The 206,732-nt window shown below is 60.4% G+C and overlaps 11 protein-coding genes and 3 long non-coding RNA genes across 55 annotated transcripts; 9 read left to right on the top strand and 5 right to left on the bottom strand.

Annotated features, from left to right (window-relative positions):
* The first annotated feature begins 18,120 nt into the window (after window positions 1-18,120).
* Window positions 18,121-21,166, top strand: LOC140617939 (uncharacterized). The gene is made up of 4 exons (XR_012018090.1): window positions 18,121-18,229; window positions 18,654-18,896; window positions 18,988-19,052; window positions 20,231-21,166. It is a non-coding gene; the product is annotated as an uncharacterized lncRNA (long non-coding RNA).
* A 20,696-nt stretch (window positions 21,167-41,862) lies between these two features.
* Window positions 41,863-59,353, bottom strand: OPRL1 (opioid related nociceptin receptor 1). Of its 4 annotated transcripts, XM_072801840.1 has the most exons (6): window positions 59,213-59,351; window positions 48,517-48,609; window positions 47,322-47,641; window positions 46,608-46,872; window positions 42,482-42,837; window positions 41,863-42,386 (listed from the first exon to the last, which is right to left on the bottom strand). In XM_072801840.1, exons 4-6 carry the CDS (start codon window positions 46,838-46,840, stop codon window positions 41,863-41,865), a joined length of 1,113 nt encoding a protein of 370 aa, XP_072657941.1. In that variant the 5' UTR covers window positions 46,841-46,872; window positions 47,322-47,641; window positions 48,517-48,609; window positions 59,213-59,351. The 4 variants fall into 4 exon arrangements, with proteins under 4 accessions (XP_072657941.1, XP_072657942.1, XP_072657940.1 ...); XM_072801841.1 differs by lacking the exon at window positions 47,322-47,641 and having other exon boundaries at window positions 59,213-59,353; XM_072801839.1 differs by lacking the exon at window positions 59,213-59,351 and having other exon boundaries at window positions 48,517-48,712.
* LOC140618836 (uncharacterized) lies at window positions 48,053-51,859 on the top strand. Of its 2 annotated transcripts, XR_012018880.1 has the most exons (4): window positions 48,053-48,796; window positions 49,899-50,293; window positions 50,505-50,705; window positions 51,246-51,859. It is a non-coding gene; the product is annotated as an uncharacterized lncRNA (long non-coding RNA). The 2 variants fall into 2 exon arrangements; XR_012018879.1 differs by having other exon boundaries at window positions 48,711-50,293.
* On the top strand, window positions 52,258-54,026 carry LKAAEAR1 (LKAAEAR motif containing 1). 3 transcript variants are annotated; one of them, XM_072801837.1, is made up of 5 exons: window positions 52,258-52,396; window positions 52,811-52,904; window positions 53,187-53,475; window positions 53,735-53,830; window positions 53,910-54,026. In XM_072801837.1, the coding sequence occupies exons 1-5, from the start codon at window positions 52,273-52,275 to the stop codon at window positions 53,967-53,969; spliced, it is 663 nt and encodes a 220-aa protein (XP_072657938.1). In that variant the 5' UTR covers window positions 52,258-52,272; the 3' UTR covers window positions 53,970-54,026. The 3 variants fall into 3 exon arrangements, with proteins under 3 accessions (XP_072657938.1, XP_072657936.1, XP_072657939.1); XM_072801835.1 differs by having other exon boundaries at window positions 53,708-53,830; XM_072801838.1 differs by having other exon boundaries at window positions 52,349-52,396; window positions 53,068-53,475; window positions 53,708-53,830.
* Window positions 59,354-59,608: 255 nt separating the features above from the next.
* RGS19 (regulator of G protein signaling 19) lies at window positions 59,609-64,967 on the top strand. 4 transcript variants are annotated; one of them, XM_072801846.1, is made up of 6 exons: window positions 59,609-59,738; window positions 62,432-62,529; window positions 62,704-62,825; window positions 63,750-63,824; window positions 63,900-64,134; window positions 64,211-64,967. In XM_072801846.1, exons 2-6 carry the CDS (start codon window positions 62,500-62,502, stop codon window positions 64,400-64,402), a joined length of 654 nt encoding a protein of 217 aa, XP_072657947.1. In that variant the 5' UTR covers window positions 59,609-59,738; window positions 62,432-62,499; the 3' UTR covers window positions 64,403-64,967. The 4 variants fall into 4 exon arrangements, with proteins under 4 accessions (XP_072657947.1, XP_072657949.1, XP_072657948.1 ...); XM_072801848.1 differs by lacking the exon at window positions 59,609-59,738 and adding an exon at window positions 60,056-60,187; XM_072801847.1 differs by lacking the exon at window positions 59,609-59,738 and adding an exon at window positions 61,422-62,328.
* Window positions 64,968-65,554: 587 nt separating this feature from the next.
* TCEA2 (transcription elongation factor A2) lies at window positions 65,555-72,375 on the bottom strand. 2 transcript variants are annotated; one of them, XM_072801843.1, is made up of 10 exons: window positions 72,165-72,375; window positions 69,731-69,793; window positions 69,365-69,470; window positions 68,406-68,496; window positions 67,499-67,629; window positions 67,227-67,283; window positions 66,677-66,831; window positions 66,460-66,606; window positions 65,883-65,954; window positions 65,555-65,763 (listed from the first exon to the last, which is right to left on the bottom strand). In XM_072801843.1, the coding sequence occupies exons 1-10, from the start codon at window positions 72,234-72,236 to the stop codon at window positions 65,755-65,757; spliced, it is 903 nt and encodes a 300-aa protein (XP_072657944.1). In that variant the 5' UTR covers window positions 72,237-72,375; the 3' UTR covers window positions 65,555-65,754. The 2 variants fall into 2 exon arrangements, with proteins under 2 accessions (XP_072657944.1, XP_072657945.1); XM_072801844.1 differs by lacking the exon at window positions 72,165-72,375 and adding an exon at window positions 69,906-70,234.
* An 8,951-nt stretch (window positions 72,376-81,326) lies between these two features.
* SOX18 (SRY-box transcription factor 18) lies at window positions 81,327-83,304 on the top strand. The gene is made up of 2 exons (XM_072799774.1): window positions 81,327-81,743; window positions 82,244-83,304. The coding sequence occupies exons 1-2, from the start codon at window positions 81,392-81,394 to the stop codon at window positions 82,990-82,992; spliced, it is 1,101 nt and encodes a 366-aa protein (XP_072655875.1). The 5' UTR covers window positions 81,327-81,391; the 3' UTR covers window positions 82,993-83,304.
* Window positions 83,305-90,280: 6,976 nt separating this feature from the next.
* On the bottom strand, window positions 90,281-92,702 carry C26H20orf204 (chromosome 26 C20orf204 homolog). Its single transcript, XM_072799772.1, has 4 exons — window positions 92,332-92,702; window positions 90,924-91,199; window positions 90,690-90,842; window positions 90,281-90,568 (listed from the first exon to the last, which is right to left on the bottom strand). Exons 1-4 carry the CDS (start codon window positions 92,332-92,334, stop codon window positions 90,434-90,436), a joined length of 567 nt encoding a protein of 188 aa, XP_072655873.1. The 5' UTR covers window positions 92,335-92,702; the 3' UTR covers window positions 90,281-90,433.
* Window positions 92,703-94,197: 1,495 nt separating this feature from the next.
* Window positions 94,198-102,369, top strand: LOC140618831 (uncharacterized). The gene is made up of 2 exons (XR_012018878.1): window positions 94,198-97,498; window positions 98,376-102,369. It is a non-coding gene; the product is annotated as an uncharacterized lncRNA (long non-coding RNA).
* On the bottom strand, window positions 94,354-144,546 carry PRPF6 (pre-mRNA processing factor 6). Of its 6 annotated transcripts, XM_072801821.1 has the most exons (22): window positions 138,294-138,319; window positions 137,614-137,682; window positions 133,389-133,557; window positions 131,973-132,091; window positions 127,725-127,803; window positions 127,081-127,257; window positions 126,695-126,850; window positions 125,029-125,123; window positions 124,490-124,646; window positions 123,628-123,790; window positions 117,945-118,063; window positions 116,820-117,038; window positions 108,233-108,355; window positions 104,054-104,175; window positions 102,262-102,400; window positions 100,670-100,789; window positions 100,155-100,331; window positions 99,619-99,752; window positions 98,763-98,854; window positions 97,078-97,192; window positions 95,004-95,130; window positions 94,354-94,631 (listed from the first exon to the last, which is right to left on the bottom strand). In XM_072801821.1, exons 1-22 carry the CDS (start codon window positions 138,302-138,304, stop codon window positions 94,479-94,481), a joined length of 2,835 nt encoding a protein of 944 aa, XP_072657922.1. In that variant the 5' UTR covers window positions 138,305-138,319; the 3' UTR covers window positions 94,354-94,478. The 6 variants fall into 6 exon arrangements, with proteins under 6 accessions (XP_072657922.1, XP_072657921.1, XP_072657924.1 ...); XM_072801820.1 differs by lacking the exons at window positions 137,614-137,682; window positions 138,294-138,319 and adding an exon at window positions 144,374-144,546; XM_072801823.1 differs by lacking the exon at window positions 137,614-137,682.
* Window positions 136,427-141,626, top strand: SAMD10 (sterile alpha motif domain containing 10). 4 transcript variants are annotated; one of them, XM_072801834.1, is made up of 5 exons: window positions 136,427-136,597; window positions 138,857-139,038; window positions 139,114-139,285; window positions 139,648-139,788; window positions 139,969-141,371. In XM_072801834.1, exons 1-5 carry the CDS (start codon window positions 136,507-136,509, stop codon window positions 139,989-139,991), a joined length of 609 nt encoding a protein of 202 aa, XP_072657935.1. In that variant the 5' UTR covers window positions 136,427-136,506; the 3' UTR covers window positions 139,992-141,371. The 4 variants fall into 4 exon arrangements, 3 of the variants coding, with proteins under 3 accessions (XP_072657935.1, XP_072657934.1, XP_072657933.1); XR_012018877.1 differs by lacking the exon at window positions 136,427-136,597 and adding an exon at window positions 141,550-141,626 and having other exon boundaries at window positions 137,377-139,038; window positions 139,648-139,748; window positions 139,969-140,125; XM_072801833.1 differs by lacking the exon at window positions 136,427-136,597 and having other exon boundaries at window positions 137,379-139,038; window positions 139,648-139,748.
* On the top strand, window positions 141,576-153,955 carry ZNF512B (zinc finger protein 512B). Of its 7 annotated transcripts, XR_012018876.1 has the most exons (19): window positions 141,576-141,626; window positions 144,943-145,068; window positions 145,364-145,506; window positions 145,873-146,001; window positions 146,086-146,780; window positions 146,863-147,089; window positions 147,204-147,279; window positions 147,372-147,518; window positions 147,633-147,807; window positions 147,879-147,971; window positions 148,169-148,267; window positions 148,353-148,523; window positions 148,758-148,952; window positions 149,206-149,307; window positions 149,616-149,678; window positions 150,183-150,281; window positions 150,609-150,856; window positions 151,263-153,024; window positions 153,202-153,955. XR_012018876.1 is itself a non-coding variant. In XM_072801825.1 (18 exons), exons 2-18 carry the CDS (start codon window positions 144,945-144,947, stop codon window positions 151,318-151,320), a joined length of 2,844 nt encoding a protein of 947 aa, XP_072657926.1. In that variant the 5' UTR covers window positions 141,576-141,626; window positions 144,943-144,944; the 3' UTR covers window positions 151,321-153,955. The 7 variants fall into 7 exon arrangements, 6 of the variants coding, with proteins under 6 accessions (XP_072657926.1, XP_072657929.1, XP_072657927.1 ...); XM_072801825.1 differs by having other exon boundaries at window positions 151,263-153,955; XM_072801828.1 differs by having other exon boundaries at window positions 141,580-141,626; window positions 150,609-150,876; window positions 151,263-153,955.
* A 218-nt stretch (window positions 153,956-154,173) lies between these two features.
* UCKL1 (uridine-cytidine kinase 1 like 1) lies at window positions 154,174-165,352 on the top strand. Of its 16 annotated transcripts, XM_072801801.1 has the most exons (17): window positions 155,723-155,982; window positions 156,337-156,469; window positions 158,826-159,016; window positions 159,244-159,350; window positions 159,443-159,613; window positions 159,697-159,768; window positions 160,561-160,750; window positions 160,839-160,900; window positions 161,568-161,584; window positions 162,689-162,745; window positions 164,018-164,116; window positions 164,199-164,292; window positions 164,384-164,446; window positions 164,540-164,662; window positions 164,757-164,864; window positions 164,928-165,084; window positions 165,162-165,352. In XM_072801801.1, exons 4-17 carry the CDS (start codon window positions 159,288-159,290, stop codon window positions 165,239-165,241), a joined length of 1,356 nt encoding a protein of 451 aa, XP_072657902.1. In that variant the 5' UTR covers window positions 155,723-155,982; window positions 156,337-156,469; window positions 158,826-159,016; window positions 159,244-159,287; the 3' UTR covers window positions 165,242-165,352. The 16 variants fall into 16 exon arrangements, with proteins under 16 accessions (XP_072657893.1, XP_072657894.1, XP_072657891.1 ...); XM_072801789.1 differs by lacking the exons at window positions 155,723-155,982; window positions 156,337-156,469 and adding an exon at window positions 154,925-155,455; XM_072801795.1 differs by lacking the exon at window positions 156,337-156,469 and having other exon boundaries at window positions 155,740-156,308; window positions 158,829-159,016.
* Window positions 165,353-168,306: 2,954 nt separating this feature from the next.
* Window positions 168,307-201,874, bottom strand: DNAJC5 (DnaJ heat shock protein family (Hsp40) member C5). 3 transcript variants are annotated; one of them, XR_012018875.1, is made up of 6 exons: window positions 201,854-201,874; window positions 173,806-173,923; window positions 172,886-173,099; window positions 172,150-172,321; window positions 171,994-172,067; window positions 168,307-171,695 (listed from the first exon to the last, which is right to left on the bottom strand). XR_012018875.1 is itself a non-coding variant. In XM_072801817.1 (5 exons), the coding sequence occupies exons 2-5, from the start codon at window positions 173,910-173,912 to the stop codon at window positions 171,592-171,594; spliced, it is 597 nt and encodes a 198-aa protein (XP_072657918.1). In that variant the 5' UTR covers window positions 173,913-173,923; window positions 201,854-201,872; the 3' UTR covers window positions 168,307-171,591. The 3 variants fall into 3 exon arrangements, 2 of the variants coding, with proteins under 2 accessions (XP_072657918.1, XP_072657919.1); XM_072801817.1 differs by lacking the exon at window positions 171,994-172,067 and having other exon boundaries at window positions 201,854-201,872; XM_072801818.1 differs by lacking the exons at window positions 171,994-172,067; window positions 201,854-201,874 and adding an exon at window positions 195,810-195,834.
* Window positions 201,875-206,732: the final 4,858 nt, after the last annotated feature.

Here is a 206,732-nt window from a genome sequence, read left to right as displayed (position 1 = left end):
GAACGGACTGCGGAATTTATTACTCAGATGAACCAGGGGGGTTGCATAGTGGTTCATCTGCATGTTCAAGGATCAGTGACTTAAAAGGATTATGCATGTATTTTTTTTAAAAGTTCATGAAAGGTGTCTATGGCCACAGACCCAAAAATAAAGTCATATGCACAAAGAATAGATCAGGAAAAAAAGGTATCCGCCTTTCATCACACGTTTTTCTTTTGGTTTAGGCTTTAAAATAATGAAATCCTCGCAGAGAGATCGTGGGCACAAGTACTCTCTGCCCCAAAACCACTAAGTTTCCCCGGCCAGAGGGAAAGACACACGGCTCAAGTTTTCTGTTGTCTTTTTGAGTCTTTGTAAACTGCCTGCAAGGAGCTACCCAATGAAAATCGAGAGGAGGAAAAGGCATCACACACACACACACACACACACACACACACACACAATGGAACTGCCCACCTACTCTTCAAGCCACCGAATTGTTTTCCACTTTCCGGGATAAACGTAGGAACCTCCTCCGTGCGCGGACCCAGGAGCCGGGCTATTCTTGCTCACTGTCCCAACTGCCTTTTCCTCCTCGTAAGTCGGGCGAGGGAGTGCCCATCGTCATCGTCCTCAGGTTGTCAGACACTGTACAGTGAGACAGGACGCGGGCCGGGATTTAGGCGCCCGCGGAGAGTGGCTAGGCCGGCCCCACCAAGTTCAGGGCAGAGATTTCAACTCAGTAAACATCATTGCCCGCTACTTTCCGCAAGGGCACAACACCCCCAAGGTAATCAGCACGAACCGGCTCAGGCCACGGAACGCACGAATAAGGCTTAAAACATTTAGCTTCCTCTAAGAAAGCATGTTTTGAAAATCAGCTGAAACTCTTACACGAGCGATCATCTTTACCAATGTGGGCTGCATCCCACATTGCATGCAACCCCCCGAGCTGGGCCCTAAAAGCAAGTGTGTTCGGTCCTTACACACACACACACACACGTTCTTCGCAACAAACAAAATGCACGATGTGCACGGGGCACTCCGTTAGAGCGGGTAAAAGGAAATAAACGCAAGCATTTGCTGGTCAAACCGAGGATGAAATATTAATTAGTCAAATGAGAACAGTTTGAGGCTCCTACAATGACTGCCTAGCATTGTTTTTATTCTTTTGTGAGCTCATATGCATTAGCATAGAAGGACATATTCAGTGGAGAGCTCTCCTGAAAAGCCATTTTCTCTCCTCTGGACACGCGGTGAGCGCTGGGATAGTTTACATCCCAAACCTTTGGCATTCAGAAATTCTATTAAACTCTTATCGGCAGGCTGCAGGCTGAGGCAGCCCTGCACGCCATTGTTCCGCCAGGAAGATAGAATCAAAGGGAGGGCCGGTGCTGAATCAGCCGTATCCCCCAACAATACCCAGTGTTTCATCAAAGTATCTAGTTCAGATACGTGACAGTCAAAGTTAGGAAACAACAACCAACAGAAGCGACAACAGGGAGACAGAGAGCAGTATGTGCCACAAAGAGCCCTGGTGCTGCATAGCTCGTCTTCCAGGTAACATAAATCGTATTTGTGCAAACCTCTGCCTTTCAGCATCCACACCTCCCCCACTGAGCAAGCACAGCTTCCCGAGGTGTGTGGCTCCGTGGTCGCGAAGGGGCCCTTCGGGCTCCACCCGAGGCTGCTCGGGCAAGCATTTCTGAATGTGCCCAGAAATGTCAAATCGGTGCCCGTTCTGAGAACCTGGGGAGAAGCCCCGGGAGCCCCCACGGGGAGGTTACAGTTGAATGAGCCGTTTCAGAAGATGGGTTTTGATGAGTAAAGGTTCACAATCTTTAGCCGACTCCATCTAGAGAACAAAGAGGGGTTGCAGGCCAGGAGCAGGGGCAGCTCCGTGGGCAGCTTGCGGGGCTCGGCTTCCCGCTCCAGCGGGGCGAGGGTGCGGCCGCGCCTGCCGGGCCTGATCAGCACTTCGGACAGCGCTCCCTCCCTCCCTCCCGGCGCCGGCCCGGCCCTTTGTCCCCGCGCGGCGGCTGCTCCGGCCGGAGGCCATCCCCAGCCCCGCTCCCGCCCCGCTGCCCCTGACGGCGGCGAGGTGTCCCCCGAAACTTCCTCGGGCAGCGTGGAAAGCCGTCAGGATCTTTGTCGTCCTAAAATATTTCCTTTTCCGTAACTAAGAATGCGGTACGTTGTTCCTTTACGCTTTATTTCACAAAAATCGGTAGGCAAGTTGCCCGTGGCTTTTACGTGTGGGAGACGCACAGCGGAACCCCTCGGCCGAGCGGACGCGAGGGTCCCCCGAACCCCACACGGGGAGGTGAGAGGCGGATTTGCAAAACCAAACTTGCGGCTGCAGCGCTAGCTAAGGAAGCGCTTTGTGGGAATCGGGGGGAAGCAGGCTTAATGACCGCTTCGCGCGGGTAAGATCATTTCAAATAAAATGTAATTACTTGTGCAAATCTGCGCACAGACATTCCAAGTGTCAGTTCATTTGCTTCATAAAAACTCTTTCAAGTAATTTTGGTCTAAACTTTCTGCATCTGTAATTGGCACCTTCTCCGGTGACCAGCTGGGGGTGAGAGTTTTCTTGTTTCCTTCTGAAAGCTTCCCTGCAGATGGGCGCCCGCCTTAAAGCTGCAGACGACAATTAGGGCCGTTGTGTGCGGAGCCGAGATGGTCAGCATTAATATTGTATAGGAACAGCTGAGGGCGAGGGGGCCGCTGCCCCAGGCAGGCTCTGGCAGATGGAGCAAACAAAACCGAGAGCCCCTCTCACCAACACCCTGGGCTGACTCTGTGCGCCTGTCTCACACTTGCTAGGTTGTGAGCCTCACACACACACACACACACACACACACACACACACTGGGCCATATTGTGAGATGGTTTTATGCTGGGACATCAGACATACCAACCCTCTGACACGGTGTGAACACACGTACTCAGACACGCACATTTGGGAGGACTTTGTGGGGCTCACACACTGACTCTTGCCCTAACACCGTGTTAATGTTTCAGACACACGCACACGCACAGGCACACGCAACTCTGCACGTGCTGGGAACCCAAACAGCAGCCGTGCCAGCCAAAGCCTCTTCACCAGAGCGAGTCGCAGGTGCACGTCGGTCACCGCACACACATGCCGTCTTTCCATCCCACCTCTCCCAGGCCTCGCGGCGGCCCTGCGTCTGGGCACCCCCACCCACTGTCCTCACCTTCAACCTTGGAAGGCAAGCCCACGAGCGAGCGAGCCAGCGGGCGAACGGGGCGCCTTGACAGCTCTGCAAGCCACACAGTCAGCTGGAGGGAGAGGCATCGGGCCAAAGAGCCTGGCCTCGCTCAGGAGGCAGCATGTGTCTATCACCTCCTCGGCTGCCCAGAAAAGAACACTGGGTGCTGACGGACACACAGCTAATTAGTCCCTTTGGTGTCCGGGCAGCAATGTGCGAGCAGGCCCAGGGAGGGGTGTGCAGGGCTGGGGAGAGGTACGCACCCAGGAAGGTCCCGCAGAGCGTCATCCTGGCTGGGCGGGCACACCTTCACTCCGAAGCCTGGACACACAGTCACATCATGCGGTAAAAAGTTGCCACACAAAGTTCTGTGTCTCGGGGCTCTGGGGAGGCTCCTTCTCGTCAGCCAATCGGGGCCCGGGAGCAGATAAGCACAAATTGATGCCCTGCCAATGAGGCTCCCTTCCCCACACAATGGGCCCGAGACCCCAGACAATGAGCCCCGCCTGCAGGTGGGGAAAAGCAAAGACAGAGCCTCTCCTCACGAGGGGACAAATGAGGGCGGGGAGGGGCTCTTCCCCAAGACGCTTCCTCCTCCCCTCTCCCACTTTGCCCCTCCCCCTGTATTCTTTCTCCCTCCTCCCCGCTCCCCTTCCTCCTCCCACTTTCCCTGCCTCTTCCAGGCACTCCAGGCGAAGTCAGGCCAGAAACCTGGGGGGAGACCAGTCTGCATGGGGTGGAGTGGGCTCAGGTCTGGGGAGCCTTACCCCAGGCCCCTGTGCCTCCGAACCACGGCCTGCCACCTGCCTCCCAGGTGGGGAGGCTTGGGGGAGGGTTGCAGGAAGGTGAGGGACAGGTGGACGGTTAGGAGGATGGAACCTGCTGGGGATGTTTCCAAGGGAAGAATGTGGGTCTGGACCTCCAGCTGCTCCTCCGGCCAGGAGTGGGGAGGGCAAGGGTCGGGGTGGAGGGTGGAGGGTGGAGGAGGCCTTTCGGGATGACCGGACCTCCCAGCTTCGAGTCTGGCCATCCCCTCCCCTGGACTTCCCCAATGCTGGGAGGAAGCCCCCACTCACCCTGGGGCAACTCAGATGTCGCCTCCTTAGGAGGCATCCATCACATCCCCAGCTCTACCCCTCACAGGTGGGGGCCTGGGTGTGCTGTGTGGCAGCTGAGGCCACAGCAAGAGCCTGTGATCACAGATTCAAGGCCGGCCTGGGAGCTAGGCCCGGGTGGGGCTGTCCAGGCTCTGAAGGGCCCCAGGCATGGACCCCTGCAAGGGGAGAGGGGCAGATGAAGCCCCGTGTCACCAGAGCATTCCTCTAGAGCAGAAGGCCTCACGGCTGGCCTCTTGAGAGATGGAGTAGAGAAAAGGAACTCCCAGTCTCCCGTCACAGACCCCGGCTGTGGTGGTGAAGACCAGCTGTCTGCTCAGGCCAGCGGGGTGCGGGGCACTCAGGGCCTGCCCTGTAAGCTGAGGAATAGGCTGTGGGACAGATGCCCTCACCCCACGGCCCTGTGACCCTGCGTGACCTCCGGGGATCCCTCCAGTGAGGCCAATGAGGACAAGTGCACAGGCAGGTGGTCCAAGGGGAAGAGGGCCCAGGTGGGGCCACGAGGGTCTGTGCGAGGGCTGGGAGGGCTGTAGCCTGGGCCATGGGGGGACGGTGCTTCCCTACCGAGCGGTGGAGTTGCCGGAGTGGGCGGCGGGGACGGGCAGCTCTGTTGTCCCCGGGACGTGGGCTCCATCCAAGGCTCAGGACCAAGACCAGGCTAGAAGCACACGGTGAGGCATCTGGGCACAGGTGGTGCTGAGAGCCGATGAAGGTGTGGGGAGGTGGGCAGAGCCGAGGCCGCGGGGCCGGCGGCAGGCAGCACGGGGGCTGCTGAGGCAGAGTGGGCCGTGCCCCCCAGGCCTGTCCCGGCCCCTCACCTGCACTGACGGCTGTGACCTCAGGTGGGCAACTCCGTTTCCTCCTCTGTCAAAGGGACGGGGGGGAGGGGGGCTTCCCCGGGGTCCTCAGAGGGGCCCACACACTGGCTGCTGGTCACTGCCGACTAATGACCCCCGCACAGCCTGTGGCCTCACAACCTCGGAGACCCCCCGGAAGCCTGGAAGCTCCCTCCTGGCACCACGGAGACCATCAGGACCCCAATTTCGGGAAAACACACTCTTTGGGTGTAGTTCATTGAGACTGGCTGTTTAAGGTCACAACGAGGGGAGTGTGGGAACGCGGGTGCTGATCCCTTTACTGAGATCCAACAGCCTTGTAATGAGAAGACCACTTGGACATGTTCAGAGTCAGGTGAGAAAGCTTGTATTCCCCGAAGGCCGGAGGGGCCGTGGGGGGTCAATGAGCTTCCTCCACTGCCCCACCCCGCCGGGCCTGTGCCCAGGGACCAGCCCAGGAGCCCACGTGACCTCCAGGGCCCCTGTGAGAGCTGCGACAGCTGTCACCCCAGGCTCTCCCAGGCTCTGTGCTGCCATGGAGCCTCCCTCCCTTGGGCCAGAACCAGGACAGCACTGAGCACAGCACTCCGACCCGAGGAAGCCCTGCCACGCAGGTGCCAGCTCTAGACGCCTGGAGAACCAAGTCCCACGCTCCACCGCTGAGCCAGGGTTAGGACTAGGGGTTAGAGTTAGGGTTGGGGAACCACTGGGACCGTGAGGGGTCACGATGCAAGCTGTGGCCAGGCCGCCCCGGGTAGGGGGGCCAGGAAGCAGACAGCAGAGTCCAACAGCTCCCCCTCCCCTGGCCATCCTGGGGCAGAGGAGGGGAGGAAAGGGAGCTTGGAGCACACGTGTCCAGACTCGAGGTCCCGGACCAGGACCAGAAGCCTCCCGAGGACAGAGAAGACGAGAAGAAGACAGGTGGGGGTTGAGGGTGGAGGTGGGGCAGGGCTGAGACCCGGGTGCAGGCGATGGGACACGGGGACAGATACCCACGAGCAAAACAGGAGACGGTGTGGGGATGAAGGAGGGACAAAGGCGGAGAACTGAGGCAGAGGTCAGCCGGCGAGAGCGGTAGAGGAAAGGGGCTGGAGGGGCTCCGAAGGAGACAGGCCACCCGGGCTCCGGAGGAAGTGGGCGCAGGGCCCCCCGAGTTTGTCCTCTCAGCGTCCGTGCGCCCTGGGGGGCCATGCTCCATCTGCCTGTGCGTGCGTGCGTGTGCGTGCGTGCATGTGGTGTGCGTGTGTTCTCGAGCGTGTGCACACACGTGGGAGGGTAGAGGGCTCGGCTCCTTGCCCTGCCCCGGGCTCTGTTTAAATGGCTCTGGAATTCTGCTCTCAGAACAGATGGCCTCAGAGATCAAGCTGCCCAGAGCCCGGTGGAGAGGGAGCCGCGGGCGTTGCCATGGCAGGCTGGGTCGTGGCGTCTGCTCATTAGTGGCCACGAGAGCACAGCCCGCCATGTCCCTTCCTGGGGAGGGGAGCGCCCCAGCAGAGTCCCAGGAGGGAAACACCTTTGCAGCAGGGACGGGTTTTTGAGCCAGTGGGTCCTGGCTGGCCACAGGCTGGGGGTTGAGAACAGCAGCCTGGCCCCTCGGGAGAAGCACCCCCTCCAAGACCCCGTCCTGAGAGGCCCAAGCTAGAGCCCAGGCCAGGCTGACCCGGGGCGGGGGGGCGACACTGAGGCTAAGGGCCAACACCACCCTCTGGACGTGACAGCAACAGCTTCCTGGGTGGGTGAAGGAGCAAAGAGGCAAAACTGTCAGTGTCCAGTCTCACCCCCAGGCCTGGGCGGAGGCCAGAGGGCACCAGGGCCTCCCACCCCAAATGGGGCCCCAGAGCCCAGAACGGACACAGGGCAGCTGGGGCCCTCGGCAGAGCCAGTGGCGGGGGAACTGGTCCTGTCATCCCGACAAACACCAACCCACCAAGGAGCCAGGCTACCGGCTACTTGACCCTCAGCTCCAGCCCCTGGGAGGAGGAGCCGGGGCCACCCCTTCTCTGCTGGGTCCAGGCACCTGCCCGCAGGGGGCCCTACAAGCCAACGCTGCTCCTCCTGACTTGCGAAGGTGGGGCCGGCGTCTGGCCCCCTGCACCTCGAGAGGCCTTGGGGGCACCTTCCTCGAGTTGGAGCTCCCTGGGAAATGGTTCTTCAGGGAACCTCTGGTGAGGAAGCATCCCGGCGCTGGAGTGAGCAGGGAGCACCTGCTGGGGACGTGAGCAAGGCCGCAAGGGCCCAGGGGCAGCACAGATGCCTGAAGGACACCCACCCACAGCCAGGGGGGCGCCGGCCTCGGGGCTCAGGCCTGCTCAGCCCAGCGCCGCCCACCGGAACCCGGCCACCCCTGCCAGCGCCGCCCAGGGCCCCGAGGCCTCACCTCTTCCTGGGCCGCAACCAGTTCAACCTCTAGATACCCCAGCCTTGGCAGGTAAGAGCAGCTTGGAAAGGTCCAAACCCTGTGCAGCCCTCCCACCTGCACGCACACCCTGAACCTCCTGGATGAGACTACAATGAGCCGATCAATAGCCAATAGCCCGGACTCCTCGGAGCCCCAACCCTGCCATCCGTGACCACATGCACGCGCGGGTGGGGGGGGTGGATGGATGATGGATGGATGAGTGGAGTGACGGATGAGTGAGGCATGGAGGATGGATGGACGTGTGGGTGAGTAGAGAGGTGGATGGACTGATGGGTAGGTGGGTGAGTGGGGAGCTCCTGGGGGTGGGAGGACGGATGGGGGATGGGGCAGGGAGGGAGGATGGGGGCGGAGTGGGAAGATGGGGGATATGGGGATGGGGACGGATGGGGGATGGGGGCAGATGGGGGGCTGGGGGGGCGGGTGCAGATGGGTGTGGGTGGGTTTGTGAATAGGGGAAAGGAGACGGATGCATCAGGTTTCCTAGTGCAGATCAGAGCAGGTGGGAGAGGCTACACCCCGAGCTGGACACAGGCTCACTATGGCCACCAGGAACATTCGCCGCCATGGCCCTGAAGCCCAGACCCCTGGGTCCCCCCAGCTACTTGACACACAGCCCTGAGCACATCCAGGCAAGGCAACCCCATGTGCAACCAGAGGCCTGAATAACAACATGGACCCAGCCCAACTGCCAGCATCCGCGTGTGTAGGACAGAGGGACAGGCCAAGAGCATGCGGCCGCCCTCGGCCCTGGGAGCCCAGGCTGGGGAAGGGGTGTGCGAGACGCCCCAGGACAGGGCCCGAGCTTGCAGAAAGCGGGTACCGTGAGGCCCGCAACCTCCCCAACCTTCACCAAGTTGGTAAGCAGAACGTCCTGAGGCCCCGGGAGTGAGACACCTGGACCCGCGGAGCTCCAGGCTGTTAGGACGCCAAGACCCGCCAACGCAGCTCAGAACTGGGATGTGGGCCCAGCACTCACTTTTTAAAATTCAACCCTTTCACAGCTGGACTATTCACTAGGTAATTGCTGGATTGATATAAAAAACACTCCAGGGAACAGGGACATGGAGGCTCGTTGGCGGACCTGCCGAGCCCGCCCCATCCGGAGGGAGCCCCGTGCACCTTCATGGGGCACCTTCGTGCAGGTGCGCGGGGCGCCTCAGGCCTCGGCCCCGGGCCCTGCAGGCAGCTCCCACACCCCCATCGGCTCAACTGTAGATGAGGAACCGAGCTCAGGCAGGGCCAGGCCAAGGCCAAGCAAGGCTCCGGGGAGCTGGTGGCAGAACAAGGGCTCCCCAGAGGCCCCGAGCATAAGAGCCCGCCTCCCCCACCGGCCCGGGAGCGAGGCCACAGCCACGAGAAGGAGGCAGGGAAATAAAACCCACTTTGCTAGTGGCCTTTGTCCCACCACCTGTGCTCCCTTGCTGCTGAGCCCCCCCAGCCCTTCAGCTGCACCAGACAGGGGCACCTGTATGCAAATCCCGCGGGGGCACAGGGGGAGGGAGGGTTGAGCAGCGGAGTCGAGCAGGGTGCTGGAGAGGAAGGCAGCCCTGGGGAACCCGGTGACCTTGCGCTGAAGTCCACGTACTTCGGGTGGCCATAGGCCCCCACCCCAGGAGGGATAAGCAGGATCGTGGGAGGAGGGACCACGAGCCCCCACCCTGAGCCGCGGAGCCCTGTGGCTGAGGAACAGGACACGCAGAGCGTGGGCTCGCGGTGGACTCTGCGCGCGGGTCGCTGCGTGAACGTGAAGCTGCAGCCCGTCCCTTCAGGCGGCTGCGGGATCTCCCTGGAAACACTGCAGGCTGGAGCTCGCGGGGAACAGGCATGAGATGAGGACAGTGGCAGGAGAAGAGCAGCGACCAGGTGAGCCCGCAGCAGGCCCCGCTCGTCGAAGGGAATCGTGCCTGCACCACCTGTGGTATGGGCTCAGGAAAGTTAAAGGACTTCTTCGGGGTCCCAGAGGAGGCCTGGGGGAGGAGGCCTGGGGGTGGGACCCCCCCCCATCCATCAGCCACGACGGACCTGGAAGCTCGAAGCGACATGGGTGCTCCTCAAACATGCACGAAGCACACACTGTGCACACACGGGGCCAGGGAGGTGGGGGCCGGATAGACCCACGGAGCCCTGGGGTCAGATCCGAGGCTGCCGGGACGACTGGACGTCCACGCACCCCCCATGCCGTGCCCTGCTCCTCCCCTGCTGGTCCTGGACCGGCCCAGCCTGACTCCTATGCCGACACTTGCTTCTAAGGCCGGAAGAGTCTGGACCCCACATGAGGCAGCCCCTCGCGCCCGCCCCCCACCACCGCCGACTCCCTCGGGCAACTACGGGGTCGTCTTCAGTGTCTGCAGGAAGAGCTGACTTGTCCCCGAGCCGGGCCAGAGGCAGATGCCATGGGACACCCGCAGGAGGGGACCTGTCCGTGACTGGTGCTCTTAGGTGGGCACCTTCACCCCGGACAGAGGCGCTGCGCCCTCCTCGTGGCCCGACCCCAGGCCGGCCGGGCCGTGTCCCTGGGCCGTGTCCCCACGCAGGCCCGGTCCAGTCTCAGGGCCCCGCCCGCCCCAGCCCCACAGCCCCGCGGGACCACCCCCGACTGTGGAGCAAACCCATACGGTCTGTGCATGCGGCTCTTGCCCACTGAGACTTGGGCTGCGCAGGAGGGTGGCTGGTGCTCCTGGAACCTCACCCACCGCAGCCCCCACCCCTGCAGCGGGGCTCACCCCTCCCCCACTCTCGGGGCACGATGTGTTTCCCGGATGAATGAACATAAAGACAAGAGTAAGAGGTTCAGGGCTCACCTGGTCTGGGAAGAGCTGCTTCCAGTTGCCCTGGGCCGTCCGGGTCTCTGAGCCCTTTGCGGGGCCGAGAGCAGTAAAGAAGCCGCAACCCCAAATAGGAAACTCTAGCCCCAAACCATTGGCTCCTCACCGCCTGTTCCCAGCCTCCCTGGACGGGTCACCCACACGTCAGGCTAGTCCATGCCCAGAGTGGCAGGAAAACCCCAAAGACCCTACAATCAGAAACGGGAGCACGGCTCTGGGGGTGAGTCCCAGCCGCTCCCAGCCCCTGGGCCACGTCGTCGGCTGCGTCGGGCAGGCCGGGGCAGGGGTGGGCAGCTGCGGGCTGCTGCTCCAACGGGCTGGGTGGGGGACGCCAGCTTCCGGCTCAGCCTGGGGAGGGGGCTTCCCTTGCAGCCTGGTTCCCGCCCGACAGCACGGTGGCCTCAAGCTGGCCACCCTCCAGGGGCAAGATGACCGAGTTCCCTGTAGTGAATCAGGTGCCTCGGGGCTGGCTGGGCCGACTGTCCCCGAACCAGGGTCCAGGGGCAAAGTCCTCAACTCATGGGGACCTCGGCCAGACGTTCTCCAAACGCCCCTCAGAATGTGTGGGGTCCACAGTGGGTGGGCCCTCGAGGGCCTGGCTTCAAGGAGGAGAGCGTGGGGGGGCTCCCGGGGGGCTGAACACAGTGCCCACTCCGGGAAGTGACGCCTGCCGGCCCAGGAACCCCCACCCCCAAACAGAGCCCTCCTGCTTCAGGAGCCCAGCGCCCCTCTCCTGGGTCCCAGAGCACAAACACCGGGTGGCACCGCTGCATGGCCCAGCACCAGCCCTTGCCCGTGCGAGCACACTCAACCCCTCCCGCAACCTGTGCCCGAAATGCCAGCGTCCCCAGGCCACAGACACGGAAAGTAAGGCCCAGGGAGGAGGCTCACACTCAAACCCGGGCCTCCGAGGAGTGCGCCCTCGTCCCCGGCTCTGCGGCCTCGCGGTGAGAACCCACAGACGGAAGCAGCGGCGCTGGCAGCGGAAGCAGAGCTGCACAGAGGGGCTGCCGGGGGTGTCACACGTGTGCACGCTGCATGTGCACACCTTGCACACCTTTGTGTGCACAGTTACGTGTGTGTACACACGTGTGCTTGCCCATCTGTTGCACTAGTCTAAGAATCCGTATCTGTGCACGTATGTTGTATCTGTACACGTGTGCGTGCGTGTGTGCACACCTGTGAATCTATGCGTGCACACATATGTGCAATCTGTGCGTGCTCCCGTGTAGCTGCGTCCTCACTCACGTCTGCGCACCAGCACCTTGGAGGGGCCAGGGGGCCGTGTGCCCGCCGGGCCATGGTCCAGCCTCCCCGCCCTCACCGCAGTCCTCCTCCCGTCGCGTTGCCCTCCCTGGGGGCCAGGGCCCTCCGCCAGCCGCCGGCAAGCTCACGTCCAGGGGCGCTCACGTCCAGGGGCGCTCACCTCCAGGGGCGCACGCCTGGCGAGCCGACTGTCTCCCTGCCCAGAGGCGGGCCGCGCCGCGCCACCCTGGGGCTCCTGCCCTCCCCCGCCACCCCTGCACCTTGTCCCAGCTGTGGTGCGTGTGGGTGCCCCGCTCAGGCCTCTGCCGTGGGCGCCAGGCACGGGGTGAGGGGTGAGGGCCGGCCAGCCCCGGTGCCCTCAAGCTGCCTGGCGGCCGCGCTGCCTCCTGCAGGTGACATCCCCTGTCGGCCTCCCCGGCCTCTGGTTTTCGCATGTATCCCGCACTGTGGGGCCGTCGTACAGTAGGTGCTTCAGGAAGTGGAGGTTTGTCGTGCGAACAGTGAGCTCCCGGGCAAGTCCCGGCCCTTGGGTGTCCCCTGAGAGCCTTGCGCCCTCCTCCAGTCTGATCCTGTGTCTGCAGGAGCCTCGGCTGGAGCGGGGCTGGGGGGGACAAGAAGCAGCCCCTCTGTCCCCAGGGCCCCCAAGCCCAGTGACTGGTACACGGGGCCAGAAGGGAAGCGTCTGTCGTGGAAGAGTCCCCCTGGGTTGGCGCCGATGCCCTCTCGGGTGGGGGACAGCTCGACATTTCCTGTTTTAAACTGAGTGACGTGAGTTCACGGTTCTCAGTGGCTCTGCGGCTGCTCTCACCATTTCTCCCGGGATTTCCCTGGACTGTGGGGTCTGCACGTCTGGAGCCCCCCGCCCCGTGTGCCTCGGCATCCCTTCTTGGGGGGCCTCCCCAGGTACACTCGCCTGCTCGGGGGCAGCCGCGGGCCGGGGCATGGATACGTGCATGTGCTGGGGCCCAGGGCGGCAGGGCCCAGGGAAGCCGCCAGCAGGCACTCCAGGGACAACCAGAGCAAGACAGCTTCACGGTGGAGGGGGGCCGGTTCCCGTCACCTCCTGCCACCAAGGGGCCAACACCCCCAGAGCCCTCTCCTGACCTGCTCGCTCGCCCCCAGACGTGGGAGGGCACGGGGGTATCCCTGCTGAGTTGGCGTGCCCCCTCCCAGGCCGGGGCCCAGGCAGGGCTTGCCCTCTCACACACAGACCCAGCCCCCCTGCACCCACCTGACAGCAGCCACCACGCAGGCCCTGGCCCCACCCCGTCAGACCTCCACCTGCCTCCCTGCTCAGCCACCCTCAGGTGCGCCCCTCCCACCTTCCCGGGTTTTCCACACCCACTCCTTCCCTGGACCTCCCTGCTAAGCCCTCCCTGGGAGGCTTCCACATTAGGTCGGGCGTCCGCGGGGCTCCCCTGGGCCCCGGCCCTCCTCCCGGCAGCCCCATCAGACGGAACGGCTCAGTGATTGCACCATCATTTGTCCAGCGTCCAACTCCTCGAGGGAGGCCGAGGGACGATGTGCGTCTGCCTCACCCAGCGCCCAGCTCCGGGCCTGCTCACGTGGGTGAAAGGAGGGCCGTGCGGGGCCCACACACGTCTCAGGGAGGCTGCGCTGGGGAGGGGGGTCTCCCAGAGGGGGCTCAGAGAACAGGCCTTCTTTGAGAGGCTGGGGGAGTGGGGAGGGGCAGGGCCGGAAGGCGGGTCCCAGTACAAAGGGTTCTGTCTGCAAAGTCAGGCCTGCACCTGGCCTGCCTCCCCCAAGCATCCTCCTGGAAGAGGGGCCCAGGCCTCGGACCAGGAGCTCTCAGCCCAGGGGAGCCACCTCCCGCGCTCTGGGGCTGGCTCAGAGGGCCCTGGCCGGCACAGGGTAGCAGGCCTGGGCACCCGCTCTCCTGCTGTGCAGAGCGCAGGGGCCAGAGCCCCATGCAGCAGCTTCCTTCTGAGGCCAAGGGGTGCAGGGGTCCCAGGCCGGATCCCCTGGAGGCCACAGCGGAGGCAGAGGCTGGCACACCTCCCCTCCCCAGAGAACTGCTGCACACCCCTTCCTCCTCTGAAACCACAGACGTGGGAGCAGCTGTCGAGCAGGAAAAGTCACAAACACCCAGCGCCCTCAGCGCCAGGAGGGCAAGGGTTTAATCCTCTTCTCCCTGCAAGAGAGGTCGCGGAGGTCAGTGAGTGGGAGGGAGGGAGGGGAGGTGCGCAGGGGAGGGGCTGGCCTGGTCAGGGCTGTGAATTTGCACCCAGCACCCTGGCTCAGGGGTCAAGCCTCTCCCTTTGCCTTCCCTGAAAGCAACCCCATGGATCTTCATGTCCTTGTCCCAGTCCTGGTCTCCGCGCCCGTGTCTCTGGGGGTCTCCTGCCCTCCCCTCTGCAGACCCTCTAGAGAAGGTGAGGCCTGAGCCATCCTCTAGGAGAAGCGGGGCAGCTGCCAGGCTCGAGACAAAGGGGGATGGGGCAGGAGGGGGCCAGGAGTCCATGCCTGCAGCAGCCTGGCTGCTAATTCTCTCTAATTGCTTTAAAGTTGTACTAATTGAACTGATTGAAAACAGAGTCTGGGGGTGAGGGGTCTGAAGGAAGGAAAGTGTGTCGCCCAAGATGTCGGGAGCCCATCCCCCAGCCCAAGCTGACGCCTCTCAGCTGCCCAGGGCCTCAGCCAGGGCAGCTCTTTGTCTCCTGACCACAGGCCTCCCCTGAGCCCCCTGCCAGCCCTGGAGTCGTGGGCCGAGGGGGGGGAGGGGCCAGACAGAGCCAGGGAGTCTCCGAACAGGACGGGCCGGGCCGCGCTCCCTCCACGCACACAGCCCACGGCATCATGCAGCTGCTGCACGCAGCCCAGCACACCGGCCGCCGGGTGTACCCGACGAATCCCCCGGACAGGCCTGGGCCCGGGACCAGGGGCCCTGCAGCCCACCCGCCTCACGTTGACGTGGCTGTGACACATTTGCTCTGCACCTGAGCGGGAGACCCGAAAGCAGGCCCGGCCCATTCCCCCCCCAGACTCCAGGGAAGGAGCCGGGACACATCTGGGGAGGTGAGTGGCCCCTCACAGGCCCAAGATGCAAAAGCGGGTTTTTGTTTCTCTGATAAGCGCGCCATCGCCCTCGGTGTCCGGTCACTCCGCGGGCACAGAGTCCACCCCTTCCTTCTAGGCCTTCTCCTCCAACATGCGCTCTCGCTGTCGCATTGGGGGGGCTCCTCACGCCCCCACCGCCCCCAGAAAGGGACTCAGTCCCCCCCCAGGGTGTGCCACTCCACTTATGGCCACCAGGTGCCACTGTGGACCGCGTGTCCTGCACAGCCCTGTGCCTGGCTCTGCTGGCGCCGTGGAGCGAGCTCCCGTGGAGTTGGGCCCTGGAGGAGTCTCCGACCAGCTTTAGTCTAGACGCGCACACCTGTGGGAGGGGCTCTAATAGCTTTTCAGCTCAGGAGAGAGGGGGCTGCTGGGACCGGTCTTTCCTCCAAGAGGCTCCAGGCAAATCCGTCGTCCTCCCAAGCTGGGCCAGGCACCTGGTGGCCCCCGCAGGGAGGGGAAGCAGTCAGAAGAAACCTCCGGAAGATTCTGACCACAAAAAGTGCTCAGCCAATCTCTCTGTACTGCGGGGGACCAGACACGACTCCAGAAACACCTCCTGGAAGACCAACCAGTCACGCAGAAAGTTCGGAAACAGAGCCCTAGGCCTGCTGTCAGGGGGGGCAGGGGTCACGGTGCCCAGGTCCGGGTGAGGGGTCTGTTCCCCCAGAGGAGCCACTGGCCTGAGCCCTGGGTGGCCAGGCTGCCAAGGGGCCGAGGGGCTGCGGGCAGGAGGGCGTGAGGGCAGCGGTGGCGCAGGGGGAGAAGGGGTTCCCACCACGTCCTGTCACTGGGAGCGGTCGAGCCTGAGGGATTGTGCACAAACAGGAGCACACGTGAGGCGGCCCCAACCCCCTGCGAGGCCCCCAGAGCATGGGAAGCCCTGGGCGTACGAGCCAGCTGGGGCTTGCGGACAGGACGCGCACAAGGACAGCAGTGACCTCAGGGAGCCCGCGGTTCAGTCCTTGGCGACTCCCAGGGCCGCTGAGAGATGCCGGGGAGGGGGGGCTGCGTGGGTGGGTGCGGCCCGCCCTGGGGACTGAGGAGCCGAGGGGAGGAGCGGTCAGGGCAGAGAGCGGGGCTGTTCCCGGGGGCCTGGCCAGCCTCGCTGCGTCTTGTGGGGCAGGGGCAGCAGGACGCGCAGGGCCTGGCAGGCTGCAGGGGGGCGGTGGCCTGGCCGAGATGTGGGAGGGCGGGGCCGGGGGACAGCTGCAGGGGCCGTGGTGACAAACAGCAGGTCTTGGGAGGTGGGAGTCTCGGGAGCGTCGGGGAAGGTAGCTGGATAATGAGCTGATTGGCAAATGAGTAAACAGCAATTGCTTGATGAAAAATGTTTATGGTGCAATTAGCAGCTGTGCCATAAATAAAAGTTTAACTGTGTTTATTATAAACTTGTTGAGCCACGGAAACAGCTCCCTGATTGAGCCTTTGATGCTCTGTGCGCCGCCCGTGTGCCGCAGGAGGGGGCGAGCTCTCCTGACCCCTCCTCGGGCCACAGTCCTCTGCGGGCGAGGCAGGGCCATCCCTCCCGCCGGGCCCCCAGGCCAGGGGGCAAGTGCCCGCCTCGCCCCTGCCCTCCCAGCCCTCGGCGGCTCCCTGGCCCCGGACCCTCCCCGGTCTTCAGCTCCTCCCGCCACAGAACTGTCTGGAATGTCCAAGTCCTCCCTCGGCCCAGCGCCCCCACCCCCCCTGGGGGTGAACGCCCTGGGCGCCGTCTTTTTGTCGCCTCTCCCCTTACGTTTTGGGGGCAAGAAAATGTTCAAACACAAAGACAATGAGAAACACTCGGGGGTCAGCACCCCTCCGGGAGGGGCCCCTGGGATTCGCGTCGCCGGCCGCCTGTGTCACAGGGTTACCCCAACGCACATCCAGGCGCCGTGCACAGCAGTCGGCAGGTCACGTTGATGCGATGCAGACAACACGACGTTCGCTGGCGCTTCTACTGCTCAGCCTTCGTTTTGAGGTGCTTCGGTCTATCCGGCTGATTTCCTCGCGTGGCATAATCACGGGCGAAGAAACCCCAGGTGCTGAGGGGCCCGAGGCCTGCGTCGCCAGGACAGGTACGTCGTCAGTGGCCCTGTCTCCGTGCCGCTCAGGGCCTCGATGACCCGACGCTGGGGTGCCCTGGGGGCTCAGACAGGTGGCGTCGTGTCTCCTCACCTGTCCCTGGAGGATCTGAGCTGGTGCTCGGCCGACCTCTCGTGCCTTCTGCGTGACTGGTGAGCCGCGTGTCCTGTCCTATGATCTGGCGCTGGGAGGCAGCCTCGTGGCCGGGCAGCGGGTACCACACACCCAAGTGCCCAATTTGGAAGCCAGTGACCCGGAACCACAGGAGGGTCCCCAAGGGCGGCAGAGGCTTCTCCTGGGTCTTGCCCCCGAGGTCTCCTGGGCCTGGAATGCTCTCCAGGCCTCACCCCCTCCGCTCCCGGCAGATCCCGTGTCTGCTGCGCTCCAGGACGGTGGTGCGATGCCGGCGCCCCGATGCTCATTGCTAGCTCAGCCCCCCTGGGAGCGGGATGGCGGGGCTCCTCCGGGGAGAGAGGGAGGCAGCACGCGGGGCTCCTCCCCACCGTCCCGTCGGTCAGGCGCCGATTGTCCTGCTGGCCTGTGTCTGGACATCTCCGGTCTCCGGAGTCGCCCTTGCAGCTTGGCCTGTGACAACACCCTCACTTTCCCTCGGTTATGACCCTCTGCGCTCCGACCCCTGAACCTGCACCCTCGCTGCCCTCACCTGCTGCTGCGGTTCCCTGGCCCACGGCGGAGGGTCCACCCCCCCCCCCAGGAGCCAGCGCGCCCCCCGCAGCCGTGCCCCCCGACACCTCGTTGCCTCGCACTTGAGACCAGTGTTGGGTGCTCCTTAGAATCCTTTTCATCACAGAAGGAAAAGGGTGATGTTTCCAACCTGGAAACTAAGAAGGAAAAGCACCTTTTGGTGTCATGGGTGTGATTGCACGTGGCTGTGCACACACCCCACACAAGGCTGCTGGACGAGCTCTTGTTTGTGTCTCTGTCCCACTAGGGCAGCCGTGCCTGCCAGACGGTGGATGGTGGATGGTGGCCGGGGCGCGGTGGCCAGTGGCCGGGGGGTGGTGGACGGTGGAGGCGGATGGTGGCAGCAGGGCTGGGCGCTGACGGAAGACCTCAGAGGAGCAGCCCCTCCAGGCCGCAGGAAGGGACAGGTGCAGAGTGGGTTTCCTACGACAGAAGGTGATGTTTGAGGCCCGCGGGCAGGACTTGGCCGCCTGAGGAGGAGGAACAGTGACCCTGGGGCCCTCCGCCCACCCAGCCACACCCACACCTGCCCGCTGGCCCCTGCCGGCCTTCCCGGGCGTGGCCCTCCGCACCTGCTCCTCCCACATCAGCGCCTCCAGACTCCCTCCTCGCTGCTCATTTCCTTCCTGGGCCACTGACACGTCTCCCAGCCCTGTCTGTCCCCCAGACTGTGGGCTCTGACCACGGAGACGTCACCGGCTTGCAGGTAAATACATTCACCTTTGGTCCGCAATGGCCACCTGGCCACAGCTGCACCTGCCTTCCGTACGTGGCGTCTTCTGTACGGCCTGAGGTGGGGACAGGCAGGGGTTAGGGACGGCCAAGGCCATGCCAGCTCACGCCTCGCCCAACCAAGGCTCCGAGGAGGGCCCTCCGCACCCAGCCAGAGGGCCGCCAAGCGCGGTCACCCAGTGAGCCTGAGAATGACGGTAAGAAGGTGACCTGTCCCTTTAATTTCTTCCCCAGCAAAGCCTCCAGACTACAAAAACAACATTTTAATTTAAATTCCGATTCCACATTCATTCACGGAGCAACTCTGAGCAGGGATTTCATTAAAGGCTTTAATAGATTTTATAGGACTTGTCACATCCGGAAAGGTGATGGAGCAAATGCATTTTCTCTGCCTCCAGAATTTCAACAACGGCTCAGAAAACAAATTTACCGTGAAAATGCAGAGCAGTCCAGCCTTGTACAGACAAGGAGAAGTGACCTCACTGCAGGTGAGCAGAGCCCCGACGGGCCTCCCGCTCTGCCGCCCACACCGGGGCCACTGCCACCAAGGAAACCCAAGGACAGGCTGGCCCAAGTGTCGGGCCTCGGACGGCCCACGCACCGCTCCCTGCGGGCCCCGCCGCCTCACCCGGAGCTGGAAGGTGTGCTGGGCGGGCTGCCCTCCCCGCCGGTGGCCCTTTTGGTTTGGGGCACGGCCTGACCTTGGACCTGGCGCCGTCCCCTTTCCTGCAGGTGCAGCCGCTCAGACGCCGGAGCAGCTGCCTGTCAGCGCCACCACACCAGGGGTCGGCACGCAGGTAGGGTGGCCGACGCACGGTCTTAGAACGGAGTCCTGGAAGCCCCCGCATCGGGCAAACCCGGGGGCCAGGCACGGGGTCGGGCGGGCAGCGGATGAGCCCTTCAGCCCTTCCACCCAACTTGCTGGGGCCCCGTGGCTTCCCCAAAACCGACTGCTGCGCGTGGAGCCCATCGGCCCTGCATCCTCCCCACCGCCCAGGGCCGCTGGCATCTCTGTGGGCCCTGGACCCCCCTGCCAGGTGCCCCAGGAGGCACGTCCCGCCAGGTCTCCCCGCCTCCCCTTGACCTAGCCATGGACGGGGGGCACCCTGCACACGCCCTGCTCACTGCTGTCCCCGGGGACCCCACAGCCCACCTCTCCCCCGGGTGGCCTGTGGACCCCAACCCCACTGGCCTCTCCCAGGTGGGCACGGACAGGACGCCACAGGTACCCCACCTGCTGGGCACTGAGTTTCTAACGGTCAAGGCAAGTGGGGGCGCCCAGGGGCTCGGTCGGGTGAGCATCTGACTCTTGGTCGTCGGCTCAGGCCGTGATCTCAGGGCGTGGGGTCGAGCCCTGCATCCGACTCTGCGCTTGTATGGAATAGGCTTGAGAGTCTCTCCCTCCCCCTCCACTCCTCCCCCCCCCCCCCACACTCTTTCTCTCTCTCTCTGAAATAAAGTCTTTCTAAAAAAAAAATCAAGTGTTTAGGAAACTATCAGAGCAAAGCACCAAAAATAATTCTTTTAAGAATTTGGCTTTTTTTAGAAAACTGTGTGTGTGTATTTACCGGGAGGAGGGAGGGGGGCACAGAAGGAGAGAGAGTCGCAGCAGACTGTGGGGAGCTCCATCCCGCGACCCCAAGGTCATGACCTGAGATGAAACCCTGGCTCAGATGCTTACCTGACTGGAGCCACCCAGGTGCCCCGGGCTCTTTTTTTCTCCTGAAAGTGTACAAAAAGTCATCCTGAGGACAATTATTAATGTTTTGGACTTTGTTACACCAATTTATACTTTAATATTCTTTTAACATTGAATTTTATGTCAAGAAACAACTTTCTGGCAAGGGCTTGACCCTGCTGAGTGGATGGGTGGACTAGCGTGCACATGGTGCCCCTGCGGGCCCGTGGGCCATCCTCGGGGGGACACTGGGTCCTGCACACACCGCGGCCTCCCTCACACTGTCCCCCTCCACAGACCCGGCTCGAGCACAGCCCGGAATCACCGTCCCACGGCCCCAGGGACCGCCACGGGCTGGAAAGGGAGACCAGCATGTGTCCAATCACCCCACACAGACCCTTCCCCGTGACCCCCAGAGCCTCCCAACCCTCACCCCGGGCACCGTGGAGGCCCTGCCCATGTGCCCTGGGGGTCCTCAACCGGCCCCTCCCCAGGTCAGGTGCTGGACAGCCCAGCATGCAGCCTGCCCCTCCTCGCGGGCCCAGCGCCCGCTGCACCCGCCACACCCGCCCCCTCGCTGCTGCCAGAGGACTCGCAGGACCCTGGACCGGGCTATTGAGCCTCAGCCACGGGCCTCAGCCCCATAGGGCCCGAGGACGGACCCCACTCTACCCCACTCTACTCTACAGAGGGCCCGCCCGGAGTCCCCACACTCAGCTCTCCTGTTGCCCATCTGGAGCGCGACAGGTGTCACCTGCCTGGGCCCTCACTGACCCGGATCTCTAACTTGGATCTCACACCAAATTAAATCCTAAATGGACCAAAGATGCAGACGTTTAAATACAACCCTGGAGGTACTAGAACACAGCACAGGAAGAATATTGTGAGCTCACAAAGCCCAAATCATACAAAATTAATCACTTCACGTACTTCTGCAGGGCCAAACTGCCTTAAGCAAAGATGAAAGTCAAAGGACAAAGGAAGAAAACTATTTGCAAGTATTTGGGGCTAAAGCCTCACTATGCAAAAAGGCTGTACAAATCAATAAGACAAAGTCCAAGAACCCCAGGTCAAGGATTAAATAATTTATAGGGGGACGTCCCAGGGGCTCAGCGGTGGAGCGCCTGCCTTGGGCTCAGGGCATGACCCCGGGGTCCCGGGATCGAGTCCCGCGTTGGGCTCCCTGCGAGGAGCCTGCTTCTCCCTCTGCCTGTGTCTCTGTCTCTCTCTCTGCATCTCTCATGAATAAAGAAATTAAATCTTTCTAAAATTGCTTATTTATTTATTTATAGAACAAGGAGAAATTATAATTTTTAAACACATAAAAAGTTGTTCAACTTGACTCAGGAGGAGAAATGCAACCACGCACCCTCCTCCTCAACCCCTAGGTCGGCTGCGGGGGTCCCAGGCCAGCTCGGGGGGCAGCTTGACAACAGATCTTTCAAAGTGGGAACTGCACCCGGGTGCCCAGCGCATCCAGGAGCCACCGTGAGACGTCAAGGTCAGAAAGAGCCTGGATGTGCGGCCATGATGGTCGCAGCACGTGGGCCCCAGGACAGAGGCCCCTCCCTTGTGCCTTTTTCTTTTTGAGTCATCTACATGTACGACCTGTCGGCCCCTCCAAAAAGGAAAAAAAAAGTGTTAAAATATTTATGTTTATGTCTTTTGATTCCCCATCCTGTAACTGATCCTGAGGCTCTGAGCTGGGGCGTGGGGGCAGGCACCCCCGTGTCGGGAGGGCTGGCGCTGCAGGGGCCCCCCAGGATGCCAGCCTCCCCGAGGGCCTGACAGGAGCTCCCAGCGCCCCACAGATGGGTCCCTCCCCGGGAGCTCCTGGCAGCTCCAGGTGGGCAAACGTAAGAAGGCTCTGCTACCTGGCAGGTGACAGACACAGGCTGAGGGGCCAGGACCCTGCCAACCCCGGGGTGCGGTTCTGCGTGTCCGGGGCTCTGGGAGGGCCCACGAGGGCATGCTGGACCCGAATGCATCCGTGTGTCTGTCGTGCTTCAGGTGAAAATAAAGAAACAGGGCGCCTGGGGGGCTCAGGTGGGAGAGCCTCTGCCTTCAGCTCAGGTCATCATCTCGGAGTCCTGGGATCAAGCCCCGGGTCGGGCTCCCTGCTCCGCACGCACCCTGCTTCTCCCTCCCTGCTGCTCCCCCTGCTTGCACTCTGTCTCTCCATCTCTCTCTCACTGTCTGTCTCAAATAAATCAGTAAAATCTTTTTGGAAAGAAGGAAGGAAGGAAGGAAGGAAGGAAGGAAGGAAGGAAGGAAGGAAGGAAGGAAGGAAGGAAGGAAGGAAGGAAGCTAGACCTCCTCGGCAGTGGGACGGGGCGCTGAGGTCACTACAGTCTCCAGATGCTGTTGAACCAAGTGTTGGGGTTCCCCACCAAGACCAACGACCCAGGAAGAACTGTGGGCTGACACCCCTGGGGGCTCTGTGGGGAAACACAGAGCTCAGGATGGGGGGCCAAGGGCAGGATGTGAGAGGATGTGACCCCCACCGGGCACCCCCACCTCAGGGCTGGGCTGGCCAGCCCCAGCCCCAGCCCCAATGCTCCAGCCCCAGCACCCAGTACCCAGCCCCAGCATCCAGCACCCAGACCCAGCACCCAGCCCCTGTCCCCCACCCCAAACCCAGGACCCAGTCCCCAGCCCCTAGTCCCAGCCCCAGCACCCAGCGTCCAGCCCCAGCACCCAGCATGCAGCCCCCAGTCCCCAGCACCCAGCTACCCAGTCCCCACCCAGACGCCTCCAAACATCGATGTGCACAGACGCCCCCCGGGGCCCCTCTGAAGCTTGCTCCTGAGCCTAGAGCCGACACCTCAGGGCGCCTGTACCCCAGCCAGCACGTCCACACCGCGGAGGACCCTGCACCTCCTACTGTGCGCAGTGGGGTGTGTCCACCCGGAGAGTCCACTCAGCCGGTGCCTCAGCCACACCGTCCAGGCCGTGGGTCCCAGGGCACCTCCAGTTGTGATCCACCTGCCCTGGGGCTGTTGTGCCCAAGATAGCGAATCTGAGAAACCACCGAGGAGCCGACACCGATGCAAACACATGAGGATTTATTTACAAGCTGGAGCTTGGGTCCAAGTGCACCCAACACGGCGGAGCAGGGACTTGGACCCCGAGGTGGGCTTCAGCTGAGTTTTAAGGGCTCCTCTAGGGGACCTCCAGGAGGTGGGGAGGAATTTCTCAAGTTCTGTTCTCATTCTACTATGGGGCTTTCTAGGGCCTTAGGCTGCAAGCTGTTTTCTTCCTGTAACTGAAGTAAAGTTCAGCTCTTACCCAGGGGCCTGGGATGGCTGGACTTGTGCTAACGCTGAACGTGAGGTGGAAAGGCCTCAATTTTCTCAGCCTCCACATTTCCCCCTCTCAGAGGAACCTAAGGAAGGACCCAATCGTGGGTCCAGGTTGCTCTCAGAGTGAGCCAAGGGAATGATTAAACCAGGTTTCGAACCAACCTTGTTGCTGTTCTTGCTCCGGTTTATGTCCCAGGGAAGAAGCAACATCCTACGTTTAAGGCAGCACGTACCCCCCCCCACCCTGTGTTGTAAGAAGACTAAGTCTAATCCCCTTCTATTTTGAAGGACAACCCCAGACTAGGGAGTCTTGGAGGTGGGAAATAAGTGAGAATGGCGCAGTCTTAGCTTTAGGGGATTGTCCTTGACTGGTTGGCTTTTCCATTCTGGAACAAAGTCCTTGAGAACGGCGTGTGGGTCAGCGGGCCGGATGTGGGTGTAGTGGACCCAGGGAGTAATCCTGTCGACCTTGAGAGTGGTGGGAGTGGTCAGGATGACGATGTAGGGTCCCTGCCAGCGAGGTTGAAGTGTCTGGTGTTAGTATCTCCGCACGTACACCCAGTCACCTGGCCGATATCGATGGGGGTCTGGGGATGGCCCAGTCTCGTAGAGGGCCCTCGGCTTAGGCCATACCTGCTCATGGGTTCGTTGTAACATTTGGAGGGAGAAAAGGAGTTGGTGATCATCAAACTCAGCAAGCACCTCAGGTTTTTTTTTTTTTTTTTTTTTTTAAGATTTTATGTTATTTATTCATCAGAGACACAGAGAGAGAGAGAGGCAGAGACACAGGCAGAGGGAGAAGCAGGCTCCATGCAGGGAGCCCGACGCAAGACTCGATCCTAGAACTCCAGGATCACGCCCTGGGCCCAAGGCAGACACTCAACCCCTGAGCCACCCAGGCGTCCACACACCTCCCCATTATTGGGGATAATAGGTGGAGGAAGACTGACCATGATCTCGTAGGGAGTCAGTCCCATCTTATATGGGGAGTTCCTCACCCTATATAGGGCAAAGAGGAGGAGAGTCACCCAGTCCCCGCCAGTCTCCAGGGCTGATTTAGTTAAGGTCTCCTTTAATGTTCTGTCCATCCTCTCTACCTGTCCTGAGCTCTGGGGCCTCTATGCACAATGTCATTTCCAATCTGCCCCAAGTACTAGGGCCACTCCCCGTGTTACCTTAGAGACGAATCCTGGGCCGTTGTCTGATCCGATCTTAGCAGGAAAACCATACCTTGGTGAGATGTCTTCCAGCAGTTTCTTGGTTGTGGTCTGTGCCGTTTCATGTTTGGTGGGAGATGCCTCTGTCCATCCTGAAAAAGTATCTATAAACACTAGTAAATACCTGCATCCGTATTTTCCAGGTTTCACCTCAGTGAAGTCCACTTCCTAGTAGGCTCCTGGGCGGTCCCCCCGGAGCCGGGTTAGATCCATGGGCGGTGGCATTAGATAACCGGCATGCGTGGCAGCTCCCCACAATCTGCTCCATCTTTGCTCGAGAGTCTTTAATAGTGATCTTTGCATGTCGTATGAGGTCTTCCATTTTCCTTGTTCCCATATGAGTCCCCCGGTGCATTCTGGACAGGCCTCGCCGTCCTAGTTCCTCTGGCAGGATGATGCTGGAGTCTGCGGCCCTCCCCCAGCCACGCAAGCACTGGGTCACAGGCAAGCGTTTGATCCAGTGTAAGTCAGCATCACTATAGTTGGGGGTGTCAGGCAGGGTCAGTGCCCCCGGATCGAGTAGCTGGTTGCTAAGACCTGGGTCACCGTAAGGGCCGCCTCCTTTGCTTCTAAATCGGCTAGCCGGTTTCCCCTGGCTACTGGGGTGTCTGCTCTCTGGTGCCCTGGACAGTGGATGATGGCTAGGGCCTTGGGCAGCCAGAGGGCCCGCAGGAGTTCAAGAATCTGTTTTCTTCTTAACAGTCTTTCCCTCTGCTCTCAGAAGCCCCCTCTCCCAGTAAAGGGCTCCGTGGATGTGAGCAGTGGCGAGGCCTTCCCTGCTGTCGGTGTGGAGGTTTATTCGTTCACCTTCCCCCACGGTCAGCGCCTTTGCCAGTGCGGTCGGTTCTGCCCATGGAGCCGAAGCTCCAGCTGCCAGTGGCTCCGCCCAGACGGTCTCCATTTCCATGGTTACGGCTGCCCCCGTGTACCTGACTCCTTCTCGACAAAACTGCTGCCGCCACTGTACCAGGTGGCATCCGCGTCCCACAGTGGCTGGTCCTGGAGATCAGCTCTGATTCCGTGCACCTGTGCCAAAATTTCTTGACAGTCACGCAGAGGGGGTCCCAGTCTGGGTTAGGGAATAGCGTTGCCGGATTCAGGGTTGTTGGTGGCTTAAATAAAATTCTGGTGGGGTTCAGCAGCAGGCTCTGATAATAGGTCAGGCGGGCATTGCTGATCCAGCGGTCCGGGGGCTATTTGAGTTCCCCTTTAATAGCGTGTGGGGTGGTAACATGCAGTTCCTGCCCCATGGCCAGCTTGTCTGCGTCCTTGGCCATCGTGGCCACCGCAGCAATAATTTTTAAGCATGGGGGCCATCCAGCGGCCACCATGTCCAGCTTTTTGGAGAGATCAGCTATGGGTCTCTTCCGGGGACCTAAGTACTGGGCAAGGACCCCTTTTGCCACCCCGTCTTTCTCGTCCACATACAAGTAGAAGGGCTTGGCTAGATCGGGCAACCCGAGAGCCGGGCAGACAGCAAGGTCATTAAAGTCTCTGTTAATGGCCCCTGTCCATTCAAAATTTTGCTGGTGCCTGGTGGCCTCATAGAGGGGTCTGGCTATCTCGGCAAAACCCGGAATCCGTAAGCGACAGAACCCTGCTGACCCCCGGAATTCGCGTACCTGGCGGATGGTTTGCAGCTGTGGGATCCTTGAGACGGTTTCCTTCTGTGCATCCGTCAACATCTGTGTCCATCCTTTAATTCGTACCCAAGGTAGCTCACCTCTGCTCTGCAGGTCTGGGCTTTTTTAGCGGAGGCCCGGTACCCTAGGGCCGCCATGGTCTGGAGCAAGGCCCTGGTGCCTCGCAGGCATGTGGCCTGGTCCTCCGCCGCCAACAGGGGATCATCTACATATTGCAATAAGGTTAAATGAGGGTGCTTGGAGCGGGACTCACCCAAGTCTTCGTGTAAGGCCTCATCGAAGACGGTCGGTGAATTTTTGAATCCTTGTGGTGGTCGAGTCCAGGTGAGCGGCCGTTGCTGCCTTTCTCGGGGTCCGTCCGCTCAAAGGCAAAGAGGTCTTGGCTCTTGGGTGCTAAAGGCAGGCTGAAAAGGGCGTCTTTTAAATCTAATACCGTATACCAGGTTTTGTCTGGAGGCAGGGTGGAGATGAGGGTGTATGGGTTTGGGACCGTAGGGTGCATATCCTCTACTCGCCGGCTGACTTCCCTCAAGTCCTGGACGGGCCTGTGATCCTTAGAGTGCGGTTTCCGCACCAGCGGCAAGGGAGTGAGTGGTCCATGCGGATCGGCAGGGCCTCAATATGCCCGAGGCCAGTGGTCGCCCTATGTGGGGTGTGATTCCCATACGCGCTACAAGAGGCATGGGGGATTGGGGGATTGGGGGACCCTGACAGGGTCTGCCCCCGGCCTTAGTTCTATGTATATGGCCGGTCGGTGCCGGCCCAGCCCAATTCCCCCGGTTTCTGCCCGTGCCTGGGGAAATTCCCGCAGCCAACGGTCAATGTCAGTCACTGGGGCTGAGGGCGTTTGGTGGAGACGATATTTGTCTTTTAAACTCAGGACAAGCACCTGACTCGGGTGCTGCTCCTTGTTTAGGATTTTTTCCCCTTCGGGGTGGAAGCAAATTTGTGCCCCCATCTTGGTGAGCAAATCCCGACCTAACAACGGGTAGGGACACCCAGGGATGACCATGAAGGAGTGGGATACCCGGCCCGTGCCGAGATCCCCAGTTCTCCGGGTAGTCCACGAGTACTGTTAGGGGCCCTCGGCCCCTTGTACCGTGAAGTCTTGTTTGCCAATTTCCCTTGGGATTGTAATAAAACCGACTGTTGTGCCCCAGTGTCCACTAGGAATTTAACAGGTTGCTCCTCCACTCTGAGAGTTACCCTGGGCTCGGGGAGGGGTGCCGAACCCCGATTCCCCTGGTCGCCCAGGTCCTCCATCTCCAAGATCTTGGCAGGGGCCTTAGGTCTTTTGTTAGGGCAGCTTTTCACCCAGTGGCCCTCTTCTTTGCAATAAGCACATTGGTTTTTGTTCAGCTTAAGGCGCTCCCGATGGGGACCAGGGCCATCCTCCTTACCTGTCCCTGAAGCCAGCTTCTTGAGGTGCCTCCGTCTTTCCTGTGGGTCGTCCATGGTTGTGGCCAGCAGGATCTTGGCCAGGTTTCGGGTCTGCCGGTCACTTAGTTTGGTTTGCTGCTCTTCCGGGCTTTATTATTATTATAGACTCATTCTGCTACTATCACTAAGCCCTGCAAGCTCTTCTCTCCCAGTCTCTCTACTCTTTGCAATTTCCTTTTAATGTCCGGAGCGGCCTGATTAACATAAGCCATGATAATTGCGGCCTTTGTTTCTGGGGCTTCTGGGTTCCTAGGGGTGCACTGCCTAAAAGCCTCCATGACTCTAAGAAGGCTGCTGGACTCTCGTCCTTACCCTCTCACATCATAGACCTCGGCCAGATTGGTCGGCTTGCGTGCGGCAGCCTGGAGACCTGCCCCTAGAGTCTGGCGGTGGACCCGAGTCTCCTTACCTTCAGCCGAGTTGTAGTCCCAGGTGGGGTGGCATAAGGGGAAGGATGAGGTCTAGGTTTGGAGTCAGCTGTCTGTCCCCTCCCAGGACAGACTTCCGGGCTTCCACCTGAATTCATTCTCTCTCCCCGGTGGTGAAGAGAACCTGCAAGAGCTGTTGGCAGTCCTCCCAAGTAGGCTGGTGGGTAAAGAGAACAGGATCTAAAAGCCCAATTAGATCTCTCAGATTATCAGAGAACTTTGCATTTTGGGTTTTCCAATGATATAAATCACTGGTGGAGAAAGGCCAATATAACATTAGCTGTTTGCCAGTCTCGTCCTGCGGGGGAGCCCCATGGCCCGGAGGGGAAGGGCGGTGGAGTCGGCCAGCCCCGCATTCGGAGGTGGGGCCGCCTGGTGGGTCTGACCGTGTGTCCCTGCCGCCGGCCCTCACATAGGGACTCCCTCATGGGGGGGGCCCTTCTGCAGCCCCCAGTGCCTCCAATGGGGGGGGGTGGAAGGGGGAGGGTTGCCCAGTAGGGTGCAGGAGAATCAGGTCCTCTGGGGAGGAATCCTGCAAGACCGGATAAAGGGGCACTTGGGGCATAGAGTCGGTCTCCTTCTCAGCTTCCTGCAAGGCTAGAATCTCGGTGGGTCCTGCTTTGGGGGGTAGAAATGGTTTTAGCCAAGGAGGGGGATTCTCGATCATGTCCTGCCAGATCAGGATGCAGGGAACCTGGTCAGAGTGGCCGAGCGGTTTGTCCCTGGAGATCATGACCTTAACCTGTAAGATAGTAGGTAGGTGGAAAGTTCTTTCTCGGGGCCATCCCACGCCAAAGGTTGGCCATTCTGACATGCAATAAATTTGGAATCTCTCTCCGTATGTCTGTGCTCAGAATACGAGCTCTTTCCCTAACATCCGAGAAGTGGGAGAGCATAAGAGATGGGGGGTGGTTTCTGTCTCCCCCATTATGTCCCCAATCCACACCAAGACAGTAAAGACAATTAACAAGGACACAACAACACAGACAAATGCACAAACAGTTAACAGGGACATAGTAACACAGACCAATGTTCCAATGCCACCACAGAGACAAAACAGAAAGTAACCCGAAGGGCTGGCAGCCGGCCCTCCTTACAGACGAGGATCCCCGTCCCCCTTACAGATGAGGACCCCCATCCCCCTTACAGATGAGGACCCTGTCTTCCAGGCGGGGGCAAGGGACGTCTCCTCAAGACCCCCGGTCGACGGCCCGCCAGCGCATCTGCCTAAGCCAATGTCGACCCCATACAGATTGTACTTTTTCCTACAGGTAAAAGTACAGTGTAGAGCTCTCAGAGAATATGCGCAGGAAAAGGTGGAAAAAGTTGAGTGCACTCACCACGTGTGCAACCCTCCGGATGGGGTCCTGGAGGTCTCTTGGATCCCGGACGAGCCCCCAAATGTTTTGCCCAAGATTACGTATCCGAGAAACCACCGAGGAGCCGACACCGATGCAAACACACGAGGGATGATTTACAAGCTCGAGCCTGGGTCCACGTGTACCCGACACGGCGGAGCAGGGACTTGGACCCCAAGGTGGGTTTCAGCCGAGTTTTAAGGGCTGGTCTGGGGGACCTCCAGGAGGGGGGGAGGAATTCCTCAAGTTCTGTTCTCATTCTGATATGGGGCTTTCTAGGGCGTTAAGCTGTAAGCTGGTTTGTTTTTGTTTTGTTTTGTTTTTTTTCCTGTAACTGAAGTAAAGTTCAGCTCTTACCCAGGGGCCTGGGATGGCTGGACTGTGCTAACACTGAACTTAAGGTGGAATGGCCTCAATTCTCTCAGCTCACACCAACGTGAGCACCCGCAGGCCCACGTGGGGAGCCAGGACCCCCGGAGCCATGCTTCCTGTGGTCTGCGGACAACCTGAGGAGGTGTCCGTGATCCAGGCCAGCAGTGCTGGTGCACAGTCCCTGGGACCCCCCACCCCCACTGGGGGGACTGTGCCAGCATCACCCTCAGAAGCAGACAAATGAGCGGCTCCGCTGCCACCTCGATCTCGGCCCCAGGAGGGGGGACTCCCGGGAGTAAGACAAAGCCTCCAAGGTGGGATCATGACCTTACCTTCAGAGGTTCATTTAACATTTGTACAATTGGGATTGGGGATCCCTGGGGGGCCCAGCGGTTTAGCACAGCTTTCAGCCCAGGGCGTGATCCTGGGGTCCTGGGATCGAGTCCCGCGTCGGGCTCCCTTCATGGAGCCTGCTTCTCCCTCTGCCTGTGTCTCTGCCTCTCTCTGTGTCTCTGTGTCTCTCGTGAATAAATAAATATTTTTTTAAAAATTTGTACGATTGGGGATCCCTGGGGGGGCTCAGCAGTTTGGCGCCTGCCTTCGGCCCAGGGTGTGATCCTGGAGACCCGGGATCGAGTCCCACATCGGGCTCCCTGCATGGAGCCTGACTCTCCCTCTGCCTGTGTTTCTGCCTCTGCCTCTGTCTCTATCTGTGTCTATCATAAATAAATAAATATTTTAAAAAAAAATTTGTACGATGACTTGGTTTACATCTTTTGTATTTTTCCCCCCAAGCACCTCCCACCACTTTTAGGAAAAAGTAGAAACCTCGACTCTGCACCCCCGCCCTCCGTGCTTCCTGTGGGCCCATCCCCTCCCACCGGGGGTCCCCAGGAGCTGGGAGCCCTGCACGCACCTCCACAGGCGGGGAGGCCTGGGGTGCAGGGTACTCACTCCGGCAGGCACCCCGCAGCTCGGGGAGCAGGACCCCAGAACCCAGGCGCCAACAGGGCCACCCCCCAAGCTTCGGGGTGATGACCCTCCCTCTCTTCTGTGAGCCTCTGGGGCCTCCCGCGCTCCTGGCCCGGCAGACGCTCGTCACCTGGCCTCCTCCTCCATCGTGTTGCCTGCTGTGTCTTCTGTCTGGGAGCAAGTGTCCGTCTTCCCATCGGGGTCTGACTCCCGAATGACCTCATCATGACTAATCACATCAGCAAACACCTGACTTCTTCTTTTCTATCTAAGATTTTATTTATTGATTCATGAGAGACCCAGAAAGAGGCAGAGACGCAGGCAGAGGGAGAAGCAGGCTCCATGCAGGGAGCCCGAGGCAGGACTCTATCCCGGGACCCGGGGTCACACCCTGGGCAGAAGGCAGGTGCTCAGTCACTGAGCCACCCAGGGGCCCCGAAGACCTGACTCCTAAATAAGGTCACGTTCACAGGTGCTGGGCTCAGGGCTGGAACCTAGCTTTTTAAGGACGCAGCCCAACCCGCAGCACTGGGTGGGCAGGGACCAGTAAACCCACACCGCAGACTCACACTCGGTGACGATGAAGGAGCCGGTGACGGTGACCGAGGGAGCAGATGCCCCGCCCGCCACCCCAGGAGCGACCCTCAGCTCCTCCCACCAGACTCGAAAACCTGCAGCTCAACCCACAGGACCTCATGCATCACGACCCACCTCACGCAGCTGGAGCCCGGTGCCGCTCAGAGACCGTGAAACGGGAAGCCGGGCGCAGAGCTCTCGGAGTCTTGTGACTCTAAGTGAATCCTGGCACAGCCCCACACGTTCCCACCGGTAGAGACAAGAACCCAAGGACCACCCGCACCTGAGCCCACCCTGACCAAGCGGGTCCAAGCACGCCCACTGGGTTTGCTCCATGTCTACACTCTCGGGATTATCCGGAAGCAAATCCCCAACATGACCACATCATCTCCTTCATAAATATCCTGATGAGAAGTTTTTAAAGGATTTTACAGACAGAAATGACACAATCCTACTGGGTTCTAGAAAAATCAGTCTCAGGGACGCCTGGGTGGCTCAGCAGCGGAGCGTCTGCCTTCGGTTCAGGGCATGACCCCGGGGTCCCTGGATCGAGTCCCGCGTCGGGCTCCCTGTGAGGAGCCTGCTTCTCCCTCTGCCTGTGTCCCTGCTTCTCTCTCTCTCTCTCTGTGTTTCTATGAATAAATAAATAAAAATCTTTTAAAAAAAGAAAAAGAAAAGAAAAATCATCCGGTTCCCAGTAGAGAAAGATAAGAAATGAGTGGAGGCCAAAGGGGACTCCCAGACGCCCCACATGTGCACACAACACGCAAGCTGTGCACTAGCCTGACGAAGCTCAGCCCCGGCCGGAGCTCCGGGAGGCGAGGCCCCCGTGGCCCGGAATCTTCAGGAACGGGGCCTCCTTAGGCCTGTCCCAGCGAGATCAGCGAGATGGTAGGAAGGCACCCAGGGACCCAGCTGGGGTCACCCGCGGGCCGCCCGCCTCCCTGCAGCAGTGCTCACAGCTGGCCACTGGGTGTCAGGCTCGGGCTGCGTTGCAGGAACCACGCACCGAGGTCTGGGGATCCCGCCCCTGTACCCCAGTCTCGGAAGGCTGCCCCTGGCTGGACGGCCGAGCTGAGGGGCCGCCTGAAGAGGGGGTGTCACGCTGCTTTGGACCATGGCGGCCTCCTGGTTTCCAGTTCCCGGCCCAACGAGATCCCCCAGCGCACCCACCTGCAGGACTCCACCTGCATCTGGCTGCTCCCGCCCTGAGGGTCCCCCCGCCGCTCCCCGTCCTGCTCACAGCTCACAGGAGGCCACTATGGGTTCCAGGCGTCCCTCTGAGTCGCCCGAACCCCAGGCCGAAACCCCAGAGCAGCCCAGAGCGCCCCGGGCGGGGGGCGCAGAGCCCTTCCAGCCTCGGCCCGCACCAGCCACCACCAGGGCAGGAGAAGCGGGGCCCCCGGCTCAGAGCGCTTGAGACCTCACCCTGGGTCACAGCAGACACAGGCAACGTGGCACGGCCGGTGCAGGAGCCGGCGGCCAGGCCAGCCCCGAGCCCTGAGGGCCCCACGCCTCCCCTGCGCATAGCCCCGGCCCGCAGCTGCCTCCACAGCCTGCACACCCGGCCGGCACACGCACGCTCGGCCACACCTGCACGCACAGCCCGCGCCGCCGACCACCTGAGCTCCTCAGGTCTTCCTCTCAGCAGAAAGCCCGCCTGCCGCCCCTCCCTCCCTGGGCCCCCGGCTCAGCGCTTTGGGGGGCCGAGTGCTCCCAGACCCCACGGGAGGCAGGAGCCGAGGCGCGTGGCCCGCAGGACGCGTGACCAGAAGGGCCCGGACGGGTGGCCTCCTGGACGCGAGGCATCCCTCCCACGACTGGAGCTCGGGCTCTCTGGAGGGCGGGGCAGGGCTGTGTCCTTGGCTGGCTCCTTCCCCTGACCCGGCCCCAGGGACCAGAGCCAAGCCGAGCTGTGTGGGTGTGTGTGTTCCGCGTGGAGGGACAGGCCCTGCCCACCTCCGGAGCCCTCCCCTGGCCCGGCCCCTGCCCTGAACCATGGCTCTGCGGGACCTGGCGTGAGCGTGACTCAGCCTTGCCCGCCCACTGACCTGTGGCACGCACCTGCTGGTGGATAGCCCGTCCCCGGGTGCCTCTGTGGGGCCACTGGGGGCACAGGTGGGGGCACCACGATACCCCCATGTCCCACCCTCTGCACGTCTACATACACAGATGCCCCGTGCCCTCTCCCTCGAACCCCAGGCACCTGCGTCCTCCCTGCGCCGCCCACACCCGCAGAGTGGCCAGGGCTGCCGCAGGAGGTCAGGATGAGCCAGCCCTCCCCCCGCTCACCCCAAGGGTGCCAAGACCTCGGATACATGCCTCAGACAGGGGGGCGGGGGGATCAGCTCCCGGCGGGGCCTGTTGTGGCTGTGGGAGCCCAGGCAGCGGGGGGGATGCCGCCCCGTGAAGCTGCACACACCTGCTGCTGTCTGTCCTCGCCCCCGGCCTCCTGGGCTGCGTGTTGGGGCGGCAGCAAGAGTGAGCTCTCTGGGACTGGACCCGAATGACCCCCCCGGCTGACAAGGGCCGGGCTGCCTCCTTCCTGCCTAGAGTGCAAGTGATCTAGAAACTTCTCAGCTTGTGTCTGGAGGGCAAGAGGCAGCGCCCGTGGGCAGGGCAGGCCCCGCAGGCCACGAGCAGCCGTCCAAGCCGCAGCCCGGGCTGCCTTGACCCTGCTTCCAAGACCTGCCAGCTGCGCTCTGGGCGCTGCCCTGTCCTCCTCCCGGCCCCCATGTCCCCAGGGCTCCTGCCAAGGACCGTCCCCTGGGCTCCTTGGCCCTCCCACCCTCACCTCACAGACCCTGCTCACCGGGGTCTTCCCTCAAGACCTCCACATGGATGGACGGATGGATGGACGAGAGCCAGGACCCCCAGCAGGGAGATGCACGGCGCCCTTCCTCCCCAAGACCCCCCCTTCGCTAGTGGCCGCTGTCCTCCTCGCACAGGCGCCCAAGGCTCCGTCTCGGCCTCCCCACCGCAGGCCTCGTCCCGGGGCAGGTGTTACCACCTCCCCGCCTGGGGCGGCCCCGCGGGGCCAGGAAGCTTCTCCTCCTGGTCCCTGCCACGCTCTGGCCCAACACTCAGGCAGCAGATGGCTCTGAGCCCGGGGCGGGGTGTCCGAGAGCAGACTGAGCAAGTCTGGTGGCCCCAAGGCTTCCCCACCCCCCGAGCCCGAGGCCTCCCTCACGGTGCAGCAAGGCACCCCAGGGCCCGGCCATCCCGGCACAACCCTGTGCCCCCCGTGGGGCGGGGAGACCTGCAGCAGGGAGCTGCCCCGCTTCATGCATCCAGGGCGCTCTCGGCATCCCAGGTCCCACCATGGGGATGTGCGGCCCAAACCCCTGGTCTTTCCAGGAGCCGAGCTGCTCAGTCACCTGCTGGGAGGCAGCGGAGCCCAGGCCAGCAGCTGCCTCTGTCCCTGCTGAGCCAGTGACGGGGACAGCAGGACGGCAGCCGGGCCCTGCCCGGCCACGAGCTAAGCACCTACCCCGCTGCCTCGACCTCCCTCAGCCCCGCTGCCCCCGGCCCCGCCTTCCCCTCTGCCGCCCCCATCCCACTCCCGGTGGGAGCCGGGCCCCAGGACGGACTCAGGAGAGCACAGGCAGCTGTGTGAGGGGCTCAGCACCCCAGGCCCAGGTTTGCCTCCGAGGGAGCCCGAGGCACAGTGGGAAAGCCCACGAGGTTCTCGAACCTCTGAGCCTGGGCTGCTCCCCGCCGACCCCAAGGGCTCGAGGAAAGCCCTGCCTGGATTGACCGGCTCTAGAGGAAGTCTGGGGAGGTGTCTGGTGTCCCGCTGCCCTGGGGCAAAGCAGGAGCGCGAGGGTCCCTCGGGGGCAGGCTTTCCTGGGACCAACCCCCACCCAGGGCCCGGGCTCAGGGCAAGACAGCACGGGCACAGATTAGCTACGGCGAGTGGAGCCCGGGCCTCCTAGGTGAGCAGGGAAGGGGACCCCCCGCACCCCTCCCCAGGTCGGGGACCAGGCCCAGCGCGCCAGCCTCTCAGTACAGTCCACACACCCGCCGGGCCGGCTGCCCCCCTCCACAGGCAGGTTGTGGGGCTCAGCCCCTCACCCCACCCGCAAATACGCCCAAACCAAGAGGTCCGGCCCCGATCGATCGTAGGAAGGAGCACCCCAGGGCTTCTCGGCCTCCTCCCCCCCACCCCGTGCACACGGCCTGACTCCGCCGGCTCAGCCTGGGCACCCGGTGGCCCCCGCCCTCCCGCCCAGGCCAGAGAGCCGCTCCCTGCAGCCCAGGCCCAGGCGGCCTCACAGAGGCAAGGACACTGCTCCCTCGCATCTTGAACAGAATTTCCTCTTTCAAATCTGTGAAATTTGAGGGTGTTCGTGTAGGACAGTGAATTGTCCCAAAGTGAGCGCTAGCTACAGGGCCTCATGCTCACCAGACACGCGCCAGCCCGCGAGTCAGCTCCCCGGGGGCACAGGCTCCTCGGCGCTGCCAGCCTGGGCCCAAGCTCGGGGCCCCCTGCGGGTGGAGGCCACCCCGGACGTGGCCCCAGGCCTGGCAGCTTCGGGGCACGTGGGCCTCTCCCCAGGCTCCTGTCCTGACTCAGGCCGCGGGGACACGGGAAGGGAGCACAGCCGGGGGCAGCCTCGTCTCCCCAGGCTGCAAACACGCGGACCCTGGGTGCACAAGCCCGCGCGGAGGAGCCGCCCGGAGAGGCCGCCAGGCACCTGCAGCCTTGCGGGCAGCCCAGCTGTCTCAGTGTCGGGGTCCCGTGCGCCTGAGGGCGGCTGGCGGCGGTGGGTGGCTCGTGGAGGGACCGGGGGCTGCACGAGAGCAAAGCACCGACTGTCCGCGGACTCCGGCCACTGTGTGGTTCCCGCACACGCCCGGCTTCCTCTCACAGCAAAAAGGGAGCGCGGGGGAGAGAGAAGTCGGTTGTCTGTGGGCAACAAGTTCTGCTCCTGCTCAAAGACACGCAGCCCCCAGATCCCTCCTGCCGCCGGGACCCATGCAGAGCGTCCCCCGCAGACACACACGCGGACGAGGGTGCCCAGGGCCAGGACCCACAGACGAGGGCACGCCAGAGGCCGCTGCGCACACGCACACACAGGGCCTCCCCCTGGAGCATGCCCCCGCCCTGTGGATGACTGCAGGCGCCCCTGCCCAGCCCCGACGCGCTCCCCTCACCACTGGGACCTGCCTCCCTGCTTTGTGGTGTTGGGGGTGCTGCTGCCGCCAGGCTGGACGCCTCGCCAGCTCACGCTGAGGACGCTGCCCGCAGGCCCTTAAGCCCCCCGGGGCCCCAGGGAGAGCACCTGCTGCCTCCTCCAGCCCTGCTGCAGCCCACCCCGGCCTCCTTCCCACGCCCACCTGGGCCACCAACTTCCGGCCACGTGTCATCGTGTCATCGGGCAGGTGAGTGTGGAGGCAGCAGGGAGCCCTGCAGGTGTGCGCTGAGGCAGGGAGGGCTCCGGCTTCAGCACCCCCAGATCCGACGGGAGCAGGTGAGCCAGGGAGGGTGTTTGCAAAGGCACAGCTTTGATCCCACGTGCACTATGCACGGGCGGGGCGGGGGGGGAACGGAGAGCCCGGGTGTCCTCAACCCTGGCAAATGGTCACGGCCTCTGCCAGAGAACTTGAGGCGCCGCTGCTCTAACATCCCGACTCTTGTCACTTTTCAGGATCCAGCCCGAGTGGACCTGCTCCGGAGGCTGTGGGCCCTGCGACTGCACCTCAGAGCCGAGGCTCTGGGCCAGGCACAGCAGACGGTGACCATCCCGGTAGGGCTGTCCTGGCCGCGGGCCTGCTCTGCTGGACCCTTCCACGTGGCCCCCGTCGTGGCCCTGACCGCAGACCGGCCCCAGACGCCGCTGGTCATCAGCATCTCCTGCGTCATCACCAGCCTCAGCTATGCCAGCTCCTGTCTCGGCCCCTCCTCTGCGCCTTCCTGGACGAGAGCTTCCGAAACAGCCTCCAGAGCACGTTCTAGTGCTCAGGGGCCTGGGTGGCCCTCCCTCCGGAGCCCCAGTGTGTCCGTTAGATCAAGAGCTGTCGCTCTGGAGGAACATCCCTTGCTCACATCCCGTCATTATGTTCTCCACACGGGAGAGAAAGGGCCAGGGAGCTTGGCCACCGAACCTGCAGTGATGACCACGAGCCTGTCCCTTCCCAGGCCTCAGCCCCTGGGTGAGGAGCTGCAGGGATGCGGGTCCCGGCACCCCCCCCCCCCATGCCCTTCAGACCCAGGCTGAAGTTCTTGGCACCATAGACATCCCGACTCACGACCTCCCTGGATGTCCCTTGGCCATCCTCCCTGCCAACCGTAGTCCGGAGGGAGAGAAACCCAAACTGCGACCTCATCCTGGGGCCCCCACTGCATTCCCGCCGGAACCCTGGGCTGGATCCCCCCAAGACACGAGGAGCAGGTGATGGAAATGTGAACACCTGGGGCCGGAGAGCCAAGTGTCCCCGCAAAAGCCACAGACTCAGTCCTCAAGCACGGCCACAGAATGCGCTCCCGTCACTTGGAACCCGGATGGCGTTTCACCAGGAGGCGGCCGTGTGCCCCGTGTCACAGCTGGTGGCCCCCCATACCCTGCTGGAGGACCCAGGGCCTTCCTGCCAGGACCTCTGGATGCCCACAGTCTGCGGGGGGCATCTGGGCCCCTTCCTCCCTGGGGTGTGGCCCGGAGCCTAGATTCATCCAGCAGGAGCTCCGTGCTGAACCTCCGGGACCAGAGTGGGGATGCTCAGGTGCTGGCTGCGGGCGGGTAGGGGGACAGGTCCCTGAAGACTGCCCTGGGGCCCCGGCTGGCTCCCCGCCCTTGGTGCCAGGCTCCCAGCTGCTCTAGCGGTGCCATCCTGGGAGCCACCAGGACCCCCAATGCCCTCCTCGCTCACGGTGGCCCAGACTGGCTTTCGTCCTTGTGGTGCAGAGCTCCGACCGGTGTGTCCACCCGGCACCACCATTTGCCACCATGAGGTCACCCCAGGGTGCGTGACGGCCCCTTCCACACGCTCACCCCAGTCACACGGGCCCCTGGCGCCGAGACCCACGTCACCTCCCCTCTTCCCTCTCAGCCTGAAACAGGGCGAAGGCCACCCCTGCGCTGTTCTCTTCCTTGACAGCGCTGCGATCTATGCTGTTCACCACATTTCCCCAAAACCCAACAGCTTAAAACAGCATTTATTATTTCATAGCTCCCGCAGGTCAAGAATTTGGGAGCAGTTTTGGAGCGGTTCTGGGTCGGGGACTCTCCCGAGGCTACAGTCGGGCCCCCGGCTGGGGCTCCGGGGCCCTGGGGGCCGGTCCGGCTGCAGGTGCTGCTTCCAAGGAGGCCCCTCCCGTGGTCCTCACCGCATGGACCCTCCCCAGGGCTGCTTGGGTGACCTCACCGCGGGGCGGCTGGTCCTGCAGGGCGAGTGGTGGGAGGGAGAGGCAAGAGGAGGCCTCGACACCATTAAGACCATCTTGGAAGGCCTTTGCCACATTCTGGTCATTAGAAGCAGGTCACCAGGCCGCCCGCACTCGGGGGCTGTGGACGTTTTTTCAAACCACCATTAACACCCGCATCTCCCCCCGGAAGATTCTGGGCCCTGTGTCCCCGCTGCCCTGCCGTCATCCCTCAACCAGCGGCGGCCCTAATTACTGCCTCAGCTCTGGCCCTGCAGCTTCTTGAGGTGCTGAGGCTCTTGACACCATCCTCACCATCCGCATGGAGGTGCCAGCAGGTGTGAGGTGCAAATGAGCGAGCAACAGGGCAGGAGCTGCTTTCTTGAGAAGTGGGAACAGGAGGGGAGGGAGGAGCGCTAGGATAAGAGACCCTCTGGCCTTTGATCCTGACCCCGTTTGCCCCCTGGCCACTGGGGACGCCACAGCGAGGACCAAGGTGGGTCAGGATCAGCCAAGCCGGGCACAGCGCCCCCCAAGCCCACCTGAGTCAGGAGCAAGGGACCCCGTGCAAGGGTGAGACCCCGGGAGGGGAGCCTCAGGCCGGCCATCCCCCCCAAGAAGGTGCCCACCTGGGCTGCTGGGCCCCACACCTGCCAGCAGCCACCACACCCTCGCAGGCTGGTGGTCTCTGCTCTCTCCACCGTGACTTCTTTTTTTTTTTTTTTTAACTTTTATTTATTTATGATAGTCACACAGTGAGAGAGAGAGAGGCAGAGACACAGGCAGAGGGAGAAGCAGGCTCCATGCACCGGGAGCCTGACGTGGGATTCGATCCCGGGTCTCCAGGATCGCGCCCTGGGCCAAAGGCAGGCGCCAAACCGCTGCGCCACCCAGGGATCCCTTTTTTTTTTTTTTTTTCCCACCGTGACTTCTGAGACGGGGTGGCAGTCCCCAGCCTCCGGACTCCTCCACCCACGGAGAGCCCGGCCCTCCCCTGGGGTCCGCCGCCCCCACCCTCCACGGTCACAGCGCCCCTGGGCAGCAAAGTCCCGAGCGGCAGGAGCGCCCTCAGCTGCCTTGGCCTGGCGACTGGCCGTGGACCCCACCCCGGGCCCTGTCTTCCTGCACAACCTCTCAAGCACAGGTGAGGAAGCCAAGGCTGGGAGAGCCTGGGAGGCTTGACCAACCCCAGGGGAGCAGGGAGCGGGGGCGGGGGGGGGGCAGGGGGGCAAGGCTGAGGCGGGAGGGGTAAGGGTGGCGGAGGGGGTCGGGGTGGGGTGGGCGGTGGGAGTCAGGGTGCAGGTGGGGGTGGGGGTGCAGGTGGGGGTGAGGATCAGGGTGCGGGTGGGGGTGAGCGGTGGGAGTCGGTGGGGTGGGGGTGGAGGTCGGGGTGCGGGTGGGGGTGGGCATCCAGGTCGGGGTCAGCCCTGGATGCACAGCCTCTGCCGCAAGACGGTTGGCGCCCGGGACACCTGCTTGGGCAGCTGCCGCCGGAGCCCCACCATGCCCTAGCGGTCTTCACGTACCTGCTGCTGTCGGCCCATCACCCCCCAATTTTCCCTGGGTGCTAAATGTGTGGGTTTTTTTTTTAAGATTTATTTATTTATTCATGAAAGACACAGGTTGAGAGAGGCAGAGACACAGGCAGAGGGAGAAGCAGTCTCCTCGCAGGGAGCCCGATGCAGGACTCGATCCTGGATCCCGGGGTCATGATCTGAGCCGAAGGCAGGTGCCCAACCGCTGAGCCCCCAGGTGTCCCTACATGTGTGTTTTAACGGCAAAGGGACCATCACTGAAATCCGGCCCATCTGCCGGTGCGGGAGCACCTCAACCCAGTGCCCTCGCTGACCCTCCAGCGTCCCTCCTCCTGAGAGGTCATGTGCAAGGGTTTATTAGGGGACCCTGGAGGCGAGGTCAGGGTTGGTGACATGCGGGGGAAATCACGCTCGTCACATGCATAAATACATGAAGATACAGGTCTTTGGGCCTCGCCATGGAAGGCCCGCGCCGTGGCAGCTGCGCCTCCCGAGCCTCCCCAGGATCCACCCCCAGAGCCAGGGCTCCCTGGAGCCGGGAAGCTGGCCCAAAGTCAGCGCTTCCTGTTGTTTGCAGGTGCCCGAGGTCACCTGGCTGAGGCCCGCAGCCCGGCTCACGGACGGGGGCAGGACAGTCTTTTCAGTGTTGCGAGTGTTTCGATAGTTTATCTGCAGGAAGAGTGTTCGCAGAGTCACCAAAGTGCAGCTTCCAGAGCGGGGAGGGTCCTCGTCCCCCTCGGGGCTCCCACACTTGGCTCAGGGAGGCCTTGCCGAGCCCCACCCTAAGCCCAGCTCCCGAGGCGGCCCCTTCAAGCCAAGTCCCGGCAGCAGGAAGCTCAGGCCTCCCCGCAGACCCCGGCCACCGCCGGTAAATGAAGCAGGGATCGTTCCCTGGAGAGGCAGAGCAGAGCCCATCCCAAGTGCCACTCCTCTTCCAAGGCCACCGGGATCCAGACAGGGCACAGGGGCCTGCCAGCTGCAGAGCTGCTGCCCCCTGACTTCCAGGGGCCCCCAGACAGAGCAGGGCAGGGCGCCCCTGCCGCCCCACACTGAGCAGCCAGGCCGGGACACACAGAACGGCAGCGTGGCCCGAGGGGGTCCTCCTGAGCCGCCGCTGCGCACCCGGACAGCCACTCCTGTGCTGATAGTTCTTTGTGCTTCTGGAGCGGAAAGCCCCACGGAGGAACCTCTCAGAAGCGAGAGCGGGGACGAGGAGTGACAGCGGTGGAGGCCCAGGCAGGCCCGGCTCCGCAGCGTCAAGCCCGGCTGCCCGCAGATGCCTGCCAGCGATCTCGACAGCTCCAAGCTCGTCCCGCTGCCCCGAGGAGGGGCCGCCCGGCTCCATGCAGCCAGCACACAGCAAAGGGCACAGGCCTGGCACGCTGCGGCTACACCCCCAGGTGTGGGACACCAAGAGCACACAGGGTACAGCAGGGGAGAGGCCAGAAGCGTCCATGGGGTGGAAGGCGGCCTGGGCTGCGGCCAGCCATGCTGGCTCGTGGGTCCTGTGTCCCCTCTCTGCTCCGTACCAGGAGGGCAGCTTTAGTCCGACCTGTCCCATGATGTCACCAGGCCCCCTGGGGCCACAGTGAAGTCCACGAGCCTGCAATACTCAGGACTCAGGTTGGGCGTCAGCCTAGAGAGCGGTGACCTGGGTGAGCTCCGTGTTGGGCGTTGACGGGCTCTGCGGGCTGACGGGCACCATGGGCAGGTCCACGCCTAGTCATGCGGGCCGCGGCACCGTCTCAGAGGTCTTGCAGGCGAGGGCCACATCCTTGGCAATGCTGCGCACGCGGTCAGACACCTGCATCTCCCGGCGCAGGGCAGGGGCGCAGCAGAACTTCCGGAAGCAGGCCTTGAAATTCTCGTCGAGGAAGGCGTAGAGGATGGGGTTGAGGCAGCTGTTGACGTAGCCGAGGGCGGTGCAGAAGCGCAGGACGGCCACTGCAGTCTCGCTGCCCGGCTGCACGCCCAGCCCCTGGACCAGCACGAAGACCTGGACGGGCGTCCAGCAGCCCACGAACACGGCCACCACCACCAGCACCAGCCGCGTGATGCGCCGCAGATTCCGGTCCTTCTCCCGGGAGCCCGACAGCAGGCGGACGCCGCGCAGCCGCCGGATCATGAGGCTGTAGCAGACGGAGATGATGAGCACGGGAATGATGAAGGAGAAGAGGAAGATGCAGATGGCGAACACGGGGCCCCAGTAGTCCTGGGGCGTGGGGATCTCCACCAGACACTCGATCTCTGCAGGGAGACAAGCAGGGCCGGGCAGGTGAACCGGGAGGGACCGTCTGGGGTCCGGGGGACAGCAGCACTGGGGAAGGGGGCCCCCCACTGACCTTCGTCCTCGACCTGTGCAGAGCCCATGATGGCCACCGGAACGCCGACGACAGACGCCAGGGCCCAGATGGCCACGTTGACAGCCTGGGCCTTGCTGGACGTCCGGACATCGAGAGCGCGGATGGGGTGGCAGATGGCTACGTAGCGGTCCACGCTCATGGCGGTCAGCGTGAAGGTGCTGGTGAACATGTTGTAGTAGTCGATGGCAATGACCGTCTTGCACAGGGCGTTCCCAAATGGCCAGAAGCCCAAGAGGACGTCTGTGCCCTGGAAGGGCAATGTCAGGAGCACCAAAGTGTCCGCCAGGGCCAGGTTAAAGATGTAGATGTTGGTAGCTGTCTTCATCTTGGTGTGTCTGCAGAGAACACGGGGAGAGGGAAGGCTTCACCCGGTCCCCCTGGCTGGACTGGGCCACCAGGGCCCTTCTTACTGCCACCATGAGGGACACCCACTCTGAGACCCTGGCGAGATGGAGGGTTCCTGGGCCCAGCCCAAGGGCATGGAGCTGGGCGCAGCAGTACTTCCGGCACACACAAGGGTTCCAAACCCAAGACCGGTCCACTCTGGAAAAGCTGGGTGTGAAGGGTAGTGGAGCATGCATCGGACTCCACATGGGAGCAAAGGGCCCGGAATCACAAGAAAAAGAACCTGTCCTCCTCCCTCCCTTTCAAGTCTTCCTGAAGACCCTTCACGGATTACAACGTTGGCCCTACAGACACCAGAGGCATCTGAGGGCTCCGAAGTCTGTAAGGGCACATCCACGGCCCTCCCAGGCCATGTTGTGGTCTAGGGATAGACAGGAAGTGGTGACGGGGCTGGGAGGGGTGCTAGTGAGGTCTGGCTGTATCCGAGGAACAGCTCTGGGCACGGGATGGCTGCTTAGTAAATATCTGTCGAATGAACTAAGAGTTGTGAGAGTGGTGATGGTGGCAGGGAAGGTGGTAATTATGGTGGCGGTAGCTGTGCTGATGGTGGTAACAATCAGGTGGCAGTGAAGGCGGTGGAGGTGGCGGTGGAGACAGCGGCAATGGTCGTGGTGATGGCAGAGGCTGTCGGGGCAGGAGTGATAATGGAGGCGGTGGTGGTGTGGGCAGCGGCAACACCGGAGATGACAATGCTCCATGTCAGCTAAGCTGCCACAAAGGAATCTGGAGTCAGTTCCGCATCTTTGGAATACGCACAAACGGGCCTCAACTATGACCAAATAACAGCAAGGGTCCCCACACTGGCAGACACTACGCCGAGCTCTTCGCACGGACTTTATCTCGTTTAAGATTTCAAAAATGCAAAAAAAAAAAAAAAAAAGATTTCAAAAATGCGGGGACCCCTGGGTGGCTCAGCGGTTTAGCGCCTGTCTTTGGCCCAGAGCACGATCCTGGAGACCCAGGATCGAGTCCCGCGTCCGGCTCCGGGCATGGAGCCTGCTTCTCCCTCTGCCTGTGTCTCTGCCTCTCTCTCTCTCTATGTCTATCATAAATAAATAAATAAATCTTAAGAAAAAAAAAGATTTCAAAAATGCTGCTTGGATTCCCTGCTCTGAGCAGGAGGACACAGGCTCAGGTGACCTCAGTGGTCTTGAAGAGAGCTGGTAGAAAGGCAGAGGATCAAGCCAACTAGAAGACCAGCCACAGACGGGAGGAAGGATTTGCCAGAGACGCATCTGCTGCAGGAATGTGCCCAGATATACAAGGAACTCCTAAAAGTCGCAGTGAGAAAACAGGGGCGCCAGGTGGCTCAGTGGGTTGAGAGTCTGACCCTTGGTTTCAGCTCAGATCCTGACCTCAGGGTCCTGGGGTCGAGCCCTACTCTGGGCTCTGCGCTCAGCAGGGAGTCTGCTTGAGATTCTCTCTCGAAAAAAAAAAAAAAACGGGGGCGGGGCTGGGGGCAAAGACGTTAACAGACACGTCACCAGCTAAAGCAGTGAGATACTAGTACACACTCAGAGTGAGCAGAACCCGGAGCGCAGACGCCAGAGCCTGGGGAGGCGGGAAGCCGCGGGACCCCTCACTGTCGCCGGTGGGGCAGCAAAATGCGGCAGCCGCTTCGGGAGACGGTTTGGTGGCTTCGCACCAAGCTACACATAATCTTGCCGTAAGATCCGGCAATAACCCAAAGGAGGTGGAAACTTGTATCTGCATAAAAACCTACACACGGATTTTTTAAGATTTTTTTTATTTATTCATTTGAGAGAGAGAGAGTGAGCGTAGGAGCAGTGGGCATGGGCAGAGACGGGGGGAAGCCTGGCAACGCAGGGCCCGCAGGCTCCCAGGTCCCCGGGAGCAGGACCTGGGCCGCGGGCAGATGCGTCACTGACGGAGCCCCCCAGGCGCCCCCACACCGATGTTTCTAGCAGCTGTAGTCATTACTGCCAGGCCCTGGAAGCAACCGCGACGTGCTTCAGTAGCTGACGGATTAGCAAACTGGTAGATCCAGGAAATCGAACACTATTTAGTGATAAAAAGAAATGAGCTGGCAGGGGCCGGGGGGCGGGGGGGGGGGTGCTTCTCCCTCTGCCCCTCCACCCTCCTCTCCTGTGTACTCTCTTGCTCTCTCTCTGAAATGAAGGAATTTTTAAAATCTTAAAAAAGAAAGAAAGAAAGGAGCCATGAAAAGCCATGGAGAAGTCCTGAGCACATATCACTAAGGGGAAGGAGCCAATCTGAGAAAGCTGCACACTTGTGATGCCGGGTGCATGACATTCTGGAGACAGTAGACGGGGCAGGGGGTGCTGGAGGCTTGGGGTTCAGGAGGGATGAGCCCGCAGGGCACAGGGAGTCTGCACAACCTCCGTCCTTTCCTCTCAGCTTTGCTTTTGAACCTAAAACCCCTCTTTAAAAAATAAAATCTCAAAAAATAATAATAATAATAAATTCTAAAAATTTTTTAAAAATAAAATCTCTTAGAAAGAGCAGGGCGGGGGGCCTGGGGTCTCTGCCTCCCGAGGAGCCCACCCAGTGCGGGCCCAGCATGCTCGGCGCTGCCCCTCGGGCCCGTGGCCGCTCGGCTGTGCAAGGACCGCCGTAGGCGACACAAGCGCCCCTGTCTGCTCTGATCAGGACGTGGCTCCGGGCGCTGACGCCCAGTGCAGAGGACAGAGGCGGAGAGGCAGCGACAAGGAGAAGGGAACAGGACCACCCAGGTGGGGGCGAGTCTCACGCACGGCACGCCTGTGCACCTCCAGACGCAAAGGGGCGTGTGAGCCCCGGCCCCTGGAGCTCAGCACTGGGCCCAGAGCAGCTCTCCCCTGCCCCTTGTGCAAGTATGTGCACCGAACACACCAACACACACCTTGCACACGTCCACGTCCACACGCTCACGGTGTGCACACTCGCGTGTACGTGCTCATGTGTGCATGTCCAGCCTGAGGTGCACCTGCATGCATGTACGTGTGTGCACATGCGTGTACACCATGTGCCACACTAGCTCCTATGTGCACACACTCTCGTACATCCGTGTGTGGGCACCAACAGTTCTGTGCCCACCTACGCATGTGCATTCACACGTGTGTGTGCATGCTCTACGTATGTGTACACACGGACACACACACACATGCACGTCCTCACACTGTCCCCCTGTGGTGTCCCCCTACCTGCAGCCGGGCCACCGCTCCTGATCCCACGGGCTTCCCCACTCTGAGCACCAGCAGATGCTGAGTCAGCCCCGACTCCAGCCAAGACGGAGCCCTGGGGCCCCAGGGAAGGGGCTTCGGGCACCTGGCCACGCGGGCCCTGCAACAGGCCGCCAGAGCCATCTCCCGGGTCGCTGTGCCAGCCGTGAGCCCCTCCCAGGGTGGCCCGCAGCTCGGATCAGGGAGTCAGGGTGACCTTCCATCTGGGACATGGCTGCACCCCACCCCTGGCCGGACTGGGGTGGGCAGAGCTGATCCCCTCCCACGCCCTCCCCCAGTCAGGTGCCCCAGCCGTGAAGACTCGAGCATGCAGGGCCTCCGTGTGGACCCGGACCCTGCCCCTGCCCCTGCCCCTGCCTGACAGGATGACCAAAAATTGAATGGGAATTGTGCAAAATCTCTAGCTGCCAAGCCCACCCAAGACAGCCCCCGGCCTGTGTCCCCTCTGCAGCAGGTGGCACTCACCAGGAGGGGACCTCGGCGGGTCCCCAGCTTACCTGAGGATGACATACATGACGAGGCAGTTCCCCAGCAGTCCCCCGATGCAGACGGCCAGGTAGAGCCCCACAATGGTGACCTTGAGCCCAAGGGGCAGAAAGGCGCCATGGCTGGCGTTGAGCAGCAGGGTGGGAGGCAGCAGGCTGTGGTTGGGGCTCAGGAGGGACAGGTTGCCCTGCAGGTGGCTGCCGTAGAGGACCTCCCAGAACGGGGCAGGGAAGAGGGACTCCATGCCACCTCCTTGTGTGCAAGGCCACTAGGCACCTGGGAGAGAACAGGACACATGACCGCAGCACCCGGCCCTCACCCAGCCCGGAGGCGGCCTCGCAGGCACGCGGTGCCCCCAGACAGCCCCAGACACACGCACACGTACACACCGTGGGGACAGCAGACACGCACAGATCGGGGACAGAGAGAGGCAGGCGTGTGGACAAGGGCACGGTCTGGTCTGGCCTGCAGACTCCCACGTGGGATGTGCGGATGTAGCTACACGCGGAGACACGCGCCCACCCACAGGGACCGTGGACACACCGCCATCCCTGTGCACACGCCGCACACACAGGCGCAGACCTGCCCTCACGCACACACGGGCACTGAAGGGACGGAGACGCCGAGAAACACCTGGGACGCAGGGCGTGAGCCAGCCGCCCCCTTCCTCTTCCTCCACCCCCCACCCCGCCGGTCCACACCCGCGGCCACTGCCCAGGCCTTACCTGCAACGGGTGGGAGCCGAGCAGCCTCAGCACTGGCAGCGCCGCAGGGATCCCGGCCGGTGATCTGGGGCTGGAGGGGCTGCAGGGGAGCCCGGATCCAAGCCGGAGGGGGAGCTGGGGGAGCCGGGGGAGCCGGGGGAGCGCAGGGGGAGCGCAGGGGGAGCGCAGCCCGCTGGAGCAGCTGCTCCTTCTGGAGCCGAGGAGCAGACGCAGCAGCCCCGCAGCCAGTGGGGGGCGGGGGCGGAGACTGCGCTGGAGCAGGAGGGGCTGCGGCCGAGGGGGGTGTCGCCGCCAGGCCACAGCACCGGGCGCACACGGAGCTGAAGGACAGGGACAGGCTCGGGCCCACGGACACAGGACATGGACGCACGCGGGACTGGGTCAGGGGACAGACACCCAAGGACACCACCGAGACCCGGGCCAGAGATGCCACACACGCGGGCGGAGACTCGGGAGACACACACAAGATGCAGAGACCAGGACCTCGGGTGGACGCAGACCCGCCTGGCTTGGCACTCCACTCCCCGGGGAGCCGGCCCCCGCGGTCCCATGGGCGGGGGACACAGGGACAGCCAGCCCCAGGGCTCAGAGCCAAGCAGGTGCCTACACTGTGCTGTGCTCCTGGGTGCCTCTGTGTGCTCCACCTGCCCACCGTGAGCATGAGCGTGAGCGTGAGCGTGAGCCTGAGCGCTCCCTCCCCACCACCCCGTCACCTTCGTGTGACAGGAGCACCCAGCCTCAGCGCTGTGCAGCCACCCGTCAAAGGGGCAGAGACAGGGCTAGAACCCAGATCTGTGCACCCCTTTGAGACATACTGAGGGCGTCCCTGCCACACCTGGGTCCCAGAGCAACATCTGAGCATCATTCCCTCACAGCCTGGGCCACCCTCCCTGGCACCCAAGCAGCCCAACAGCTCCCACGGAGCTGCCTCCTTCCCAGCACTGGGAGGGTGCTTCACAGGCCATGAGGGTGACCCCTGAGCCAAGTCACCAGCCTCGAAACCTTGGGGTCATTCTTCCTGCACAGGCTCTACCCCCATAGCCCAGACCCTGCTGGGAGCATCCATCTCCAAGGATGGGGACCTGGTTGCTAGGCGACGAGCAGCAGCGTTGCTAGGATACCTGGCAAATCAGGAGAGGACTGAGCAAGCAGGCGCCCTAGGACTCAGCATCCCAGGCCGTCCCCCAGGACTTACCTCTGCATCTTCACCGCAGCCGACTCAGGGACACGTGTGCAGACACGGGGCACGTCCAGAGGAACACTCACGCGGACACACAGGCTCACATGCCTGCAAACACACACGAAGATGCCCCCCCCCAGATACACGAATTAACACACAAGCACAGGCTGGTGCTCAGACACGCACAGACTCACACAGGTGAGCTCACACCACGTGCATTCAAGTCCCGCGCGCAGCGGGAGAGAACAAGGCCTGAAGACACCCAGGAGGCACACGTGTGCACTGCACTCTCCAGGTGACGCTGGAAACGTGACCCCGCTGACCTCAGGAGCCCGGGAGGCTCGGCCTCCTGTAGCCTCCCTCCCCCTGCCGCGCCCCCGGGGTCTGAGCAGCCCACCCCAGGCCCTGCCTCCCCCTAGGCACCCACGCCCTCCTCCTTGCAATCTAGCCTCAGGCACAGACGAGGGAAAGAGGGGCCGTGAGGCTGGTCCAGAAAGACGCCCAGGGAGTGCACCCAGGGGACCTGGCACGCAGGACAGCCAGAGGCAGATATCTGGCCACTCGTAGGGACAGTCTTAGCCAAGGACAGACTTGGTCACCCAGCTAGTGGGTGGCCAGGCTGGGATGCTGACTGCCCACCCTGGGGGACAGTGGCCCAGCCCTGGACCCTACGGGGCTCCCACGAGGGAGCCAGCGGCACAGAGGAAACGGCCCGGGGCCTCTGGTCCCCCCAGCAGCCAGGGTAAGACCCAGGGCTCATGTGTCACTCGTAGGACAGCAGGGGACACGTCCTGCCAGGGGCCCGGGGCCAAAGCAGGACACCCTCAAACACACATCACATGCGGACAGCACAGAACACAGGTGACGTGGGACCGTGGGGCCAGGTGCACACAGGTGGTTCTATGAAAGCTAGCCACCGGCCGGTGGGCAGCCGCGGAGCCTGAGGGTCCCCGTCCAAGCTGGGAGCGGGTGGGGACAGCGCCGGCCACCCAGGCACCTTGGAAACAAGGAGGGGTCCCACTACTGTTGGGAACAGATCATGTATTGCCATCCAGCGGGCCCTCAGCCTGAGACCCCTCGGCGGCACACCCCTCGGGGCCAATCGCCAGCTGAGGCGGAGGTAAAGGACGTCCCCAAAGGAATCGTGGCGTTTCAGCAGCCTTGGGGCCCGGGGGGCTCGGTCCGGTACGCCACCCGTGGATTTCAGCACAGGTCACGATCTCGGGGTGGTGAGGTCGAGCCCCACGTCGAGCTGCGTGTGAGTGTGGAGCCTGCCGGCGCCTCCTCTCTCCCTCTGCCACCCCCCATGCGCACACGCTCTCTCGTCGCGCCCCCCCCAAAAAGAAGCAGACGCACAGGACCTGGGCGGCGGCTGATGGCCCGTTTGCCCTCGGCAGAGCGTCCACAGCAAGGCAGCCGAGCCCGCGGACGGAGGGCACCCTGCTGCCCCCAGGACTCGCCCATGGGCTATGAGGGGAAGGAAGTTTCCCACATCACGGGGCACCCAGGACAGCCAGAGCTCACAGCTCACGGGAACGACGGCACAGACCACGTGTCCACAAACTGTGCTTACCGCTGCCGGCTGCTCCCGGGAGTCACGGGCGCTCGCGGCAGGCCGTGGGGCCCAGAGGCTCACACCACAAAGTGGGTCGGATGCACCTCACCTTGAGTCGGAGCCCTTGAGTCGGAGCCCAGACACCTCAGGCAGGCACCCTGGCCACTCCCCTGCATCTGCACCTGCCTCGCCCCCCCCAACCGGCGGCCACGGCCCAGAGGACAGCCGCTCCGGCAGGTGAGTTCCCAGCCGTGGTGCGTGCTGTTAACAAGGGGCAGGATGTCAACAACTCTGAGTTTCGACCCAATAATACTTGGTGTGATTTTGACTTTATAATCGTTATATACGGTGACCAGAGAATTGAGTCAAGTGGAGATTTTCAATATTATGTTAAATTTCGTAGTCATTTAATACAGCTTTTGATTTTATTTTGGGGTTTTATTTTCAGGCTTTGGCGCCAATCAACATGCTTTTAGAACTCAGCATTTCCATGAGCCCTCGAGAACCCCATGCATCCTGGACACAGAAGCAGATGGAAGACACCTGCTGCGTGGTCCCCCCCAGGGGCTGGGCCCAGATGCATGGGGATGACAATGATGTCCCCCCTGCCCCCCAGGAACCGCCTGGTGTGGGGAGAAGCTGGAAGAAGGTACTTCTAGGAACATGAGCTGTATGAGCAGCTCTCCGAGGATCGGGGAGGAGGAGAATCCTACAAAAACAGAGGGAAAGTTACAAGCCTGTTCTCACAGGAAAGCATGCCCCCACTCCCCCCATAAAACCCACTCCACTGCCAGGGGCCAGCAGGATATTTCCCTTCCCTGCTGGCTCAAAACTAGGAAGCTGAGAGGAGAGTCCAGATACCTGTCTCCCAGAACCCACCAGGGTGGGTTGAGCCAGAAGCAGCCCCTGCCTGGGCCGTACCTATCCAGGACGCCTACCTGGAGAAGGTGGCCTGCTAGGTCAGCCTCCCTTAGCCCTCACTGCTTCTGGATCCCAGAGATCTTTGTCTTCAACAAGCCCCAAGGTTGGCGCTGAATCCCAAGGCCCAGGCCACACCCCAAAGGCCCATGCTAGGCAAGAAGGGGCAAAGGCTGGGGGGCTGGAAGGATGGACACTCGTTCTATGGAGCTTGGGGCTGGTGAGGCCCTGGGATACAGGGATATGACATCATAGTTGACCTTTTCACCAGGAAACCAGAGCAAACTTCCGAAAACAACGTGAGCAATCAACAACCTCCTGCACAAATCCCAGAACTTCAGCTGATGACCCCCCCAAAGCCTGGACAGTTGCCCCCTCAGGGGCGCAGGCCCCAAACTCCCAAGAAGGCCCCACTGCCCTCGGCACACATCCGTGATTGAGGGGGACAGTTGCCTCGGCACCGTGGGGTCACCACACGTTGGCAAATTATGGACTCAACGCACTAATGTAAACGAGTGCGAGCATGTGAATTCATGGATTCTAGAACAAACTGACCGGTGTATGACTGAGTTACAGAATAAACTGAGAAGTAGATTGGTTATAAAATATCAGGAAATTAACAAATACACAAATAGATCACAGAAATGGAGGTGCCAGGACTCAGGAACCCAGAAATATGGGGTTCGGCAAAACCTGGCTCTGGGACCTTGTGGGACCCAGACTTGCACTGGAAGAGCTGAGGGGTCCTGAGCGCTGCCCCAGTTTCCATTTCCTCGGAACAACACCTGCTGGGGGAGCCCTTTTGGGCCCCCCAAAAACCAGCCCCGAAGACCTCTCCAGCCCGGAAGCTGGGCCCACAGACCCCAGAAGAGCATGTTTGGGGCTCCCCAGGAAGGAAAGAAAGGGCCCCCGGGCTGGGAGAGCCGGCGGGCACCTCCTCCAGCCTGGAAGGGGCGGGGACAGCTCGGGCATTCGCCCCGGGCCGCGGGCGCGCTCCGAGCTCCCGGACGCTGGCCCCGCCCCTCTCGGACGCTGGCTCCGCCCACCCCGGACGCTGACCCCGCCCCCCAGGACGCTGGGCCCGCCTACCCGGACGCTGGCCCCGCCCCTCTCGGACGCTGGCCCCGCCCCCGGACGCTGACCCCGCCCCCCAGGACGCTGGGCCCGCCTACCCGGACACTGACCCCGCCCCTCTCGGACGCTGGCCCCGCCCCCGGACGCTGACCCCGCCCTCCAGGACGCTGGCCCCGCCCACTGGCCCCGCCCTCGGACGCTGGCTCCGCCCACTCCCCGCCCCCATGGACGGCCACGCCCCGCCAGGAGGGAGGGCAGGACTCCTGGTTGCCAGGCAACCGCGTCAACAAGCCCGAGCGAGTCGGGGCTGCGTGCGGGGCTGGGACCCTAGAAAAGGGAGCGCACGGGGTACGCGGAAGGGGCAGGGGCCTGGCTGAGCTGGGCCCGAGGCGCTGTGGGCTGAGCCAGGACCCGCGGGCATCTCCCCCGCCGCTGCGGGCCCGGCGGGGCTCTGCGCTCCGCTCCTCGGCGGAGGCCAGCAGGGGCCCGGCCGGGAGGTCCCGCCGGCCGCCCCCTCTGCTGCAGCCTCCCCGCACACACCGGGCCCGCCCCGCCCACGGCCCAGCCGCTCGGTCTCCGGGCCTAGGCCAGGGCTGCGCAGAAGCAGAGGAGAGGAGAGGAGGGCAGCCCTGACGTGGGGGTGGGGGTCAGCGAGGGGCGACCGCAGACACGGGGCTGGGCACACGCAGGGTCCCGGGACAGTGGGGAGGGAGTCCCAAGCCACACCCGGGTCAGTGTAACACGGTCCCCACCCCTGGGTAGGGCCAGAGGTCAGCTCCCGGCTCTCAGCGTCCGCCGGTGGGCAGAAAAGGAATTCCCTGAAACTACTGGATCGGAGGCTCCTGGCGACCGCAGGGTAACTAGGACAGCGCCAGGGCCCGGGCTGCGGGGCTGCGGGGCTGCGGGGCTGCGGGGCTGCGGGGGTCGCGGTCTTGGGCGGTGAGGCCGACGGGCCCCCGCCAGCCCGGGTTTGCTTAAGACTCAGCCTGTGCCCCCCGCCCCCGCCCCCCGCCCCCAAGGCCGTGCCACGCTCCTCCAATAAATAAATAAATCTGGGAGAAGAGGAAAGGAACGGCGCGGAGGCTGCGGGCGCCGGGCGGGGTCCGAGGGTGCCCAGGGGGACCCATCTTCCCGGCAGGGCCCAGATGCCGGCGCCAGCGGCCAAGGGGGCGGGACGCGGGGGCCCGCGGGGGCTCAGAGAAGGGACGTCCTCGGAGGAGCGCGCCACGCGGGCGCCCGCGGCGAAGCCCCCCGGGCCGGGCGCGACCCCATCGCCGGAGGGGCGGGCGGCCATGCCCCACCCGCGCGCCTGGGGGCGGCCCCTCGAGATGCCCGCGGTGCGCCAGGACCTGCTGCTCGGCGTCCTCAAGGCGGCCGAGGCGCGAGGCCGGATCCGCGCCCTGCGGCTGCGCTACATCCGCCTGCGGGTGAGGCCGGGCGGCGGAAGGGGTGGGGGGTGCGGGGGGGGCGGCGGGAGGGTGGGGGTCGGGGGTGGGGGGGCGGCAGGGTGCGGCGGGAGGGTTAGGGAGGGCAGGGGGCGGCGGGGACCCGCCGGGCCGGAGGAAAGGACAGGACGGGGAGGGGGGGGGCGGAGGGCCGGGCTGCGGGGGGCGGGGGGGGCGGGCGCAGAGACAGCCGGCCCCCACCCTGCACCTGCAGGCCGAGGCCACCTCGCTCCTCATCCAGCAGCAGGAGTCCGCGCGCGCCGCCATCCGGCTGGAGCTGTTCCTGCCGCCGCAGCTGAAGCCCACGCGGATCCCCGACCCCCTGGACCGCCAGGAGGTGCGCGCAGGCCCGGGCGGGGCGGAGAGGGGGGTCCCCGCCTCCGCGCGTCATCTGGCCCCGCCCGTCCCACCCGCAGAGGAGGCGCGTGGAGACCATCCTGGAGGAGAAAGCCGAGGGCAGCATCTTCCCACGCTGACCGCGCCCCCACGGGGCCGGCGCCCCCACGCTCCCGCATAAAGAGCTCATTGTCCAAGCCCCCTGGTCGTTGTGCTGCCTCGCTCCAGGTTCCCAGGAGGGAAGGGGAGAGGATGGATCTGCTGCCTCCCCACATCCACATCCCATGTCACAGAGTGGGGGACGATGGACAAGGTGTCAGACTCAAGGAGGACGCCCCCACCTGCTGCCCTGGGGCCCATGAGAGCCCCCAGGAGGGAGAGTCTCCCTGGGCAACCGTCACAACCCCAGCAGTTAGGGCAACCTCAGGGTGAGAGTAGGGCCCAAGTGGGACCCCAGATTGTCGGTCATTTCATCAGGGGTCCCAGAGAAGGGTGACAGACTGGGCAGGACGAGTGACCGCACAGCCTCTGTGGACAGCTGTGCCCGCGAGGCCCTCCAAGGACAGCAACTGGGGCAGAAAGGGAGACCCCGTCAGGAAGGCGCCGACCTCTCCAGACAGAAAAGCAGCTTTTCATTCCGAGCGACCCCGTCAGCTCTGCTCGATCCCCCCACACACGTGCACACACACACGAGGGAAGCAGCCTGGTCCCACTCTGACAAGTCCACGTCCTGCAGACCCTCTGAACTCAAGTCTCTCCCAACCTTCTGGACAGATCTTCCCGTGGGTACTTACTCTTCCCTCTGACACGAGCGCTTTGCAGAGCCTAGAACCGGGCCACGTCTCCCCTTCTCTTCCCTCCTAGTCCCTAGGCGGGCGGCAGACGTGGGGGCCCGCAGAGGTCAGGGCGGCAGGGGGGCTATAGGGATGCAGACAAGCCCCCACCCCTGCCGGGGAGGCCTGTGAGTGGCCCTCCGTCAGCCCTTCTCCCTGCACCCCGCATCCTTCTGTGCCATCGCTGTCCTTGGCCTGGATGCAAGCCCAGAACCGTGTGTGGAGCTGGTGTCCGTGGCAGTTCTGGGGGGGGGGGCAGTGGGGGGGGGACGCAGAGCTGGGGAAGGAGGAACAGAGGGAGAACGGGTGGCCTGGGCTGAGGACAGGCGGGCGGGGAAGGAGATGCTTCCTGCCGTCCAGGAGTGGAGGCCAGGACGACAGGCAGCCCTGACCCCCCGGGACGCAGCACTGTGTCCTGGGGACATGCTGACCACCTCGTTCATCTGTTTGGTAAATGCACATCTCGTTTCATCACTTCTCTGAGTCTCCATTTCTCTCTCTTTAAAATAGAGACCTCAGGGTCTCACCTGGGCTGTGAGCGAGCGGAGAGGGCCCCATACGGGTGTGGTCACTCCACATCAGGCAAGAACACAAAGCCCCGTGGAGGAGCCCAGCAAGAGGGTGGCCTCACGGGCAGCTGAGCAGCGGGCACTGAGCTGGCACGGGGGAAGGTGCCCAGCTCTGCAAAGAAGGCCAGGGAAGGTGGCTGAGGACATTTCTGTGGGGCCCAGGGGAGGCCTCTGCTCCGGGAGACGGAGGGAGCAAGTGGATTCCCGGGGCTGGATTCACGTCCCAGATAGAGGGTCCTGGGTTCAAGTCCCGGACCATCACCTGCTGCATGACTTTGACCAAGATTCTGCCCAGCCCATCTGGATTCCTCCTGTGGACCGGGGATACGCTCTGTTCAGGGACAGACTCCCCAGAGAAGCTGCAGGAGACCCAGAAGGGCTGGGGCGAGGGGAGCGGAGTGCAGGGGAGTGGCCGGAGACTGTACAGTGTCTGGAGGGCGGGGAGGGTGGAGGGAGTGCACAATGAACGGCACGAGGGGGAGAGGTGTGCCGACCTCCCCCCACCGTCCGCTGCCCCCCACATTTCTCAGGAGGTGGGTGTAGACACCACGCCAGTCACTGTGGGATCAGACTGGCTGTGTGACAGATGCTGGCCTGTCTCTGAGGACCTGCCTCCCCCGACAGTGACCTAGGCTAAGTGAGAAGCAGCCACCTCCGGCTGGACAGGCTTCCAGCCTCTGCCCGGGCCGGGCCAGCCTGTCCACTCGAGCTGCCAGATAGCTCTGCGGGCATGCCGGCCAGGGTCCCTGGGCACACAACATGAGGGGGCTCCCCGGCCCCCAGGCCTGTCACCTCCGTGACCGCGTCCCACGCTCCCTTCGGGCTTGGCCTACAATCTCCCGGCGCCCCACAGCGCCTCCAGCACCATCCTCCCCGCTCTGATAACGCATCCCGGCATCCAAGCACCCCAAAATCCCGGCATCCCAGCACCCCGGCATCCCAGCATCCTGGCACCCCACACCTCAGCATCCCAACACCCAGGCATCCCAGCACCCCAGCATCCTGGCATACCGGAATTCTGGCATCTGGCATCCCAGCATCCCAGCACCCTGGCATCACAGCACCCTGGCATCACAGCACCCCGGCATCCCAGCACCCCAGCATCCCAGCATCCCAGGACCCCAGCACCCCAGCATCCCAGTACCCCAACATTCTGGCACCCCAGCATCCCAACACCCCGGCATCCCAGCACCCCAGCATCCCACCACCCTGGCACCCCAGCATCACAGAAAACTGGCATCTGGCATCCTGGCACCCCAGCATCCCGGCATCCCAGCACCTCAGCATCCCAGCACCCCAGCACCCGGGCATCCCAGCACCCCGGCATCCCAGCACTCTGGCATCCCACAGCCCGGCATCCCGGCACTCCAGCATCCCAGCATCCTGGCACCGCAGCATTCCGGCATCCAGGGCCCCGGCACCCCAGCATCCTGGCGCCCCGGCACCCCAGCACCCTGAGATCCCAGAATCCCAGCACACCAGCACCGCAGCATCCCAGCACACTAGCACCCCGACATTCCAGCATCCTGGCACGCCAGCACCCCGACATCCCAGCATCCCAGCACCCCAGCATCCCAGCACCCCGGCATCCCAGCATCCCAGCACCCCGGCATCCCAGCACCCCAGCACTCCAGCATCCCGGCATCCAGGCAACCCAGCATCCCAGCATCCCGGAATCCCGGCATCTGGCATCCCAGCACCCCAGCACCCCAGCATCCCAGAATCCCAGCACCCCAGCAACCAGGCATCCCAGCACCCCGGCATCCCACCACCCCAGCATCCCACCACCCTGGCACCCCAGCATCCCAGAAACCTGGCATCCGGCATCCCGGCATCCCAGCATCCCGGAATCCCGGCATCCGGCATGCCAGCACCCCAGCATCCCAACACCCTGGCACCCCAGCATCCCAGCATCCCAGCACCCCAGCACCCCGGCACCCCGGCAGCTCAGCAGTCCAGCATCCCAGCATCCCGGCATCCCGGCACCCCGGCATCCCAGCGCCCCGGCATCCCACCACCCTAGCACTCCAGCACCCCAGCATCCTGGCATTCCGGCATCCTGGCACCCCAGCACCCCAGCATCCCAGCGCCCTGGCACCCCAGCATCCCAACATCCCAGCATCCCAGCACGCCAGCACCCCGACATCCCAGCATCCCAGCACACTGGCACCGCATCATCCCAGCATCCCGGTGCCTCCGCACCCCGGCATCCCGACATCCCAGCATCCCAGCACCCTGGCATCCCAGGACCCCGGCACCCCGGCATCCCAGCACCCCGACATCTCAGCACTCCAGCATCCCAGCACCCCGGCATCGCAGCATCCAGGCACCCCAGGATCCCAGCACCCTGGCATCCCGGCATCCCAGCACCCCATCACCCTAGCATCCCGGCATCCCACCACCCCAGCATCCCAGCACCCCGGCATCCCACCACCCCGGCATCCCACCACCCTGGCAACCCAGCATCCCAGAAACCTGGCATCTGGCATCCCGGCACCCCAGCATCCCAGCACCCCAGTACCCCGGCATCCCAGCACCCCAGCATCCCAGCACCCTGGCACCCCAGCACCCCAGCATCCCAGCACCCCAGCATCCCGGCACACCAGCACACCAGCACCCCGGCACCCCAACATCCCAGCATCCTGGCACCCCAGCACCCCGGCATCCCGGCACCCCAACATCCCGGCATCCCAGCACCCCAACATCCTGGCACCCCAGCATCACAGCATCTTAGCATCCCGGCACCCCAGCATCTCAGTACCTCAGTACCACAACACCCCAGCATCTCGGCATCTGGGCACCCCAGCATCTGGGCACCCTGGCATCCCAACACCCTGGCATCCCACCATCCTGGCACTCCAGTATCCCAACACCCCGGCGTCCAGCATCCTGGCACCCCAGCACCTCAGCATCCCAGCATCCTGGCATCGCAGCACCCCGGCATCCTGGCACCCCAGAACCCCAGCATACCAGCACTCCAGCATTGCAGCACTCCAGGACCCCAATACCCCGGCATCCCAGCATCCCAGCACCCTGGCATCCCGGCACCCCGGCACCCCGGCACCCCAGTATGCCAGCACCCCGGCATCTCAGCACTCCAGCATCCCGGAATCCTGGCAACCCAGCATCCCAGCATCCCGGAATCCCGGCATCTGGCATCTCAGCACCCCAGCATCCCACCACCCTGGCACCCCAGCATCCCAAAAACCTGGCATCTGGCATTCCGGCACCCCAGCATCCCGGCATCCCGGCACCCCAGCATCCCAGCACCCCAGCATCCCAGCACCCCGGCATCCCACCACTCTGGCACCCTGGCATCCCAGCACCCCGGCACCCCAGCACCCCGGCACCCCAGCATCCCAGCACCCTGGCATCCCGGCACCCCGGCATCCCGGCATCCCAGCACCCTGGCATCCCGGCACCCCAGCATCCCAGTACCCTGGCATCCCGACATCCCAGTACCCTGCATCCCGGCATCCCAGTACCCTGGCATCCTAGCACCTCGGCACCCCAGCACCCCGGCACCCCGGCATCCCGGCATCCCAGCTCCGCGGCATTCCAGCACCCCGGCATCCCGGCACCCCGGCATCCCAGCACCCCGGCACCCCAGCATCCCGGCACCCCAACATCCCGGCATCCCAGCACCCTGGCATCCCAGCACCCTGGCATCCCAGTACCCTGGCATCCTAGCACCTCGGCACCCCAGCATCCCAGCACCCTGGCATCCTAGCACCTCGGCACCCCAGCACCCCGGCACCCCAGCATCCTGGCACCCTGGCACCCCGGCATCCCGGCATCCCAGCTCCGCGGCATTCCAGCACCCCGGCATCCCAGCACCCCGGCACCCCAGCATCCCGGCACCCCAACATCCCGGCATCCCAGCACCCTGGCATCCCAGCACCCTGGCATCCTAGCACCTCGGCACCCCAGCACCCCGGCACCCCAGCATCCCGGCACCCCCCCCCCCCCCCCCCCGCGCACCTCCAGCCCGGGCTCCCGCGGTCCGTGCGCGCAGCCGGGCCCACCTCTGGGGCACCCATCACCGCCGAGCGAGGCGCGTGGGAGGTCGGCCCTCCGCGTGGGGGTCCCGGAGCGCTGTGCTTAGTGACCGGGTCAGCGGCGGGGCCTGGGCGCGGGGGCGGGGGCGGGGGCGGGGGCGGCCGGGCCCCTCGACAGGGCCGGGGCGCGCCGACCACCGGGGCCGGGGAGGGCCGAGGGCCCCTGGGGCGCGCGGCGGCGGGAGGGCGGGCGCGGGCCCCCGCGGGAGCGCCCGGGGCTGCAGGTGCGGGGACCCGCCTCCTCGGGAGGCCGCGGAGCCCGGGGCGGGGGCGGGGCGGGGGTGCGCGGGGCGGGGCGGGCCGGACGCCTCCCCGCGCGAGGAAGTCCCGGCCCCGCGCTTTGGGGAAGTGCGGCCCGCGCCTGCGCACTGCGGCCCGCGCCCCCTCCCCGACCGGCGGCCGGACCTGTGCGCGGGGCTGCGGCGGCGGCGGGGCCGGGAGCGCGGCCGGTGAGTGCGCGCGGGGGGTCGGCGGCCGGGGGGGGCGGCTGGAGCCCGGACCGCGCCGCCGGGACCGCGGGCCCACGTGGACCCGGGCGGCGGCGGGAGCGGAGCCGGTGCCCCGCGCGGGGGGAGGGGGCGCCGCCACCGGTTCCCCTTTCTGCAGCTCGGAGCCCGGGGAAGTGATTGCTCAAGGGGGGGCCGGAAGAGCCCCGGTTTCCGCGCCTCCCGCCCCCGGCCCGGTGGGGAGGGCCCGGCGGGACGCCCTGCGCGCCCCCGCCCCGCGCCTGGCAGCCGCTCGCTCGGGGCTGGCCGGGCTGACCGGGGCTCCCGCCGCCTCCACACCCCGCGGAGGGCCTCCCGCCCGCGGACCCGGGTCGCTGCAGCGCGCCCTTCGGCAGCGGGTGGGGCCCCGCGGGAACCGGCCCTCCCGCCCGCGCCTCGCCCCTGGGCCGATGGTGAGTGGGGCGCGCGGCCAGGCCCCGGGGGCGTCGGGCCCGAGTCGGAGCCGCGCCCCCCGGGCAGACCCCGCAGCGGCGGGAGGAGGAGGGAGACGGGTCGGCGGCACCGCGGCCCTGGGGGCGGGCGAGGGTCCCCGGGCCACAGAGGTCGGGCCCAGGCCGGGGCCGCCCCACCCATCGCTCGGGGCGGGGGCGGGGCGGGGGGCGGCCGAGGGGAGGCAGGGGCGCCAGAAGCAGGGGAAGGAGCCCCTGTCAACCCTCCGCCTAAAGGTTATGGCATTTTTTTCTGGGATTGTCACATTTTCTTATTCTTTTTTTGGACTGGGCGGGCTCAGGGACGTTCTTTTTCCTTCTGTGGAGCAGAGTAGCAGCAGCTCCCAAGGGAGCCTCGGTCCCCAGAGGCCAGGCTCGCTGCCCGTCCAGCCTCCCCCATCCCAGACTTGGGGGCCAGAGCCCAAGGGCTGGGAAAGGGGACCGAGCCCCTTTCCAGCTGCCAGGCGGAGGGGCAGGAGCCCTGTGCACACCCCGGGCGACCTCAGGAGACAGCGGGTGAACAGGAGACCCCGCCAGCCCCGGGCCGGTGTAGGCATCCACTCCAGGACCCCCAGCACGTGGGCGCCCTCAGACCTGGCCCCTCCTCCAGTTCAGAGCAGAGCCTTGGGGTGCCAGGGAGTGGAGGGGGATGGGGCCCTGCCCCCACTCGCAGCGGGTAGGGGTGCGGAGGAGGAAGAGCAGTTCTCTGCCTGGCTACCAGACCTCGGGGGTTGCCACACCCCTTCCCTTCCCTACAAGCTAGACCCCTGAAGGAAAGGCGGGCTGGGGCCCAGTTTGAGGGTTCCCCGTCCATGTCCATGATTTCAGGGGAAGCAGGCAGCTGGCCAGGGCCCTCAGCCCAGGGGACCCCACACTCTGCCCTAGATCTGGGTCACGGCAGGGCCTCTGCGTGCCCAGGCCCCAGAGGCAAGGGTGCCCTGAGCGTGCCTGAGTCAGGCCCTGCACCTCTGAGCACGGCTCCCGGCGCCCCCGGCATCCCCGCCGCTCCCTCCTTCCCACCTGCGAGACCCCAGCAGCCAGCAGGCCACGTGGGCCAGGCGGGGGTTGAAAGGCCACAGGCCCAGGGGTGATGTGATAATTACATGAGAAAACGAAGTGAAAGCAAGTCCTGAGCCTGCTGGCCACCGGGACAGGGGTGGGGGCAGGCCTGGGGGGTCACAAAGGCTGTGCGGGGGTGCAGCCGGGCCCTGGGGTCCTCACCCCGGCCAGGGCAGGCAGAGGCAGGTGCTGTGGTGGGAAAGCATTCAGACTGCCCCTGGGGCACTGATCGGCCACCCAGGTGTGGACTCTGGGATCCGCATGGACTCTGGGATCCGTGGTTGGCCTTGGGGACGGAAGGGGGGGGCTGGGGGGCTGCTCGGGCTCCTCACCCCCGCTGGGGGCTTCAGGGCCCAGTGCCCCCTGCACGCCTGCACCTTGAAACGTGGGCACAGGCATTGTAAACAATGCCGACCCGCACCCCGTCTGGGGATCCCGCACCTTGACCCTGGGAGCTGGACACCCCGACCCATTGCTGCCCTCCTCCCCGCTCCCCTCCCTGACTGGCACCCCAGGCTGCACTGGCTTCCACCGCCTGGTGGGGCTGGGGGAAGGGAGGCTGGGAGGCCCTGGGTGTGGTAAGGTGCCCGCTGGGGGTTGGGGTGCCAGGGGCAGCATCTGGGCCTCAGGAGCCCTGCATCCCCCACGAGGCGCCTGGCCCTCCTCACTGTGCCCTGCTGCATTCCCCACACCCCCAGACCCTCAAGTCCTGCCCCACACGCAGGCTGCAGGCTGGGCAGCTGCGAACAGGCTGGAACCCTCCGGGGCTGAGGGCAGATCTGGGCACCTGGGGGGGGGCAAGCCCTCCCCACCTCGCCCACTCCCTACAGAAAACCCAGAATGGAGGGAGCATTAGGCTGATAGCCCCAGACTCTTGGGGCCCCCCAGGCCCCTTGGGAGGGGCCAGGAGCCGGAAACCAAGAAAGAGGAACCCAGACTTCCGGCTTCCCAGGGACCGAGCAAACGGGGGTGTCCCAGAACCTCCTGTGGAGATCTTGTCTGGCTCCTCCTCACCGCCCCTGCCCTTGCTCGCAGTCCCGGTGCAGGTGGGGGCAGGGGAGCAGGCCCCTCGGGCTCCTGGGCGGAGGGAGAGGCAAGTAGAGACTGTCGTCTCAGGTTCTCAGCGGGAACCCCCACCTCTCTTCTCAGACCCCCAGGCTGTGGTGAGGGTCCCGGAGCCAGCACCACGGAGCCCGGGCGACCTCCTCCACCCACCCATGCCCACCCCGCATGAGGCTGAGAAGCAGGTGCACCACCTCCACCCCTGCCTCTGCCCCCTTGTGGGAACCGGGGCGGGGGGACGAGGAGTTGGGGGACCCTCGACTGCCTGGGAGGCCGGAAGGGTGACACCAGGGGAGTCGGGGGGAGGTGTGCAGGCCCCAGGTTCTGGGCTGGAGCTGAGGAGGCCCCCGTGTCGCCAGCACGCAGGGCCAGAGGAGGCAGGCCGGCCCCCCTCGATGTCCAGTCATGACGCGGCCCCCCCGGCTGCCCCCAGCCGCAACCCCTGCTGCTTGTGCTGGTGTTGCTGTTGCAGCTGCTCCTGGTACGTGGGGACGGCGGGGGGGGGGGGGGGGGGGGGGCGGGGGTGTACACACCTGGTACGTGGGGATGGGGGAGGGGAGGGGTACACACCTGGGGCCCAGCGTCCTGCCCACAGACCCTCCGGTGCCTTCCCAGGGGCCACCCGAGGGCAGGACGCCTCTGCTGCCCACGGCTCTCACGCAGGGGCTGCCGGGCCTGCTGACTGTGGCCACTGCCCCGACACCGTGTAGGCCTTCGTGCCCGGCGGCTCCCCCAAGGGCGTGTCGTGTGCACACCTGGCCAGGCCACCGCCTGTGTGCTCAGCCGGAGCTGGCCCCGAGGGCCTACGGAGCAAGGAGCCCTTGGGGGACACCGAGCAGGGCCCCGGCCTGGGGGCGAGGGGGAGAGCGTCCCGAGCAGCTCCCTAGGGTGGGCCCCACGGTCACCGGCTCTGTGGCCTGTGGAGGGCTGTCGGGGGCGTGCACGTGCCACAGAGGCCTGGCCCAACTTGGGCGCTGTGGGGACCTGGAGGGGGACCCGCTGAGCCGTGAGCACCCAGGCCTGAGCGGGGACGGGGTCGTGAATCGGGCCTCGCAGAGGACTCGGCTGTGGGGTCCAGCGGGTGGGGTAGGAGAGGAACGGAGGCCTGTGTGGGAGCTAGGGTTGAGAGGTCGTGACCCCGGGGAGGGACGGACGCAGGCAGGGCCGGCCGGGGCTTTCCTGCAGCAGGAGCAGCGCCTCTGGGGGCGCGGGGCGGGGGACGGCCAGGGAGACAGAGGAAGGGGTGGGGCTGGAGTGCAGCCTGGGTCCCAGGGGTGGGGGTGGGGGGCTGCCCGGCTGCGGCCCGGCCCGCGCCCTCACGCCCCGCGTCTGGGCCCGTGCGTGCACACGCGTGGGCCAAGGCCGGGTGCGCCGGGCAGGCTGTGCCACCTTCCGTCTGCGCCAGGAACGAGGAGCGGCGGCGTGCGTGGCGGGCCTCCCGGGACAACAAGCTGCAGCCCCTGCCCAGCTGTGAGGCGTGGTAGGTGCGGCCGGCGCGGGCGGGGTGGGGGCGCGGGCGGGGCGCGGGCCTGACTCCCCACGGGACTGCCCACAGCGCCACGCCAAGCCCCGAGGAGGTGCGGAGCTGGGCGCAGTCGTTCGACAAGCTGATGCACAGCCCGGCGGGCCGCGGCGTGTTCCGGGAGTTCCTGCGCACGGAGTACAGCGAGGAGAACATGCTCTTCTGGCTGGCGTGCGAGGAGCTCAAGGCCGAGGCCAACCAGCACGTGGTGGACGAGAAGGCCAGGCTCATCTACGAGGACTACGTGTCCATCCTGTCCCCCAAGGAGGTGCACCGCCTTGGGGACCGAGGGCGGGGGGAGGGCGGGACACCCCGGGCCCCTGACCCCGCGTCCTGCCCCACAGGTGAGCCTGGACTCCCGGGTGCGGGAAGGCATCAACAAGAAGATGCAGGAGCCGTCCGCGCACACCTTCGACGACGCGCAGCTGCAGATCTACACGCTCATGCACCGGGACTCCTACCCCCGTTTCCTCAGCTCCCCCACCTACCGCGCCCTGCTGCTCCGGGGGAGCTCCCAGTCCTCGCACGAGGCCTAGGCCGCCCGGCACAGCAGCACCGACACGGACCCCGGCGGGGGGCAAAGACTCGGTGACCCGCACCAGTGTGTGTGTCAGCAGGCGTCCGGCACGCCCACGGGCGCAGCACCCCTGGGGGCGGCCCCGGACGGGAGCCCCCGAGGTCCCACCGAGGGGCAGGTGTGAGGGCCTCCGGGACGCTGGCTGGCCGGGGGCTCCTGCCGGGGCTCCTGTGCAGGGAGAGGGGCCCCCCGGGGGGGCAGCGGTCACGGATCCAGAAGCCTCCCCAGGCAGCCGGGGACCTTGACAGACGCCTTAGATGGGAAGCAGAGCCTCTGTACTGTCGAGCTGTGACGCAAGGACACCCTCCAACTCACGCTGTCTGCACCCAGATCAGACCCAGAACCTCAGAACTAGGCTCAAGGCAACAGGAGCCAGTTTCTTTTTTATATTTTCATTAATTTTAAACCTGGAAACATATCCTTACTGTATTTTATCAAAAAAAGAAAAAGATGTTTTCATATTTATCTCCATTCCTTCTTCATCCAAAATAGGATCTTATTATTGAAGATATTTTTAAAGCAAACGTCTCTCCTTTCTTTCCACATTTGGGGGGAGACTCAAGAAAGAACAACCGTCCCAGATCCAGGAGCAGCCCCAGAAGGGGCTTGGCCCCCGTGAGGACGCATGGGGGCGTCCTCCTGGCCTCCTCGAGGCTCGTGCTTGCCACCCATTACCTGAATTTCTGGGAGGTGAAGCAACTCAAAGCTGCAGCGGGTGCGGGGCCCACCCCACCCAGTCCACCGTCAGGCACAGAGTCAGGGTGGGGACAGGTCGCCATGGATGGCTGGGGGACCCCTGAGCTACAGGGCCTGGGGAGGTCGTGAGCCCTGGGGTCCCGTGTGCTGAAGGCCACCTCCCCGACCCCGTGTCTGTGCGTGCCCCTGCGTGCGGCCAGGCTGCCCCCGGGGTTCTGGAATCCCAGGGCCCCTCTCAGGGCCAGTGGGCTCTTCCCTCCATCTCTGTTCCATCAGGGCCAAGCCCAAGTGTCACCTGATCCCCAGGAGGAGAGTGGTCCCAGGGAAGGGGGCAGGGCCGGACGTGGGGCTTGGGGGACCCAGCTCACAGCCCAGGACTGCTGGTCCACCAGAGCCAAGGGCCAGGACAGCACGATGGCAAAAAGAAACATTTAATAATTTGGGGAAAAGAAAAGAGGTATACGCCAGGCGGGGGTGCCGGGGGCACAGCCCCGTGGGGTGCTCGGGTGGGCTCAGGGCGGGTCTCGAGAAGCTGTGTCTGTCGACAGGACGCGGGGAAGGCCGCGGCAATGTGCTGGCCACAGCCCGAAGCTTCGCACACATCTCGAGCAGGGCTCAGCAGAACTGCAGCAGACGGATGAGAGGCGTCAACCCAAGACCCCTGGGACCCCCGCGGGCCCGGAGGCAGGGCTGCCCCCCGTTTCACATCACGAAGACCCCACAGGCTGGAGACGCCCACCTACCTTCCAGCGATTTCCACACTCGTTGCAGACAACGAAGGTGGTCATGGGCTCATCAGAGCTTCGGGTCTGCACCTGCGGGGAGGGCTGCGGTGAGGGGGGGCCACCCGGGCCCCAGGGGCTCAGTCACTTGGAGCAGGTCTTCCCGAGAGTCACAGTGTGAGGAGACCATCCGTATCCTCGGGCAACGCTGGCATTGTAGCCCCTCGACCCCCCGGGGGACCCCACACCTCCTCTCCTCACCGGGGACCTCACCGGGGACCCCTGGCACATCTCGAGGTCCACATCCGTGTCCACATCCACGGGTCTGAGCACAGTCTTGCGGCCACTGCAGGCAGCACACTGCCCCCACCCTCCTGCTTGGGCCCTCCATGCTGGGCGAGGCCGGCCCCCCCCTTATAGCTCCCAAAGCAAAGCACCACCTGAGACACTGCTTCCTGGGGCCCAGGGCTGCGGGGCAAGGGAGGAGGAGCCCGGGCACCACTCACTAGGCACGTGTGCAGGTGCAGGTGTGGACCCCGCCCCACAGCACCGCGCGCAGGTGCAGGCTCCGGGTGCGTGAGGTCGCTGGGGCGCCCACCTGTGTGTAGGTACAGTTCTTCCTCCTGCACCTCCCGCAGGTGAACAGGTCTGTCTGGGTGCCCCCCGTGCGGGCCATCTGGTGCTCTCGGATGGCTTCCTTGGTCATCGCCTTCCGGATCTCCTTCAGCTCATCGCTGGCCATCTCCTGGGCGAGGAGCAGTGTCCTTACCCGCTGCCCACAGCGGTGGCCCCCACGCCCCTGCAGCAGGACTCACCTCCGACGTCATCACCGCGATCTGCTGGGGGGTTATGACCCCACACAGCACGTTCCGCCGCAGGTCAGGGTTCTTAGCGTCCTTGAGGTTGGAGATGCGGCTCCGCACACGGTTTTTGTACTTCATGTCCGTGTTCCCCACGTCCCGGAAGATGCGTGCAGGTGTTTAAGGACCTATCCGGAGGCCAATACTGCTGCCTTCCACTCACCCCGGGGCCAGCGCAGGAGGCCAGCGAGGGCCTCCTGGTGGGAGCCTGGCAGCTCAGTGTGCCCCCCACACCTGGCAGCGAGTGGAGGGGCTGCAGAGGGAGGGCCCCACCCGACCCAACCCTGGCCGAGGCCCAGCCCCAGGCTCAGAGCCCTGGTGACCCAGGCCCCCCCGACGGGCAGCATCAGTCCAGAGAGGGCCCTCCTGGTCAAGGGGGGAGCCCACCCAACTGACCCACTGCCTGGCAAGGGCACTGGGGTTGTGGCCATCAGGGGAAGCCGGGCCTGGCTGGCCTCAGACTCCCCCAGAAACCCCCAGACCCCACACCCTGCATAAAGGATATATTCCTCAATCTGGGCCGACAGGCCCTCGCAGTCCGCACCAACGGCCATATGATCATCTGCAAGAAGCAGCCCTGACTAGCTGCCCCCTGACTCCACCACCGCTTCCAAACTGCCCAGCACCTGAGGCCCCAAAGACCCCTGCCCCCACCTGGCTCAGCTGCAAGGGCTGGGGGAGGAGGTCCCCGAGAACCCTCTGAGCTCAGGCCGCTGTGGGCAGGCGGAGTCCAGCCCCTGCGGACTCAGGGTGCAGGGCGGCGGGCGGGGGACTCACGGTCTGTCTGCAGGGCGGCGGTCAGCATCTCGCGGCACTTGTTGCGCACGGCGTCACAGGTGACGGGCACGGGGGGAAACGTGGTGATCCTTGGGGCCGACGGCACCCTGGGCAGCTCTGGCCTCTTGCGGCTGGAGAAAGACGGGCCCGCGCGGGCCACGGGCACCCCCGTGACACACCGGTCCCCAGAAAGCCCCAAACCCTGCGTCTCCCACCCGGATGCTGCCCATGCTCCTGCCCCGAGGGGACTGCCCAGTGGGCTGGAGGCAGGAACACCCACTGGGCGGGGCGTACCCCCGGATGGGGGCACCACTGGGGCAGCCTCGCCCGCAGGGGCCTCCGCCCTCCAGGCGGCCAGGACCAGGCCATCTCAGGGGAGGCAGGCGGCCCCACCCGGCGTGGATGCCTCCCGACGGGCTGGGCACTGCTGGCAAGCCGCCTGCTGACCAGGCCGCAGGTACCCAGTCCTCCCCTCCCCGCACACCCCTGCGTCTCGTGACCCTGTGACCCCCACACGATGGGGAGCAGGGGCCTCCTGGAGGGAACCTCCGCAGCCGGTAGATGAAGCCCTAGCCCAGCACAAGCACACGCTGCGCGCGGAGCTTGGCCCCTGCTGCCCCGCCACCCCTGCCCACGGCAAAGCAGCCTACGGCCACACCCACCCCGGAGCACCCCCGGAGCACCCCCAGAGCACCCCGTCTCCATGACTGCCTGCCCGGAGCACTGACGGGGAGAGGGTTCAGCCACGCGGGACACCAGCTGAGGGGGCTGGGCCAGAGCGGAATGAGAACCACGCCCAGGAGGTGGAACTGTGGGGTGGCCGTGGGGGCCCCCGGGGCTCTCTGTGCGGCCAGGACCCGCCACCTGCCGAGCAGGAGGGTGTGCACCTGCCCCCCAGATGCGCTACCTGGGATCCTTGGCCTCAGGGGCCTCCTTGGAGGACGATGTGGGCGGAGGCCCGGCCCTCCTCTGCTCCCTGGCTTTGGCATCTGAAGCATCTGCAGGTGCCAGGAAAGGGAGTGCTGGCTAGTGGGGCTGGGCCAGGGAGGGGAACAGATCTCCACCGGCCCCGGGACCTGGCGGTCGAGCCTTGCACACTGGGGCCCCATCCTCCCTCCTCAGAAGGGCCCAGGACAGCCCCCAGGCCCTTTTCTACCCCCGCACAGGCCACCTGTGAGGCCTCCCTGGGGTCTACCGTCCTGGCAGAAAGGACGGCCACCTGCCCAAAGTGACCCTGGTGCAGAGCCCCGAGTGACAGCCCCCCCACAGGCAGCGCTTGAAACCCGGACAAAGCCCAGGTGCGGTCACTCCCCAGCTGGGCCTTGGGGGTCACAGCGAGCGGCCGTCCGCTGAGCACATCCCCCACGAGGCTCCTGAAACCCTGGTCCGCGCTGGGGACCGTCCCACAGGAGGCGAAGCAGCCCCCACACGACCAGAATAAACACGCTTGTGCACACGTGGGCTGACAGCCACCCCGACTAGAGTCCCACGACAAACACCCCATGGGCTTGGACGGAGCCAGGAAGGCGCAGGAAGGGAGGGGACCCCCAGGGCCCCAAGGTGGGCCTGCCCGCAGCCGGCCGTGTCCCCTTCTTCCCCCGCACCCCTCGGCCTCAGCAGGGCCTCCTCACCTGCGCCAGCTCCCTCCAGGCCCCAGCCGCCCTGCTACTACCTTCAACTTCCTTTTCTCCTGCTCCCGGTGGGTCCCCTCTGCTCCCAGCCACCCCCCGCCTTCCCGGACCAGCTTGGGGCCCGGCGGCCCGGGCGCGGGGACGGCACCACCAGCACCAGCACGCCGCTGACCGGCGAGGGCCAGCACTCCCCGGATGCCCTGCCCGGGCGGTCAGCCCCGCCGCCGGCCCGCACCCAGGAGCTTCTTCCAGGACTTGATGAGCGACTTGGCCAGGGCGATGACCTCCTCGTCGGAGCTCTGCTTCCGCAGGGCGTTGACAGACATGCCGACACGCGTGGACTGCAAGGCAAGCGCCGGGGCTGGGGAGGCAGCCAGACCCTCCGAGGCTCCCGCGCGGCAGGGGCGGGCCCAGCTCTCGAGGTGCACATCCCCGCCAGGGGCTGCTGCCCCACGTGCAACCCAGGAGCCTCGGCAAGAGGGGGAGCCATGCTCAGATGCCCCCCGTCTTCCGGGACAACCAGGGCGGGGGCCTCCTCCAGGACGCACAGGCCCTGCCAGGCGCCAGGAGCCATCCGGGCAGAAGGCGCGCAGGGCCCTACCTGAAGCAGGTGCAGCGTGACCGGCATGGCCTTCAGCTCCCGCAGCAGGTCCATGGCTCCCTCCTGGAAGGAGAAGGGGGACCTTCATAAAGGACTTCGAGGTCTCGGGGTGCACTGCCACCTCCTCCTAGCCACGAAGGCGGGGGGCACCGGAAGTAACAGATTGGAGACCCACCCGGGGTCAGCTGCGCGGGGACGGCCAGCAGCTCTGCAAACTCAGCGCCAGCGCCTGGTCACTGACCAAACCACGGCTGCAGCAAACAGCTCCAAGGCCGGCAGCCCCGCCCGCGGGAGGACAGCACCCAGGTCGGGGGGGGGGGGGGGGGGGGCAGGGGTGCTCACTGCCCGCTCCAGGCCCAGACCCCTCGTGGGCTGCGCAGCCCCTCCTGAAGTACCTCATCACAGGCTGACGGGGGCCAACCTGGGCAAGGTCAGCGACCCCGGCTGAGGCCAAACACCTCCCCCATCACATGCACACCCACCCACACCCAGATTGAAGTCCCAGCAATCTCTCCAGGCCAGCCACCTCCCCCACCTTGCCCCTGCCCACCCAACACCTGTTTCTTTAGAGCCCTCCCCACATCAAGGTCCTGCACAAACTGGCTGCTCTCTCCACTCCGGGCTCAGCTTTAGGTTCCTCAACTGTGCCAAGCTGCTTGCCCCAGGACCCTTGCACCTGCTGCTCCCACTGCCAGAGAAATGCCTCCCAAATATCTACAGTTCCGTACCCTCCCTCTTCCCAAATTTTATTCAGATGACACCTTGTTGACGCCCCTCCTGACCCCATCCTCCCCCACTTTGCTTTCTCCCACAGATGCTTCACTTGTTAACATACTGGTGTGTTTTAACGTATTGCTCTTTCCTTTGACATGAGAGAGCAGGAATCATGTGGCTCGGCTATCCGAGGTGGTGGGACCCTCGTGCCAGGCAGCCCAGGCCGCATCCCCTGCCATCTGCATGGCGCCTCTGCTCTGCAGCCCCGTCCACACCCCCCCCCCACCCAGGAACATGCAGAGTCCAGCCCTACGGTGACCTCCTCAGGTGGGGGGGGCGTCCGAGCCAAGGTCACGGCGCTGCTCACTGATGAGCTTCCTGTGGCTCCAGACCAGAGGCACAAACCCAGCTCCCGACTTCCCCATCACCGGTCCCCAGGCCTCCGGGAGCCTCACGGGCACCAGGCACCTTCCTGGCCCGAGGGGCTGTCAACTCCCACGCCTCGGTCTCCACAGTGCTTCCACCTGGCCCCACCCAGCCCTCTGCGGGTTCCGTGACCCATCTCTGTCCCCACCTGGGGGGTGTTGTCTCCTTCAAGACAGGAAGCAGCTTCTTTCTTTGGTCATCTCTGCAAACAGCTAGACTGTCCCCCACTCCCTAGCTCCGCGCAGCCCAGGGCCTCCCAGGGACACGATGCCCGTGTGGGGAGGGGGCTGCTGCTCGCTGGATGAGTGGATGAGTGGGAGCCGGCCCCGTTTCTGGCCCCAGTGTAGGCCCCTGTCCAAAACCTGGTCAACAAGGACCCCAGGACAAGTCGGCTTAACACAAAAGAGTGCCCAAAGCGGCAGAGCAAGCGGTCGGTCTGGGGTGGCTGCGCGTGACGGAGCCGCCTCCTCCACCCTGCTACTCGCTCACAGTTCCGGGGAAGAGCGGGGTGTGTGTGTGGAGCCTCTCGGGGAGCCAGCCAGGGCCCCCCAGCACCCTGAAGGCAGGTCCCGCCCACCAAGGATGCTTCCACGGGAGGGCACGCAGGCTGTCAGGGAGGGTCTCGGAGCTCAAGATGGGCTGAAGTTGGAACCCCAACCCCCACCCCGCAGCACTGCCTCCTCCAGCCTCCGCGGCGGGGGCCCCAGCCCGCGGGGCCAGGGGCTCCATCACCAGGCCTGCCGGGTGCCCAGGCCTCCCAGGCCTCTATCCCTAGGGTCTCTGACATCTCCCCCCTCCCCAGCTGCTGCTGGCTGGGTCCCGGCTAGGGAAGGGAAAGAATTTATTAGGGAGACCTGGTTCCTGTGGGGGTGCAGATGGGGCACAGGGGCCTCTGCAGCAGGACAGGCCTCGGGCCTGCACACGGAGGGGGCGGGGGGCGGGCTGCAGGCCGCGGGGCGGGCGGGGCGGGCGGGGCTCTGCGGAGAAGGCCCGGGCGGGGGCGGGGGCGGGGGCGGGGGCGGGGCCGGGAGGGCGGGGCGGGGCGGGGCACGGAGGCGGGTGTCAGGTGCGCGGGGTCCGGGTCCCGCGGGGCGGCCCCGACACGACCCCGGCCCGACCCGACCCCACGGCGGCCTCCGCGGTGCGGGCGCGGGGGAGAGCCGGGGGGCCCAGGGCAGGGTCTCCGCCGGGGCGGGGCCTCGTCCTGCCGCTCGGGGTCGCCCGGCCCGAAGCGGGCGGGGGTCGGCGGGGCGGGGCCCGGGGTCCCGGGGTCCCGGCGGCCCGCGCCCCTCACCGCACTCTTCTTGGTCACCATCTTGTCCAGCCTGCGGGCGATCCGCGCGATCTCCTCCTCCTTGCCCATCATCGCCTCGGGGGCAGGGCCCCCAGCGCCCGCCGCGCCAGCCTCGGCCTCCGGGCCCGGACCCCTGCCCCGCTCGTCGTCGTCGCCCGCACCCGTCGCAGCCGACGCAGCCCCGCCGCGGGCGGGAGACCCTCCGTTCAAACCCCCGGCCCCCGCGGTCGCCGCGCTGCTCCCTGGGACATGTAGTTCCCGCGGCCGGCAGCCTCGCGCGCTCGCCCCGCGCTGGACCACAAGCCCCGGAAGACACGCGGCTTCGCGTGGCTTTCTGGGATGTGTAGTCCCGCCGCGGGCCGCCGCAGGAGGCCGCCGCGGACGGCCGACTCGCAGTCCCACAAGGCCCCGCGCGAGCCGGTGAGCCGGCGGAGGGCGCTGCGGAGCGCGGGGCCCGCGGGCGTCCCTCCCGGACCCTCCGCCCGAGCGGCCCGTGGGTCGGCTCCGTGGGGCCCGCGAAGGCGCGTCCGGGTCCGGCCGTCCCCTTCTCCGCCCTCTTGGAGTCCTTCTCCCACCTAGCGCTGTGCTGTCCCGGGGCAGCCGGGCCCCGCGGGAGACCCCGCACCCCACCCGCGCGCGCCCCCACCCCCACACGCCCAACCCCACCCCGCGCACCCCCACCTCCACCCCTCGCGCACCCCCCCACGCCCACCTCCACCCCCGCGCGCCCGCAGCCCCCACCCCCGCACTCCCACCCCTTGTGCCCTCTGGCCCACATGCCCCCCCCCAGAGGGGAGGGGGCTGCAGCCGGATGCAGGGTCTGGAAGAGGCCAGGGCCGGTTCCGGTTCCGAAGGTGCCAGAGGAGCCGCAGACGCCCCCGGGGCAGCTGCCGGGCATGAATCCCGCGCTCTGCACTTCAAACCGACCGCAGACCGTTGTGCCTCAGTCTCCCCATCTGTGAAAGGAAGGTGGTGGTGTCGTCCGCTCAGGGGGCTGCTGCCCCGACGGCAGGTGGTGAAGAGCGGAGAACGGGCACGAGCACGTCAGTGGTCACCTCGGCTGCTGGAGCTCCTGTGAATGCCCGCTGCGCCCACGTGAGGGTGGCCTGGCTGCGGGGACAGCAGAGGAGCGTCCCCTCCAGACCTCGCCCCCTTCGAGGTGTCCCCGTGTGCCCTACAGCGGGGCGGGGCGCGGTACAAGGCAGGAGACGGATGTCTGTGTCCTGGGCCCACGGCCACTGACATGCGGGCAGGTGAGAGACCGGGCGGCAGAGAGGAGGACCAGACACCTGGGCTGCCAGGCTGCACCACACGGGAGCACGTGCAGACTGGCCAGTGGGGAGCAGAGCCTCCAGCTCGTACCCCTGGATCCTTCCCGTCGGCCTCCAGTGGAAGCATGTGGTTCCTCGGGCTGCGAATGAAGCAACGACCCACGTCTCGCGGCAGTACCAGGACTGAGCACAGCAAAGACCAGGGCCCCTTCCCGCCACCACTGTCCTGCCCGTGGCCCGGGCGCTGCTGCCCGCACCTGCAGCTTGGGTTGGGGGCGCCTGGCTGGCTCCCGCCGGTGGGCATCTGCTTCGGCTCCGGGCTCGATCCCGTCCCGACGTCCTGACGTCCAGTCCTGCTCGCAGGGAGCCTGCTTCTCCTGCTCCCTCTGCCCCTGCCCTGCTCCTGCTCTCTCCTCTCACTCTCTCAAATAAATAAAATCTTTTTTTTAAATACTTATTTATTTATGATAGACACAGAGAGAGAGAGGCAGAGACACAGGCAGAAGGAGAAGCAGGCTCCATGCAGGGATCCCAACGCGGGACTCGATCCCGGGACTCCAGGATCGTGCCCTGGGCTGAAGGCAGGTGCCAAACCGCTGAGCCACCCGGGGATCCCCTCAAATAAATAAAATCTTGAAGGAAAAAAAGAGTGCTTGGGTTTCCATATCACACATTTTAGGAAATACTTTGATAACCCGTTTTCTTTGCAACCCTATGAATTTTACTTTCTGCCCATTGCACGGCACCCACGTAAGGACACAGAAGGGAGCACGAGCTGTCCGCTAAGAACCCGGGCCTTCCCCGCCACCACCGCGGGGGACTCCTGGACGGCCGCCTTGGGCCCTTGTCCCGCACGAGAAGCCACGTGGCCTCCACCTCCAGGGGCTCAGGGATGGGCCGCGGAGGCTGCTGGATACCTGGTGTGTCTTGGCACATCTGGATGGAGGCCCCTGAGCTTGCAGGTGAGGGGAGCCCAGGGCACCGGGGCCCTGCAGGGCGATGCCCAGGCGGCGGCCCCCCCCAAGAGCAGTGCCCAGCAGAGGGCGGGGCTGCCGGGCTGCCACGGGGGATCGCAGGAGTCTGGCCCAGGGTGATGGGGAAGCCGGAGTGGACGGAGCAGGGAGGGAGCTCCCAAGCCGGAGACCTGGGGCCACAGCCCCTCCCCCGTGACAGGAGCCCTGAGCCCTGGCGCCCGTCCTGCGCCGGTGGGGTGGGGCCCTGCAGTGCAGTGGGGAGCCGGGGAACCCATCACTCCGCGGCCGTGTGGCCCGTGATGAGCAGTGGCCTGTAGGTGGCGGGCGGGAGCCACAGGCCTGCGGCCAGCCGGGCACCCAGCAACCCCCAGGAGGTCCGGCGGGGACGTACTGGGCCCTGGAGAGGGGCCCTCACCTGTGGGACCGCAGGTGGTCCCACCCTCGGGGGCTCCGCCTGGGCTGCACTCAGCAACCCCAAAACCGTCAGCCTTGCACCCGAGAGGCCCCTGGTCCCGGGGCCCCTCATGGCCCCCCGACCCCGGGAACCATGCTCAGGCTGTTCACAGCCTCCCCGGGCCCCTTGGGGCCTGCCGCCTGCGTCCTGCGCCCGGGCGCGCCCCCCGGAGCCCCGCAGGTGAAGGCGTGCATTCCCTCTCTGGTGACCACGAGCGACCCGAGTCTCGGGGGACGCGAAGCTGCTCACGTGTGCACACGTCGGCCATACCTGAGGGTCCTCACACACAGGCCCCGGGGCCACCCTGGACTGTCCACCCGGTGTCTGTCCCGCGGGGACCACGCAGCCGGGACAACAGGGCCCTCCATGCACCCCGCGTCCCCAGCCCAGACACCTCACACTTGCTCAGTAAGCGCGTCTCCCGAAGGAAGGAAAACAGCACGCGGGGGGCGGCAGCAAGGGACCCACACTCGCAGCCAGCGCCCAGCACCCAGCCAGGAGCCCACAGACAGCCCCCCGCGGGGGGCGGTGCCAGCTCCGGGCTGAGGGCCCTGCAGCCCCGGACCAGGTGCCCCCGCGACGGGGAGGGGAGGCCCCCGGGGCAGCCCCCTCTCCTGGCAGCCCGGCCCTGCCCTGGAGGCTCCAGGGGGATGCGGCTGGGACCTGGGGACCCTGCACTGCAGCTCCCCGCGCACAGGCGACCACACCTTTGGCCCAGAGGCCACCCCTCCCCCTCCTCAGTCCGGAAGCATCGGAAGCGCAGGCCATTTACTTTTCTATTTGTGTCCCCCGCCCCCGGCCCCGCAAGCCGGCTGTGACCCCGGCAGGTCCGTGGCGCTTCCTCTCTGGCTGAGGCAGGGCCGGGTGGGCAGGGCCGCGCTGCCACACTGGGGGGGGGGGGAACGCGGCGGGGCACCCTTCAGCCCCAGCGGCCCCCTCCTGCCAGCTTGGGGCGGCTCCTGGGCCTGCCCCCCCCAGCACCTGGGGCCGCCAGGGCTCTGTGGGCCGTGACCCCGGAGACCCCACCAGGCTTCCCCCTATTGGCCTCGGGGCAGGCAGGGCTGTGGCGGGGACAGGGGCAGCAGCAGCCCAGCTCCGGCCTCAGTGTCTCCGTCTGCACAATGGGAAGAACCGCATGCCCAGGGCAGCACCTCTAGGAAAGTCCCCGGCCCGCCCCCCTTGGCCCGGGCCCAGCCCCCCCAGAGGCAGCACTTGGGGGGCAGGAGCTTCCCCAGGGACCGCCAGCCCCGCGGCTGCTCAGGCTCCAACAATGCGCTTCCCCCACACAATTCCCAGAAACGCAGCCCTCCCTGCGCTGCCAGCCAGCCTGGCGGCCACTCCACCCTCCCTGTCCCCTGGGCCCGGCGGCGCGGGGGTGTCAGGGGCCGCGGGTGCGCGGGAGCTCCGCTGGCGGGGCGCCCCCGGAGGTCCCTGAGGCAGCGAGGGGCGGGGCGGGCTCGGCAGTCCTGGGGAGGCAGCTCCCGGGGTGGGGGGAGGCGGCCTGCTCCAGGGCTGCGTCCGTCCTTCGTGCACCCAGGGCTCCGCCGAGGCCCTGTCCCCGCGGGTCGGCCCCTGCTCACGACCCTCCCAAGCCACCAACTCGCCTTCAGAGGAAGAAAACCAAGACCTTCCCAGGCCCCACGCAGCTCCGTCCACTCCCTCCTGCGCTTCCGGCTCGCCCCACGTAGCACACCTGTGAGCCCGGGCCTTTGCACGTGCTCCGCTGGTGCAACCCTTCCCCGGCAGCCCCGGCTCTTCCACAGGCTCCCTTCTGGGCTTGGCTCAAAGGTCACCTTGCGAAGCCACAGGCCGGAGGCCCCACAGCCCGACCCTTTCCCACACCCGCGGAGCACATGCCGCACCTGGCGCCCCACCTTCTCCCGCTGCTGCACCTCCTGACCCCTCGGCCCCAGAGGGGAACCGTCCTCCTGTGGCCAGGGCTTGGGTCTGTTTGTTCCCCGTCTGCTGGGACAGAACTGGAGGCGCTGCAGATGCTCACAGCAAGCGAATGAGGAGGGGTGGGTCCCTGGGTCCCCAGGAACACAGACCCGCCCCCAGCCCAGGTGGTGCCCCAAGTGCCGGGGCCCCTAAAGCTGCCTGTCACCAAGCTCGGGCAGCAGAAAGGACATGCATGGGGCGCACGGGGGGGGGGTCTGCTCTCTGCTCCCTTCCCTGGCTGCTGGGCACTGGCACCGGGCCCACAGGAGGGAGGTCGGGGGGCGCCGCCCAGGACACACAGACACAGACACACGGACAGGACAGCCCGTCCGCTCCTGCAGGAGCCCTCGGGAGGGGGGGGTACAGGGCTTGCCTCCCGAAGGACGGGGCACCCGATTCGAGCAAGGCAGCCACGGCAGCCCCGGGCCCAGACCGCAGGCCCCCAGACCGGGCGGCAGGGGGCGGCGCTGGGGGCAGGAGCCGCAGGCCGGCCACCGGACGGCTGGACAGACAGAGTGTCTGGCGCCTGCTCAGCCGGGCTGGCCCTCGGCTCCCTCCTCGCAGCTGCGGCCTTCCTTCCTGAGCTGCTTCCTGGCTCCTCCCTGCTGTTGCCACGGAAACCCGGAGCCGGTTCCCATGGAGCCCCCGCTGCGCCTGCGGGGGGCCACACAGCTGGCAGGGCCCCCCACACCCGGCCACGGCCCCCCCGACTCCCGGCCACGGCCCCCCCGACTCCCGGCCACAGCCACCCCAACAACTGGCCACGGCGCCCCCGGACACCCAGTCACGGCCCCCTGACACCCGGCCACAGCCACCCTGACAACCGGCATGGCCCCCCGACACCTGGCCACGGCGCCCCTCCAACACACGGCCACGGCCCCCCTGATACATGGCCATGGCGAAGGGCATCTGACCGACCCGCCACGTGGGACCTGGGGCATCACATCCTCACAGCTGCCAGGCCCCGTGCTGTCCACCCAGAAAGCCCCCCAGCACCTGGGGGTGCGTCACTCCCTGAGGTGCCCTGGCCGCCGCCCCAGGACGCCAGAAACACCCCCGACAGCCCCACACCCCCCCTGCTCAGACTGGCAGCCGGTGGGACCCCCTGCCCCAGCAGACATCCTGGTTCCCACAGCGCCCAGTTGGCCTGCGGCGCAGACCCACAGCTGGGGGACCACACGACACAAGTGACCCCCACGCCACGCCCGCTCCCTCAGGCCCCCACCCTAACCTTTCCCCAGGGGCCAGGCCCCCCCGCGTCCTGGAAGCCGGGTGACAGGCCCAGCGTCCCAGGGCTGAGGGCGGGAAGGCACGGGCCACCCGCCATCCGGGGCCCAGACCCAGTGTCCCCCAAACAGGCCTGCAGCAGGGGGCGGGCACGCACACACCTCCAGGCCATCGGGCAGCCTCCTCAGAAGCCCGGACCCCTGCTCGCAGGTTGAGGCTGACCCTGCACCTTGTCCCCCGCCCCCCGCCCCGGCCACGAGTGGAGGAGGAGCAGCCCCAGGACGGCGGGCCCAGAGCCCCCGTCTCAAGGGCCTCAAGGAGGCGGGATCCGCACTGAGCAGTGGCACTCAAAGCAGAGGTCTCAGGACACAGGAGATCCCCCTCCACCTGGACTCGCTCTGACAGGGACCCCGCCCCCACCCTCCAGGAGAAGGAGGGTCCGGCCCCAAGGGACCCCGTAATTGGTCCCAGCCTCCGCTCCTGCAGCAGCCAGGGCTGGGTGGGTGGGAGCCTGTGAGGTCTGTGCCCCGGGCAGCGCCTGGGAGGTCCGCCCCTCCCAGAGCCCAGCCACCCCCCACCCAGAGCCACCGAGGAGGACTGCCCAGCATCCTTTGCAGGCTTCATGCAGAGCCCGGGGGTCTGGTCCTGGCTGAGGCAGGCAGTGGGTGGAGGGCGGTGGGGGGGGCCGTGTCCACGCCACCCTCGGGCCAGCTGACACTGCAGAGCTGGCCCCTGCACCCCCTCTGTCCGGGGCCCTGGGGGCTGCACGCAGGACCCCCATGAGGGTGGGCAGCAGCCAACCTGGACCAAATGGGCAGGGGGGCCCCAGACTCACAGGTCACCCCCACGTCGGAGAGAGCTGGGGCCCCTCCCGTGGTGGGCGTGGAGGGTGAGGCCTTGGCCATGACGCCCTGTGCGGCCCCTTCTCGGGCCAGTCCAGCCCGTGCCTGGCTCCTAAGGCCCTGGGCAGCCTCCACGCGAGGCCTTCCTCGCCCCACTCAGGCAGACAGATGGGACCTTCACCCTCACACACGCACGGACCACCCACAAGCACAGTCACCCAAGGCCCGTGCCCCTCCCCCAGCACAGCTGACCACACCCACACCAGCCCTGGCAGAGCCCTGGGAGCCCCCCAGCCCTGCGCCTCTGAGGTCAGGGCCACCCCGACTGCAGTCCCCACCCCCACTGTCTTCCCATCTGGACACTGGGCCAGAGCACCACCAGGCAGCACACTCGGGGAGGCTAGCCTGACCCCAAAGGGGCGGGGGGCACCCCAGGGGGCTCCCCCCCTGCCCTGCCCGGCCCCAGCCCACAGGACGTGACAGCTGGACACCTGAGTGGCACGGCTCCGCCAAGAGGGGGGGCCACTGGCTGGCGCCAGCAAGGCAGCCACCCTGGGGGGCGCTCCGTGGTGAGGTAATGCCGGGTGGTGCCGCGGCTGCATTTGGAGCAGCTCGGTTCCTCTGCGCTGCCGGGAGGTGCCGCGGGCCAGGCCGGGGCTCCAGGAGAACCGGAAATCTACCCCAATGTAGGGGGGCCACAACGGAGGACCCCATGGGCCTCCTCCCCAAGCCCGGGGCCCATCCCCCAACCAGCCAGGCCCCAGTAGCCTCAGACCACTGCTCCAAGGGGGCGGGAGTCTCTACGGGGTGCTGCCTCCTCGCACCCATTTTCAACCTAGAGTTTTCCTCACACACGTCTCCCCCCACCCCTGCAGGACACCGTCCACCCACTTACGTTGGTCAAACAGGAGCTGGCACCCCCAGAGAGAACGGTGGGCCCAGCCCCCCCAGGGCCCCCATTCTTCCTGCCTCCCAGTGCTTTACTCCCCCAGCCCATGGACAAGATCCTTGTGATAGGATCCCCCACAGCCCTCAGGTGGAGGGACCCTGTGGGGGTGCGGGCTTCTCCTCAAGCGGGAGGGCCACTGGGGCAGCTGCAGGACCGCCCATGTTGGACTGACCGTGGGGCCGCACACCCGGGAGCTGGGAGCCGGGGGTGGGGGCTCTGCCCGGGAAGGAGGCAGCTCAGCTCCCAGGCTATAAACAGATGTACAGGAAGGAAAACTCACCTCCCCCCCGCCACCCCCCCCCCACCGCGGCTGAGCACACTCATCCCGCCCTGGGGGAGCCTCCTCAGCTGGGGCGCAGTCCTGGCAGGGGCAGGGACCCTCACACCCAGCAGCTGCGGGAGCCCAGAGCCCCCTGGATCGGCCGCTGGAAGCCCCTCTGCAAGCCCTGGAGCCTCATGGCCAAGGGGGGGGGGGGCTGCCCTGCGCTCTACCTGCCCCGACCCCATCCCCACCCGCCCTCTGCGTGTCCCTCGCGACCACTGGTCCCAGCCACTGGTCTCAGCCCGACCGGCAGCCCCGGGGCTCTGCTCTCTGTTCACGGGGGCGACCCTCGGAGGTTCCTGGCAACGCCGCGGGCTTTGCCCTGTTCACAGCGGCTCTTGCCCGTGGGGTGGGGGGTAGCGCCAAGTCCACCTCCTTTGTCCTGCGGACGGGCCAGGAGCTCAGGGCCGCAGGGGTGACGCGGGCGGAGGAGCTCGGGGCACAAGGGTGACCCGGACAGAGGAGCTCGGGGCACAGGGGTGACGCAGGCGGAGGAGCTCCGGGCGCAGGGGTGACGCGGGTGGAGGAGCTAGGGGCGCAGAGTGACCCGGGCGGAGGAGCTCGGGGGGCGCAGGGGTGACGCGGGCTGAGAAGCTCGGGGCGCAGGGGTGACGCGGGAGGAGGAGCTCGGAGCCCCCAGTAGTGATCCGGGCGGAGGAGCTCAGGGCGCAGGGGTGACCCGGAGGGAGGAGCTGGGGGCACAGGGGTGACGCGGGCGGAGGAGCTCGGAGCCCCTAGGAGTGATCCGGGCGGAGATGCTCAGGGCGCAGGGGTGACCCCCATGCGCGGAGGGCTGGGGACCCCGCGCCCCGGGCCGCCCCGCGCGCCCCCAAGACCCGCGGCAGGTTTCCCCACGCGCCCAGGGCTCCTGAGTTCTTGGGCAGCCTCCCGGGAACTCGGGATTAAAACGCGCGGCTGCCCCGTGTCCCTCCGCTCCGTGGGAGGGGACGGCGGTTCTGAAGGCCCGACAGCCCCCGGGGGCGCCCCCTCCTCGCTGCAGCGCAGGGCGGCGGCCCGCTGGGGTCCCTCCTCCGCAGAGGTGCTCCGAGAAGCCAGGGCGCCCGGCGGGGGGGGGGGGGGAGGGGAGGGGGCGGCCCCGCGCCCCGCCCAGTGGCCCCGTGCCCCGCCCCTCGGGCCCGCGCCGCTATATCTGGGCGCCCGCCCTGCCCGCGGCCACCGCCGTCCGCGCCGCGCGCTCCGCCCGACCCGAGGTGCCCGCGCTCGTCCCGCCCAGGCCGCGCCCAGCTGGAATGCAGAGATCGCCGCCCGGCTACGGCGCACAGGACGACCCGCCCGCCCGCCGCGACTGTGCATGGGCCCCGGGACCCGCGGCCGCCGCTGAGCCGCGCGGCCTCCCCGCCGCCGCCGCCGCCGCCCCCGCCGCGCCCGCCTCGCCGCCCAGCCCGCCGCGCAGCCCGCCGCGCAGCCCCGACCCGGGGCGCTATGGCCTCAGCCCGGCCGGCCGCGGGGAGCGCCCGGCGGCCGACGAGTCGCGCATCCGGCGGCCCATGAACGCCTTCATGGTGTGGGCCAAGGACGAGCGCAAGCGGCTGGCGCAGCAGAACCCGGACCTGCACAACGCGGTGCTCAGCAAGATGCTGGGTGAGGGGCGCGGGGCGCGCGGGCAGGGCGCACCGGGGGCGGGGGAGGGACGGGGAGGGCGAGGAAGGGGGCACCGAGGGCAGGGGAGCGGGCACCAAGCGTGGGGAGGGAGCATCGAGGGCAGGAAAGGGGGCACCGAGGGCAGGGGAGAGACGGGGCGGGCGGGGAGGGGGCACCGAGGGCAGGGGACAGAGCACCTAAGGGCGGGGAGGGGGCACCAAGGGCAGGGGAGGGAGCATCGAGGGCAGGGAGGGAGCACCGAGGGTGGGAAGGGAGCATTGAAGACAGGAAAGGGCACCAAGGGTAGGGGAGAGACGGGGCAGGTGAGGAAGGGGCACCGAGGGCAGGGGAGGGAGCATCGAGGGCGGGGGAGCAGGCACCAAGGGTGGGGAGGGAGCATCAAGGGCAGGGGAGTGGCACCGAGGGCAGCGGGCACCCAGCACCCGGGGCGCCCCGGCCCACGGCAGGCAGCCCGCTGAGCCCCACACCCACGCCCGCAGGCAAGGCGTGGAAGGAGCTGACGCCGGCCGAGAAGCGGCCCTTCGTGGACGAGGCGGAGCGGCTCCGCGTGCAGCACCTGCGCGACCACCCCAACTACAAGTACCGGCCGCGCCGCAAGAAGCAGGCGCGCAAGGCCCGGCGGCTGGAGCCCGGCCTCCTGCTCCCGGGCCTGGCGCCCCCGCCGCCGCCGCCAGAGCCCTTCCCCGCGGCGCCGGGCCCGGCGCGAGCCTTCCGGGAGCTGCCCCCGCTGGGCGCCGAGCTCGACGGGCTGGGGCTGCCGACGCCCGAGCGCTCGCCGCTGGACGGCCTGGAGCCCGGCGAGGCCGCCTTCTTCCCCGCGCCTGAGGACTGCGCGCTGCGAGCCTTCCGGGCGCCCTACGGCCCGGCCGAGCTGCCCCGGGACCCCGGCGCCGCCTACGGTGCGCCCCTGGCCGAGGCGCTCAGGACCGGCCTGTACTACGGCCCCGGCCCCTTCCCCGGGCCGCTGTCACCACCCCCCGAGGCGCCCCCGGCCGAGGGCGACACGCTGGGGCCCGCGGCCGACCTGTGGGCCGACGTGGACCTCACCGAGTTCGACCAGTACCTCAACTGCAGCCGGACCCGGCCCGACGGCGCGGGGCTCCCGTACCACGTGGCGCTGGCCAAGCTGGGCCCGCGGGCCATGTCCTGCCCCGAGGAGAGCAGCCTGATTGCCGCGCTGTCCGACGCCAGCAGCGCCGTCTACTACAGCGCCTGCATCTCGGGCTAGGCCCCCGGCCTCGGACCTGCCGGCCGCCCGCCGCCCTTCCGGGTCGAAGCGCCCCGTTCTCTTCCTGCAGTGTATTTTCTAGAACCGGGCTGTATTTTTTACTTTGCCTTTTTTATATGCGTAATACAACATATTTAATTTTTGATTAAACTTTGAAACTTCTTCCAAGGGGTGCCGGTGACCGAGAGCACCGATGTCCAAGGCTGTTTGAGTATGAAGAGTAGCAGTGTTTGCTTTAAAGGAGGAGCAGGAGCTGGGTCGCCCCCGGGGCCAGGCGAGGCCACAATAAAGTGACTCGCTCTTTCCTCTGAACACCCTGAACACCCGAGTCTGTGGTCGTTGGGGGAAGGGGGAGCGGTACACCCCAGGACCCTGGCCGCGCCCTTCCCCCCCGGAGTGTCCTGGGAGACTGACCCCCAGCTCGGGCCCCAGGGCACCCGCTTCTCCGTCCTTCCAGGATTCTCCCCCAGACAGAGCTGCGGAGGCACAAGGTGTGGGCGCTCCCTGCCCCCCCAGCTTCCATTCCCCGCCTGTCCCAGCCCCCACTTTAACTGGAGCCTAGCAGAGGTCAGCAACCCCCCACACCCCAACCCGAGTTTCCTCATCCTCGTCTCCTCTTTAAAAACCTTCCAAATAAATACACTCGCACATAACTAAAACTTTCCCCGAGCTCAGGCCTGTGCGCCTCCCCAAAGGAGGTTGGCGGGGTGACCCCTGTAAGGGACATGGCACCGCGGGACCCCGTTATTGGTGAACCAGAGTCCCCAGAAAGGGTGCCCCACGACACAGCCCCGCTGCTCCTCACGGTGGGTGACCCGGAGCGGGAGGCCCAGGCTCTCCTCCCCAAGCCGCTTCCCGGCGCCCTTCCCGGCTGCCCTCCTCCCGCCGCCTGGGCCCGGGGCGCTGTCTGGTGCTCCCTCGCTGGGGACAAGGAAAAGCCCCAGCTGGGCCTCCTGCGTGTCCGCGAGCTCGCACACGCTTCTGCACTTCTGCGTGAGGCCGTGCGGCTCCAGGGCTGCAGGGGAGCTGCGTGCTCTGTGTGCGCACACGGGGTGGCACCGCCACTGTACGTGAGCACCCACGAGGGCTGGACGGCGTGTGTCCGCGGGTGAGCCTGGGCGCCCACACACAGGGCCGCTGCCTGGGGCCGTTTTTATGGGTAACCTGCCTCCCAGAGGCAGGGACGTTGCCCCAGTATTAACAGGCAAGAGCGCCACACCTCAGCTGGCAGCGGTGCCCGCGCCCCTACCCTCCCCATGAGCCGCAAGGTCCAGAAAACTCAAAAACAGACATAAAAGAACAGTGACAAGCTGGAGAAGGCAGGAGACAGACTCCCAAGTGGAGAGACCCCAGGGCGGGGGGGAGGGGGGGCAGAGACCTCCCACATCCCAGTATCCAGCGCGATGTGTGGCAGGGACACTGAGGCCAAAGGGAAAAGGCCGATCCAGCCCAGATCCAGCCCAGTCACGGCTGTCGGGGTTCTGTCGGGGGTTCGGGCGCTGCCCTGGGGCCCTGAGGCTGGTCCTGGGCTCCTCTCAGGGAAGTGCCCAGGACCGCCCCGACTCGGCTCTGGCTTTGCCCTGGGCCTGCCCCCTGGTGGGGGACTGACGACCTGAGCTCCGGGCCTGGAGCCTCTGCCCCAGCTGTGGGCCCCCCCTCCCCCCGCCCTGTGACCAGCCCCACCGAGGACCTCCCTGGCTGGGTGGGCGGAGTCACTGTCCATTGTTCTACCTGCGGCCCGGACACACCCGCGGACCCAGGAGAGAGGTGCCAGCCCGCAGCCAGGGCCAGCTGTGTCCCTCCGGCTTCCTGGCACGGCGGCAGCACTACTCTCCCACCCTGCGTTCCCAAGTCTTCACCCCACCCCATCCCACCCAGAGGGTGCACCCTCCCGGGCACCTTGGGGTCAGCAGGTCGGGGGCTGGCGGGTGCTGCCACCGTAGGGAGAGGACAGAGCTTGAGGCCCGCAAGCCCCCCCTCACATGGCCAGTGGGGGCCAGTGGGGGCCAGTGGGGGGCGGCCCCCACCGCTGGGGGCTGGGGGAGACCAGGAGCCGGGTGGGAACAGGAGAGGGCCTCCCACGGAGAGCAGCTGTTTCCAATAGCAGCTCCTCGGCGCGGTGGGCCGGTGCGGGGGGGGGGGGGGGGCGGGGGGGGCAGGTCCCCCCAGGACCCTCTGCCCGGCCGGGGAGCGCTCCGAGGGGCCTGGCCACAGCCCCAGCCCCATCCAGCCTGGGCCAGGCGTCCCACGGCTCCCCTCCTGGCCCCACCCACCTGCCTCCAGGAGGCTCAGCGAAGGGAAGTCCCCGCCCCCGGCTCCCGCTGAGTCAGGCGGCCTCGCTCCTGGCGGGAAGTCCTAGCGGCCCTGCCCCGCGCGGGCTCCCACGCCCTGCACCCAGCCCAGCCACGGCGTCCAGCCCTCCCCAGCAGGCAGCCGGGGAGGGGGGCGCAGCAGGCGGGATGCGCCCCGTCCTTCATGGACATGCTCCCCCAGACGCCCTTGGGGACGCCCACAGCCAGGCCGGCGCTGGGAGGGGCGCAGTGTCCCTCCCCACTCGGCCCACATCGTTCGAAACCTACACTGGAGTTTGGCGGCCGCGGCCGTGGTTTCAGTCCACAGGGAGGACGGTGCAGGCCGTGCAGCCCGCATGCCCCTCAGGCCAGGGTCCCTCCGCTCCCCACGCGGGGCAGCGGCTCCCGGGCCCCGGAAACATCATCAACCTACCCTCTCCGCGGATTGGCCTGTTCTGGACGCTTTGCGTGAGCGACCTCATGCAACCAGTGGATCCTGAGTGTGGCTTCGTTCACCGAGTGTGGCGATGTCCCGTCCTCCCTCCCGCTGTGGGGCTCACGGCCCGCTGTGACGAGACCACCCCAACCGCGGGCACTCAGACTGTGAATGCTGCTGCCGGGAACACGCGTGTACAAAGTTTTTGTGTGCACATGCGTTTCACTAACATCACCCAGACTGTCCCTAATGACCGGGCCTGAGCAAGCAGGTCAAGCACGGAGAGCCAAAGGGGCACGGACCTGCCCTCCCCACGGCGGCGGGGCCATGGGTGAGCCAGGACCTGGTGCAGTGCAGGCTGGGCCCAGGCCTGAGGGAGAGCGGGGTGGGGGGGGGTATCTCCTTGTCGTGTTTCAGGCCACGAGTCCGCGGGGCTCCCTCCCCACCTGTAGCCTTGCGTGGGGGCCAGGCAGGCGGCGGCGGCTCAGCACGCTGGGGGCTCCCCGCCCTGTGCGCGGCTCCCACAACCCTCTGTGCGCCCGGCGACCCGGCCCTGTGGCCACGACCCCGTCCGCAGCCCCACGTCCCCGCCCCGTATCCCACGCTCCTGCCAGCCTGCAGCGCCGAGAAAACAGGAAGGGGTGCGCGGCGGCGGCGCTGGGAGGAAATGCAGGAAGTGGCCGCCGGGTGCGGCGCTTATCTTGGGCCGCAGCCGGGGACCCCTGGCCTCACGCCCCGCACAGCCGGGAGGGGACGCGGGGAGCGACCCGAGGACAGCGCCTGCTCCCCTGGCCCGGAGCCCCAGCCACCTCACCCCGTGCTGCGCGGGCCAGAAGCGAGCGGGCTGTGGCCGGGGGTGAGGAGACCATGTCTGGCCTCGGCCAAGCCGGGCTGAGCCCCCCACAGATGGGAGCCCCGTGGCCTCACGACCTTGGGGTCACAGGCTCAAGCCCCACGCGGGGCGTGGAGAGGATTCAGAACGGCGGGGCCCACAGCCCAGTGCTGACCCAGCGGCCAGCAGCCAGCCCCAGGCTGGCCCACCTCCCCCCCAGGTCCTGACCTTCCCGTTTCCCCCAAAACAAGGACTCACTTCCCCCCGCAAGTGTGGAATCCCTGCTGGCTCCTCAGGAGGAAGGCCGGGAAGGTGGGGGTTCATGGGGCTGGGGGATGATGCTTGTTGTTTGCTTCTGTGTTTACAGAGCTGGGTCTTTTCCTCGGGAGGGGACAGGATGGGGATGGTCCCTGGAGCCCCCAGGGTCCTCAGGCCCCTGGCAGGGACAATGGGCCGCGGCACCTGGCACCCCCCACCCCCGCGTCTTTGCTTCCTGGAGTGGGGGGTCCGTGTGTTCCCACGGGGAGCACAGATGGGCGGGCAGCCCCTGGCACACCTGCAGCCGGGACCGCGCTCGGGCTCACAGGCAAGGGCCAGGTGCCAGCGAGGCCGCGCAGCCTTCAGGTCTGGCCGCAGGTGCTTCCTCCCGGCCTGCGCGTGGCCCCAGGCCCCCCCGCGCCCAGCGCCAGGTGCAGGGCCTGGCTACCTCACATCCTGTCCCACAGCCGTGGCCCCTGGACGCGGGAGCCGGACCCCGTCTGCGCAGGCCCCGGGCAGGGCACACGCTCCCGCTTCCCAGCGCCCCTCGCCCAGCCAGGCTGCCCACGGGACCCGCGGTCCCCGCCCCCTCCCCAGCCTGCTGCAGAGGCAGAGGTAGGAAGTGGGGGTGGGGTGGGGGAGGGGAGCGGGTGTGGGCGCGAGAACACACAAGTGGCAACGTCAGATTGACTTTCTGGTTTTCAAATCCAGAGACCAGCTTGCCAGTCGCCCGTGTTCCAGATGTTCTTTCAAAGGCTCCCAGTCTGGGGAGGCTGTGGGACACGGGCTGCCCTTCAAAGTCGGCATGGCCCCCCTCCTTTTGGAGTTGCATACGGGGGGTCTGGCTCCCTGGCTTCGGGAAGTTGCACAACCCTGGCCGTGCCCTGCGGCCCCGTCTGCCACCCTGGCACAGCCCCTCCCCGTAGGACCGCCTGCCCCCCCGGAAGCAGCTGAGAAGGCACGTGGATGGGACAGGACGGCATGGGGTGCAGGCCACGCATGTGCCCCGGAACCCACATCTGTCGGAGGAAGAGCCGGGCTCAGGCCGCCTGCCCCAGACCTCAGCTAGGAGGGGCCTCGCGGGTGGGGGACCAGGGACACACGGGACAGGACAACCGCTCTGGCCCTGGTCGGGGGTCCCGCCGCGCCTGTTGGTGCTGGTCAGGTCCAGCCGGCGTCACTGAGCAGCCGGCGCTGCTGGACAAGCCACCAAGGGGGTCCCGGTGCTCAACAGCAGGCCGGACGTCTTGGGGTCCGAGCGGGGCAGCCCGGGCTTCCCCTCTGGTCCTGTCTCGCCGGGTCACTGTGGCCGTCCCCGCCCTGGACCAGCGGACCTCGTCCCGGAAGCCAGGAGCCCAACTTGCCGCCATCCTGTGCGAGGAAGACGCGGCAGCAGCTGGAGGGGGCCGCAGGAGGAAAGACAGGTCCACCTGCCCGCCCGGGCCCGGCAGTGGGGTCTCACTCAGAACAGAGCCTTGGCCTACGTGCCGAGGACCTGGAGGTGCGGGGACGCGGACTCGGCGGCCGATAGTGGGGGGCAAAGTCCCGCAGGAGGAGCGGCCACATGCAGGAGGCAGGCGCGGAGCCACGAGGCCGCCAGCCCCGGAGCCAGGCTCAGCCCCAGGTCGCGGTGACGCCGGGCTTCCGCGCCCCAGGACCGAGGGGGACGAGGAGTCTGTGCTGAGCCACAGTGAGGATTCACTACCGCGGGCCCGCAGCCGGCCGGGCGCTGTGCGACGGGAGCCGCGGCAGACCCCGTGGGGGACCCGGGCGCCAGGCCCCAGGCGGACGCGCTGCTGCGGGCGAGGGCCCCCAGGCCCTGCCCTGAGCCCGTCCAGTTGCCCCGGGGGTCGACTCTGGGAGGGCCGCCCGCCAGGGGGAGCTGGGCCAGGCGGTGGGCCCGCAGGCCTCGCCCTGCTCCCACGGCCCCCGCCCCCAGGCTGGGGGGCCGCCCACCTCCCTCCCCCAGGGCAGCCCGACTGCTCTCAGCAGGGAAGGGACGCCGTGGGTGGCAGCAGCCCCGACAGCCCGGGAGTCGCCTCGGACGCCCCCAGGGCTCCTTACGCGCAAGGAGCCCCGGGGAGACGGGCAGGGGGCGGCCGTCATACAGGCCCCGTCCCTGTCCCCACCTGCACCCAGAGCCCTGGGACGCTTACTGACCCTCGGCCCCAACCCGGCGGCCCCACACCTGACACTCCACCCAACTGAGGCCAGAGCCTGAGGCCGGCGCCCTGCTGGGCCCCTCCAAGCACCCGGGCCGGACCCCAGCGCTTCGTGTCCAGCCCTCCTCCTTCGCCTCGCCCCACCCACGGCCCCGGGCCCCACCGACCATCTCCCATGAGGCCAGCGGACCTCTCCCGACCCGACTCCAGCATCACTCCTCAGCTCAGACCCTCCGGGCCCGGGCCGCCTCAGCAGGAGCGCAGGCTGCCCTTCCACGGCCGTGACCCCGCAGCCCGCAGCCCACTGCACACCATGGCACGCCCACGGAGCACGTGCGGCACGAGCCCAGCCGGGGGTCCGATCCCTGCGTGAGCATCGCCCTCGTCCCCACGTCAGGCCCCCGGGGCAGCTGCCCCGCGTGGCCTGGGGCTCCTGCTGGGCGTGCAGCAGGTGGCTGCCGCGTCCCGAGGCCCAGGAAGCTTGGGTGGCCGTGCTGTGCGCAGGTCATGGGGCACGGGGCGCCGTGGGCTTCCTGGCTGAGGTTGGGGCAGGATCTGTACCTCCTGTGCCGGGCTCAGCACACGCACGGCGGGCAGCTGGCTCAGGGCAGCTCCTCCACCCCTCACCTCGGGCGGTGCCGACGGCCCTACCGTGAGGGCCGCTCCGCACCGAGGCCGGGCCTGGCCCATCCACCTGTCCGAGGACTGTGAGCGCTGTGGTCCTCGGGCGTCCGGGTGCCTGACCTGCCGACTGCCCCACCCGCCCCGGGCTGACTGGGGAGGCGTCCTGGACGCTCGGGCCCACGCAGCTGTGGGCCGGGGAGCCCGGGGTCAGCCCCTCACCCCGCCAAGAGCCCAGGACGGCGGATCCCTGAGCACCCCTCCCAGGGCCGCAGGAAACAGCCTGGCCCCGCGAGCAGCCGGGCCAGCGACTGGCTTCCCTTCAGGCCCGTTTCCTTTATCCGGTTGTTTTGCTCTGGATTCACAAAGCTCGGCCTTCCCCTCCATGTCCACCCTTCCCCCATTCCAGAGTCAGCAGGCCGGGACCGGACATTTCAGGGCGCTAGAGCACCCCCGGCCTGGAGCTGCCCTGGAGCAGGGGAGGTCATCCAGCGACCCGGGCCGCCCCCTGCTGCCCACGGCGGGGAGCGCAGCGCCCGACCCTCGCCCGGGTGTGGGGGACGGGGCAGGCGTGGGGGACTGGGCGTGGGGGACTGGGCATGGGGGACCTGGCAGGTGTGGGCGACCCGGCGCTGGCCCCACGGCCTGCGGGCCAAGGGAAGACCACCAGACGGCAGCAGCAGCAGTTTATTGAGTCCTGGCTTGGCGCCTGGAGCATCACCCGCAGGCCCAGGGCCCCCCAGGAGCGCGGCCACAAGGGAGGGGCCGGGACCTAGCGGCAGGCCAGCCCGAGGGAGAGGCCGGTTCCAGGCCCCGCGGGCTCTTGTGGGCGCGCAGGACGCTAGGTGCCCTCCGTGGCCGCCCGCAGCGCGAACAGCTTCTCCCAGCAGGTGGCGATGGCATCCAGGGCGCGCAGCACGAGCCTCCGGCTGCCGCGCCGCCGCCGGGGAGGGCGCCTCTTGGGCCACTGGCTCCGCTGTCAGGACGGGGGCAGGGCGGTCAGCGAGCACCTGGGGTCCCCACCCCCGCGCCCCCTCCTTGCTCCCGGGGGGCAGGGGGCCCGTGGGTGGGGAGGGACCCGGGCCGGCCCCGCGCACCTGGCGCAGCACCCAGCAGTGGCGCCGCATGACCGCGTCCGTGCGCAGGGCCACGGTCCACGCTGCTCTCTCCAGCGCCCCGCGGCGGCGCCCGGCCACCACCCTGCGCAGGGTCCGACCCAGGGACGCAATGGACAGTAGGATTCCGCGCTCCTGGGGAAGGAAGGGAGGATGCTGGGGAGGGCCCTGTGGGAGGCCCGGGGGTGCCGGAGGCAAGGGGAGGGCGGCCCATACCTTCTGGGCACCGCAGGAAGCTCCCACCCGACCCCTCCAGCCAGAGGCCACAGCTCCAGTCAGGTTTTTCTGAATGAAATGCAGGGGTCGGGAGTCCGGCCCTGTCCACGCGGCCCCTGGCCCTCCCTGCCTCACGGCGGCCTGCAGGTCCTCCGAGATGACCGCTCGGTAGTGGCGGAGCACGTTAGGGACGCTGCAGGCACGGGGCCCTGCCTGGCCGGGCGCCATCCCCAGCAGAGCCAGCAGGAGCGCCCAGAGTGCAGGCCTGGGAGTCACCTGGAAGGGACGCTGGGTCAGGGCGGGGTGCCCAGGCCTGCGGGGGGCCCCCCACCGCAGCCCCCACGACAGCCCCCAGGGAGTCTCCCAGCAGGTGCACAGCGGAGAGGTCGCTGGGCCGTCGTGACACAGGCCTGGACCTAGCAGGACACGTCCTTGCTGTCTCAGGTTTGGGGCAGGATGGACGATAAGCCTGCAGGCCACACGGCTCTACGCAGACACGGGGTGAATGGTGGGGGGCCGGGAGGGGGGGCTCCAGGGGCAGAGCTGACCTCGGCCTAGGGGTGCAGCCCGCACCCCGCCCCCAGCAGGGCCAAGCTCTCCTCCGGAGCCACCCCCGCCCCCCAGAACGGGGGCAGAAGTGCTCTGGTTCCAGCACGACCGCTCCCCCAGGCTCTCCCTGGCTCGGGGCAGGGCACCCCAGCACCTCCCGCCCAGCAGGACAGGGCTGAGGGCTCCGCGCAAGGCCACACCCCCCTGGGAGGGGAAGGCTTGGGGGAACCCCCAGGGGCAGCGGAGGGGGGCAGCTGTGCCACCCCAGACACGCCTTCTCCAGCCCCCCCTGCCCCAAGAGCCCGGCTTGGGGAGAGGCCCACAGGTCGGAGAGCGAGCAGCTAGTTCCCCGACCCCGGGCCACACACCACCCCCAGGCCCCCCGGGCTGGAGTCAAACAGCAACGGGAAAATTAATCATGTGAAGCCAGCGGGACGCAGGACTCGACTCCGCTTCCCAGCCCTGGGAGGGGGGCCCGCCGGGCCGCACCCCAAGCTGCACAGAGGCCTGGGGTGCAGCGCTGGCAGGTTCGCCGTGGCCCCTTGAGCTCGCCCCAGGCATGCCCAGCGGGTCAGGGGTCGCAGCCGGGCAGCAGCTGTGGGCACGGGGAGGTCCACGCGGCCGGAGAGCAGGGCAGCAGGGGCCTGACCCGGAGGCCCAGCAGCCCCCTCCCACCCCCACCGGCCCCCCGCTGCCGGGAACCAGCACCCAGGGCCCAGCCAGCCGGACTGAGGTGGCGGGAACCCGGGGGGGGGGGGGGGGGGACTTCCCGGCAGGGCACGGAGGGCCAAGCCACCTCCCCTGGACCACGCTCCCCAACCCTCTGGCCACGTGGGCCCCCTCCCCAGTGGCCGCTCACCATGGGCCTGTCACAGCGAGGCCCTCCCTCAGCCCCGCCAGGGGGCCTGGCACATAACCGTGGGTCGCGGGTCCGTGGGCAGGGGGCGGCTGAGGCCTCAGGACAGGCTGCAGCAGGGAGCGCTGGCGGCGGGCAGACGAGGCTTTTGAAGTTGGCTCCTCTGGGGAAGGAGGGAGGGAGCAGGAGGGAGGCCCCAGGATCCCGGCCCTACCCCCTCCCTCTCCCCACCTCCTATCCAATTGCTTCTTCAATCAACCTGACCCTGGAGCCGGCTGCGGGCTCCCTGCCCAGCCAGGGTCATGCTCAAGCCGAAGCCCCAGGACAGTCTGCGCTGCTGAAGAGGCGGGTGGGCTGGGGCGCCTGCCCCTCTGCAGGTGCTGCCCTCTGGGAGCCCGGGGTGGGGGTGGGGGGGCGGGCCGGCCCCTGCCGCAGCCCCCAGCGCCTGTACCCTCGCGACTGGGCCGGGGCGGGGGTCCTCCCAGGCTGAAGGGGTCCTCTGCTGGGGGAGCCCTGGGCGCCCAGGAGCGGGGGCCGCCACGCCCATGCCTGGCCGTACCCGGTGCCCCCCGGAGCACCTCAGAGCAGCCTCCAGAAGCCAGCCCGCCTGGACCTACAACTGAAGACCCGCCGGCTGAAGAAAAGCCAAGAAAGCGCCTCAGCGGAAACCATCCCCACGTGAAGGAGAGGACATTCACACATGATGATCCCGATGTTCCGGAACTTTCCAAGGGCTCTCCAGAGGCCGTGCCTGACCGCGAGATCGGAGGAGCGGCTGGGAGAAGCCAGGTCCAACCCAGGGCAGCGAAGGCTGCCAGCACCCCTGGGATTGTACAGAACGGCTGGCTGCCAAGCCCCTAAAGCCTCCGGGACCCATTCTGTGTAGCAGGCAGGGTCCCTCCCTCCCCTCCCAAGAGATCAGAGGAAACTCCGAGGTCCCCACCAAGACCCCGCAGAGACCCCCCCCCCCCCCCCCCCGCCGTGAGCCGCCCTGCACCGCTCCACGGGCCTGGCCCACCTCAGGCTGTGAGGCGGAGGAAGCATGTCCGGATCCAGCCTGAGTGGGATCTGGGCCACGGGGTGGCGTGGGGCCTGCTCCGGGCACCCAGCGTCCTCCTGGCCCCCAGAACCAGAGGTGGCCCCAGTGGAGCCGCGTCTCAGGTGCCTGCGTTGAGGCAAGTGCCGCCCAACCCCGGCTGCCTGGGAGGGCGGAGCCGGCTGGAGGCCCCGTCACGGGTGTCACGGGGCATCAAGAGGCACCAGGCCCCCCGGAATCTCCCGGTGCGTGCACGTGCGGGGACAGCTGCCAGCTGCCCTCTCTCCACACGTAACAATCAGCACCTCTTCCCCCTGGCCCCGGCCTCCGGACAACCCGGGATTTCTAGCCAGACGCCTGAGCCGTGGCCGACACACCCCTCCTCGGGGACCCCGGCGGCTTCCAGCGGGACACACGGGACCCACAGCTGAGAAGGCCTCTGTCCTCACACACCAGCGGCGGGACTCCACTCAGACTCCAGGTTATGCCTTTTCCAGTCCAGAGATGAGGGCAGTTACAAGCACTTTAGGACAAAACTGATGATAACGTAGGAAAAATTCACTAGCAAATGTGAGAAAATCTCTTCTTGGTAACACTTCCCTCAACGCGTGCCCGAGGGGCCTCCTGGTGACCCCCTAGCGACACAGTTTGGGAGGCACTGCGGGAAGCTGAACCTGCAGTCTGCGCTCTCACTCGGGAACGCCAGCGACCCTGGGGGGCAGACTGTGAGGCGCCCCCCACCCAGGGGGATAAGGTCGTCGTCGCCAGGAGAGTGGGTCCGGCTGTTCCCAGAACGTGCCCGCCCCCGCCCCCACCCCCGCGCCCACCCCGAGCCAGGGAGGCACACGGCCTCCTCTGCGGCATACGGCTGTCTGCAAGAGGCCCCCTGAAAACAAGAACCCCAGTGAGGCCATACAAGGCCGGAGGGCCGAGTGGGGTGGCGGCATGGGGGGACTGGCGCAGAGAAAACCAGGTCACCAATCTGGACGCACTATCTAGAAAAAGTTTAATCAAAGAGCAGGGTGGACAGCTCAGAGCCCCTCCCAGCCTCTCCTTGCTACCCCACGCTCCTCCACGTGCTGCCCCGAGGCCCGTGCCCAACGGGGACCGATGATCAGAAGGTGTTCTTGATGTGGGCTGCCACCAGCACAAGGATCTCCCCGATCTTCCTCTGCCAGTTGGCGATGTCCTTGGACACAGCGCACCACAGCTCCCCGTGCCGGGGCTCGGCGTTCTCGCAGCGCCTCCTCACCTCCTCGCGCTGCTCCTGCGCAGGGACCAGCGGGCGCTCGAGTCAGGGCTCCTCCCAGGGGGCCCCACGTGCTGGCCGCCGCACCAGGCTCCCCCAAAAGCTACCCCTGGGCTCGCATGGAGTTGGGACAGAACCCACGGGGCACAAGGTCAGTCCTCAGCCCACCCCTTTACTCTTGGGATCCCGTGCCCCAGGCACCAACTTCTCAAGAAATACTAAGACACCCCTTAAAATCACCCAAACGTCCACGTTTCAGGCTAAGAGGCTACCAGGCTGTAGGGAGAAAGAGCTGTGGAAGCAGAGACTGTCGAGGGGGGTTACTGATGTGCACGCCCCCCCGCTCCGGTGTGGGGGCAGCAGACCCCCGGTCGCCGAGCAGCACCTCACCTCCGTGCCATGCTGCAGCTCAAACTTGTAGAAGAACGCCCAGGCGTCCCCCAGGTCCGAGTCGATCTTCACCGTGCGGTGGAACCACTCTCTGGCCTTGGTGATCTTCCGCTCGCTCCAGAACAGCCTGTGCAGAAGCGCAAGTGCAGGCTGAGCAGTCACGTCTGACGGTGCCCGAGGGCTGCTGCGAGGCCAGCACGAGTGACCTGGGCGCCGCCTGCCCGGGCCTGAGTGCACAGCGAGCCCAGCCCTGGCTGCGGCCAGCACGGGGCTTGGCTCTGGCCACACAGATCTCCTGTCCCTGGTGAGCCCCTGGGCCCCCCCGGGAGAGCCGAGGACGGGCCTGACTGCCTGGGCGTCCCTCCAGATCACCGGCTTGCAACGGTCCATCAGAGCTCTAATAGCCGTTTCTTAAAAAATCCTCAGAGACCAAGAACTTCAAACTCCTTTAAGTCCGTGTATTTCCCTCTGGGGAAAATACCAGACTAGGAGAGTAAACCTGACAAAAAGTCAAATTACGACTCTGACCCGGGAAGGTGACGTCTCGACCCGCTCCTCAGTAGGTACCTTCGGGATCGTTCTGCTCTCACCCCACCGCCAGCCCCAGGCCCGCGCGGCCTCCCGCGGGAGCCCAGCCGACACTGAGGGGCTGGGCCTTGGGTCAGTACCGGGAACGTGGACCAGAGCAGACACGTGGACCAGAGCAGACAGACACGCCCGAAACCAGGCGGTGCTGGGAGCCACCGGTGAGGCTGGCCAGGAACCAAAGGACCCACGAGGGCCCTCGGACAGCCTGGGGCTCTGGGTGCTTCCAGCCAGCTCCACCAGCCCCGGGCCACAGGCGCCGAAGCCAACCCTACACCACGAACCTGCCGTTCAGGGCAGCTGTTGGCGCTGGCCTCGGTTACAGGACGAGTGACTTCGTGCCCTGATAGCTTGATTGTTTTTTAAGCCTTGTGGTATTCTTAATTGCTTGGTGTTAGATAAACTATGACTTAAAGAGCACAAACCCCGATAGCAGGTACACAGAACACCAACCTGGGAACAGCAAGGAGTGACTTATTTACTTAGCAAAGCCTTTTACGAGGTTTTATGGCCGCCCTATCGGAGTGTTACACATAACAGTCGTTCCGGGAGGCGGAAGCACAGGGTAGGAGGCAGGCAGCCCCAGACGGGCCCAGGCTGGGCCTCAGGAGCCGGTGCCCTCAGCCCTGCGGCACCTGAGCCCACTGCAGGGGATGGCCCGGCTCCTGCCCAGGCAGCGACAGCACAACGGGAGCTCCCGAGCTGCACGGGCCGTCCCCCGCCCCCCAGGTGAGGCCTGCGCAGTCCCAGGAGCCCAGCCGAGGTTCTTCCTGAGGACCCTCCACCTCCCAGGCCAGTCACCTCCCACCCTGCCCTCAGGCCCTCCACGCACGGCCACGACGTCACTCCATCTTCCCAAGACCCTGCGCTTCCTCCCATGCCCCGCACACCACATGCCTCCCCAGGGAGCACCTGACCCAGCATCCGGCACACGAGCTGCTGCTGGAGGCCACCGGCTGACCTCCTCTTGCCCTTGGGACCATGCACCCTCAAGGAAAGATGGTCTCCGGCACATCCACATCCCCATGCACGCTGACTGGGCCTGACCGATGGGCCCTGGATCGTCCCTGAGGTCACCACGGTGAAGATGTCTGCTTTCTCATCCTCACATAAGAAAAAACCTTGCTTATAGCCCTTTGAGCCAAAGGACTTTGCTTACTCAATTCTGTGTGGACCAATGTCAGCAAGTTTGCCTCTTACGGCCACGGACACGTGGAGGTGTAAACTGAAAGTGCCACAGACAGAGAGCAGCCCCATCAGGAGCCCAGGACGGAGGGAAGGCGGGCTGGGCCCAGAGCAAGCTGCGTCTGTGGTTCCAGGCAGCCCAGGCCAGCGGGGCAGCATGTGTCTGCGTGGCCTCTGCGTGGAGGTGTGCCCACTTTGGGTCAAAGCAGAAGTGCTTTGTCACGGAGCTCTGGTGGCCAAGGACCCTAAGGGGTTCCATTAGGCGCCCCAAAGGTCAGCAATCCCAGAGGAACCCCCCACTCACTTGGCCACAGCTAGGAGGACGTGGGGGTCATGCTCACACTTCTTCAGGGCATCGACGCTCTTGGTCTTCCTCTGGGGCCTCGCCTCAAGAAAGATGGCTTCAGACCACAGGACACCTGCAATTCAGACACAACACGACAGCTCACACCCACCTCTGCTCTCAGAAACGGCCCAACCACGTGCAGGCTACCTCGAGAGGGGCTGGCCGACCCTGGGTGCCCGCAGCCCGCGGCCATGACCTCCCATGTGTCTGCCCCACAGCAGCCCTGACGGCACAGGCCAGACGACTTTCCAGCGGTGACTGGGTTGCAAGAACCCCAAACCTATAAGATTCATTCCCACCAACGCTGTAATTCCACACGCAAGGATTTATTACAACAAAACAATCAGAAACGCCAGTAAAGATTCAAACTGGCCGACAGGTGAGTGGCATACTTCTAGCACATCCACGGGTGCGTTCTATGAAGCCACTAAAAAATATACATTCCTAAAGATTTGATGATGATGGAAAATTCTCACAAAACTTTCAGTTCTAAGGGCATCTGGGTGGCTCAGCTGGTGAAGCATTTGTCCTCGGCTCAGGTCGTGGTCCGGGGATTCTGGGATCAATCCCGGGTCAGGCTCCCTGCTCAGTGGAGACCCTCCTTCTCCCTCTGCCTCCAACCCTCCCCACACTCGTGTTCTCGGTCTCAAATAAATAATAAGTAACATCTTAAACAAAACAACCCTTTCAGCTTTAAAACAAGACACAACACTAAACACATAGTAGCACTTCAGTTGTGTGCAGGGACAGGCTGTAATAATACAAGTAAGCTAAAACTAACAGTTTCTCAGGAGTAGGTTTACACAAGACTTTTTGGGGGGTGTCGAGATTTTATTTATTTATTTAGTTATTGATTTATTGATTGATTGATTGCAATTTTTAAAAAGATTTTATTTATTCATGAGAGACACAGGCAGAGGGAGAAGCAGGCTCCATGCAGGGAGCCTGACGGGGCTCAATGCCCAGTCTCCAGGATCACACCCTGGGCCGAAGGCAGCACTAAACGGCTGGGCCACCGGGGCTGCCCTAGATTTTATTTTTGAGTAATCTCCACACCCAGCATAGGGCTCTAATTCACAACCCAGAGATGACGAGTCAGACGCTCCACCCGCTGAGCCTGCTGGGTGACCTATAGGTGATGTTTAATATCCTTTTTTGTTTATTAAACTCCAAATATGTTCGTTCTGCACATATGTTTAAACTAGATTTGATTGATTGATTGATTGATTGATTTTATTTATTCCTGAGAGACGCAGAGAGAGAGGCAGAGACACAGGCAGAGGGAGAAGCAGCCTCCCTGTGGGGAGCCCGACGCAGGACTCGATCCCGGGACCCCAGGGCCACGGACTGAGCACCAAGGCAGACACTCAACCGCTGAGCCCCCCCGGGCGCCCCTACACACGTGTTTAGATGTAGGTAAGATACCAGAAGTTAAGTTTCAGAAGAAAAAGTAACGGGGGCACACCAGAGAACAAAGTCAAACTCCTCACGCCAGGAGTAGAGACGCAGTGCAAATGCCTGAGACCAAGTGCAGCTGAAGCTCTGACAGACAAAGCACGTTACCGGCATGCGTGATTCCTGAGACCCTCTCCCTCAGGAAATGCCACTGCCTGCCGGATGTGGGGAGGCAGGAAGCCACTTACCGGAGTTGGGGCACTCCTGCAGTGCCTTGGCCATGAGCGTGTTGGCGATGTTCTTCAGCCCTGCACGGTACTCCAGTCGCACAGACTCCAACCTGAGGAAGGGCCCACAGGGCGGGTCCAGCACCCACGCACGGAAGCCCCGGGACAAGCCTAGCTACGTTCCCGGAATTCCTGGGAAGCCACCGCGGCTGGAGCTCCCTGCTCTGCCAAGCAGAGCTCATCTACTGGAGAAGCAAGGCACTGGAGCCCGCCCACCGTGAGGACCAGAGGCAGCTGCCACCACAGCTGAGGCCTGGGACCCCGGCATCACACGGGTGCGAGTAAATACAGGTAGGACAAGGACAGGCTGGCACAGGCTGGCATGCTAGTGCTGCTGGGACAGTGAAGCACATCCGCAGCATCCTGGACCTACCCATGCTCCCGGGTCTCCTTTGGCAACCACCACGCTGAGCCCTGACGCCATGAGCCCTCCGTGGCACAGCCCTGCAAGCTCTCTACTACGGACAGGAGGCCAGCCTCACCTGACAACCTCCTGCTCATCCCTTAAAGCCTCATCTAAAAGCCACCCCTTCTGGGAAGCCCTTTCTTGGCTGCACCCATACTCAACCCCCCGGTGTTAGCTCCCGGCTCCCCAGTCACCTTCTACCAGAGCACAAATTAAACTGCGTGCAACTAACTACGGGCCCACGAGTGTCCAGGACGAACCCTCCCAAGGCAACTGTGCTTCCTCATGGCCAGCAGCTGCCACCCTTGCCATGGAGCCTGGTCTGGAAATGCTGCTGCACGAATGGCCCCACATGCGCAACAGCGGGAAGACAGCCCACTGGAGGGGTGAGCAGGGTCCACCAGGACTCACCACAGGCCGGGGTTCTTTGGGTTCTTCAGGCGAGACTTTTCCAGAATGGCCCGAGCTCGGGTCAGCTGCCCAACCTTCTCCTCCAGCCGAGAAAGCAAAAGCCACAGAGGGGTGGAGTGGGGACATTTCTTCAACTGCAAGCAACAGAGACAAGTAAGAGAGGGCTCGGCTGGTGTTGGAGGAGCTGTGATGGCTGTGGCCGGCCCCTCAGGCTGGGGGAGTCAGGGATGCTCGTGTCCACAGAGTCCTACCCGTGAGCGTGGGGTGGGGGTTTATGTGTGTGGCAATGCAGTGAACAAGTGCACACAGGGTGCGTGTGTTCTCACTACCTGGCTGTGCTGCGCGTGCATGCACGTGGGGTGCGTACACAGCGGCCCTGTTAGGGGTCCTGTAACCCAGGCCTCACTGAGTGCAGTGCACACAGCTCTGCAGACGGCAGGTGCAGGCCTGAGCGAGGGGACCACTACCAGCTGGGGTCTAAGCAAGTCACTGCCCACCGGGCCTCTCATTCCCGCCCGGGAACCAGCTGAGCTCACCCCCTGGTTGTAGGCTTCCCGAGCCCTCTCCATCAGCTCCTCCTGCTCCTCAATCTGTCCCTTCATCATCCACAGCTTAGGGAAGTCCTCATAGTGCCTCAGCGCCTCCTCGCACAGCTCCTGAGCAGCTGCGATGTTCCCCAGCACCCACTCCAGCTTCACAGACTTCATGAACACCTGTGAGGCAGACACGCCATCCAACAGCCCCGGGCACCCCCGCCCCCTGAGACGTCCCGACGGCAGGACCGCCTCTAGCACTGGCTCCAGCCAGATGGCACCTTCACGATACGGGTTTCACACCACAGCTCCCCTGACAGGTCACTTGCCCTACTGGGTAAGTTCCTGCCCACACAGGAACTTCTGTAGGGTGTTTCACATCCTTTGGCAGAAAGCAGGGGGTCTAAATGCAGAAATACATCTCAAAGCCAAGGATGAACCAACAGCCCTAGAGTACTGGGGCCTTAGTGGCACCTCACGCTTCCCGGACCCCATAGGCCCCAGGGCAGCCTGCTCACCCGGGCAGTGGGCGCACTGCTCCGCGCCTTGGCCAGCAGCCTGCGGGCTCGCTCATACTCGTTGTTCTCGGACTCCAGCTTCACAGCAGCCAGCCAGATCTCCTCACTGTTAGGGTTGGCCTGGAGGGAGAGTGCAGCCGTGGCCGGGTGGGATCAGAGCACAGTGGCCTGCGCTAGGTTACACTTAATCAAAAGCAGCCAGTCTGGGTGTGGGGCCGGGGCCTCACTCTACTGCAGGACAGTCTAATCTAATAAGCACGTCCAGGGCTAACGGACAACAAAGCTGGGTCCAGCCCAAGAATGCTGACCTACCTGAAAACAAGCCTGCTCATTTTGTGGGCACCCAGGCAACAACACCGGCAGTGGCAGAGCCACCTTCTCCGTGGCCCACCTTAAGCCCTCGTGGCCTCTCAAAGCTGAAACAGCTCACTCACGTCCTACCTGTATGGACTGGCCACACCCAACCCTCTCTCACGCCTGCTGACAAGGAACTGGCCATCTCAGTGCGTCCATGGGAGTAGGAAAGAAGGATGCCCAGGGCATTGCTGACAGTGCGGAGGGCTTCCACGGGCTAGCACTGGGCCACCTACAACCCAGAATCCAGCAGACACAGGGGTAGTACCGTCACAGCCTCCTGAAAGCACAGCTGCCCGCTGGCACACTTGCCTGGCCGCATCACAGACCTGATAAGCAGCCCCAGAGCGACAGGCACCTGAAGGGTGGTGTTGGGGACAAGCTGCAGTGTCCAGGGAGATGGCAGGAGAATCTGTGACTCAGACGGGAGCAGTGTCCTCAACACGTGGCTGTCCTCCAGCAGACAGCAGAAAGCAAAAGGCCAGGTATAGGCCAACCCCCTCTCACAGCCTTTACTCAAGGGCCAACCTTGTCACGCTAGTCAGGGCTGCAACAACACACTGACAGTTGCGCTGCACTCAACACTTCATAAAAACATATGCTGTGAGCGCCGAATGACACATGGAAGTGTTGAATCGCTACGGCCGTACCCTTCCTGAAACTGATGGAGCACCGCACGCTGACTCTACTGCAAGCTCCTAGCACCCACACCGCCCCGCTCACGACATCAGCCGTAACGAGCCTGGCTACGCGCAGCTGTCTGAATGGAACGCCTCCATCTGAATGGAGCCAGATGCCCAGTGGCTCCAGGTGGCCCCGCAGGGACTGGACAACTGAATTTTCTCATAGGAAAGAGGCTGTCACTGTGCTCTTATGTGGGGAAACGGTGGTCTCTGGCAACTGCTCCATGCAGCTGGGGAAGGTCACCTGCTGGCCCTGTGCTCTGGGTTCTGGAAAATCTGGGCTATTGTTATACCAAGGGGCCACGACCAAGGGGTAGGTCCACTTCCTGGCCACTGTCCTGCCCGTGGGCCCTCTCAGGACCCCGACTGCCTGCAGAGCACCCTAAGTTTGGTGCATCCTGACCACACACACCTCCTCCCTTGGGTCGGCTCCCGTCAGTGAGCAGGGGGAGGGCTTGAGGGCACACGCACCCTGAAGCCCTCAGTCCTCAACAGACACGGAGGTTGGGTTCCAGTGCACACGCCCCCTGCAGCCCAGATGACCCCTCAACCCACCTGGAAGGCCAGAGCCAGGATGCTCCTTGCTGCAGGCACATCCCCTGCCAGCCACTTGGACTTGGCGCCCATAAGCCACAGCACCTCCGCTTTGGGGCAATGGGCCACAGCCCTCTGCAGGAGCGCTTCCAGGGACTCCCTGGAAGAGAGGGGGCTACGGTCACCACCGGAGCACACAGGGTGCTCACAGCCTCAGCGTGGGTGCTGAAAAGACAGTTACTGCTCCAAAGTTCGGCGCTATCAATGATTTACCAGATTTTACAATGGGGAGAGTGTGGGGAAATCTTTTCTCTTCATAAAGGTTCTAAAATCAACTACCAAAGAGGGTGCTACAAAGCAAGGCATTGTTACGTGGCTAAGCCCAATGGAGGGACTTCTCAGGGGCCCTTTTATGGCTTTGTGTCCTGAGCGGAATGATAACTTCACGGTCTGGGTGACAGGAGAGCTCTTTTCATCTGTAACCACAGATCCGCCGATAAAGATTACGACCTAGAATCTATTCTTTGGTATCCAAAGAAAAAGGCTTACTGGAAAAAAGCTACTTTGGTCACTACGGAGCAAGAGTACCGCCAGTGTGGGTGCTGGGTGTGAGGCCCCCACGCCTCCCGTGGCCACTGTCGCTCTGCGGCACCACCTGACACAAACGACCTCTCTGGGCCTCGGCAGCAAGACGAAGAACTCACTCTGTATGAAGCCCGAGAGAGAGCACATCCTGCTTCCCAGGCAACACCAGAACCAGGACCCCAGATCCCGAGTGCCCCACCTCCTCTCACCATTCCATTCCATGAGTCAGCCGGATGGGAAGGGTGCCAGAGACAGGGAGGGGAACTGCCCCGAGCCCAGGGACCAAGGGCAGCAGTGGCAGCGAGGCACATCCACAAACCACACCTGGCAGGGGAGGCCCTGCTCCAGACACGGACTGTCACAGGTGAACTTGTACAGGGTGCCCAGCACAGTCCTCTCAAAGCACCCCCAAATGAGTTAATTCCGAAACCCCAAATGAGATGGTGGGAGTGGGGATGAGACAGGAGCTCTGAGCAACGCACGTGGACAGACACCCTGACCAGACTGAGATTCGACAATGCCGGGCAAGGAAAGAACTAGGGCCCCGGTGCTCCTAGCAGAAGCCCTGTCCCCCACACCCCACCCAGCACAGGGAAGAGCAGCAGAGGGCCTGGGCAGAGAGCACGCACAGCAACATGAGAGACGCTGCCCCGGAGAGACACCCCCTGAACACCAGAAATTGCAACACCTAATTTAATCAGCAGTTACAGCCAATAAGGCAGATCCAAAAGGTTTTTTCAATTAAAGAATACAATTAGAGAAAACTGTCAAGGACCTCCTCAGAGCACAAAACTAGCCCAAACCCAAAGTCAGCACAGCTTAAATGAAAACCATGCCTGCCTGGGCCCAGACGCCACACCGCCCACACTGCTAAAGCCACCGCTGGCAAGACACAGGGCTGCAGGCCCCTGCTTCGCCCCAGGCACCCCATCGGCCACCAGGCGTCCGCCAGCTCAGCTGTAGGCACTTCTACTTCTGCAGAGACACTGCGTCTCAGTCTCAACTCTGAAGCACTGCTGGCCCTATCACAGAAGGAGCCATACAGAGCTCACAGCCTCAAGTGTCGGAGAAGCCTCTGCCCCTCGTCACAGACGACTGGATCCCAGTTCAGGCCCTCACCCACCTGTGGGCACATGAGGTTTATATTCAGCTCTACCCAACCTGGTGTCAGAGGATCAACGAGCACACGGGGGTGGAGAGCGCCCGCACCTGGGGACCAAGCACATACCTGGTGCCGTGGTTCTTCTCGAAGTACGCAGCTCGCAGCCACACGCTCTTCTTGCTGGGGAACACTTGCAGGGCGTAGGCATAGATAGCTCGAGCACACTCCAGGGCATTGTGGGCCACACACTAGAGCAAAGAGACAAGCGTGAGAGCGGGCGGCCAGCACAGGCATCAGAGCAGGAGGCGTGATGGCATCTGCTCAAAATCACACAACAGGACGACCCAATGAGAAACACATCCAGGACAGGGAAGCCCCAGGAGGACGGGGACGTGACACACACAGGACCTGGCATGGGGCTGTCTGCCGCCCCCGACAAACAGGAGTGGGTACAGAGGAGCGGCAGCCACACACACGGGTTCCTCCTTAAAAATTAGGTGTGGTGCGTATTTTCCATCATAAGATATACCACAGGTGAATTCAAAGAAGACCAAGAAAGTACCCACCCACTTGAGTGAGTGTGGATGGCTGTGGGCTCCGGCGTGCAGGACAGAGCAGCTCTGGAGTCACATAGCAGACTGCGAATGCACTGCATGCACTCAGTCACACACTTCAAGGGGGTGGAAAGGCAACTTTTAGGATATGTGTATTTTTTTTTTTTTTTTAAGATTTTATTTATTTGAGAGAGAGCACGCGCGGGCGCGCATAGGAGCACAGCAGGGGGAGGGGTAGAGGGAGAGGGAGGAGCAGGCTCCCCACTGAGCAGGAAGTCCAACGAAGGACTCGATCCCAGGACCCTGAGATCATGACCTGAGCGAAAGGCAGACACTTCACCGACTGAGCCACCCAGGCACTCCTGGATATGTGTATTTTACTGCAATAAAAAATGCAGGTTAAAAAAGAACCCGTCCACTCACACAGCCCTACCATAAACAGGTGCTGTTCTCTTCGGATGTTGTTTTCCTCACTCAAGAATGATTTTATTTCCTGGGTAGCATCACGCAACACAAGAAAACAAGTTACTATTCATGGTGTCACTGTCTCTAGATGGTCACGACCCAGGGACACTCACTGGGATAGGCTGACACCTGTTCTCACTGGGCCGCACACAGCTTAAAGGCCAGTGCCCAGCACACTCCATGCCGGATGCTCACGGACCGCCCAAAAAAACACGTGGCTTGGGAGCACCTGGGTGGCTCAGTTGGTGAAGCGTCCACCTTTGGCTCAGGTCAAATGAATAAACAAAATCTTAAAAAAAAAAAAAAAATGCGGCTCTCCCATACTCTGCAGACCCAGGAAGCACTCTCATACCAAGGGGTTTTGTACCTTGAGGTAAATGAAAAGCCACTAGAAGTGTGACAGAAACAAAGTTTTGCAACACTGATCATCCAAATGGCACGGATGGAGCTGGACAGGCAGCCTCACAGCATCTGAGCCACCCAAGGCCACTTCCCAGATTGACAGCTGTGTTCTCGAAGAGAACCACTAGCAAGCCTCCTGGCGTTCAAAGACCACCAGCGTGGAAACGGGCGTGGAGGAGTCAAAAGAGCAGGGACGCAACTGAGACGTCCGCATTCAGACTGGGTTCCTCCTTGGTCACGGGACCTGGATCTGACTCAACCCCCACAGAAACCAGGAAGGGCCCTGGTCTGGGCATGTCCCAATCAGAAGCGTCTGGAAAAGTGAGGAAGGTGCCAGGTGAGGGTTAGACCCCACAGAAACCGGTCTGTACCCCTCTCTGTGACTGCTGACCAAGGTCCTGAGGCCATTACAAAGCCTTCTGGGTACCCACTGCCCACAAGATCCAGTGACATCCTGCCCAGGGCCTCATGTGTGGGTGGCCTGGGCCCATCCCCAGGGGCTGGGAGAATCAGGCAAACACTCCATTCTTCTAGGCACAGGACTCCAGCTCTTCCTCCAGAATCACACCACTCCGCAGAAGACACTGAGCCTGCTCCAGCACACATGGAAGGGGCAACAACGGAGGGAAAGTCTGCAATGGCCCGTGGGTTCCTGCTCTCAGTCCACTACCCACAGGGCAGTGCCACCTGCCCCCCAACGCCCAGGGCCTCCAGTGCCATCAAAGGCAATAAGGAAGGTAAAAAGAAATGAAGCATTTAACTCCACAGGTGGAATAAAACGGAGTCCAGGGATACCTGGGGGCGCTCAGCGGTTTAGGGCATCTGCCTTCAGCCCAGGGTGTGACCCCGGAATCGAGTCCCCCATCAGGCTCCCTGCAGGGAGCCTGCTTCTCCTTCTGTGTCTCTGCCTCTCTCTCTCTCTCTGTGTGTCTCTCATGAATAAATAAAATGTTAAAAAAAAAAAAAAGGAATTTAACAACCAGAAACTGGGATTCTTTTGCATATTAAGGAATTTCCTTCCAATATAGACACTGAGCATGCTTAAGTTATTCTTCATACTTTGTGTCTTGAATGTTACACAATGAAAAGCTTTTAAATATCACCATGGTTGGCCTGTGTCTTGACTTCCCTAAAGAACCGAGAGCATATTCACTGTGCACAAGGTCACCTGCAGGCCTGGAAGTGGCCAGCGCCCAGCACTGGTGCTCTGGGTCACAGCACACGTGGCATTCAAAGAGGAAGTCATGTGAGCTCCACACAGGTGATGCCAGCAGGGCCATGAGCTCACAGAATAGAGCAGGGATCCTTAGTCTCTCCTAACATAGGGAACCAAATACCCAAATGAATAAGGAACAGAGGAAAGCTCTTCATTATTATAGAATTCCATCCAATAAACTGTAACAAAACGTAGAAGAAATGATATTTAGAAAAGTGCTATTTGGCAAATAGCACACAGGCGGAAAACATCATTCGTGGACCTGCAAACTAGTAGGTCGAAGTTCGACAAGACACAGGATGTTTAGTCTCAGAGTGCCTCTCCACAAAACACTTATTACAAAGGACAAAAAGAGTAACCTTCCGGTGGAGAAAGCTGATGGACGCCACTTGAGTTGGTCTGGAGCTGAAAGGGCACCCAAGCCTACCAACAACCCTCCAGGAGGGCCCGATGTCCTGCAAAGAGGCAGAACCCTGGCCCACGGGCAGGAAACCTCACGGAGACGTGAATCAAGGGGGCCCCGCAAAACCACTGGCCCATCCTGACAAAGGTCAGACTCCTGAAACACAGAGATAGACCGAAGCCCCTCCTGCAGACTGACTAGCAGGGCCAGAGGCGAGGATGTGACTCTGGGTGGCCCCTGACTTTCCTTCTGCTAACAGGACACTTAGCAAGGGAATTAGTAACATTTGGATAAGGTCTGCAAATTACATAATAGCACTGTATCAACATTATTTCCTGATTTTGATAGCTCTGCTATGATTGTGTAAGAAAATGTCCTCTTTTACAGGAAAGGGGCCATCCCCTCTGCAGCTTACTTGCGCATATTCAAAGCACATGTAAGAGAGACGTGTGTGTGTGTGTGTGTGTGTGTGTGTGTGTGCGCGCGCGTGCACGGCTGGAGGATGAGAAGACAGATGTGGTGAAGTGGTCAAATCTGGAGGAATCTGGGTAAAGGGTACATAAGAATTCTTTGTACGGTTTTGCGACTTTTCTGGTAAATCTAAAATTATTTCAAAATAACAAGGTAGGGGCACCCTGGGTGGTTCAGCGGTTTAGTGCCGCCTTTGGCCCAGGGCAGGATCCTGGAGACCCAGGATCGAGTCCCACGTCGGGCTCCCTGTGTGGAGCCTGCTTCTCCCTCTGCCTGTGTCTCTGCCTCTGTGTGTCTCTCATGAATAAATAAATAAAATCTTTAATAAAAAAAAAACAACAAAATAAGGTTAAAAAAAAAAGGAAGGCCGAAATTAAGGCAGCAATTACCTAAAATATGTATGGATTTTGACCCCATGCTTTCTTCTCTGGACGCCTATTCTAAGGAAGCAGTCTCACGGTAGGCAAAAGCTGTGTATGCAAACTGTTTTCTGAAGGCAATTTATAAAAGAAACAAGGGGGATAACCCCGATGTGGAGAGGTAAACAGCTGAGAGCTCTGTGGGCTCCCGCTCTGTACTGGCTCCTGGTCCCCAGGACACAATCAGCTCACCCAGAGTGCAGAGCGCAGCAGATGACCAGGTACGCAAAAAGTAGCTCCCCAGGTAAACCTGGGTTAAGAGAAAACTGTATTTCTTCCAACTGCAATTATGTTTAAAAATCAGCAGATCGAAACCACATCCCAACAGCAGCCTAGTTCCCCACAGAGACTCCAGGCCCACGTAGCCTGACTTACGCTGTCGGCATCTTCCATCCATGTGTGCTTCCGATCTTCCTCCTCAATCCCAATGCCAATCACAGCACGCATGACGGCCTGGCAGGTGGCCACACTCCCAGCCTTGTCACACTCCTCGGCATCCTGAAAGAGGGACACAAAACTATAGTCCAGAGCCCCAGGTGCCTGAGACAGAGGACACATTACTCCTATACGATGAGGACCGAGAGAGCCTCTGCACTGCCAGTGGGGTGTGCACACAAGGCTCTGATGCCCGTCATGCCCTGCCATGGCTCACCTGACTGGGTCTGCCTCCTTCACTGAAGTACCCATCCCTGCCACCCGGCAGATGAATGCTCGGCAAATACCTAAGGGCTTAACAAAGCTGCGTCTATCCACTCAACAAACATTATATAAGCACCTACTGCATACAATATACCAAAGTAGGCAACTCAGTGGCTATAAGAGGCTCCTAGAGGAAAGAAACTTCCAAAGTAACAAGAATCAAGACAAGCTCACAGACACTTGTATCTGTTGGTCTGAACTCTGGATTCAAAATGGACAAAAGAAAAATGATCTAACCAAAACAGACAGGGGATGGGGATAAAAGAAGCCTGGCACATAGAAGGTAAGATAGAAACCCAGAGGAAGGACCAATCACAAGTGTGTCCCATCAAGCAGGCAGGCAGGCAGGCAGGCAGGCTGACCCGCCAGGAAAGCACTCGACTTTAGAAAGCAGATTTCAGGATGTGCAGAGAAAAGACAGCCATGGTTCTACAGCAGGAGATACAGAAATGTGCCACTTAAGTCTCCTGCACATCAATCAGGGAAGGACCAAAATGCAATAGAGTAATGCCACAAAGGATATAAAATACACAGTTCTCGGGGTGCCTGGGGCGCTCAGTGGGTTAAGCGTCTCCCTTCGGCTCAGGTCATGATCTCAGGGTCCTGGGATCGAGCCAAATGTCTGGCTCCCTGCTCAGTGGGGAGTCTGCTTCTCCCTCTCTGTCTGCCGTTCCCCCTCCTTGTGCTCTCTCAATCTCTCTCAAATAGATAAAATATTTTTTAAAAAAACCACACACAGTTGTTCAGAAAACAAAACTGCAAGTGACTTTTAAACATCTGAAAAAATAAATAAAAATAAATAAAAAATAAACAAACATCTGAAAAAACACCATTCTTATTTTTCCCAAGTACTATCTTATACGTAGGAGATCAGCAACATCAAAATGTGTACCGACATACTTGTACGGCAAAGGTAGAGACACAGATACTTGCATGTGGCTGAGGATCACACATGGACAATCCCCCAGGGGGCAATTTCATGTCCTCTATCAAAATAAAAAGTACATATGTTGACTTAGAAATCCTACTTTAAGTAATTCATCTTACAAAGATGTTCCCATCCATGCAAAACCACCTACATACCGGAACACTTTTATAGTGCTCTTTCCAACAGTAAAGGGTGGAAACAACCCTATTATATCTACTGACAAGAGCCTTATGGAAAGTGGTCAGGGCAACAGGGTGCGGGGGACATGCACTGCTGTGACAGTAGAGGCAGGCTGAACATGGTGATCCAGAGGCAACCTTGGACAGACCTCCAAGTGCAATGAGCCACAGAAGCCCACCCAGAGCCCCTTGGGGCCCGACAAGCATCAGAGAAGCCCCCACGCAGAGAGCAGAGCCAATGGCAAAGACCTGAGGAGACGGCATGTGTTAAGCCATGATGAGAAGGCCAGTGATAAGCAAGGAAGCACAGCAGCAAATGAGTGAGGCAGTGGCCCCCAAGCCTGGACCTCAGAGCCGGCCTTGCAGGCCACACCAAGAGCTCTGGGTTCTACTGCAACGTGGCAGGAAGGAACCCAGAGATTTTTAAGCCAGAGAATGAGTCACATAATCATGTTTTAAAAGGACCACCCTGTTGTGTGGAGCATCAGCAGGGGTATACATTAGGAGATATTGCCATGCCCAGGAGAGGCTGTGTGGTCTGGCTGAGGATGACCGCAGTTGCGTGAAAGGGAGTACCTGGACCAGGGATAGATGGGATGGTACACTTGCCTTCCGTGGGATAGGAGCAAAAGGAGTCAGCCGGGGTGCACAAGGCATAAACGGTGGTGCCACATACTGAGGTAAGCTAGCTCGAGGCCTAGCAGATCCTATAGGCAAACCAGAGATGCATCCTGGACACATCAGGCTGTGGTGCTGTCACATGTCCCAGGGTATGCAGGGCGGCAGGGGAGTGACCCAGGATGTGGGGAGCACCCAGAGCAGAGTCACACTTGGGGGGCTCCTGGCATGTAAGCTACATTCCTGGCAATGCGGGAAGATGAGATCACCACAGAAAAGTCTCAAAAAGGGGCTGATGATCAAACCACCAAGTGGTTTAGATTACAAGAAGAGAAGGAAAACCATCAAAGGAAGCAGAAGAGGCACCAGCAAGACAGAAGGAAAACTAAGCATGTGAGTCCATGCAGATGTGGTTCAAGGGTGCAGGTGGGCTGAGCAGGACCCGCCATGGAAGCTCCTGCGGTCTGCAGCAGGGCTGTGGGGACAGGGCCTGAATAGGGAAATGGGAAGTAGGAAGGAAAGGATAAAATGCGTTTAGCAGAGTCTGGTACGCTGTGGGTGCTCAATAAATGGTGACTGGCTCAGGAGGCAAAACACCTGAAAGTCACAACACTTTGCAGGACACCACAAAAAAACAAACAAAGTATGTATTATCCTTTAACTGACTGAAGTAAAACTAATGCCCATTTGGGTCTTTTTCAATGCGCTCTAGTATAAGCAAGTAGTAGCAAAACACGAAATCCAAGGAAAGTTTAAAAAAATTCTAGCTCATGCTGTATTTTCTGCACTCAAGCAGCGTCTTAATGAAGGGTTGGTAGGAGGCTGGTCTGAGAACCAGCCAGGGTACAGGACACCCCACCAACACTTCCTGCAATCATCCTTCCTGACAAGATGGAAACACAGACTGGCAGAAGGAATGGACTCGCTGTGGACAAGCAAGTGTGCCTCCAAAAGGGGGTTAGGAATGGGCAATGAGGGGACCCCTGGGTGGCGCAGCGGTTTGGCGCCTGCCTTTGGCCCAGGGCGTGATCCTGGAGACCCGGGATCGAATCCCACATCAGGCTCCCGGTGCATGGAGCCTGCTTCTCCCTCTGCCTATGTCTCTGCCTCTCTCTCTCTCTGTGTGACTATCATAAATAAATAAAAATTAAAAAAAATTAAAAAAAAAAAAAAGGAATGGGCAATGATGCCAGGCGGGAGCTCCTAGAGGCACATGACTCTTAGCTCTACTGTGTGCAACATGGTTACCGGGGCTTAAAGGAGACTGAGAAAGCACCTGGAGCACCAGAGCAGCAAGCCCTGGTAGGTGCACCACCAGGCTCCAAAAAGCCCTCAGAGGACCAGAGAGATACTGCTGACCCAGCCAGAACCCCCTGCTCCTGAGACAACCAAAAACCCAGACAACAATCATGAATAAGTGGTGGTTGTCCAGTCACTAGATATGGGTAACAAAGCGGTGTGAGGACTGTGATGCAGCAACAGTCAAGGGGAGCCTAAGGTCAGCCCAGCTCACTGCAAGGAGGGGGACCCAGGCAGGGCCAGTGGAGGAGGCTGAGCTAAGCCCTAAAAGATCAAGAACCAAGCACCAGAGAGGAAAAGTGCAGCACACAGAGAGAACCCTGGCATTATGCTCTGCAGAAGGCCACCTGTGAGTCTTCACTGAGCATCAAACACAACATGTGTATTTGGAAAGAACCAACCAAAATCCTCAGAACTCACATGGGGCCAGGAGCAGTGGTGGTTTCCACTAGCCAGACTGGAAACCCCAGGAGAAACAGGTCACTGTACAGAGTTCAGAGTACACAGAGAGGTCTCACCTCCATAAGGGGATTAGCCCTAAACTGTCCCAAACCCACTCCTGCTAGGGTCCAACCTAGCAAAGTACTGAAGGAAGATCCAAAGGATCAAAGTGACTCTAATAACACAACTGTACTCCAACAAGAAAAACTAGAGTATTTAATGGGATGCAAAAATACCCAGCACCCAACAAGGGAAAATTCACAACATCTGGCAACAAATCAAAGATTACCAGTCATGCAAAGAAACAGGAAAATGCAACTTGTAATGAAAGGAAACGTATCTATCAAAATCAATCCCAAACTGACAAAGATGTCAGAGTTAGGAGACAAGGACACTAAAACAGTTGTCATCACTGTGTTCCATGTGTTCAAAATATCAGATAGAGGTACAGAAACTCTAACATTTCATGTTAAAAATGTGAAAGACGGGCGGCCAGGGGGGCTCAGTGGTTTAGCGCCACCTTCAGCCCAGGGCGTGATCCTGGAGACCGGGGATCAAGTCCCACATCGGGCTCCTTGCATGGTGCCTGTGTCTCTGCCTCTCTCTCTGTGTGTATCTCTTGTGAATAAAAGAATAAAATCTTAAAGAAAAATGTGAAAGAATTTTTTTAAGAATTTTTTTTAAAGATGTATTTATTTTAGAGAAAGAGCATAAGCAAGTAACCGTGACTCGGAGGAGAGGAAGAAGGAGAGAAAATTTCAAGCATACTCTCTGTGGAGCAGAGGCTCAATCCCAGAACCCTGAGATCATGACCTGAGCTGAAACCAAGGGTCAGACGCTTAACTGACTGAGCCACCCAGGTGCCCCATGGGAGACATCTTTAAAAGACCAAAATTAAATTCCTGGAAATGAAAATGACAAAATCTGAGGTGGAAAACCCCCTAGATGAGATAAACATCAGATAAGACATTACAGAAGAACAGACTGAGAACAAAGCCGTAGAAGTGATCCAAAATACAATGGGAGAGAGAAAAAGAATTAGTCCATAAAACAAGACCAGAGCATCAGTGAGCTACAAAGCTAACACCACATTCAACTGGAGAACCTAAATACTTTCCCCTAAGATTAGGAACAAGACCAAGATGCTTTAGCTCTTCCCACTATTTTTTTTTTAAAGATTTTATTTATTCATGAGAGACAGAGAGAGAGAGGCAGAGACACAGGCAGAGGGAGAAGCAGGTTTCGTGCAGGGAGCCCGACGTGGGACTCGATCCCAGGACTCCAGGATCAGGCCCTGAGCCAAAGGCAGGCGCTCAACCACTGAGCCACCCTGGTGCCCCAGCTCTCTCCACTTTCAGTCAGCATTTCACTAGAGGTTCTAACCTGGGCAATTAGATAAGAAATAAAGGCATTCAGAATGGAGGAGGGGGTAGGTGGACAGATTGTATAGGCAAATGGCATGATCTCGTATACTGAAAATCCTAGAGAATCCATTAAACTAATCTACTATGATTTAACAAATGATTTCATCAAGGTCATACAACACAAGCTTAATATTCAGAGGTCAACTGCATTTTTTTTTTTTTTTAAGATTTTATTTACTTATTCATGAAACACACTGAGCGTAGAGAGAGAGAGAGAGAGGCAGACACAGGCAGAGGGAGAAGCAGGCTCCATGTAGGGAGCCCGACGCAGGACTCGATCCCCGGTCTCCAGGATCATGCCCTGGGCTGAAGGCAGTGCTAAACTGCTGAGCCACCCGGGCTGCCCAACTGTATTTTCTTTTAAGATATTTCTTATTTGAAAGAGAGAGATGGGGAGAGAGAGAGAGCACAAGTGGGGTAAGGAGCAGAGGGAGAAGGAGGCTCCTCACTGAGCAGGAAACCTAAAGTGGGGCTTGATCCTGGGACCTCAGGATCATGACCACAGCCAAAGGCAGATATTAACCAACTCAGCCACCCAGGCTCCCCTCAACCATATTTCCATACACCAACAATGAACCACCTGAAAATATTAAAATTCCATTTCTAATAGCATCAAAAATAAGAAAATACTCTTGAATAAAACAAAAGAAATGCAATACTAATACACTGAAATTTTGCTGAAAAAAACTAAAGACCAAAATAAATGGAAAAGACATCCCATATTCACGGATCAGAAGGCTTAATACCATCAGGATGGCAACGGTCCACAAAACAATCTGCAGGTTCCATGAGATCCGTGTCAAATCCCAGCTGGTCCAAGTTTCCTTTTTGCAGAAACTAACAAGTTGATCCTAAAATTTATATGGAAACACAAAGGACCAAGGATAACTAAAATAATCTTATAAACAGCAAAGGAGGGCAGCCCTGGAGGCTCAGCGGTTTGGTGCCGCCTTCGGCTCAGGGCATGATCCTGGAGACCTGGGATCGGATCCTGCGTCGGGCTCCCTGTATGGAGCCTGCTTCTCCCTCTGCCTACATCTCTGCCTCTTTCTGTGTCTCTCATGTATGAATAAATAAAATTTAAAAAATAAAACATTAAAAAAAAAACAGCAAAGGAGGAGACTCACACCTCATTTCAAAGCTCTCCACAAGCTGCAGTAATCAGAATAGCACAGTGCTAGCATAAAGACATTATATCTAAGGGTCAGGGCTGAATTCAGAAATAAACTCTTACACTGAGGACCACCAGCTCCTATAACAGCACCAAGACCAGCCAGTGGGAGAGAGCAAGAGCTGTGCTGGGACACCCGGCCACACACACGGACAAGAAGGAAGTGAAACCGGGATCCTGGGTGGCTCAGCGGTTTAGCACCGCCTTCGGCCCAGGGCGTGATCCTGGAGACCCGGGATCGAGTCCCACGTCGGGCTCCCTGCATGGAGCCTGCTTCTCCCTCTGCCTGTGTCTCTGCCTCTCTCTGTGTCTCTCATAAATAAATAAATAAAATTAAAAAAAAAAAAAAAAAGAAGTGAAACCCTTCCCTCACATCCCATACAAAAACGAACTCCTCTAAATATGAGATAAAACAATAAAAATATTAGAAAACATGGGAGTGGGCAGCCCAGGTGGCTCTGCAGTTTAGCACCACCTTCAGTGGGAAGCAGGTAGTTGAAGAAACAGGAGATTACAAGTTTTCCAGATTTGATATCTATTGGAAAAAAATAAAAGATTTGATATCTATAAATCCAACAGATCCAAGAAGCTGAACAAATTCCATGCACAAGAAACAAGAAGAAAATACCAGCAAGGCATGATTACAAACTCCTCAAAGCCAGTGATAAAGAAAAATATCTTAAAAGCAGCTAGAAATTTTTTAAATTTATAAATTTTTAAAATGTAATTAACTTTTTTAAAAAAGAAAGAAAAGACAGTATGCACAAAGGAATAAAGAAAAAGATGATGTATTTCTAGCGGGAAATAAAAGAGAGAAGACAGCAGAGCCGTATCTTTGAAGTACTGCAAGAAAAAGATTGTCAACTTCAATTCCAGAGAAAATGTCTTTCAAAAACAAAGATGGAGGCCCCTGGGTGGTTCAGTTGGTTAGGCACCTGCCTTTGGCTCAGGTCATGATCTCAGGGTCCTGGGATCGAGCCTGCTTCTGCTTCTCCCTCTCCCCCTGCTCATGCTCTCTCTCACTTTCAAGTAAATAAAAATCTTAGAAAAAAAAAAAAAAGATGAAATACAGAGTGTTTCCAGACATACAAAAGCTGGAAGAATTTACCGTCAGACTTGTACTGTAAGAAACATTAGTGCCTCAGACAGAAAGAAGATGACACTGGTTGGACATGTGGATCTGCACAAAGGATGAAGCATCAAAAAAATCTAACAATGTGGCTAAAAACATCACAGAAAAAGAAAATGAATCTCAATAGTTAAATTTTAGAGGGACATGCAAGGCCTTGCAAGCTGGATTAAAAAAAAATTGCCCAAACATAGAAAGAGGCCACACAGCTCAACACTCATGTGAGAAAGAGCAGGGCACTGATCTAGAGGGATCTCAGAAACAGGGCAGCACCCTCCTGGCTATACCTGGGACAGCTCTGCTCAGGGGCTGTTTCAAGAATGGGAATTAGGACTGTGGCAGCAGGAACATGAGAAGGAAGGGTGCAGGAGGCCTGAGGCCACTGTCCAACGCCAAGGGGCAGTAGGTGAAGTAAGGGGGGTTGCTCTATAGTGCCCTTTGTGGTGGCATGGAACAGATCACCCTAGGCTCACCACACCTTGCCCCCCAAACCCCACCCCAGGGGAAGAGGAGGTGGAAGTGGAAGGCAGGAGAGGTCGTCTGTCCTGGAGGCTGGGTCAGATCTTCAGAGATTCACTAGCCAGCAGCCTATCAGTCTCCTTACATCACAGTATTTCTACCTGCAAAGTGATACTACTCACCAGTGTCCATACACAGAAAGTTCTTTAAGCCCGAGACATACGCAAAATGTCAACTGTAAAAACCTGTCTTAACCACATAAGGAAGGGAGGCCCTGGTGGCCCAGCGGTTTAGCGCTGCCTTCGGCCCAAGGCGTGATCCTGGAGACCTGGGATCGAGTCCCATGTCAGGCTCCCTTCATGGAGCCTGCTTCTCCCTCTGCCTGTGTGTCTCTGCCTCTCTCTCCTTCTGTGTCTCTCATGAATAAATAATAACCTTAAAAAAAAAAAAAAAACCCACATAAGGAAAAGCCACATGTGCCTGCTTCCCCTGCCAGCATGAAAACCCTCAGGTACCATCCAGCAGCCCCTACCCTATGAGAGACTCCAATGTGCATTTTTAAAGCAGATGCCATGACACCTGCTCGCAGTGGGGAGTCCTACCTGCTGACCTCACCTGGATCCACTGCTCACGGTTGATCTCGACGCCATTGGCCCGCAGTGAGGTGATGGCTCGGTCAATGATCTTCTCTACCATCTGTGTGTTCCCATTGGCTTCCTCCAGCTTGGCAGCCGTGATCCAGATGTGCCGGTCTGTAGGGATATTCTCACGGGCCTTATTCAAGACCTTGCGGGCATTTTCATAGGTCTCTAGCCTTGCCAGAGCAAGCCAGAGCTGTGTGGAGAGAACAGCAGCAAACAAAAAGACAGAACTCCCATAACTTGCCAGGTCACTTTCACAAAATCCTTTCTAACAACTCTCAAAGACCCTTTAAATAGAACCCTTGAATGTGTACAACACTCTCACCGATCTAGGAACTGTTCAGTTATGCTTCTTACTTATTTAGTGACTCTGCTTAACGTGAGAGGTTGACAGAACCTGTCACGTTTCAAACACCAGCTAACTGTACACAGTGTGCCAGGCTCATCTCAGGTACTGGACAGATGAGCAGGACAGGACTGCTGACTACAGAGGACAAGCGGGTGTTCAGCTTTCTGGGGTTCTCACACCCCGACTGTTGATTCTGCAACATTTCATCACCAAACATGTGTATGGGCTCTATTTACTTTTGTGTAAATAAATGAAGATTAATTTTGCTTGCAGAATTTCACAATACCCCTTAGGATAATTAAGGACATGTTGGATATCATGAAACCAAGACTAAAAATCATTGCACAGAATGTCGTGAACCAGAATGTTTGAAACTAAAGAAACCCAACTAGCTTTGAGGCAACGAGCCAAACTCATGCTGGGCTGACACAAAGCTCGATCAGTATTTTTCCCTCACCCTACACTGTTCAGGTCCTATTTTCAAACTCTGAGCTGAATTAGGACTGGCCCCTGAGAAAGAGTGTTCAACAGAATTCTCGGTAGGGGCCAGAGACAAGCTAAGATTCTGTTCTGCGCTTCCATCAGCAGCACAAGTGACCACAGCCAGGCCGGCCACTCTGGCAGCTATGCTACAAGGGGGCTTCCGGGGACTTCATAGTGCCTTCTAGTCCCAGAAATCACTGTTCAATGCTCAGCTGATGCCACTTGCAGGCGCTGTACTCAGATGCAGGCAGAGCCTGGCCGACTCACCTCCACACTGGTGGGGCAGCACTCCACAGCTCGGCTGAGCATGATTCTAGCATCTTCAGGCTCTTCCAGTTCAACGGCTGCCTTCCACAAGCGAACGGAGTTTGGAACATGTTCAAGGGCTGGAAAAGGTCACACGAGAAACCAGGTCACAGAGAGGCTGAAGCAAAAGCAGGATGAGTGCTGCTGCCGGCAGGGTCAGAGGATCTCTCACACAGTGGCAGGGCAGGATCACACAGCAGCCCCTTATACAGGTCCCCTCAAGTCTGGGGCCGACACAACCTGGACCAAGGCGGAACATCTTGAATCACAAGGAAGACAGACACAGCGGACGATAGTAGGTGCACAGGGGGCTGTGCATCAGCTCTACTTCCATTCATGCTTGGAAATTTACGTTATAAAGTAAAGCAGAGCAACCACAAGACAATCATGTACGTATGAAGAGCCTGGCTGGGCAGCGTGTGTGTGAGTGTGCAGAAACCACGGGAAAAGAGAAGTGGCCCTGGGCTACAGGTCTCTCCAGGCTGGTGCGCATCTTCCTGGCCCCGGCGGAGCACTGTGTGGGAACACCAAGCTGACGGTGGCAGGGCCTCGGGCTCTGCAGCAAGTCTCCTCTGGTGGCCCCCAGGCAGTAAGCACATGGAGGGACACCAGGGAAGGGGGACAGACTCCCAGAAAAAGCTACTATTCTGTGCAGACCAGAAACTTCCACACTTTTGTCTAAGCAACAGAGCCCTTTCTTCATATGCAATTTACCAAAAAGCCCAAAATAGAATGCAGATAAACACAGAGCCCTGTGGTGTGAGTATGGGGAGAGTGAGGCCAGGCCCCCTAGTCAGCTCCAGGCAGGAATGGACTAACGAGAACAGCACAGCTTGGGTCACCAGCAGGAAGCCAGAGCACCTCTAAGACAGATCCCAAAGGGGCTCTTGTCTCCCAGAAACACATGGGCCAACCTCATGGAAAAACAGACCTAAGATTTAACTGCGGAATTTGCAGACCCACAACATTTCTCCCATGAAATGAGGGCACTGACCAGGGACACCTGGATGAAGCCAGGATGTGATACCCTGAGCCTCTCTCAGTGGCAGAAGCAGCTGGCAGGCCTCCTCCCCAGGGGAGCCACCCCCCCCACCTGCTCCATGGGGCTGTGCGCAGGTGCCACAGAGCAGGATCAGAGGGAGCTCTTCGGCATTCACGGAATCCCTCACAAGGGTGACCTGATGATGCCCACTGCGGAGCCAAGTCCCTTCCCAGAGAACCATTCCCTAGGAAGCCCCTGGACTAGGCTGACATCCTGGACCCATTCCACGTGGAGGGGCAGGGACTGGTGCTTAACAGGCTGGACCTGCCTTCCCTGCCTCCAGAACTCTGCCAGCACCACTGTCCACAGACCTGGATGCCAGCACCACATGCCCACCTTTTTTTTTTTTTTTTTTTTTTAAGATTTTATTTATTTATTCATGAGAGAGAGAGAGAGAGGCAGAGACACAGGCAGAGGGAGAAGCAGGCTCCATGCAGGGAGCCCGATGTGGGACTCGATCCCGGGACCCCAGGGTCACACCCTGGGCTGAAGGCAGATGCTCGACCACTGAGGCCCCCGGGTGTCCCACCGTACATCCATCCTGTGTGGTCAAGAAACTTACCTCACAGCCAAATACATGCAGCAAAGGGCTCAGGCCGTGGGATTCCCCGGCCTTACCAAACCCCACCTCCTTACCAAGGCCGGTAGGACAGTGGGACACTCCTGAGCATTCAGAGCACCGGCTGGGAGAAATGCCCTGAAGCAACAGGTCTCGAAGTTATAGGACACAATAAATGTTATGACAGGCAACCGCCTACAGTGGTGGCTCTCACAGCCAAAACACACAGGTCCAGGAAAAAGCAGTGACATCCAAGCAGCTCCCTAGGCTACACACCATAACCCACTGGGTTCCCGCCTCAACACCTGGGAACTCTGCTGTCAGAAGGTCTCTGCCCAAAGGAAGATGTGTCCAAGGAACAGGGCCACAGCTGAACTGCAAAGAACGCTGAGGCAGGCACCCATCTGTCTGGCCTTCTGACGCCAGCGCACCAGCCCCGGTTAGAGAGGGGAGCCCTGGCCCAAGGTGAGACTGAACTGCCACTGTGTACTGGGGTACAGGAGCCCAGACAGTCCTAAGGCCTGGCTTGGCATTCCCATTTCCAAGAGCTAGCTCATGGCAGTACAGCAGCCCAAGAAACCGAGACCACTGAGGCTCTAGCCCTTTCAGGAATAAGTCTGAGCCACTGGTCCAGATAAAGAACCCTGACCAGGTAAGGCACAAGCAGGGGAAAAAAGTCCTCACCTCCAGGCACGTAACCAGACAGAGGAACAAGGGCACAGAACTACGCCCGTTGCTCATGATGATGCTTCTGCAGGCGCATGTGAGCTACTGTGCCTTTGCCTTCCTCCTCCCTGTCACCCTGGCTTACCAGTGGAAGTGAACTTCATAATTCAGCCTCTAGGGTATGGAATTTCCAGATGGGACTGAAGTTCGCCTCACCCAGAGGTGGGTTTGACACCCAGGACCACCTGTCTCCACTTTATGGGAGACAGTGGGAACTCCTCCTCTGGCATCCCATCTGCAGCCCAGAGGACTGAAGCCAAAGCCAACTGCGGCTGGCTGGTCCAGCTCCTGCCAAGGGTCTTCCAAGAGGCAGCTACCATGCTGTGTTAAGGCTACCTTGAGAATGCAGCCTGCTGCGGTATGGGGGCAGCCCAGACGGGAAAAGACCAGTCTGAACTGGATGCACCTGCAAGCAGAAGTTGGGCTCACACAGAGGCCAACACGATCTCCAGCTGTGACCCTGCAGGGAGGACATTCAGTGCTATCCCTGCGCTCAAAGTGAGCCAACAGTGACAGCCACTGGAGGCTGCCATACTTTAGGCACCACGATACATGGTTTCAGGGTGAAACAACCTCCTGCTGTAAGACTGCTTTAATTACAGAGTAACATATAATTCCAAGCCTAGCATGGTGAGCAGAGCTGACAGGAAGCGGCCCATGGCCCAGCCACAGGCCCACATGTGCCCTTACAGACAAGAACCCGGCAGTTCAGAGGTCAAGGATCTTGCTCAAGGACACCTGAGGGTGTCAGACTAGTAGTCCAAGCTCCAGGACTAAGATGTCAGCTGCATCCAACTGAGATCCGGAACTCACATGCCAGTGACTAAGGGCTGGCAGGGTATCCTGAGTCATTGATGGAAGTAGCTGTTATCTTGATTTTCACCAAGAGCTAAATGAAGCGGCACCTGGCTTTGCCCCAGGCACGTGAAAAAAGAATGCTGTTTTTGGAAGTCCTCTAAGGACGGGGGCAGGGGCAGAGGCCAGGTTGGGGAGAGCACCAGAGCCAAGCGAGCCACCGTCCAGGAGATCTAGGATGTCCTGGAAAAGCTATCACTCAACACTGCTCTGCAGGCCCCATCTCCATCCCTGCTCCCCTCTCCAAATCTGAAGCCAGCTGGAAATGAACCCAGGTAATCTGGTGGTGAACAAGGAGTGGCCACAAAGACATTTTGACCATTTATCACGAGATTGTGGCAGCAAGATTCAGGAGAACTTTCCTAAATAAATAATGCTAATTACCCAGAGTTTAGTGTGTTTGTCATTAAAGAACTATTTTTCTGGCTGAAAAAAAGTTTTGTTTTTTTTTTTTTTAAGACTTTATTTATTTATTCATGAGAGACACAGAGAGAGAGAGGCAGAGACACAGGCAGAGGGAGAAGCAGGCTCCACTCAGGGAGCCCGACACGGGACTCCATCCCAGATCTCCAGGATCACGCCTTGGGCTGAAGGCGGCGCTAAACCACTGAGCCACAAGGGCTCCCCCCGTTTTTGTTTTTTTAAAAGATTTTATTTATTCATCTATTCGAGAGAGAGAGAGAGAGAGAGAGAGAGAGAGAGAGAGAAGTGGTAGAGGGGCAAAGTGGGAGGGAGAAGGAGAGAATCTGAAGCAGACTCCCCACTGAGCACAGAGCCCTGTGCAAGGCAAGCCTGGATCCCATGACCCCGAGATCACAACCTGAGCCAAAACCAAGAGCTGAACACCCAATTGACTGAGCTCCCCCCATGTGCCTCAAGATAAGTGATTTTTTTTTTTCCTTCAAAAACTGTATTTATTCATGAGAGACACAGAGAGAGAGAGGCAAAGACACAGGCAGAGGAAGAAGCAGGCTCCTTGCAGGGAGCCCGACGTGGGATTCGATCCCAGGACCCTGGGGTCACGCCCTGAGCCAAAGGCAGATGCTCAACCACTGAGTCACTCAGGTGCCCTGATAAATTGATTTCTATAAACCAAGACAGGTGCTAACTTTCTGTTTCTGGCCTCATTTTAAAAGTCTGGCTCTGAGCATTTAATGGCTAGTAGGGCTGCAACCAGGAAACCAGACCCAAGAGGAAAACCCACTTGAATGCACACAAGGACACACAGGGCCACACACAAGGGGGAGCCCACCTGGCCTCTATCAAACACAAAAAATAAACACTCAGAAATTATATGTGATAACACTCTCATGGTCTGATGTCACACACCTCTAACATTTTACTCAAACACACATCTTAAAAACAAGAGTTGGAGGGCAGCCTGGGTGACTCAGTGGTTTAGCACCACCTTTGGCCCAGGATCAAGTCCCATGTCAGGCTCCCTGCATGGAGCCTGCTTCTCCCTCTGCCTGTGTCTCTCTGCCTCTCATTAATAAGTAAATAAAATCTTAAAAAAAAAAAAAACACAAGAGTTGGAAACCTCACTGAAAACCACCCTCAATCCAACAAAACATACCTTACCTTACCCACACTACGAGCTCAAGTAGAATCTACCACCTGCACAGGTTTACTCCACATCAACCCTGACTCGGATCTGCTCTGGAGCAAAGATTAAAAGCAGCATCTACTACATAGTTCGGGGGCGGGGGGGGGGGCTGCTTTTTAAATCGATTCTGCAGTAATGACAAACAAATCACTACAAAAGCTCCACCTTGGCAGTGATCCCTGGATGGAATCTTCCGCAGCATGCAAACCATGCCCTGTGACAGGGGCCGACGGCACGCACCACCTTGCATGAAGCACCAGGTGAGAAGAGGTGTCATCACATGATCTTGCAAGGGTTTCGTGAGATGGGAGGGGCTCAATTAATGCACAGATCTGCTGTGACCACCCGGTTGGTTCAGGCTTAAATCCAAATGACATGCTTCCAGCTACCACAGCAAGAGGCTCCTCACGGTGGAAAAGACCAATACCCTGAAGCCTGCCTTGGGCTGGCTCGGCTTGCCCTTCAAATACACTCCCACATCGAGCCCTAAGAAGCAGCTTCTGAATGAGTACTGGTCTCATTGTGCAAAGGAGGAAACCTGGGCCACAGAGCAAGTGCTTGCCTCATTCAAGGTCATACAACAGGGAAAGGCAGGCGTGGGATCTAAACCTGAGTGCCTGATCCAGAATAGAACCCCTGACCCCCTAAGTCCAGAGAGTTCAAGAGCAGAAGCAACCCAGCCCAGAAAAAGGCCTGAAAATGTTACCCATTTCTTAACCATTTCAACCAAAAAACTGACCAAAGCAGCAAAAAGTCTGTTCTTTAAGAGCACGGGCACCAGAAATGGAGAAGACGGCACCTCCTTCATGTGGACCAGAGCCCAAGTGCTGGTGACGGCATCCCCAGGGAGGCTCACCTTTCCGAAGAACCCGCTTTTTAGCACGAATATCCGTTTCTAGTTCTGCTGCTCTGATGTAAATCCTAACAGACTGGGGGAGGTGACGGACAGCTTGGGCTACCACAGCTTTGGCCGTGTCCCCAGGCTGTAACCTGGCTGCTTCTAGCCAGACATCTTCACTCTGTGGGGCAAAGAGAATAGTAAGTGTATGTGCAGGCCGGAAACTGAGATGAAGCAGCAGGTTAACCCCAAAGCCTGAGGAATGGGGGGTTGGGGTCATCAGACCCGTGGCCCCAGGTTTTACGACCAAACAAAAGTCCATCAGCACAGCCTCAAATGTGCCTGCACCAGAGACCTCCTTGTGACGCCAACACTTGGGAACGTGGCAACTTGGTCCAAGTCAGGGAGACACACATCACCACCATGGAAGAATGAGTCTGCCCTTCAGGATGATACATCAATTGACACATGAAACGGAGACCTATCAGCAGGAGGCTGGGCCTGGGGAGTTCTAATTTATGCCTGATGTTCCAGCCTAAGTATTTGGAGAAGGTATCTTGCACTGCCAAGGGCATCTCAGTCTGCACAACAGAGAGGGACCTTTAAAGGATTTCAGAGCTCTCTCTCTCTGTCGCTCATAAATAAATAAATAAAATATTTTTTAAAAAAGGTTATCTTGTCATTAAACTAATCACAGGTGGGCCTTCACTCTATGTGAAAATAAGCAGGAAAAGTGCCTTCCCTCTCGCCTATCCTATTGTCCAAAGTTACAACCTTGAGTTTACATCCCACAGGTGTCCTGCCTGCAACAGCCACTGAGGGTCCCTCTGGGGCTGGCGCTGTGCAGCCTTCCAGGAAAACACCCTAACATGTGCCTTACCTTGGGGCACATCTCTGTCCCCTTCATGATAAGGTTTCGTGCCACTTGTAGCTTCCCAGTGACTTCTTCCAGGCGGGCTGATGCAATCCAGGCTGGTGGGTGATGAGGGTTTGTCTCCCGAACAGACTTGAGGAGCAGGCGTGCCTTCTTGATGTCACTGCAAGGGCGAGAGAGCACACAGGGTCAGCCACCACCCTGCTGAGGGCATGCCCAGCCCTAGAATGCAGGCACCAACATAGCGACTGTCAAATCTCATGTCCCAAATGATTTAAGTAGCAGTATAGGACAGAGTGAGCAAGGAGCTTTCTAGCACAGCATGCACACAGGTTTAGGATATTATTTACAAGACATTTAATATCCACAATGAATAGAGTAAGTGGAAAATCAACCCACTTCACCATGTATTTCTTAGAATACCCACATTCTATTTTGACTGTGTATTTTTCAAATAAAATCCAAAATATTAAAAAAAAAATCCAACATATTCTAGGCAACCTGAGTCCTCCGCCCTGCCCCCCTCCATTCCACAGAGCACTTACTTGATGTCCCCTCCGTGGGTTGGGATCATGGAGTTCAAGTCAGTCAGATAGCCTTTAGGATCAACCACAGTCTGCCCACTCACCGAGTCAGACACCTAAAAGACAGGCCAAGCCAAGTGGATTGGAGAGTCAAAGATGCCCCAAAGCAAAGTACCCAGAAGCACTAGAATCCCTCCCCCATTCTGACCACCAGTTGGATGGGAATTGTTTTGTTTTGCTTTTTAAAGATTTTATTTATTCATGAGAAATACAGAGAGAGAAAGAGAGAGAGAGAGAGAGGCAGAGACGCAGGCAGAGGGAGAAGCAGGCTCCACGCAGGGAGCCCGATGTGGGACTCGATCCCGGGTCTCCAGGATCACACCCCGGGCCGAAGGCAGGTGCTAAACCGCTGAGCCACCGGGGTTGCCCTTGTTGGATGACAATTGTAAAAGGAGGAAAACAACCTTAACTCAAATAACAGTTTTTTTTTTTTTTTTAACATTTTATTTGTTTATTCGTAAGAGACACAGAAAGAGAAGCAGAGACATAGACAGAGGGAGAAGCAGACTCCTTGCAGACAGCCCGATCTGGGACTCATCCCAGGACTGGGATCATGCCCTGAGCCAAAGGCGGATGCTCAACTGCTGAGCCACCCAGGCATTCCTCAAACAACAGTTTGTGATGATGACAAACAAATTTCGCAACTATGAAACAAAGATTTATATTAAAAAAAAAATCATAAAGCCCCAGGGGAAAAAAAACATGATAGGTCTATCTAAGAATAAGCGAAACCTAGAAATCATAAAGTACAAGTTCAACTAACTTTAAGTTTGCAAATAGCAGTTCATTATACCATTCTCTCTGGCTGTAAGTCTTAAAATTACCATGATAAACAATAACAAACAAACTCAAATGAAACATGGGCAGAGCATCCTAGAGAATGCAGCAAGACAAGAAAAGGAGGAAGTGATACAGAGTGGGACGGAAAAGACGACTGTCAGGACGCCTGGGCGGCTCAGTGGTCTGTTCTTTGTGTTTGAGTCTGGCTTTCAGTGGATGGATTTGTTCATTTGCTTTCTTTTTCTTTTGTTCATTTGCTTTCAGTGGATGGATTTGTTCATTTGCTTTCTTTTTTAAAAGTCCACACAGAACCAAATCATAAAGTATCTTTTTCTGACTTATTTCACTTAGCATTATGCCTTCTGGGCCTACCCATATTGTTGTAAATGGCAAGGTCTCTCACTCTTTCATAGAGCTGAGTAACAGTCCACTGTGGACATACACGTGTACTCAATCCTGCGTAAGTACAGAAGGGCTGAGCTTAAGCAACAGAGAGCACGCGGCCTGTCATGAGTGTCTTTGTTCAGCCTGCCCGCCAGGCCACCCTTTATCACCCTGTATCACCACAGTCCTCAGCCCCCTAAGAGGGACCAGGAGTGCCTGGGCTGGCCTGCTGCTGGCACTGAGTGCACCACACCTGTGCAGGCCCTGTAGGTAGAGGCACAGACCAGCCTGGATGCGGGGTCCTGCCACTCTGTGTGATGGAATAAGTAAACTACATCATCACAGGTCTGCTGATCTTGTGATAAAGCACTCTAAAGATGAACTTTTCATTGATATATATTAGTTTTACAGTTAGAAAACTATTTCTAAGTCTGTAAGAAATTGTTGTACAACAGAAACTCACCTGGCTCAGCCTCATGTCCATCAGTGTATTCCTTGCTTGGCCTATCTTCCTCATGTCCAGTTCACCTGTGCCAGGTGTCATTAATCCAGGTGTCATCCCACCCGGGTATGGAGTGTTCAGTCCGCCTGGATAGGGTGTGTTAAGACCTCCAAATTGCTGGGGGTTGGGGGCGAGGACAAAAAACACTGGATTGCATTTTCATGCAAAAGAATCCTATCCCTCTGACATCTTTCCACTGTAGCCCTGATATACGTGCAGCTGCAGAGCCGTAGCCACAGCCCAGCTTCTGAACAGCAGAAGCGCTCCCTCTACCACCACCCATGGCTCCCACTACTGATCCATCTAACCAGACTAAAGACCTATTCGTCTTCTTTTCAGGTGCTCACAGTTTGTCGGGGATCCACTGAAGTGTGGTTCTCTCCAGTCTGTAAATGTTTGGCAAAGAAACTGTCAGGAACAGGGGTGAGCTTTTCATAGCGTGGGTTCCGCTGGCGTTTGTTTCTGGCATCACCAACTTCAGGAATGCTCAGCCACTCTTCTTCTGTGACTTCTGCCAACTTCCTCTGGAAACATTTGGCCCCCCAAAACATTTATGCTCTGGCAAATTTCATTATGTACAAGAAAAGCTAGGGTCTCCCTGACCTTAACCCCCAAATTATCATGGTTTAGAAAGAATTTTCATGCAGAAATTATCTACTTCACTTAGAAAATTCAATTTGTTACATCTACTCTACTTCACTGAAATGTAAATTGCTCTGTCATCGCCCAGAGGACACAGTGCAGGGAGCTTTACGTACACACAGAGTTAAAGATACTAAGAAAATAAGCTCACATGTCCCATTTTTTTCAGTGGAGGGACAGGGGACTTTTTTTGCACACATACACATAAAATTAAACACACTAAAGTAGGGTGCTGGTTGAATTTAACAAAGAGCAAAAAAACAAAGATAATAAAGTCTCATCAATTCTACCCAATTCTCTGCTGAGTAGGTTGAGTGCGTGAGAAACTGCATGCCATCCAACCACTTACTTTAAGATCTGAGAACTGCTGCTGGATTTTGGGCCGTTCCATACGGTATTTCTCTATTTCTTCTTTCTCCCTTTGCTCCCTAAGAAGTAAAATGTGTACATGCGTTAGAAATACCGGATACTTGGGCAGCCCGGGTGGCTCATTCTGAAACAAACTCATACTATCATACTTAATCAAGTCACCAGAAGCATAATTCCACACACTCAGCAGCTAAATCAAATGTGCTTTAAGGTAGCAACGAATACATCCACAAACATATATTGACTCAATTGTTTACCAAACGAAAACACGCAGAAATTCAGTAAAATAAAAACAAGTTGCCTTACTCTGATATAAATACTTATATTTGAACACGAGAGCATTTACAACTTTAAGATTCTACAAAATTCCAGAGCTAGTGCATTCCCATGAAGATTCAGGAAAGCTGACCCACTGTCCCCGTTGACCATCTGCCTCTCCACCTGTCACTGCTTCCCTCCCTTCCACGGAGTCAGTGCACCTCTAAAGACAGCTCTCCGCTCCACGTGCCAGAACTAATGGGCTGTTTCATCACCCATGCAACTGGTCTGCAGGGACGGAGATCTACTGGGTTCTGCTGACCGAGTAACAGGTATAGGCACTCAGAAGAAATCTGTGGGTTACTGTGACAAAGCATCAACCATATTAAGCAAACCAGAGGTAGTGTGACCCATTACTAGTAATAGCTAATACTTCCCAAGGTGGAGATTTACATTTTCTTCCATAAGGTAAAAGGGAAATACCAGGAATGTAAATTTATTAGGATGAACTGTGCTTGGCAAAGACAAACACCCCTCTGGGAGCTCGTGACAGTCAGTCCTCGTGGCTCCTGATATGAAGCAACACAGATGCGCCTACGAGATTTTCTGGTCAAACACATTTTACCTGATTTGAATGAAGCCTCAGGATCCAACTTCTACTCCACGGGAAATACTGGGAGCAGAACAAGTTAAAGGACTCCCTGAGGAGGTAGGCAGCTGTTCCATAACCTGAGCCCTTCCATAAAATAACTGATCTCTTCATAAAGCCGATGTCCCTTAGGAGACATGAGGAGTGATTCTGATTGTGTCCCGGTTTGGAAAAAAGCAGTTCTACTATGTTCTGGAGGCGAGCAGGAGAATATGGATGTGGACTGGCTATCAGCTAAGCACTGGGGTAGAGCTTTGGGGTTCATGCTGTTGGGTGAAATAAAGGTGCTGTGTCACTGCAGAGCATAAACAGACCCTGATACAACCCAGCAAAGACCATCAGCAGACATGCAAGAAGCAAACGTGCAAGCTGTGACCAAGGGCTGAGACTCACGAGAGCATCAATATTTGCTGCACTGTTCTTGCTACCGGTTTGTAGACTAAAAAGTATTCCTAACAAAATTTTTAAAAGCCAACAATTTTTCTAAAACCACTTAATGTGATGACTTTTCTACATGTATCCATATCACTTTTTTTTTTAAACGAATTCCAGAAGACTGAAATCAAACCTTCTTTATGTGCAAAACCATGTCTACTTAATTACTATACATATATAAATTCATGCCCATCAACTTATTAAGAAGCATTCAGCCCTAAACAACCGTATCTCACTCTTCTAAAATTAAAAACACTACATACATATGGGAAGTCACAGAACTGCATAAATGAGCAACAGAAAGAGGAAAGGGAACCAAATTGTTAACTGTCACTTTCCAGACTTATGAATAAATGTTATTCTCTCACCTATACTTAAGTCTCACTGTCCTAATACTCTTTAATGATAATATATTGTTTCAGTAGCAAAAAATTAATAACACATTAGTATTAAATATTACTATTAAATAATATTAAGTAAGTTAATACTTCTTACTTATAATTTCATTTTTTAAATTTATTTACAAATCATAAAAAACTTACAAAGCAATACACTTTATTATGGTTTTATTTTTATTAATTAATTAATTTATTTATTTATTTATTTATGATAGTCACACAGAGAGAGAGAGAGAGAGAGAGAGGCAGAGACATAGGCAGAGGGAGAAGCAGGCTCCATACACCAGGAGCCCGACGTGGGATTCGATCCCGTCTCCAGGATTGCGCCCTGGGCCAAAGGCAGGCGCTAAACCCCTGCGCCACCCAGGGATCCCTATTATGGTTTTAAAGATCATGTGTTGTTCATCTTGCCTAAATTTCCCCAGAAACAAGGATGGGGAATTCAGAAGGTTGCAATATCAAATGGTACACTGAAGTAACATCAATACAAAAATCTGCTAGACCCTGAGGGTCTTGGTGGGTGAAGGATCTGCCTTCAGCTCAGTTCACGATCTCGGCATCCTGGGATCAAGTCCTGCTTGAAGGCTCCCTGCTCAGTGAGGAGTCTGCTTCTCCCTCTCCCTGTCCCACACCACCTGCCCCTGCTTGTGCATACACTCTAATAAATAAAATATATATTTTTTTAAATTGCTAGACCAAAGTTCAGTGCAAGACACCCACCTGAGAGCCCCACAGACAAAACACGAGAGCCTTGCAAAATAGTTTTCTCTAGAACAGGCACCCAAGGTCAGAGCACACATGCTCCCTCCAGGCTCAATGAATCTGTCCCCACCAGCCCAACCCAACTCCCCACAGTCCTGTCTGACAAGGACGTGTGGACCAAGAGTCTCAAGACTGACCCCTCTGACGAGGATATACATGTTCATTTGTTATCTTCAGTTAACTTCCAAACTACATAATTTACAGTAATCAACATCACTACACCCATTTTAAAGACAGTAATCCTGGTGCGTGGTCAGAATAATCCCCCAGACTTCTTAAGCTCTCCACTTGGGTCCTCAGACCCTAAGACTACTCTCCAACATCCGGCATTTATCAAAGTGTGACTGCCATAAACCAAGACCAGGTGGCCTCAGAGCTGAGCAGAAATATATGCTACTCTTGCAACTTTTGTCCATGTCTGATAAGCTGAAACAAAATCTTCTTTTAAAGTTGGATAAAGGTGGTCTCCGCCTGCCCGTGTCTCTCCTCTCTGTGTCTCTCATGAATAAATAAAATCTTTAAAAAAATAAAACAAATAAAGTTGAATAAAGGTGGGACACCTGGGTGACTCAGCGGGTAACCGTCTATCTTCAGCTCAGGGCGTGATCCTGGTCTGAGGATCGAGTCCCACATCAGGCTCCATGCGAGGAGCCTGCTTCTCCCTCTCTCTCTCTGCCCCTCTCTCTCTGTCTCTCATGAATAAATAAATAAAATCTTTAAAATAAATAAATAAATAAAGTTGGAAAATAAATAAATAAAGTTGGATAAAGAGACGCCTGGGTGGCTCAGCGGTTGAGCGCATCTGCCTTCGGCTCGGGGCATGATCCCGGAGTCCAGGATTGAGCCCATTAGGCTCCCCACGTGGGGTACCTGCTTCTCTCTCTCCCTCTGCCTGCTGCTCAACCTGCTGTGCACACACTCTCCCCCCACCCCCCGTGTCAAATAAATAAACAAAAATGTTTAAAAAAATAAAATGAAATAAAAAGTTGGATTAACACAGGGGTGCCTAGCTGGCTCAACCAGTGAAGTATGACTCTTGACTCAGGGTTGTAAGTTCGAGCCCCGAAAGTAGTATAGAGGTTACTTAAAGATAAAATCTTTACGAATAAATAGATAGAGGCACTTGAGTGATTCAGTCAGTTAAGCATCTCTTGATCGCAGCTCAAGTCATGATATCAGGGAGTGTCAGCCCCACATTGGGCTCCATGCCCAGCATTAAAAAAACAAATAAGTAAGATATAGTAAAACAGGGGCACCAGGGTGGTTCAGTCAGTTGGTTAAGTGTCTGCCTTCAGCTCAGGTCATGATCCTGGGGTCCTGGGATTGAGACTTAGGTCAGACTCCCTGCTCAGAGGGAAGCCTGCTTCTCCCTCTCCTTCTCCCCTCCCCCCGTCACCACTTGTGCTCGCTCTCTCTCACATTCTCTCTCTCAAATAAAGTTAAAATCTTTTAGGGATCCCTGGGTGGCGCAGCGGTTTGGCGCCTGCCTTTGGCCCAGGGCACGATCCTGGAGACCCGGGATCGAATCCCACGTCGGGCTCCCGGTGCATGGAGCCTGCTTCTCCCTCTGCCTATGTCTCTGCCTCTCTCTTTCTCTCTCTGTGACTATCATAAATAAATAAAAATTAAAAAAAAAAAATTAAAAAAAAAGTAAAATCTTTTAAAAAAATAATTAAATAAAATTAAAGTTGGATAATTAGATATGAAGGGCAATACTTTATCTTACCTTCTTTCCTTTCTTCTTTCATCCATCCTTTTATCAAGAGCTGCATAAATAGCATCTGCTTCCTCATCATCCTTTTCATAGGGCCCACTTGAGAAGAGGCTCCCAGCATAGCCATTAAACTAAGCACAAAACAGAGAAGGTCAGCAATTCCCATAAGTGGAAACAGAGAACACATCTAGTTATGTTTGCTGAACAATTTTTTTTCAATCAGACAATCCCCAAATCAGGGAAAACAAAATAACTAAACAGTTCTTTTCAGATGTGTCATGGGGAGGAGGTGCCTGGATGGCTCAGCCGGTTGAGCAAATGACTCTTGATTTCGGCTCAGGTTATGATCTCAGGGTCATGAGATCGACCCCCCGCATCAGGCCTCATGCTCGGTGGGGAGTCTGCTTGAGATTCTCTCTCCCTCTGCCCCTTCCCCACCCTGTGTTTGTGTGTGTGTGTGTGTGTATGTGCATGCTTGTATGCTCTCAATAAATCTTAAAAAATAAATAAAATCTTAAAAAAAAAAAAGAGGTTTCGTGGGCATGAAAGATGGAGAAGTTACCCCAATAAGAAGACGAGAGACACAAAGAATGCAATGCAGGGTCCTCGATCAGAAATAGGACACCACTGAAAAATCGGTGTTAATTTAATAAGACCTATAAATCAGTTAGCAGTGCTGTGTCAATGTTAGTTTCCTGGTTTCAATAACTATATTGAAGGGATCCCTGGGTGGCTCAGTGGTTTAGCGCCTGCCTTCGGCCCAGGACGTGATCCTGGAGTCCCGGGATCGAGTCCCACATCAGGCTCTCTGCATGGAGCCTGCTTCTCCCTCTGCCTGTGTCTCTGCCTCTCACTCTCTCTGTGTCTCTCATGAATAAGTAAGTAAAATCTTTAAAAAATAAAAATAGTAACTGTACTGAGGTCATGTAATATAGAGAGAAGCTTGTGAAGGGTATGCAGAAATTGTCCGTACTATTTTTGCAAAGTTCCTGGAAGCTTAAAATCATTTCAAAATTGAAATTTTAACAATCTTTCCCTCTGAACAAAAATGCCATCTGTTAGAACACATCTGCAGAAAATTTCAACAGACCAAATACTAATCAAGTAAGAGAGCATGCACTGAAACGTAATAAATCAAGTATCATCCTCAATTCCACTTAGAATCTTCATCATTAGGGACCAGCCAAGACACCACCACAATGCAAGTACATCTCTCAAAAGTGCACATCTCTTTCTACTTTTCCTGCTCCCCTCTCACACTCTGCTAAAGATACCCCGTAGGAGGCTGAAATACTAGAGGCTGAAATACTAGTCATGCCAGCCCCCACCCCTGCTCCTGCCCCGAGCGGGCATCAGATGCCAAGAGCGCAGTGGGCTCAGAAGCTGGTCAACCCTTCTGGAGACCGGCCGGGAGTGCACACGTGTCACCTCATCATAGTTGGTGTCGTTCAGATCCTCGTCATCGTCGTCCGCGGCCTGGCTTTTCTTCATCTGGTCCCCGACGGTCCTCTTGCCTGGGGGTGCATGGCGGTCATCCACAGGGTCATTTGCATCGCGGGCGGGCCCAATATCCGACCGGGTGGTAAAGCCAGTGGCACTGCAAGAGACCCGGGGACATCGTTTATCTGGGTGACCCCGTCCCTTTGTTCTTTCCTCCACAGTCCTCCATGACAGCTGCTCTTCTAACGTGTCTGGGGAGAAAACCCCCGAGGATCCAGGCAGCAACGCGCTAGGGATGCTGCACTCTCAAACGTTACTAGTCTGTTCTCTCCGTGGGAGACCCCTTTGGACCTACTCTGCGGGGCCCCACCCACCACCCACATCCTCCTGGAGAGATTCATCAGAGCATCAGAGCTCCGACCTCCCGAGTATCCAGCCTCCTGCTTCTCACAACCCGCTGATCATCTCCCCCAACCAGCCCCTCGGGATGCCCTCTGTGCTCATCCTGCCGCTGCCCTGGGCTGCTGCCGCTGATGACTGCAGCGCCATCCCAAGTGCCGAGGCCCACACCAGGGCATCAGCTTTGCCTCCCTCACCCGCCTTCTCCGCCCCATCAGTCACCAGGTTCTACCCAGTCTACCTCCGAAACCCTCCTCCCCAAACCTGAGCTTCCCCGGCAGCTGGGACCCCGCTGGCCGCCGGGCCTCTAGCCTTCCTGGGCCGCCACACGGGCGTGGTGGGGTCGGTGGCTCCTCGGGCTCTGCCCCCCGACCTGCGGCATCACCCCACTCACCTGCACTCGGCTCGCACAGACTCCCCGAGACTCCCTCATCTTCCTCCACGCCTGCCCTTTTTTCTTGACCACCCAGCACACATCAAGCCCGCTTGTCCCTTAGCCCCAGCCACATTCCCGCGTCCCGGGCCCGCTCTGCTCCCAAGCGGGGCTCAGGTGCCACCGCTCCGCCGAGCACGCCCCGGGCTCCGACACCTGTTCCCTCTGCACCTGATACGCTGCAGGTGCTCGGAGGCTGGTGCCCCCCCCCCCGCCCCCGCAGGGAAGCCCGATACCGGCCTCAACCGACGACCGGCCGGGACGGCGATGCCGCGGGGCACCCGGCGCAGGGCAGGGCAGGCGGACCCGCTCGCAGACCCTCGCGGACGACGCCCCGGGACGGCCCAAGGCCCGCGCCGCTCGGCTGCTCCCCGGCCCAGGCCCAGCCCCCGCCCGCCCGCCGCCCCGAGAGGCCCCCCAGCCTCACCCCCGGCCCAGCCCCGGCACGTAGCCGAGCGGCGCGGGCATGCCCAAGAACGGCTTCTTCTTCTTGTTCATGGCGCCGGTGACGACCAGGGCCCCGGGAGCGACGGCGCGGAAGCCGCGGCGGGAGGCGGGAGGCGGGAGGCGGGAGGCGACAGGCCTTAGACGACCCCGGCCGCCGCACCGGAAGAGCTCGCGGGCTCCGCGTCACCCGCGCCCCGGAAGCAGAGCCCCGGGGCCGCCGAAGCCCCGCCCACCCCGCCTTCCCCGGGCGGAAGTTCCCGAAGAGCGACTTCCGGCTGCGTGCGGGGGCGGCAGCGGCGGGGGAGAAGGTGACAGGCGCATGCGCGCGGGGGCCTGGCGGGGGGGCGGGGCCTCGGCCTGAGCCTGGCGCGTCTTTACTGGTTTCCGACGCTTTTCCGAGGACACCGGCCTGTGCCCTCCCTGGGGACCCAGGACCGGGCCTAGGCGGGGACGCTTCCCTTCCGAGGTGTCCTGGCCCCTGTGCCCCGGGGGACGGGCTCCAGGCCTCGGCGCTCAGGCTCCCGGGCGGCCCGCGATGCAGGCACCGTCCTGAGCGGGCTCCACCGCCCCGCGCACCCCCGGACCCCGGCCCTGACCCTGACCCTGCCGGTGGCACCTGCACCCTGCCGGACCCCAGCCCTGACCCAGGCCCTGACCCTGACCCTGACCCTGACAGTGGCACCTGCACCCCGCTGAACCCTGACCCTGACCCTGCCGGTGGCACCTGCACCCCGCTGAACCCTGGCCCTGGCCCTGATGGTGGAAGTGCAGCCCCCAGAGAGCTGTTCATGCAGTAGATATGCCCGGATCGCTTCGGTGTGTGGGCCCGCGTGGCCACAGCTCGGGGGTGAATTCCATGCAAATCTCTCCTTGGGCGTGGTGCTGGGCTTGGGTACCAGTCATCACCTGGGCCCATGTTTTAGGTGGACATGCACGACGACTCTATCTCCGAGTGCGCCTTTGCTCGTGGTGCCGTGGGCGTCCTCTGGCACCCGCATACGCCTGGGGAGAGCGCCCAGACCCCTGGCGGTGCAGGCTCAACTTGGTGGGTAGCAAGTCTGGCCTTCTGACCCCGGCGGCCCCCAGCCCACCCTAGCACTTCCCAGGGAGGCCTGGAACAGACGCATCCCTCTTCCCTGCAGCGGCCTCCTTGGAGCGGCTCTGTCCTCCCCATGCCCCGCGAAACCGCCTTCAGCGGCACCCCCTGAGCCCCGGGCCAGATCCTGGGGCTGCGTAGGGAAGGGGACAGGTGCTGCCCGGCTGTCTTCCTGGAGTCCCCTGCGGTGGGTTAAGGGAGGCTCCTAGGGGAGCAAGTGCCCCTTGAGGGAGAGATCTCTGGAGAAGGCGAGGATAAAGGAGTGAGAAATGGAGGGGTCGGTCTGGCCCTCCACCTGGGCCTCGGTGGACCGACCATCCCAGGACCAGGGAGGATGTCCGCCTCCGGCCCGCGCCCTCCCGCCGGGACCTTGGCTTCCTCCTTTCCCCGCCTCAGAGGCCCCCGGGGGGTGGGCCCCCCGGGAGGTGCAGGCGCTCGTCCTGGAAGCCACCGCCAGGTTGCAAGGTCGCCCGGACCCCCGCAGGCTCCCTTTGCAGAGCAGAGCTGCGCGCCGCCGCTAGACCGCGGAGCTCCCGAGCGCGCCCGGCCCCGGGCTCGGGCTCGGGAGCAGGTGCCTCGCCGCGCAGACTCGCCCGGCGGGCGCGGGGACCGGCTCGGGCGCGGGGCGGGCGGGGCGGGCGGGGCGGGCAGGCGGCGCGCGTTCCCCGCCGGCCACACGGCCGCCTGGCGCCCGGCGAGGGGCGTGTGCGCGGCCCGGATCCCTGGGCCCCATGTTCACGGAGCTGAGGACCAAGCTGAGCCCCCCGCGAGGCCGCGCCGGGGCTGTGCGCGCCGGCTTCGGGGAGCGCCGGGATGTGGACGGTGAGCAGGGCTGACCACGGCGCGGGCGGGCGGCGGCTTGAGCCGAGGGGGGCCGCATCCTGGCCGATCGGGGTCCCTGGTGCCTTTGTCCTGATGGGGGGTGGCCTCGGGCCGGGGCATCAGCGCACCCTTGGCTTGGAGGAGGTTACGGCTGGGGCTCCTGCCCCCCGCTGGCCCACCCCGCGGTCACCTTTCCCTTTGCGCGCCCTTCCCTCCCCTGCTCCGCCGTGGGGCCGACAGGAGCCGAGGCCACAGCTGGGCTTGGACGCCCCCGGCCCCGTTTCATGGTGGAATTCTGACGTTGGGGCTAAGAGGGAGGGACGGAACGACGGGCGGACAGACAGAAAGACGCAGATCGTTCCCCTAGCCTGGGCAGCAAATGGGCGGGGCCCGCTGGACCCCGACAGGTGCAGCGCCGCGGCGACGCCCACCTCGGCCAGAGCTTCACGCTCCTGCCCCTGCCCCTGTTCCTGCCCCTGCCTCTGCCCTTGTTCCTGCTCCTGCCCCTGCTCCTCCCCTCCCCCTGCTCCTGCCTCTGCTCCTGCCCCTGCCTCTGCTCCTGCCCCCGCCCCTGCCTCTGCTCCTGCCTCTGCCTCTGCTCCTGCCCCTGCCCCTGTTCCTGCCCCTGCTCCTGCTCCTGCCCCTGTTCCTGCCCCTGCCTCCTTCCCCTGTTCCTGCCCCTGTTCCTGCTCCTGCCCCCTGTCCCTGCTCCTGCCCCCTGCCTCCTGCTCCTGCCCCCTGCCCCCTGCCCCTGCCCCTGCTCCTGCCTCTGCTCCTGCCCCTGAACCTGCCGCTGCCCCTGCTCCTGCCCCTGCCCCTGCCTCTGCCTCTGCCCCTGACCCGGCCAGCCCACTCCGCCAGGCCCTGCAAGGCGAGGCCGAGTGGCTCTGGAACCTGTGCCCTGAAAGATGCCAGCTTAGAATAAGTCTTTTTCCGTGATATCAGAAACCTCATCCAGGCAGGGACCGCACCAGGCACACCCTCTATTTGATCCTGGACCTCAAATTTAGAGTCACCTGGGGTCATCCAATTCCGAAAAGTTGCAAGTATGAAGACGGCGTGCTGAATCGGAGGAATCTGAAGGGCTAGAAGGGGGAAGTGATGGGTTTTCCCCATGGCTGAGAACTCCTGGGCACACAGCCAACCCCTCCCTGCCCTCAGCTGGGGGCACTGGGTTGTGTCCATGGAAGGCAGGGTCTCTCATTCTAGGGCTGAGAGCCAGGGAGGCGAGGGCCCTGGCCGAGAACCTGCTTCTGCCTGCCGAGTTGGGGCCTAGGTGCTGTAAAGATGAAGGCGAGCCTGGGCCCAGCTTCCTGTCTCTCCCCAGGGCTCTACTGGCTGTGGACACCACACAGAGCCTTTCTCCATCCACCCAGCCAGCCAGCCACAGTGTTCCTGGGCACCTGCTGTGTGCCCAGACCTGTGCAAGGGTCAGGAGGCCATTGTTAGGGTGTCTGCCCTCCCGTGACCTATGTGAGCAACGAGCCCAGGAAGGACAGCGAAACTAAAACTTGAGGAGTGTAATGAAGTCTGTGGAAAGAAAGCGCCAGGTGTCCCCGTGGCTCCCCGAGCTCATGGCTGGCCCCTGCACACCTGTGCTGAGCAGCCCATGTCCGCTGGATGCCCACCCACGGGAGCTGTCCTGGGCCAAGGGCCCTGCGACAGGTGGCAGAGCAGGGTTCCCGGGGTGGCTTGCCTGCAGTTCATTCAGGCTTCCCGCCGAGGGGTTGGCAGGTGAGCACCGCACGGCAGGAGCCACGTCTCAAACGCCAGGTATGGCTGCAGAGTTGGGGTGCCGTCAGTGGCGATGGCAGGCAGCATTCTCGGGGACGCCGTGACGCAGGGCCTCCCAGGACAGAGGGGCCGCAGCGTGCCCTGGTCTGGCTCAGCGTGCGTCAGCCTAGAGCGAGGGTGAGACGAGGCCTGTCTCAGGGTAGCTCCTCACCAGACTGTGAACCTTAGGCTCCCCGGTGGGCACACTGTCTCTCGAACCTATGCGGAACCCCTCGTGCTCCCCAGAGCACGGCCAGTGCGCCCAGAAGAGGAAGGATGCTCCCAGGCCATCAGCTTTGGGCTGGGCGGGCTACGCAGGACCGTTCTTGCGCACTTCCTTCCTGTCCCTGGGGGCTTGGGGCCCCCCGATTGGGAAAAGGGGCCTCGTGTTCAAGGGAAGATGGGTTGAGCAGGGAGTTGGTTTGCAGAGAGACGATCCTCTGGCCCCGGCCCTGACCGCCCTGACCAGGCGCCCATGCCCCGCAGCCACTGCACACTTCAGCTTCTGCCGAACCCTCCTGGAGCACACGGTGTCCGCTGAGAGCATCCCCTGCCACCTGCCTCGGACGCCAGGCACCAGCCTCACATGGCACGACTCCCGTAGCCAGAGGGCCGCTGGTGGCCGGCCGGTCAAGCTCCTGCAGCAGCCTGGCACAGAGGCCCCCCAGGTACCCACCCGCCGTCCCCCCTCAGCCCCTGCCCTCCCACCACCTCACCGCACCCGGCACCCGTCTCCCCCGCAGGGCCGGATGTACTCTGACCACTATGGCCTGTACCACACGAGTCCCTCCCTGGGCGGCCTGACGCGGCCTGTGGTCCTGTGGAGTCAGCAGGACGTGTGCAAGTGGCTCAAGAAGCACTGTCCCCACAACTACCTCGTCTACGTGGAGGCCTTCTCCCAGCACGCCATCACAGGTGCCCTTGGGGGCTGTGGCATGGGGGGGCATAAGGATCCCCTGGAGAGCCCCCCCAGCCTGCCTTTGTCTCTCTTGCCGTCATTTGTCTCTCCTCGGTTTCCTCTTGGGCCAACCTCTCCTGCCAGGGCTCTCTCTCCGCAGTCTCCCCGGCGTGTTGCTCCGTTCTCATGGCTTTTCTCTGCCCTCCCCTCTGCCTCTCACTCTCTTTCCCTCTCTAAATCCTGCTGTCTCCGCCTCTCCTTCTGTGTCCTTGAGTGTCTCTGTGTCCCCTTCCCGTTTCCCTCTCTCTGCCTCGGCTCTTAATGCCCCTTGGAGGTTGACCTTGGCTCAACCCCTCTCTGCTCAACCCCTGGCTCCCAGGCCGGGCGCTGCTGCGGCTGAACGGGGAGAAGCTGCAACGGATGGGGCTGGCGCAGGAGGCACAGCGACAAGAGGTGCTGCAGCAGGTGCTACGCCTGCAGGTGCGCGAGGAGGGGCGGAGCCTGCAGCTGCTCAGCCAAGGTCAGTGGGGGGAGCCAGGAGTGCCAGAGAGCTGGCAGTCTGGGCCACGAGCCCAAGGGTGGGGATGGGTGGGCTGACGTCAAGGGGGCAGCCATAGGACTCTAGTCAGGGCCGTCTTGTGCCTGGGGCAGAGCAGAAGACGCCAGAAGTCACCCCTCCTCACCCCCATCCGCCCTATAGCCTCCTTTGGAAACGCGTCCTAGCTGCTGCCTGAAGCTTGAACCCCAGACCCCAGCACTGTGACCAGAGCCCGTGGCAAGGACGATGCAGGGCTGGCACACAGCCCCTCTCGGACCCCGCCAGAGGCTCCAGGGGCCGAGCCCAGCCCGATGGACAGGTGGGACCAGGATTGCCATCTCTGGTTGTGCATTCTGGGCTGTGAGCAGGTGGGGGCTGCTTGGGTGTGGCCCTTCCTCGCAGGACCTGAGCCCAGATCCACCCTCTGGTGCTGCTGGCAGCATGTGGGGCAGCCACCTGGAGCCAGAGCAGGTCTGGTTATCCCCCTAGACTCCCAGGGAGTCTGTTTATTATTTATATTCCCCTCACCCACACTCGTGTCTGTGCCCCCCATGCCTGCCGAGTCACGCTTCCTCTGGGCGTCCCGCCTCCGCCACGGCAAGAGGTCTGGGTCTGCCCATCTGTCCAGTTCTACACCCTCACCCGGCCCCTAGAGGATTGCTGGCCCAGGTGGGATACACTGTGGAGGCTCCCTTAGACGAGCGCCCTGCCCCCGCCCCCCCACAGTCCGCGGCATCAGCACCCACCTGACGTGCCACGCCACGCACTGTCTCGCGTTGTTTCTGAGACCCTCACCACACCCCCGTCCATTCCCAGGAACTGAAGCAAGAGAGGTCTGGGGATTGCTCAGGGGCCCGAGACCTAACGGCAGCATGAGGACCCGGGGATTAGGATTAGGCTCAGCCACGTCTCCACCTTGGGTCTGGGAGTCCCGTTCCTGCTCCCCCCACATTCCTGGAGGCTGCCTCTGACGCATAGTTGGGGGCCTGTGTAGTCTCACCGCTCCTTTACCTGGAAAATCCTGTCCCGAGGGCTGCGCCCTTCACACCCACCCACCAGAGACCCAGCCAGCACCTGAGCAATGACCCCGTGGGCCACAGGGCCCAAGGCTTGGGACTGGGGCTGCCCAGCAGAGGCACAGTGAGGGGGTCCTGGCGGCCCCACCCGCTTGCTCCTCTGGCCTCCTACTCCTCTAGGATCTCTGAGTCTCAGGGACAGATGAGGCCGAGCCTCCAGCCTCTTCTCTGTGCCCTGAGCCAGCCTCTGGATGGGAGGTTGGTTGTTGCAGGTCCTGAGTGGACAGGACAACTGGCCTGGTGCCCCCCGCCTAATCCTGCTGGTGCAGACAGGAAGCCCCCGTGTCCTGTCTGGTCACACTGCCCGTCCCTGCCCACCTTGTGCCATCACAACGTTGTCTGTTCGGAGGGTCCTTCCTGTCACTGCCCCCACCTGCTCCCTCTCCTGTCTCCTCCCCCCCCATGCCCCCATGCTCTTGTCTTGTCTTTTTTGTTTGCGCTTTTTTATATTCTGACAAAAAGACCAGAAATAAACCTGGTTCTCAAGTGCCCCAAGTGTGTGTTTGGCTCTAGCCAACTGGGTGTTTGAGAGTGGGAAGAGCCCTGGGTGGGGGGTGGGGGGGCCCAGGATGTGGGAGGAGGGGGCAGGGTGCCCAGCTCAGGTGCCTCCCCAGGGCCACTAGGGGGCAGTGGTGTCGCATCTTGACAGGGCACCTGTTCACCCCAGGACCAGGTGGGGACAGGAGGCAGAGGCTGGAATCCTGGGCTCAGCCCTGTGGACTGCACCCAGATGCACGGACACAGGTGCGTGACTTTCCCGGGGCTGCCTTAACAGAGGACCACAGCTGGGGAGCTCAGCACAACAGGAGCTGCTCTGGGTACAGTGACGCAGGCCGCCAGTCAGACCCAGCAGGGTCCCCCTCCCTCCTAGGGCACAGGGTAGGACCCTTCGGCACCTCCCCTAGCTTTCAGGACCTCCAGGGGTCATGGCCCGTCACTCCATCCCAGCCTCGGCGGCCACCTCACCTTCTGTGTCACATCTTCCTCTTACAAGGAAACTTGTCCCTGGGTTTAAGGCCCACCGGGACAATCCAGGAGGATCTTCTCATCTCAAGACCCTTACCTTAAGCAGATCTGAAAAGACCTTTTTTCCAAATAAGATCCCATTCGTGGGTTCCAGGGATTTGACGTGGCAATCCCGGAGGGCCCGCATTAATCCTGCTCCCGGCCCCCCGCAACAGGGTAATGTCCTGACATAAGAAACACACAGGACACGACAATGCCCTGACGCAGGCACCTGCACAGCAACCAGACGCACGGTAATACAGAGGCGTAAACTGACACAGCGATGCTGGTGTCCGGACCCACAGCAGCCAGACACACAGGAACACAGGGGCTGACTGCAGATGTGTTGTAGCCTGGACACACCTACTAGGATCCAGATTTCTCTCCACCCACTCACACCTTGCATCTAGTCATCCGGATACTGACACACAGATAGGCATCTTTTCCCCCAGCACAGGACATACAGACATGCCCTGACATCAGATGCCCACGCAGGCCACGGCCTAGCACACATGGCCACTCAGGCATCAATGGACACTGACGTGTCACACGCGTGGACATGCGGGCTTACATGGGGAAACATGACAGGCTTGTGTGCATCCCGTGCACTGACCTCTCCCCAAATCCTGCATGTCCTGTCCCCCGCATGGGCACGGTCAGTAAGGGAAGGACAGGACACTCCCTCTTCCTCCTGGGGTCACTCGGGCCTCTCCGTGGCTCTGATTCCCAGGGGAACTTCTAACCACTGACCCCTCCACGAGGGGGCTCCCACCCCTCCCTGTGAGCACTGGGCGCCACCCTGGAGAAGGGGAAGACCCCAACCGCAGCCCGGCTTCGGGCCCTACCCCAGGCTGCTGCAGGGCAGGCCTGGGAGGGGGAGGTGCGGGCGTGGGGGGTTGCGGGGGGCGGGGGGGGGGGAGACGCACCTTGCAGGCATTTCCCAGCCAGAACCTCGTCCCCCGCCTGTCCCCCCGTCCTGGTACTGTCCCCCCGTCCTGGTACTGTCCCCCCGTCCTGGTACTGTCCCCCCGTCCTGGTAGCTTGCTGCCCCGGCGTGGGGAGGGGGGCGCGCTCGCAGGCGGGGCGGGACCGGGCGCAGGGGCCTGGCCGCGGGGGCGGGGGCCGGTCCCTTGGTCCCTTGGTCCCCGTGGCCCGCCCCCCCCCACCCGGGGGGCCCCCCCGCCCCCAGCGCGGCCACCGGCCCGGGGTCCAGGTCCCGCCCCGCGCGCAGCCGCCCGAGCCGGGCTCCCCGAGGCCGGCCGTCTCCGCGCCCGCAGCCCGGCGGCCCTGCGGTGCCTCAGTTTACCCCGCCGCCCGAGGGAGCCCCCGCGGGAGCCCCCCCGCTCCCGCCGCGCGGCCGCAGGAATACCGCGAGAGTTCGCCCCCTCCCCCCCACCGTAAAACTGTCAAAGGTGGGAGGGGCGGGAGCGCGCATGTGCGCAGCGCGGCGCGCAGCCTGCGCCGCCCGGACCCCGCGCCCCGCGCCCCGGCCCCGGCCCGGCCCCGGCCCCGCCGGCCGCCCGCTGGGCCCGCAGGTGAGCGCCCCCGCCCCGCCCGGCCCGGCCCGCGCCCGCCGCGCCCCGCCCCGCGCCGCGCCGCCCCCGCCCCCCGCCCCCCGCGCCCCGCCGCGCCCGGACCCCCGCCCCCCCGCGCCCCGCGCCCCGCCCGCGCCGCGCGCCCGCCTCCTCCTTCTCCAGAAAAAGTCGCCATTTTGGTTCAGTGCCTTCGCCCCCTCCCCCCGGCGGCGAGCGGCCTCTCGGGGCCCGGCCGGCCCGCGCCCAGGTGACAGGTGGGTGGCGAGGCTGCGGGTGCGCGCGCCCGGCCCCCCCGTCCCGCCCCTGCGACCCCGCCGGGCGCCCCGTCCGCCGCGGCCGCGGGGCCTGAGCCTGCGGGTGCCTGCCGGGCCCCCACCCGCCGCCGGCCGCAGCGACGTTGGAAAGTGGGTCCCGGGCCGAGGCCGGGGGCGGGGGCGCGGGCGGGGGCGGGGGGCTCCTCCCGGAGTTGAGAGAAGTTGGCTGAGGCCCCGCAGACGCGCACCTTCCCGGGCTCCGGACCGGGCACCCCCTTGGCAAGGGGCAGTGACCTCGCGCGCCCCGACTCGGCCCCTGGGCCCCCGCGGTCGCCCCCGCCAGAGGAGGGGCCACCTGCCGGCCCAGCTGCCCCCACGCGCCCCCCGCGGCCCTGGGCGTCCCTGTGGAAGGATCCAGCGGGGCTGAGTGTCCAGTCCCTCTCCCCAGCCCCCAGGGTGCGGGCCCCAGCAGCAGGTCCGTGCAGGCCCAGCCTCGGTGGCGGGTGGTCTCTGGAGGAGGTACTGGTGGGCCTGTAGGTGGGGGCACAGAGGCTTTGCAGGGTGCAGGTGGGGAGGCGGTGGGTGAGCCTGGCGGAGCGCGGCTGGGGGCCTCCTGCGGAGACGGGGCTGAGAAGAGGGTCACCCGGGGTGGCTCACGGCCAGAGGCTCTAGGGCCCTCCATCCCGGATCTGCCCACCTCGACCATCTTCCACCTGTGTTCCGAAGAGAAGGATCCGGGGTACCCACCCCGGTGGGGTGGCATTGCCTTTGGCCTGGGTGGGGCTGTGGAGAAAGGTGTCCCAAGGTGCTGGGCCAGCACAGCCTGTGAGCCAGCAGCCGTGCCGGTGTCATCATCGGCCCTTGGGACGCATGCTGTTGACCTCTTTCCTCCCGAGCGCTCCACCTCTCTGGGGGCCGTGCTAGCCCAGTAGCAGGTGTGATTCTTGGCGCTCTCTGGGACTGTTGTGTGCGGACAGAGGAAGTCTGTAGGAGCCGGTGAGGGTTTCAGGACAGGGTGAGGTGCTTCCGAGATGATTGTATCTTCTGGATAATCCAAGGGGACCTCAGCTGGTCAGTCCCTCCCCTAAACCCCTAAACCAGAAGTCTCCGTCGCCGCCTTTCCCATGTGGCTAAATACAGAGGCAGGCAGGCTTTCCTGTCCTGAGCCTGAGAGGGGCCTGTCTGGGGACGGGGCTCGGGCCCAGCCCATTTCAAGTCCTGAGCCAGGCCTGGTAGGCCTCACGGGTCTGTCTGTTTGCTTTGCAGAGATGACTGATCCCTTTTGCGTTGGAGGAGGCCGCCGGCTCCCGGGGTCTACCAAGAGTGGACCTGGGAAGGATGGCGGCCGGAATGAGGTCCGACTTCCTGTGCTGCACGACCCACCAAAGTTGGGTAAGAGGGGTCAGGCCAAGGTCAACTCCAGGTGGCCACAGGCAGCCACTCCTCCCGCCTCCCCCGTGGGCCAGACCCTCGGTACCCAGCTGGGCCACCTGGGCTCTTGAGAGCCGTTCCAGGGTGGGGGCAGCCTGGCAGCCCGGATTCTTACCCTGTGCCAACCGCAGTCTCCCACTCCCCACGCTTCACTCTGAGGGAAGCAGGGCTCACTCCAGTCCTGACCAGCCCCCCAGGAGGCAGGCAAGACTGTGGGAAGCACAGCGTCCGCATCTTGGCGTACCATCTGTTGCAGGGATGCCAGTGGTCCGGGGTGGGCCGACGGTGCCCAGCCAGGCCGCACTCTGCTTTGATCCCGGAAGTCCAGCCAGTGACAGGACGGAAGGGAAGAAGAAGGGGCGTCCGAAAGCTGAGAACCAGGCCCTGCGAGACATTCCTGTGAGCTCCCCGAAGGCTGGGGTGGGACTCCTGCTGGGGTCTGCCTGTGAAGACCTTGCCCTGTCTTTGCTGGCTTGCCGCGCAGCCAGCACCAAGCTCTCTCAGCCTGCGTCACGGGGTCGCTCCATGCTCTAAGGCTTCCTGGTGTGGCCTGGGACCTGGTGCACCGCGTTTGTGGGGCTTCTCGAGCAGGTCTAGGATGCCGTCGCCGCCTGAGGTGGCCTGCATCCTGCTGCAGTCCTGAAGTGGAAGGGCTTCTGCAAGCCTGCCTGCCCTGCAGGCCTGGGGAGGGTGCTGAGTCTGGGGCTGGGCTTGGCAGAGGCCCAGCTGGCCAGGGGTCAGCAGTGTCACCTTTTTCATGCCCAGCTCTCCCTGATGAACCAGTGGAAAGATGAATTCAAGGCACACTCAAGGGTAAAGTGTCCAAACTCAGGGTGCTGGTTGGAATTCCCCAGTATCTACGGGCTCAAGTACCATTACCAGCGGTGCCAAGGGGTAAGGGGCCGTGGGGCAGGGAGGAGGAGGTCTGGGGCCCATCCCGCCCCACCTGCCTTCCTCACGCCCACCGTGTCCCCTCAGGGCGCTATCCCAGAAAGGCTGACCTTTCCCTGCCCCTTCTGTGAGGCCGCTTTCACCTCCAAGACCCAGCTGGAGAAGCACCGCATTTGGAACCACATGGACCGACCCGTGCCTGCCCCCAAGCCTGGGCCGGTCAGCCGGCCGGTCACCATCAGCCGCCCCGTTGGGGTCAGCAAGCCCATCGGAGTGAGCAAACCTGTCACTATTGGCAAACCTGTGGGTGTCAGCAAACCCATCGGCATCAGCAAGCCAGTGACAGTCAGCAGGCCTGTGCCGGTCACCAAGCCAGTGCCGGTCAGCAGGCCTGTGCCAGTCACCAAGGCGGTCACGGTGAGCAGGCCTGTGCCGGTCACCAAGCCCATACCAGTCACCAAGTCTGTGCCGGTCACCAAACCTGTGCCGGTCACCAAGCCAGTGACTCTCAATAAGCCAGTGCCAGTCACCAAGTCTGTGTCGGTTACCAAACCGGTGACCGTCAACAAACCGGTGCCGATGACAAAGCTTGTGACAGTTACGAAAGCCGTCCCAGTCACAAAGCCGGTGACGGTCAGCAGGCCCATTGTGGTCAGTAAGCCGGTGACGGTCAGCAGGCCCATTGCCATCAGCAGACACACACCACCTTGCAAAATGGTGCTGCTGACCAAGTCTGAGAACAAAACTCCTCGTACCACAGGGAGGAGCAGCGGTAAGAAAAGGTATGGGGTGTCCCTCGGGGTTGGAGGTGGCAACAGGGCCCAAAGGGGGCCCTCCCGCCCCTCACCTGCCTGTTCCCCGCAGGGCAGCGGACAGCCTGGACACGTGCCCCATCCTGCCAAAGCAGGCGAGGCCGGAGAACGGGGAGTACGGCTCCTCCACCACGGGCCACAGCTCGGCCTTCCAGCTGAGCGCAGACCCCGGCGGCAGCCCCCTCTCCCTGGGCAGCAGGCCCTTGGGGAGCAAGGAGGGCCTGAGGGCCACGGGCCCCGTGTCCCCACCTGACGAGGGAGCAGAGCGTATAAAGCACAGTAAGAGGAGAGCGGGGGGGGGGGCAGGGGCCGGGGTGGGGAGGCCTGGTGCCGGCCTCCCGATGGTTATTTGACCAGAATCTCAATTTCGGCCCCTGTTTTCTCTCCCCCGAGTCAGGAAGGAAACAGAAAACACCCAAGAAGTTTACAGGGGAGCAGCCGTCCATCTCAGGGACCTTCGGACTCAAAGGTAGGGCCCTAGTCCCTGGGTGTCGGGCCGCGTGCGTGCACAGGTGTGCCCACAGCCCTGGCTCACAGCCGCCCTGTCCTGTGTGCTCGCAGGCCTGGCCAAGGCAGAGGACAAATCCCGCATGCACCGTGCCAAAAAGCCGGAGGGGCCGGGCCCCGAGGACGTGCGGAAGAAGGTGCTGGCTCCCGCCAGCACTGTCAGCAAGGAAGCACCGGCCCCCGCGGCCCACACAGCTCCAGGTGGGGGGCCGGCCGCGAGGCGGGGCCCAGGACAGACGTCAGCTCTGGGGCGGATCCTGGACCACAGGGACTGGGGGCTGAGCGTGGACCGTGGGTCCTGTGCTTGGCATCCAGGGCGTCCGGGAGCCCCCACCAGCCCCTGAGGCCCTGGCCCTGCCCCACAGGTGGCCCCGAGGAGCAGTGGCAGCGGGCCATCCACGAACGGGGGGAGGCCGTCTGCCCCACCTGCAACGTGGTCACCCGAAAGACCCTCGTGGGGCTCAAGAAGCACATGGAGGTTTGTCAGAAGGTAAGGCTGCCCCGGGGTCCCAGGCGGGGGGTGCCCAGGGTCAGCGTCTCACGGCAGGGACGCGTGTGCAGCTGCAGGACGCTCTCAAGTGCCAGCACTGTCGGAAACAGTTCAAATCCAAGGCGGGACTCAACTACCACACCATGGCTGAACACAGCGCCAAGGTACACCCAGACCCACCGACCCCTGCCTCCTAGTCCGTCCCCCCACCCTCCCTCCCCTGACCACTGACCTTTCATCGCCACGTGGCAGCAGAGCTCGCTGGCTTCCGTGGTGACCTTGGACATCTCAGGCCCTGACCCCGGGGCAGGGGCCGGGGCCCTGTGGTGGTGGGGATACTAAGGCTGGGCCTGCCCCCCAGCCCTCTGACGCTGAGGCCTCGGAGGGGAGTGAACAGGAGGAGCGGGAGCGGCTGCGCAAGGTGCTGAAGCAGATGGGGAGGCTGCGCTGCCCCCAGGAGGTCAGTGGGACGGCCGGGGGCGGGGCTCGCGTGGGATGAGCCGCAGCAGCCCCCCGGCTGGCCACTCACCCAAGCCCGACCCCAGGGCTGCGGGGCCGCCTTCTCCAGCCTCATGGGCTACCAGTACCACCAGCGACGCTGTGGGAAGCCTCCCTGTGAGGTGGACAGCCCCTCCTTCCCCTGCACCCACTGCGGAAAGACTTACCGCTCCAAGGCCGGACACGACTACCACATGCGCTCGGAGCACACGGCCCCGGTGAGCAGCCCGGGGCCTGGGTCCTCCTGTCCCTTGGGCCCAAGCCTGTGTGTCTCGTGCCACCTGCCGTGCGCACTCTCCCTTCTTTCCTGGGGGCCACAGGCGTGGGGACTCGGGAGCCTTGGACCCCGGGGCCTCTGTGTTTGCGCCTCGCGGCCCATGCCCTTGTGCCTGTGCGCCTGCGCTCCATGCCCCGTGGCCCCTGCTGCTCACCCTGGCCCCTCTGCTCTGCAGCCACCCGAGGAGCCTGAAGACAAGCCCCCCGAAACGGAGGACCTGCTGGGGGTTGAGCGGACTCCCAGTGGCCGCATCCGCCGCACGTCGGCCCAGGTGGCCGTGTTCCACCTTCAGGAGATTGCAGAGGATGAACTGGCTCGAGACTGGACTAAGCGGCGGGTGAAGGATGACCTGGTACCCGAGACTGCCCGGGTGAGCTGCCGCCGGGTCCCCGACTCCCGTGTCTGAGCAGGACGTGGTTTAGCTCAGGGTCTCCCCTGTGATGGCCCTGCCCCTGTGACCTGGGCCGTTGGCTGACCTTCCAGGTCCAAATCCCCATTTGCGGAGGGCACAGCCGAGGTGCTCAGAGCCGCTGGGGCTATCCGGCCTCAGCTCTGACCTGGCGCTCGGGGCCCCCGTTACATAGGCCCACGGGGCTCACGCTGGTGTGCGTCTGTTCTTGTAGCTCAACTACACTCGGCCAGGCCTCCCCACGCTCAACCCCCAGCTTCTGGAAGCATGGAAGAATGAAGTCAAGGAGAAAGGCCATGTCAACTGCCCCAATGATGTGAGTTTTGGGGTGGGCTGGTGGGGCGGTGTGAGGGCACTGGGATTCAAGGACAGAGAGCCCAGGTGTGACCCTGGGTAGGAGGAGGCTTCCAAGTGACCAGCTCACCTGTGACCTGCAGGGCCCTTAGATGGAACCCCATGACCTTAGCCCTAGAGGTCCAGCCTGCCCACAGCTCAGGCTTCCTGGGGCCGAGCCCTGCACTTAGCCCAGAGAAGCCCCACATCCCCCCGGGTGAGGGGTGCGTGTGCATTCGTGCGGGGGCATCTCCTGGGAGGCGCTCTCCCATGGCTGCCTCCTGTCCCCAGTGCTGTGAAGCCATCTACTCCAGTGTGTCCGGCCTTAAGGCTCATCTCGCCAGCTGCAGCAAGGTCAGTGCCCTGGCCCGTTCCCGTGGTGGGTTGGGTGCTCGGCACTCCTAGCCAACCCCTAGAGGTCCCCACACATTGGATGTGTGACCCTACCCCCGTGGGGCAGCCTCCTCCATGAGCCCAGGGACCGCCCAGCGCCTGGTGGCCAGCCCTGCCCAGGACACTCCCGCTCAAAGTTGTTCCGTCCACAGGGGCTCCTTGTCCATGTGGGTGTGAGCACTAACTTGGGCTTGGGGTGAGGGGCTGTGCCCTGGAGCACTTGCCTCTTCTCATTCTCTCCTTATCCGTCACCTTTCCTTAATGGTGGCAACTCAGAGGTCCTGCCACAGAGAAGCTGTGTGGGTCCTTGAAGCCCATCCCCATGAGCTGTGGCTTCCCCGACCCTATAGCTACACAGGTGCAGGAGGAGGGGCAGGTGCCCTGGTTGGGTCTGATGCTTCTGGTCCTGCAAGGATTGGGGGTGGGGTCCAATGTCTGGTGGCCGGCCTGGCCCATGCTTTGCAGGGAGACCACCTGGTGGGGAAGTATTGCTGTCTGCTGTGCCCGAAGGAGTTCAGCTCTGAGAGTGGCGTCAAATATCACATCCTCAAGACCCATGCGGAGGTGGGATGGGCTGGGGGCCTTGCTGGGCCTGGGGCAGATGGGCTGACCCCACAGCGGGGAATGGGCCAGGGTGGGAGTGGCGGAGTAGTCACTTGTGTGGCCTTTGAGGGAGCAGCCAAGGTTAGGAGAGCTGGTGGTTTCCCTTGAGAGCGGCTGCTGGCTTCCCTGGAGGAGCAGAGAAGCCTGGGTGCCCTACCCCCGTGCCCTGCCCGGGCGGCACGCTTCACGTGGGTGCCCTGTCGCTCAGCCGCCTGAGCCATCTGTCTGGCCCCAGGACTCAGCACTCTCCTGTCCCCGGGTCTTCATTGTGGTTTCTTTCCTTTCCAGAACTGGTTTCGAACTTCTGCAGACCCACTTCCCAAACATAGGAGCCAGGACTCGCTGGCACCCAAGAAGGAGGAGAAGAAGAGCCTGGCGGGTGGGAAGAAGCGAGGCCGAAAGCCCAAGGAGCGGACCCCTGAGGAGCCTGCACCCAAGATGCCCCCCCGTCGGGATGACTGGCCCCCAGGAGGCAGAGACAAGGGGGCGCGGGGCTCCACTGGCCGGAAGGCGGGAGCCAGCAAGGCTCCTGAGAAGTGAGCGTGGTGGCTGGCAGGTGGGTGGGGCCCGGTCCCCACGCTGGACGCCAGGTCCACTGCTGAGGGGGGTAGCTGGCTCCAGGACCTCCTGCCCTCTGGGTCTCCACCCCACACCCACCTGTTCACCTGCCCGGTGGAGGCAGCCAGCCCCTCTCTCTTTCCCGAGGATGGCCCTTCCCCCGTGCAGGCTGTGTAGGGCACACGTGGCGGGGTCCCTTAGGGGAGGGCCCGTGGCAGCCACAGAAGTGCAATAGCGTGGAGGGGCGCTCACGGGCTCGGCAGGGTCTGGGGCCCTGGACGGGCAGGAGGAGGGTCTGCAGCCCAGGCCTCGGTGCCGCAGGGCAGCGCAGGGCGGGCAGGTGGCCTTCACCGTGTGAGCTCCGTGCCCCGTCTGCTTTCTCAGGCCCAAGGCTTGGGGGGTCCTTGGTGACCCGCGGTTCTGGGCTGATGAGGGCACCTGAGCAGCCTCACCTCTCCACCCGACACTGGACCCCAGCACCCCCAGCTACCTCCCAGGACAGGCCCCGAGGCTGACTGCTGCCGTGCTGACCTGACGGCCTGCCCCACCGTGGCCTCCCTCGTCCTTCCGCCTCCGGTTCCTCTGCTTCTGTTCTCTACCTCTCCAGGCCCTCCCCCTACCTGTGCAACCCCTGCTGCGCTTGGGCTCCCGCCCGCTGGCCCCTGGGCACCATGCTGGGTGGGGGTGGCCCTGTTAGCAGGGCACTCCGCCATCCCACGCCCGTGGGTGCTCCCTGCCTGGGACAGGGGGAGGGTCCTGCCCTCACCTGCAGGGCTGCAGGAGGGGGGCCGGGGGCCATGTGGAACACAGCTTTGCCCCCAGTCTCTGGCTTTGTTGCCACCACGGGTCTGGGTCGGGGCAGCCCAGTGGGTTGGGGATGGGCCAGTCTAGGCTCCGGGGTCCACCTGGGGCCCACAGGCATGTGGGGTGTGGACCTGGGGCCCAGCTCCGAGGAGTAACCCTGTGGGAATCAGCCTTCCGTGTGCTGGGCTGGGTTGGCTTGTGGCTGAGCTCCCGTGGGAGCCCCCTCCCCCGTTTTACCTGCCCTTTTGTTTCTGGTTGTGTGGTCTTCTGATCTGAGAGCTGAAGGCCAGAGAGGGGGCCTGGCCGAGGTCACATTGTGTTGGTGGCAGCTCTGTGTTGGGCCCCGAAGGGGATGGCTGGGTCTGCAGGTTGACCAGGGTTCGGGCTGGAGTTCAGGGCACCCAGGGGAGGTGGCCGCACTGCCTCTGGTCGCCTCCCGGGGCCCCGCCTTCCGACTTTGGCAATGTGGGGAGGACGACGATGCTCAGAGCCACTGGGTTTGGACAGAGGCTGGTTCCCACTGGGGGGTGGGGGGCTGAGGGCTCGGCCTTGCCGATCCTGGACGATGTGAATTTTGATATTTGCCCGTGTGCGTGTGTCTCCTGGGTGTAGTGGATGCCAGTCTTGTTGCTGTGACAAGTAACAACCTTTTTTTTATTCTGTTTTTTATACAAAAACACAACAATCTGACATTTTGGTGCTAAGGGTTTCCTGGTGCCGACGGTGGATCTGGGGGCTGAAGGGGTGTCCCTCCCCTGCTCAGGGAGGCAGTGCTGACTGGGCACCTCTCTGCCCTCCCCCCTCCCGCCCCCCAGCGCCCGTCCTCATCTAGTCCCAGGAGAGGAGGGGCTCCACGTCGGGTCGGCTCTCCTGGTCCTGCAGTAGGGAGACAGCGCCCAGGGGGGCCTTGGGACTCGTCACGCTGTGTGTCTCCAGCTTCTTCCTTCGGCCAAAAGGCTCTGAGTTGGGCAACCCTGGCCTCATGTGTGGGGAGAGGGTGCCAGAGACATGGCCGACCCCAGTCACACACACCTGGATTTGGTGGAAGGGTGGGTGGAGGCATGGGCAGAAGGGGGTGATCCAGTGTCACAGGTCAAGGGAGGGCAGTGGGGGCAGGGCTTCGGACTGCGTGGGCAGAAGGATTTTCTTTTCCGTGTTCTGGGTGTCGTTTGGTATACAGCTGGTGGAGGCAGAGGTGCAGTCAGGCAGCCGCTGCAGGGGCAGGGAGGGGATGCAGGTGCTGGCAGGAGCCCTGGGTGCATTTTGTCCTTGTCACCAATGGCTGGAGGAGGTTGGACCTCAACACCTCTGCTGGGGACGGCCGCCCGCCCCGGCCTCTCAGGTACTTGGCCCTTGGGGAGTGGGGGGCTGGATTTTTGCTGGGGGGTGAGTTTCCAGGTCGCCCCCTGAAGTCCGCAGATGGTCCCTGGTTTGGGAACCCCGCCTAGATGTGTGGGAAGAGGTGGGGTCCTGGATAACTTGATGTTTAGCACTTTAACCCCCTTCTTTGTCTTTAAAGTGGATGTGGGGAGCTGCTGCCAAACGTGGCTGTTGGGTCGGACCCCTCTCCCTTCCTTCCCGCTTCCCTGCCCTGGTGAGCCCGGCTCCAAGGGGCAGCGCCCTGGGGGCCTCAGCGGGGCCTGCCCACCTGCCACTTGGTGGGAATTTGGCGGGGCGGCCCCCTGGCCTTGGCTGACACCTTGGAACGGGAGGGGACTGCAGGGGCAGACCCGGGCCAGGTGGGCGCCCCAGACCCGAGCCGGCGCGGGGCCAGGGCCCTCTCTGAAGATCTACCTCTGGCCCAGCCCGCCCGCCCCACCTCGCCCGAGAGAGGAGAGGGCCGCCGCTTCACACGAACACGGGATGCACTTTATTTGCTTGTGCAAAGGCAGATGAGGGTGTGTCCTCCTGCAGCCGCAGCCCTGCGGCCCCTGGGGTCGCCGGGTCGCCGGGGTCGGGCGGGGGCGGCCAGCACCTCGGGCCTGGCAGCCTCGCAGCCGCGCTTCGGGTCTCTAACGCCAGTTCTCCGTACATAAGTGCATTTTGAAAGAGAGGTTCCAGCTATCACCTGTACCCGTATATATACATATATATTCTATCTACAAAGTGTTTATTTGCAAGATGTTTGACGGTGAGCTCGGGCCCTGCCCGCCGCGTGACCATCTGTCCCCGGTCCTCGTCCCCGGCCCCGGCCCCCGGCGGCGCGGGGCGGGCCATCAGCTGTATGTATTCAATATGACTGTATCGAATAAATGTTTATTGATTCTTTTCCAGGGGCTTGTGCGGCTGCGTTTGTGGGCGAGCGCGGGTGGGAGGCCGGACTACGAGTCCCGGCATGCGCGGCCGCACGGCCTCCTGGGACTTGTAGTTCGCGGGCGCGCGCCGGCCGTGCGCGGCGCCGAGCCCGGAACTACGGCTCCCGGGGCCCCGTGCGGCCGCCCGCAGCTCCGCGGCCCGCGGCCCGCGCCCCGCGCCCAGGCCTCCGAGCTCCATGGCGGCGCCCCCAGCCTCCGCGGACGCGCCCCGCTCGCCGCCGCCGCCGCCGCCGCCGCCGCCGCCCGCCGCCGGAGACGGGCCCGACCGGCCGGCGGACAGGAGCGAGCCCGCGCGCGAGGACTGGTAGGCGCGGCGAGCAGGGGCTGGGGCTGCGCACGCGCCCTCGCGTCCCGGGGGGGCGGGTTCCCGGGAGCCGAGTCGCTCTGCCCCGGGCTCGGCGGCGGGACCCCGGGCTCGGCCCCCGTCGCGCCGCCCCCCGAGGCTCCGGGAGGCCCAGCGGGCGCCGGGGCGGGGGCCGGGGCGGGAGCCGGGGCGGGGGCCGGGCCCCCCTCCCCGCGCCCTCGGGTCTGGCTCCTCGGGGCGGGAATGCCGCGCGCGGGGTCTCGGGGGCGCGGGGCCGCACGGTCGCACCTGCCCGCGCAGCACCCCGAGCGCCCCGGGAGCCGCAGGTCACGCCCAGGTCACGCCGGGGCGCCTCAGCGAGGCCGGAGGGCTCCACCCGGGCGGGGACCCGAGCGCTGCCTCCGTGCGCCCCGGCCCAGAGCCTCCAGGCCCCCCGGCCGCGCTGCCCGCTGCTTCCCCTCCGGGCGGCCCGGCCCAGCGGTTTGCGCCCCTTCCGTCGCCTCCCGGTGCTCCTCGAGGGCCCGCCCGCGAGCTCGGGGACCGGGGGCTCCTTGAGGGAGCACGGGCGCTAGCGGTGCCCCCGGGCAGCCTCCGGATGCGGCCCAGGCGGGCGGGCTCTGCAGCTTTGGGAACAGGGAGGAGGCGGGCTGGGCCCGGAGCAGCAGGAACCAGGAGGCTGGGAAGGGGCCCTGCGAGCCTCCCGAGCCCGTGGCACTCCCTCCGGGGCCGTAGCCTCCCAGCCCGCCAGTGCTTCGTGGGCTGAGAGCGCTGCTGCTGCCTCCGTGCCTGAGCCAGTCCGGGATCCCCGGGGCCTGGCCCCAGCCGTCAACCCCGCCTGCCTCCGTCTAGCCTCCCATTTGCTCACCCACCAAACTTCCCTAAACCGAGCAGGGTGTTGGGTACGAGTGGAGGCCCTGGTGCTGCAGGCCCGACTCTGCAGGCCTGCCCAGGGCCGCACCAGCCTCCGAAGCGTGGACCAGCCCCTGAACCATGGGGTCCAGGCCAGGGGTCAGCAGAGAAGAGCTCTCGTGAGCCGGGATGGGCGGTTCGGCCCTCCCTCCAGGCGCCTCTGCACTGGGGGGCACACGCCCTTGTGACCTGGGCGGCCAGGAGAGGCTGCTCCCGAGGCAGCTCCCAGGAGTGCCTGCGCTCAGGTGTGTGGGCCTCCTTCCCTGAGCCTCCGTGTGGTTCAAAGCCAAGTCAGGGGGAAAGCTGGAAAGGAGCCCAGGGAGGGGCTGAAGGAGTGCAGACCCCTTTGCACGCTGCAGCCTAGATTCCCGGGCCGAGCCCCACCTCCCTCCTGCTGCTGGACAGTGGCCCGTGCCGTGCCCTGGCTGGGGCACCGAGCCTACCCCGTGGGGGCGGGGCGGGCGGCTCGAGTGTCAGGCTTGTTTGCTGTTTGCGCCTCTGGAAGGCACCTTGGGGCCAGGGGTGTGACGCAGGGTTCAGCCCCGAGGCTCAGCGACGCTGGGCCCCAAGACACTCTGATTTCCCTGTTGTCCACGAGTGGGTAGGAGGGGGTCGGTTCTGCAGTCCCAAGCAGGCCTGGGGTCTGGAGTTCTAGGAGGGGTGCACCGCGGTCCTTCCAGGCCTGGGCCAGCGGGACAGCAGCCAGTGCCCAGGAGGGGCAGTTGACAGCCAGGGCCAGCCAGGGCCGCTCGGCAGTGTTCTTCTCGGCAGGGTCAGTGCTATTAATATCGGGAGCGCACGCAGCCCCGCCGGGTGATCCTCTTAATGCCTGGATCCTCGGCCCCGGAGGCCGCCAGCGAGCACTGTTCTTCCTCGGACCGCACCGGCTCCGCACCTGCCCTGCGGCCTCCCAGCCCTGGGGGGCGGCTCCTGAGCGGTCCTGGGGGGCCGCTGTGTGTCTGAGTGGCACAGGGGATGTTCCTGCAGACTCCGGGGCTCGCCCTGCCGTCCGCTATCCCCTGCCCCAGCCATGAGCAGCCCCCCAGCTTACCCTGGCATCAGGATCTCGGGGTGCTGGGCCCTTGGAGCGGAAGGCAGGTGAGTGGCAGGCCTGTGTCTCCCGCAGCTGTGGTGAGGCGACTGCCTTTGCTGTGTCGTGGCCGCTCGCAGACGTCAGGAGACTGGGTAGGTGCCCTCGAGGGGCCAGGCAGGGCTGGCCGCGAGCAGGGACTCGTTTTGCGTGGGGCTCTCTGTTTCAGGTGAGTCTCTGTCCCTGGTGGCTCGGAACCCGTTGGCTTGAAATTACTTTTTGTCCCTGTAGCGAGAAGCACCCCGTCCACGTGTAGACTGGGAAAGGAGATTTTTGGGGTGACCTTCCCATTTCCAGGGTCGTGTCGCTGAGAAAATGGGGTGAGGCTTGCGCTGAGGTCACAGTGAGGCTTCGTCCCTGGTTCCCAGAGAGAGATGGGGCTTTGGAGAAGGCGGTGGAGCCGGGCTTGGCTGCACACCCGCCCCGGGGCCGGTCAGACCCACGTGGGGCGGGTTTCTGGCAAAGCTCTCTCTGGCCTACTTTCCCCTTTTCCTGGCGCATGGGCACTCTTCCCTGGGACGGTGTCTGCCCCAGGCGTTGGCAGCATGGGCCTCAGAGGTCGCCGGCAGCGGTGGCCGTCACTACCTCGTAGGACAAGGGGTGTTCGCAGGTAGGGAATAGAGTTTCCTGCTGGAGAGGCCAGGCCCCTGCCCCGCGGTGAGAAGCAGGGGGATGGGCGCCATCGGGGCCAGGCCTGCGCCCCCGCCCCGCTCCCCATCCGGCTGTGCACGCGGGAGGTCAGGAGGTCGGCCGGTGGTGGGCCCTCCTCCTTTGCAGTGGGTTGTCCGCTAGGGTTGTCTCCCAGGAGGCACGGGGACGGGCTGGGCTGCCCCTCGTCCCCTCCAGGGCCACCGAGAAGCTGCCAGGCGGCTCCACTGTCCCCACTTGGGCCATCTGCCACCTGCGGGGAGGCAGCGCCTGGGAGCCCTGGGGCTGGTGGGGGTGGGCGCTGCCCCCCGGTGTGAGGCGCGTGTCCTGGCCGCCACCTCTTGGTCCGCGCTCCCTCCAAGCTCCCCACCCCCGCCCGTCCATCCCTTGGGCCGAGTCTGCGTTGTCCTCGGGGCTCTCGAGCGCGCCACCGCCGCTGCGACCTGTCGTGCTTCTGGCTTTAGCTGGTTCCCCCCACTGCCTCGTACCCCCAGACATTCGAGTGAGCAAGTGTCCTCCTGGCTCCGGGCGCACAGCCGGGAGGGCCGGCGCGCCGCAGGTGCAGATGCCCAGGCTGTTCCACAGGCAGGAAGGTACTTCCGGGGCCCTCACCGGGCACCCCGTGTCCTGGCGTTGCCGGTGGCCATGGCGGTGGCAGGCCGGAGACGGGCCGCGGCTTGGTCCGAGCTGCTGAGTTGCAGCGGGGCGGAAGGCCTGACCCCGGTCCCCAGGGCGATCCTGGCCCGTCTGTGCCCCCCCACGCACATAGGCCGCGTGTGCACTGAGCAGTGTGTGTCGGCTGGTTGCACGAGTGGGCTCACGCCGTGGCTGTCGGCTTTCCCGACTCCCCGGCCTCGAGGACGCTCTCCTGCGTCGTCAGGCTCCCATTCGAGCCCCGGAGCAGTGGTCACGGGGCCCGGGGCCCGCGTGCTGGCCAGGCCGTGTCGCAGGAAGCTTCTTGCAGGGACCCACTTGCCCAGTGCGTCCCCGTGACTCGCTACACTTTGTTCCCGCCCGCCGGGGCCACCTCCTGCCCTGAGGCCCCAGAGCAGGCCCGGGATCCTTTGGCCGGCCCCACGTCTCTGTTCCCCGAGCGGGTCTTGGCCCTGCGGCCACCCTGACAGCAGGCTTTGGTGACCAGGTTGTCAGCACAGACGCTGAGCAGGCCTCAAGCAGACACTGCCCCCAGGTGGCCCCTCGGCCACATCGAGTCCCCCCAGAGCTGTCACTGCTGGGATTTGGGGCCTGAGCCAGCGGTCACACCGTGCTGCTCAGGAGCTGACGGAGAAGTCAGCGTGCCACCTGGGGACGAGCGGCACAGCTGCTGTCCTAACCCTTCCCCAGATTGGGTTTTCCAGCCCCCGGCCCCTGGGACTGGCGCCTTCTCTGCCTGCAGGGTGCTGGAGGGCGGAAGCGAGGGCTCCCCTGCGGGCCTGCCAGCCCAGGACTGCACCCCGCGCCCTGCGCCCCGCCCTCTCAGCCGCCCTGCCAGCGCTCTCTGTCCCAGAGCCCACGGGGTGGCAGGGGTCGGCCCTGACAAGACAACAGGGCTCTCCAGAGAGTGTCGTGGGGCGGAGCGCAGTCCCTGATGGGTCCCGACGGCCCGTGGGGTGCCCCCCCACCCGAGGGGCCAGCAGCCAGCCCGGACGGCACTCCTCCTTTCCCCCAGTGTTCGCTCCCCCGCACTGCTGCGGGCAGTGACAGTCCCAGGCCCGCCCCCCGTGAGGGGGCTGCAGGAGCTTTCGTGTGCTCCCCGGCCCGCGGGGTGGGGGGTTTCCCGCGGCCACGCCAGCTGACACGTGGCTGACACGGGGGGGGGGGGGGGGGGGGCAGCCAGCGGACCTGGGCAGAGGCGAGTGCGTCCTCTTCCTCTGCAGCAGCAACGCGGAATCCTTGGACAGGCTCCTCCCACCCGTGGGTGCCAGACGCTCACCCCGGAAGCGCACCACCAGCCAGTGCAAGTCTGAGCCCCCCCTGCTGCGCACCAGCAAGCGCACCATCTACACGGCCGGCCGGCCGCCCTGGTACAACGAGCACGGCACGCAGTCCAAGGAGGCTTTTGCCATTGGTGAGCGAGGCTCGTGGGCGGGAGGCCAGGGCCGGGCGGGCCCCGCCACCGAACACCCGACTGGCGTTGCCACTAACGCGACTGCCTTGCCCGCCCCGGGGAGCGTGGGGCGGAGGCTGGCATCCCAGCTGGAAGGCAGTGCTGGCCCTGCAGCCGGGGCAGAGCGTGAGCCCGTCCCGGGGGCCGGCCGCACCGCCCGCTCCGGCCCTCTCTGCCCCTTGCCACAGGCCTGGGCGGTGGCAGCGCCTCGGGGAAGACCACCGTGGCCCGGATGATCATCGAGGCCCTGGACGTGCCCTGGGTGGTCCTGCTGTCCATGGACTCCTTCTACAAGGTGGGGAGCACGGCCTGCGCGGGTGGGAGGTCCTGCCCCGCCCCCCCGCCCCCCGCCTGGAGGCCACAGAGCCCCCGCTGCTCCCCCCACAGGTGCTCACCACGCAGCAGCAGGAGCAGGCCGCCCACAACAACTTCAACTTTGACCACCCAGACGCCTTTGACTTTGACCTCATCGTGTCCACCCTCAAGAAGCTGAAACAGGGCAAGAGCGTGAAGGTGCCCGTCTACGACTTCACCACGCACAGCCGGAAGAAGGACTGGGTAGGCCCGTGGGCTCGGGCTGCGCCTGCCCGCCTGGGAGCGCGGCAGGCTGGCGGGCAACACACTGCACGGTTCCCTTGCAGAAAACCCTCTACGGTGCAAACGTCATCATCTTCGAGGGCATCATGGCCTTTGCTGACAAGACGTTGTTGGAGGTGAGGGCAGGGCTTGCGGCCGCGGGGACGCCCGTCCCTACTCAGCTCCCTGCTCCGCTTGTCGTTCTAACCCAGGCCCAGCCACTTGCTCTGCCCTTGTGGCGCGTGGTCACCTGTCCCATCCCTGTGGTGCAGGTGCCGGGTACTGGGGGATACAGGGCTGCCCTCCGGAGAGTGGGTCAAGGACGCTCGGTGAAGTGAGAACGGAAACGCCCTCGGTGGGGGGGGGGGCGTGCATAGCTCCGTCCTTCCTGCCAGGCCTGCTGGGGGCGGCCCCCCTCCGGCCCCCACCGAGGTCCATGAGGAAGGCCTGTGCCCACAGCCAGCCGTGCTCCGGTCCCTGTAGTTCTGAGGCCAGTGAGTTTGGGCTCGGGCTCAGGGGACCCTGTTGGCAGCCATGCAGCAGTGCGCAGCCCCCCAGGAGCACCTTCAGGACCAGACCTGAACTCACTAAGCCCAAGAACTGTGGTGGGGGGAGAACGAGTCCCCAGTCCCTGGGAGCGCGTGTGACGGCACACAGATGGCAGATGACCCACAGTCACGGCACCAGGTGCATCCTGCCTCTGCAGCCACTGTCCCCCGCTGGACAGCAGCCCCCCAGCATGTACATGGCCCCACACGCTTCCCCACCCCCGTGCACACTGCCAGCTGGACCTGCGAGGTGCCCCAAGGCCTGGTCTGTTCCCAGGCCAGCGCCCAAGCCAGAGGTCTTTGCAGGAGCTGGTCCCCGTGTCATCCACACTGGCCCTGCTGGTGCCGCACCCTGCTCAGCACCTTGCTCTCCCCATCTAGCTCCTGGACATGAAGATCTTCGTGGACACAGACTCTGATATCCGCCTCGTGCGGCGGCTGCGCCGGGACATTAGTGAGCGAGGCCGAGACATCGAGGGTGTCATCAAACAGTATAACAAGTTTGTCAAACCTGCCTTTGACCAGTACATCCAGCCCACCATGCGCGTGGCGGACATCGTGGTGCCTTGGGGTGAGCCTGCAGAGCTGCCTGCCCTTGGGAACGTGGGCAGGTGGAGCCTTGGTCACCCAAGTCACCCTCCTAACCTGTCCCATCCCAGGGAGCGGGAACACGGTGGCCATCGACTTGATCGTGCAGCACATGCACAGCCAGCTGGAGGAGGTGAGCCCCCGGGCCAGGTTCCCGGGTCCCCGTAGCCCACCAGGCCCCACTCCCTGCTCCCCTGCCATCACCACCCACAGACACCTGCTCTGCAGCCCCTGTGTGTCTGCTGTCCCCTGCCATGTCCCTGCTCGGTCAGCCCCCGGCCCTTGGTGCTGGCAGAGGCAGCTGGATTCCCTGAGGAAGTAGGGGTGCAGAGGAGCCTCCCGGGCTGAGCTGAGCCTTGAGTGGAAGGCTACACTCCCGTCCCTCCTAAGCCTTCGGGGGCCATTGGGTTGTAGTGCTGAGCCCCACATCCTGAGCACTCCCAGAGGGATGCCTCAAGCTGAAGTTACGTGCCCTGGGCTGGCCAAGGGCACCTCCACTCTGGGCAGGCATCAAGGTGGGGTGCTGGAGGCCTGAGGTCTGAGGAGCGGAGCCCCAGGAGCCCCAGCTCTTACTGCCCAGACCAGACAGTGCCCAGGTTACAGGCTCCCTCCTGTGGTCAGCGGCCACCTGGGACTAACCCTTGGGACTGTGGCCGGTCCGTTCCTGGGTGGGGTGGCCTGGCCGGCCAAGGTGCACAGTGGCCACCGGCGGTGCTGTCCGGTGACTGCGAGGTGAGCGGTGCTACCGCCACTGACGTGCCGTCCCCATTCCCTTGTGCCTCCCCGTGTCGCTGCCGCAGCGTGAGCTCAGTGTCAGGTAAGACTTCCCACACCTGTCTGCACGGACGGAGGCATTTCCAACATCTGCTGGCAGCTCGGAATTTGGGTTGTCACCTGGGCAGGTGGGAGGGTCCTCTCCTGTCATGCCCATCCCCTGTGGCAGCCCTGCCCCAGGAACAGAAAGGATGGTGTGGTGGCCCCCATGCTGCTTTTGTCTGTCTTTGCTGCCAGATGAGGAAACTAAGGCACAGAGAGGTTAAGGGACTTGCCCAGGACCACACAGTGCCCCGACCACACTGGTGAGACCTCTCTGGAGGCCTCTCCCCAACAGGGGCTGGTTGCATGGGGTCTGACGCCAGAGGGCACAGAAGCAGCACTGCTGGCCCCGCCCAGGTCAGTGGTCACAGGCATGTCCCTCAGCAGCCAGAGGGTCCTTTGCCTGATCTGAGGGTCCAGTCTGGACTCCCCCAGATGGTGGTGAGGCCCCAGCCCCCTGCCCCCTGCCCACTCTGGCCCTGCACCCAGGGCACAGAGGACCAGGAGGAGCTCCGAGTGCACCCGGGGCCCATGAGAACGGACGAAGCCCCCGTCCCACAGTGTCCAGCACGAATGACCTGCCTTTAGCCCGGGCTTTCTGGACTCGGGAAGCACAGAGAGACCCTCCGGGTCATGCTTGGGACCTTGAAGCTGCTGCACTGGGAGTGCCTCCAGGGCCACTTGCTGCCCTCGCAGGAGTCCCCGCTGGCTCCCCTCCAGACCCGGGCACCTGCAGGTCTTACCCTGTCAGGCCCTCTGGAAGCCTTCGTGGCCGGAATAGTTTCCAGGGTCGCAAACTTGGAAAAAGGCCTAAACGCAGCGGGCTGCTTCCCTTCTCTGGCCGAGGTGGCGGCTGCGGGCGCGCAGGGCGCAGGCGGGTGGCCGGGGGGCTGCTGGCCTCCCTCCCGAGCCCCGGCGGCGGAGCGCAGAGCCTCGGTCTCCCTGCCGCCCCGCCACCTGCCTCTTCTAACCCTCAGGCCGGCTGCTGGCCGCCGGGACCGCTCCCTTGCTAAATGGTCTTTTTCTCTTCTTTTCCTCCTCTTTGTAAACCCCTGGGTTTCCTGCCCTGTTCCCTCCCTGAACACACTCTTCACCTGGCGAGTAGAGGAAGCTGCGCTGGGATATGTGAGGACAGAGTGCGCGCTGCTCGCGGTGCTGTGCTGTGCGCTGTGTGCGCGGGCTGCTCCCCACGCCCCGCCCGCCCCGGCTCGCACCTACGCTTCCCTTCCCCGCTCGGCCCCGCCCCGGCTCGCTCCTGCGCTGACCGCCCCCGGCTCGGCTCCGCCCTCCCTGGCCTCGCCCCCTCGGCCCCGCCCCCTCTCCCCGCCCTTTTCTCGGCCCCACCCCGTCCCCGGCTCGCTCCTGCGCTTTCCCTCTCCCGGCTCGGCTTGGTCCCGCCCTCCCCAGCTCCGCTCCTCCCCTCTGCCCTCCTGGCTCCTCCTCTCTCCTCGGCCCCGCCCCTCTGCTCTCCTGACCCCTCTGCTCTCCTGACTCCTCTACTCTCCTGACCCCGCCCCTCCCCGGCTCCGCCCCGCCCCTCTGCTCTCCTGACTTCTCTCTACTCTCCTGGCCCCGCCCCTCTGCTCTCCTGACTTCTCTCTACTCCTGGCCCCGCCTCTCCCCGGCTCCGCCCCGCCCCTCCCCGGCTCGGCCCCGCCCCTCTGCTCTCCTGACTCCTCTCTACTCCTGGCTCCGCCTCTCCCCGGCTCCGCCCCGCCCCTCCCCGGCTCCGCCCCGCCCCTCTGCTCTCCTGACTCCTCTCTACTCCTGGCTCCGCCCCTCCCCGGCTCCGCCCCGCCCCTCCCCGGCTCCGCCCCGCCCCTCTGCTCTCCTGACTCCTCTCTACTCCTGGCTCCGCCTCTCCCCGGCTCCGCCCCGCCCCTCCCCGGCTCCGCCCCGCTCCTTTGCTCTCCTGAGTCCTCTCTACTCTCCGGGCCCCGCCCCTCCCCGGCTCGGCCCCGCCCCGCCCCCACCCTAGGCCTGGTGCGGCGGGGCGGGCCTGCAGACTCGCCCGCGTCCCCCGAGGGGCTGCGCGTCATCCGGAGGGAGGGGCTGGGCGGGGCTTGGCTCTGAGGCTCAGCTGTGGCCCAGAGACACGACCTGGGGCCGAGTCCCTCGCCCGCCCGCCGGCCCACGGCGCGGCCCCGTCTGCCGTCCCCGAGCCCGCGCAGGAGGGGGTCGGGGCTGGGAGGGGGCTCGCACCGCAGCCCCGCGCTTCCCCACCCGAGGGTCAGCTGCTCTGCTCGCCCCCGCCTGGCGGGGCGACTCGGGGGTTGGGCCCCGCAGATCAGCCACGGGGAGGCGGCGGCCCTCGCCTGCACACGTCCCTGGCCCCGTCACCTGCGCCCCCTACACTGTCAGTGTCCGGAGGGGGAGGACGGGGCCCTGGGGGAAGACCCCCCCCTTCTTGAGTCCCCACGGTTTGTGTTCCCAGGGCCGCGCTGGCCTCGGCGCACCAGTGCCACCCCCTGCCCCGGACGCTGAGTGTCCTCAAGAGCACGCCGCAGGTGCGGGGCATGCACACCATCATCAGGTGAGGGCCCTGGCGAGGGGCGAGGGGCGAGGGGCGAGGTGGCCCCGGCGGCCCGCACCCGGCCTAACCCCGCCGTCCGCAGGGACAAGGAGACCAGCCGCGACGAGTTCATCTTCTACTCCAAGAGGCTGATGCGGCTGCTCATCGAGCACGCGCTCTCCTTCCTGCCCTTCCAGGTGCGGGGCGGGGGCGGGCGGGGGCCGGGCCGGGCCGGGGCGGGGCGGGGGCGGCTCCCCGGCTCACGAGCGCCCCCGCCCTCCGTCGCAGGACTGCGTCGTGCAGACCCCGCAGGGGCAGGACTACGCGGGCAAGTGCTACGCGGGGAAGCAGGTAGCAGTGGGGCGCGGGCGGGCGGGCAGCCGGGGCGGTGGGGGTCGGGCCAGCCCGCCGCGCCGCTCAACGCCCCGCGCCCCTGCCCCGCAGATCACGGGCGTGTCCATCCTGCGAGCGGGTGAGACCATGGAGCCGGCGCTGCGGGCCGTGTGCAAAGACGTGCGCATCGGCACGATCCTCATCCAGACCAACCAGCACACCGGGGAGCCCGAGGTGGGGCGAGGCCCGGGGGGGCGGGGGCCCGAGGCCGGGGGGGGGCGCGGCCCGAGGGCAGCTCCGGGCTGCCTGTGACCCTGGCCGCGTGCAGCTCCACTACCTGCGGCTGCCCAAGGACATCAGCGACGACCACGTGATCCTGATGGACTGCACCGTGTCCACGGGCGCTGCGGCCATGATGGCGGTGCGCGTGCTGCTGGTGAGTGGGCCGCGGGGGGCGGGGCGGGGCGGGGCGGGGCGGGGCTCACCGGCGGCCCCGCAGGACCACGACGTGCCTGAGGACAAGATCTTCCTGCTGTCGCTGCTCATGGCGGAGATGGGCGTCCACTCGGTGGCCTACGCGTTCCCGCGAGTGCGGATCATCACCACGGCCGTGGACAAGCGCGTCAACGACCTGTTCCGCATCATCCCGGGCATCGGTGAGGCCGCGGCGCTCATCAGCGGTGGGCGGGGCCTGCAGGCCGAGCCGCCACCGCAGGGGCCTGCTTGTCTCCAGGTAACTTCGGTGACCGCTACTTTGGGACGGACGCGGCGCCCGACGGCAGCGACGAGGAGGAAGCGGCGTCCACCAGCTAGCTCCCGCGAGCCTCCGGCCTCGCCCGCACAGACGTCCTTGCTTTGATTGAAAAGGATGTTCACGCTGTAACCTGCTCCACACATTTTATAAAGTAAAGTTTAGGAAAACGAGCGAGCGTGGTCAGCTGCCCCGCGGCTTCCCAGCCTTATCCGGGCTGCAGGGTCGGCCTCGCGGTCAGACTGGGGGGTGCAGAGCTGGGGCCCTGGGGTGGCTCCCGCCTGGGCCTCCGCCCCACCACGTGTGTGCACTGCCCGGGAAGGGCGGAAGTCTGTGTGGGTGGCCGTGGGGGGAGCCGCCAGGTGCAGGGGAGATGCCACAGCATCGGTGGCAGCATCAGGGGGCAGCATCAGGGGCAGCCGTGCTGAGGGCCAGGCAGCGCCGCCAGCCCTGCCTTTGTGGCTTGGGGCCTCAGTGGCCAGCCTGCCTGGGTGGGGTACCACAGGCGCACTCGGGCACGGGACTGGGTTGTTGGGCCCCGGCTCCCTCCCCTCCGACGTCAGGCCGGTCTCTGGCCTCTTTCCTGCCCTGCGGGTCTCCTTGGTGTCCCCACCCCCGCCCAACCCCAAAAGGCCATGTCGTGGAAAAGCTGGTTGTGGGGGTGGGGACAGGAAGTCACTGGGGGGGCAGGTCAGAGGCGGGCAGATAGAGCAGGAGGCTGTCCTGCACCAGGATGGCACCAGGAGGAGAATGGAGAGGGGGCCCGGAGGTCAGCAGGAGGGGCTCCTGGCCACGCAGGTGAGTGGCCCCATGTCCCGGGCTCCACTGGCTGGGGCCCCCGCCTGGCCCTGTTGGGGAGGCTGCTGGCGCCCTCCTGGCAGCCCAGCCCGGGCTCCCCAGCTCCGGGGGTGGGGTAGCGGTAGGTCGTTCCTCTGTGGCCTTCCCGCGTCCAGCTGGGCCCCCAGCTCCCCCCACACGCTCCACAGTGTCCTGTGCTGTGGCGCTCGGCCCATGTCCAGACGCACGCGTGGGCTGGGGGTGCAACTTCCACCCTGTTCTTGAAGGGCAGAGGGGACCTGGGGCACAGGAGCCGCCCCTCAGGCTGTGGTCACCCAAGGCCGCCTGGGGACGCTGGGCCATGGGTAGGGTGGGCCTTGTGCGGGTCACTGTCACGGCAGGGCCGGGTGACCCGGGCGACCCCGCAGCCTCCTCCCCGAGGGAAGACCCGGCGCCCAGTGCTCGGGGGCCCACACTGCCGTCCAGGGCCGGCGCCGGGGACAGTGCGAGGGACAGTGTGGGGCACCGGCCGAGGGAGCCGCAGTCCCCGCGCTCATCCAGAGGGGCCCCGACCCGGGAGGCTCCCGGACTGACCGGCCTCGCCGCGGGCCCGGGCGGCGCCTCCAGGACTGTCCAACCTGAGAGTGTGTCCCCGCGGTCAGTCTCAGGTTCGTCAGCCCGAGAGGTGCCGCCCCTTCCCCGCGGCGGCCGCTGGCTCGGTCCGTGGCCCTGCCCTGGCCCCGCCGGAGGGGAGGCTGGGCCGCCCCCTCCCCCCAACCCAACCCCCCCCTCCCAGCACCGCAGCCCCGGTCCGCCCCGGCAGGCAGCGCCTCGGCCAGAGGAAGCTGCGCGGTGAGTCGGGGCGGGGGCGGGGGGGCACCGTGCGGCGTGGCCGTGGGGCCCCCGGGGGCTGGGGGCGGGGCCGCGGGGGCGCTCGGCCCGGGCTCCTCCGCTCCCCACCGCGCTTCCCGCTGGAGGCCCAGAGCCGCGGGGGCTGGGGGGCGAGCGGGCGCCGGGCCCCAGCCTCCGGGGTCTCCCCCCACGTCTCCCCCCTCCCCGTGTCTCCCCTGCACCCTCCAACCCCTCCAGCCCCGGTCGCGTGAGGGCGAGCGCGCAGGGGTGCAGGTCGACCCCGGAGTGGAGCAGAGGCCGCGCGGGAGCCCGGGTGCTGGGCACGGGTCCCTCCCGCCAGAGCCCGCCCCGCTCCCCACCCCCACCACCGTGGACGCCCAGCAGGAAAGCTGGGGCCCTATTTCCCCGTGAGCACCGGTCTGCCCGGTGGGGAGGGGCCCCGGGGGGCGGGGGGCGGTGCCCGGGCGGCCCCTGAGCTGCCTGCACCTGCTGCGGGCACAGCCCTGTGCCACCCTCCTTCGCAGGGCGGCCGCTGACCCGGCGGCGGGTGGGGTCACCCCGGCAAACCCACATGGAAGGCAACAGGCGGACGTTGTGCAAACTCCAGAGCAAGGAAATGACGATGACACCGGGTCCCTGGGAGGCAGGGGCAGCACTGGCCAGAACCGCGGAGGGGGAGGGAGGGGGGCGCAGGTCCCCGCAGTCACAGGATTCCCATTTCCTACACCCACGCGAGTCTATTGCACGCTGCTTACACGATTTAGTATTTTTATGCTGCTTTTTAAAAAATACTGGTGCCTTGTCCTGAGTTAAGGTGGAGGAACAGAAGCCCCAGCCCCTGACCCAAGGGGTCACACCCAGGGGCTGGGGGTCTCCCATTTAGCACCCATGGGTGCTCAGGTCAGCCCCACTCCACTGATAGCCCCCCCACCCGCTTGACATGTGCAGAAGGGGACACGAGCACCCAGGGACACACCTGCCCTGGGACAGAGGCGAGGCCAGGAGCCCTGCGTGGGGACCGCGTGGTGCAGGGAGGCCTGGCTGGGCCCTCTGTGCGCCGGGCAGTGGCGCAGGGCGGCCGCAGTGTGAGGGACAACGGCCCCGCGGGGAGACGCTGGCGCAGCACCAGCTCACCAGTGGCCTGGACGTGAGCCAGGAAGGCGCAACAGCAGGGTGGAGGCGCGGGGCCTCTGGCCTCCACGGACGCCCCGGGGCAGCAGGCCGGGCACCACTGGGAGGCTGCCCTGAGGCCCGTCCCCTCCGCCTGCTGCAGAGCCCTGCGGCCCAACTCCCCTCTGGGCGGGTGGACGGAGGCTCTGGGGGGGCAGAGCTGTCCCCACCACACGTGGGCTCAGGGGACCCCTTCTGCGCGCTGCACTTAGAGAACCAAGGGGGAAACAGCTGAGGGGCGCGGGCCAGGCAGGCGGGAGGGAGACCCTGCCCCCGAGCGCGACGCCCCCAGAGGACTCCAGGGCTCATTGAAGGAGACACAGGCTGGTTTGCAGTGAAAACATTTATTGTACAACAGTTATCTTCATCTTAAGGTCAACATTCAGACATACGCGATGGACATCAGCACGGAACCATCCTAAGCCTCCGGCCTGGCCTCGGGGTGCACGTGGGACTCGGGGCCACAGGCCCACCCCCCAGAACCCGGGGACAACGGTTGGCCATGCAGTTGCTCTGAGCATCTGAAGACAACGTGTATAGGTTTCAGGGTAAACCGCCCCTCACGTAGCTTGACACACGGTCCCGTTCTCCGGGGAAACCACCTCCCAGGGTGCTGCCCCTTCCCGGAGGGCGCCCCGCGGCCAGGACGCGTCCCCCTCGGGATGCACTCGGTCACTGGTTGTATCTGACGCTCAGAAAACTGGCCCTACCGTTTCAGGGAGGGAAGGGTTTCCAGCCTGAAGATGTCACAAAGGACACTCACCTGGAGGGCAGGGGAGCACGACGGGTGGGCCCGGCACCCTCCCCGGGGAAGGGGAGCCACCCGCCGCCCTGACCCAGGCACGTGACAGGGCCGCTGTCCCCTCTGGGCCCCGGGCGGAGCGCTCCCGCCACGACCCTGTTCTTGACCCGACTCACCAAGAAACCCGAGGCCGTTTCGGAGCCAAACTTTTATTGTACTTGTCGCCGGACAACAGCAGCCACACCGCGGCGTGGTATATACATATCCACATATGTACACGCACAGAGGCACCCACGGCCCGCACCCACGGCCCAGACACGCCAACCGTGCTCGGAAGGACAGGAGGACGCGGCTTCTGCCGATTTCCACAGGAGGATTCACAACCAAAATAACGAGAACACACAGGGCGGCCCCGGGACACCGGGGCTCCCAGGTCGGCGTGCTGACCAGGAACGGGATGAGCTCCCGCCCCCACCCCCCGGTGCCGGGGGGGCCCCCATCCCCCCCTGCAGGCGGCCCCCACGACCTGGCCTGGACGGGCATTCCCTGTGCGGGCTGCTCCCCCGGCCGCACCCCCGGCCTCCCCCTGGGACCGGCGCTCACACGAGGGCTAATATCTAAAGCAGTTCGAAGGGAGAGTAAAGCCAAAGGAAGACAAGACCGCGTCACTGAGCAGGGACAGAAGCGTGTGCCAGCAGCCACCCTGCGGCGTCTCCGTGCTCCCCACCCTGGGCCCAGGTGCTCTCACTGCGCAGCCCGCCAACAAGGTCCCCCCCGACTCGGCACCTCTGCTCCCGGGGACACACACAGACCACTGGGGACGGGAAACGCAGGCGAGGCCTGCGGACTGCGGAAGGGGCTCGGCCTCCGACCCACCCGGTGCCGCCGCAGCCCGGGCCCTGTCCCGGGCAGGCCTCGCCACCATCGGGGGCTGTTGTCACCACTGCTAACTCACTCACTGTTCACCAGTCCTGCAGGAGCCCGGGCTCAACAGCCGGCACCCCCCAGGGGAGCCGCCCGGGTGGGTGCGTGGAGACCCCGCGAGGCCCCCGCAGACCCCACCGCCGTGGGGACGCTCGCTCCCTGGGGGCCACGCCTTGACCCTGGTTCCTGCCATTCCAGGGAAAAACCGCTCAAAGTCACTTGCACATGCACGGCAGAGGCTGCGCCCTTGCGCTGCACCCGGGGGCGGAGAAGGCGGCCTGCGCTCGGGCCTCCTCCCCGGTTCCGGGCTCAGCCAATGACCTGATCCTCTCGTGACGACGGACTTGAGCAAACCATTTCTAATTTAACATCATATGCCTATTTTCCTTCTCACTGAAAGTCTTCACGATCGTTTTAATGAACAAAAGCCAATAAAAAGGGGGGGGGACCAAAAAGCTGCCCAAGGACCAGCTCCTCCGCAGCCACCGGTGCCCCCCGCGGCTCTGCCCACCCCCCCACCCCCCCCCGCCGGCCCCGCCGGCCCCCCGGGCCCTCGGGCTCTCGGCCACGCTCCCCATCGTTCTCATCTACTGGGAATCCAGGAGACGATCGGCAGCGGCCACGAGGTTGCCGCGCGGAGACCCCAGCTGGGAGGCCGGCGCCACAGCACACCCAGGGCTGCTGGGGACAAGCCTGGACTCTGGCTCGGGCGCGGCCCTTCCCCATCCTCCGCAGCAGGGGCCCCACCACAGCTCAGGGACAAGGACAGGAAAGACCGACTTCCAACAACGGTTCACAGAAGGTGCTGCTCAAGACAGTGGGGGTCCCCTGGCCTGGCCGCTGCCTCACACGCCACGGGCACCAGGCCGTGCCTCTGGTCCAGCTGGTCCCTCCGCCAGGAACCTGGCGTCTCTAGCTCTGCCTGAACCATCGACAGTGCCCGGAGGCCCAGGGGAAGGACCGGGGGTGGGGGTGGGGTGGGGGGTGGGGGGACGGGCCCGGGAAGCAGGGATCCGGCCGTGTTCCCCGCGTGTGCCTCCCAGGGCTGCTCGGCCGTGCTCCAGCAGCAGCCCGCGCACAGCCCCTCTAACAACAACAAATGGGGTCACTGCTGCCATGTGCGGTTCTTAGAGGTTCAGAAAGGACCAGAAGGCCACGCGGGCCTGAAGGAATGTGGAGGGTGGCAGGAGGGGAGAGGAGGTAGCGGGAATATGGCCCCAATGATCCAGCTCGTGGCCCGGGGGGAGCGTGGGAGACTGCGACAACCACGTCCCGCAGGCTGGCGAGGGAGCAGCTCAGAGGACCGTGAGACGCGGAGACTGAGGCCGCACCAGGTACACCATGTGGTCCCGGGGTCAGTGGAGCCCCCACACTTTCTACAACAAACTTCCCGGGCGACCGGGGCACACACACCCGCACAAAGCAACAGCACGGCAAGGGCACGCCCAGGGCCACATAGCCGGCAGTGCTCGGTGGGGCTCAGGCCCCCCACTCCCGCCAGCAGCCCCGGCCGCGGCCCTCACCAACCCGGGGCAGAGGCCCCCCCTCCTGTTTGAGCCCGCCCGCCCGGGAGGCACCACGCAGCCACGGTCCGTGCAGCGTGTGGGAAGCCCCGAGGAGGCTCCACCGTCTGCTCAGTGCGGTCACGCCGCAGCACGTCCACGACACGGACAGACACAGAACATAACCCCGTACATGCTATTAAAAAAGGAGAAAACAGAAGAAGAAGAAGACTGTAGCTAAACTGCTTTAAATACCGCATGCGACGCACTTCACGTGTTGGGGGCGACGGGTGGGCGGGCACAGAGGTGGGAAGGGCCCGGCGGGCGGCGGCTGCCCCTCCTCCGTGGCCAGGGCGGCTCCCCCCATCTCTGTGACTACAGTTCATGATTCTAAGGGTGAAGTGGCCGGGTGCTGCGCTATCCTCTATCACAGCTGCTCCTGAACTTAATTGAACCCGTCGGTGTGGTAGCTGGGGTGGGAGTCGGCCGTGAGCTGGGTGGTCTCTGTGGCAGACGCTGGCTGTATGACAATCGGCGTGTCTGTGGCCTCTGAAAAGCAAGCACACGCATGCTCATCGTGTGAGGGCGGCGGCCTGGCCATCGGCCGCAGCAGCACACGCGTGGCCCCGACAACACCGTCCTCGTGTGACCATCCTCCGTCGCCTGGCCGCTCCGCTGGGGTCAGAGGTCGGAGGGGAGAGGCTAGCTGCGGACCTCCACCCAACACAGCCTGCCTCAGTCGCCTCAGGTCGCCGCCAGCCCCCGGGCCCTCCCCACCTACTCGGTCCCGCCGAACTCCGGCCGCTTCAGTGCGCGGGTGGGGACGGCCCTCTGCGTCTGCTTTTACCTCAAGTGTCCACGTTCACACCTCAACAGTCCCAGCCGCCACCACAAACACTCCCGCACAGTGTCAGTGCCCTCCTGTTTGACAAGACAGGTCGACACGGTTCAGGGCCCGCCCTGCCCCTCCCCGCCCCACGCGGCGGCCCTCGGCGGCACTCACCCCGCTCATCCGACTGCAGCTGCGCCTCCAGGTCCTCGGGGGACACGTAGAAGTCGGCGTCCTCCCCTGCGGGCGCCCGGGGCTTGCACCGCCCGCAGCAGCAGTTGAAGCAGCAGCACAGGCAGCAGCAGAAGTAGCAGCAGGTGAGCACCCCGCACACCCCGAACAGGACCTGCATGGGCGGACACAGGGGCGCTGGTGGGGGCCTCCCTGACCCCCACCCACCACCACCAGCCCCGGGGAGAGGCGAGGGCCCGGGCCACGAAAGCCCCTGCGGACCCAGGAGCGGGAAGACGGAGGGACAGAGCTCACTCGCTTCAAGAAAGGGCTGTCGGCACCGCACAGCGGCCTCCCCGGCCTGGCGCCTGCAGGCGACTTGGCCTTCAGGTAAAGTTAGGGCAAGGACGAACGTTCCAAACGGGTACAAATACATGGTACGTCCAAAGTGTCTCAAGCCAGAGAGATTCCAAACGAGTCTTCCCTGCTAGCGACAGAACACCTACCCGCCGCGTGACGGGAAAAGGCCCCCCCGCCTCCGTGGAAGAGCAGACGGTGACTCAGAGAGCAGAGTGGCACCGCTGGCCCCGTGGTGGAACCCGGGCACTCACACGGGATGGGGGCAAAGGCTGCCCCCTGCCCGGAAACCACTCCCCAGGGGCACAAACCCTTGGCCCAAACACCCTGACCCCGCGAGACCTGAAACCCGAGCTGGCACCAGGTCACCTGCCCCCCTCACCTTGGCCCACCAGCTGGAGAGCACGAAGTAGGTGTTCACGTTCTCCTCCCCGAACTGCTCGGCCACGTAGAGCCCCAGCGAGCCGTACTTGTCGTAGATGTTCCTCTTTGTGGCGTCCGTCAGGATGGCGTGGGCATTGTTGATCTCCTTAAACTTGTCTGCGGCCTCTGGGTTATCGGGGTTCTTGTCGGGGTGATATTTCAAGGCAAGTTTCCTGCAAACCAAAACCATTTCTTTGTCCCTAATTCCACATTCCCCCGTGAGAGGGCAGGAAACCTCACCACGGAGCTGGAGAATGTCAGATGGGAAGGCACCTGTGCAGTCGTCTGGGGCAAACCTCCTGGCCCTGACCTGGCCGCACCAGCCCATCCCTCTTGGACGGCGCCAAGGCGAACCTACTGGTGAACCTACTGCTGACCTCTAGCGTCCTCGCGGGCTAACTGCACATTTAGCCGAATAAAGTGATGAGCAAGGGTCCTACTGTCTGCTGTGTAGAACTGCACAACGGGGAGAACACAGGAGAGGACTCGAAGGGTACAGATTAACGAGTGCACTCAAGGAAGCCGAACGGAAGTTCGACGTGAAGGCTACGTGGAGGAGACGGTCATCCCGGTGTTGAAAGGAGGAAATCATTCGACACTGAAGCCCAGTCTGCTCTGATGAACAGACTCAGACCTGCCTCCCGGAACTGGCTGCTCCAGGGTAGACAGCGTGGATTATCCACAACTGTTACTTTTTTGTTGCTAAGAAAATACCAATATAAGAATTTTAAGCTACAAGGGAACACGCTACCATACAAAGGTAGATGGAAGTATTCCCAGTCACACACGGAGTCAGCGGGCGAACCCATGGCGTGGTTCTTGGTAAATGCAGATCAAAGCACAAGAGGTACAAGGTCCTCCTGCAGTGCGCGCTCTTACCGATAGGACTTTTTAATGTCATCTGAGGTTGCATTCTTGTCCAGCCCCAGAACATGGTATAGTGATTCCCCAGAGGTAGAGAGTGAGCGCTGTCTCTGGTCTGCCATGGTAGGCTAATCTACAAGAAAAATGCAAAGAAAACATCAAAAACTATAGATAAAGATTCCAAGTGCAAAGCTGGTGGACTTTATTCCACAGGACTGCTTTAAGCGAGCTATCACAGCCCTGCTACTGGGGGCCGTGAGGTTCACAGGCGCAATACATCCAACTAGAACACAAAGGGGTGTGGGGAGTGGTCCCATATGGGGAGCAGAGGCAGAGTCTGCGACGTGCCTGTGGGGTGCTGGACTACTGCTACACACACTGTAAACAACTGAGTGTCCTTACTGTCCTCCCTAGAGCGACCTCTAAATAAAAAAATGCAAAGTAGTAGAGGTGAAAAGCCAAAAGAAAGAGGGAAATGACGTCTCTATACTAAAAAGTGAAATAAAGAGGTTGTCAGAATGGATAAAAACTCAAGACCCAACTACACACTTTAAAAAGAGTCTCAACCCGGGATCGAATCCCACGTCGGGCTCCCGGTGCATGGAGCCTGCTTCTCCCTCTGCCTGTGTCTCTGCCTCTCTCTCTCTCTCTGTGACTATCATAAATAAATTAAAAAAAAAAAAAAAAAAAAAAAAAGAGTCTCAAAAAAAAAAAGTCTCAGATGGGGCAGCCCGGGTGGCTCAGCGGTTTAGCGCCGCCTTCAGTCCGGGGCCTGATCCTGGAGACCCAGGATCGAATCCCACCCATGTCAGGCTCCCAGCATGGAGCCTGCTTCTCCCTCTGCCTATGTCTCTCCCTCTCTCTGTGTCTCTCATGAATAAATAAATAAAATATTTAAAAAAAAAAAAAGAGTCTCAGAAGACTTTAATACAAGTACTGACAAAATTAAAAGGAAACCCACAGCTATAGAAATCTTCACACCCCTCTCTCAGAATGGACAAACCACAACAAAACAAGAAAAATAGGTGATCTGAAAAACACTATCAACCACCATAACCTGATACTTAGAGACACCTAACATGTAAACAGTTTTTTTTTAAATCACCCAAACATGCCACATGTTAAGACTCTAAAACAAGTTTTAATATATTTATATGGGTTGAAATCATACACAGTGTGTTCCCTGACCTTGGCAAAAATTGTTAGGAACCCAACAATAAGATACCTAAGAAAACCTCAAGTATTTTTTTAAAATAAAATTTGTTTTTTGGGGATTTTGTTAGATTTTATTTATTTGAGAGAGCACACAGGAGTGTACGAGCAGGGGCAGAGGGGGAGAGGCAGAGGGAGAAGCAGACTCCTTACTGAGCAGGGAGCCTGATGTGGGCCTCGATCATGACCCCAGGATCATGACCCAAGCTGAAGGCAATCAACTGAGCCCCCCAGGTGCCCCAAGAAAAATTACTCTGAGTTGAATAATAAAATATATTAACCAAGATCTAAGATTCAAGTTCTATTGCTTTAGAAGCAGCAGGGCAGACCCATAGGAAATGGAAAGCAGGAAATAATAAAGAGCAAAAAATCAAAATAAAAAATAGATAAATGATAGAGAAATTTAACAAAGTCAAAAGCTGGCTCTTTGAAAACAATAGCAAAACTGATCAACAGCTGACCAAAGAAAAAAAAAGAACAGAAATGAATGACATGAGGAAGGAAACAAAGACAGGTCATCAATATAGACCCTATAGGCACAAAAAAGATGATACAGAAAATTACGGACAACTTTATGCCAATAAGTTAGATGAAACAGATAAATACCTTGAAAAATACAATTTACCCAAATTAACACAGGATGAACCAGAATCTGGTTAGTTCTAAATGCATTAGCACAATTGAATCTGTAACAGAAAACCTTCCTACAAAGTTCCAGGCCTTGATGACTTTTCTATCAACTATCCAACTATAAATCTCAGGCAAACTTTCTCAAAAACCTTTTCTGTTTTTGGAGGCCAGCATGACCTCACAGAGACATTATGAAAAAAATCCCTCACAAACACAGACGCAAAAATCCTTAACAAAATTCTAGCAAATCAAAGCTAATCAAACAGAAATTATCCCAAGAATGCAAGCCTGATTCAACATTTCAAAATAAACCAATATAATCCACTATATTATAGAACAAATGAGATAAATCACATGATCATCTCAACAGATTCTTCAAAGTATGTAGCAAAGTTCAACACTAATTCATGATTTAAAAAATTCTCCAGGGGCAGCCCGGGTGGCTCAGCGGTTTAGCGCCGCCTTCAGCCCAGGGCGTGATCCTAGAGACCCAGGATCAGGATCGAGTCCCAGGTCGGGCTCCCTGCATGGAGCCTGCTCCTCCCTATGCCTATGTCTCTGCCTCTCTCTCTCTGTGAGTGTGTCTCTCATGAATAAATAAATAAAATCTTTTAAAAAAATTACATTAAATAAAAAATTCTCCATATACTGGGAATAGAAGATAACTTCCTCAGTCTGAAAAACCTATCTATTGCTGATATGCTTACTAGTGAAATACTGAATGGTTTTCCCTTAAGATCAGAATGTGACAAGGATGTCTGCTCTCACCAGTTCTAGCCAACACTGTTCTTGGACCCTGAACACCATGACAGGGGACAAAAAAAAAAAAAAAAAAAAATCAAGACATAAAACTGTCCCTACTCACAGAGGATTTGGTGGTTTATATAGAAAATCCTAAGGGATCAACAAAAAACAAAAACAGAACAAAAACTAACCAAATTAAAACAAAAACCTACAACTAATAAGTGAATTTACCAAGGTCACAGGATATAAACATTTAAAACTGTATTTTTACTTGAGAGCAGTAAACAATTGGAAAATAATATTATATACAAGTTTCATTTACAGCAGCATCCCAAACCACAGACTTAGTTAGGAATAAAAAATTAACAAAAGACATACAAGACCTCTAACTGAAAACTACACATTGCCAAGAGAAACAAAGGATCTAAAAAATCAGAGCTTTATCATGTTCATGAATCAGAAGACTCAGGACTATCAATCTTCTCCAAATCGATGTACGGTTCTATACAATCTTAACTCTAATCCTTGCAGGCCTTTTTGCAGAAACTGGGAAAATTACTTCAAAATTGTATGGAAATACAAAGGGCATATGTTAGCTGCAGCAACGCTGGTACACAGGAATAATACATGAAAAGATGTTCATCATTAGTTATTCAGAAATGCGGACTAAGAGGAGGTACTACTACATACCTACTAGAATGGCTTCTATTGAAAAATGAACCACATCAAGTGTTAGCAAAGATGTAAGGGAACATGGACTCTCATACATGCTGAAAATGTAAAACAGTACAACCCCTTTAGAAAACAGCCTGGTAGTGCCTTAAGTGAAGAGGTTAGACGTACACTCACCGTACGAGCCAGCAATTCCACTGCCGGTATAGTATTTGACCTACATGAACTGAAAACACACGTCTACACAAAGACCTTACACCAATGTTCACAGCAGCTCTCCTCACAATACCCCAAACTGGGGAATAATCCAAACGTCCCTCGACAGGTGGATGGATAAACAGGGGTCTACCGCAGAGCGGACTACCACGCGGCAGGAATGGAATGAGCCACGCACGACTCTTCAGCATGCTGCTGAGCGAAAGGGGCCGGACCTTAAAGAGAAACTCTAGCAAATGCAAAGTCATCTATATAAGGTGGTCTGAAAGCAGAGGCAGAGAGAGGGACGAGTTACAAGGGCTCAGGGTAACTCTGCACAACTACCTGGCACACACCTGCTGTGGCACCCAGCAGTTCTGCTCCTGGCTGATTTATCCAAAAGAAAAAGAAACACAACACGTGTTCACATAAAAATCTACAACATTCATAGCAGCTTTATTTGTAACAGCCCCAAACTAGGATCAGTCCAGATGTCCTTCAACTAAATGGTTAGAAACTGCAATACGCATGGGCAGGATGTAACAGGACTTGGCAACAAGACCACTGCTGCATGTGTCCACTGGATGAACCCCGGGGAATTAAACTGAGCAGATAAAAGCCAATCCCAAAAGGTTACACACTACACCACTGCATTTATACCACACTTTGGAAATGATACAATGTTAGAAACTGAAGAGGGTCTGGTCAGCTGGTTGCCAAGGGTCAAGGAAGAGGCGTGGGTGGGACTCACTGGGTGACCTGTGGTACTGAGGATTCCAGTATCCTGGGTCCAGTGGTGGACACACAAACCTGCACAGGTGCCAGCTCTGTACAGAGGTGGGACACACGCACACGAATAAGTACAAGTAAAGAATGAGGACTCGGAGTAAGGCTGGTAGATTATATCAACACCAGGATCCTGGTGAGGATAGTAAATTAAGGTTTGGCAAAATGTCACCGTTGGGAAAAACCAGCAAAGTGCTGGTTTTCTTAATAACTACACGTGAATTTACAATCATCTTAATTAAAATTCCAATTAACAGCTCATTACTATTCTAATTCAAGTTACTTGGTTGGTCTAGACCATTAAAAGAAGCTTTGAGCAACCCAGGTGGCTCAGCAGTTTAGCGCTGCCTTCAGCCCAGGGCCTGATCTTGAGACTCGGGATCGAGTCCCATGTCGGGCTCCCTGCATGGAGCCTGCTTCTCCCTCTGCCTGTGTCTCTGCCTCTCTCTCTCTCTCTCTGTCTCTCATGAATAAATAAATAAAATCTTAAAAAAAAAAAAAAAAAAAGAAGCTTTAACTGGAGAGAACATAGCATATTGCTACCAGCAACAAAAGCTAGATCTAGCAGAGCTGGAAGCAAGAGAACAGTGGGAAAAGACGACCTCAGATACAAGGTCCTGGCCCAATTCTTTCAGATTATCAAAGGGAAGGAAGCCCAAAGATGCAAAATGATTTACCAAAATTCATAAGTAATTAGTCACAGAAGCAGGCCCAGAAGCTACTGCTGATTTCAAGTTCAGGGATCACCCACACTAAAGGTGAGTCGGCCTTCTGGTTCTCCAAAAGGACACACTGTCCTAAGTTATGCCTAGCTGGGGACGCCCGGGTGGCTCAGTGGTTTAGCGCCTGCCTTTGGCTCAGGGTGTGACCCTGGGGTTCCAGGATCGAGTCCCTCATCGGGCTCCCTGCATGGAGCCTGCTTCTCCCCTGCCTGTGTCTCTGCCTCTCTCTCCCTCTCTCTCTCTCTGGGTCTCTCAGGAATAAATAAATAAAATCTTAAAAAAAAAAAAGTTGTGACTAGCTGAATTGTCTTTCCTGCTGCTTAACATTAACAAAAAAATATAAACAAACCACCTTCTCAGGAAATACAGGGACACCCCTAAAATAAAAAAGGGCTTCCAATCTCTGCACTATGTCTGCCTCTGTGAAGGGAGCATGACAGGCCTCGGCGGCACCCGGCCCCATCACACGCCTGCAGATCGCACCCAGAAGTCAACCATGTGAAAAACGAGGAGATGGATTTAATTCCTAAACTCAATACTGATTTAATAATCTATTATGTGACGATAGCCTACTACTTTAATAAGCTAATGTGTTCATAATTGCCAAAACTTAGGCGCAATGAAGATGTCCCTCAGAGCGAGTGCATAAACAAACTGCGACCATGCAGACACTGGATATTCTTCGATGCTGGAAAGAAATGAGCTACTGAGCCGTGAAAAGGCTCCACACTGGGTGACTCCATCTCTATGACATCCTGGAAAAGGTGAAACTCCAGGGACAGTACAGAGATCGGTGGTTGCCAGGGGCTGGAGGAGGGAGGGATGAGAGGCAGAGCACGGAGGATTTTGGGGGGATGAAACCGTGTGACACTACGGTGGCGGATACATGTGATCACAGGTTTGTCAAAATCCCACAGGAGGTGCAACACCAGAGTGCCGCTAAGGGAAACTATGGACTTGGGTTAGTAACGCATCAACCCTGGGTGGGTCAGCGGGCCAACGACGCGCCACACCAACACGAGCTGTGCGGGGACAGGAGAGCCGTGGGGTGGCGCAGCAGAAGGGAACATATGAGAATTCTCTCTACGCTCTGTCCAATCTTTCTGTAACCCCGAAGCTGAGCAGCCATCAACCAGGAAACAAAGTACAAAAGAGAGAGTTGAGGAGCCGAGGAAGAATGGCAAGCTTTTCAGTTCTGCGATCCCCAGAGGCTGAAGGCTACTATGCCTATAAATGAAAAGAAACTGTGGAAAAGAGTAAACTAGGACGACAAGGGAGTGCCAAGGAGTAGGACCGCTCTGGGACCTCGCGCCTGAGCAGGCAGGCGTCCCTCTGCCAGCACAAGCCGAGGGCGTGAGGGACAGAGTGCAGAGGAAGTCACAGTCGGGGTATCTTCCAGGGAGAATTGGCACAAAGCAAACAAAATAGGAAGAGAAATTGTGTAGCAGGAAGTTGAAAGATAAGGAATACAGGCAAACATAGGGGGGGAAAGCCAATTAAAAACAAAAGGAATGGCGGGGGGGAGATCCCTGAGCCTGAGTGGCTCAACGGTTTAGCGCCACCTTCAGCCCAGGGCGTAATCCTGGAGACCCGGGGTCAAGTCCCGCATCTGGCTCCTTGCATGGAGCCTGCTTCTCCCTCTGCCTGTGTCTCTGCCCACCCCCCACCCCCATGAATAAATAAATAAAATCTTAAAAAAAAAAAAAAAAAAAAGGAACCAAAACTAGAGCAGTAAGAAAACACAGGTGTGCCAACTGAAAAGCGCTATCAAGTACCAGGGCAGGACTGAGAACTGCCCAACACCAGAAAAGCTGCATATTCCAGAAGAAAAAGATTTTCAGCCTAAAATTCTATCATCCACCAAGCACAAAGTATGCAAATAGAAGTTTGGGAAGAGCACGGCTCCTGCCTTCTAAAATGAAGGCAGAAAGAGAGAAGAGGGAAGACGAAAACCCGGGATGAGACAGTGAGACGCAGGACCCAGGCCACAGGCTTCCACTCCCTCCTGGCCCGACGACAACACAAAGGCTCACCCGGGCAGGACAGGGTGCTGGGTTGACGGCCACTGGGGGCAGGCCCACCTGGATCGCCAGACTGGGCTCCTGGAGGGTGGCAGCCCATGGGGCCTCCCGCCCTCCCCAGCAGGCTCCCCAGCAGGTACATCACAGATGTAGAGACGGAAATACAGAGAGGTGAGGTCAGGATCTGAACCCAAACCCAAGGGCATCACCCCTTGACCCTAAGCCTAAGGGATGATGGCGGACACACAATAAAACACGTCTCCCCGCCATCTGAGGGAGACCTCGGGGAATCAGGGAGGGAGAAGTCTAAGGCCAGCTCTGCAAGCTTCCAGCTGCGTGAGCCTGGGCAAGTCCCTGCCACGCGGAGTCTCCTCCTCCGCTGTGGACCTCGCGGCAGCAGGCCAGCACGGGGCCAGCAGGGCCCCTGGTGACGCTGGGTGAGGCAGCACGTCGCAGCCGGCCGCCCAGGACCAAGTATCTCCTCCAGCTGGTCCGTGACAGGGAGCCACGGCCTGTCCAATCGCTGCCCACTAAGTAATTGCTTTGGTTTTTATTCTCAGTTACCCAATATCTACTAGATAGCTGACCTCCAGACCCCATCTATAGAAAAACATTAATAATTAATACTTTTTTCATCTGCTCTGTAAAAATAATCAACTACAAGCATTCTTCTTCTTATTACATGTTCCAGATAATGGTGTTTTGCTTTGTTTACCAAATCTAAGGTTTTTGGCAACCATATGTCAAGCTAGGCTCTTTTCCTTTTCCTTTTTTTTTTTTTTTGCTAGTCTCTTTTCCAACGGCATTTGCTTATTACTCTCTCTGTCACATTCTGGTAATTCTTGTAACATTTCAAACTTTTTCATTGTTATTATATTTATCATGGTGATCTGTGATCAGTGATTCTGACTCAAAAGCTGAGATGATGGTTAGCATTTTTTAGCAATAAAGTATTTTTAAATTAAGGTATGTACCTTTTTTAAAAAACACAATGCCACTGCACACTTACCAGACAACAGTACAGCATAAACATAACTTTTATATGCACTGGGAAACAAAAAAATTCATTTGACTCACTATACTGCTTTGCTTTACTGCAGTTTTCCTGGAACCACACCCACCACACACACTGGAGACATGTTGATGATATCTAAAGGCAGTCAGCTACTTAAATTTAACCCTGTGAAACTTTCACATTTTATTTTTTTTAAAGATTTTATTTATTTGACGGAGAGAAAGAGAGACTGAGCCCACAGGAGCGGAGGGGAGAGAGGCAGAGGGAGAGGAAGCAGCAGACTCCCTGCTGAGGAGGGAGCCCGACTAGAGGCTCCATCCCAGGACCCGGAGATCACGACCTGAGCCTAAGGCTGACTTTACCAACTGAGCCACCCAGATGCCCCCAAACTTTCACATTTTAAATTATGATTCACCAGTACTACTTACAAGTCAGTGGTCAGCCAGATATCACAGATGTGACTATAATGAATGTCAAAAATTTCCTAGCCTCAGAACTATCCTAAGAAAAACCAATACCATTAAATTTAGATTTAATTTTCTTAGTTTCAATGGATTGCCAGTAACTATATCCAAACTTTTTTAAATATTTTTTTTTTCAATTTTTATTTATTTATGATAGTCACAGAGAGAGAGAGAGAGAGAGAGAGAGGCAGAGACACAGGCTGAGGGAGAAGCAGGCTCCATGCACCGGGAGCCCGATGTGGGACTCGATCCCAGGTCCCCAGGATCGCGCCCTGGGCCAAAGGCAGGCACCAAACCGCTGCGCCACCCAGGGATCCCTCCAAACTTTTTTAAAGGCTAATATTTGCTTAATAAAAAACTATACCTAGGGCACTTGGGTTAGTGAACACCTGCCTTCAGCTCAGGTCATGATCTCGGGGTCCGGGAGAGTGCCCTGCATCGGTGGGCTCCCTGCTCGGTGGGGGGTCTGCCGCTCCCTCTCCCCCTGCCCCTGCCTGTGTGCTCTCTTGCTTACTCATTAATAAACAAACAGATAAATAAATAAATATTGTTATCTCTTCAAACACAGAGATTAAAAACAAAATTATTTAGCATCCTGAGTCATTTGTGACTGGCAGCTTTCTCCCTTGTAACTCGAGTAGCACAAATCTGTAACACGGAGCATCAGAATGTTACTGAAGCAACATCTGAACATTTCTGACCCGATAATATTATAATCAGGCAAGCTCTCCACAGACGGAGGCATAGACTAATATTCATGTGGACACAAGAACTTACAGAACAAGAAGCTTCTAGAAAAAATGATCTGTCAAAACACCAGCCAGTGAAGACACAAACCAAAAGGTAGCAGTCAAGAATGGAAACCAGGGGTAGGGGAACGCCCGGGGGGGCTCAGTGGTTTAGCACCTGCCTTCGGCTCAGAGCATGATCCTGGGGTCCTGGGATCGAGTCCCGCACCGGGCTCCCTGTAGGGATCCTGCTTCTCCCTCTGCCTGTGTCTCTGCGCCTCCCCCCCGTGTCGCTCATGAATAAATTAATAAAATCTTTTAAAAAAAAAAAGAGAGAGAGAAACAAATAGACTTCCCACTGAACATGGAGCCCAACTTGAGGCTTGATGCCACTACCCTGTGATCATGACCTGAGCTGAAATCAAGAGTCACATGGTTAACTAAGCCATCTTTGTGCTCCGAGGTGAAGGCATTTCCAACAGAAACCATTCAAGAGAAGTCAACGTTATCCCATCAGTCCACTCTTCTTACTTCAGTTAATGATTTATTCACTATTTCCTCTGGCAACCAAACTGGAAAGGTAGCCCACAACAAATGGGAAAATTTAAACCAGAAGACAACCAAAAGTTAAACAAGTGCTACCCACTGTAAGGAAATGCAGTGGTTGTTACAGCTGCGGAGGACTCCCAGGGAGCACTGCACCCCCAGCAAGGAGAACTGTGCCCTGCTGCTTCACTGATCCCGGCTCCCTAACACACACTGCTTGGCATCCAAAGCGCCTGACACTTGGATGGGCGGAGGACGGCCACTGGAGACTGTCACAGCTCATGCATGACCCTCCAATCACACGCTATCAACATATTCTGTGTTTTTTTTCCAACTGGAATTTTAATTAAATTATCATGCAATATGGAACTATCTTTATAATATTTCCCATCAAAGAAAACAGAAACAAGATCCCTATTTTGATCATTTCTGCAATGCTAAGAGGAAAGTCCACTTGCTGCATCAAATGCATACGTGTTCTTTTTTTTTAATATTTTATTTATTTATTTATTTATGATAGACAGAGAAAGAGAGCGGCAGAGACACAGGCAGAGGGAGAAGCAGGCTCCATGCCGGGAGCCCGACACGGGACTCGATCCCAGGACTCCAGGACTGCGCCCTGGGCCAAAGGCAGGCGCCAAATCGCTGAGCCACCCAGGGATCCCCTGCATACGTGTTCTTAAAGAAGATGCCCTACTCACCCATTTCCCATTACTACGAATAATTACATACGATGGCACAAGCACAGGGCAACACCCCACCTAAAGGACAAAGACCATATATCCACGTGGCTCACGTGGCATTTATCATCCTCCTAATAACTTATTTGAAAATTATTTAGTGAGTCTCTCACATGCCAGGCATTGGGAGCACCGCACCACGATGAACAGGAGATAACAATCTGAGAGCAGGGACTGAGTCCAGGGAAGGAGGGCACCCAAAATCAGAATGAACGCAGTTCCCCAAGAAAGCCATTTTATGGCAACAGGCAACAGAAACACCTTGTTTATGTTTTAAGATTATTCTGGCTGCAGGGTATACAATTAATATGAAGAAAACCATGCCTAGGTACAAGCAAACCGCTGAAAACCAAAGATCAGGAGGAAATCTTGTAAACAGAAAACTGACATTATCACATAGGAACAATCATCTGAATTCCATGCTTCTCATCAGAAATCCTGGAAACCAGAAGGCACCGGAGCATATCTTTAAAGTGTTGAAATAAAAAACCCGTCAAACCAGAATTCTATTTGCAGCAAAAACATCCCTCAGAAACAAAGGTGAAATAAAGACCTTTTTAGAAAAACAGAGACTAAAAGAACCCATGACAAAGACCTAAATTACAGTAAATGAGGCTGGAGAGTTATTGAAGCTGAAGGGAACCAGTATCAGAGAGAAACCAGCATCTTCAGGAAGGAATCAAAGTCAAGGATAATTTTTTCCTTCTTGTTTTAAAAAAATACATAGAACTGAAAGCAAAAGTTATCAACATTGGCTTGTAGAGTTTAAAATGTAACACGAAACACACAGGACTCGCGTGCGCTGGAGGAACGGGGCAGGGAGGAGGTGCCTCCACTTCGGGGCCCCTCCTTGTGCACAAGTGAGAGACATCAGCTCCAAGAGTGAACACCACAAATGGCAGCAACAAGGACTGATCATTTCCGGTCTATTCCATATGGGCTACCACTCACCAAAACAAAAAGGGTGACCTACTGACACAAGCAATAAAATAGACACCCCTCTAACACATTACGGAGGACAAACAGGCTGGGCACAGAATGAGCCCATTTATTAGAAGATTAAGAACAGGACAAACAATCTATTGTGATATAAACCAGAAAGCTGCTCGTTTGAGGGTGGTGAGGGTAACTCTAACCTAATTGGGGTAGTGATTTCACAAATGCGTACATACACCAAAACTCACTGAAGTTTACTAAGATCTGTGTATTTAACTGTATGTCAATTTTACCTGCATTTAAAAGCAATCTCTTGTAATTAACGTTATTTGTTCTCAAAGCAAATTAGACACTATGAGAAGTTCAAACAGAATATAAAATTCTCCAATCACCTAGAACCAGCTGCTTATTTTTACGAACTCTCATCTGGACACAGCCACATCCATTTCTTTCTGTTACATCTATGGCTGCTGTCGACAGAGGCTGTTTAACCACAAAGCCTAAAAATATTGTCTGGCCCTTTAAGGAAAAAAAGTAGTTGCCGTGAATATTACTCAAATTGGTATTTTATATTTTGAATCAGGAGATGAAACTGATGCTTTCTAAGCATAAAAACTATTGAATTTCCACACCACTTCACAAACATTTCAAAAATTCACGCTCAATCGCCGAGCCACCCAGGCGTCCCAAAAATTCACGTTCTAATTAGAAACCATTGCTAGGCAGCATGCACCCCTGAAAGTTCCATGTTCAGTGGGAACACAGTCTTGTAACTAAAAGACAAACTATAAATGGAAGGACCTTATTCCAATCTTAGGATATGTGATATTGGGAAATCCATCAGGAAGCTATGGGCAAACAGAAAGGTTATGAAAGGCCATATGAAAGAAAACAGTTAAGGCGAGAAAGAAAGAAGTTTCATGGTTTTTTTTTAAACCCTAAATTCAACTTCTGAAAAAACTTGTTGTCGGGACTCCTGGGTAGCTCAGTGGTTGAGCACCTGCCTCTGGCCCAGGGCGTGACCCCGGGGTCCCGGGATCGAGTCCCACGTTGGGCTCCCTGCATGGAGCCTGCCTCTCCCTCTGCCCGTGTCTCTGCCTCTCTGTGTGTCTCTCATGAATAAATAAAATCTTAAAAAAAAAAAAAAGAAAAAAGTTATTGTCTTAATACTTTATTGTCCGTATTTCCTATAATGAGCAGATATACTATAGTGATTAGAAGAAATAAACACTTCTCCAATACAGGAAAAGCAGATCACCTTACACACCTGACCCTACAACATACAAAGTGAAGAGAGCACTGCATTGTCCCTGGTGACGCTTCTCCGCCACTGTGAATTGCTGGTTTGCACGTGTCTTCTGCTCCCCTCGTATTTCCTTCCGTCTCCCCAGCATCTGGTGCCACAGGCAGGCAGCTCCAGGCTCGGCGGCAGGGGCAGATCCCACGAAAGTGCCACCAGCCATGAGATCCCGTGATATCCCAGCTGGGCTGATTCGGTGAGCAGTCTTCACGGGGTCTAGACCTTTAGATGTCTCTGCATGTCCTTGGGGTGATGATGTGGGAATTTACCACCTATCTCTGAAGCAGCCCTGCACCAGGTTGTTGTTCCTAAATCTATTCTTGGTAATTTCAAGGCAGTCCTGAGACCCGCGTTCAAGGTCTGGAGAGCAGCCACGCCTACCTGAACTACACTTGCCCTAATTGATGAACTGCCCTCAGAGGTCTGCTCCGGGGCTTCACTCCAGGAGGGATAAACCACAATCTCTGGGCTGGATCTTCTTTAGTAACATCGTGTCTTTAAAAACAAACAAAGGGCCACATTTTGCATCCTTGTAGTGCATCCTGGTTTGTGCTGCTGGAGCAACGCAAGGGCCGGGCAGACAAGAAGGCTCATACACACACAACGACAGTGCGCTCTAAAATGGTCAGAGATTGCCAGGCACAAGAGGCAGAAATCTGCTAGGACGGAGAGTTTCCTGGAAGACACATGGTTTGCCCTCCTCTGTCCCTCTCACGACTGCGAGGGAGCTTCTGTGGTGCACACCTCTGTTCCCATCACCATTCCTCTCCAGTCCTTCTCTGATACCCCATGGGCTGCAGCAGCAAATTCTAGCTCCCTGGTCTGCCCCACTTCAAGGCCGTTTTGGACACAGGACCTGCCCACCACCAGCATCTTCCCACCACTGTGTCCACTGGGTCTTGGGGCCTGACTGCCCACCACTGGCTCTTAGGCAGACACAGTGCTGTCACACAGGAATACCTGGGCCCTCCTAAAACAATGCCCCAAGCCCTTCCACGCAGAGAGCTCCTACATGGATCCCTGAGCCCTGCAGAGACATCCCTGGCCACTGCTCCCAGCACACATGGCAGAGGCCCATCACGTCCCGTGGAGCTCTCCTGGGCCTTGAGCACATGTCTGAGTTGCTCATTTGTTCACTAATGTTTGAGAGCACCTGCTACATGCCATGCTCTATTCTCAAAGCTGGAGATTTATCAGTGAACCAAATAAACAAAAGAGCCAAAAATCTCCATACTCACAGGTCCCGTCTATGCTCCTCTGAATGCTTAGAGACCTTTAGGGAAAAGAGCCAACTACTTGGACTCCCGTATTCCCAGTTGTGGTCTCAGCACACAGCACACATTTTTTAAAAAGCTGCTGTTAGGGGAAAAACTGAAGTATGTGTCAACTTTGGAAGAACAGATTTGAAAACACCTTAAAAGGAAAGCTATTTTAGTTCTAATTATTTTTTTATGTAATATGTAATACACAGAATGAAATACATGGCGTGTGCTCACGCGTGCACACACACACACACAAACAATTTTAGGTAGGTTGCACACCCAGCGTGGAGCCAAGTGTGGGCCTGAACTCACGACCCTGAAATCAAGACCTGAGCTGATATCAAGAGTCAGAAGCTTAGCCAACTGAGCCACCCAGGCACCCGGGGAACATGTAAGTTATAACACATAGTGATAAACACCACCATCCCATCCTTCAAATTAAAAACTTGAAAATTACCAATAACCTTGAAGTTTTCCATGTTCTTCCCATCATACGTTACCCTGAATTAATGTTTACGACTCTCTTGCTTTAAAATATTACCTCATGTTTCTCCGTAAACATTATTTAAAATTTTGAATCTAAAAAATTGGTCTAACAGTATATGCAACCTTCTAGGACTTGCTTTCGAATCTCAGTATGTCTCTAAGACCCACCCACATCGCTAGATGTACCCATACTTCATTTCCAGCACTGGATAAATCCCAGTTTATAAACAGACCACAACTTATCAGTCCATTCTTCTATGGAAGGATGCTGAGGACATTCCCAGGATCTGCTATTACAATGCTGCTCTGGACATGGCTGAGCAATTCCTGGAGTGCAAATCTTTTTTATGCCAGTGACTGTCGGCTCAGACTCAGTGATACTTGCAGAACTTGCCTGCAAGTGCTCACAAACTGTTACAGCAACAGCAAATAAGCAAAGGAAAAGATACTCAACATCTTTATTCATTTGGGAAAAGCAAATTAAAATTAGTGAGGTATCAGGACACACTTATGAAAATGGCTAAAAAAATAAATAACCAGGCAACAGCAAGGGCTGATGAGGATAAACAATGACCAGAGCCCTCACACTCTGGTGGGATGCAAAATGCGGCAGCCACTCTGGAATAAGAGTTTGAAAGTTTCTTATAAAAAGGAACAAAGCACTCTGTACACAACGTGGATGACTCTCAACGACAGTATGCCAAGTGATAGAAGCCAGTCTCAAAGGTTACATGCTCTGATTCCTCAAAACAGGCTGGGAAGAATTTATTTTTTATTTTTATTTTTAAAAAATTTTTTAAAATTTTTATTTATTTATGATAGTCACAGAGAGAGAGAGAGAGAGAGAGAGGCAGAGACATAGGCAGAGGGAGAAGCAGGCTCCATGCACTGGGAGCCCGATGTGGGATTCGATCCCAGGTCTCCAGGATCGCGCCCTGGGCCAAAGGCAGGCACCAAACCGCTGCGCCACCCAGGGATCCCGAGTTTTTTTTTTTTAAATAGAGTTTTACTTATTTATTTGAGAGAGAGAGTGAGAGAGCGAGCACGGGAGCGAGCAAGCATGAATGGGGGTGGGAAGGCAGAGGGAGAGGGACAGGCAGACTCTGCAATGAGCAAGGAGCCCCACTCTGGGCTCGACCCTGAGATCATGACCTGAGCCAAAACGAAGAATCAGATGCTTAACAGACGGAGCCCCCCAGGCGCCCCAAGAGGATGCTGATGGAAGTACCCCATCTCCTGAGTATGGTGATGGTTATGCAAATCTCTAAGTATTAAACTCAGAGAAGCGTACATCCAAAAAAAACCCAACCAACCAACCAACCAAACAAACCAGAGTCAAGTTTAATGTATGTTCATTAAAAAAAAAAAAGGAGAAAATAAAATCTGGGCTTGTATTTTATGTTTTGTTTGTCATATATTTTTCTAGTTAGTCATTTTCATTGTCGTTTACAAAAGTAGGGCAGACTGGAAATTAGAGAAAATGTGGTCCTTCATCACAACCATTTAGGAAGAATTGCTGCTGGGAGTACGTAAGAGTGGAACTCCAGGGTCCCAGAGAGCTGGCAGTGTCTACTGGGTGAGGGTGCCACCTGCCCCCCCGAGCATCGCGTGGTCCCACACCCTCCGGAAAGCAACGGGCCCCGCCAGGCTTCCGAGTCCGCATCATCTGCGGGCAGAAGGGCGCCTTGCTCCACCCGAGTCCTCATCCTGTGTGGACTGCTGCACACCTGCAGCCAGGGCACCGAACCTTTACTGCTTATGAACACAGCAAAAATCTTCTCCCAGTTCATAGTTTATTTGTTATGATGATATCTTTTGATGAACACAAGTTCTTACATTTTTCTATTGTGATATAAAACATAAAACGTACCATCTTAACCATTTTTCAGCACACACTTCAGTACTGTTAACTCCATGCAGGCTATGGTGCAACAGATCTCACAAGTTCCTAATTTCATGTAACTGAATGTATCAAACTTTTGCAAACTGATGATCTGTTGGCTTCCCTTTTTTTTTTTTTTTGCTTTTGTTCAAAAGTCCTTCTCCATCCCATCCCAAAGCCAAAAGTAAATTCTTCTGTATTTTCTTCTGAAGTTTTGTCATCAACAAAACTGCTGTAATCTGCTTCATCTAGAGTTAATATGGGCACAGCATGAGGCAAAGACCAGCTTCAATGGTCCTAGTGACACCAAGTGCCCCAAGCCCTAGAAGCCCTTGACCCTCGTAAATGGCCTGTCTTTCCCCAACATCTGCAGCGTGCCTGTAGCTTACTATAGAATTCTACACGTGGGGCAGCTCCGGTGGCTCAGCGGTTCAGCGTCGCCTTCAGCCCAGGGTGTGATCCTGGAGACCTGGGATCAAGTCCCGCATCGGGCTCCCTGCATGGAGCCTGTTTCTCCCTCTGCCTGTCTCTGCCTCTCTCTCTCTCTCTCTCTCATGAATAAATAAATAAAATCTTTAAAAAATAAAAAAATTCCACATGTGAGGTCTATTGGGGGGGTTCCCTATTTTGTTCCATTCTCAGCATACTTTATTTAAAAAATCTCTGAAATTATCTGAGGCAGTCTCACCTACAAGCTGTAATTCTTTGGTATTCCACACACATCATTAGATAAATGCTACTGAAAAACAATTGTGTTTTAATACAAGCATGTGGTACAAAGACAAGGAGGTCTTTTTTTTTTTTCTTTCAAGGAGGTCTTTAAAAGCAATTGCAAGGTAAGTCCTGTGAGCTCATCTCCTCAGTGTGCAGAGGTTTGTTCCATGGTCCCCCAAGCCCAGGCTTTACGGCCTGAAAACTAGGTACTGTCATTCAGCAATGAAGACAGGAAGCAGTGTGAAGGCCACGCCAAGGGCTTTTTCTCACTGTCTCTGGAGATCTTCCTCCAAGATGCAGTGGCCTCTACAGCTGTCATCCAGCACTCTCCAGCCTCTCTATCCACTGTGGGTCAAACCAGGATCGTGGCTGGACATGTAGCCCCAGGAGCCACTGTCTGGCCAGGGCCAGGAGGACAAAGTGCCCAAATGGAAGTTCAGGACACAAAGATAATACACCATATGATGGGAATTTGAAAAAATAGAAGCCAAGAATAAGCTTAAGGGAGAGGGAGGATGGGGATCCCTGGGTGGCTCAGCGGTTCAGTGCCTGCCTTTGGCCCAGGGCGTGATCCTGGAGTCCTGGGATCGAGTCCTGAGTTGGGCTCCCGGCATGGAGTCTGCTTCTCCCTCTGCCTGTGTCTCTGCCTCTCTCTCTCTTGCTCTATGTCTATCATGAATAAATAAATAAATAAAAACATTAAATAGAGAAAGAAAGAAGAAAGAAAGAAAGAAAGAAAGAAAGAAAGAAAGAAAGAAAGAAAGAAAGAAAGAAAGAAAGAAGAAAACATTAAAAGGAAGGAGGAAGAGGGAGGAAGAGGGAGGAGGAGGGAGGAGGAGGAGGAGGAGGAGGCAGCAGTGGTGGCAGCAGAGGGCTGCTTAGAGCCCAGAGGCAGGAGGGCATTAGTTTGGAAAGAAAATATAATCAGTCAACAGGACCCAGGCTTTACAATAAACATTGCTTTCACAAGTGGAAATAATGTAACTATTTTATGGATGTTCAAAGATAAACTTACAGACAATCAACTTTATGGTCACAAAACACAAAGTATATTTCTCTGCTGTGGCAGCATAAAGCTCAAAGGACAGACGATAGAAGTTGGAGAAAAACAAGAAAGGGAGGAAGAGCAGCGCTGACACCATGACATCAGGGAGATGAGACAACACGGGCCATGCTGGAGCAGGACAAGGTCCCCACAGTAAGCACACGAGCACTACCCAGAAGGCGGTCACGCGGGGGCAGGAGGACAGAGGTGCTGCCGCCGAAGGTACAGGGAATACGTCAAGCGACGAGTGGGGAAACCGCGGCGTGGCAGGGCACAGCGACAGTGATGGGCGACCACCAGCAAACACTTCTGGGGAGGAAGGGTGAAGTCTGGAAAGGGTACTGCTCCTTTGCCTTGGGCGCTCTAGACCTAACCCTATAGAAGACAATTTGCTGGGATCCCTGGGTGGCTCAGCGGTTTGGCGTCTGCCTTCGGCCCAGGGCGTGATCCTGGAGACCTGGGATCCAGTCCCACGTCGGGCTCTCCCCGCGTAGAGCCTACTTCTCCCTCTGCCTATGTCTCTGCCTCTCTGTGTCTGTCATGAATAAATAAATAAAATCTTAAAAAAAAAAAAAGACAATTTGCTAACGGGGTGCCTGGGAGGGCTCTGTCGGTGAAGCATCTGCCTTTGGATCAGGTCACGATCCCGGGGTCCTGGGATCCAGCGCCTCGGGCTCCCTGCTCAGTAGGGAGCCTGCTTCTCCCTCTCCTTGCTCATGCTCTCTGTCGCTATCTCTGTCATTACCTCTGTCTCTCTCAAATAAATAAATAAAATCTTTAAAAAAAAGAAAGAAAACTGCTAAAAATGAAAATACTAAAAAATGAAATACAATAGGGGCACTTGGGTGGGTGGCTCAGTTGGTTGAGCATCCAACTCTTGGTTTCGGCTCAGGTCAGGACCTCAGGGTCGTGGGATAGAGCCCATGGAGTCTGCTTGTCCCTCTCCTGCCCCACACCTTCCGTAAGCTCTCTCTCAAATAGATACAATCTAAAAAAAAAAAAAAAAAAGGAACTGTGTTAATACCTACTGCCAAAGAACATTGAAAAAGTATGTGTACGTGGAGCACCTGCCTCAGGCAGGGGAGGACCAGCACTACCACTGTTGAACACACTCAGAACCCAGTGAAGAAGCTCAGGAAGCCAATGGTCTGAATGTCTGACTCTGAATTTGTTATTTATTCTGAAAGGAAAAGATCAATATGCTGCAGAATAGAATTGGCACCAAATAACTCTATTTACATATTTAAGAAATTCTAAGCCAGAGTCAACACACGTGTAAGACATAAAACTGATGGCTGCCAAAACACAAGAACACACCTAGCTCCCTCAAGCCCTCTAAGTTACAGACTGAGCAGCTGCCCCAAGTCCTGGCAGGGTATTCAGTAAATGTTTGTTGAATTAATTTTATTTTATTTTTATTTTTTATTTCTTTAAAGATTTATTTATTTATTCATGAGACACACAGAGAAAGGCAGAGACACAGGCAGAAGGAGAAGCAGGCTTCCTGCAGGGAGCCCGATATGGGCCTGGATCCTGGATCCTGGGATCATGCCCTGAGCCGAAGACAGATGCTCAACTGCTGAGATACCCAGGTGCCCCTGTTGAATTAATTTTATCAATAATGATTATGTCCAAAAGCCAAATAAGGATTTTCTTTAGTTAACTGATGTTTAGGATACAATAATAAAAGGAAAAGGAAGTCAGAAGTTGAATAAAAACACAATAAATACATGTTTAGCTGTGAGATTAAAAAATAAATGAATGAATAAAAATTGAACATTCTCAAAAGTTTATTCCTCAGAAAGGAGGTTACCTATGGACCAATTTGGGAGAGAATCTGTCCTCTAACAAATGCCTACTAAAATAAATATATCCCCAAATCTAAACATGAAACTAGACAGTGGAAGACAAATTATTTGTCATAAAAGTAATGGGCATTAGGGATTTTTGGTTGTTGGTGTTTTAACCTCACAACACCTAAAATCTCAGGATATTAAAGTCACAGGTACTTTTCAACCTAGGTAAATACCAGGCTCTTTGCAGACTGGGTGTAAGGAATCCAGAGATAACTTTGTATCATGGCAGAAAGGGCAGAAAGTGATAGGCAAACAAGGGAATGTCTACCAGGAAGAATTTTCTAAAACCCTAAAGTCCATAAAATGTGATAGATGAGGCCCAATGTCTTCTGGGTCTCCAAGAGGAACACACCCCCAAACACACTGCTGGAAATGGCGTGACTTTCCTGCACTGTGATCCCTACAGATCCCTACAACTCAGTGTTAAAGTCCCCTGGGAGATAGCCAGCCTTTGATGAAGATGGACAAGGCTTCAGAGTGACCCTTTCCTGTAGCCATGGCCAGCATCAAACTATCCCAACAAATCTAGAACAAAACCAAGTATGACGCAGATAATTCAACTGTAAGAGGTGCCTGATGTCAAAGCAGTGTCAAAATACATACACACACCTCAAAACAGAAAGCTGGCGCAACTGAGGCTGTAATTTTACCAACATGGCAGCTACAATTTAGGGAGTGCTTACCATGTACAGGTATTTAGAGGCACACGTGCCCTGCACACCACAGAATGCCCCCTAAGAAGTCTGGTGGACAGGCACCTGGTCTAATGGGTGGTGGGAGGGCAGCTCTGAGGTCACCTGCCTGATCTGGAACTCGGCTCAGCTACTCATGGGTTCAGTAACCTGGGCAAGTTACTAACATCTCTACCTCCCCTCTGTCCAACGGGAATGGAAATATCTAGCTGGTATGTCTGTGACCTAGCTCCTGCGCAGTGCTTAGAACAGTGCCTTGTACACAATAAACCTTAGTTACGACTACTATGATCTCCAATCTACAGACGAGACGGAGGCTCAGAAACATGGAGTAATCTACATGAAGTCATTCTGCTGGGGACTGGTGGGGTTGCCATTCAAATCCAAGTCTGACCTACAGGCGCTGTAACACTTGATTCTCAGTGAACTGTTTTACAAATGGGACCAATCTACCTCTACCCAGAACACAAATAACTTACTTTCTTATGCATTAAGCCTCATCCGAATAAGGTACATTAAAACCCTTTACCGTATTTTAAAAATAAAAACAAACACATACATAGACTAAGTTTACAATGTTGTTGGGGTGCCTGGGTGGCTGTCAGTTGAGCATCTGGCTCCTGATTTCAGCTCAAGTCATGATCTCAGGGTCCTGAGATGGAGCCCTGCATCAGGCTCTGTGCTTGGCAGGGAGTCTGCTTGGGATTCTCTTCCTCTGCCCCCCATCCCATGCTCACTCTGGCTCTCTCTCTCTCCCTCTAAAATAAATAAAGAAATTTTTAAAAAAGAAAAGTTTACAATGCTAAATAAAAACAATGTTGGAAAAAAAAAAAACAATGTTGGTTTTAGCTTCCATAACTCTCAGCTTGAACACTAATATTAGTATTTAAATTAAAATTAATTAAATTAAAATAAATCAAACATTAATATTAAAATTGCATACTTTTTAGATGTAAAAGTTTTTTTCTTTTTACATCTTAAACTTAAAAAAATCCACGTTATTAATTTGTCTTGTCATTTGCCTCTTAAAAAATATAGAAAACCTGTCTTCAAGGCTTTGGTGGGGTAGGGGCACCTAATTAGGTAAAGTTGTACTGAACTATTTGTTGATCTGCACCTGTGACCACCACCAAGGTGAGCTGTCCATCAGCTCGATGGTTATTCTAGGGTGAGGCCAGGACGAAGCCCACAGGCCCACTGCAGGGTGGAGCATATGGGCTGATACCCACTAATGCCTCACAACATGCTGTGACTCTGTGACCAGTTTAAAATATGCCATAAGTAAAAGGTACAAATTGCAGACACTTATGAAGGTCTGTGTATTTCTCCCAAACTACAGCAGGTTCAAGAGTATGCCCACACCATTAATACCTGTTTGCAATGCCATCCAATGGCCTGAGGACAGGATGATGTGAACAGCTGGCTGGACAGACTGACCTATACTGGCTGTCAAGACAGGGTCCCTCAGAGGATGTCACAGTTATCTTTTCCACGAGTAAATTTTTATGAAAGAAAAAGCAGAAGCAGATGAAACAAATGTGGGAGGACACACACCAGGAAGAAGGACATGTTGCTAACAATCAGTTAGGCTTACACAACCAGGCAGATGATGCAACAGAACAGCACCAACAGAAACAGCATTTTAAAAGGTGTAAATTCTGTAGGTTGTCATTCTAACATGTGATGGCATTATTTGTGCTTATTCTTCAATACCACACCTTTATACTAGAGAAAATATGTAACCGTCCGTTTCCTTATCTCTGAAATTGGATAATAGCTACCTTGCAAGGCTGTCCTGGGAATTATGGTTGATGTGCATTAAATAAACCAGCCTGTTCAGAAATAGTAGTTGGGGTCAATTCACAGGGTTTGCTATTAGAGGGTGGAGGAGAGGGATCCTCTAAGTGAATTCCATGAGAAAACATACCATTTCAAACAGTGTCAACATTGCTTGGACAGGTTAAGAAATACTTCATAGATAAATGTCATCCTTTAAGTGTAGACTTTCTAGTTTCATCTCAAAATAAAACTAGATCATTAGATTATACTAAAAATTCTGAACTTTAGATTTAGATGTGTGGAGCCTCATGATTCAAAGTACAAGATAAGTGCATCCAGCAAAAATCTTTACCCGGAACACAACTTCTTTTTAAGTTAAAAACAGATACTGGTTACATGTACTTTTAAAAGTTCTTTTATAACTAAATTCATTTTATTATTTTTTTTAAGATTTATTTATTACTTATGATAGACACACAGAGAGAGAGAGAGAGAGAGAGAGAGAGAGAGAGGCAGAGACACAGGAGGAGGGAGGTGAGAAGCGGGACTTGATCCCAGGACCCCAGGACCACGCCCTGGGCCAAAGGCAGGTGCCAAACCGCCGAGCCACCCAGGGATCCCCTAAACTCATTTTATTTATAACTAAATTCTTAACAACATAATTTTTTTTTTTTGCAACTGGCGAAAAAAAAAAAAACAAAAAAAAACAAAACCAAAAACAAAAACCCTGAGATTTTATTATCAAACCCTACAGCAGAAGGTAAATGAGCACCATAATATAAAGTGTTAAAATCCCATGTGAAGAGGAAATGACACACACTGCCACGGAGAAGATAAACTTCATAATGCATGGCAAAAATTATAAAGTCTGTGCTCTTGACCTAAAAATTTTTCACTATTTATCTTAGAGAAACCCTCTCACAAAAGACACTCCAATTTAATAAGAAAAATTCAATGGGACTGCCTAGCTAAAAAATCAAACATTTGCTATGCTGCTTGCTAATCCCTTCCAATAATAGACAGGGAAACAAAATAGCCAGGCAGTGGCACAGGCTTGCTCTGCAGAGCCCAGGCACTCCCTCCCAGGGCCTGCAACTGAGCTGGGAAGTGCACCTCTGGTCTGCTCACCACCACTGCGCTGGGAGATCACGGTCTTGGGCTCCTAGCACCTGGATCCAGCCCCCAGCCCTTGAACCAACGCAAAGGGACAAGACTGGCAGAAAATCTGGGTTCTGTTGGTTTCACTACACCACATTTCTACTCCACTCAGTGACAAAAGCAGAGGTGCAAGCCGAGAGCGCTATCTAAGAAAGGGGCTGCCCCTCCCAGAGGGAGCCAGGGTGGGGCACAGCTGATAGGGGTGGCAAGTCAGCATTCCAATCCTCTGACTCCCAGGACTGCAACTTCACAACCAATTGGCACAGAATTCCTCAGAACATAGCAATGGAGACACCATAGGACCGAACATTTCATCTTGTAAACCACCATATTTGCTGGGGATACACATTCAATGTAGAAAAATTTTTTAAAATAATAAAATCAGCCCATGATGACAAATAAGGCTCATTCACACTTATCTATTCAAAGAATATTCACTGATTACTCATAATGTATCACAAAATTTAAAAATATTAGTTGGGTTTCTGCCACAAAACTAAGTTTTGAAAATCATTTATGTAGCTCCATGAACAAGATAGACTGATTTTGGAACGAAGTGAACTTTTAATATACACAGGTCAGTCCTTAAAGAGGAAACTGATTAAGGGGTGCTTGGTGGCTCATTCGGTTAAGTGTCCAACTCTTGGTTTCTGCTCAGGTCATGATCTTGGGATTGTGGGATGGGGCCCCCCATCGGGCTCCACAGTCAGCAGGGAGTCAGCAAGGACTCTCTCTCTCCCTCTGCCCCTCCCCTTCACACACTCTAAAAAATAAGTGGGAGGGTCTTTTTTTTTTAAGATTTATTTATTTATTTGAGGGGGGGAGAGAGAGAGAGAGAATGTGCAAAGTGGAGAGGCAGACGGAGACAGAAAATCTCCAACAGAGTCCCTGCTGGAAGAGGAGTCTGATGTGGAACTCCATCCCAGGACCCCAAGATCATGACCTGCGCCAAAATCAAGAGCTGGATGCCCAACCAACTGAGCTACCCAGGCGCCCCTAAATAGATGGGTCATAAAAAAAAAGGAAACCAATTAGGATGGCATTTTCAGTGACATCCCACACCTGGTCTCACTACATACTACTTTCTTCAGAGAATGAGATGCTATACTCCATTTCTGCATTTTCAGTGTTAACTACCCATATGTACTCAAAACTAACACAAAGAATAATGAAAGACAAAATCTAAACTGAAGGTTGTTTGGTAATCTAATCCCTTAAATCTTCCTGAGCTACCGATAACAGACCAGCTGCTAATCCTCTTCGGAGGAGGTCACTATTTGAGAGCTGGCCCTGGCGTCAGGACAGTCAAAGTGTAATAGTTCCCTCTCTTAAATTAGGGGCAGCATTTTCATAAAATAGAACTGTTAACCATTTCCCAGCATCTCTGTCCCTTATATTTAGGGAGGAGCTGATGAGACACCTTTCCTTTGGGACACCTGCAGCAGAGATGCTCTTGATCTACCGACCCAATTGGTATCATAATAAGCCTCATGTGAGGAATACTGTAGTTTGCACTGCCATTCAGAGCACCCAGGGACTCAGGAGGGCACCACTGAGGGCTAGCAGCCTCCTCTCCACTTGACACCAGGCCCCAGAGGGCACAGGGGTCTGTCCCTTTACTGGAAAACTGGCTGCCCTCATTGGGTGAGGCACTGTCTGCCTATAGCATTATATACTCCAAAGCCTGTACAGGGGGCTTTAAAGGAGAGTTCAGGAATTTTTCAACGGTGATTATATCTGTGTATATCATGCTCATTTTGCTCCCTGACTTTATTTTTTTAAAAGATTATATTTATTTATTCATGAGAGATACAGAAAGAGAGAGAGGCAGAGACACAGGCAGAGAGAGAAGCAGGCTCCATGCAGGGAGCCCGATGCGGGACTCGATCCTGGGTCTCCAGGATCATGCCCTGGGCCGAAGGCAGGTGCTAAACCGCTGAGCCACCCGGGGATCCCCTTACTCTGACTTTAGAAGCAAACTCTCACCTTAGACAAAATTCTATCTTATCACAAGCCCCCAGTTCCACCGCAATTTAGTCATTCTCTCCTACCCCCCAGGATCAACGTGAGCATCTCATATTTAGCTTCTAAAGATGCACTGCCCAGTAGCCTGTTAGGGGACTCTGCATGGTGGTGTCGGGTAGGTGCTCAGCACAGGAACGGGTACAGAAGGCCTAAATTTTCAAGTTCCAGGTCAGAGACTGAGCAAGACACTGGTCTCCAGGGTAGCTCACAGCGGAGCACACTGCCACCTATCCCGTGCACGCCGGAAGGACTCAAGAACAGAAAAGGCTGAGACACAAGCAGCATCCTTTCGATTTCTATATCTCAATAGAACCATCCTTAGAAACAGAAGAAAATTCCCTCATTCTGAGGTATCAGGGGCATGAGGTAAGGGGTTCCAGAGTCCTTCAGCACAAAGCAGGACTCAGCCTGCTTCTGCCACAGCACCGCAGCAAGGAGTCTCTGGCTGAGGAATCAGGAACAGCTCACTTCATGTGGTTCTTCTAACAGATTACTCCATCTCAATCCACTTAATCAACAAATGTCACCAAGTATTAAGACTAGCAAGTGGGGTTTTTTTTGAGGGGAGGGGAGCGGAGGGGAGGGAGAAACGTAATGAAAGTCAAAATTTCCAGACGCATTTTTACCAGTTGCAGATCTGACTTTAGAAACTTTTCATTTCGAGATGATTTAAATTAGACGTTGCAAAGAAGATTTACAGGGAGGGCTCAAGCATCTCTCTGATCGCTTAATTGGCTGTCCTTTCCCAGAGGGCTGGTTGCTCGTCACAGACCTCCCTCAGAGCCCAGAGCCCCTCAGTGCTCAGTACTCACAACGTCTTCCAAGTGACAAAGTCACTGTACTGCACAGGAGTCACTGAGCTATCGCTATTATTCACTCAACAAGTATGTCCTGGGTTTGTGCCAGCAACAGTTCTTTACACAAAACCACCTCCCTATGGACCTCATCTGATGGTAAAATAATAAATATAGTTAAGTATATTAAATAGGACATTAAAATAACCAAGTGCTGTAAGAAAATTAAGGGAGAAGGCAGACAGGAAATGGGAGGTGTCCAGCTGAGACTCTCTGCAGGGCAGTCAGGAAAGGCCCAGCCTCGTGGAGCGTGAGGATGAGGAAGTGAGTGTTCCGGGCGGACTGGAGGATGCAGCACACGCGTCTGCCAAGAGACTGGCGGGAATGCTGCTATGGCAGGGGGGAGAGAGTGGGGGGGGGGGGGGGCAAAGGTAGGAAGGAGCCTGGTCACAGGGGGTGGGAGGGGCCGGACAGCAGAGCCGGTCCTTGGGCAAGCCTCAGAGGATCCTGCCCGCGCCTGCCTGTCTGCTCGCCCCTGACCCTTGGGCGCTCTGCTTGCACCAGGGCCCAGGGGCAGGCACGGAGGCTCCTGCATCCCACGTCCCTTCTAGCCCTTCTAGCCCGCGCTGCTCACGGTGACCATCCACGATGACCATCCACGATGACCATCCACGATGACCCTGGGGGTACGAGGCCATCTGCATCACAGCCAGCAGCCAGAACCAGCTCCTACAGCTCTCGGTTTGGCCACACGCCCTCGGGGGAGCCACCGAGTCCCCAGCACCCATCACCCCGGGCCCAGGTGAAAGGAGGGCCGCACACACTAAAATCATCAACTTTCCCAAAACCCTCAGATCCTGGCTTCCAATTTCACCTCCTGCTTCACAGATTACTCAGTCTCGAAATTCAGCGGCACATCCAACGGGAAAGAAACCAATAAAGGAACAAAACATCCTAGAAGCACCGGCCGGAGTCCTGCCTTTAGGCGACCACGTTAATGAATAGCTGGGGCAACATAACTGTTTTCATCTTTAAGGTGCTTTTTTTTTTTTTTCTCCTTTTTCCGCCCAACGGACAACCAATTAAGGACGAAGCCGTCTGACAGTTCAAACAGCGCGGATCAGGCCCTGACCTGGCTGGTAAGATGTCCCCCAGTGGGCCTACACCTGAAAAATAAAATAAGATAAAATCCAACTTTCGCTTCCCTTTCCCGCAGGACGCGACGGAGGGGGCCGCCTCGCGGGCGCAGGAGCCGGGAGCTCCTCACGCGGACGGGCTGGAGCCTGAGCCGGGAGCCCCGACGCGGCCCCGACCCGCCGCACCAAGCGCCGCCCGAGCGCCCGGCTCCGCACAGCGTGTCGGTAAGCGCCCGACTACCCCGACCTACAAGGTGCGCCCGCGGCGCGTTCCGAGCCTGTTTCACCCCGAGCCGCTCGCGCGCATCCCGCTCGGCGGTGCGGCGCCCCCGGGCCGCGGCTCTCAGCCCGGGCAGGAGGAGAGCCCGGCCGGAGGGAGGGAGCGGCGCCCGGCCCCCGCCCCGCAGGCCCCCGCCCCGCAGGCCCCCGCCCAGCCCCGCGCCCCCGCGCCCCCGCGGCCCGCGCCGCCCGCGCCGCCCGCCCCGGCCTGCCCCGAGGCCCGCGGGGCCCGCCGCGAGCTCACCAGTCCGCCCGCCCGCCCGCCCGCCCGCCGGCTCTGCGGCTCGGCTCCTCGGCTCCGCGGCGCTGCTGGGCCGACGCGCCCCTCCGCCGGGGCTGCTCTCGGGGTCCCCGGGCGGCGGCGGCGGCGGAGGCAGCGGCGGCGGCGGCGGCGGCGGCGGCGGCGGCGGCGGCAGAGGGCGCGGGAGCAGCACCGGCACAGGCGGCGGGGGCGCGCACGCTCACGCACGCTCACGCAGCTCACGCACGCACCCGCACCGGCGCGCGCGCCCCCGGACGGACGTGGGCGCCGCGGGGCGGGGCTGGCCGCGCACGCGCCCAGGGGGCCGGGCTAGCGGCGGGGCTCCGCCCACCTGGGGGCGGGGCGTCCAGGGACAGCGCCGGAGCGGAAGCCGCGGCGGCCGTGGGCGGAGCCCGCGCCGCGGAGCCGGAAGCGCCTGCGCCCGGCAGGGGCGGGACCGCAGCGCAGGGGCGGAGCCTCGCGCAGGTGCCGGGGGCGCTCGGGCGGCGGCAGGTGCGGCGGCAGGTGCGGCGGCCGGCCCGGGGGAGCGGGCGGGGCCTCGCGGTGCGGCTGGGCGTGCTCAGCGCCGGACGGAGGACCGGGGGGACGTGATCGTCCCCGCCGAGCGGGGCGGGGGCGGGTGGCGAAGGCGGCGGCGGCGGCACGGGCCAGGGCCGGTGCACTCGGGCCACCGCGCCTGTCCGGCCGCCCGCCCGGGGAGCGGCGGGAGGAGCGAGGTGCTCCCACCTCCCCGCCCGCCCCGCCGGCCCGTGACCGTCCGCGGTAGCAGGGACCCGGGGCTCCACGCGCCATCTCCATCCGGGAGCCGCCCAGACGGACCTCCCACTCTCCCCACTCTCGAGCTGTCTTCTTAGAAACCTGGTGGCAGGGGCGCCTGGGGGGTCAGGGGCGGAGCATCTGGACTCGGCCCAGGCCGTGACCCCGGGGTCGCCGATCGACTCCTGCGTCGGGCTCCATGCGTGGAGCCTGCTTCTCCCTCTGCCTGTGTCTCTGCCTCTCTCTGTGTCTCATAAATAAATAGAGAGAAAGAGAGAAAAGAAAGGAAGAAAGAAAGAAAGGAAGGAAAGAAAAGAAAAGAGGAGACGGAGAGGAGAGGGAAAAGAAAAGAAAAGAGAAAGAAGAAAAAAGAAAAGAAAAGAGAAAAGAGAAGAAAAGAAAAACCTGGTGACATCCAAGGCTTCCCAGAACACCGGGCTGCGAGCGCCAGGAGGCCGAGGTCGGGGTCGGCCGAGGTCAGCAGGCATGGAGCACGCAGCAAGGAAAGGACGGATTCAAGAGCATGAAGGATTCCAGGATCACAGGACATAGGAGACCTGGTACCAATTTCAGAGAAAGCTGTTGAAGCAAGAATGACGGGCCCGGCCTTAATGAACCCCCTCCCCTAATCTAGGGTTATCCTTCCTAAGAAAATGTTCCTGAATATAGAAAAAGCTGTCTGCTCTTGATGGTGTTGCTTATAAAACCTGCCCAAGCGTGCGGGCAAGCGCACCCAGACGGAACAGTGCAGTTCTGTGGGTTGGCTTTTTTTTTTTTTTAAGATTTTATTATTCATTCATGAGAGACAGAAGGAGAGACACAGGCGGGGCGGGGAGAGACACATGCAGGGAGCCCCATGCGGGACTCGATCCCAGGTCCCCAGGATCACACCCTGGGCCGAAGGTAGGCGCTAAACGGCTGAGCCACCCAGGCGTCCCTGGTTTTGTTTCTTGAAGAGAGGGGGACCAGGCAGGGAGGGGCAGGGGGAAAGGGAGGCTCTTGAGCAGGCTCAGCGTGGAGCCTGACCTGGGGCTCAACCTCACGACCCTGACATCAGGACCTGCGCCCAAACCACTCAACGCAGAGTCCCCCAGGCGGCCCAGGACCACTGTAGTTATTTAAAATGTATACAAAGGCTGGGCAGCCCGGGTGGCTCAGTGGTTTAGCACTGCCTTCAGCCCAGGGCCTGATCCTGGAGACCCAGGATTGAGTCCCATGTCGGGCTCCCTGCATGGAGCCTGCTTCTCCCTCTGCCCGTGTCTCTGCCTCTCTCTCTCTCTGTGTCACTCATAAATAAATATATAAATAACATAACAAAGGCTACATAACAGCATAGAAAATTCTTGTGATGGTTCCTGAAAGTAAATGAGCAAGATGCAGGATATAAAAAGTACATCCTTACAAGTGTGTTTATAAATAAGCAACCCAACTTGTGCAGAGAAAACAAGACAGAGAAGGTACCTGTGAAACGTGGGCAGTGGGCAGGAGCTGTCCTCAGGGCCTGTGCTCCCCATGCCTCTGGATGAGGCACAGAGGACCTAGTGACCCTCAGCTCAGGGTGGGGCTCCAGAGGAGGCGGGCTGCACCCTCCGACAGCGTCTCCTCTGTGTCCCTGCTTCCTCTTCACTCTCCGAGCTCACCTCACACGTCTGTTATGTCAGACAATTCCTTGTCTTTCCCAAGAAACAGAATTGCAAAGCCGTGGAGGGCTGCGTCTGCATCAGAATCCTCTATCCCGCGAAGCCTCACAGACTCTCACCCATGAAGACTGCATGGGGCACCCGGGGTGGATCAGTTGGCTAAGGGTCTGACTCAGCTCAGCTCAAGTCTTATCCCAGGGTCTTGAGTTCAGTCCCCATGTTGGGGTGCCCCGCATGGGGCCTACTTAAAGAAAGAGGAGGACACCTGGGTCCTCCTTTCTCAGGCTGTGATCCTGGGGTCCTGGGATCGAGTCCTACACCAGGCTCCCCATAGGGAGCCTGCTTCTCCCTCTGCCGGTGTTTCTGCCTCTGTCTCTCATGAATAAACAAAATCTTAAAAAAAAAGAAAAAGAAAAAAAAAACACCACAAAAAATAAAAACAAACAAAAAAACCTACATGGAACCCATGCCCAAAGTAAATGAGGGTAAATGTTGGCTGCAGGCCACGATACTGACTTTCACCCTTTATACCAGGTGACTGTTGTACTGGACCGTCATGTGGGGTGCACAGCTCATACAATGTGAAGTCACTAGCTTTCCCTGCTATTCCATCTGGAACAAGCCTGCTCTCTGATCCCACAGGGAAGTCCGATGTTCCCAGTGAAGGCACTGGCCACCTGGAACACCCGACAGCAGGAATCGACACGTTTGTGGCACCAGGCATCAGAAAGGGTCTCCCTCAAAGGGCCTTAGGGAGTAGGTATGGCTGGCACCCCAGGGCACAGCATTAAGGAGGAAAAGCAGAGCACAGAACATCGTGTCTTAAGAAAGGGAGAGCAGGGTTAGCCTGCAGCCCAGGGCGTGATCCTGGAGACCCTGGATCGAGTCCCACGTCGGGCTCCCTGCATGGAGCCTGCTTCTAAGTCTGCCTGTGTCTCTACCTGTCTCTATAAATGAATAAATAAAATTCTTTAAAAAAAATTTGCCTGCCTTCTCATGAAATGCAGGAAGGCGAACAAGTAATGTGGGTCATCACAGGGGGCACGTGGGTGGCTTAGTTGGTGACAGCTGCCTTCAGCTCAGGTCATGATCCCAGGGTCCTGGGATGGAGCCCCCGGGTCAGGCTCCCTGCTCAGTGGAGTCTGCTGCTCCCTCGGTCCCTCCCCCTGCTCATGCTCTCACTCAGATAATCTTTTTTGGAAGGGACGCTCAGCGGTTGGGCACCTGCCTTCCGCCCAGGGCGTGACCCCGGGATCTGGGATCGAGTCCCGCATTGGGCTCCCTGCAGAGAGCCTGCTTCTCCCTCTGCCTGTCTCTCAGAAATATTTAAAAAAAACCTTTTTTAAAAATCTTTTTTTAACATATATTTTTATTTATTTGAGAGACAGCAAGCGAGCACAAGTGAGGTTAGGGGCAGAGAGAGAAAGAGAGAGAAACAGACACCCACCGAGCAGAGAGCCAGATGCGGGACTCGATCACAGGACCCTAACATCATGACCTGAGCAGAAGGCAGATGCTTCACTGATTGAACCACCCAGGCACCTCTCAAATAAATAAGATCTTTATTTATTATTTAAAATAAGATCTTGGGATCCCTGGGTGGCACAGTGGTTTAGCGCCTGCCTCTGGCCCAGGGCGTGATCCTGGAGACCCGGGATCGAATCCCATGTCGGGCTCCCGGTGCATGGAGCCTGCTTCTCCCTCTGTGTCTCTGCCTCTCTCTCTCTCTCTGTGTGTGTGACTATCATAAATAAATAAAAAATTTAAAAAAAAATAAGATCTTAAAAAAAAAAAGTCATGGCATGGGGGGGGGGGAGGACCAGAGCTTGTTTCTTTTTCTTTTTTTAAAAGATTTTATTTATTTATTCATGAGACACACACACACACACACACACACACACAGAGGGGCAGAGACACAGGCAGAGGGAGAAGCAGGCTCCATGCAGGGAGCCTGATGTGGGACTCGATCCCGGGACTCCAGGATCATGCCCTGGGCTGCAGGTGGCCCTAAACCGCTGTGCCACTAGGGCTGCCCCAGAGCCTGTTTCTGAGCCCACTTGGTATCCACTTTTGAATCTTGCAGACAGTGCCTTAAAACAATCAACAAAGGAGTCCTCCAAGTATCTCGGGGCCGCTCCACCAGTGTCCCTGCGCACACCGAGGCCTCCAGTGGCAGCGGACACATTCACCAGCTCTGCCATGGGAGCCACCTTAATTCAAGAGCTTCACTTGGCAGTCGCTGTGTTCAAGGCCATCACTTACCTCTGCTCACAGGGCCCACCGGTCGTAAGGACGGGCAGCTGTGCCTGAGCAGGACTCTCAGGACGCCCACCGCACGCTCAGTGGCCTCCCTGTCCTCACAGCCCAGGTGTGACTGCAGGACTTCCACGCGGCTCCAAACTAGGCCCAAACCCTTCAACGGGGCAATCTGGTTGGCCGACCAGCCTCTCTGGAGCCTGGCTTGC

Source organism: Canis lupus, chromosome 26 (assembly GCF_048164855.1).
Source record: "Canis lupus baileyi chromosome 26, mCanLup2.hap1, whole genome shotgun sequence".
NCBI classification, from domain to species: domain Eukaryota; kingdom Metazoa; phylum Chordata; class Mammalia; order Carnivora; family Canidae; genus Canis; species Canis lupus.
Note: the sequence above shows the minus strand (reverse complement) of the source record. Positions and strands in the feature narration are given on the sequence as shown.

What these genes read in the sequence shown, in the direction of transcription:
- OPRL1 (XM_072801841.1), bottom strand. Translation starts at nt 46,840, where the DNA reads ATGGAGTCCCTCTTCCCTGCCCCGTTCTGGGAGGTCCTCTACGGCAGC. An exon ending in GTCATGTATGTCATCCTCAG is followed by an intron (nt 42,838 to 46,607) that starts GTAAGCTGGGGA and finishes TGTTCTCTGCAG; the next exon opens with ACACACCAAGATGAAGACAG. An exon ending in TGCACAGGTCGAGGACGAAG is followed by an intron (nt 42,387 to 42,481) that starts GTCAGTGGGGGG and finishes GTCTCCCTGCAG; the next exon opens with AGATCGAGTGTCTGGTGGAG.
- LKAAEAR1 (XM_072801835.1), top strand. Translation starts at nt 52,273, where the DNA reads ATGGACGGCCACGCCCCGCCAGGAGGGAGGGCAGGACTCCTGGTTGCC. An exon ending in AGGCTCCTGGCGACCGCAGG is followed by an intron (nt 52,905 to 53,186) that starts GTAACTAGGACA and finishes TCTTCCCGGCAG; the next exon opens with GGCCCAGATGCCGGCGCCAG. An exon ending in ACCCCCTGGACCGCCAGGAG is followed by an intron (nt 53,831 to 53,909) that starts GTGCGCGCAGGC and finishes TCCCACCCGCAG; the next exon opens with AGGAGGCGCGTGGAGACCAT.
- RGS19 (XM_072801846.1), top strand. Translation starts at nt 62,500, where the DNA reads ATGCCCACCCCGCATGAGGCTGAGAAGCAG. An exon ending in TGCTGTTGCAGCTGCTCCTG is followed by an intron (nt 62,826 to 63,749) that starts GTACGTGGGGAC and finishes CGTCTGCGCCAG; the next exon opens with GAACGAGGAGCGGCGGCGTG. An exon ending in CTGCCCAGCTGTGAGGCGTG is followed by an intron (nt 63,825 to 63,899) that starts GTAGGTGCGGCC and finishes GACTGCCCACAG; the next exon opens with CGCCACGCCAAGCCCCGAGG.
- TCEA2 (XM_072801843.1), bottom strand. Translation starts at nt 72,236, where the DNA reads ATGATGGGCAAGGAGGAGGAGATCGCGCGGATCGCCCGCAGGCTGGAC. An exon ending in TGGTGACCAAGAAGAGTGCG is followed by an intron (nt 69,794 to 72,164) that starts GTGAGGGGCGCG and finishes TTCTCCTTCCAG; the next exon opens with GAGGGAGCCATGGACCTGCT. An exon ending in GTCCTGGAAGAAGCTCCTGG is followed by an intron (nt 68,497 to 69,364) that starts GTGCGGGCCGGC and finishes TGGCACCTGCAG; the next exon opens with ATGCTTCAGATGCCAAAGCC.
- SOX18 (XM_072799774.1), top strand. Translation starts at nt 81,392, where the DNA reads ATGCAGAGATCGCCGCCCGGCTACGGCGCACAGGACGACCCGCCCGCC. An exon ending in GGTGCTCAGCAAGATGCTGG is followed by an intron (nt 81,744 to 82,243) that starts GTGAGGGGCGCG and finishes CCACGCCCGCAG; the next exon opens with GCAAGGCGTGGAAGGAGCTG.
- C26H20orf204 (XM_072799772.1), bottom strand. An exon ending in CTTCCTGCGGTGCCCAGAAG is followed by an intron (nt 90,843 to 90,923) that starts GTATGGGCCGCC and finishes TTCCTTCCCCAG; the next exon opens with GAGCGCGGAATCCTACTGTC. An exon ending in ACTGCTGGGTGCTGCGCCAG is followed by an intron (nt 90,569 to 90,689) that starts GTGCGCGGGGCC and finishes CCGTCCTGACAG; the next exon opens with CGGAGCCAGTGGCCCAAGAG.
- PRPF6 (XM_072801819.1), bottom strand. Translation starts at nt 137,801, where the DNA reads ATGAGAGACCCTGCCTTCCATGGACACAACCCAGTGCCCCCAGCTGAG. An exon ending in GCAGTGCGCCCACTGCCCGG is followed by an intron (nt 100,332 to 100,669) that starts GTGAGCAGGCTG and finishes TCTGCCTCACAG; the next exon opens with GTGTTCATGAAGTCTGTGAA. An exon ending in GGGAAGCCTACAACCAGGGG is followed by an intron (nt 99,753 to 100,154) that starts GTGAGCTCAGCT and finishes TGTTGCTTGCAG; the next exon opens with TTGAAGAAATGTCCCCACTC.
- SAMD10 (XM_072801833.1), top strand. Translation starts at nt 138,592, where the DNA reads ATGCGGAACCCCTCGTGCTCCCCAGAGCACGGCCAGTGCGCCCAGAAG. An exon ending in CTGGCACAGAGGCCCCCCAG is followed by an intron (nt 139,039 to 139,113) that starts GTACCCACCCGC and finishes TCTCCCCCGCAG; the next exon opens with GGCCGGATGTACTCTGACCA. An exon ending in AGCAGGTGCTACGCCTGCAG is followed by an intron (nt 139,749 to 139,968) that starts GTGCGCGAGGAG and finishes TCCGCCCTATAG; the next exon opens with CCTCCTTTGGAAACGCGTCC.
- ZNF512B (XM_072801825.1), top strand. Translation starts at nt 144,945, where the DNA reads ATGACTGATCCCTTTTGCGTTGGAGGAGGCCGCCGGCTCCCGGGGTCT. An exon ending in GCACGACCCACCAAAGTTGG is followed by an intron (nt 145,069 to 145,363) that starts GTAAGAGGGGTC and finishes CATCTGTTGCAG; the next exon opens with GGATGCCAGTGGTCCGGGGT. An exon ending in ATGTCAACTGCCCCAATGAT is followed by an intron (nt 149,308 to 149,615) that starts GTGAGTTTTGGG and finishes TCCTGTCCCCAG; the next exon opens with TGCTGTGAAGCCATCTACTC.
- UCKL1 (XM_072801786.1), top strand. Translation starts at nt 156,675, where the DNA reads ATGGGGCTTTGGAGAAGGCGGTGGAGCCGGGCTTGGCTGCACACCCGC. An exon ending in CCATGGACTCCTTCTACAAG is followed by an intron (nt 159,351 to 159,442) that starts GTGGGGAGCACG and finishes CTCCCCCCACAG; the next exon opens with GTGCTCACCACGCAGCAGCA. An exon ending in ACAGCCGGAAGAAGGACTGG is followed by an intron (nt 159,614 to 159,696) that starts GTAGGCCCGTGG and finishes GTTCCCTTGCAG; the next exon opens with AAAACCCTCTACGGTGCAAA.
- DNAJC5 (XM_072801817.1), bottom strand. Translation starts at nt 173,912, where the DNA reads ATGGCAGACCAGAGACAGCGCTCACTCTCTACCTCTGGGGAATCACTA. An exon ending in GACATTAAAAAGTCCTATCG is followed by an intron (nt 173,100 to 173,805) that starts GTAAGAGCGCGC and finishes TTTGGTTTGCAG; the next exon opens with GAAACTTGCCTTGAAATATC. An exon ending in TCTCCAGCTGGTGGGCCAAG is followed by an intron (nt 172,322 to 172,885) that starts GTGAGGGGGGCA and finishes CCGCCCATGCAG; the next exon opens with GTCCTGTTCGGGGTGTGCGG.